Source organism: Ictidomys tridecemlineatus, chromosome 2 (assembly GCF_052094955.1).
Source record: "Ictidomys tridecemlineatus isolate mIctTri1 chromosome 2, mIctTri1.hap1, whole genome shotgun sequence".
NCBI lineage: Eukaryota > Metazoa > Chordata > Mammalia > Rodentia > Sciuridae > Ictidomys > Ictidomys tridecemlineatus.
The window spans coordinates 230,149,668-230,438,025 of record NC_135478.1 but is presented as its reverse complement, the minus strand read 5'-3'; the positions used below and the strand labels follow the sequence as shown (position 1 = coordinate 230,438,025).

The 288,358-nt window shown below is 43.9% G+C and overlaps 3 protein-coding genes and 1 long non-coding RNA gene across 13 annotated transcripts; 2 read left to right on the top strand and 2 right to left on the bottom strand.

Moving 5' to 3' along the window:
- Positions 1–34,524: 34,524 nt before the first annotated feature.
- On the top strand, positions 34,525–39,818 carry Mnx1 (motor neuron and pancreas homeobox 1). Its single transcript, XM_078040932.1, has 3 exons — positions 34,525–35,579; positions 38,243–38,403; positions 38,987–39,818. Exons 1-3 carry the CDS (start codon positions 34,892–34,894, stop codon positions 39,341–39,343), a joined length of 1,206 nt encoding a protein of 401 aa, XP_077897058.1. The 5' UTR covers positions 34,525–34,891; the 3' UTR covers positions 39,344–39,818.
- Positions 39,819–59,487: 19,669 nt separating this feature from the next.
- Positions 59,488–73,395, bottom strand: Nom1 (nucleolar protein with MIF4G domain 1). Of its 4 annotated transcripts, XM_040291841.2 has the most exons (11): positions 72,443–73,395; positions 72,169–72,296; positions 70,517–70,712; positions 67,306–67,629; positions 65,750–65,860; positions 64,948–65,115; positions 63,673–63,794; positions 61,897–62,029; positions 61,313–61,444; positions 60,277–60,386; positions 59,488–59,789 (listed from the first exon to the last, which is right to left on the bottom strand). In XM_040291841.2, the coding sequence occupies exons 1-11, from the start codon at positions 73,358–73,360 to the stop codon at positions 59,615–59,617; spliced, it is 2,517 nt and encodes an 838-aa protein (XP_040147775.2). In that variant the 5' UTR covers positions 73,361–73,395; the 3' UTR covers positions 59,488–59,614. The 4 variants fall into 4 exon arrangements, with proteins under 4 accessions (XP_040147775.2, XP_077897055.1, XP_077897054.1 ...); XM_078040929.1 differs by lacking the exon at positions 60,277–60,386 and having other exon boundaries at positions 59,646–59,789; XM_078040928.1 differs by lacking the exons at positions 59,488–59,789; positions 60,277–60,386 and adding an exon at positions 60,412–61,206.
- A 41,104-nt stretch (positions 73,396–114,499) lies between these two features.
- Positions 114,500–117,662, bottom strand: LOC144375518 (uncharacterized). The gene is made up of 2 exons (XR_013435566.1): positions 116,943–117,662; positions 114,500–116,682 (listed from the first exon to the last, which is right to left on the bottom strand). It is a non-coding gene; the product is annotated as an uncharacterized LOC144375518 (long non-coding RNA).
- Positions 117,663–117,833: 171 nt separating this feature from the next.
- Lmbr1 (limb development membrane protein 1) lies at positions 117,834–287,151 on the top strand. 7 transcript variants are annotated; one of them, XM_078040913.1, is made up of 20 exons: positions 117,838–118,124; positions 160,112–160,184; positions 162,035–162,074; positions 170,945–171,084; positions 172,381–172,419; positions 193,822–193,925; positions 220,626–220,752; positions 221,211–221,279; positions 222,095–222,159; positions 226,424–226,496; positions 240,448–240,528; positions 245,295–245,371; positions 245,957–246,034; positions 248,763–248,836; positions 249,074–249,164; positions 250,398–250,464; positions 276,980–277,141; positions 280,137–282,712; positions 283,843–285,551; positions 285,745–287,151. In XM_078040913.1, the coding sequence occupies exons 1-18, from the start codon at positions 118,059–118,061 to the stop codon at positions 280,220–280,222; spliced, it is 1,512 nt and encodes a 503-aa protein (XP_077897039.1). In that variant the 5' UTR covers positions 117,838–118,058; the 3' UTR covers positions 280,223–282,712; positions 283,843–285,551; positions 285,745–287,151. The 7 variants fall into 7 exon arrangements, with proteins under 7 accessions (XP_077897043.1, XP_077897042.1, XP_077897039.1 ...); XM_078040914.1 differs by having other exon boundaries at positions 280,137–281,526; positions 283,843–287,151; XM_078040912.1 differs by having other exon boundaries at positions 283,843–287,151.
- Positions 287,152–288,358: the final 1,207 nt, after the last annotated feature.

Here is a 288,358-nt window from a genome sequence, read left to right as displayed (position 1 = left end):
GTGCTGCGAGCCAGGTGCACGGACCTGTCGCCCTTCGGCAGCCAGCTGGGGCACGGCACAGACGCCTGCTGCCAAGCTCGCTCCACACATCTGCCACCCAGTGACCACCACCTCCCACCCCCTACCGCACGGGAAAATGGAAGTGGGAGGCCTACCAGGAAGTCGGCACTGGAGAGTGCACCTAGTGTCAGTGTGTTCCCAACGCTCATCCCCATGGGTTTGGGCAAACAGCAGTGACCTGGTGCTCCATGAAGGTGCCCACCACACCCACGGATGGAGGAAGCCAGCCATCGGCTCTTCTGTTGAACCACAGAGTTCTGTTTCTCTTTGAATCCTTTAATAAATCCTACTCCTTCACTCAGCCTGGTGTGTGGATCTCATTCTTGGAATTCACGAGGCCCAGGAAGAAGGGGAATCTGAGGTGAGCGCTGGATCTGCCGCAGCCTGGGAGGCCATGGCCGCCACTGAGACTGCCATGCTTCTCTGCAGAGGCTGCGGCCTGCAGACCCCCTGCCGGGAGGAGCAGGGAGGCCAGCTTCATCCCAATTTCAAGCTCTGCGTTTCTCTGGGTCGGACACCTAGGAGGGGACTCCTGCCCATGTGGTGGCTCTGTGGAACTGGCCGAGGAGCTGCCCATGTGGTGGCTCTGTTCTCAAAGGGTCAGCACCAGTTCACACTGAGGCTGCCGTTTCCCCTTCCCAACACTGGCCTCGGCCTCTTCTGTTGGTAGCCCCCCTAGAGGGAGAAGTGGCCTCGCACTGGGGATCTGACTTGGCTCCCTCTCATGACAGGAATGTCCTCACTGCATTTTCAGTCTCTAGACCAGCCTGTAAGCACACCGGGAAGACGGTAAAGATCACAAAACAGAAGGTGAACATGAGACTTGAGCGTGTAAAAATGACTGCGAATAAAACCCGGGAGGCAGAAGGGAGAGCAGAAAGAAAAGCTCGTGTGCTCATGTCCTTGTCTCTCCTAGAGGGGAGGCAAGAAGCCGGAGGGTGACAGGTGTCGTCGAGGTGAAGAACATCAGGAGACAGAAGGCAGGAGTGAGGCGGGCACCTAGCTCACAGTCCCCGTCCGTGCCCAGCAGCTCTGTTAGGTGAGACACAGCAGGACCTGGGCTGTCCGTCTTATATTACTTGTAAGTGATCCCTGGAAGAACTCGAATCATCAACTGTTAATGGTGGAGGAATTTGGAGGAGGAAAGGTGAGACTTTCCAAATGACTTCAGTAGAGATGGATGCAATCTGCTGGGGTGATCTTGATCATCGCAGAGATAAGCCAATCCGAGGTTCCTTTGTGAACGCACAGCAAGGACAGAGGCAGATCAGGCAGCAGAGCAGCTGTGGGGAGCGTTGGGTGGGATGGGCGTAGGGACCTGGCCTCAGCCGTTTCTTGGGACAATACTTACATATTTTGTTCATTTTAAAATCAGAAATACATTTTGCACACAACAGAGACCTCTCCCCAGGAGGAAAACCCTCTCTCCATCTGTTCCGGGGCTCCTCTCTGGGCTGTACTCGAGGCTGGATTGCTACCAAAATGGGGTCTGGTGGACATCAACTCTTGAGGGAGTTTGCCAATGTGGCTGACCAGGTCCACTCCCTGCCCTAAAGTCCTCGGTGACTTTAATGAAAAGAGGGTGGCACCAAGAGCCCCCCAGAAGCAGTGTGGCCTGGGCCGGGGGCCAGGGGAGAGCCTCAGGTCACGGAAGCTGCAGAGCTGCTCCCATGCCTGAGCCCCACGTTTTCCCGTTCAGGGGAAACACGGAAGCACAGTTTGTGTTTTCATAATCTCAGGGTGGGAAAGGCATTTCTAAGATAACAGGAAACCCAGAAGCCATAAAAAAAATGATCGATTTGATTAAATAGAAGTAAAACATTTTTGCAAAGAAAAATGCACAAATCAAATCAAACAGATCAGAGACAAACTGAGAACAGTATTTGTGACACCTACAATATGCTGAGAGCTGATTTTCTCAATTTGCAAAGAGCTCTTAAAAATCAATAAAAAAAAAGACCAATAATCCAAGAGGATCTGGGTAAGGGACATAAACAGATGAAGGGTTCTGAGGAAAGAAAGTACAAATGGCTTCATGCATATGAAGAGATCCCCATCCTCCCTCGTGGTAAAAGGTAAATGCAAATTAAGATCAAGTGGTGTAAATGGCCAAAAAATATATGAAAAATGCCCAATATCTGTAGTCATCAGGGAAATGCAAATAAACTACATGGAGATTCCTCCTCGCCACCATCAAAATGGCTATTATCAAAAACAAAACAAACCCATGCTGGCAAGAAAGGAACCCCGGAACCCTAAAGCTCCGTTGGTGGGAATTAGCACAACTGCAGAAAACTGAACGGAGGGCCCTCAGCAGACTAAGAGACACTCCTTAGTATATACCTCAAGGAACAAAGCCAAGACACCAAAGTGAGCTCTGCACACCCATGTTTATTGCAGCACTAATCACAATGGTGAAAATTTATAATCAACCTAGAAGCCCATCAACAGATGGATGGATAAAGAAAATATGGTGTAGACGTACAATGGAGTATTACTCACTCAGAGTGAGATCCAGCCATTTATAAGAAAATGGATGGAACTGGAGGACACCATGTTAAGCAAAACAAGCCTGGTGAATCGTACCAAGGCACCTTCACGAGGTGGCTCGTCTCAGCCCTGTTCCTAGTAACCTTGGGCTTGCTGTCTGCCTGGCACCAAATGTGCAGTGATCGATACTGAAGTGTGGCAGCCTGGCCACCGCCTGATTCACACAGGTGTGACAGCCCTCCCGAGCTTCCTCAGCGAGCCCTGCCGTGACCCAAGGAAGGACAGCAGGCTCTCAGTCCACCTGCCCTGTCCGGTGACCAGCAGGTCACAGAGGAGCCGTGGAGAAAAACCTGCTCCTGAAGCCACAGTGCAGCGTCCCCGCGTCCCCTGGCCATCCCTAGCTACTGACTCACTCAGAAGCCACCTGCTAAATGCTGACCAGTCAAGGTTCTGGGCTAGAAGAAACATGGAGTTTGGTAACTTAAGCATAATCAAATGCATTTATTGGAAATAGAACAGATTGTTCACGGAACAAGCAGGAAGAGTTGGCCACGGGAAGCCGAAGGGGCTGGTGGCAGAATCACAGCCCACACCTCAGGGCGTGGCCGGGCAGCCTGGGGCCCCTGCAGACGTTGCTCTGTGAAGAACCTAAACTGCCCCTCCTCATCGTGTCTCCACCTCCAAGCCAGCACACAGGTAGGACCTCCGGCCGGACAAGCTGGGCACAGCGCTGGGACCAGGGTGGCCTGGATCCCTTTGGCCTTCCTGGGCTGTAGGGCTCTCCCCTTCCACCCAGACTCACAGGGTGGGGGTCCCTGCCAGCTGCGGGGTTTGGAAGCCCAGCACACGTTGGCTGTGATGGCCTGGCTGAGTCCAGTCCACCATTGGGCCCTCGTCCAGCAGCAGGACAAGTGTCAGTGCTTCCAGGGGATGTTGCCCGGGCCCCAGCCTCTGCCTCTTGAACTTACTCTCTCCCAATTCCTCCCACAGCCAGGTTCACCTGGATGAACCATAGCCCAGGCAGCACATACTGCGCCAGCCTGAGCCGCTCAATTCCTCCTCCCTCTGCAGACAGTTGACCCAAGACACCCAGAAGCAGCTCCTGACGGGGTCCTGGAACATGAGGTCAAGGAAGCCAAGCCAGAGTCTAAGCTGAGGCCGGCTGGAGGCACACGCGTGTGCGTGTGTGTGGTGTCCCACGTGCACACATGACGGGTCTGTGCAGACCGTGTGCCACATGAACAGGGAGAAGCCAGGCCTTCCACAGCCCCCCGTGTCTGCCTGTGGCCTGGCAATGGCCCAGGTTCTCTTTTGGCCAGCCCCTCTGCCCTAGCTGACCAGACAAACCCTTTCGAGCGAGGACGCCTGCCCGGCAGCAGGCACCACCCAGGGCTGGACCCTGGGAGCCGTGGCGGGACTGGCCCTCCCAGGATTCTGACCTCTGTGGATCCCAGACAGCTACAGGGCCGGCAGGGCCTGGGGAGTCCTTCCAGACCAGACCTTTAGTGAACAGCTGAGGACAGAGTCCAGGTGGTTAAGGGACCGTCAGTTCTCTCCTGGGAACAGAGCTGGGCGTGGCCTGCAGTTCTCCGCCTGCCCAGCATTCTTCCTGCCTGGACCTGCTTCTGCCAAGTGGCGCTCCCCCCAGATCCCATGGCGGGTGGCAGCCACACGGAGAACTCACCCTCCAAGCAGCTTTTCCTGCGCCCTCCACCCAGGGCCTTTGCCCACTTTGTGTTTGAGAACAGACCCTGCTGCTCTTTTAGGGCAACATGGCTGACCCCAGCTGCTGATGGGCAGCCACCGGACGTGGTGATGGAACGCTCCGCTGGGCACACTGCCACGGTGGGGGGGATTTCTAAGGCCTGGGAGATGACCGGATGGGAGCATGTCTCAGAGGAAGGACCTATTTCAAGGTGAACCCTTCTATCAGCCACCACTATTTCACTCCTTGGCCACTCAACCTGAAGGTGGCATCTGAGCCGTGTCCTGAGCCAACTGAGTTCCCCAGTGCTTACTGACTTGTACCAGGCATCTGAGACCCAAGAGTTGGAGACATCGTTCTTGCTTTGGGAAACTTTCAATTTCATAAGAGATAATGTGTTATGGATTGAATTATCGCCCCTAAAATTCACCCCTCCCAGGGGCTGTGAATAGGAGTTTATTTGAAAATAAGCTTTTTGCAGATGTAATCAAATTAAAATGAGGTCATGAGGATGGACCCTAATCCAGTAGGACTGTGTCCTCATAAAACAAAGGGAAATTTGGACACAGAGACAGACCTGCACACAGGGAGAATGCTGTGTGCACCCGCAGGCGGAGACGGGTGGTGCATACAAGCCAAGGACCGCCAAGGACAGCCAGCAGTCACCAGAAGCCAGGGAGGGGCCCGAGACAGAGCCTCCCTTCCAGCCTCAGGAGGAACCAGCCCTGAGACACTTGGATCTTGGACTTCCAGCCTCTAGAACTGCAAGGCCTACATTTCAGTGGCTTCAACTGGCCAGTGACAGCCCTATATGACACAGCCCAGGAACCGACAGCACCATGTACCATCAGCTGCTCCGGAACCACCCGGCCAGCAAGCCCCTTGAGGAAGCCCCAGTGTGGGATCCCTGCACACAAGTCATGGGCCAGCCAAGTTAAGTAAAGGGGAAATAATTCAGTAAGATGACCGGCTTAGCTGGGCTTTTGTCCCCCACTCCTCCGCAGCAGTAGTCGGAGCCAGCCCCAGTCTTCTCCATTCTAGAATACGGGTGGGGTGAGGGGTCTGTCCAGGAGGGACAGCGGGGAGGGTCTGAGCTCTGCCTTCTCCCTCGGTGCTCTAATGCACCTGGGAAGAGACCCGCCTCTGTGACCCAGTTCAGAACTCGGGCCAGGCCAGGCCGCCACATGACTGCATTAGGAGGCAGCCTGCCCACCACAACTGACTAATGGTCTGTTTGGGGCCAGGAAACTGTCTCTTGCAAGGAAATATATTATTCTATAATTTCCCTAAAATATTAAAAGTGGATTTCTGCTTGGAGAGACGGGCCTGCACTTCCTCACCCCTCCCAAAGAGGACAGGCCTGAGGGCTGGGGAGTCACGCCGGCTGCCTTGGGAGGGTGGGTTTCTGTTTGTCCAGCCAGTGGGGCCCCTGAAAATATGCAGCCTCAACCACAGAAGGAGGTTAAGTCCACAAGGAGTTTAACTCGGGTGGGCACATCCGAGGGCAGAGAGAAAGCAGTGGCCACCTCAAAACCCGGCACCTGCAAGGTGACACGCTGAGGGAGGGGCAGCGAAGACCCCCGCCTGCCCACCCACAGCCGTGCTTGCTCTTCTACGGGGGTCATGCCTCTGGACTTCAGGCCCCCAAGAGTCCGTGGAGAAGGCAGGGGCAGCCACGGACCTGAGTGAGAGGTGGTTGAACCCTGGATCGCTCGTCTCCAGCTCCAACGAGGCACGCCCTTCATCACCAACACGGTCATCGGCCACCGAGAGTCGGCTCACCCTGCAACTGTCATCAGAGCAGGCACAGTGTCCCTGTCACATGGCCACTGGCCCATTGCTGTCGACGTCCGTCGTGATCGGCACCAGGATTCTGCAGAGCTCTCAGAAGCCTTCACACACCGGTTTCTTGAAAGTGATGGCGTAGTGTCCTGAGACGCGCCCCTTGCGGGGACAGAGGTGTGCCTGTCCCTCTTCTCACACACACTTGTCTCACACAGCTGGTTCCTGGAACCCACCTGCTGCGCCTGACGCTCTGAAAGACTGCTGAGAACTATTCCTGGGTCCCACCAAGTAGCAGAGTTCCGTGGCACCTGTTAAGTCCCTGCTCTGGGGCTGGGAGCAGGACTTGGGCAGCAGAACAGGACACACTCCAAGGATTTAAATTAAAGAGGATCTGGGGAGTGGCCCCTAGGCGATGGAGGGGCTGAGAGGCTGAGCAGAAACGTGTGAGGGCCAGACAAGACCATGGGAGCCAGGGGCAGCTGGCCAAGGTGGACAGGCCCCTGCCCATGTGCTATGGTTTGGGTCTGGAATGTCCCCAAAACCTCATGTGAGGAAGGCTGGTGCCCAAGGCAGCAACACCCAGAGGCTGGGCTTTGGGAAATGGTTGGTTATGAGGGCTCCGACCTCAGCCGTGGGTTAGTCCACTACGTCGATCGGTTCGTGCTCAGAGGGGCCCAGTTGGAAGAAGCGGGTCCCTGAGGGCATGCTGTGGAAGGGCACATCTTGCCCCTGGCCCATTCTCCTCTCTCCCTGCTTCCTGGCCGCCATGAGCTGACCAGTGTCCCTCCACCACACTCCTCCACCACGAGGCCCACAGTGGTGGACCCAGACAACCAGGGCGATACCTCTGAGACCATGGAGCCAAAATAAATCTCTCCTCCTTTAAGGCAGTTGACTTTCTCAGGTATTTTGTCACAGCCACGAAGAGCTGACTGACACTCTGCAGCTCTCCAGGGGCACCCTGGGTCTCTGAGACGGGTGCCCTGCAGCTCCGACATCCGTGGAGTCGGCTTCCAGCTGACGGGGGGCGGGGGGGGGGGCTGCGAGGACAGGCCACTTGGGCCCAGGTGGAGCAGGAAGGGCTGGACAAGGGTAGGGCAACAGGCGGGCGGGAGCCTCCAGTGCTGGGTGGCCTGGGGTGGGTCCACAGTCCCAGCACTTAGCTCTAGCTTAACTCTCACAAGTAGTTTGGGAGCAAAATGTAAGCGTCAATGTCATGAACCCAGGAGGCCCACCCCCCAGGGGCTGGTGTGTGCCCAAGGAGCTTCTTGCTGCAGCTGAGAATCCGCACTGGCTGCTGCTGGCCAGCGTGCAGGCCCCCCGCCCCCGCCCATCCCTCCATGACAGCATGTCCTGCCTGCACCACGCACTGCTGAGGGAGACGAAATGAGAGGATGAAACACTCTCGTTGATGAATTCGGCCGCAGCCAAGCTCGATGTGGAGAACACAGTGAACACTGGTGGCACCCATACGAATCAGAACCCTCAGTCGCTTATTAGCATTTTGCATCAGAAACCCAGCTAGGATTAATGCTTGGGATTCTGACTGCTCCCTCTGATCTTATCTATTTTACAAGCAAGCTCCTTGCCTTCCGAGTTCATTGCAAGAATTGCAGTTTTACATCCATTACATTTCCATTAGCATTGTAGATAGGTCTCTTCATATAACATTATCAGGCTGCAGATACACAAAGTGTCAATATTGTCTCTCACTTCATTATGCTAATTGCTCTGGAGCCCTGGTGCTGGACTCTCCCAGAGACGGAGCATTTCCAGGCACCTTCCTGCCTTCCCAGCCAGGGCTTCCCCATCTGCCCACAGCAGGGCTGAGGGCTGGGCGAGGAGGGCCTCTGCTGCTGGACCTTCTCCTCGGAGACCCAGAGTCACGCTGCTCCTCCTCTGCTTGTTCACCAGCTACTTTCCCACCCCACAGTCAGAAGACACCTGTGTAAGTGACTGAAGTAGGAAGGACAGCTAGGGTGTGGAGTCAGATCCGGGACTTTGGGCATGGCCTTGTGTTCCACGCTGGCTGCTCATCCTGTAGCTCCACGTCCTGGGCTCCACGTCCTGTGGCTCCACGTCCTGGGCTCCACGTCCTGTGGCTCCATGAACTGTGGCTCCAAGTCCTGGGCTCCACGTCCTGTGGCTCCATGTCCTGTGGCTCCACGTCCTGGGCTCCACGTCCTGTGGCTCCACGTCCTGTGGCTCCACGTCCTGTGGCTCCACGTCCTGTGGCTCCATGTCCTGGGCTCCATGTCCTGTGGCTCCATGAACTGTGGCTCCAAGTCCTGTGGCTCCATGTCCTGGGCTCCATGTCCTGTGGCTCCATGTCCTAGACTCCATGTCCTGTGGCTCCATGACCTGTAGCTCCATGTCCTGGGCTCCATGTCCTGTGGCTCCACGTCCTGTGGCTCCACGTCCTGTGGCTCCACGTCCTGTGGCTCCATGTCCTGGGCTCCATGTCCTGTGGCTCCATGAACTGTGGCTCCAAGTCCTGTGGCTCCATGTCCTGGGCTCCATGTGCTGTGGCTCCATGTCCTAGACTCCATGTCCTGTGGCTCCATGACCTGTAGCTCCATGTCCTGGGCTCCATGTCCTATGGCTTCATGTCCTGTGGCTCCACATCCTGGACTCCTTGTTCTGTGGCTCCACGTCCTGGGTCCACGTCCTAGGCTCCACATCCTATGGCTCCACGTCCTGTGGCTCCACGTCCTGTGGCTCCATGTCCTGGGCTCCATGTCCTGAGCTTCATGTCCTGTGGCTCCACGTCCTGTGGCTCCATGACCTGTGGCTTCACATCCTAGGCTCCACGTCCTGGGCTCCATGTCCTGTGGCTCCACGTCCAGGGCTCCACGTCCTATGGCTCCACATCCTGGTCTCCATGTCCTGTGGCTCCATGTCCTAGACTCCATGTCCTGTGGCTCCACGTCCTGGGCTCCATGTCCTGGGCTCCATGTACTGAGCTCCATGTCCTGTGACTCCATGTCCTAGGCTCCATGTCCTGTGACTCCATGTCCTGTGGCTCCACATCCTGGTGGCTCCATGTCCTGTGGCTCCACGTCCTGGGCTCCACATCCTGGACTCTACATCCTGTGGCTCCACGTCCTGTGGCTCCATGTTCTGGGCTCCACGTCCTGGGCTCCATGTCCTGGGCTCCACGTCCTGTGGCTCCATGTCCTGTGGCTCCACATCCTGGGCTCCATGTCCTGTGGCTACATGTCCTGGACTCCACGTCTTGGGCTCCATGTCCTGGGCTCCATGTCCCGTGGATCCACGTCCTGTGGCTCCACGTCCTGGGCTCCATATCCTAGGCTCCACATTCTGGGCTCCATGTCCTAGGCTCCACGTCCTGGTGGCTCCATGTCCTGTGGCTCCACATCCTGGACTCCATGTCCTGTGGCTCCATGTCCTATGGCTCCATGTCCTGTTGCTCCATGTCATGTGGCTCCACGTCCTGTGGCTCCATGTTCTGTGGCTCCACATCCTGTGGCTCCATGTCCTGTGACTAAGTGTCCTGTGCTCCACATCCTGGGCTCCATGTCCTGGGCTCCACATCCTGGGCTCCATGTCCTGGGCTCCATATCCTGTGGCTCCACATCCTGTGGCTCCATGTCCTGTGGCTCCATGTCCTCGGCTCCATATCCTGGGCTCCATGTCCTGGGCTCCACGTCCTGGGCTCCATGTCCTGTGGCTCCACGTCCTTGTGGCTCCACGTCCTGGGCTCCATGTCCTGGGCTCCATGTCCTAGACTCCATGTCCTGGGCTCCATGTCCTCGGCTCCATATCCTGGGCTCCATGTCCTGGGCTCCACGTCCTGGGCTCCATGTCCTAGACTCCATGTCCTATAGCTCTATGACCTGGACTCCATGTCCTGTGGTTTTATGTCCTGGACTCCATGTCCTGTGGCTCCACGTCCTGGGCTCCCCATCCTGGACTCTACATCCTGTGGCTCCATATCCTGTGGCTCCATGTCCTGGGCTCCACATCCTGGACTCTACATCCTGTGGCTCCATATCCTGTGGCTCCATGTCCTGGGCTCCACATCCTGGGTTCCATGTCCTGTGGCTCCATTTGTCCTGTGGCTCCATGTCCTGGGCTTCATATTCTGTGTCTCCATGTCCTGTAGCTTCATGACCTGGGCTTCATGTTCTGTGGCTCCATGTCTTGTGGCTCCATGTCCTGGGCTCCACATCCTGGGCTCCATGTACTGGGCTCCATGTGCTGTGGCTCCACATCCTGTGGCTCCATGTTCTGGGCTCCATGTCCTGTAGCTTCATGATCTGGGCTTCATGTTCTGTGGCTCCATGTGCTGTGGCTTCATGTTCTGTGGCTCCACATCCTGTGGCTCCACGTCCTGTGGCTCCATGTCCTGTGGCTCCATGTCCTGTGGCTCCATGCCCTGGGCTCCACATCCTGGGCTCCATGTGGTGTGGCTCCACATCCTGTGGCTCCATGTCCTGGGCTCCAAGTCCTGTGGCTCCATGTCCTGGGCTCCACGTCCCGGGCTTCACGTCCTGTGACTCCATGTCCTGGGCTCCACGTCCTGTGGCTCCAAGTCCTGTGGCTCCATGTCCTGGGCTCCATGTCCCGGGCTTCACGTCCTGTGACTCCATGTCCTGGGCTCCACGTCCTGTGGCTCCATGTCCTGGGCTCCAAGTCCTGGGCTCCATATGCTGTGGCTCCACATCCTGGGCTCCAAGTCCTGGGCTCCATATGCTGTGGCTCCACGTCCTGTGGCTCCATGTCCTGGACTCCATGTCCCGTAGCTCCATGACCTGGGCTTCATGTTCTGTGGCTCCATATCCTGTGGCTTCATGTCCTGGACTCCACATTCTGTGGCTCCATGTCCTGGGCTCCATGTCCTGGGCTCCATGAGGTGTGGCTCCACGTCCTGTGGCTCCAGGTCCTGGGCTCCACATCCTGTGGCTCTATGTCCTGGACTCCATGTCCTGTGGCTCCATGTCCTATGCTCTATGTCCTGTGGCTCCACGTTCTGGACTCCATGTCCTGTGGCTCCAAGTCCTGGGCTCCATGTCCTGTGGCTTCACGTCCTGGGCTCCATGTCCTATGGCTCCACATCCTGGACTCCATGTCCTATAGCTCCATGACCTGGGCTTCATATTCTGTGGCTCCATGTCCTGTGGCTCCATGTCCTGGGCTCCACGTCCTGGGCTTCATGTTCTGTGGCTCCATATCCTGTGGCTTCATGTCCTGGACTCCACGTTCTGTGGCTCCATGTCCTGGGCTCCACATCCTGGGTTCCATGTCCTGTGGCTCCACATCCTGTGGCTCCAATTGCTTCTGTACATGAATATGAAGAGAGATGGTCACCAATGGCCACACTATGCTGTCTAAACAGCATGCATTGATTTTCCCTCCTTTCTCCTGCAGGCTAGGTAGGTCCAACTGATCTTGTTAAAAACTGTTTCCCTAGAAACAATGCTCGTGACAGGGACAGTGTGCATGTCATCAAGGAAATGCTCTGGAGGAAATACCCTGTGCAACAGTGAGTTTAGTAGATCATGAGTCACCCTGTAGTTGGTCCTGCCCCAAGGTAAGGAGACAGGCCTTTGGCCCCTGCGGTGGGCTTCTAGCAGCCAACACTCACAATGGCAGAATCAGACCCCTGGGACAGGCACCCAGGATCTGGTGGGCACCAATGGTGTCTGCTACTGCCTCATGAATCCCTGGTCCTTTCCTCTTCTCCGCCTTTGCCATGATATTCTCCCTCCCTGGAAGGATTTATCAGATCTTCCCAACACCCCAACTCCATTCTTCTGACCCCTATTCCTTTTACCCTCACTTAACCACACAGAGCCTCTCATCTCTGAGGCCTCCTTGGGTCTGAACTACACATTTAACATTGCTGGGCGTTATTGGTTCTTCGCCTCATGAATATCCTTTGCTTCTTTGACACACTTAAAAGTCCATAATGGTGGTGTTAGGGATTGAATCATGTCCGCCAAGAAGACGTGTGGGAGTCCCAACCTCCAGAGCCTGAGACCGCGACCTCTCTTGGAGGTGGGTTGCTCAGCTCGGCAGTTAGCACGAGGTCCTGCTGCAGCCTGATTCAGTAAGACTGTGTCCTCAGGAGAAGGCCGATGTGAAGACAGGCAGGGGAGAACCAGGGGTGACAAAGCAAAGCCCAGGAGGCGCAGCTGCCAACCACAGAGCCAAGGACCGGGAGGCTCTGGAAGCAGGAAGGTGAGTCAGATCCTCCCCCAGAGCCTCTGGAGCAAGCAGGGCCCTGGACACCAGGATCCCAGAATTCCAGCCGGTCCCTAGTCCATCTCCCTCTTATTTCTTCTTCCCCCTGAAGATCCTGTGCTTTCCCTGGGCCACCCCAACAAGCTCTCCCTATCTGACAGTTGGTGGGACAGTAGCAGCAGTCACAGGTCCTGGTGACCAGAACGTGGGCACCCTGAGGGCCAATCTTCTACCACATTCACTCATCCCAGTGAAAACATTTAGTCATTTACTCAAACCCATGTTGAGCCTCTGCCCTCTGCTCCTCTCCTGGTGGTGATAGGGGCTTGGACAGGGTAGGTAACTGGGCTGGGGTGACACTGCTGTGTTCTGCATCTATTTGGAAGGTGGAGCTGAGAAAATCAGTAGAAGACCACAGAGGAGGCATGTGAGAAGGAGGGGTCAAGAAGATAGGAAGGCCAGGCAAAGTGGCACACATCTTGATCCCAGCATCTCGGGAGGCTGAGACAGAAGGATCGTGTTCAGAGCCAGCCTCAGCAGCAGCGAGGTGCTAAGCAACTCAGTGAGGCCCTGTCTCTAGATAAAATGTAAAATAGGGCTGGGATGTGGCTCAGTGGTCGGGTGCCCTGAGTTCAATCCCCAGTGTCAAAAAGAAGAAAGAGGATAAAGAGTGACAGGAGGAGGGGGAGAAGGTGGAGGTGGATGGAGAGGAGGAAGGGGGAGGAGGGGAGGAAAGAGAGGAAGGGGAGAGAAGAAGGAGGAGGAGGAGGAGGAGGAGGAGGGAGAGGTGCAGGATGGGGGAGAGGTGCAGGATGGGGGGAGAGGTGCAGGATGGGGGGAGAGGCGCAGGATGGGGGAGAGGTGCAGTATTGGGGGAGAGGTGCAGGATGGGGAGAGGTGCAGGATGGGGGAGAGGTGCAGGATGGGGGGAGAAGCAGTGATGCCTGTCAACATGGATGGACTTGAAAACATGCTGAGTGAAAGAAGTCAGACGTGAAACATCACATGCTGCATTATCCTATCTATAAAATGTCCGGGAGAAACTGTGGCTGTCAGGGTTAAGAGGTTGGGACACTGAGTGGGGTAAGGCATTAGGCATTCAGAGGAGGGTGGGGCAGGGCAGCAGAGCAGTGTCTGGGCAGCAGGAAGAGACCAGCAAGGTTAGGCCCAAGACCACTCCACCTTAGCCTCCCAAGTTACAGGGATTACAGGCATGTACCACTGCACCTGGATAAATGATGTATGATGTATGTGTTAAAGATTAAATTTTAAATAAGTATTTGCACCTTTATTTTTTAAAATTTATTTTTATGTGGTGCTGAGAATCGAACCCAATGTCTCACACATACTAGGGCAAGGGCTCTACCACTGAGCCATAACCCTAGCCCTTAAATAAATACTTGGGGAAAATATCTGCAAAATATGTGATAACTAAAGGGCAAATCTTCCCACATATAAAGAACTTTATATGTCAATAAAAATATGACCATCTATGAAAGGAAATGGCAAGATATTACCTAAGAATATTTATTACCAATTTTCCTATTTTTATTGGTGCATTATTGTTGTACATAATGGTGGAATTTGTTATTATATATTTGTACATGCACACAATATTCCAGTATAACTTGGCCAATATAACTCTCCAGTGTTTCCCCTTACTATAATTTTTTAAAAGGGTAAAGGAAGTGAATGGAGTACTGATACTGACAGATGAGGTAAGGTGGCTGCATCTCAAAATAATGACTCTGAGTGAAAGAGGCAGGACAAGGGAGCACCCAGAGGTGCAGACTGCATGAGCTCAGACTCTAGGAGGTCAAATGCAGCCGTAGGGACGAGCCGAGTCAGTGATTGGACGAGGTAAAAAATAAGAAGGGGGGTGGTTTCAAAAAAGCACAAGGACGATTTGGGGGTGAAGCACATGCTTGTGATCTTGGCATTGGCAATGGCTTCACCACAGTTGTACGCTCACATCAGAACTTGTCGAATCGGACACTTGAAAGAGATGCAGCAGCCAGGCGTGGTGGGGCAGCTGTAACACCAACGGCTCGGAGGCTGAGGCAGGAGGATCACACGTTCAAAGCCAGCCTCAGCAATTTAGCAAGGCTCTAAGCAACTTAGCGAGACCCTGTCTCAGAATAAAAATAAAAATTAAGAAGGGCTGGGGATGTGGCTCAGTGGTGAGCACCCCTGGTTTCAATCCCTTACCACACACACACAAAATAAAGAGGAGCAGCGTATGGCCTGCTGCTAACTGTGCCTCACTGCAGCTTCTACAAAAATGGTGGGGCGTTGCCTAAAAGAAGATGCAGACATCCCATAACATAGACTCTTAAAAACTCGGTGTCCCTGAAGAAAGAAAAAGTAAGGCACCATTTTTCAGCACTATCCTGGCAAAGGTGCTATAACAGAGCTGGTTTGGCTTTGACATAGGACCCAGTAAGCAGGCTGGCCCTTAGGCTGAAACTGGTCCTGCTTGACTTCATGCATGGCCTAGGCCTGCAGGGCTAGTGGCCTCCTTCCCACGGGCTTCTGGACAGCAGCAAAAGGCAGTGAGGCAGGCCTGCAGGTCAGCACAGACAGCAGGTGGAGGCCCGAGCGGTAGTGAGCAGTCCGCCCTGCTCCTTGGCTGCTGACAAGAGCTGCTCCCCAGAGTCAAGTGTGGACCACCGAACACGGCCTCTGAGCTCAGCTCCGCAGAGCACGGGAACTGGGTGTGAGCCAGAGCGGCTCAGTGCTGTATTATTTGCCCAATGAGGACGGTTCAGAGGACACAAAGGTGGCTTCCACCGCTTCTCCAACCATCTCTGCCATGGTCCAAAGAGACAAAGAAAACCACTTGTAGATACAGGACCAACCTTCACAATGAAGACCTTAAGACGTGGTCTCCAAGAGGACGTTTCCCTAGAGCAGGAGTGGCCGCTGCTTACGTCCAACTGAACTAAACCAAGTTTCCGTGTGGACAAGCACTGCTGTAGGCCTGAACTGACCAGAGCAGGAGGGGCCTCGCTCTGCGTGGAGGGCCAGCACGCCCCAGGGAGCCAGCACAGGGGCAGCAGTCACTGCTAGAGGCCTCAAGTCTGCCAGCTTGCCCAGGCAGTACCAGGGAGAAGCAGCACCCAAGGCCAGGGCACGGATAATTTGCCAACACAGCCACTGACCCCGGATAATGGAGAAGTGACTGAGGACCTTGGCAGTGTCGCTAATCGTGATAAATATCTGTGTGGCCCTTCTGATAAATGTTCGTGGCACAGAAGAGCGGATGGAACGGTACAAATAATGATCCTCATTCGTTCTTAGACCTCTTTGCTGAAATTGCCAATTAAGATAGTGCTGGGAGAGGAAGTGATTCCCATCAGCAGAGAAAATGGCTTGAAACCAGCCTCTCCAACCCCAGATGCCAAGGGGAGCTGCTGGCGCCCGCAGCAGCTGCTGACCAGCTCTTGTCCCCAGGAATACTGTCTTGGGGCCGACGCAAACGCTCTGTCCTTGGACGACCCCTGCCTGCTGAGGACATGAATGCCCATGCCCACCTCACCCTGCTGTCCCAGGCTGCTTCTTGACTCTGCTGGGTGGGGTGCACCGGCATGCCGGCCCCGTGGGTCACACTGCAGCCTCGTGGGGCCGTGGTGCAGATAAGGAGCAGCAGCAGTGCTGGGTGTCTGTGACAGCTGCCGGGCTGTGTGGAACCTGCCCTGGGGGAAGACATCGGAGATACCCAGGGTCCAGCAGGCACCACCCTGGCACCTGCACCTATGCTCTGTGGGTGATGGGTTCCCAGCCTGCGGGTGGACCCAAGACCCTCCCCGCCATCAGTCACCATGGAACCTCGTCCTGGGGACCACATGTACTCTCGTGGCCCTAGATGGTAAAAGCAGAAAAGTCTCACCCAAAACAGGGCCCATTCCTCTCCTGGGGTTCAGGCAGAGTGTAGTGAAAACCGCACGCCTAGACAAGGGGAATTCGTCCCTCACAGGCTGGAGGCCACAGGTCCAGGGCGAGCTGTGGCAGGACCACACTCCCTCCCAGATGCCGGGTAGGACTGGCCCAGGCCTCCGGGCTCACAGCAGCACTGCTCCAGCCTGCACCCCACACCTCCAGGTCCAACCTCCCTGCCGTGTGAGGACGCCAGTGCTCCTGGGCTAGGACCCACCCTGATGACCAGCAAAGACCCTCTCTCCAAAAAAGGCCAATGTCTGAGGTACTGGGGCCAGGGGGAGGGGACAGTGCAGGCCATGAGACAGGACAAGCAGGCCTGAGCCAGCCTAAAGTGAAAACTACAGAATTTTGTAAAAGTACAATATTGTATAATCCAATATACACACCAGGGGGAAAACGGGCTGCGGCATTTATGCAAAAGATCGACCCAAATCAGGCCATTGTACAGAGTATATCGCCCACTTCTCTGGTGCCCAGCCAGTCTGCCAAGAGTTCAGAGTAAAGACAGGACAGATTTACCTCACTCTTACTCCGACAGGTTTGCTACCAGGATTGAGGCGATCGATTAGATATATGGCCTCAGGAAAGCTCGGTATTAAACTGTCATTTTGTCAATAAAACGTCATTTCATCAATATAATGTCCGTGTGCCTGAATGTTTCTGCATAATTAATTCTGCTGATGCATTAAGGAATGTTATACACAATATTAATCAAAAAGTAGTGTCAATAGAAGGGTAATATATAAACCCAGATATAAAGATTACAAACCTCTCTGAAAGCTGTATTCCCACTGAGACACTTCTCATCCAGAAATATTTGTATTTTTTTTCATAAAACTGCAATTTAAAAAATTAGTCAGTCAAGGAAAAGCAATTAGAGTAACATAGAGAAACCTCTTGGGAAATTAATTTTTTACAAAACATTGTTTGATAAATGGCACTCAGCGTCTACACGTCCTCTGAAGATGAAAGTGGCCAGGCCACCATGCTGTGGACAGTTCCACCTCCCGTGAAACCGCTGGTGTCCCCATAATAGGCCCCGAGGGCCCTCCCGTGGCACCCCAAAGCCAGGCTTGGGAGCTCTGGGTGCCTCTGCCCAGGCACCTCCTGCAGGCGGGTGTGTGGGGGCCTGTGGGGTGGGCACGTGACCCTCTCACAACTGGCCTCAGCTCCTGTCCCCAAATCCTGCCCCCCAGTTGCTGATTTCTGTTCTTGCTCTGGCCTGAGGCACTGGGCACCTCCCTTCTCATGTGCCCAGCTGTGCCCTGCCCTGGTCCCTCTGAGAGGTGACAGAGGAGGCTTGGGATGGCCCTGAGCCTGCTGCCTGAAGCCTCGCCTGGCCGACAGTGTGCTGGTCGTTGGTCTGGTCGGGGGTCAGTGCCCCTAATCCAGCTCTGTTACCTGCCGTCCCGGGCACTGGGCCCCATCCTGCCCAGGAGACAGACTCCCACCTGTGCAGACGCTGGCTCTGGGCTCGGACACACGTGGGCTCTCGTCCTGATGGCACGTGCACCAGCTCTGTCACCCCGGACCAGGACTTGGAGGATGCCACTGGCTGCCCCATGTTCTGTGGCTTTCTGTGCCCAAAAAATGCTTGTTCCTGGCTGGGTACAGAGCTCAGTGGAAAACCATCTGCCTGTCATGTGTGAGGCCCTGGTTTAATCCCTGGCACCACCAAAAACAAAGCTGCCTGGGCTCACACAGGTTGGCGGCAGGGGTGGCGGGCGCGGCAGGGGCGGCAGGCGCAGCTTTTGAAAGACCCCTTCCTGCGGCCTGGCAGATCAGCCTGAGCTACTCCATTCTCCTCACTTGACCCAAAAGGGCCAATCAGGAGGGGGAGTCAGGATTCCCTCCTGGTCACAGCCGGAGCAGCCACCACTGTGAACCTCCAAACCAAGGTCCAGGGAGAATCCAGCAGACTCCCTGGCTGCCTGGCCAGTGCACCTGTCACCCAAGTAGAGCCAGCCCTGGTCCCTTCTCACTCCAGCCTGCATGTCCTGAGGGAAAACAGCAAATCAGACACAGCCTAACTCTGGGGTGAATCGGACTTCCTGCCAGGCTCCTGCTCTCTCTGAGCCCCAGTCTCCAGACGGTGAAACGGGCACCATGGAAATGCTCTCACGGAAGCACAGAGGGGCTCAGGCCACTGCCTGGCACGTGCTCCAGGCCAGCACAGGCGGCCTCTGGCTCCCCATTTCAGGTTTCAGGCATGTGCCCCCTTACAAGTTCCCACCACCACCACCACCACCACCACCAGGCATGACTAGTTAACATGGAACAGAAGGTGCACCGTGAAGGAGCCGGCATGCTCCAAGCGCCTGCTACGCACAGGCATTCCCTGCACATGCCCTAGTGTCCCCACACCCTGCCTGGGGTTGACGTACAGTATCTCCGCTGTAGAGATAAGGAAACTGAAGCAGCGAAGGATCAAGGAAGTTGCCCAGGTCAGGGGACAAGCTGCCGGAGAGCTGCGTGCACCTGGACCTGTCCAGCTGCAAAGGTCAGCTGGGTCCCAGGGGACGGCTTCTTCTGTGAAGCATCACCAGCCCACAGAATATGCAAAATGTGGCCAAGTGTCTTCGAGCACCCCCCACACTGCCATCGACCCCAGGGCCCAGAAATACTAGCCACATGCTCCCCCACTGACTGCGCTCCTGCTGTGTCCCTGACTAGTAAGATCCTGTTCTGAGTCAGTAGCTTATTCCTAATGCATTCCTAAAATTGTTTTAAATGAGAGAGAGCCTTCCAGCCTGGCCTCCTGGGCTCCCGTGATTCTCCTGCCTCAATCTCTTGCAAGGCGGGGGCTACGGGCACACACCACGGTGCCACATTTTACGAAAAATCATCTAACTTTTCCATTCACAACTGTAACATAAAGATACTGTTGTGAATTGTTTCATATTTGTTTTTCTTTTGTTTCCAGAAACTTGAATGCATTTTAATATGGAGGTTCACATTGTATTAATACAGGGCAGGCGGGTCCACAACTGCAGATGGCCAGATGCAGTCTTTTAAAACCTCTTTAGCTGGCAAGCAGATCTTATTAGCTCTGTATATCATTAAGAGGCCCACGCTCACTTCAAATCATCCTTATTAATTTAATTATTAAACCAAATTTGCAATAATTACAATCCCTTTCCCAAGAAAAATTGTATTATCAATATATTTCCCATCAAGTATTCCCAGGAGTTCACAGTTATCTACAGACACACTCAAGCTCTGAAAAAGGTCCCACATGTTAAATATCTCATCTTCTTCCTCTGATACCCTTTGTCATCTAAAAATGTTTTATAATCGTTTGGGAGAGGCGAACTCTATTTCTTAAGTTATAGGCCATCAGTTAAAGGAAGGTTGTTTTGATATATTCAAGTCGTGAGACACTTCCTATGCATATTTTTTTTTTTTTGTCTGTGTAGGAGCCAAGCAAGCATTTTTGCCTCGTGGCAACGTAAGTGCAAAAGATTCACTAACTAAAGATAAGTGCAGCTGGGTGATCATTCAGGATGATGAAGAGGTGACAGCGATTATCGTGATTAAAGTGTGCCCTAAATTACTGTCCAGCAAAGTCGACACCCACGGGGGGCTGCAGACCTCCAGCCACCCATGGGGGAGCCCTGGGGCAGGGAGAGCAGGTCCTCCCCGGCTGGCTCAACACAGGGCAAGGTTAACCGCTGGGATGGTCCCCACTCAGGGCTGCAGGCCTACCACTCTCCTGGGCACCAGCAGCTCAATATGTATTTGACGAAGTTTTTAAAAAACAATGCATTGGGGGCTGGGGTGGTGGCTCAGTGGTAGAGCTCTTGCCTAGCATGCACAAGGCACTGGGTTCGATCCTCAGCACCACATAAATGTAAAGTAAACATATTGTGTCCACCTAAAACTTAAGAATAAACATTAAAAATAAAAAATAAAAAAAAATAAAAAACAATGCATTATTTTAAATAGTTTGTTATGCAAATATAAGGTTTATGGGCACAAAGGAGAGGTTCTTCTTTGCTGCAAATTTCAAGAAGTAACCGATCAAATAAATTATAGAAAGATTATATACAAATAAGTCCATGATTTATAATGAACGCCAAATGCATAGACTACAAATTCTCATTATTAGATATTTCACTAAGAAGCCAGAGGAAAAGAATACACAAATTAAAAAAAACTAAATAAATATGACAACCAGTAATTAGCTCATTTTAGTTGTCCTGTTCTCACAAATTGCCACTCTCCATTTAGAAAACACGAGCCTACAGCCTGTGTGCTAGAACAGAACAAGGACAGTACTGGTTCTGCAGAGGGAATTGGGTCTAGTATTTGAGAAATAACACAATCCTCCCCCCTGGTCTTCCAGGACACTCCCTTCCCTGCCCCTGGAACATGAAGGCTCTGACCAGCTGGACTGCCCACCTGTCCACCAGCATCAGCACTGAGGTGGCATTCCAAAGTGCACACCGTGGCTGAGAATGACCCACGAGAGTTCATGACAGCCACCAGGCCCTAAAGGGAGCAGCCCCGCAGACACACAGCGGCAGGTCCCTCCATGGCCTCCCCGAAGGATGAGCCTTTCAGTTGGTCCACAGCGACCAGAAAACCGGCTGAGCTACAAGTCCATAAAAAGTGACTGGATTGTTTAATGACTCGGGAGATTTTTATGTAATTCTTGAATTTTGGATCCTGGAAGCTGAAGACCAGACACTAACGAGGAGTCAACCAGCCATCTGTCCAGGACAGCCATCTTCTGTGGCTCCCAGGAGAAACCCCAACTCTGGGTTTTTGAGGCTTGGTGGCTTCAGGTGAAAGGCAAGGTCATGCTGCACTGATTTAGTGCATTATTAGCTGTTTATACAGTACTGAAGCAGCGCATGACGTATGAAAAATGACTTTCCGATCTCAGAAAATAAATCAGGGCTAGCAAGTGATTCCACTTAATACTTAGCTTTAGCCAGTAAAATATTACACCTGCTATTACTCAGGACAAACACAGCCCCTTCCATTTGTTTATTGAGGAAACCATTTATTTGAGGACATTTAATTGCAATAGTGAAGCCTGACTTGGGGGTTAATCCCAGTTTATCGATGCAATTAAAAGCAGTGTGTGCTGGTCTCACATTTATTACCTAGAGGGAAATGTTGACACAACCCGGTGTTGAGACCGCTGTGCTTGAGGGTATCTGTGCTGTTCGAGGTGTAAGGTGGGGTTGCCGGTGTGCAAGCAGCCAACACCGCTCTGCTCTGTGTCAGCGTTTGCGTAATCTAATTGGGGAAAGGCTTCTAATTTGATTTTACTTGGAGCAATATGAGTTCAGATTGTTATATAGACCTAGCACTGTTTGGTTTCTTGTCAATGATTCATGGTATTTTAATGCTCAACAGGCAAACACGGAGGCTCCCAGCACGCACTTGGCAGCATTCCACAATTACCTCGCTGGGATGCCACCCGCCCCTTCCCCAACTGTGGCCATGTCCTCCTGCAGTGCATACTTCACTGCTCGGGTGTGGGCCAACCGCTGGGCGTCTCCCACCTCACAGCTTGAGTGGGAAGTGGAGAGGCTGGAGTCCGCAGCCGCTCGGGACCTTACTGGGATTCATCTTGAGACATGGCCTGCAAAAAAGTAAGTTCAAGATCTTAAAGACATCTCTTAGGAAACACTTCCCAACTCATTTGACCATCCAACATTACCCTGCCACCAAAGCCAGATAAGGACCCTGCCAGAAAAGAAAATGACAGGCTAAGATCCCTGAGGGACACAAATGCCAACCTCTTCAGCAAAACACTGGTAACGAGTTCAAGAACACACTGAGAGGATCGTTGGCCATGATCCAGTGGGATTCATCCCAGGATGCAAGGATGGTTCAACAGCACAAATCAATAAATGTGATACCCAACTTTAAATGAAGGAAAGAAACAATCATGTGATCTTCTCACTAGATGCATAAAAAGCATTAGCCAAAATTAATGTCCTTTCCTGGTAAACACATTCTACAAAGGTAGCCCAGGAACTGACCTTATGTCACATAATAAATTCCATGTTCGATAAATTCCACAGTTAAGACACCCACAAGGGTGTAAAGCTGAAAGCCTTTCTTCTACAATCAGGAACAAGACAAAGAAGCCCACTTGAACATTTCTAGTTAACATAGTGCTACAAGTCCTAGCCAGAAAAATTAGGCAAGAGAAAAAAATAAAATGCTTCCAAATTGAAAAAAAAGAAAATTGTTTGTTTGGAAATGACATCATTTTATATAAAGAAAACTCTAGACTCCACCAAAAAACGTTAGAATTAATAAACTAATCCAGTGTTGTGGCAGAACACAAAATCAACATATAAATATTAGCAGCATTTCTATAACACTAATGATGGATTATCTGAAAAGGAAATTAAGAAAACAATCCCAGTTACGTGAGCATCGAAAATAATAAAATGCTTACATAAAAATTTAACCAAAGAGGTTAAAGATGTGTATACCAAAAACTATAAAACATTGATGAAAGAAATTGGAGAAGACTACAAATAAATAAAAGGAGATACCAAGTTCATGAATCAGAAGAATTAAAATTGTTAAAATGTTCTATTACACAAAGAGGTTTGTAGATTCAGTGCAATCACCATCAAAATTCCAATGGCCTGGGTGGGAATAGCTCGGTTGGTAGAGCGCTTCCTTAACACACAAGGCCCTGGGTTCAATCCCCAGCACCACAAATAAATAAATAAATAAACTGGTTTTAAAAACCCTTTTCCCCAATTGGTTATGATTCCCATTTTCCTTGTTACATTTCTATCATTTTTATTTTTGCTTTTCAATTATTTTCAATTATTTTTTTAGTTGCCAAAGGACCTTTTATTTATTTGTATGTGGTGCTGAGGATCAAACCCAGGGCCTCACACGTGCTAGGCGAGCACTCCGCCACTGAGCCCCAGCCCCAGCCCGGCTTTTTAATTTCTGTCTTCTGTCATATTTGTTTTAATGTCTGCCTATCTGGTTGGATTCGTTTCCTTTTTAAGTTTCGCTCCTTTCGACAGATGAAATGAAGCAGACCTGCCTGGAGGTCCTCACTGCCCTTCTCCTCCCGTCCTGTCCCCTCTGTCCCCTCCACCAGCGGCACACAGGTCTGTCCTCTCTTCTTGCCTCCGAGGGCCTCCACGCTCCTGCTAACCTCACACCACCTGGTGGATGTGGGGTGTTCCAGAGGTACTGGGGCTTGAGCCCCAGCTCTTGAATGGCAGAGAGAGCCGCCGCGGCGGTGAAGGGCCTGCAGTTGCAGCTACCTGGGACTGAGGCAGGGGTCTCAGTAAGTGGAGGGCCGCCTCAGCAACTTAGACTCCGTCTCAACAATAAAAAGGGCTGGGAATTGTAGCTCAGTGGTCAGGTGCTCGCCTAGCCTGCCTGAGGCCCTGGGTTTAATCCCCCTACCACAAAAACAAGCACAAGCTCTCTCCTGCTTACAGGTCTCCTCTCTGAGTGCAAATGGCAATTATTTCCCTTCCAGGTCCTGGACCCCAGAAGTCCTACTGCAAAGGTCTGCTGCCAGGAGGAGCAAAGCAAGAACTGTGCTGAGCAAGAAGAACATGGGCTCAGGGTCAGATAAGACTGGGTTCACCTTCTGGCTTTGCCACTTAGATGTGCAATTTGGGGCAAATTCACCAAAACTCTGTTTCCTCACCTGTAAATGGGGATAAGATCAAACCTGACAGTCGACTTGTATAGGATTCTCAATCCATTTTAATCCCGTTCTTCTCCACTGAGCTTCTGCCGTATTTTTAAAAGCACAGATAAAAGTGTCTCTCTTATACTTGGCTATTGTATCACTCTCATAGTCTCTGTGGGGAAGACAAAATAGAACTTTCACAGGGTGAGATGAAACTGAAAGCCAAACAAATTAAGCAAGTTGCCAAAGTAATAGCTGACAAATGCCAAGCCAGGGCAAGAGCCAGGACTAGCCATCCTTGTTGTGCAGCACAGAAAAACACCAGAGTCAGTGGCTGCTTCTCAGCATCCTGTGGAATGCACGCTGCTGTCCTGTCGGGGTCTCCTGAGCTGACGCTGTTCTCTAGTTCTTTCACACATGCCCACCTTTCCTTATCCAAGGAGCCCTTGAGTTCCTTGAGCACAGAAAAGGAGATTAACTGCCACCTCATCATCCTTTAGAAGGAAGTGGGTCACAAAGTGGCTTAATAAGTGCTTGCTCTCTTGGATCCTGCTAAATAGCCTACTTGGGGTGAAGAAAGCAGAGCATGTATCTGCAAGTGTCACCGGGGGCAGGGGACAGGGGGCAGGTGAGGTGCTGTGCATGAATAGGGAATGGCAGGAAGAGGTTTCCAGACGCTGACACAGCAAGCTCTCACTCAAACCCAGCAGGTCACCCTTCCGCAGACCCATCTTAGACCAGTGCTCTGATCAAGTCCAGACAAGCAGCAAGATGAGAGCGAAGTCCATCATTCTGCCCTAGAGGAGCTCTGTTCCCAGGATGGACCAGGAGCTGCTGCGGTAGGACAGCAGATTTCTATAGATGGGGGTCATCAAGTACTCTCTGATTGCCAAGGATTGCCCCCACCCCTGAAATCTGTGAGACAACTAATAAGGAGGAGGAGAAGGGCCAATTCTGAACTCTCCCAGCCGGTGGGTTGGGGTGGACAGAGATGGTCTGCCTGTTCTACCTCCCCAGGAAGAGCTAATCAGTGGTGGTGGTCAGCACTAGAGATTTCTGAGAGGTCTCACTGGTACCCTTCTGCTTGGCAAGGTCCTTCCCAGAGGTGCCAAAGGAATGAGTGCCCCTCCAATGGACCCAAAATCTCCTTTCCCTTAAAAAATAGGATTGTATCAAAGACATGCCGCCTCCGGTGCTGTATCCCCAAGAAGAGACGCAACAAGAGGAGGAAGTGATTTCTGAAAGGAGCAGAAAGAGGTGCTGCTCCTGCCCTGGGCCTAGGCAAGACCCTCACTTAACCTCTCAGTTTCTGACCTGACTTCACCGCCAGCGTCAGCTCCTGCCTTCAGCCACAGAGCTCAGGACCAGGGCCTTCCAGGAAGGGACAGGCGTCCCGCTGGAGGGGCTGGGCTTGTTCACGGTTCCGCAGGAAGTCTCAGGCCCCTTGGCTCTCTGTCAAGACCCTGGAAGGAATCCCAGGGAAGGGTTTCTCCCTGCGGGAGGTCGAGGTCGCCGGAGGAAAGTCTGGTTAGGATTCACCGAAGGGGCCCGTTTCTAACTTCCTTTCCTCGGGGAACGGGAGAGCAGACAGAGAGGGCTCCCCAGGCGGCCGGGAAACCAAGGAGACCCGCTGCCAGTTTTGGAGCCTAAAGGCTGGCCCCGGGAAAACAGCCAGACACGACTGCCTGCCGCCTGGGGACCTGGGTCTGCGCCTGCCTCCCGGCCAGGAGCAAAGCCGAACCCCGGGGAGGCGGGTCCAGCAGGGCGGGAGGAGCCTGGGGACCCCGCGCGGGGCCGCGGAGCTGCTGGGAAGGGGCACCGCAGGAAGCCGCAGCCTCATAAATCCTCCTGGGAGGAATTCACTCCTTTTCAATTAATTAAGGGATGGGGGCCCCCTCGCCCATTTAAGCTGAATTCGCGGTCACCGGCGTGGGGTGCTTGTGGGGACAGCACCATCGAGGTGGCGTCGGGTGTGGCCCCACGTGCCAAGGCGCCCGCCTTGGGTGAGGGCTGCTGCGTGCGCAGAGAAGAGGTCGAGACCCGCAGAGAAGACTGGGTCTAAGGCCATCTATTTAAAAAGTCATTTTAAAGTCTTGGAGGGAGGCGGAGGAACACGCGGTTCCAGGAGAGCCCGCGGTCTGCACCCAGAACCAGGCCCCCAGCCTGGCACGCTCCCCGCCCCCGAGGGCAAGGGATGACCACGCCAACCATCGCCTGTGGCCCACACGAGGCGCGGGGCGGGGGGCCTCAAGGAGCAGCCGCTGAGGGCCCCTCTGCGGGTCTACTTAGCCGGGAGCCATCGGTCCATAATTAAAACCGAAAGATGCCCAAATGTTGCAGCCGAAGGGACCGCCTGGTGCCCACCAACCCCAGCCAGGAACCGCGAGGCGGCCAGGTGGTGCATTCTGGCCAGATGTTTAAGACAGATGAGGATGAGTAGTTAAAACCCACATTATATAGTCCTGTCGGGTATCAAACTGCATGCTCTGACCCATATATTCTAACTGGAAACCGACTCGAGTCACTTAAAATATTGCAACGTCGATAGGACTAATTAATTGGAAATAAGAAACGAAAGAATACAATTAAACGAGAAGAGAATCATTTTCTAATTTAATAGAGGGACATTTATAAAGATCACAAGCTAAAAGGCATCGAATGATCCTATCGACGTTCTACTAAATCAGCCCGCGGCCTGCGTCGGGAGGACCCGGCGGGCGCCGCATCCCTGCCCGGGATTTGGTGCCCGCGAGGATTTTGCTTCTGCCACAAACGAACTTTTGCGTCCGTCCGACTGGAGAGACGCCAGCCTGCCCCCAGGACTTGCTCTTCCCTGCCGGCGGCTCAGCCCTGGCCGCGCAGACCGCCCTGAGCTGGTGGAGTCCTGCCTCCCGGCCAGCACGGATATATCACAACAAAATCACTAATTGGAAAATGAAGTTGTCAATAAAGCAGCGCCCCATGTATACAGTATCCCAAATATTAAGGTATTTTATTAGACCCATTTCCTAACAGTAATTTATTGCGATAAAACAGACACTGCAGGTCCCCTTAAATTGTCTTTTCATAATGAATAAATTTAAGCAGGCTAATTAATATATAAACTAGCCCAATTTGTCAAGTTGATTTGTATTTTAGTTAATTGTGAAAGTAATTACCACATGGTCAAATTAACAGCTTTCTGGAAATGACCAAGCCTGAGGTTTTATTTCCTTCCTGGGTGAAGAAAATTCATTTTTCCAAGCTCTTGATGTGATGAATAAAAGTCATAAATCTGGGTGATTGGTGCAGGCAGAGTCTAAATGGCTTCATATTTCATTTTAGGTTTAATAGAAATATTCATGCTCTGTTTTAATGAAATTAAATTGAGGGGGGATGGGGCTGGGAGGCGGCAGTGGCTGGGGGCTTAAAGGGACAGCGCACATTTTCATCCCCCGCCCACAGGCCAGGACGCCCACGTCACCTCCACCGGCCACCGATGGGCTCACTCCCTCCAGCCTTAGCCTGAGCAGGGCGCGCCTTTCCGCAGCCGAGGCAGGGGCGGCTTGGGAGCCTGCTCACCAGCAGCGCAGGTGGAGGCGGCAACCGGAGCGCCACCCGGTGCCCTCTCCCACTCGCTTCTCGTGTCCTAGGCAAAGGCTGGGTCGCTGCAGCTGTGAATGTGATCCCGCCCAGTTGTCACTCTCACACCCCGCTGCCAGGTCTGGCCGGTCCTCAGCCTGCCCCAGCAGGTCCCGGGTCTCCGTTCCTTCCCATGTGAGGCTTGGGAAAGATGCTGAGCCACCCAAGAAACCGAGGACCCCTAGGCTCTGCCTCCTGCTCCCGCTGGCCGCTGCCCTGACACAATCCGCTAGGCTCCGGTCTACCTCGGCTGGAAAGTGACCCGCAACCGCGATGCAGGGCTGGGTGACACTGCCCCGCAGAGGTCCCTTCTCCGCCTGCAGCGGAAGGAGGCTAAGGCAGGCCGCTCTCAGGCACCTCAACGTGGATGTGCTGTCACCTGCTGCTGTGTGCTTCAGGGTCCCCAGCTGTCAGCCACTCTGGGTGCTCTGGGATGTGGGGTGAAGTCCACCAGTGTCCCTCGGCCCCAGGGCAGTTCTGGCCAGCCGGGCCCCTTAATGGAGCTGATCTGTGACTTGTTGATTTCCCCTGAGCAAATAAGGCTTTGATGCAGTCCCAGCAAGAGTGGTTAGCTGATGAATTGACGAAAACTAATCAGCTTTATTGGGAAACAGGTTAAGGGCACAGGCGTGTCAATAACTCTCAGCCTGACCCCCTCGTCCATTAGCTGCGGCAGGCTGATTAGAGTGAGAAGACCCTCTCGCAGTTTGCACTGAAATTGCTTTCATAAACTCACCATTATTAGCAGTCGATGCGAGCAGCTAATCTAGAGAAGACATCCAGGCACGTCACATCTATCATCCGGGTTTATGTATCATTATCTCATTTACAGAATGTCTCAGTGTAATATGTGTTTTTGGCAATAAGCTTGGCCCTGTGCCTGGGCTGCGTCGCTCTTTTTAGCTGCACAGTGGAGACCTCGGTAAGGGTCTGGTCCTTTCCTCTCGGCCAGTCCTGGAAATTCGCGTGGTCGGGAGAATTGGGAGCCACCCTGCACACACAACACACAACACACCCAGGCTCTCAATGGGACCACGCAGTCTCAGGAGCCAACCTTCAAGCCTGAGAGCATGGCTGTTACCCTCTCCTGCAAGTTTCTGGCCCAAAGTCTGGTTCTGTGTGTGCACCTCCAACCTGGGAGCCTGGTGTGAGTTCAAGGTTCTGCCCTGGCCCTGAATCTGCCACAAATTTGGGCAGATTTTGGCAGCGCAGGTGGCCAGGTGAGGTCCCAGTGGTGTGCTAGCTGCTCTCATCTGCTCCGGGAATAGGGCAGCATCCTCCTTCCTCCAGTCTCCACCAGCAGGACAGCGAGACTCAGTGACCAGCCTCAAGCTCGGAAAAGACCTGCTTCCCTCCCTGGCTCCTGCCTGACTTTCCCTTCTCTGGGCCCGCGGTGCAGTTCTCTTCCTCTGGTGGCAGCGGGGCCCAGATGTGCCAGGACCGGGAGCTGGCCACCTGTTCTGTTCGGTAATTATTTTAATGCAAGGGGCCCGGAGTCACTGGGTTTGAGCCTCCTGCAGCGACAGACGGCTGCGGGCTATTGAGAGCTCTGGGCCTTTCAATGGAATTTCCCAGATGGGCCAAGGGGAGGCAGGGGCCGGCCACCAGGGCCCTTTAACGAGTTCATTAGCCAAATTATCTTGCCCGTAGCACAGGGCCCTGGAGACTGTGGGGGAGATGGAGGAGGGGTTCTCTTGGTCCCTCTTTCAGTCTTGGGTTTCTCGGGACCAGTGTGAGGAGTAGGGAGAACTGCCACCCCCTGGGTGTTGAAGAGAGAAGGCGCGTGTAGTTCAACTGCAGACCGACACTCCCTGGCACAACGGGTCAAGTCCGTCAAGACCCGGTGGAGAAAACGTTATCAGAATCATGCCACAAGGAGATTTAATATAATAAGAAATGCAGTTGGCCCAGACTACAGATTGTCCACAACAGAGTGTCCTGCCCTCTGGAGACTTAGTTTGTCCATCTGCAGAGTAGGGGGTGGGGTGGAGGGCAGGATATGTCCTCACGGTGTGTGAGAAGCACTAGATGAGCCTTGCAAGAAGAAGGAGAAGGTACCTTGCAAGTGTGCCATGCTCCGGCTGTTCTGGCAGGCCTTGCAGCAGGCAGAGTCAGTTTAAATCTGGGTCCCCTCCTCACACTGCATGTGACCTTGACCTGCCAGGGCCTCACATTCCTCCTGCTAGGTAATTCCTCTTCCCTTCCCTGCCTAGTGGTGCTGGTTCCTAACAGACCAGCTTCCCTTTGCCCTCCAGAGCACACGCCACCCAAACCCAAGAGAGGTGCAGGCAGGGAAGGGGGGGAATCCAGCCAGGCCCGTGGGCAAGGACAGCCCTTCTGGGATTTCATGGCTCAGCTTTGAATCACACCTGTGGGAAGAGGTGTGGGCAGGGTCCAGGAGATGAACTTGACCACAGACACCATCTGCCCAACCTGGGACCCCCTCCCCCGGCTCTGGGGCCAGAGCTAGAGGAAATCCCAGTCCTCTCCTCTCCCCCACCCTCTGCAGCCAGCAGCGCAGCTTCTGCCATCTCAGCAACTACTAAATAGACCAATTAGCTAAGACTTCCTGCCATTATCTAACGTGGATTTGGACATTAGCGTGCTACTATTTGACCATAATTTCGAGTCAGAATGCACTAAAAAATTCACTCACTGAAGCATTAAAATGTTCCCGGGCAACATCTGTGTTTGTGTATTTGGGCTTCTTCCCTGTGTTTTGCCCCAAACTCACCAGCCTGTAGGCCAGTGTCACAGACTAGCAGAACTGCCCGTCTGGTGTGACTTTCTCCTCCTCCTGCGGGGGTAGGTGGGTGACAGGTGGATTAGAAAGGTGTGCTAGTGGCCTCTTCAGACTTGACAGGAACACTGTGGAGGCTTTATGAAGTGGCCTTCAATCACTACGTCCTGGAAGCTGGGCTTTTGTGAGGCACCCAAGCATGGTTGACGGTCTTAAAACCGATGCTCTGTGCAAGCCTCACCAGCACTGGAGGTCCATCTGGGTAGTTCAGAGAGGGCTAGTGCAGGGGCATTCTGACATAGACCCCCCCCCCGTGTGCATTTGTTATCTGCCTTGATCCTGACAGTATGAAGTGAGGGGGCCACGCAGGAGCCTGCAATGACAGTGGGAATCCCCTAGCAAGGATACAGCCTTCCTGGGCTGAGGGAGCTCCCTAGCATGGCTCAGAAGCTGCTGAGCCCCCTCACCTCTCCCCGTTTTTTCTCCATGTGGCCCTGAGCTTCCAGTGTGTGCCAGGGAAGAAGTGCACCAGGGCTCAGCCCTGGGCCACCTGCTGGGCCCCCTTCTCTTCATGTTCAGGGAAGCTGGGCATAAAGCAGAGATCTTGGTACTGGAGACATTGCTGAAAATAGAAGGCCCAATTGTTTCAGGGTTTTGTGGGTTTACAAGCTGCAGCTTCTCCCTGACTCCCTACCAAGCCCTGTTTGGGCTCAAAGGGCAAGATCACGTCCAGGTGTGCAGGGAAAGGCCAAGCAGGAGAGAGCTGGAGGTGCACAAGGCCCACCTGCGGTTTTAGTGTGCGTGTGTGGGTGTGTGTGTGTGTGGGGGGGTGTCTTCTGATGGCTCATCATAGACTCCCCTTTCCAGACCCCTTTAAATGCCAGGCTCTAGGGTCAATGAGGAGGTCAACAGATCAAAGGATGGCCCCTGGGGGCTCTGCAGGCAGGCTGAGTGAGGGAACTGATCAGAGACCCCTCCCCTGAACTCCTCTTCCGGTGACCCAGGTCTTTCCTTTGAGCCTGCTGCCCCCAGGCTGGGATGCTTACCCCGAGGCCAGGTTCTGAGCACTGACGTCTGTGGCAGGAACAAACGAGGTTGGGGCACCTCCCTGGGTCCCTACTGGCCCTCCTGCCCCATGGCTCTGAGACTTCTTGTGCCCACTGCCCTGACGTCGGTCACACGACACCCAGCCTCATTTCCTGAAGGGAAACCTCTAAAGGTTCATGGAGATTGGAGTGTGCTGAGCACCTTGCCCTCCAGCCACGCAGTGCCCCTCTTCCCCTAGGCTCACCTCCTGTTGAGGACAGTTGTGCTGGCCGCTTCTCACAGAGGGAAGAAGTTTACAGATGAGGAGTCAAGGGAGGAGACCTGCCTTCTGTCTGTGACGGTGAAGATTTTCTCCCAAACCCTAACAGCTTCCCAACTTCAGGTGTGATTGCGGGTGAACAGGAATAGATCCTTTTATGCATGTTTACACTATTGAGAACTTCCAGGCAGGGAGGGGCCACTATGGGAGCCCCATCAGGGAACCTGGCCTCCCTAGGGAACCTGCTCTAAGGACCAGATTCTGCTACCTGGGGATCCAGGGTTAGGAGCACTGTGTGGAGCAGACTTTTGATCCCTCATTGTGGCCCTTCCCAAGACCCAAGCCCAGATCCAGTCTTCCCCAAAGCCAGCGTGACTGGGTTAATACAGATACAGGGAACAGGAAGAGACCCAGTACACATTGTAAACCACACATTGTAAACCACACAAAGACCCCAGACTTCCGGAGAGCTCCCTCTCTCCACACCCATCTCTCTCCATACAATTTACAGAGCACCTCCAATGTTCGTTCACCGATTCTCAAATGGAAACAGAATATATAACCACGTTGAAGCCCTGAGGCCCCACAGACTCCATCTGGCTACCCCAGCTCTTCCAGACAAAGAAACAATCCATCAAGTCAGGGAGCCTGGATGAACCAAGTTGCCGTCAAATGGGCCCTTGGGATGACCCCTCTGCCCACAGGTGGTAGGGATCAGGTGGGGCTGGACCAGGTGACCTGCACTCATGGGTGGTCCCAGAAGTGGTTGGAATGGCAAGTGCTCTCCCAGGTCCAGACTGTGTGTGTGTGTGTGTGTGTGTGTGTGTGTGTGTGTGTGTTGGGGGGAGGGGTTGAACATGATTTTTGCAGAAAAGGGTGCAAACAATCCCTCTGGGAGTCATGAGAATTCAGGGTGATGAGGAAGTGTGTGGCTTGGCCAGTCTACATGGCACCTCTCACCAGCTAGAACAACCCTGGCAGTGCCCATTTTAGGTCAGAAAGATGAAAGGAAGTTCTCTGAGATCCATCTTGGGAAATTTCTTCTGCAGACCCTCTCTTCTTCCCTTTTAAAATCCCTCCTCTTGGGACCAACTGATCTCTCCCCAAATGGGGTGATGAGGTGAGGAAAGGCAGGTCAGACTGGGAGCCAAGTTCTTCAGGTGACGGGGCCAAGACTGCACTCCCCCAGCCCCCAGAGAGAGCAATCCTTATTCTCCAAGGGCATCCGACCCAGAACAGGAGGCTAAGAATCTCAGGCCTCCCCCATGGGAATGAATGGGTAGGAAACAGAACAGATATCCCAGCAGGTAGGCAGCAGGAAGGACCTCCCAGTCCTCCCCTGGCTTAACTATAGGTGAGTCTCCACCTCCTGCAACCTGAACGCTAGAAAATGGAAATGTCTAAAGATCCTTCTTTGGGGCCACAGCCAAAATGAAGGAGATAACTACAGAAAGCACATGGTAGGTATTCAAGACATGTGCTGCTCTTGAGCGTGCTCTTCAAACCCTCTCAGGTAGGACTGCACTCCTATCACCCCAAGACTTTGCATCTAAAGACAGGACAAAAACAGTGGAGATGCTATCTTCTGTTTATCGGTAATTACCTTTGGGAAAGCTACATAGCATTTACCCCAAGCTGCTTCTGCTACCCTCCCAACCTTCCACCCAGTACTGTGTGTCTCAGAGTTACCCTGTTATGATGAAAAGAAATACAACGCATGCCAACCAAGTTGATGTATCAGTTTTCACCTAAGTAAAAACCTAAGTCTTTTGAAGAGAAATTACATGGTCCTTATATTTACTTTTTAAAAAATCCCTCTTGCGCAATCTGACCTGCTATTTTTAAAGTTTGCCTGGAAAGACTTTTCCCTTGGTCCCCACCCTTCCCACAGCCCCTTCCTCTCTCACCTGCCTAGGAAGCCACAGCTTTAGGAACTGACACTCCCTCCCTTATGCCCTGCCTGTTTGGGAAAGATAATGGTCTAATGGAGCTATTGACCCAGCCTGGTGTTGGTGACCTGTTGACTTCCCAATCTGCCTGTTGATTCTTTAGACGTCCTTAGAAATCTTTTTACTGTAAATATTTGATGTGTGTTTGTGTGTCGGGGGGATGAAGTCTGGATTCTCATTCCACTGCCTTGCTCAGTCACGGGAAGCCCCTTCTCCCTCCCTCCAGCTGTAGGAGCTAGCCAAGTCAGGAGGGGCCGACTTGGGGATGACTCCCAGCCCGGTGCTTTTTAGCTCAATGGTAGGGGGTGATCTCCTTCTCGTCCATCAGCATCCCTCCGCAGAGAGGAAGAGCTTTGCCAATATGGTCCCACTCCACGGCCCCTGGATGATGTCTCCAAGCAGATGTGGGTTCTGCAGTCCAAGGTGCAGACTCTGCGCTCTTCGCCTTGGCTGGGGTAGGGCTCCCAGCGACCATCTGCGGAAGCCAACTGACGCTCATGTTTACACCCCCAACCCTGGACGCCCACACACCTGAAACGCAGGGGACTTCCCAGAGCAGATAAAAAGATTTAACCTTCTCAGGGTGGGACCCGGACACTCCCCGCCGCGCCTGGAGGCCCTGGAGCAGGAAGAAGCCGGAACCACACTGTCGTCCCTGCGCTTGTCGCGGTCATTTAGCAGAGCAGCCAGATTTGGGCGCAACGTGGGTGTTCAGGGATGCACCCGACTCCCAAGGCAGAAGAGGACAAACTAAGAGGCCTGCGGAGGCCTCGCGGACTAGCCCTGCTGCCTTCGTAAGGCGCGAGGCCAAAATGAGACGAGGTGTCTAGCCACCGGGCACTCACGGGATCCCAGGGGCGACACACGGGAGGGCAGAGAGAAAACAGGGGTTGAGCCTCTGAGTCCTCCAACCCCAGTCGCTGTCCCCGGCCTGCCACCTCAGCTCAACACCCTGGGCTGTTTAGGACCTGGAGGAAAAGGGGCGGGGTGACAGGCGGCTGGACGGTGACAGGTGCACCCCTCGGCCAATTGCTGGGCTGGCGCCCCTCCTCGGCCCCCGCCTCGCGCGCCAATCCGAGGCCGCGCTGAGCTTCAAGTGCGCGGAGGGGCGCGGGTCCGCGCCACGGCGCCAGCGGCCTCGGCGCGATAGCCTGCGGGCTGGGACCCAGAGTCGGGCACCCAGGCCCAGACGCACCGAAGCGGTCGCGTGGGAGTTTGTCCGAGTGCGAGCGCGTGTGAGCGCGGCCCCAGCGGGGTTCGCACGGAGAGGCGCCTGGAATATGATAGCCGTCCGCTGAGTTTCCGGCGGTGACTTCGATTCTTGGCAAATACTCACAATAACCATACCGAGCCCCGGGGCTTGCCACCGTCGGGCACAGACTCCGTGAGCCCGCACACGGCTGCGACGTCCACCACCGGGCCCTGATTGCCAACCCCAAACGAGCAGATGGAAAAATCCAAAAATTTCCGCATCGACGCCCTGCTGGCGGTGGACCCCCCGCGAGCCGCCTCCGCGCAGAGCGCCCCGCTGGCCTTGGTCACCTCACTCTCGGCCGCCGCAGCTGGACCCGGCGGCGGCAGCGGCGGCGGGGCGAGTAGCGGGGCCAGCGGCAGCTGCAGCCCCACATCCTCCGAGCCCACCGCGGCACCCGCCGACCGCCTGCGCGCGGAAAGCCCGTCTCCCCCGCGCCTGCTGGCAGCGCACTGCGCGCTGCTGCCCAAACCCGGTTTCCTGGGTGCGGGCGGCGGTGGCGGCGGCGCGGGCAGCGGGCCGGCGGGGCCCCACCACCACGCTCACCCGAGCGCCGCCGCCGCTGCCGCTGCCGCTGCCGCCGCCGCTGCCGCAGGGGGCCTGGCTCTGGGGCTGCACCCCGGGGGCGCGCAGGGAGGCGCGGGCCTCCCGGCGCAGGCGGCGCTCTATGGCCACCCAGTCTACGGCTACTCCGCGGCGGCGGCGGCGGCGGCGCTGGCCGGCCAGCACCCGGCGCTCTCCTACTCATACCCGCAGGTGCAGGGAGCGCACCCCGCGCACCCCGCCGACCCCATCAAGCTGGGCGCCGGCACCTTTCAGCTGGACCAGTGGTTGCGCGCATCCACCGCGGGCATGATCCTGCCCAAGATGCCGGACTTCAACTGTGAGTACCCGCGCAGCCCTGGCTGCCTGTCGTGCGCATCCTTCTCTACCCCGCACCTCCTGGGTCTCTGCGCTGGGCCCCCAACGAGCTGTGGAAGTGCAGTGAACCGCCTCTGCTCTGCCCCGGGCCTGTGAGGCCCCGAGCGGGTTCCGCAGTGTGGAAGTGGAGGCGAATTATTAAAATGGCCACGGCGAAGGCCTTGCCTTCTCTTCCTCTCTTAACGGGAAGGGGCCGCAGGAGGTGTGAGACTTGAATCTAATGATTAACCTGCAGGCTAGAGGAGAAGGAAGTGGCGAAGGAAGCCAGCTCCCTGAATTAGGCAGGCCTGGGAATGGGGGGTCACTGAAACCAGGGGCTTTTCCCTGAGAAAACGAACGTGGCCTGGTTCCCCCTTGCTGGGCTATTGAAAGACCCTCAGGGAGATCCTGGAACAGCAAAAAAAAAAAGGGGGGGCTCCCAGGAGCCCATGGCCGCAAGGCCAGGGCTCAGGCAATCCCCTGGCCCTTGCCCAGGCACTACCCTCCTCCAGAAGGATGCTGGGTCTCCTTGTGATGTCCAGGAGGCCTTGTGTGGGATTCTTAAGCAGCAGGTGCCTGCCCCAGAATCGGGGAGCCCGTCAATTAGGAGCCCTTCTCCCAGGTCGGAGCAAGCCCAGGAGTCCCTGGGCTGCCTGGGCCTCTTAGCCATCCCCAGGGGGACACCTCCTGAAGGCCAGGCCAGGTTCTGACTTTACTGGCAATCAGGACTCAGTGGGCAGGCACTCATCTCAGGCTCCCCTGCTTGGCATCCCACCTGGGTAGGATGGCTTAGAGTTAGGCCAGAACAGAAGATGTATATGGCTTTATGCTTTCAGCCGCCAAACACCCAAACAAAGAGACCCCATTGTTTCCGTCTGAGTGGATTTGTTTAGACTGGGGGATGAAGGCACAAGAGGGGGAAAAGCAAAAGAGAAAACAGAAATAAACACTTGCCAGGATTCAGATTCCTCTGTTAGGAGCCATGGTTGTGACTAAACAGAAAAGCCAGGACCCCAGAGGGCTGGAGAAGTCACAGGGGGGTGAGAGAATCCAGCCTGCTGTTTGTCCACAGCACCCCCACCACTTTCCCCAAGCATGGCTCCCAGAAGGCCTTACTGACCACCCATCCCTGTCTTGAAGAATGAGCTCCTACCTGAAAAGAAGGGGAAAGCCTCTTCCTCACTTCAGGGGGAGGGCTGAAGCTCAGATATCTCAAACTGCTGGTCCTGCCCATTAGGCCCAGGGTACCCTCTGGGTCTGGACACGGAGCCCAGCAGATCCCATCTGATGCAAAGCCACCCATGGCTTTCCTGTAGCTTTATGGCCTGCATTGCCCAAAGCCTGGGGTTCTGGTTGTCCATTGAGCAAGGCCTGGTCTCCATACAGGCCTCCTGGAGCATATGTTCCCCGGCCACCCAGGTGCTCTCTGGGCCTTCATGGGACCTAAGGTCAATTAAAATGGAATTCCCTTGCCAACACACTTCATCATCTCTAATTCCTAGTCTTGGTGAAATTAAACACACAGCCAGTTCTAAATTTGGAAAAGGAACCCACCCGAGCTCCATGATCCTAAAGGGCAATAAGAAATGCAGGCTAGGAAGACAGTGTTCCAAGAGGCTCCCCTCTGGCCCCTGGAACCCTGCCTGGGTTCCTTTAGCCGCTTGTCTCTGCCCATGGGATGGCACTTCCTAAAGGGTCCCTTCAGCCAGTGTTTTAATTAAAGTTCTACTGTCTTGTCAAGTTGGGAATTCGCCCTTGTTTAACTAAAGCAGGGGGCGTGGGCCTGCCTGTAAAGCAAATTGCCCGTCCCCGGGGAGCCTGAGCTCATCCCAGCCGTGCTGGCCTCTTTTCTTTCCTTTGCTTTCTTTCTTTTATTGTCTAACACTTGTCAGACTCCTGGGAAATCAAGGGAAGTCTCGTTTTGAGGTCATAAAATTCTCTGTGATGTAACCGTGTGAAATTATGTAAATAAAGCCGACAGGCCTCTGGAACACACAGCAAGCCACCCACCCACACCTTGGCCTTTAATTTGGGTAATGAGAATTATCCTGAAAAGGCTTCCAATCTCCTCTGGCTTTGTCCCCTGCAGCTGAGGAGGGGGTTGTCAAGAATACTTGAAACAGGGAGGGTCCTTAAGGAACACAATATCTAGGTCCCAGGTTTGGTCTCTTCCCATCGTTTCTCCCTCCTTTTTTATTTTTTATTTTTGTTTTGTTGTTATTGGTTGGCTTTGGCATTCTCCTGTTCTGTTTTAAGGAGGTGGTGGTGGGAACCCTGCACCCGCAGGACCGGCTTCTCCCCAGACCGGTGTGGATTTGGGCAGTGAGAACAGGGAAGGAGGGGGGTTCCTCGGGCCCTCTTCTCTCGCCTTCTGGTCAACCCTCTTCCTACCAACCGACCCACTCGGGCAACAGGCTTTGCCCCAGACAAAACGATTGGGTCTAGTTAAACCCAGTCCCTGCAGTTCAACCGAGGGTCCTGGGTCCCTCCCTTCTTCCTTCGGAGTGGGCACTGAAGCGAGGGGCGAGCTCCGGCTCCGCTGGGCGGGCGCTTGGCGGTGGGGCCTGGGGGGAGGGATACGGCAGCCGTCTGAAGGAGCGGCAGAGGACGGGGCGGGCCGCGGCCTCACACCTGCTCGGTCCTCAGCCCAGGCGCAGTCCAACCTCCTGGGGAAGTGCCGCCGGCCGCGCACGGCCTTCACTAGCCAGCAGCTGCTGGAGCTGGAGCACCAGTTCAAGCTCAACAAGTACCTGTCCCGGCCCAAGCGCTTCGAAGTGGCCACCTCGCTCATGCTCACCGAGACCCAGGTGCGCCGTCTACCCACCGCCCTAGCGCGTCCTGGGCTCCCGGGGCTGCTGTCGCCTCTGATGTCAGGGGCATCTAGGACCGTGCCTCTTGACCCCAAGGGGGGCGGACTGTGAATTGAAACTCCGGCGAGGCTCCCCATTAGCAGGCGAGTCTCTGCCCGCGATAGGCGTCTGTTCCAGTAGGTTGGGGCGAGGACCCAGATCTGCATTTAACTTCCCTCCGCTCCCCATTCTCCAGCGAGTGTTCCGCGGGTTTTGTCCCAGAAAGAGAGGAGGGGACGTTCTGAGATTTTATTAAAGAGACCTGCCCCGCTGCCCTGACCCCTCCGCAGAATGCTGCCCGGTAGAAAGTGGCTGGCCCGGGGAGGAGGGGACACCCATAGCCCGAGCTTCCCTGGGCCCCCCAGCCCCGCTCTGGGTCTGCTGATGAGTAGGGGAGGAGAGGAACAGTTGGGAGCCTCTGCCCGCCCGAGGTCCCCCATCCGAAGCCCCCTGCAGGGCGAGGGCGGGCCGAGCGGCCCCAGACCCGGGAGAGGAGACTCGGGACGGAGGTGGGGTTTCTCACGCCTGCTTCTGCTCGCAGGTGAAGATCTGGTTCCAGAACCGGCGGATGAAATGGAAGCGCAGCAAAAAGGCCAAGGAGCAGGCGGCGCAGGAGGCCGAGAAGCAGAAGGGCGGCAGCGGGGGCGCCTGCAAAGGCGGCGCCGAGGAGAAGGGCGAGGAGGAGGTGCTGGGGCCGCCGGCGTCTGGGGACAAGGCCAGCGGCCGTCGCCTGCGGGACTTAAGGGACAGTGACCCCGAGGAGGACGAGGACGAGGACGACGAGGACCATTTCCCCTACAGCAACGGCGCCAGCGCCCACACCGTCTCCTCCGACTGCTCCTCGGAGGAGGACTCGCCGCCCCCGCGGCCGGGCGGGCACCAGCCCCCGCCCCAGTAGGAGTCCGGGGCCGGCGCCCACCCTCCTCGGACCAGCCATCCGTCTGCGCGGGGCCTGGGGCTTCCCTTCTGGGTCAGGGCGTTCTGACAGCGCTAGGGAGACCCGGCGGCTCCAGGTGGAACCGTGGTTCTGTTAATTTGGGGTAGTGTTGGCGGGAGGTGTTTGGGAGGCCTCCCGTCTCCCGCGTCTGAGAAGGCGGAAACCGACAGTGTTAAATGACCTCTGAAACTTGAAACCTTCTCTGGAAATGCCATTCTGATGAGTATTGGAAAGGGTTTTATGCTGATGTATCTTATGGGGAGAAACGTGTGCCATGAGCAAACTGCTGGGAATTTCAGAACTGTACTGTCTTTATTTTTGTATATTGTATTTATATATAAAGAAAGAACCGTCTACTTATGCATGCTAAATTATTATTTAGCTTCTCCCATCGCCCAGGATGGAATGTAAAATAAAATGGTTTTCTACTTGATAAGAGTGCAGCTCTCTGGGGTAGTCTCACTGCTGCGGTTGCCGGGAGGGGGAGGTTTCTACCCCAGGACTGACAGCAGAGTGTGTGAATCGGAAGCACAGTGGCTGTCAGCACCTGAGACCCAGTGGCACCTGACTCTGGTGGCGAGTGGGCACAGGGGTGTCCCAGGTGTGAAGTGTGGGTAAAGTTCGAGGCCAGGTGTCAGAGCGCTGGTGCTGATTCACCCCTGTCCCGTCTGGGTATGTGTACTACCCTATTCCCTTGGTGGTTCAGAAATGAAAATACACTGAATGTTTTGGAAAAGAAGCTTCAAATGAGAGACTGTGGTACATGGGGGTCGTCCTAGCCCTAGGCACTACTGAAGCGTATTTCCCAGAATGCTCTGACTTGAGCGGCGCCTCTCTTTCTCCTCCACCCCGGCCTGGCCTTCGCTGCAGGCAGACCATTTCTTGGGCCGGCCTGGAACGGTTTTCTTGGATCTGTGCGAATGTCCGAGAGGGCAGCCACAGGCTGCAAGAATGCTGCTCGTCAGGACTGCAATGGCTCTGGGTTAATAAACCCTGCAATGTGTGCCATCAATCAAGGGCCAGCGGCCGCTGGCCATGTGCTGCACACATGCGGGCCCAAGCCGCGGCCCACGGGATCTTGTGCTGTCCCTCCCCGCCTGGACGCGCAGGCCGGCCTCCCAGCGGACCCTGCTGGTACTCGGTTTCTGCTGCTGACACGGTGGGCTCATCTAGGGATGCCGCAGGAGCCTTCCTTCTGTGGGTCACTTTCTCACCTGGGCCTGGGCCTGGGCCGCAGCCCCTCCCGCCTCTCCCTGCCCTTTCCCAGCTGATGGATGAGTTCAGAGGGCCTGGCGTTTCATTTGGGTGATTACCGCGGGGTGCACGGGGCACTCAGTACCTCAGAACCGGGCGAGATTAATATCCTCCCTGGCAGCTCATTATCACCCCGGGCTTCTGCGTCCCACCCGACGGCGGGCGGGGGCGGGGGCGAGGACAGCGAGCCAGGCCGAGCCCTGCTGCACGCACGCGCCCGGCCGCCGGGCTTGGGCTGCCTTGGGGTCCACAGTCGCTTTGGGGGACTGGGTTTGCGACTGGTGGGGAAGGTTGAGGGCCCGCGGAAATGGAGGGGGAAAGTCGGAGGGCAGCGGAGGGGGGAGGGCGACGTCTTTGGGGGTTAAGAAACGGCAACCTGTACACGTCTTCGTTAATCTCTACCACATTGGCAGCTCAGCCTGAAGCGATCTCCTCTCCGCGGCTCCACATCTGGGGGTTATTTCCCCCAGCTCAGCCGCCCCCAACCCAGAGAAGCCGAGAAAGCGGGGCCGGGCTTAGAAAGTGGTTTAACATCCGGCCCTGGGACCCCGGGCGGGGGTCCCAGCCAAGGTTTTGTCCCAAGGCAAGAGCGGCCCTGGAGGGGATGGGTCGCCCAGCCCCCGCCCGTCCTCCTGCCGAGCAAGGCCGGGTTCGGCGCGGGACCGGCCAGCGGCCCAGCTCCTGCAGCGCCGCTTTAATCGCGGCGGAATTTATCTCGCTAATAAATTTAATGATCAATTCGTGCTTGTCACAGTAGCTCTTCTCCAAATCAATTATAGCAAATTTAAATATAATCACTGGCTCGTCCTCACCCACTCCGGGCACGGCGCACAATTCATTCCGCCTAATGAACGCCGCCGGCCCTGCTGCGCCTAGCTCCAGGGCGCGCCCCATCCAGGCACCGCGTGCCGCGTCCCGACCTGGCTGGGCCCGGGGCGGGCCGCCTCGGTACCTGGCCTCCCACCTCGAACCGCACCGCGCCTCGGGATGGCCCGGCGCTCAGGAGGTCTCTGCAGCCCCACGCGGCTCCCCGACCGAGCCATCCCGTCTAGGCCGAGGGAGCCCCGAGGGTGGGGATTCCAGGCTTTGTTCCCAGGCCGCCCCTCGGAAGCCCTGCGGCTCCTCGGTCCGCGGACTGTGAGGTTTCTCTCCACCCTAGACGCCAGCCTGGTGCGCTGCCTTGGCTCTGAGATGCAGGGCCTGGAGTCCTATGGAAGGCACTGTCCAACGCTGACCCAACCAGGGGAACCCCAGCCCGGACCCTTGCCCGAGGAAGAGATCGACCTATTGGTACAGGGTTTTGTTGTTGTTTGTTAGTTTTGTTTTTGTTTTTTTATTCTCATGAGAGGTTCTAACAACAGTATGTGGGTAAAGTCCTCCTAACTGGAGAAATCGTCTACAGGTCCCCTCCAGACGTGCAGGGTCACCCTCCCGCCCAGCCCCTGGTGAGAGGACGTCCAGGGACACAATAGGAAGTAGAGGAGATGGCCACAGTCCTGCCCTGCTACTCAGGCCCCAGGTGGCAGTCAGCTTGGAAAGAGGACTGAGGCTGTGACCCCAAAACCCAGACAACAAAAGCAAAAATAGACAAATGCAACTACATCAAACTGCACAACCTCTGTGCCACCGAGGGCAGCCCAGGGAGGAAGAAAGCATCTGCAAACCATATCCATGTGATGATTGGCATGGAGCCTGCGAAGAACTACCACAGCAAAACCAAAGGATGCGACTTCACCCAGCACCGAAGAGGAGAGAGACATTTCTTCAAAGACCCACAAATGGCTAAAGGGAGTAGGAAGAGATGGTCACCAGGGAAACGCCAATCAAAACCTCTGAGATCCCACCTCAGGAATTCATTAGGGTGGCCAATTAAAAAAAAAAACAATGACACATAATAATAAGTATTTCAAAGATTTGGGGAAACCGGAGCCGTGGTGTACTATTGGTGAGAATGTAAAATGGAGCAGCCATTAAGGAAAACAATATAGAGGTGTCTCAAAAACTGAAAAATAGAACCATCCTATGGTCGGGCAGTGACAGTCCCGGTTCTGGTATATATCCAAAAGAACTGACGTCAGACTCCTGGAGGAACGGTCAGGTCACCACAGCGCTGCACACAATGGCCGTCAGCAGGTGGGCAGGTGGGCAGGTGGGCAGGTTGGTAGATGTGCACAGGGGAGCAGATTCCGCTTCAACTGAAGGAACACTTGTCACAAAGTAAGCCACCACCTGGAGGAGTGCGAGGACGTCGTGCGAAGTGAAACCAGCCAGTCCCAGATCAATGCTACCTTTCAGAGCGGCGTCCAACCCCTGGAGAGTGGAAGCGTGGCCGCCAGGGGCCCTGCGGAGGGGACGGGGAGCTGGCTGAGTGGGGCGTGGGCAGGCGGCAGGCTCCGGGATCTGGGGCCCACCGGGCAGCTTAGAGTCGGCCCGTGCGCTGGGCGCCTGAAAACGGCCACTGCGGTTTTCACGGGTTTTCTTTCTTCCTTTCTTTTCCGTTTTCTCCGCCCCCCACACCCCCGCAGCGCTGGGGACGGACGGCGCCGAGCTAGGGTCCCAGTCCTCAGAGGTTTCCTCTCTTCCCTCCTTCTTCCTCCCTCTCCCCTCCCTCTCCGCTTCTCCTCTTCACTCCTCACAAAGGCTAAACCTGCTGTTCCGGGAGGGAGACCCCGGCCCAGCGGCCTGCGGGTGGGCCTCTGCAGAGCGGATCTGGCGGGTTCCGCGGGGCACCCCGGGTACACGGGTTAACGAAGCCGGGGGACTGCGCTGTCCCCCAGGGACACAGGGTCGTTCTCAGGCCGACCTCGGGCCGGAAGTCCTCAGGACCCGGGGGCTGGCCAGGTGGGGACCCCAGGGTGGGAGTGGCCCCCAGACGCACTGAGGGGAGGTGGGGTGACCGTGGAGAGGGGACCCGGGGACCTCTGGGGGTCAGCGCAGGGCGTGGGCGCCGGAGAAGGGCGCTCCCCGGCCTGGGTGTCAAAGTCCTGCGGGGCATTGTGTCTCCCTCCATAAAGCCAATCCCTCCGGAGGTGTGACCGCCACCGGCACGCCGCAGTGTTCCGACTGCAGGGCGAGTGTTTTTCAGATTTGGCTTTTATGGTCGGATTAAAGTTTATTTTCCATAATAGGACACCTAATAAAGCGCACAGGCCGGGCCGGGCCTCCAGCTGTGGCCTCGTTTAACACTCGCACTTCGTAAATCTCCCCAGGACGCGCAGGTGTGCGGCGCGCGGGCGATGGCCGGCGGCGACCCGGGAGCTCGGCCCGCGGCTGCCGGGCGGGCGCAGCGAAGGGCCGCGAGGAGCCGGCGGGTCCGAGCCCCGGGCAGCGTCCCGGGGGCTCCCGCCCGCGCCCGGCCCCGCGCCGACCCCGCATTCCGCTGCCCGCGCACCTGCGGCCCCGCCCCGTGTACACACCGGGCCGGACAATGTGCGCTCCTCCGGGCCATTGTCCCCGGCGGCGCTCGGGGCGGGACAAAGAGAGATCCCCTCCCGCGGCCGCGGCGAGGGCGGGCGCGGTTTACCCAGCTGGGGGAGGAACAAAGGCGCGCGCCTTATCTCCCCGCCGCCCAGAACTCCGCGCAGTGCGGCTCGGGGTCAGACGGGGGGCGCGGGGCGGGACCCCTGGGTGCCACCTGAGCTGTCCCTGCCGCCGCTCCTTCCAGGAAGCGGTGACCCCACGGGCTTTCCAGTCCCTAGGGCCTCTTCGCGCAGGGCGCTGCAGGAGGCTCCCGGGGCAGGAGCCGTGCTGGGCTGTGAAGGCCCTGGTTCGTGCCCTGCGCAGAAAAAGGCTCCCCATGAGGAGTTCGGGCGCCAGGGAAGAAAACGCGGAGGCAGGGCCGGCGCAGTGGAAGAGCAAGGCCACCCCACGCGTGGAGCCGGCGCCCCTGGTCAGTGCTGAAAGCTGACCCAGTCTCATGGGGGTGCTTCATGCTGAAGCTTTTGTATTTGTTGATGTGTTTTAATATCGCAGCTCATTTCCCCGATTGGTATCTTTTCTCTTAATCATAAAAATTCCTGTTATATGCTGATATTTAATAAAAGAAGGGGGCAGAGAAGGACAGCCCTCCTCTGTGGGCTCCCCGGCTGCCCAGCTTGATCCAGGGCTCATCTGCCTCCTCTCTCAATGTCCCTTCCTGCAAGCAGCAGCCCAGCTCTCAGGCCTGGGTGGCCCTGGTCCTGCATGTCAGGACTGTGTATATATAGTACCAGGGATTAAACCCAGTCACTTAGGTACATCCCCAGCCTTTTTTACTTTTTATTTCAACACAAGGTCTCACTAAGTTGCTTAGGACCTTACTAGGTTGCTGAGGTTGGCCTCAAACTTTCCACCCTCCTGCCTTAGGTCTAAAATTGCTGTCATTACAGGTGTGGCCACCACATTGGCTATTGTACATTTTATCTTTCAATTCATGGGTCAGTTTAGCATCACGATGGATTTATTCCAGATGTTTATATTCCTGCATGTCTTCAGATTAGGTACCTTTAAACAGCATCTTTTTCATCTGCAAACTAGAGATTATTTCATACTTCTAGGATGCCCTGTCTCCAGACCCACGTGACACAGGAGATAGCAGGGCCTACAGAGGCCTCGAGTGCTAAAGAAAGGGCGCACAAGTAGCTCAGCTGGCCTGGGAAAGGGAGTATGTGAGGGAACGGCTTTGTAGGGATTCTTGGAGTCCAAGAATAGTAGGCAGGAGGAAAACACGGGGTGACACTACCAACCAGGTGGCCCTGGGCACGAGGATCCAACTCCCTGTGCCTCAGTGTCCTGCTCTGACAGGACACTGTTGCCACACCTGTCTTATCTGCTGGCTACAGGATTATCTGACCTCTGCAAGGGGAGAAGTCTGTCTCAAAGTGTGCAGCCACACTCATTAGCTTCTGAGGTGCCCCTGGGGAGTCTCATCTTGGGGTGTGCCTGCAGGGGGCACAGGCACCACAGGCCACCCTGTCCTGACTCTGCAGCAGGTCACACCTGTGCCAGCCCCTGGATGCTCCTCTCAGCACCTCCTGCAGCAGAACCTTGAGAGTCCTTCCCCTCTCTCCTGCCTTTCTGTGGCTGTGTCCTGCTTGACCTGTGGGACACTTGCAAATAGATGTGACTGGAGCCTTTAAAATCGGGCCTCGTTCCTTCACTTGCTGCCCTTGGTGACCAGTTGTCATTGGAGAGGCAGGGCTGGCCAGAGACAAAAACCCCCACTGACCTATAGCAGCCGCACGGGTGATGCCTGCTGACCCCTTGAATTACCAACAGCCACGAAAAGGTGAGTAGACAGGATAGCTGTTGTCCTGCCCCCTGCTCCCGGGGCTGCATGCTGCTAGGGACAGCTGGTCAGGACCCATTTGGCATAGCTCCTGCCTTCCAGCCAAGCCCTCACAGATGTGTCAGCGAGCTCTGCCCTGCCAACGGCTACCTGGACCACTGCCTTATTGATTTAAGTAATATTTATTGAGTAAGTCTCAGGTACCTGACACTGCCGGACAGCACAGCTACAGTGTGAGCGATGGACCTCCCCTGCCGAGCGGACTGTGGGCCAGGGCTGCCCGGGAGGAGCATGTGGACAGTGTGTCTTCTTTAGTGCTTGCTGTGGAACCGACTCTGCCGCTGCACACCTGCTAGCCGCTTGAGGGGAAGGGCCACAACAGGTTGGGGTGACTTCAAGGACAGAACAGCCAAACACCAGTGGTGACAGACAGAAGTTCATTTCTCCCTCCTGAAGACACAGCCTTTCGCATCTGGTCTGCTGGCCTCTGGTCCTGGAGACTCGGGTGCTTCGTTTTGTCTCTTTGTGCACCTGAAACACACAACTTTCCTTCCCTGACCCATGATGGCAGCCTGGCTCTGTGTCCAGCCAGCCTGGGTCAGGAACCGTGAGTGTGAACCTGGCAAGGGTTAGAAAGTGGACGCTGACCTCCACTGCACTGGTGAGGGCCCACGGCACTAGGGGCTACAGGGACTGAGTCTGCAGGGACACTGGAAACCAGCCATCCTGTTTGGTTGGCCGTGGACCCGACTGAAGTCTGAGGTCCGGTACTGAGGACAGAGGGGAGGACAGCGTTGGAAAACACCAACTCTGCACATACATTGGTCTGATTCTTTTCTGTTGGAGTATTGTATAGTGTCGTCCATTTTAACCATTTAGGGGCACATCTACAGTGCTGAGCAGCCATCACCACTCTTGTCCTTGCCCCAACCTCACTCCCCTGCACAGGCCCCAGTGACCTCTGCCCTGCTTTCTGTTCCTGCGAAGCCGCCTGTCCAGGTGCTGGCCTCTCTTCTGACTTCCCACGGTATCCACATAAAAGGGCCCGACAGGTCAGGCTGCGATGTCTCTGTTGGCTGACGGGTTCTCCAGCTCAGCAAGGCCATCACCCTCTGTAGCGTTTCTACATCTAACGCAGCGCGCCAACTCCTGCCCACTGGGTCATCCCCAGGGGGGTCCTGAGGGTGGGAGCCAGCGGAGCCAGGGAACCGGTGGGCGGCGTGATCTGGGGGGACTGCGAAGTTCTTTCCCTGGCAGAAGGTCCCCTTTGAGAAAGAGCCAGCGTCCACAGCCCAGGGTCCTGCCGTGCTGGAGGAAGGCTGCAGGCAGGGGCCCTGGCAGGTCCTCAGAGGCCCTCCTTGCCCGGTGCACTGCCAGCAGCCTCACACTTGCCAGAAGGACCTGCGCCCACCTGGGAGTGCACCACCTGCTCCCCTGCTGCAGGGGCCAGGGCGTCACTCCAAGCACTGGCTCCTGTGCCCCCCAGGGTCGCCACCAGCCGAGGCCCCCACATCTCACACCTCCAGTTGGGAGCCTTCTCCCCCCTATCTTTGTAAAACAAAGTAATTCACTTTTAATGACTCTGGTGTTTTCTTTCCCAGTTCTATTGGGGCAGATAATGTCTGAGGCCCCCCCACGGGTTAAACCACCGTGACCTTCATAATCAGAGAACAGAAACAAATTATATTTGCTCATAAATGTCACTGGGTCTCCAGGGCCCAGCTGCCTCCTAATCACAGATGCTGTGATAATATTTTGCTTTCATCAGGCCTCTGGTGCACAGGTGACAAAGTGCTTCATTGTGCCCTGGGCCAGGAGAGCGCCCCAGCGTGGAGTCATTTCCCACTGAAGCTGCAGTGGCACTTGGGGCCCTGGGACACTCTCACGCTCTTGGTGGCAGGCAGAGGAGATTGCTGACATCTGACCCTGGGGGGATCATGAGCTCCTAAGGCCTTCCACATGGTGCCAAGAGGGACGGGCGGCAGTGCAGCAGGCCTGCAAGGCCCCTGAGCTACGGCTGGACACAGCACCAGGACTCCCGGCTGGCCACCGTGCTATGCAGGGACTCCTGGCCCTCTTGGCCTTGAGTGGTCTCTACTTGACCTGCCACCTTGTGCTTCACGGCCGGGGAGGAGAGGCCTGGCACTCTTGAGGGTGGCCCGGGAGTGGCTGAGTCTTGTCCCAGGGAAGTGCAGCTCCCAGCAGGCCTGGAGGCAGCACCCGGGAGGGGACTCTTCAGGCCCTTGAGTGGAGGGCCCTGGACGGTGACAGATGGTAAAGTGGAGATGCCAGGACTTCCTGACTCCTCCCGGAGGCGCGAGTGCTGTGGAAGACGGGTCCTGGCCGAGGCCTGCTGGAACAGCACCCTCCTGCCATCCCCTCCCAGGCCCGCCCTCATCAGCCCTGCAGCTCCACCTGGTGCAGCTCTGGGCTACAGTGGGAGGCAGGTCCCCACCGCTGTCCCGCCTTCCCTGCCAGCCCCTGCTGCTCAGGTTGAGGTCGCATTGCCGCCAGAGGCTTGACTTACCAGCAGTCCCACTGCTGCTCAAGTGGAAAAGCAGGCCATTAGTCCTGATAGATTGATGCAGAAAACAGAGAGTGGACTCTCGCTGACCACTGGGGGGTGTCTGGCAGCTGGGGCAGATGGAAATGCATTTCCTTTGCCAAACGCTGGAGGCAAGGATAAAATAAATCTCAAATAATCACCTTGTGTTTTTGACGAGTTAAGTAAGTGTGTTTATGCCCTGAATGCAGTAATGTGCTTCTTGTGCTGTGAGCTCCGGCAGGTACTCCCCAGGAAGTCTGTCTGTAGGCCTTGCTGGGCGTCCTGTCTGATGGTCATGCCTTTGGGCCCTTCTGCTCAGCGCTGGCTCTTCCTAGGAAATCAGAATTTCAGCTGTGGCTGTGCAAAACTAAGTACCAATAATGGCAGTCACCTCGGGCCTCAGCGTGTGGCGTGGGGGCGCTGCCCCTGGGGGTGCCTCCCTTGTTTGGCTCAACTTTGAAGCTGGGAGGCAGGTTTGCCCATAGCACCTTGGGTCTTGTCAGGAACTTTCAAACACCTTGCTTTAATCTTATTAAGAAAAATTTTCCCGATGAGACAGACATTATTACCCTATATACACGTATGATTACACCACAGTGTGACTCTACACCATGTTCAGCCAGAGGAAGGAGATATTGTGCTCCATTTGTGCACAATGTGTCAGAATACATTCTACTGTCATGTACAACTAATTAGAACAAATCAAAAAATAAAAAAAGAGTGATTTTCCTGGAGTCAGCAGAACCCTCTTGAATTAACCGCCCGTATGTATGTATGTACTGAATTATTTATTATTGGGTACTGGGAATTGAATCCAAGGTCATTTTATCACTGAGCTACATTCCAGCCCTTCCCCTCCTTTATTTTGAGATGGGGTCTTGCTAAGTTCCTGGGTTAGCCTCCGACTTGTGATCCTCCTGCCTCAGTCTTAGCCATTAGCTTTCAGGAAGTAAAGAGACATTAGCCTAGACCCTTGCAAACTGGGGACCAAGAAAGAATGAATTTGGAGTCCTGACTGCTGCCAGGTTCTGTCCTCAAGCCATAAGCAGGTAAGAACTACCTGGTGACTCGCACAGCACAGGGTCCTTTGAAGGACACAGGGTTCCTGGGCTGCTCCTCTCAGACTCAAAGGTCACAAGTGCCCCTCACGCTGTGTCAGGCTGTCAGCAAACTAATAAGCAAGGCTGCCGGCTCCCTGCCTTGGTGGGGAGGAGAATGTGAATGAAGGGGAAAGGAGAGACCCTGTGTGGCCCCGAGAGCTGTGTCCCGAGCAGCTGGCTCCTTGTTCCTGCCTCCGGTCCTGCCGTGGGACCTCCTAGAGCGCTCCTTTCATGCAGGGAGTCAGTCTCCTGCGCTCGGGACGAGGTGCCCATCCTGGTTTTCCAGGACTTTCTGACACTGCAAGTCCCCCATCCAGACTCCCACCCAGCCATGGATGAGCCAGGGCAGGGGAGTACCTCCCTGGCACCTCAGTGGACAGGATCAGAGGACGGTGTGAAGAACCGGAGATGGCCACTCTGGGGTCCTGGAGCTATGGACAGTGGCTCCAGGCCTCCCAGCTCTGCCTGAACAACCAGAGGAAGGGGCGGAGACTGAGCCCTCAGGCCAGGGGGCAGTGGCCTCAAGCCAGGCCACAGGTGGTGGTCGATTTCCACCTTGGCTGTTCTTTCTTAAGTAGCCACAGACAATGGGGCAAAGTTTTACCACTGGTGTAGTAAGAACCCCCCCCCAAACCTGGCCGTGGGTCGCAGGTAGCTGCCGTGGCTTGGCAGCTGTGAGTGGGGGTCATAGGGGGGGTCAGTGGAAGACCAGGCACCCTGGGAGGAGAGCAGCTGGGGAGACACACTGCTCACTCGGCAGCCACCCCGCTCCCACGTCCCAGGACCTCCTGGAGCACCCCCGAGCTGGCCACAGGGGTGACCATGCTGCCCGGAGGATCACCCCGCCAGCCCCGACCAACCTCCCTGGGGCCACGCCATTGACAAAGACGGTCAGGTTCAGGTGGGAGCAAGGGAAGGGCTGCAGGAAGGCTTGCTCCCCGAAACGCAGCCAGCAAAGCAGGCGTGTGACGGAATCCCCACCTGCAGACCTTCCTCCACCTCTGGATATCGCTTTCTAGAAGCAAAGTGACCTTCACAGCAGAGAGGGCCGCTGGCCTCACCCTGGTCTAGCGCCAGGCTCAGCACCCAGGCTGGCACAGAAGTGCCACTTGCCACTGCACTGCCCGGCGCAACCCACCCCAAGTGATGGCTGGCCAGGGCCCTCAAGGAACCCGTGTGGTGGGCGATTTTAAAAGTGCAGTGCCGGTGAGGGTAGCTGTGCTGATACTGAGAGGGAAATCAAAGCAGGCGCAGTTAAACCCGGTTATGCCTTTGTAGGAAAGGCAGCCACAGAAAGAGGCTGCAGTACAGGGTGGCCTTCGCTGGAGTGCCCCTCACACATGAGTCAGTCCACATAGCGGTTCCTAGTGTGGGACAGCACTCTGGCTCTGTGGAGGGCGTCCTCGGGTAGGATGAGCAGGCTGACGGGGAGGCTGAGGCAGGAGGGTCACCTGAGCCCAGGAATCCAAGCCCCGCCTGGGCAACGCAGTGAACCCTGCCTCAAAAATCTAGCCAACAAGGAGAGTTAAATGATTCTGCACTGTCCTGTCCAATGACTCCACCAAGAAGCCCAAGTGTGACTGTACACACACGCGCACGTACAAGCAGGTGTGCTCAGTGGAAAGCACAACAGGCCAATCAAACACGTGCAAGGAAGGCCAGCCCCTTTCCCTGAAACACACTGTCGGTCCTCAGCGGTTCCCCCTGGAGAGCTGGCACAGGGCTGAGCTGTGGTCTGAGGACAGCCTGCCTGTCTTTTCTGCTACCCACTCAGTGCCTCTGGTCGGAGTGGCTGCCAAGGCTGGCCGACAGGAAGGGCAGGGATCAAGACCATGTCCTGCTGGAGGTAGCCATCTCCAGAAACTGCCCCACACGGCTGGGAAAGTGGGCGCATGCCTGCCAAGGCCAGCGGAGGCCACACACCGTCCCCTGGACGTCTCAAGGTCGCGATTGCTCAGCTCTGGGCGCTTGCCAGGGACACAGTAGCTTTGTCCTCCAGAGGCACACGCAGCCCACCCCGGGCTCCTAAAACCGTTGCTGCAGCCAGAACCCTGGGGCCATGTCACCTTCCTCTCCACAGCAGACCTCATTTTCCATGGCGCCCAGCTCCACTCGGGAGCAGCTCCCCTGCGGCCAGCCTCACCTCCCGCATAGCCCGGGACCTGCGGGTGAGAGAAACAAAAGCCCCGGGGCCCTGCCACGTCACCTTCACAGGAAGACCTGGGCCTCACCGGCTTTTATTAAGCCCGGAGGCTACACGCACACGGAACCTAAGCACCCAGAGGGCACGGGTCCTTCGCACCAGCAACCCCAGTCTCCTGCAGGGGCTCCCAGTGCTGCCAGCCCCAAACTCTGTGGGCTCCAGGCCTCAGACTGACATGGCCTTGCTCCAAATCTGCAGGCCTGGTCCCCTCCTGGGAGGCATGCCAGCCCCCCACCTCCGAGGAGCACCTGCCCTGGCTCCCCAGGGCTCCTGTGCCACAGTCCCCCTGTGGCCAGGTTGAAGTGGTGGGGCTTCTGCAAGACGGACTAATACTGTCTCCTAGGAGGCAATTTTCCCACGAATGGGACGTACAAGGCACCCACTCCACAGTGTGGCCCTCCAGCACTGCGCTGCTTCCCTTCTGCTGCTCTCCCAGGTTGCAATGCAGCCAGGGTACCTTTGTCCAGAGCCAAAGGCTGGTCTCAGGCTGGCAGCCTCCCAAACTGTGAGCCGAATAAACCTCTTTTCTTTATAAGCACCCAGCCTCTGGTGCCTCAGGTGTTTTGTTACAGGGTCAGAGGATGGACTAAGACAGTGTCCACTGGACAAGCCTCCTGAGCCAAGAGGAAGTAGCACCTGGCCCTTGTTGATCCAGCCGCCATCCTTTGTCCAGCAGTTTTTGAACTCAGCTTGATTATTTAACCCCGTTGCCAATAACCCCTGTGGCTTCCAGTGGTCAAGGAGATCCACCCCTCATTCCTCAGTGTGGAGGGAGAAGTCCTCCCAGAGCACCAAGCCCCTCTCCTGCCTCTGCCATCCTTCTCCGTGGGCTCACCCTCCAGGGTGGGAGGCCTCTGTGGCCACCTGGCTCTCCCTGTTCACCGTGCCCTCCACAGCACCCCCTGGAGGAACTGTGGCTCTCCTGCCCTGTTGGGAACCCCTGCTCCTGGCCCCTTTTGGCCCACTTCCCAGGGGACATGTCCTGTCTGAGTTTAACCAAGCTTCTAAACTCGCAGGAGCAGCAGCTCACACCAGCTCCAGGACTCCCCAGGTGGGGGGCGGTGGGTTTCCAGCTGGACAAACGAACCCTCCCCCTGTGCAGCCCTCCACAGGGGACCTTTAGCTGATGTGCTTCAGGGACACGGTGGCCTCACAAACAGGCACAGAATTTACAGCTGAGCGTGAACTTGGGGAAGGGGGAGATGCAGGAGGGACTGTCAGTGGGCGCACTGGGACACACCAGTGGCGCCTGATGGCGGGAGTGGCTCCCACTTGACAGGGGACCTTTCCTTATGCTGCGTTTGACCCAGCAGGGTTTGATGGTGGGGTCAGCCTCCAGGGAACGAGCAGAGATGGTCTTTCTAGCAGCCCCCGGGGAGTTTGGCTGTCAAGCAGGAGGCAGTCACCCTGGCTCTTGTCACCTCCTCAGCACCCAGGGCAGGAAACCTGCTCTTCAGGTTAAGGAGTGAGCGGTGGGGAGACGAGGCTGACCTGCTTGCAGGGCCAGCTGCAGGGACTCTGGGCCCGTGGAGTTGGAGAGCACCTCCAGCAGAGACCCAGGGTGAAGGGCCAGTGGACAGCACACCCAGTGCCTCTGCAGCTCGCAGTGCCACCATACCCGGCCACCCTCATGGTGACGGAGCCAGGCCTGGAGCCCTCAGAGGTCCTCCCACCAGGAGGTTGGGTCAGAGGGGCCACACACAGGAGGTGTCCTCTGCCGCTTGCAGGCTGCCACTCCTCCACCCTCCACCCTGGGGTTCCTGCTTGGCTGTGTCCTCCCTCGGTCCCTGCTGGGCAGCCCTTCCTTATGCCCACATCCAGGGGTCACCTGACTGCTCTGGGAGCCCAGGCCCACTGGGTGCTGTGGTGGGCAGAGTCCTGGTGACCTGCAACTCCATGCCTGAGGGCCATGCCTGGCACAGTCCAGCCAGCCGCAGCTGGGCCAGAGGACAGGAAGACACAGGGAGATGGGGAGTGTTAGATCCTGGCCCTGGGGTGAGCCAGGTGGTGTCCAGCCAAGAGAATGCTGGGAAAGCCCTGTGGTAGCATCACTTCTGTTCTGTGGGACTGGAATCCCCAAAGCATCTCCACTTCCTTTGGTTTCAGCAAACCCCACTGCGATGGGCAGAGTGGCAGGCAGGTGGCAGGCAGGTGGCAGGGCGGTGAGCTGCAGCCTCAGGCTCTCATGCCTTTACCTCCCACCCCTGCCAGGAAGCCACACTCGCACAGCGCCGCAGAAACCCTGCCGGGCTCACGGATGAACCGGGGTGTCTGGAATTTAGGTTTCCTATTCTGGATCTTGTCAGAAGCACCAAGGTTTTACAACTGTACACACAAAAAAAGAGCAGACATGAAATGGTTTGGCAAAAATAACTCACAATTCTCTGGTGCAGTGGTGCACGCCTGTAATCCCAGCACTTTGGGAGGCTGAGGCAGGAGGATTGCAAGTTCAAAGCCAGCCTCAGCAAAAGCGAGGTGCTAAGCAACTCAGAGTTTTAGAAAATAAATACAAAATAGAGCTGGAGGTGTGGCTCAGAGGTTGAGTGTCCCTGAGTTCTCTCTAGAGAAGAGACCAAGAGGCCCACAGGTTATGAAAAGGTGCTGGCCAACACTAGTTGTCAGGGAAATGCAAATCAAAACCACAGAGCTGTCACCTCACACCTGTTTGAATGGCTGCTCCTAAAATAACAAAAGACACCAAGGTTGGCCAGGGTGCAGACAAAAGGGGAGCCTTGTGCAGGCTGGGTGGGATGGAAATTCATGCAGCCATATGGAAAACAGGAGGGAAGTTCCTCAGACATTGAACCAGAACCCCTGCTGGGTGCAGATCCAAAGGAACTGAAACTGGCAGGTTGGAGGGACACCTGCTCTCTAGGGGGCACCCAGCAGACTGCAGAGGGACAGATAAGGAAAGCAGGCACAGCACACGAGGTGCCATCCTTCGAGACGTGGATGGACCTGAGGACACCACGCTAAGGGAATAAGCAGGCACAGAAGGACAATGCCGTGTGGTCCCACCTACGTGCGGAACCTGAAGCCAGTGCTTTCAGAAGCACAGGTGGTGCTTACAGGGCCTGGGGAGGGCAGGTGAGGGTCAGAGGGACGGGGCTTGGGCTGTGCAGACCGCGGGGGCTGCAGGCAGCACTTCCTCTTGGCTAGGAGGGCCTTGCACGGTGTCCTCCCACACTCACAAATCACCATGGTGGCAGTGGCAGGGCTAGGAGGAAGCTGAGAGGAAGGGTTTGCCCCGGGAGTCAAGGAGGTGGGGCTGCACGGGAACATACTCATCCCAGCTCATCAAGTTGTACACTCTAGCTGGGCTGAGTGTGGCTCAGTGCACAGCACTTGCCTATCCTGTGTGAGGCACCGGATCCATTCTCAGCATCGCATATAAATAAATGAATAGAATAAAGGTCCATCAACATCTAAAAAAATATTAAAAAAGTTGTACACATTAAACACATGGAGCTTTTCTTATGTCAACTGTACAAAAACATGGTTTAATAAAATAGATTACAGCCAGGCACAGTAGAGTACATCTGTGATCCCAGTGGCTCAGGAGGCCGAGCCTCAAGAACTTAGGCCCAATGCAACTCAGTGAGGCCCTGTCTTTAAATAAAATTAAAAAGGGCGAGGCTGGGGATGTGACTCAGTGGTCAACGCCCCTGGGTTCAATTTCCAGTACCCAAAAAACTAATTAATATAAAACAGACCACAGTCCTAGCTCACAACCAACCGAGGACGGCAGGGAGGGACGCCTTTGGCGGTAGAATGCCAACAAGCTCTAAAGGAGTGGATGCCCTCTTCCAGCCCACACAGGTCGGCAAGAGCCCAGGGGGAATGATGAGGGGCAGCCAGTGAGGAACAGGCTCAGCCTGGGTCTTGCGGATGGCAAAGGCACCCTCCCGCCCCGGGATTCCCAAGCCAGGTCATAATAGCCCTGGGCTGGGACTCCCTGTTCTGCAGGCTGCCTGGAGCCATGTTGAGATCCTCACACAGAACCCTGAGGGCCCCATGGTACCTACCGGCTGGTAGTGTTCTTGCCGAGTTGCCAGCAGGGGTCAGCTGGGAAATGGCTCCTCCAGCCCCCACCTAGCTTCAGAGGGCAGCAGGCCTGAGTGACCTAACACATCCTTGAGACCCTGACTCAGAACCAGAGATGCCTGCCAAGCGACCCAGCAGACAGGTGCCTGATGTGGGACAAGGTCAGGGTGCTCCCTGGCCTGGTTACCAGTTCCAAGGGGACAGGTAGTAAGCATTCGGTGGAGAGCCCTGGAAGACAGTGCCCTGGAAGATAGATTTTATGTACATACTTTAACACATTAAAGCTTGTTTCTAGTACCCCTAAGGATGAAATCCCCAAAACATAGCTTCCTTTTAATTCCATACACTTTAACAGTTGACCAAGGCAGATGTAACAGGTGGGGTAAACTGAGACGCACTGAGGTGCAGCAGGAAGGGCGTTCAGCCCACCAGGAAAGGCAGGAAAGCCCAGGGAGGTACTTGGCCTTCTATCCACAGCACTGATTTGGTGACTATTCTGGCTACAGAAGCGAAAGCTCTTGTTCTTAGGAAATACACACAGAAGCACTTGGGGTGAAAGGATGTGATAACAGAACTCCCAAGTGATTTAGGAAAAAAAACCAACCAAAAGACAACACATTACCCCTGAACCTACTCACCTTCCTCCCGAGAGGATGAGGGACGTGTCCTGGGACCTACTGACCAGGTGTGTACTGGCATCTTCTGTTTCGTCGAGTCTGAACCCTCCTCTGGCCCCTTCAAGAGCCCCGCCCTGCCACAGGACCCCACAGCACCCCACCCGCGGCGTAGCCCTCCACACTGAGGCCAGCGACTGGCCTCCCCTCCTGCCAACTTGGGAGTGGAAGGAGTCGCAGTCAGCCGGGCTGAAGGACACCCAGCCTTAAGGTAGGTAGCCATCTGCAGCTCAGCCGGGCCCACCCCACTTCACAAAGGGAAGAAGCCATCTGAATTGGTTTGCTGAATTACTTTTGTGAAAGAACATTAGAGTATTTTACATCTGTTTAGAATGAGTTCTAAATAACAAATGCTTTAAAAATAAAAACTATTTTAAATTTAGAGCAAGGTTACAACTACATAGACTTCACCCCACCCTCCAGCAGTTACTATTTTTCTCATTTGCTTTCTCTGAGGATGGGATGAAGAATGAATTTTTCCTCAACCACACAGCTAGGCAGACTTTTTTTTTTAAAAAAAATATTTTATTTTAAAATTGTAAGTGGATACAATCTTTATTTTTATGTGGTGCTGAGGATTGAACCAGTTCCTCACAACATGGTAGGCAAGCCCTCTACCTCTGACTTCTTAAAATGGGAAGATACAGACCTTAGTATACCAGCAAAGCTCTTCTCTCAAAATAAACATCTATATACACTCTGTAGAGGAGAAAAAATAGATTTTATGTACATACTTTAACACATTAAAGCTTGTTTCTAGTACCCCTAAGGATGAAATCCCTAAAACATAGCTTCCTTTTAATTCCATACACTTTAACAGTTGTCCACCTGCATTGCAAGAAATCCACAAATACATAGCTACACCAAGCACCGACTGTTCGGGTGCCTTGAAGTACTTTTCCAGTGTAGCTGTCACTGTAATACATTTTCAAACCTACATATTTGAAAGTAATTCTGAATTTATAGTAGCTTTTGGTCAGGGTGTATTTACTATTTACACTGAAGTACAATTACTGTCACGTGTAACCATATTATGTTGTTAGAAAGTACACATATTGTGGGCAATCTCCCATATAATGCAAAACTCAGGCAGGGAGAAAAGTCACCAAGAGTCCACGACACAGGAAGAGGCAGTTTTGCTTTGATAATAAAAGACAATATAGAAGCGCGATTGTTGACAGAAGTTTGTCTTCCTTACTGCCAGAAGCTCTCTGGTCCCTCTGACCGCTCTAGGAGTAGCCCTGGTCAGCGCAGCTCCACTCCTGACCCCAGGGCCGGCCCCAGTGGCACGGGTGGCACACCCTGACCCGCCTAAGCCAAGACGAGGACTTTTCTGTTCAAAGCCCTGCACAAAGTGAAGGCTTCACTAACATGTCAACAGCTGCGGCCCTCTTCCTTTGTCACCTAAATTTGCGACCTGGTAGAAGGCACAGGGTTTTAATTAGGCCCCTGGCCAAAGGCTGGTTTCTGGATTGGGGCGGAGGCAGTGGAAGGACAGGAGGCCTGCGCAGTGTGAGCTCCGACCCCAGCACTGAGGTTCTCCAGGCTGCCCACTCACTGCCGAGCTTACACCTTCAGGGCAGGGACATACATGGAGACTTGAGACCTCACATGGTGACCCTGAACTGCGACAGGGCCACCCACACCAGACAAGAGTGCTCTGCACAGGAGCCCGTGACCACCTGCCCAGATGACGGCACTCTTGCTGGGAAACAGGTTCTGACCCACGACGTCTACACTCACCCCAGTGGCTTTTTCAACAGCTGAAGATGAGGCCGACCAAGCCTGCAGCATTTGAAAGGAGCAACTGTGAAACAATCCACACCTGTGCACCCTGGTGGCTGCTAGGCAGAGGACACTTCTCTTTCCCCAGATTCCCAAAGTTTCCTGCACTTGGTGAAGGGGACTGGACATGCCCTGCCAACTCCCTGCACTTGGTGAGGGGGACTGGACACGCCCTGTCAACTCCCTGCATGCAGTAACTGTTTAATTCGTATCCACATCTCCTAGGACCCAGGAGCAACAGCAAGCAGCACCCACCAAGTATCCAACAGCTACTTGGTGACTTTGGAGTTATTTAACAAAATACCGCAGGGATGCAGAACTGAAGAGTGGAGAGACATAAAACTGTGCACAGTGTCCTCTCCAGTGTCAACACGTCAGGTGAGCAGCAGTGGAAACCCACCCACACCTCACCACACAAGGACACTCACGGTCTGGACATCAACCAACTTTTCAAAACCCAACTGCATTGGAGATCCTGAGGACACATCAGAATAATCAACTAGACCTCAATGAACTTTTAGCCAATTAAAAAAAAAAAAAAAAAAAAAAAAGAAATGCATCATTTATAATCAACTGCACCCTCTAGTGGCCTATTTTTATCTATTAAAAATTAAGACAAGGGGCTGGGGATGTGGCTCAACTGGTAGCGCGCTCGCCTGGAGTGCGTGCGGCCCGGGTTCGATCCTCAGCACCACATACCAACAAAGATGTTGTGTCCGCCGAGAACTAAGAAAATATAAATAAATGTTAAAATTCTCTCTCTCTCTCTCTCTGTCCCCTGCCCCTCATTCTCTCTAAAAAAAAAAAAAAAAAAAAAAAAAAAAAAAAATTAAGACAACCTGTAATCCCAGCAACGTGGGAGGCTGAGCAGAAGGATCACAAGTTCAAGGCTAACCTCAGCAACATGTAAGACCTGTCTCAAAAAAATAAAAAGGGCTACAGATATGGCTGAACCCAGGTGGAGTGCCCCTGGGTTCAATCACCAGGATTAAAAAAACAAAACCAAAACACCACACCAGTCTCACTGTGCAGGGTGCACAGTTCAGAGCTTGCCCTTCCCTGCCTTTTCCTGCCACCCCCAATGCATCATCTGAAAGTTACTAAAAACACAAACAGGGCTGGGTTGTGCTCAGCGGTAGAGCGCTTGCCTAGCACATGTGAGGCCCTGGGTTCGACCCTCAGCACCACTTTAAAAAAATAATAAAATTATAAAAAACACCAACACGATACAATCTTGGATTAAAAAAATCATCTCAATAAATAACATTTACAATGTGACAGACTGTGACATTAGCCCTCCCCCTCTTCACTGAGCAGGACAGGCTTTGGAGATCCTGAGGACACCTGTGGGTCGGACATGCCTACATTCTCAGGGCAGCTTTGCCCTGCAAGGACCGAGTGGCAAGGCCTGCCCTCTCTCTCAGCACGCTGGCTTCCTCGGGACTCTGGTGGGCCTGCACGTTCTTCAGTAAGAAGTGGCCAATGAAGAGCTTCAGACCCTCTCGCAACATCCCCAGCTTTGGGTTCTCAGACACTCTGGAAGAGAATCAGACAGACGCGGGTCAGGATAGATCTCAACGCACTTGTAACCTAGTTCTGTTCCCTGTGGTGCTGGGAAGGAACCAGGGCCTCTTACACGCACAAAACCATCTCCCACTGAGCTAAACCCCCAGGGTTTTTGAGGCAGGGTCTTCTACGTTGCTCAGGCTGGCCTCAAAACTCCTAGGCCCCAGGGATCGTCCTGCCTCCCAAGAAGCTGAACCCACAGATGTACATCGCTGTGACTGACACTATGTAAAGCAGAATTTTCAAAGAAGAACTTCAGGGCAGGAGGTGGCTCAGTGTTAGAACTGCATGCCCAGCACTGAGAAAACAACAAGCACTCTTAGATATCAGCTTAACATTAAGACTGACATGACTTATACAGCTACACGTGAAGCACAATGCTGCTTCTGTAAACCAACCGGAATGAAAACATCTTTCTGTCCCTTTCTCATGTTTAATGAAACACCTGGGCACATACCTTGCAAAAATTAAACCCAGGTCTTCAACTTCTGTTTCCATTAACAGCATAGTCAACACTCTCCGTAGGAAGTGGACTCTGGGTTTGTCCAATTCACTGAACTCAACCACCTACAGTCAGGAGACAGAAAAAAGTGACACTAGCTTAGCCAAGTCTCCAGTGATCTGTAAACAGTGCTAATGAGTAGGCATTTGACCCTTCCTCACTGCCCACACACCCTGGTTTAAGAAGGTCTTCTAACTGCTAAAAATGAACAGCTGCTAGTAAGGAAGTGGAGCCATGGGGACCCTGCAGAGCTGGCTGGTCAACCTGGCAGCACAACACAGCTTAGGGGGCCTATACTTCACAAGCCAGGAATGTAGTTTCTAGAACAGAAGCCTACTCTTGAGTGTGTTCCACCAGGTACAAGAGGCTGGACACTGCGGCTTCTGCTTTGTGGCTATCTGTGTGGCATTCTGGTAGAGTCTGGACCACCCCTATCAACACCTCTCTGTGGAGAGCTTAGATCTAGGAAAGATGAACTCAGATATGCTTCCATCTAGGAAAACTATCAAAAACCCCAGAAACAATTTTAAATTTCAGCAGTGTAACAAATAAACATACTAGACTTATACAGTGGAAGTAAGATCACACAGAAGATCAGAGAAGAGAATTACAGATATTAACATATATAAATTGCAAACTTAATTTTAAAAAAGAACTGTGGAAAGTCACAAGAGCAAGATGACCACACGGTTCTGCCCAGAGGGTAGATGATGTACTGGCTGTAGATGCACAGCACAGGGAGTACAAAACCACGCCAGGGAGAGATTCTGATCAAAGAGGGCCCTCAGCCAGGTGCAGTGGCACATGCCTGTAATCCTAGTGATATCAGAGGCCGAAGCAGGAGGATTGTAAGTCTGAGGCCAGCTTCCACAACTTAGCCAGACCCTGTCCCAAATAAAAAATAAAAAGAGCTGGGGAGTAGTTCAGCGGTTCATGCTTTACAAGTACAAAAAATAAGCAACTACACAGTGATTTTTAATTGCTTACAAACCTTCAAAATGGAAAGCGGAAGCGATTTTGTCTTCAACAAGTGTGCCACCAGATGAACCAAATTCAAGAAATTAGTGGCTGGCAAATTTTCTAAGTTCCGAAATTTATCCCATATGCTGAACTGGAAAGTCATCTAGTAACAATTAATAAAAAGAAAAAAATTAAAATTCAACAATCAGTAGACTAAACCACTAGGATGCTCTCATTCACTTATTTTTAATGTTCTGAAACTCAGGACTCTCAGGAGCAACTATACTGTCCTTTCAAATGGTCAGGAGCTCGAAACAGCTTTACAGTCATCTTTTGGTTGCGGTTCTCCCCTGCATTTATGAGGCACTGGGTTGGATCCCCAGCACCAGCAAACCCTACCCCACCCCACCCCAGCAGATAAGCACTTTGAAGAAAGCTCTTGACAAGTGACGTCAAGAGACTGGTGTGGTGTAAGCAACACCCAGCCTCCTAGTGCAGGTGATCCCTCTACCCAGTACTTCTGGCTCCAAGAACTCATGTTTAGGATGCGAGCCAGACAGAATGCTGAGGAAAAGCATCAGGACACAGGTAACTGGCACCTTCTGACCAAGTTACCTGGAATCGCCTTTCATAGCTGCAGAACTTGCTGGCCAAGAACGCATAGAAGGGATTGTATGTCTTCTCCTGCAAGCAGCAGTCCATGAGCACGTGGACCACCTCTCTCTCCTGCTGATCCTTCAGTCCCAGCCTGCAGCACAGAAACAGCCCAGCTAAGTCAGCACTCCACTTCCCTCTTCCACAGCCAAAGAGCACACAGGTCCTTCCTGCCTGGAAGAGTGTGGTTAAAAGTGAGCCAGGAGGCGGGTGGCAGCAACCAGACACAAGGCAGAGGTTTGGCCCTCCCCAGTTTCTTTGGGCCTCATTTTTCTAGTGATGTGGCAAAGTTTGGGAGGACACAACAGGACTCGAGTTCTACCCCACCACAAAGCCCAGGACCCAAGTCCAACTGACACAGGCAGGACTCAAATGAAGCCAGGTCTTGCTAAGACAATGATTTCCCTCCCTCCCTCCCTCCCTCCCTCCCCCTCCCCCTCTCCTTCCTTCCTTCTTTTCTTTCTTTCTTTCTTTTTGTAGCAGGGATTGAACTCAGGGGCACTCAATCACTGAGCCATACCCCCAGCTTATTTACAGACAGGATCTGTGTTGCTTGCTTTCAACTCGTGATCCTCCTGTCTCTGGCTCCGGAGTCACTGGGATTACAGGCGTGTGCCACTGTGCCTGGCTCACTTTTTCATTTTTAAAATTCACAGTAAACTCCACCCTCTTCAGTGTACAGTCCTATGGGTGCAGCTGTATAAGCCCCCAGAGTCAGGTAACTGCAACCACACTGGAAAAAGAATTCCATCGCCCCCACAACCCCCACACGCCTGTGCAGACAGCCATTCCCCAAGCTGCGGGCTACCACCAATCTTTTTTCCAGTCCTCTAGTTCTGACTCTGCCAGAATGCCACACAAACAGCCACAAAGCAGGCGGGTGTCCAGCCTCTTGAACCTGGCAGAACACACTTAAGAGTCACCCATGCAGCTGTGGGACTAGCACTTCGCCCTCTGTAATAGTGAACTGTAAGGATCCCACCCACTGCAGCAAGGACCCCTGGTTTGTTCACCCTTTTCCTAGAGGGGCATGTGGGTTTTTTGGTAGTGGGGATGGAACCTAGGCTTCATGCACACTAGGCTACTGAGCCTCAACCCCAGGTCAGCCAATGACTGTGATGAATAAAAATGGGGAAAAAACTCATTGTTAGATGAAGACTGACTAGGAAACACAGAGGTATGCTCAGGGTTCCCACCCCGACAAGCCACCCCAGTTTACAAACCCCCAACTATCAGAATACTAAAATGAGCCATTTCTCCCTGTATTGCATTATGAGTTTGAAGTAAATAAAGAAAAATGAGTTAAACTGTTCACTTAATTGTTATCTGATAACTAAGTACTTTGCATAAAGTATGCAAATGTTTTAAAAACCTGCTACAACAAATTATCACAGAACCATACTGGGACATTTTAAATGAGAAGCAAGAGGCAGCTTCAACATGAAGGCTCATACACTTTAAGCAATCCATGACAACCAACAGCTGCCAAAGACAGTGGCTGGCTACCAGATACTGGCTACAAAGCCCTCAAACTGCAGCCTCCTACAGGGCTCCCCTGAGGATCTACCAGGGCACACTAGTAGGAATGAGTGGCTTGCCAGAGACATGTGGCCCACCCAGGTGAGAGGACAGTAACAAAATTCCAGTTTTTCAGTCCTCCAAATACAAAACCCACATTAAATCAATTCTTTCACAACTTCTAACTTGACAGGTCAAAACGTGCAAACAAATGCTTACTTGAGCAGCTTTTCAAAAGCATCCAAAAAATCCTCACTCGTCATAATCGTACAGAAGATGTTCCTCCTAACGTCAGTGTTCATTCTCTGCTTCCGAGCAAGATCCAACATCTTTGAGCTTATCTGAAAAAGGAAGGATTAGTGTGTGGGCCATACAAATGTCCTGAGAGCTGTTTCCTGAGAAATACCATGCCACCTTTGGTTGAGTGTGCTCCTAAAGTTTCTAAAGAACAACTTGTACAATTTTGTGGCTGCAGCTCAGTATAACTAAATTGCACGTGAATACCTGTAGGTAAATTCCAAATATTTATTTCTGGGTCACCTCAAAGGGAAAATGTGGCAGGATAAAAAGCCACTGGAGGAGAGAAGCACTGGATTTGGGAACTCTCAGGAGGGTGGGACATCAGCCTGAGCATCTCAGATCAAGTTCAGATATGGGAATCATGGTCATCAGGTGTGCCAAGGGCCCAGGGCAGGAAAGGACACTGGGGACAAGGAAGGAGATCTGGATCAAACAGATGCTAGTAAATAATTTTTTCCACTTTTATTTTTTTTTTTTTTTTGGGGGGGGGGCGGGGTACCAGGGATTGAACTCAGGGGCACTTGACCACTGATCCACATCCCAGCCCTATTTTGTATTTTATTAGAGACAGGATCTCACTGAGTTGCTTAGCACTTCACTAAATTGCTGAGGCTGGCTTTGAACTTGCCATCTTCCTGCCTCTGCCTCCCGAGCAGTTGGGATTACAGGTGTGTGCACCACACCCAGCTCCGACTCTAGCTAATAATGATAAATACAAATAAGTGGGAAGAAGTTTCATCCATGCTAATGGGCTGGAACCTACATCTCCTAGGATACAGAACACATCCCAGTCTCAAGAATGGGTATCTGCAAAGTCAGTCTTGATTTTCACACACTCCCTTCAACTCTTAGATCTTTTGCACAATGCGTTTTGGGACTCTTAAAATCCTTTAAAATGAAACAACAAAAACTGAATTATATGTTTTGTTTTGTTTTTCTGGAGCCAGGACCTTGCTATGTTGCCTAGGCTGGTTCAAGTGTTCTTCCCACCTCAGCTTCCACGAAGCTGGGACTACAGGCATGTGCCACATGCCTGGATTTAAATCATACCTTAACACTGGCAATTTTTAAAAGGCCTTCAAATAAACCTAAGTGGCACACTTCCATAGCCATTCAGGAATAATCAGAACTACTCTAGCAGAGCTGGCACTCGGCACAGCAGGGTGCCCACAGTCAAGCACTGGGTCTCCATACCGTGCCCACAGGCGGCTTCTGCTGAAGTGTATGATGACTGTTGTCAATCATCGGAGTCCCGCTCCAAGCAGACCCCACGATCCACCAGCGCCCAGTTTGTTCTGCATTCAAAAGACCATCCCAAGAGATGCGAAGCTGAGTCTCAGAACCTGAGCTGGCATTGCGCACCTGATTAGAGAAAAAGGTTTAATGAGATGCTTTAATTGGTTCATAGTCTGTACTGTGATCATACTTTTTTTTGTACCAGGATTGAATCCAGGGGTGCTTAACCACTGAGCCACATCCCCAGCCCCCTTTTATCTTTTACTTAGAGACAGGATCTTGCTGAGTTGTTTAGGGCCTCTCTAAGTTGCTGAGAGTGGTTTTGAACTCGAGATCCTCCTGTCTCAGCCTCTTGAGCCACTATGATTACAGGCGTGCACCACTGTGCCTGGCTCACTTTCATATTTTTGATAATGGAATTTTTGGTGCATGAACATTGCAATGAGTCTCTGGCAACTGGGATAGTGAGTCTGTTTGGAATAATGCCAAAACAAGCAGTCAACTCACGGTATTCTGTGTGAGGTCTGTGGGTCTGCCACCCAAGTAACGTCTCTTAGGCACAGTCGTGACAACAGGCTCCTACTGCACAGCAAGCTGAGCACCTTGGGAGGACCAGCTACAGGGGCTGAGCAGGAGGGTGTGGGCCACTCATAGGGCAGCTTCTGTCTTCTCTCAGGCCCCAACTCACAAGTCCCACTCCCTCTCCCAATGGGGCCGTGCTGACCTGAGGCTCGGGGCAAGGCAGTAGGCAGCCACTCACCAGAGCTCGCTGCACCTTCCTCAGTCTCTCCACGGGCTCGGGATCATAGCCTGGAATTTTGCGCATGTCATTGTTCTTCAAGGCCAGCATCGTCTCCAGCATAAATCGAACCTTTAAGGAAAAGGAAGAGGAGAAATAAACCCAAAACCAAAATGAAATCTCCCATTATTTCAAGCAGTTTGAACGTTCCTGGACATCCCCCCCTTGCTGGATTTTCAGCCTCTCCAGGACCACTGGGTGGCCTTTTAATCCTCATCAACTGGAAACAGTAACACACTTACAGGAAAGTTATAAGGACAGCACAGAGTCTGTCTACACACCTTCCTCGAATATTAACTATTGATACAATCTCCACATCATAAAATCAACCTCTTTAAAATAAACAAGTAGGTGATTTCCGGTATATTCCAAGCTAGGCAACAATCACTTTAGAATCTGCATAATGCCCAGAAGAGGAACTCCAATCCCTCAATAGCCGCTGGCATTCCCCACCTCCCTGCCCAGGCGGCCACCTCTGCTGTCAGCTTTTGGGCATTAGCCAGCAAGAGTGTAATCTGCACTCCCTCCCACCCCACCCACTCCCCACTTCACCCCCTGCTGCCTCTGCAGACATGCTGCCCCGGTGCACAAAGAGCAGCTAACAATAATGCTCCTCATCAGACAGTGACCAAAATGAAAATCCAGTCCCTTTCCCTTGACCTCAACATCCCACCTAAAGAGTAAATTCTTCTCAGGACTCTGGCCTCTGTGACCCACCCCCCAGTATCCTGCCACCTTGCCCACCAGCTCTTCCTCCTTCCTGCAGCTCCACACTGCTGCCTGTAACCACAGGGATCCCTTCACCCTAGTGGGGGATCCCACATACTCCCATGGCTTCCAGGATTCCTGGCATGAGGGTGACCCCAAATCCCCCCTGGCTCACTGCCCTTCGAGATGTGGATTCCTCCTGCACCTCCTCCCGTGCACCTGAAGGGGGGCCCCCTGCCCTTACTTCCTTCAGCCCTGCTCCCCACTAAACTCGCCTGCTTCTGACTCCCAAGGCCACATCCACTGCCAGGGTGCCCACGTCACCACCATCTCCCAGACTCCTACAGCGTCCCCCCAATTCCTCCAGCCACTTCCCCTCTCTTCTACACTGTCACCAAAGTGACTCCTAAAACAACTTCCACCCCCGGAATGCCTGCGGAGAACCCTCTGGGTCCTCCAGGAGGAAGGCCCCAGGCCCGGCCCTCCTCTCCTCACTCCTGGTGGTGTCCCCAGTCTAACATGGCCCTCTCCTTCCTCCTCAGCAATCACATCTTCTTCCCCTCAGGCGCATCAGGTGCTGCTCCCCACCCCTCACGACTGCAGGGGCAAAGCCGAGAGCCCCGAGTTATAGATGGGGAAACAGAGGCCTGCAAGACTCGGCCCTGCTGCTGCACAGGGGCTAGAGAAGGCTGAAAAGAGAAACCACTGAGGAAGGGAAGTGTCCTGTTTACCCCAGGGACTTATTGTTAAGCTCTGGTCAGTTTGTATGCTCTCGAGCACTCGGGAAGCAGGTCAAGTGGCACTCTTACCCTGGTCTGGTCCTGAAACATGCTGCCTGCCCCACTGGCTTTGGCCTGGGCATCTGTGATCAGCTCCTTCAGCGACAAGGCATCATCTTTTCTCAAGGCAAAGCCCACATTTTTCAGCATCAACAGGATCAGCTCAATGTCTTTTTCGGTGAAAGTTGAAATAAGTTTCTTCAAAATGTCGAAGACGAGGAGAGACTGCACCACGTGGAAGTTGTACAGATGGGCGATGATGGTGAAAAGGTTATCACACTCTTTCCCTTCACCTCCATTTCTGTAGACGTCATCAAACTTCCTCACCACGGCCTCCAGAAAGCAAGCACCAACCTGAGCAGGACAACAGCAAGCGTGTCGCACACGTTCTGGGGACTTCTCCTTCAACACACTGAATAAGTGCCTGCACACAGGCAGGACGTAAACTCCAACAGGGCAGCCTTCAGGAACTCAAGTATGGCTGCCCCACAAGAGCACACGGTAAGCAGCTGAGCACCAACCTGTGCTGAAAGGGTCTCCGCTTTAGGCCAAGTACAAAGTCGTAATTTGGGGGGCAATGGCCATGCTGGTTCCTTGGAAAAACAAACTTGCTAAAAATGTGTTAAGACAGGTGTGGCGGCCATATCTGTCTTGGAAGACTGAAGTGAGAGAGGATCGCAAGTTCAAGGCCAGCCTGAGACCCTGTCTCAAAATAAAATTTAAAAAGGGATGGGAATGTGGCTCAGTGGAAGAGTGCTGCTGGGTTCAATCCCCAGTACCTGCCCCCCACAAATGTTAAACACAACTGTATCTCTAAAAATGCTCTACCACCTAGTAACACTCATTCTCAGAACTGCTTATTTCAAGTTAATGTCCTCTGAATAAGCAAGCAGTGTAAGTGAACTTTAAAGAAAATAGCACATTCTCAACAGGTATCAAAGGTCCCCACAGGCAAGTGCTTCATCACCAGGATGGTGCTAAAGGAAGGACAGGAGCTCTAATGGCTCAGCTCCACTCACAGGGTCCAGATGTGGGTGTGCTGTTCTTTGGGGCACCAGGAAGTAGGCTGACCATCACAAAGAGGGGAGAGCACAAAGCCAAGAAGTAGCAGTGGCCTGGTGAAACAGGGCAAGCTCACCAGAAAGCCATCCTCTTGCTCTTCTGGCACATTCTAGTCCAGATTCCCTAAGTATGTCCTGGAGGAGGAAGGATTTCCATCCTGTCACTCTGTAAGACTGAGAACTAACTCAAAAATGGCAGCTGTCATCTTGCCATATTACTATCTTGTAAGTGTTTTCTCTCAAATCCCAACTCAAGTTGAGACCAGAGGAAGCAGGTGAGAGCGAGGATGTGGTGGTGATCTCCAGTGACGCTAGCAATCCACACGAGAGATGGCCTTACCAGGGCAGCCATGCTGGGTCAGAAAGGAAGGGCTGGGTGCCAGTGATCCCTAGGAACACTGGCAGGGTGTGGCAGCCCTGATCCGACACATCAGGTGTGTGTGATTTCCAGGCTTTCAATCTGGGTGACGTCTAAGCAGGTGGGGAGGAGGCTGGGAGCTGGACTGTCTGTGTGAGCTTACTACACTCTGACTGCAGGTCAGGCTGCAGACGTGCACAGGCGTGAAGGTCCGCGGGAGGAGGAGCTCCAGCAGACTGCAGGGTGCGGTGGGAAAGCAGGCGTGTCACGGCCGGGCTGCCAACTGCTCAATGCCAGAAGAGCCCAGCCACTGGCAGCAGGCAACAGAGGGTTCCCAGAAGCCAGCTCCCATAGGCTGGATGTGCCTTTTAGTTTTTAAAGCCTGAGATAAACACATTTAACCTGTAAACTCCCAACTCAAGTCCCTTCACCAAAGATGAATCTGAAAAATATAATCCCCTGGTATGACCATCATCTTATATTAAAAAACAATTAAAAAGAAATTAGGGGGCTGGAGCTTGTAGCTCAGTGTCAGAGCGATAGTCCAGCACGTATGAGCATGTGAGGCACTGGGTTTGAGCCCCAAGACTGCACAAAAATAATTCCACTTAATGTGTTCAAAATTCATTTTTCTAGGGGCTGGGGCTATAGCTCAGTGCTAGAGCACTTGCCTCAAATGTGTGAGGCACTGGGTTTGATCCTCAGCACTACATAAAAAACAAATATATTGTGTTCATCTACAACTAAAAAAACATTTCATTTTTCTAAAATTAAGTTTGGTAAATTTTAACACCAACCCATACAGATCTGATTGTTTCCTTGTAAATGATATGAGAGCAATGCAGCAGCTGACACCATGATCTTTAACACATTTTTTTTCTTCCCATGAATTTCTGTGAGGTGTTTTTTTAGTATAGCTCTGAAAGAAGTTTAATGGAACCAGCATCCTGAGCGCTTGTCCTATCTGGCAGAAGTTTTAGAGACTGTCATTAGCTGAAGTACCATAAGGACTTCCCCTTGGAACAAGCTACCTCATTGTCCTTCGTGCTATTAGTGAAGGTGTGAATGAGAAGCAGGAGCACTAACCCCATGTTTTCACATCAAGCTGACTCCCCACGTGCTACGGGTGATCAGGGTCATGACTTTTACGTAACTCGCTGTGAAATGTTGTCAATAACACAGTTTGATTATTAAGTCTGCTGAAGTACACCAGAGACATCTAGAAGGATGGGGGACGGACTAAGCTAGCCACATAACAGCACTGAATTATGGTCATCATGGGGCACCAGCAAAGATGTCCAGAGCTTCCATTATGTTTTGTAATGGCAAAAAAATGGACTTTCACACTTATATGTGAACAGGAGTGTGGCTCTTAGGGGGAAAAAAACACTTTTAAAAAAGAGCAATTCCCCAAGTAGCTGATGCACAGTTTCCAGAAACGATCCCAAGACAGTTGAGCAGACTCCTGAACCAGCTGTGGGGCCTGGGCCACTTTCTTCTGCCCTCAGCTTCCCTGTGCCCAGCTGGTCGTAAGGCCACCACCTTTCCAAATGTTGCCACAATGCTGCCATTGCTGGCTAAGAAAACCGTGGCTCACTAAACTTCCCAGGAAGAGCAATGAGAACTGCGGCGGCAGGGAAAGGGGAAGAGCAGAACTGCAACAAGAAAATGTCCTTCCCTGTTGTAAATGGGGTCAGCAAGCACTTAATGAGCCAGCCTTTTTCCTATGGTCATCACATGTAGTAACTGTTGACCTACACCATGGAGGACCAAGGCCATCCCAGGTGACAGGGCCAGCGGTGGAGAAAAGGTGGGAGCGTACCTCAATTCCAACAGTGTGGTGAAGGATGCTGACCAGGAGGACGTGCTCCATCATCAGCCTGCTGGGCATGGCGGAGGCAGTGACGCAGGCACCCAGGAGGGCAGCCGTCAGTGTGTCATTCATGTCCTTCCTGCTATTGGCCATGTATAGCTCCTCCAGCTGCCCACTTATGGATGCCATGTTTGGCTCACTCAACCTGCAGGAATGTAAACACAGAAACACAATTAAATATAATTTTCCAGTTCAAACTCAGTTATCAATACTACTAACATATCCTATCTTACATATGCTTCTGACCTGGAAACAACTGACCCTGCTGCAATAACCCAGCATATTCTGCTCAGAACCACAGAACACGATGGAGTTCTGAAATAATACAACTGTCTTTTCAGTTGAAATGTAACCAGTGAGGTATGCCATGGAGGGTCTGTGAGTCTGCAGAAACTTGGGTATCCTGATCTGACATTCCCAGGTGTAGAAACCATCTAAGTAGTGTATCATTAGGAAAACCACCAATTCGCCCACTTCTTAGATGGCACACATGCACGGTTTCTACACTGAAGAGGGTGCTCTGTCAGAATGAGTAGCGAGGGAGGACTGTGCAAGGAAGACTATTCACCACACACCTGTGCTACTACTAAAAGTGACATCACAACAGCATGCTTCTGTAAAACTTCTGGGACACTCCAATGACAATGTTTCAATTTCAATTAAGCAACATAGGGGAAGAGGCGGCACAAAGGACAGGTTCTGTATCCTGATTGTGGCAGTGGTCCCCTAAATCTTCATGTAATAAACTACACAGAACCTCTTTCTCTTAAACAACACAAGCACATAAAAACAGTGAAACCTGAACAAGCTCTAGGAGTTGTTACATCAGCTCCCTGATATGTGTGTGTGGTGCTGGGGATGGAATCCAGGCCTCATGAATACTAGGTTAGCACTCCACCACTAGCTGCACTCCCAGCCCCTGGTTGCTTCTCAATGGTACTCTAGCTATAGAAAATGTAACCTTTGGGAGAAAGCAGGTGTACAGCATGCAGGAAGGCCCTGTACCCTATGAATCTACCAAAAAAAAAAAGAGCAATATACATTTAAAAGAGTGGCCGCCTTTCGAGGATTTAGAAGAGGGGCATGAGGGTCTTCTGGTGAGAGTTATGGGAGAACTGGAGGAGAGCATTAGTGCAAGAAGGACTTGAACTTGTTTCTTAAAACCACACTCTGACTGTAGATGGTTAAGTGGTGTGGTCCCAGCTACATGGCTTCCAATTACTCTTTTAGAGTCTAAATGTCAACATAGGGGGATGAAGGACCAGCATCCTAACCAGGTGCACTCATTTCTGCAAGGGGGGATCCCTGCCAGGCCTTCCTCCACTATTCCTGGGAGGATGTTCCCTGCCCCATTCCAGCCTCAGAGTGGCAGTAGGAGTCCCCTGCTGCCTTCAAATCCTGTAAGGACTCACCATACCAAACAGCTGGGCAACATCTCCTCAACATAAGGATGTGGGTGCCCTAAGATAGGCACAGAAAGGATCTGAAAACAGCTACAAGTCCTGTCCATCACTTGCATCTTGTCATTCTGGGACAGTTTCCGTGTTTTAGAAACAGAGCATTGCTCCAAGGGAGAGAGCGTAACAACTCTGGAAGGTCACCTGTTAATCAGGCCTTTGACGTGTTTCTTCAGTCTTTCTAACTCCTCCTTCTTGCGCTCGTCCACTGTCTCCTGGGCTGGCCGCAGCCGAGGTGGGATGTACTTTTCGCCACTTTCACAAAGCCTCTCCTTGAAAAAAGAGAATAATCGTAAAAAAGAAAAAAAAAGTACACTGGACAAACCTCACATTTCCCTTGCTATGTGCATATTCATACACAGAAGTACCAACTCCGGCAGCTGACGGGATCTCCGGACCCAGGGAAGTTCCGCGGTACCTGCTGGGCCGTGCCGTCCGCCCCCGAGGAGCCTGCCCTCTCTTCTCCGTCTTCTGCGAAACGGACTCTCTTCCTCCCGGCTTTCTCCCGCGCCCCGCCTTCGGGCTCTTCCCGGCTGTCCGGCTCGGGCTCCGCGGTGTCCTCGGCGTCCTCCGCACTCTGCGGCTCCGAGTCGCTGTCCAGGTCACTCTCGGGGAGCGGCGCGCCCGCCTCCTCCTCCTCCTGCTCGTCGCCGCTGCTCTCGAGCAGCCCGCCGGCCCCCGACCCCAGCACGCCCAGGATGTAGTCCAGCCCGTCGCGCGCGAAGCCGGGCGGCACGGCGCTGCCCTCGGCCCTCTTCCTGCGCTTGCTCAGGCCCAGGCAGCGCTCCAGCTGGCGGATCTCCCGGTCCTCCTCCTCGTTGGCCGCGAGAAGCGCCCGCTTGCGGGCGGCGGCGGCGGCGGCGGGGCTGGCCTTGCCCGGGCGAGCCGGGGCCTTGGCTGGGGCTGCGGCCTCGGGGACAGCCGTGGCCACGGCCGGGGACGGCGCGGCCTTGGCGGGGGCCGAGGCCTGGGCCGGGGACGGCGCGGCCTTGGCGGGGGCCGAGGCCTGGGCCGGGGGCGGCGCGGGCTCCCCGGCGCTGCCCTCCTGCCTCCCCGCCGCGGCGCCCGCGGTCCTCTGCAGGCGCCGCGCTTTCCTCAGTTGCCGCTTCTCCCTCCGCAGCTCCTTGCGGCTCTTCCTGCCGCCCGGCCGGGAGCGCACCGCGGCGCCGCGCCCCTCGGCCTCTCCCCCGGAGGTGGCCCGCACGAACCCCTCCACGGCCACCCGCAGCCGCTGCAGAGCGCCCTCGCCGCCGCGCCCGCCGCCGCGCTTCTGACGAACTACTCGCCTTCGGCCGCCTCCCGAGCGGGCCGCTGTCGCGGTCACGGACGCCGCCATTTTCCGGGACGATCTCGGACTACAACTTCCGCCGCGGCGGGACTTCCGGGCGAGAGCGAGCGCGGGGCGTGGCGGGTGTCGCCCCCTGCCGGCCGGGGGGCCGCAGCAGCGGACACGAGAACCTTGGGTTTCAAAGGGAACCTGTGAACTGTGTCAGGCCACTCCCTCCCAGAGCTCGCGGGAGCTGCGGGTCGCGGGGCGGTGCGTGTTCGCGGTGGGGAAAGGCCCGGAGCAGGTTCTCTGTGTCCCAGGGAGGAGCCGCGTGCTCAGCCTTACAGCTCTGCCTTTTGCTCCCTGCGCTCTGCCTTGGGGCTCCTTAAGGACTCATTTTTCCTGAGAGTAGTGTAGTCCTGCTTAACAGGATGCGACACATTTATTCAAGGGTCCGCGGTTGGCAGTGCACTGAGATGAAATCAGTGTCCACCTGAAGCCTGTGATGTGCCCTTATGGGGACATCCGGTCTTTCCAGTTGTAGTCAAGTTTAGATGAGGGCATACTGATTTGGAGTGAGCCCTCAATCCAGGGACTGGGGCATCTTAGAAGAAGAGGGGCATTTGGACGCCCAGGGAGCTGGCCATGTGCCGGTGGAGATGGGGCTCATGTGTCTGCCAGCCTCATGTCTCGTCCACAGCCCAGGTGTGGCAGGGCAGTGGGAGGCCAACGTGCCAGGGGCAGCCTGTGAGACAGATTTATTGGGGAGCACTTACTAGACATCAGTGACTGCCCCAAGAAGAGTTTGGTGGCAACAGGCTGAATGGAGCACATCTGTCCCTCGCGGTGTTTTGTCCAAGGACACCAGCAGGATGAGTGACACCTGTCCTCACCCAGTGCCTGCAGGTCTGCCCACTCACCACAGGGGAGGGCTGTCCTCACGGGCATCAGCTTGCTTAGTCTGCTGGTGTGACCAGCATCCCGAGGAGCAGCTGTCCTGGGCAATGCAGGAAAGTGGCTTTCTCCAGGGGACACTGACCGGTCCTGGTTCCCACTGTGCAGGAGGGAAGCCAGTCCTTCAAGACGGTGTGTGTCCGACACTGCAGCCCAGGCTTGCCCTGGTGTTTGGGGAGAAGAGAAAGGGGCGTCCAGGGACATGTCTTACTGTTCCCCTTTTCTTTAGGGAGGCATGGGACAAATCCTGTCTGGGAGTCCCCAGAGGAAGCCAACCCTGCCATCCAATTTTGGATTTCTAGCCTCCAAATCTGAGAAATTTCCGTTGCTTCATACCATTCAGTTTGTGGTCCTTTGTTACCAGGTCTTTCGTACCGAGGTGTTAATGTGATCTAATGAACACATTTAGTGTGTGGCCAGTGTTTCTTTTCTTTCTTTCTTTTTTTGGTACCAGGGGTTGAACTCAGGGGTGCTAACCACTGCCCAACACCCTGCATCCCTTTTTATATTTTATTTTGAAACAGGGTCTTGCCAAGTTGCTCAGGACTTTGCTAAGTTGCTGAGGCTAGTTTTAAACTCAGGATTCTCCTGCCCAAGCCCCTGGGATTGCCTGGCTCCAGTGTCTCTCTTTAACACGTTGCTTCATGGAGCACTCTGGTCTGAGGGTCTTCCTGGGGAAGTGGGATTGCTGGCTTGGGGTGTCCAGCCTTACAGGTCTGTTTCCTCCCAGGGTGTCTGTACAACTTCAGAATCAATTTGAGAACTTCCATGTCTCTTCCATGATATTTTTAAAAAGTCTTAAATTTTTGCCCACTTCTGTCAAACTGGTATCTCATTATTTTAATTCCTTCTGTGAGTGTTGTTTTATATGTACCTTGTCAATTCACGTTTTCTCTCTGGCTTATAACCTTTGCCATATGTTACGAACATGAGTTCCTTAGAGATCTTAGGATTTTTTTTTGAAAAAACATTTTTAATTGTAGTTGGACACAACACCTTTATTTATTTATTTTTATGTGGTGCTGAGGATTGAACCCAGTGCCTCCATGTACTAGGCAAGCGCTCTAGCACTGGGATACAATCCCAGCCCTTGACATCTTAGGAATTTTTTATAAGGAAAAAAATTGAGCAATCCTTTGTCTCTCCTATGTGTAAATATTTTCCTCCTTCAAATATTCAAGATACTTTAAAACATAAATCACTTAATTTTAATAGACAATGCACTCTATGTACAGAGTAAAAATTTAAGAGGTGCAAAAAGATGTGAATAAGAGTCCTTCTCCTCCTGTTCCTGCTGCTGAGCACCCAGCTCTCCTCCAGAAGCAGTAACCTGTGCCCTGAGACATCTTGCGAGTGGCCCTCGGGCACATGTGCTGCCTTTCCCCACAGCCCACTGAAGACCGCTCTGCACGGTTGCTTTGTTTCACTGTCCAGTGTGCCTGGGAGACCCCCTCCAGCAGAGGCCACCAGAGCCCTCCTGGCATCCCCTGGGCCATTGCAAAGGCTTCTGGTCTACCTGCTCAGCCCCCTGCTTCAGTCTTAGCACAGCAGCTACAGTGACACTTTTTAAAAAGCATTTTGGTTACATAAGATTGTATTTAAAAATTTTTTTTATTTGTTCTGCTTAGTTGTACATGGCAGCAGAATGCATTTCAATTCATCATACGCAAATGGAGCACAGCCTTTCAGTTCTCTGGTTGTACACGATGTAGAGACACACTATTCGTGCAATCATACATGTGCTTAGGATAATGATGTGCATCTCGTCCCACCATCTTTCCTATCCATGTAACCCCTCTCCCCCCTCCCCTTTGCCCAATCCAACGTCCCTGCATTCTTCCCGTGTCCTCCCCCCACCATAGCTCAGGATCCACTAATCAGAGAAAACATTCGACCTTTAGTTTTGGGGGATTGGCTTACTTTGCTTAGCATAATATTCTCCAACTCCATCCATTTACCCTCAAATGCCATGATTTTATTCTCTCTTTTTAAACTTATTTTTTTAAATATTGATAGACCTTTATTTTTATTCATTTATTTATACGTGGTGCTTAGAATTGAACCCAGTGCCTCACACACGCTAGGCAAGTGCGCTACCACTGAGCCACAGCCCAGCCCTTTATTCTCTTTTAATGCCGATTAATATTCCATTGTGTATATACCATACTTTCTTTATCCACTCATCTATTCATGGGCATCCAGGTTGGTTCCACAGTTTAGCTATTGTGAATTCAGCTGCTATAAACATCGGTGTGGCTGTGTCACGATAGTATGCTGATTTTAAGTCCTTTGGGTATAGACTCTGGAGTGAGGTCAAATGGTGGTTCTAATCCAAGTTTTCTGAGGAATCACCTCAGGCTGCACCATTTTGCAGTCCCACCAGCAATGTCTGAGTGTGCCTTTTCCTCACATCCTCACCAACACTCCACAGTGACACTTTTAAAATACAAAAATAGCATCGCTTGGCACCAGCACTCCAATCCCCAGAGGTTCATCAGCCCAGGCTCTGCCTGCCCATCTGCCTTCACTCCCTCCCTTCCTCCCAGGTCTGCCCTGCTCTCCTCCCAGTTCCTGGGTCCCTGGTCCCTCTCTGTCAGTGTCCTCCCTGAGCTACCCTGACTCCCCATTCAGACCTGCTCCAATGTCGGTCCTGTGGCTTGTGCACCTCACTGGCTGCTGGCTGCTCCCTCGATCTCGCGGGCCACGCCCCCCCCCAGCATGGGTTCTTGTCCTGTGGTGTGTCTCCAGGCCTGAGAGAGCCTGGCACCAGAGGACACTTGGTAAGTGGACGATGGGAAACGATGCTTGATGCTTTTTGCTGACTGCAGTCTTTTCTTTCCCTTCCTCTCTGACCTCGTTCCTTTCCTTCCTTCCTTCCATCTTCCCCTCCCAGGCTGGTCCTGAACTCCTGGACTAAAGTGATCTACTGCCTCGGTCTTCCGAGGACCGTGAACCACGGCCTGGGCCCCCGTGGCATTATGGTTCCAACATACTCATATTAAAAACGATGCGACAGTGAGTATCTTTGAATACACAGCAGCCTACACTCGTCAGAGTGGAATTTGAGGGCTATATTTTGAGATGCACGGTTTCTGAATTGAAGGGTGTGTATTTTGCAAGTTTGATAGACATTGCTGAAGGGTTATTCATAGAGGTTGTATCAGTGAATGTCCATTGCCACTTTGGTGGAAGAATAATGACTGCATTGATTTTTTTAAGGTACTGGGGATTCAACCCAGGGGTGCTCCACTCCATTCTCTGCCCCCAGAATTTTCTCAGATTTTGAGATGGGATCTTGAAGTTTCTGAGGCTGGTCTCAAACTTGTAGTCCTCCGCCTCAGGCTCACCTTCCTCCAGAGCCGTGTCACCTTCATCTACAACAGCTCACAGAACAGCTGCAGGAGTGTGCCAGAGGCGGAGGTCCTGGGGCTCTTCCCCTTCCCTGTCCCCAGGTGGGAAACAGCAGCGGGGAGAGTGGGGGGAGCAGCGTCTCAGCCAGGGGTGGGTGGCTCAGAGAGAGGGCAGCACCCAGCCCCATCCCAACTCCAGTTGCACTTACATGGAAGCCAAAAGGTGGGGGAGAAGAAAAGGTGCCCACCCTCCTTCCCAGCAGAGTCCTGAGCAGGGGGGTCTGGGCAGGCAAAGAGAAGAGATCTTGATTCACATGTGGCTGGACCTTAAAGGGATCTGCCCGCAAGGCTGTTCCTGAAGCTGGGGGCAGGGAGCTGAGGTTCCTGTGGTGCTGTCCAGAGGGGGACGGAAGTGTGCATGGACGTTTCCAGGTGCCAGAGAGTGACTTTGTTTCCCACTTGCCCCTCCACCATGCCCCCCGCCCCCCACCCCCGCATTCAAAGTGGGGGTAGGAGCTCCTCCCGGGGCTCCAAGGGCCTTCTCTCCTGATGTCCACTTCAAGGCCTGCAGCCCTCACCTCCCCTGACCACATTCTGCTCTTCTGGATCAAGAGCAGAGAGTGGAAATGAGACACGGTGACCCCTGCATCGAGCAGGTTGGCACAGGCTGCCTTCTACACACATCATGTGATCTGTCTCCGTGGCCATCTTTCTAGAATGTGCTGTGCCCGCCTTCCAGCCTTCCTGTTCGCAGAGGGCCATGACATGCCACGAGGCATGGCCCAAGTTGCTGCGCTGTGGGAAGGGAAGGCGGCGAATCTGCGCAGCGCCCTCTGGGTCTCGCCTGCCCTCCCACTGTCAGGTCCAGGTGGCGGCCTGGCGTGGCCCTGCTGTCTGCAGGATCAAAGCACACGTGGGCTCCTGGCGCCTCCCCAGGATGCGCCACCTGGAAGTCGGGCCTCAGAGGAGGTCCCCCAGCCTGCTCAGGACCAGGGTCCTTCAGGAATCTGTGACGGATGGCATGTGGGGGGAGCAGTATTCAGGGCTCAGAAGTGACCAGGGAAGAGAGCTGCAGGCAGGAGACCACCAGGGAACCACTCTCAGAGCAGCCTGGGGCTCTGCCACTTCCTAGGTCACTCACGCCCTGTCACATCCATTTCTCAGAACCCAAGAAACAAAGCCCCCAATGCTCCATCCTGGGACATAAGCCAGCCCCCACCCCCTGCAGAGGCTCCCCAGCTTGGCCCCTTCTGGTCCCCTCCCCCCTGTTTCCCAGGCTGGCCCTGGTCCTCTTGGCTGTCTTCCCCTGGGGCAGGTACACTCCCAGACACCCACTGAGCAGGCCGAGGTCCCTGGAAACAGGATTTCAGAGGCTGATGCTGTGAGCCTGCTTCGTGGTGACCCCACTGCAGGGCTGCAGGACCCTCCACTGCTGGCACCTGTCCCCCGCCCACTTACTCCTCTTGGGAGCATCTCGGAGGGGGTCTCCTGCTGTGGCCACCCCAGACCCTGGAGCCCGCCCCTGTGTTCTGGGCCCACTACGCCCCTCCTTGCCCTGTGCTGTGGACTGTTCTGCAGAGCTGCAGGGGACCAACAGAGTGGGGAGGAGGGTGCAGAGCAAGACCCCCTGGCCCCCGCCAGCCTCCCAGGGGCCTCAGGAGGCCACGCCTCTTCTTATTCAATAAGCTTTCAAACTGGGGACAAGGAGCCAATAACCTGCCACTGCCCCACTGTGAGGGGAACCAGGGCATTGGGTCATTGTTGAGGCAAAGTGCTCAGCTCTGGGTCTGGCCCAGGAAACATCGCTGGCTCCCAGTCCACTGCTGGCTTAAGTCCTCCACTTGCTCACGTTCTCTGAGGCCAGGCAGGCTGCAGCCATCCATTTAAGTCCCTTTGACTTCCTTGGGGTGCAGATTTCTTTGCTCTGAAGTCAGACTTCTCAGACTTGGAGGGAGCTGGTGTGTGCCAATCATGGGGTACCTTTCCAGCCCAGTCCTCACGCGAGGGAGGCCCTGGTGCTGCTCTGGGCTGCTTCTCCCTTGGAGGCCTTGGCATCCCAGCCCCACCAGCCACAGCTCCTCTCTCTGGGCCTCAGACAGTTGTGCAGAAAAGCATAAGGAGTCTTATTTCCCTGGTGCTGCCCAAAGGGACGGGGACAGAGGGATTGCGCCTGTTGGTGAGATGAGGTCACCAGGTTGTCCCTTGCCCACCCAGGGCTGACTGATGCTAGGGAGGGTCTATGGCGAGTGCGAGGGGGGGGGCTGCAAGCAGCCAGAGTGCTGTGGTGGGGGGTGGGAGGCGGGCAGGCTCCAGGCACCAACACCTGGTGACCGAGGTGTGTGGCCTCTTCCTCCGGGAGTGTGGGGAGCCCCTGCAGTGTTTTAGGTGGCGTGAGGGTGAGGCCGGGGGGCGAGCCGTGATGGTCGGCATTTCGAGGGATCACCCAGGCGCCCTGGGGCTGAGGGAGGCGCCGACTGAGGTGGGCTGCACGGGACAGCTGCCCAGCGGCCTGGAGAGGAGTCGCTGGCTGGGGCTCTGCCTGCCACAGTCTGTTACAAGTGCCCGCACGAGTGGGCGGATGTGCCATTTAAAGCGTGACTTTGAACTCAGGCTCACAGACTTTCTGGTGTTGTTCTGGTGTTATCCATTATTGATGGGTTACTTTAAAAATATTGTCTTTTTTTCTGATTATAAAAATAACACACTCACCACACAAATTGGAAGATTCAGTTCATATGAAGCATAAGGAGGGGAGCCCACCATAAACTCTCCCTTCCAGAAACACATCTTCTGGGCATTTACACATTTATTCCTCGCATTACAATTTTTTTTAACCCAAATGGAGTATGTATGTCGTTTTCCATTTTCCCGTATGCACTGAATGTAGTATGTAGACGTCTCCCCTTTGCTTGTGTGGTCCCCGATGCGTGGATCCTGTCCCCGGGCAGTAGTGCTCCACCTAGAAGATGGAGAAAATGCCGACCCCAGCCCCCTCCAGGCTCACGGTGACCTGCTTCTTAACCAGCAGCCTGCGGGAACTGGGGACACCTTCCAGGTGTGACCTGTCTGCTCAGGGCCAAGATTTGACAGTCTCCTGTTAAGACACACATAGCACGCCCCGCGGGAGCGCCTGCAGAGTTAGCGAAGATTCAGGAGGATCTCACCAGGGAGGTTGCTCAGGGAAAGCGTATGAATGGTATTTCTAAACTTAACAACAATGCCAGATTGCTGACCCCGCATTGTGCTGATTTGCACTCCCAGGGCGGTGAGTGCTGGCCCCCCAGCCACCCAAGGCGTCCCACGTGTTTTCATCTTTGCCCACAGGAGAGAGAAGCCAGCCTCTGGGAGCAGCCCAGAGCTCAGCAAACCCCTTCTTCAGTGTCCGCCCTGCACCCTGCCACCCTCAGGGACGTGTGTGTATCCTCAGGTCCTTCTGGGGCAGCCCCGCCCCCCAAGCTCGGCCAGCAGCAGAGTGAGCACGTTAGACCTGGGGAAGGACACTTCTGTGGACAGAGCCTCCAGTGAAACTTCAGCTGAGTGTCCCCAGGCCTGGAGCCGTTGTGCATCAGGGGCTGGCTGAGGGGTAGCTCATCTCTGACACTGCTCATCCCATTCATCAGATGAGTAAGAGTTGTCCCCGTACGCACCAGCGGCCTGTGCTGACATCTCTGGCACAGTTCGGGGAAGGAAAAAAAGCCGTAGTTTTGTGTTGTGCTCTTCAGTATTTTCAGTTTACAAGTCAACTGTTTATCACATTAGGACATTGATCTATAAATAAATTTGAAAGCAGTGATACATCTGGGCCTTTGCAGGCCTCAAGTTGAGGCAATGATCTGTAAATATATTTGTGTGTGTCATTGATCCCTTTATTACTAATGCTGTGGCTTTCATTGTGGTTATCAATCTCACCCCTGATGACCAAAGTTCTTGTTCCCCGGTGCAGGCCCACTGGCCTGTTCTTACACATTTGAGAAGCACAAAGTTATACCTAATTCTGGCTGAATTTTAGATGCATCATCCTGTTCTTCCGCACACTTTTCCTTCCCTCTCTGATGCTTTCCCCATCTGCAGCAAATACCACCTAAATGCCCCAGAATGAACCTTAGCTCTGGTTTGAACACAGGCATGTGTTACCCTCTCGATAACAGGGCTGTTTTGATAGTCATAAAGCTTTCTCAGGCCGTTTCACTGGTTTCTTTGTGTTTGTTGTTTCATAGCAGGACTTGGTTGCCTTTTGTATTAACACAGGGCAGCCTCACATGCAGGTTGCTTCCTGTTAGGATTCTCGCAGGGGACGGCTGACCCCAGTGCGGACCCTTGCTGTGAGTGTGGCCCCTGTCCCGATGTTGGGCCGAGGGCGCCTGCTGCTTCCCTGGCCCTCGCAGTCTTCCTGGGGGCTGTCTTCCCTGGGCCTGGATCGAACTGACGGCTTTGAGTGCAGCTCTTTCAAATTGCATAAAACACTGCTTGGCATTGTCCCTGGACAAAGCCACACCATTTAGAATCACTCAGATCACTCGCTGCATCCAAACAGAAACCGTGATAATGTCCAGGCCCATCTCCTTTGTCCTGAGGGAGAACACCTTTTTCTTTTATGTTATAAGAGGCCGTAAGATTTTCAGGCAGTTTGAAGGTTTGGCTCCACGCAGCACCCAGTGGTGTGAGCAGCGTCTTCCTCTCTGGAGAGCCGTTGCCTGGCAGGCGGGGACCCTGGGCTGGGCATCTCAGGACCCCTGCTTCTTCCCCTGTGCTGGGCTGACTGAGGTCCGTCCCCATGTTCCCAGCTGACCACTGGTAAGTGACCTCGTTGCACGTCCTCCGGAGTCTCTCTGTTCCCTGTCCCCATTCCCACCTCTTGTGTCAGGGCTTTCTGGGAGCAGTGTAGCTGGTGGCCTGCATCAAAGCCTCTGTCCCCAGGCTTCTGGAAGGACCCACCTGACTCAGCCACTTCAGATCCCAAACCCCAGCGTCCCGCGGCGGCCGTGCCATCAACACACCCCCAACGCGCCTGTCTTCCCACAGTGTCGGGATGCACTGGGAACCATCGCGTCACAGGCTGCACCACCTGGCAGTGGCAGGTCACCAGATGCTCGGCTGACGGTCACCAGCAGGTGACGCGTTCTTCTATTACAGCCTTCACTTCTACCATCTCTAACTCTCAAGTCACAGAGGAGACTTCACACGATGGCATACATAGACTAAGAAAGAGAAGAAAAGGTCACAGGATGCTGAGCCAGGAGCACAGGCAGAGGCTTGAAGGCAGAGTCCCAGCGCCACTGTGGGTGGTCAGGTGAGGGTCTTAGCCAAGCAGTTCTGCAGAGTCGTCAAGGCAGGGGGTCCCCACGGAGGGCAGTGTCGGTTTGAGATTGTCCACTTGGAGTGGGCTGGGCATGGGCGTCATGGGCAGGAGAGTGGAGCCTGGGGCGCAGGACATTGGAGGTTCATTGCTGGGGCTCATGGTAGTGACCAGGTGATGGGGTCAGGGTGCCGCTGTGGACAGTCCCGTGGGGTTCCTCCTTTTATGGGTCTGTGGTGAGGGGATGGCACCTGGTGAGGTTGGTAGACTCCAGAGGCTGGTATTCCTGACACGATTCAGGACGGCCCTGAGTCCAGGTGCTCCTGATAGGTTGACAGGTGTAAGTCATCTATCACTTTGTGCCTTACGGTCTTCTCAGGCAGATGGTGGTGGCTTACAAGCAAGCTTTACAGTCATTACCTGGCGAGGAAGGTTCTTTCTCACAGGCTCACACGGCTTTGAAGGAAAAGGGGGAGACTGCATCTCAGCCCCACGTGTCCTTGGAGTGCTCCCTGTGCCCAGGCCATGGTGAAGGTGGCCACCCCGTGAGGAGTCCTTGGCTGGTTGCGGCGTCAGGAAGCCGGAGGATGAGTTCCTAGAGGGTGGGGAAGGATGGGCGCGCAGATGGCATTGCTGATGTGTCACGGGGCACGCTCCCCTGCAGCCCCTCAATACCCGGCCGTCATTCACGCTCAGAGGCTCAGCAGCCGCCCACGCCTCGCACTTAGGACCCGCCACCCACACGGGGCCTCTCTCTGCCGTCCTTTCTCCAGGCTTCTGTATTTTTAGGGCCTTGGGAAAGCATGTGTTTGTTGGGTGGTTGGACTGGATATATTCTAAATTGTATAAAAATTCCCGATGCTGGGAATCCCTGACCCCTGGTTGATGTCGAGGTTCATAGGGGAAATGGTGTGTTATTTTCTAATTATTCTACTTATTCTCTCTGTAATATCTAAAAATCTTTAGAAAAATGTGACAGGTCCTTTAGAGTAGTCTTGGCCTGTGGTGCTGTGGTAGGGACAGACGCGGCAAGGCTCCGAAGACAGCAGGAAGCAGGTTTATTGGGCTGCAGCCAGGTTCAGAGGGCACAGCTTTTGCTGTAATCAATCAGTCCCCTGAACCCCGAGTTCAGGGAGTTTCAGAGTTTTATACCCAGCCTGTGAGGGGAGGGGCTCAGAAGTTCCCAGTCTGCAGAAGTTCACATAAAGCAGCTTTTTCTCTCACTGTTCTGGGCAAGTTAACTCTTCAAGGACAACACCTGAGAGGGGGAGAGCTTCTTCTCCCCTCTCTTTCCTCCCCCTGCAGCTGTTACCATGGGCCCATTTGTAACTTATCTTAAAATGTAGACATCTCTGTGAAGCCCAGCCCAAGGCCAGAGGCCTGTTTGCACATTTCTTCAAAGTGCTCTACTGGATACGTTTGTGAAAACTAGTGAGGGGGTGTCCAGCACCTGGAGTGCTGGTCTCTTCTCGTCCAGTGGCCAAGTAAACAGGGCGACAGGAAAATAGGACGTTTATCTACACTGGACTCCTTCACAGAGACTCTTGCTGACAGTCCCAAAATCAGCCGTGGTGAAGGGGGCGTTTCTGAGGAGAAAGGGGGTGCCACTTCAGTGCCATCTTTATTCTTGGACAGTCTTGCGCAGTGTCTTGTACTGACCATATTTAGCACACAATGTACTTGAGTAGAATCTGATTTTTCGGTGTCAACCGTAAGAATCCTGATGTTTAGTGTGTGTTTACTACAATCCAAGCACTATTCTACGAAGTGACAAACAAAGGACTCGTCCCTCTAATGCCCCCCAAGCCTCCAGAGGAAGTGGTGTGGCGCCCACGACGACCCCTCGGCAGGGTACGCGCGTGACAGGCTCCGTGCTGGCCCTCATGGAGACGATCAGTTTCTCCACTCAGGAAGAGGGATGGGGTGCAAGGCCCGTTTTAGGCCGCCTCAGGGCTTACATGCTCCCTTTGTGCTGGTGACACAAAGGCCAAATAACAAGTGCCAGATCACCAGCGTCCATCCCTGGAAGAGGACTCTGTCCGAGGTGGGCTCTGTCCAGGGGTGGGGACAGAGGAGCAGGACCCAGGAAGCTCTCTCTTTTTTTAATCTGAGGACTGCTCAACACCACTGTCCACAGGTGTCAGCTGCACAGCAAAGGGTCCCACTGTGCACCTGCACATGTCACGCTCCTGCCATGCACAGCCCCACCCGTCCCCCTTCCCCCAACCCTTCCTAGCCCCTGGAGTGTCTCTTGTATTTTCAGGTCTTTGTTTCTGCATGGGAGAAACCACGCATGTTGTCTGTGTCTGCCTCCGCTTGCCACCATGATGCTGCGCTCGGTGAACACCTCCCATCAGTCTCCCCCAGTTCCACCCACTTTCCTGCCCAAAACAGGGTTTTGTCCTTCTTCACAGCTGGATAATATTCCACTGGGCACAGGTACCACTTTGTGTGGGGAACCACCCTGAGCTATTTGAGTGCCTTCATTCAGCCTTGGAGCCAAGGAGATTTTGTTTGGCATTGCAAGCTATTCTGTGGCTCCTCCCACCTAGCGGATTGCACAATGCACGTGACCTCTGTCTCCCATCCGCTAGGAAGACTGATCTCGTAGCTCTGGAGTTGGGTGGGACCCACTGGGAACTGGACAGTCCATCTCCTACCTTAATTGGTTAAGAACATTCTGTAGGAAGCCTTTGAAGTTCCCCCATACAGCTAATGCTCGACCCTTAAGGTCCAAGAGCTGCCTGCCCCGACTCTATAACTATTCTCTGTGTCATCTGATTTTTCACCATGATTCTCAGCAGCCCGCCCCACGCAGGGGAACCCAGCTCCCATTGCTGTTGACGGGCACCTGGGCTGACTCCACATCTTGGCCGTCACGCAGAGTGCCACGGTAAGCCCGGTGTGCAGGCGTCTCCTTGGCACCCTGACTCCATCTCCTGCGGAGAGAGGCCAGGAGTGGGAGAGCTGGAGCCTGGCAGCTCTGTTGGGTTTGGGGGGAACCTCCGCGCTGCTTTCCGGCTCGTCCTCCCTGACTCCTGCTCCCAGCTGTGTGAGGCTTCCTTTCTGGCTTCCTGCCAGCATCGTTTCATCCTGGCCACCCTCATGGGGTGTGGACTCTCAGTGTAGTTCTGATTTGCATTTCCCTCATGCCAAAGATGCAGATCATCTCTTTCGTATATTTATGTGTCTATTGAGAGTACTTTCCCATTTTTTCGATGGGGCTACTTGCTGTTCTGTTGTTGAGCTCTTCATGTCTGTATTCTGGACACGAACGCTCTGTCAGCTGAGAGCTGGCCGGCATTTCCTCCTGTCCACAGGTCGCCTCTTTTCCTTTCAGATTGTGAGGAAAAGTTGAGGGGAAAGGTCTCAGTTTAATGTCATTCTGTTTGTCAATTCCTGCTTTTGCCCCTGAGCTGTTGAAGTCCTACCCAGGAAATCACTGCTTGGGCCAGTATCTTGAAGTGTTTCCCCTCTGGTTTTCGTCCAGTGGCTTCAGATTCCGGGTCTCACATCAAGGTCTGGGGTCCATTCTGAGTTGGTTTGCACAGGGCGACCGAGGTGCCCAAGCCCTGGTCCCCTGCTCATGGATCCCCTTTTCCCAGCGCCGTCTGGGGAGGAGCCGTGCTTGCTCCCTGGGTCGTTGGCACCGCAGTCAGCAGCCCACGGCTCAAGGGGCAGAGGTTCATTTCTGGGTCCTGGGCCAGGCCCCTCTGGTCTCCTGGCCTCCCTGCGGCCAGCTCCTGCGGCCTTGTTGCTGACCTGTGGTGTTTTGAAGTCAGGTACTGTGAAGCCTCTGGGCAGCGTTTTACTCCTGCTTCAATCTCATTGTTTGTGATTGATTTATTTGGGCTTTTAAAAAATATCCTCTTGGTTCAGTTTTGGTAGGTCATGTGCCCAGGAATCCGTCCACTTCTTCGAGGTTCCAACTCATCAGCGTGCAGACTTTCAGGACCCTTTGGCGCTCACCTTCGTGGATCTGCTGCCGTGGCTCCTCTCCACTTGGCTGGACCCCTTGGGCTGGCCAGTCCCTCTTGGGCTGGCCAGTCCCGCCTGTCTTTTCTGGGTCCGACCTCTGCTCTGTGAGCACCACCCGTTGGCCCTGGTCTCTGATTTCTTCCCGGTGCTCATCTGCTCTCCCGCGGCACTGCGTCTTGTTGGTGAGGCACTGTCTGATGGGGAGTCGGAGTCACAGAAGCCGAGGACCCTCAAGGGGGTGGCAGTCGCCACAGTTGTCTCGTTTCTTCTTGCTGTCACGGGGGGACTGTGCCCACTTGGCTGGAAGCTTCAGTCCCTGTGGTTGAAGGCTCAGGCGGGATTGGCGACGCCTGGAGCTGCACCCAGGGCTGAGCTGGGGTGTGGCTCAGTGGCCCAGCACCCCGATGTGCGAGGACTGGGCTTCAGCCCCTAGGGAAAAAAGGGTAAGAAATAGAGAATCAAATACAAAGATGAGATAAAGTTGAAAATAAAATGTTGGCATACTGGGGATTGAACCCAGGGGCGTTTTAACGCTGAATTACATCCCTGTCTTTTTTATTTTGAGACAGGGTCTTGCCAAGTTGCCGTGTGATCTGACGCGTAATCCTCCTGCCTCAGCTTCCTGAGTGTCTGGGATTACAGGCCTGTGCCTCTATGCCCAGCTAATCACATCCAATACATTTTTTAAAGGGTAAAGAAAGCAGGAGGAAAATAAGAAGGAAAGAGGGAGAGGGAGGGGGACAGAGAGGGAGGGGGAGAGAGAGAGACAGAGAGAGAGAGAGAGAGAGAGAGAGAGAGAGAGAGAGAGAGAGAGAGAGAGAGAAGAAAAACAAAAACAGAAAGCAATAGAATGGAGGCTCAGGGCTGCTCGCCTTGGGAGCACCGTAGACGGGATCCATGGCTGGCGCTCTTCCTCTCCGCTCCTTTGCCTGTTGGTAAAGATTCCCTCCACGTCCCTGGGATGGGGAGAGGCCACGGGTCCACAGAGGTTCATGCTGGGGTGTGGCAGGTTCTGTGAAACCCTCCGCCCACAATCCTGGAGCCCCGAGACCTGGATCCTGTGTAGAGTCCCACACAGCCCTTCCCTCTGCAGGTCTCCTGGGCTTCCCTCCATTCCACCCCCTTCCCACGTAGGTCGCAGCAGAGCTGTGTCAGTGACTCCTGCTGAGCAGACCTCAGACAGAAAGCACCCAGGGCTTCTGACCTGCCCAGCACTGGGCACAGACACGGTGCCTTCTCCAGGTGGCTCAGTGTCGGCCCCGTGTGGATACAGGGTGCAGAGATCGGGTCCTGCAGCGCCCCTGCTGGGCAGGTCCCAGGCCTCTGGGCTGTCTGGGCCATACGTCTGCAGGGTGCTGGGCTCTGTGCTTGTGAGAACCGCCAGGACTCTCTCCATCTGTGCTCCTGCCAAAGGGCTGCTCCACCCCCAGCCCCTTGCCACCGAGCACTCAGTGCTGGGTGCTCTGTTTCTCTTACTCTTCTAAGAGCCAAAGTTTCTGGTTTCACCTGCTCACTGGCCCTGGCTCTCTCCAGGGCTTTCCCAGGACCCGCACCTCCGCCTGTGGCTCCACGCCTGCTGTTCTCGTTGCACCTGGTGAAGAAAGAAGCAGGTGTGTGCTGGGCGCCTCTGATCTGCCATCCAGCCCACCCAGGATACCTTTTCCTATTGGCAGAGAATAAGCCACGTTGTGTCTGGACACTAGCTTTTGAAATAGCTGTTTTACATATGGTTCAGAAGTACACAACAACACTTCAGGAGACCGTGTAAATCAAGGTCTGGGCGTCACCGAGCGCCAGCCTCCTCTGTGAAGTGCAGGGGTGACCTTGCTGCTGCCAGGAAAGTGTGCTTCCTGGTGGGGAGATGGAGTGTGGACCTGAGAGTCCTCAGCACAGTGGGATGATGGCTCCCACTAGCTTGGGTCCAGCTGCCTGTTGGAGAGCCACCGAAACCTGCCTGGGTATCACTCAGAGTGGGTCACTCCAGTCTGTTCAGATCCAGGCTGAACACCCACCAACCCACATCTTGTTCTGTTTTGTTTCTGGCAGGTTGACAATCGCTGGATTTGCCATAATGGGGGCATTTCCCTGATTGCAAACACTCGCCATCACTAGATATCAGGTCAGTGGTATGAGATTGTAACCTCAGGAGGTAGGAGTGAAGTCTCCAGCATCTGCCGGCCTGGGGTCACTGCAGACCCGCAGAGATTGAGAGGATTCATCCTGGAACGCCTTTCTGTTCCACCGGTGAGCACTCACGGCAGCTTCACAGAGCAGTCGGCTGGGACTGTCTTTGAACGTTTCGTGAGTTTATTGATGTCCGTCTGATCTCTGCCGGTCCCTGGACAAGGAGCGTCCGTGGCTGCAGCTTTAGGAGGCACTCACAGATCCAAGTGTCCAATGCACCTGTTGCTTTTGTCGTCAGGTCACCCAGACAACTAGAGTGGACGGGAAGGGTTTTCTGACACGAGATTCCACGTTTCATCCGGTTCCAGTGGCTCTTCTTTACAAGGCCCTACACCTCACAATTTCACAATTGTTCTCGCCAAGCTGGTCACATGGCTTCTAAAATAAGTAGGAGACCCTCCTCCATATTGAGAACACAAAGCTTCTGCTGTGGGCCCAGAAGGCCTCAAGAAGCCACTAACCCTCTGCCAACTATCAGCAAAAGAAACAGCAGCCTGGCACGGTGGCACACACCTGTAATCCCAGCGGCTCAGGAGGCTGAGGCAGGAGGATTGTGAGCCAGCCTCAGCAAGAAAGTGAGGCCCTAAGCAACTCAGCGAGACCTTGTCTTAAATAAAATGTAAAACAGAGGATGTAGCTCAGTAGTTAAGCATCCCTGGGTTCAATACCCAGTACCAAAAAAAAAAAAAAAAAAAGGAAAGAAAGAGAGAGCAGAATGTCAGTTATGCTGACATCAAAACACCGGTTCTTGTCCAGCTGGATCTGGCATCTGAACTGGTGCTAGTCCCCCACCCCTGGGTCTGCAGAGAATTGATTCCTGGACATGGAAACCCAAGTCCCTTATCTAAATGGTGTCCACTTGGCACATGACTTACCTATATGTCTGTTGTTCCATGTGCGTTAATTCATCTCTAGATCACTTAGAGTTCCTGATCCAGTGTTAAGGGATATCTAGATATCTGTGTGCTATATTGTTTAAGAATCACTGTGCACATGCTCAGTACCGACACTTCATTCCAGTATTTCAACCCAGGGCTGTTTGGATCCTCAGATGTGGCACCCACAGTGTGGACTGTGGAGAGCCACTGTGCTGTCTAATGGCTTTACAGTGTTGCTGAGGTCAATATGCACATACCGGATTACTTGGACACTTCATTTCATCAATTTGAATTTTAGAGATGGATGGAAAAATAGAAAGCCAGTTTGCTTTGTTTTTTTTCGGTACTGGGGGTTGAGTCCTGGGGCGCTGTACCATTGAGCTATATCCCCAGCCCTTTTTGAGATAAGATCCTACTAAATGGTGAGTATCTTGCTAAGTGGCTGAGGCTGGCCTCAAACTTGTGATCCTCCTGCCTCAGCCTCCTGAGCCATGGGATTACAGGTGTGCACAACCACTCCCAGCTGCCAGCTTTTAAAGAGCTCAAGCAGGGTTTTGCTGCAAAGTCATGACGCTTGTTTGCAGGTGTTGGGCAGCAGCACTGGTGAAGCCACATGATGTGGAGGCTGTGGAGATGTGTGGGCCTGAGGGGGTGCCCTCCTTCACCCTCCACAGGAGCCAGACCATCCTTGAATCCCTGTCACCGTCACTGGATGAGGACAACCATGTGGAAGAGTTCCATGTCACTTCCTTGGTGGGGTGCGAAGTCCCCTCCAAAACTCAGCTTGAAATTTAACAGGATTCAAACATAAAATGGGAGCTGGGGACACAGCTCAGTTGGTAGAGTGCCTGCCTCGCATGCACAAGGCCTGAGTTCAAACCCCAGCAGTACACACACACACACTCACACACACACAAAACACACACACACACATACCCATACACTCACACCACACATATACACAAAATAAACACACACAAACTCACACACTTACACATACACAAAATACACACACACACACATACCCATACACTCACACTCACACACATACTCAGACATAAACAAAACACACACACATACACTCACACTCACACCACACACATACACAAAATAAACACACACAAACTCACACACACATACACTCACACACACTCACACTCACACTCACACCACACATATACACAAAATAAACACACACAAACTCACACACTTACACATACACAAAATACACACACACACACATACACTCACACACACTCAGACATAAACAAAACACACACACATACACTCACACTCACACCACACATTTACACAAAATAAACACACACAAACTCACACACACATACACTCACACACTCACACTCACACTCAGACATAAACAAAACAAACACACATACACATACACTCACACTCACACCACACACATACACTCACACACACACTCACACATACACACACACACTCCCACTCACACACTCACACTCAGACATAAACAAAACAAACACACATACACATACACTCACACACCACACACATACACTCACACACACACTCACACATACACACACACACTCCCACTCACACACTCCCACTCAGACATAAACAAAACACACACACACATATACTCACACTCACACCACACACACAAAACAAACACACACAAACTCACACACTTACACATACACTCACACTCACACACTCACACTCAGACATAAACAAAACAAACTCACACACACACACACACTCACACACACAAACACGACATAAAGTGGGACCTTGAGGTGGTGCGGGGAGAGCCCTTGGGAACGGAGGAAGCCACGGTGGCCGGGGTCCGCCCTCTCTTCTCTGCGCCGACTGCAGATTCTGCGGCTCTTCTGCCAGGTCAGGCCCTCGCCAGAAGCCAGCGGCCTGTGCTTGGACTTCCAGCCTCGAGGCCAGGAGCCAAAAAACTTCCTTTGCCCATGAATCGCAGGAGCAAGGGGGAGGTCCAGGCAGTGAGGCGGGAGAGCTGAGGGCGGTCACGCAGACGCCCAGAGTCCTGTCCTCTGATGCCGTAGGCAGGAGCCGAGTGCGGGCTGACTCCATGCCGAGTCTCCCCAGGGCTGGGACAGGAGGGGACATGTGTCGTGCTGAGTGGGGGCCTAGGTGTTCCCTGTGAGGCCATAACTAGGTGCGTGGTCCCTGTGGAGTGAGCATGAAGATGACCCCTTGTTTGTCCATAACGAGGTGCCCGTGCCCATGCTGGTCACTGGCATTCATATTCCGTCTCAGGCCCAAGGAGCTGCCCAGTGACTGTTCTGCAAGGTGTTGGAGGAGGCCGCGTGGGCAGCCTGGACTTTGCATCTGCCTGGCAGAGATGTCACAATGCCTGTCAGGCACAGCTCTGATATAACTGCTTCAACAGGTAAAATAAAGAACTCAGAAAGCAGGCAAGGAAAAAAAAGAACCAAATGGAAATTTCAGAAATGAAAATGTAGTAGACAAAATTTAAAGGCTCGGTGGCTGTGCCCACCAGCAGAACGGAGAGGCAGCAATGGGCTAAGGAACCAGAGAAGGAAAAGCAAAGCAAACCAACAACAGCAACAACACCCAGTCTCAGGGACTGTGGCACTGCATGGGAAGACAACGTCCTCCTGGACTCCAGGGGAGGGACAGTGAGGCCCAGCAAGTACACTCAAAGCACCGCGCAGGAAACAGAATGAAATTCCAAACAACCCCCAGGCCACGCACAGGAAGGCGGGTGAAAACACAGGAATAAAGAGGAAAAGCAGAAACAAACTTGTTCCGAGTGAAGCCAAGCCCCCCTTACCCCTCCCACACCACAACCCACCCACAGACCTCCATGCAGTGCCACAGGCAGGGAAGTGGAGGACGGGTCAGTGGGTCTAGGGGTAGGAAGTGGGCATGGCAGGGCAGGGGACATAGTGTGGGTGGCCCTGTGGCTGTACAGTGTCAACACCTGGCTGGGATATTGTTCTCTAGCTCTGCAAGCTATGAAATCGGGAGAAGCAGGTAAAGGCTGAGTGGCACACCACTGTGCCCTGACTTGGTTGGCAGGTGGAAACGTAATTCGCTCCAGGTGCCTTGTCAGGAGCACACCTCCTTCTTGTCAGCCTTGGCCATCTGGCCGACGGGCTCCCTTCTATTTGGAGAGCTCACCACCCTGAGTTGTGGTGGGACAGTCGAACAGCTCGGTCATGGTTTTGATCTGAGGTGTCCCCCAAGCTCCTATAACCCAGGAATGTTCAGAGCCGACTGCGCGGCGAGAGCTGCGGCCTCCATCCTAGTGTGAGAGGACTGACTGGGTCGCAGCTTAGACAGGCAGGGCGTGGCGGGAGGAGGTGGAGCTGGGGGCGTCCTGGAAGGGTGCTTGTTCCCTGCAGCCCCTCCCCTGCTTTCTGGGAAGGCCCAGGCAGTGCCCAGCTGCTGGCCTGCTCATCAGGCTCTGGAGGATGGAGGGAGGGGAGAGAAGACCATAGGGAGAAGGCAGTCGGGCAGCTGGGTGCAGCCATCTGGATTGGGCACCAGCTGGTCGGGGTTGTGAATCCCCGGCCTTTGGGCCTGAAGCCTCTAAGCAGGGAGAGGACAGAGTGAGCTGTGTGGGGGACAGCCCGGCCACTGGGAGAGGGAAGTGCCCCTCCACCCCCTGCTCAGGGTCTAGGACCAGGGGTTTCCTGGGTCTCTGCTGGACACTAAGGCGCCTGCCCCAGAGGTGAACATCCAGTGGCGCCTTGGATGGAAGGTGCGGCCCAAATCTCAGGGGAGCGACCTGGGCCCTGGGCACCTGGAGATGGGGCGTGTGGAGCCCGGGTGCAGGTCGGGAGGAGGGGAAGCCGGCCCCACACCTCAGCCCTGCAGAGTGTCTTCCCCCCTTCACCATGGCAATAATGGCCACGGTCATTCCCGACCTGCCCCTGCTCCAGGCAGCAGAGTGTGCCCTGGGAGGGCCAACAACCTGGCAGCAGGGGTCCCTGGGCTCAGGCAGGTGGGCTGCTCAGCACTTTGTCAGGGCCTGGCTCCACCCCGCTCCCAAGGTGCCCGGGCGGGTGCTGCAGGGTCCTGAGAAGAGCATCACCAGAGGGTGCGCGGTTTCCCTGTCTGTCGTCCATGGAAACAGGAACCACACCAGTTCTTTTTTTTTAATATTTATTTTTGCCTATGGTGCCACACATCATTAGTCGTAGGTGGACACAATTCCTTTATTTGGCTTATCTTTATGTGGTGCTGAGGATCGAACCCAGGCCTCGCATGTGCTGGGGGGCGCTGCACCGCTGAGCCCCGGCCCGGCCCCATGCCAGGTTCTTAATGTGAGGAGCATTCTAGTCCATGTTCCCACAGCTCTGTTGAAGCCAGAGCTCAGGTGTTTCTACAGCAGGGATAGGCACAGGTGACAGGGACCTCCTGGAACCCACAGAGCATTCCTGGGGGGTTGGCAGAGCCACCTGGGGGAGGGCAGCGGCAGGCCCTTTGCCAGGATGGACTAGACAAGACGGAGGCCCCTCTGGTGTCAGCCGGTGGCCAGGGCCCTTTCCCGTGATGGCTGTGGGCATGTGGCACCTGCCTCGGTAGGGGTGGGGACAACGGCCTCCTCAAGTCTGCTTCCTCGCTAACAAATGTTTGTTTTGGGCTCAGGATGTGACAAGCCCTGCACTGTGAGTTACTGGGAAATAAAGAGACGGATCCCACAGAAACAAGCTCACGGCCTGGTGACAGTGTGGCTCGAAGCTGGAGACTTCAAGAAGCCTGCTCTGTTTCCAGGGAGCGTGGCGGGTGTTGCTCTGGGGGACCAGGCCAGGAGTTAGCCTGGATGCTGACGAGAGCCCATGACACACACTTGTCTTTCTCATGTAAACACATCTATTGACACGTGTTCCATTTTTGGACATACAGTGCTACTATATTTGAAGCTGTGAATTATTTACCATGTGGTCTAGTCATTTTTAAAAACTTTGTTTTGAGCGGTGTCTTGCTCAGTTTCTGAGGCTGGACTCAAACTTGTGATCCTCCTGCCTCAGCCTCCAGAGTTGCTGGGATTATAGGCATGCGCTACCATACCTCGCTCACGCCACATTTTGACCAGCTCCTCTAGAACAGCCCTGAGCCACGCCAGTGAGCCATATTCAGTGGGTGTTAACATTGGGCTTCTCCCAGGGGCCAGCGTTTCAGATGGTTAACATCCCCAAGCCCTATGACATAAACCTGTCACAAGGAGCTGTCGGTGGCTTACTGCAAGGCCTTTTGGAGTCATAGGTTAACATATTAATGAAGACTGTGGCTGCTACCCTGCACTAAATAATGGCCATGAATGATTAGAAGAAAAACATCTTCATGTCCTGCTGCAGGGTGTGAGATTGATGAGAATGGATTACTCTGCCAGAAAACTCAAAAATATTACAACCTTTTATTCCTCTGCAGCTTGGGCAAGTGTGTATTCATTTCTCTGTTATTACAAAAAAAATTGTACAATGATTCTGAGCTGAAAACACATTAAATCACCACTTTAATTATATCAAAACAGCACACTGAGATTCTGTCACTAATCTAGTTTAATCTTGGCATCTCATTCTCATCCAATATTTTATTTCCATTTGGGTCATATTAGTCAATTGGGCATAAGCAACAGTATTTATTTGTCTTATTAGTTTATTTTGGTACAGTAGTAAATTACAGTACAATTACAATGATTCCTCAGTTTAAATTCATTGCACCGTCACATACAAACTTGACATTTTGAAATGTGGTCTCAATTGAGCATTAACATTAAGCTTCTACGATTGTCTCTTCAACTTTTCCAGAAGAGCTTAAGTGGTTTGGAATATTCTGACTGCTATTTTTTTCTGGTTAATTTCCCCATTTAGATTTTATTTGTAGCATTACTTTATGTGCAAATGGGTACAAAAAGAGCCAGTCGGGTGGCAGTGAGCATTTGAGGAGAGGGAAGGGTTAGGTTGGGGGGGAGGTGGTCCAAGGAGGGCAGCAGGGCCGGGGCTGTAAGCCCTGGAGTCAGGGTAAGGTCCCCAAGTCATCCCTGCGGAGGTGTGCGGAGCCAGGGAGTCTTCCAGCAGCACCTGCTTCTTTCCACCTGTCTCTCGCCTGGACAGCTGCTCCTGGCTGAGGCTTTGGAGAAGCGATGCCCTGCCCTGGTGCCAGGCAAATGGGCAAGTGGGCAGAGGGAGGTTTCCAGGCCAGGCTCGTTCACCTGGTAGCGTTTTCATGGTTCAGACCCTTGGCTTCCCGGCTCAGTGCTCCATGGCAGGGAAGACCTGCGGCCCGTGGGAGCAGGGATTGATGCACAGTAGCCGTGTTCAGGAGAGCAGGGAGGGGCTGTCGGTTCAGTGACACAGTTGCCGACCGGGGAGTTGGCTGCCTCCACAGGACACCTTAACCTCATCCAAGGGCTGTCCAGAGGCCAGCGTCTCAGGGAAGAAGGTCACCGGGCTCACCGTGCTGGCTGGCACAGTGATAAGAGCGTGACACGTTAGGTGGACAGCCTCGGCAGCAGCCCCCGGGCCCACCTCTACCAGCTGCAGCCTTCTCCACTCACCCAAGCAGTTGAAGGCCGACGGGGACAAGGCTTCTGGGGGCCGGGGGCCGTTGGGGAGCCTGCCACAGCCGTGCTCCTTCCCTTTCCCTGTGAGTCTGACGCACTTCAAGTGTGTTGCATAAGCAGAGTCATATAGTATTTGTCCTTTCATGTCTGAAATTTATTAATTAATCATGTCCTCAAGGCTTTTAGATTTTTAAAATATTTGTTTCTTAATTGTAGGTGGACACAATGTCTTTATTTTACTTTGTGTGTTGTTGAGGATCGAACCCAGTGCCTCACGCATGCCAGGCACGCCCTCTACCACTGAGCCCCAGCCCCATCCCAAGGCTTGTAGATTTTTAAACACTTAAAATTTACTGTCTTTTATTTCAGGGGGAGCAGGAAAAAGCTGAAGGCAGGGGTAGGCTTGGGGGAAGGGACACCTGGCCCTCTCCCCCTTTGGACGCCTCAGTCCCCCTTCCCAGGGGAGGAAAGGACCTTGGTCTATTTAGGGGTCTCGTGGTGGGCTCAGGCAGATGAGCACTTTTCTGAGAAAAGATGAAGGCGCTGAGGTTTGTGAGTGGCACAGGCACCTTTCAGAGGGTGTCCGCAGTGTTGATTCGCCCTTGAACCTCCTGAACTGAAGCTGAACCGAATCTTCATGTTTTCCAGCCTCAGCCCCAGTTTAGTTATGGCCACAGACATGCATAGTAAAAGTGTGCTCATTCATGTATGGATATGTATTCGTTTGCATAGGTGGATGTGTATAGTCATTTACATTTGGATGTTTATTTATATAACTGGCATGATCTCATCTGTATACGAGTCTGTATTCATTTGTATATGTGTGTGCAAGAAGCTGAGCTATGGGGTGAGTGTGTGTGTGATTATTTTTTGCAGTGCTGGGGAGTAAACCCAGGACCTTGCATGTGCTGCACAGTGTTCTACTGAGGAGCCACTGCTCCGCCTGAAAGCGTGATTCTATTGACAATGGACCAAGCATCACAAGTGCTGGCACAGGTAGCCTCCTTCTCTAAGCACCTTCTTGGTAATCCCCACAGAGGAGACAAGAGTATCAGCAGGTCTGACTAATGTTACATGCAGGGAAAAATAAGTGAGAGGGTTTTCTGCACACATATTTAAGTGCTTGCACATTTCAAGCAGCGTTAGTCCAGGATGGGGTCTTAAGATGAAGAACTTATAATTCAAATTCCAGCGTGCTCCCCCAGCCTGTTTATCTGGCTGTTTAAAGCCCCGTCACTTTTCTTGTAAGCGTTTGTAAGTGTGTTACATGGGACTCACTTTGCTGTTTCAAGTGTGCAACTTGCTGCTGTCCTTGGTGGGCCCCTACTGCCTGTCTCAGGGAGGCAGGATGAAGCTCTTTGCCTTTCTCTGTTGCATTGAACCAATTCTTCTCTCTGCCCCTTGGCCAACGACCAGGCCACCCAGAGGTCTAACTGGGAAAGAGCTGCTAATCTCACCACTTTTTTCTCACAAAATTTGGAAAGAGGAAACAAAGTTGAATAAACCAAGGCCAGCCAACACGAGCCCCGAGCCCTTTAGCGTGTTGTTAGACAGCACTGGGCTGCTTCAGTCAGTCCCTGCCCAACCCTAACCTATTGATTTTTGCTAATGAAGAAGCAGAAGATGGGTTTTTACAGCGTCAGGCATTATGCTTTGTAAGCCAACCATTTTTTGTCCTGGATCAAGGATGTTCACCACCCCACAGCTGCTATTTATTATTATAACATGCCAACAGGAATCAACCTCATTTGAATTCAATTAGAAGAGAACATTCATGATTTCAGAATAAAGCCTATCCTTGCTAATAGTGAAAATTAATCGGATTATTTTACATGAGAATTTCCAAAGCTTCTGAAATGAATCTTTCAGAAAAAGAACGAAGTATGGTTTCTTTTCAATGACCTAAGTTCAGAAATCACCTGTGGCACATCCATTTGATGCGACAAGCTTATTCACATGTGTTTGCAACTAAAATTTCATAGATCTACCTCCGTACCAGGAGCTAAATCACATAGACTTCCGTGGAATTCAGGGTATAGCCAGAGAGGGGACAGCCGGAGAGGAAGACAGCGTCCCTGCCCATCAACATTGTGTTAGCAGATGCTGACACTCAGGAGCCAAGCCCCAGAGCCAGGGAGCACGTCCCCGAGAGCTCCAGGAACACGCGCACCTGCACGCAGGCGTTCCTGCCACCGACAGTGGGCGAGTTCCGAGGCCTCAGCCTTTCACTCTCAAACAACCAAACAGAACCCTCCCTTCCCTCCTCCCTCCCTCTCTCCCTCTTTCCCTCCCTTCCTGGGTATTGATTGACCCAGGGTGTCCTACGTCAGGCCACTGCCCTGCCACTCAGCTGCATCCCTAACCTTCTCTTTTACTTCTCTTCTGAGCAGGACTCCCTGTGTCGCCCAGACTGGCCTTGAATTGACCTTCAATCCTGCCTCAGCTTTATAAGTAGACTTGCACCACCATACCCGGATCAAACCCCACATTTTAATTAACCCAGTAAATTAACCCAGTTCTTTTTATTTTTTGTTCTGAGACAGGGTCTCACTAGGTTGCTTATAGCCTCACTAAGTTGCTGAGGCTGTCTTCAAAATGGAAATCTTCCTGCTGCAGCCTCCCGAGTCACTGGGATTATGGGCATGTGTCACCATGCCTGGAAAACCCCACATTTTAATGATAAAGTCAAAAAACAGAAAGTGAAGAGAATGACAGTTATTCAGTGTATTTAGACAGTGTAGACATTCTGTCTCATTTAACCCAATACTCCATCCTCAAATATCTCTAATTCAAATTTATTATTTGCCTATATTGCAGCTCTTGCTCTACAATCTCAGACAATACAATATAAATAACACATACTTTCAGGTTAAGAATATAGCATAAAGTACAACCCAGCACTGAACAACATAGTCAGGAGTTTGCCTAAACTAAGACATTGTAACAATATAACGTAACATTGTGATAAAATGTAAATGTCTCTCTAGCTGGGCTCCCTGCCTCCCCAGGTCCTTTCCAAGGCTTCCTAAGCAGGCTGATCCCCAGGCACTAGCAGAGGTCTGTTGTCACTGAGGTGCTGGGCACAGGTGTAGGTAAGACAAGGCCAAGTCTTTACATTGAAAACTCAAACCCCAACCCCTTAAATTGGATAATAGAGCCACACAATTTTGATAATGTGAGTAGGGAACATTAGGGTAACACTAAACAATAATTAAATATATTTTTAAAGCCAGTAGTTTTCACAGTGCTCACTGAACATTTAGCAAGCCAGCCAACTGATATAAAAACAGCTATATCTACTTAGAATACCAAAACATGTTTGGGAACATTCTGAATTCATGAATTGTGGGATGAATATTTTCCACATGCTGTTCAGATATAATTCATACCAATATTGCCTCTTGCCCTCAGAGCACTTTGGAGCTGTGCATTATAGGAATGTCAGGCTGGATTTATACGAAAGAGGGTTTCTGTAGGTGGTATTATTGATGGCAAATGGAAGATTCACCAGACACTGAAAATCGGAAGTACTTCTGAAAAACTGCCTTTCACTTGAAAGGGCTATAAATCTACAAATAATCTTGAATTCAAAAGCAAGCCTTTTATGCAATAAGTTGATAGCAAATACATTACCAAAGAGAAACATAATTACCTTAAAATCTACACAGTTAGAAACATATTGTAGTTCCCAAATTATAATTTAATTTTATAATGGTAAGAAATGTTTTTCTGTTCACCTTTTTTCATTGAGTTTTACCTTTTATCCTCATGTGTTTAAAGACAAAGGCAAGATATCTGTAAATTAATATCCTAGACTGTCCAGGAAGTCCACATGTTTTCTAGTTATGTAAAACCAGACAAATTCTGATGAATAAGAGAAAGGTCCATGTCATCATCCCCCTGATGTATGCCACCAGCCATGGCAGGACTCTAGTTGGCAGATCATTCCCAGGGTGAGGCTGTGGTCTCCTCCAATAAGTCCAGCTGTGGACTGGAGAGTCATCAGGAGATGGGGTGAACACTGGGGCTTTTCAGCTGCACAAAACAGTTCTTAGCTTTGTCAGTTCAAAGGGTACTTTCTATTGGTCTCTCTATCAGAATCTGATCTATCTGTAACTAAATATCTGAACCACATCCACAGCCGCAGCTGCATGATGTAGCTGTATCTGTAACAGCTATATACACCGAATAGCTGTCTTTATCCACATGTCATTGATAACTTATCTAATCTGTGTCAACATCTGTAACTCTCTCTCTCTCTCTCTCTCTCTCTCTCTCTCTCTCTCTCTCTCACACACACACACACACACACACACACACACACACACACTTTAGCCTTTCTGGTGCCTGTTTGGTCTGTCTGTCTCTCTATCTCTGTTGGAACCAAGTTGTAATATAATGTAAATGTCTCTTTAGCTGGGCTTTCTGCCTCCCCAGGTCCTTTCCAAAGCTTCCTAAGCAGGCTGAGCCCAGGCAGTAGCAAGACCGTCTGTTGTCACTGAGGTGCTGGGCACAGGTGTAGGTAAGACAGAGGCCAAGGGGACAGTCTCTGGGCTTGGAACAGAGACTGTGGTTTAGAACACCTTGACTGTTTGCTAGCTGTGTGATCCCGGCGGTCTTCTAACCTCACTGTATTTCAGTTCCCTCATCTGTTAGTAACGACGACCCTTGCTCTTCTTGTTGGGTTATTGTGAATTTAAATAATAGATATCATATGCTTTGTGGGCTCTAAAAATGCCACATAAAAGTCAAACATGATTATTGTTAAAATGTTTAGGAGGTGATAATAAGTTAGGATACGTTCTTATTTCAAACCCATTCCCACAGTGTAATTTTTTTTTCTTTGCAGTACTGGGAATTGAACCTTGGGGTGCTCTACCACTGAGCACTAGGGACATATCCCCAACACTTTTTACTTTGTATTTTGAGACAGGGTCTTTCTACCTTGCCCAGCTGGCCTTGAACTCGTAATCCTCCTGCCTCAGCCTCCCGAGTAGCTGGGACCACAGGTGTGCTCCTTCACACCTGGCTGGAGCCACTGTAATCTGTGATGCTATGCACACATTGGAGAATCTGTGGTGCACAAGCCATCTGCTCCAGCCCAGGCCAGACCACGGGTGCCTATGTGCTCAGCCCCCAGCACCTGCTGTCAGAGGGCGCGTTAAAAGGCAGAGCCCCGCAATCCATTCCAAGGAAAGAAAGTTCACGGTCAAAGAAAAATTAAGTGCAAAGAAAGTAGGTTAAATAATATCGCCTTTGGTTAAAATACTCCAGGCCTCTAGTTAATGAAGCGTGCTCCTCCCCAAACTCAGAGCCCTCTCCGCCCAGGGCCTGAGGCCCCAAGGAGCAGCCATGGAGGAGTCCTGACATGTCCTCTCTGCAGGGACAGTGGCTGGGGCTGTGTGCTGAATCGCCAGTGTGGCACGAGTGCCCCCTAGCTCTGCTCAGGGCTCATGGCATGTCACCTCTGCCTGGGAGGCACAGGTGGCTCCTTCCCCTTCACCCAGTGCAACAAGTGGGAGGACATGAACTACCTGTCCCGAGGGATCCCCTGACCTTCTGTAGTGCTTTCTGCCCTGCGTCCAGACACACGCTGCTCACGTCAGACATGCGCTGATCCGTTTTCCGGGCGTGTGCGTGTGTCGATGCTTTTGTATTGGATTTAAGCATATTCTGCTTCAGGTGAGGATTTCTGCCGGGGTGGACACACAAGGCTTTCATTCTGAGTCTCCTCAGAGTGTGTCATCACCTGATCTATGTCTATAACGTTTCCAGACAGGCCCTGTGAGAAGTCAGGCACCGGACAGAAGAAATTACAGAGCATGGTCCCTGAATTATCCCCAGAAAGCAGATGCTTGCAAAATTAGCAGCTCCATCCAGAGTGAAGGATGGCTCTGGTCCTCCCCTGCTGCTGGTGAGTGTTCCTCAGTTCTGTGGAGCGGGGATCTTGCCTCCTGGTGATTTGCTACAGCTTTTCCTGTGAGCTCATGAAAGCAGGGCAGAGATTCCCAGCAGCACGGTGGTGCGTCTTGCTGTTGAAGTTGAGGCCGTGGAGAGGTCCGGCTGCCTGGTCGCCTGCCCTCGTGGAAAGGGGCTTAAGGACTCTGTGGTGGGCCATGGGCAAGGGTGTTGGGGAGTCCCGGCACCAGATCCAGGTGACTGAGGGGCCTCTGCCGAGCTTTGCCAGTTGCCCTGGTCAGTCTTTCCCTGGTTAATTTCTGGGGGAGGCACCTGCCTGGGGCCTGCAGTGTCACAGCCAGCAGCCGGGAGCTGGTTCCACGGTGGCTTTTTGGTGGCCAGGCTGTGCGGGCTGCTGAGTGAGTACCCACCCTGTGGTAGAGGAGGCTCTGGAGAGCGGGCGTCCTGTCCCCAGGAGGACTTCACGGGTTTTGTCCATTGGCTTGCCTTGTGACCCCGGAGCCCTAAGTGATAAAGATGCTGGCTCAGCAGAAGAGAGTCCCCGCTGTGCTGGAAGGTCCTGTGTGGGAAAACGCCCAGCTCCCGACTCAGTGCCAATCGAAAGCCGAGAGGATTTAGGGGCAGGGCATGACAGATGACATCCAAGTCCACCTGGAAAACGCACATTTGGGAAAAACCAGGAAACCCTGAGCCTAGGGAAAGGGGAGATCCTTGCTGGACACACCTGCCCATCCAGCTGCCCCGTCCGCCTCCCTCAGCTCGCCTCTGGGCCTGCTGCTCAGGCCTGCAACCCCTGTGGTTTGGGCCTGGGACTTCAGGGGCTTGGGTATGAACCTCCTGTGCCCGGGGAAGGGCAGACTCCTAGCTGTCCCTCATGGACGTGGCTGACTTTATCCCCAGGGGGTTGCCAGCCCCCAGGGGTGTTGGTTGAGGCCTGGGTTCCCCCCGAGGGCATTCCCTGAGGTTACGGAGGCGCTCCCAGGCCAATAAGACTGGAAATCTGACCCACTTTCTTCACTGCCAGCTCTGTCCCTGTCCCTGGCAGCTACCTCTTGGAGCCCTCCCCAAAGGAGGACCCCTGGGGATGCTGTCCTGGGGTCTCGGGACCTGGGAGACTGTGGGGGCTTGGGGCTGTAAGTCTCCTCCCAGGAGGCAGCCTCTCCAGGCTTAGGCAGGGTGCAGAGAGTGAACCTCAAGGACTTGTGCTTGGCGTTGTTTCATGGGAACACAAAGAGAAGAAAACAGGGCACTCCAAAAGTCCGCCCATGAGACTGGTTGATGGGTGCAACCTGGACCATCAACAGACTCTGCTCAGGCATGACAAAGAAGGAGAGCAGCACATAAGGTGGGGAAACAGCCTAGATGCCAAGTTAACATGTCAAGCAGAAAAGCGGATCTCAATTGTACGTGTAGAAAATTCTGGAAGAATGGCTTGCTTATAGAGACTGGATCTGAGGACATGGGGGAAAAGGTGAACTTCTTACATGTGCCATCCTCACGTCCTGACCTCTCCCCAGGAAGTAGAATTAAAAAGCTTGTGTGAAAAGTGTGAGTTCACACCCCTTTCAGGAACCCAGTTCTTTGGTTTATGAGCCAGTGGTGAGATCAGTGTTTTCTTTTTCTTTCTGGGGGGAAGGAGAAGCTTGCATTGGTCATCACGGTTATACATGACAGTTGGGTTCATTTGACATAATCATACACACATGGAATGTATGCTCCATTTCAGTCCCCAGTGCCTCTCATTCCTTCCCCTATATTCCTCCCTCTGTCAATCACAGTGTGTTTATTCAGTTTCTGAACTTGACTGTGGGCCTCTCATTCCAAGGGCCCGGGAAGTCTCTAGAGCCGGAGCCACACTGGAACTCACTCGATCCCTAGGGCTGCAGACGTGGAACCTGGACGGGCATCCTTGAGCCTCCCTATTCTCACCGTGAAGCCCAAGTCCGCAACGTGTGCGGGGAAAACACCCTCTCCCTTCCCGCTCAGCCTCTCTGGCTCCTCACGTCCTGCTTTCCTCCGTGGTCTTGTGGCATCGGGACCCAGGTTGTTCTGCTAACTTGCTTCCTGCCATTTAGTGAAGAAATGAGGCTTCTCCAAGGCTGGAGCTCAGGAAGGCGTTTCTGGGTGAATGAGGTCTAGCCAATCTCTTACCTGAGATCTGGTGGGGTCCTGCTTTCCTGAGGCGACTTGACGTGCTGTGGTGTGACCTGCATCTGCAGCAGATGTTAAGCTGAGCCACACAGGAAGCAGATAGCTTCAGATTCTGATCACACATGACCTGTACACGACTCTGCTTTTTTTTTTTTCCTTCTGCTATCAGAATCTCTATCATGTGTTTCTTTATACTTCACTGAGAGATAGTCAGGGGCAGGTGAAATTTACACTAGTAGTCTTGAGATAAAAATCTTGTTAAAATCAGAGACTGACACCGAGGGCTGACATGGACATTGAGGAGGGTGAATTGATGTAGCTCTCCGTGAGCAGCTCTAGTCCCACCTGCATCCATTTCCTCTGATGGCTCTTGTAAATCTCAGCTCATAAGAGCACTTCTTCCACAAGTTTCTTCACAAATCAAAGCTCCTCCCTTCCCTCTTCAGTGCGCTTTCAGTCTTTGCCATGAATTTCTTAGAAACTTTTGAACACTTTACTTATCTGCATAACAACCCAATGTATGTCATTGGGTTGCAATCCATGTGAGATTCAGGTTTTAAAAAATATGTTTTCCTCTTTCCACATTTTGATTGTTGCATCATAGTTGTATATTTGGTGGGATTTGTTGTTACATATCTGTACATGCACACAATTAACAATGCAATTTGACCAAGATCACTCCCCAGTACTCCCTCCTCCTGGCCTCCCCCTCCCCTGTCCCTTCCTTTACTGATCTCCCTTTGATTTTAGATCTGGGTTTTTAGATACAATGATAATGATGATACCAACAGACGACTTTATATCAATTACTATACTATATCAATTACAATTACTATATCAGATAACCCCACCCCTATTTTACAAATGAGAAAACAGAAGTGCGGAGGAGATAAGCAGCATGCCCAGGGTCCGGGCCCTGAGAGGTGATGGAGCTGGCCTTCAGACCCAGAACTCGGATTTCTGAGCCCACATTCTGAACAACTCTCCTGCTTGGCCCTCAGAGTGTCTGCTCGTCTAATAATGTTTGTGTTCGATGCTGCCCATGCATGCTCCACAATGCCAAGCTGAGCTCAGCCCCAGGAGTTACAGGGTGGATGGGCCACTAGTGCCGGGTCAGGTGCCTGTCCCACAGCAGGGACCTCAGTGCTGCCTGAAAATCACTGTGCATTTCCTGGTCCTCTCACTTCCCCCCGAAATCGCCGCTTACCTTTCCTCTGCAGGACTCTCCCACTGCCAGTCCTTCCCTATGGCGGCTGACCTTGCTACCTACTTCCCTGAGAAAAGAGCAGCAAGCAGAGGAGAAAGAGTGCATGCTGCCTGTCGTGGGCCCAGTGGGGTCCCCAAGCCCTCAGCACCTGAGGATGCAGCTGCTTTGGAGACAGGTCTTCACAGAGAAATGAGGTCATCAGGGTAGGCCCTGGTCAAACAACTGTTGTCCTTACGGGGAGTGGCAGTCAGGACACACAGAAAGGCAACCACGTGAGGACACAGACACCATCTGCAAACCAAGGAAAGAGGCCACAGATGGCCCTGCAGCCCTTGACCTCTGTGACCTTGGGCTTCAGGCTTCTGGGACTGTGAGGAAGTGGGCTGGTCTGTTTAAGCTGCCCAGTCTGAGGCACACTGTGGTTGGTCAGCCGGTCCAAGCATCACCGCTCCTAGTGCCTTCCCCTGCCTGTCTGCACACACTGCCTGCTGCAGTAGAGAAACACGTTTGGCTCATCCCTGGAAAGAGGGCCCAAAAGGCTCACACGAGCTCCTACGCTGTGACGGGAGGCGCTTCTGAACTCAGCTGGACTGTGACAGATCTGGAACTGGTTTTCCCTTTGGGACTCCCCTGATGCACCTCTGCAGACATGTGGTCAGCCACTGGGGGTCTTGTCCAGTCCCCTCCATTTCCAGCAGAGATGCTCGTTTTCACTACCTGGTCTTTCAACCTGAGACCCCGATATGGAGAATCTGCATGTCAGGTGCCTCTGCAGGCTTTTCTGGCTCCAAGGTGTGCCATGATGACAAGTTTAACGACTGCCTCTTTGGGGGCAAAGGGCCCCGATATGTGGCCTTAGGTGATTTCCATCCTGTAAGTGTCCTCCCTGTGGCCAGCTGTAGCTCTGAGGTGACATTATTGGATATAATGGAGGAGCGCACCGTGATACAGTGGACGTAAATGGCCTTAAGAGCACAGGTAAGTGCACATCATAACAAGATGATCAGGACATGCTGAGCTTGTGTGTTTATTACCTTGTAAAAATATAATGTGATTTCCAATAAGTGTTGCACTGGGCAGCTGACTTGTAAAATTCCTAAAAATCAGTTCCCAGCTTTTGCAGCCAGTGAGCAGTCTCTGGTGTAGCACGGGCTGCTCACCCCTGCCAAATTCTCAAGTCTGCTCATTTCTTTTGAGAGTCTAGGTTTTGTACCTGGGTTCTGCTGGATCTTCAGAGAACCTTGCATTTGGACCATAGAGTTCTTTCTGGATGAACAGAATCCGACGCCTCTTGTTTGTCAAGGGAATCCTCGTCTTATGGCGCAGGGAGAGACAGCAGCTCAGAACCACAGACGCTGACCTTTGCTGCCCCTGGAGAGTGTGCCCAGCACCTAGGCCCTTCCATCCCTACACGCCTCTCCAGCCATGGAGAGGAGACCATGTGGGACTCCTAGCAGCAGCCACGTTCAGAGTCCAGAAGTGAGAAGAGATTAGGAGTGAACAGGGCCAGAGAAGTCAGTGGAGGGAGCTGCCGGAGCGCACTTAGAGATTTTAGAATCGTTTCAGATTGACAAAGATAGTAGGAAATGTCCTGCACTTCCCAGTCCAGGCTCCCCTTGTCAACATCCTGCTGCAGAACATTCCTCCCAATAAGGAGCTCTTCTGGCCCTCTGGACGGGGACAGGGCCTCCGAGTTGGTTTTCCACGGCCTTGATGACCTTGGGGTGTCCTGGTCTGGTATCTCCTAGCATGTTCTTCTATGTGAATTCTTCTCAAGGCTAGAAGGAGGGTGTGGCTTGGAGAGGAAGCCACACTGCAAGACCCAGTGTCCCCCTGGGTAGAGTGCCAGCTGTGGGTGTGGCTTCCCAGAGCCTGTCACCCTGGCCACCCAGCCCAGGCAGGGTCTGCTGGGCTTCTCCACTCTCAAGAAACTTTTGCTTCATCTTAAAATTTTGAAAGCAGCTCAGGAAGTTCAGACCACACTTGGGTGGGGAGCTGAGTTCCACTTCCATGCAGGGGGAGGGAGTTATCTAAATTAAGGTATTATTTATTCAACCATTCATATTTCTGCCCAGATTGACTCATGAATATTTATTTTATATTGCGGATTCCAATCCAATGCTTTGATATTCATTTTGTTTTTCAAGTTGTTCTAGTTTTGACTGTTGGGGGCTCATTCAGGTTGGCCTCTGTGTCTCTTTGGCATTCTCTCTCTCTCTCTCTCTCTCTCTCTCTCTCTCTCTCTCTCTCTCCTTTTACCCGGTGCAGGAGATGGAACTTGGGGCCTCACCTTTAGTAGGCAAGTGCTGTGCCATTGAGCTGCACCCTTAGCCCCCATACTCTCGGTGACTTTGCTTTTTATTGCTTTCTTATTTTCTGGCGCTGTATGGTGCTCCAGGGTTCATCTTGTATGTTCTCAGATTCAGTCCTAGAATCCACTGCTCTCCCAGGAGCCTGGTGTCTCTATAGTGCTTGGTGTTAGAAACCATGATCTGCATTCCATGAGTGTTCCCGGAGTGTCACTGTTCCTGCCTCTCCGTTGACAGGGCAAGGGCGCACGTGCGTCTGCTGCTCATGTTTGTCCGACACGACTTGTACAGCTGTCCGTGTGTGCCATGGGGAGCCGAGTGCTGGCTCCTGTGGGACCTTTCTGGGTGGCCTTTTCACTGTCACGCAGTGTCTTCTGTGCACGTGTCTTAGGTGTTGAAGTCTGACTCATCGTTAGCTGTGGCTTCTGCTTTTGGTGTTTAAGAAAGAAGGTGATGACGACCTACCCTGGCATTTCCTCACAATGGAGCCTGCGTTCTTTCCAACCTCAGCTCTTTTCCTGCACAGTGCTCTCCGAATTGTTGTGAACTCTCACGCGGATTCCCGGAAGGCTGGGAAGGTGGACCTGGAGAGCCATCTCGCCCCTGCTGTTAGGGAGGAGAGGGGACTTGGAGGTCTTGTATTCTGACATTCTGGCAGACACCATTTTGTGTCTACTTGTGTAGGGAGTGAGGAAATATTCTTTTAATAAGTCACTTAGAAAAGTGCTTAAATTAGTCAGGGTTGATTTTTATTGCTTGTAAAGGAGAACTGTGATAAAATTGCTCACATAATTGCTTTCAATAATTTTTGTTTTGAGATGATTACCTTATTACTTTGACTTTTTTAAATTAAAGAATGGTACACTAAACAGTTTTATGAAGTTTTTGTTTTATTTGTTGATGGAGTACTTAAAAAAATTTCTTTTAGTTGTCAATGGATGTTTATTTTATTTATTTATTTGCAGTGCTGAGAATCAAACCCAGTGCCTCACAGATACTAGACAAGCACTCTACCCCTGAGCCGCCACCACCCCAGCCCCTGATGGAGTACTTTTAAGGATATTTTCCACAGCACCTTGTAGTGCTCTTGATCTGAAGGCCTAGGTGAGATATATGAGATTATTTCTTCTCGGAGGACAGTTCTGGGAACAGCCTTGCTTCTCCAGAGGAGCTGAGGGGCCTCCTTATGGCTACAGAGAAGGATGTAGTCAATCTCATTTTCTTTTTCATTTTTGAACCTCAGAAACTTGAAATGCAGAAATAGTGATCAGATTACTTTATAATCTGCTAAGTTGAATTTTTCCTTCATTAACTATTCTAATATGCATCTTATTTGGGTCTTATTTTAAAAACATTTACCATCTTTTCTATTTATGTATCTATCATCTACCTGTCATCTATCATCTTTTTCCTTTATAACTTGCCTCAAATGCTTGCTGAGGAGTGAGGTAATCATACCTAGTCTCCACCAAGGAGACGTGAAGTCGGGCTGGCGGGGACCTCCGCTGCTGTCTGTGTTCCTTCTCTGGGAGCACGGGGCTTTAGGAGGCTGACGTGACAGTGGTGGAAGCACTGGAATCGGGGGCTGGGTTCAATGCTGGGATTTTCATCTATTTGCTGGTTGACCTTGAGCCAACTCCTGGCCCCTCCTCTAGGCTTGAGTCTTCTAGCCTGCAGAGTGGCCGTGGGAAGTGGACACTGAGTTGGACAGTACATGTACGGCTGTCAGCGTGGTTCTGGGAACAGCAGGTGTGGAAAATGTTCAACATTTCAACTGGACAATGAGTTTGCAATGTGGGGAGGTCTTAGAGATGGCGGAGTGACAGCAGGGGAAACAGGTGAGACTCTGGGCCGGCCTTCACTCTAGCAGCTGTTGCCACCCAAGCCCTTCCTAAGAATGGGGGGAGGGTTGGTTTGGAGGTGCCTCCTGTCGGGGCTGGGGCTGGAATGGAAAAGGGCCTCTCCAGGGAGTGGGTTTGGGCTGGTGAGGCATACACTTTCCTCCTGAGGGATGCTGTGGGAAGAAGGACGGCTAGGAGGCAGCGGGTCTGGGCTGTCGGGGTGGTCATTTGTCTCTTTAGGAAACCCCCTCAATTTCTCTGGGTTGTGGCTACTGCGGTGCTAGGAGATCTCTCATCCTCTGGCTTTACACTCCTGTGGTTTCTCTGGTGCTCCACACATATCTTGCTCCTTTGGAAACATGAAAGTTTCACTCCATTGATTGTTACAACCTTTGTCTCATCTCCCTCCTAAATTGTGTGAGTTGAATCTGGAAGAAAACAAGGGTCCAGATCGTATTAAGAGGAGTGGAGTAAAACTAGGCATCTCACCTTGTCATGCTTAAATATGCCCACTTCATTTGGCCCTGGTCATTTCTGGGTAATATGAACTTTGGAACTGAGTAAAGCAGATGGCGCTCTCCGATGTGAGTGAAGCTTGTCCAATCAGGTGAGGCCTGAGGAGTTGTAATGCATGAAGGGAACTCCTGACTGATGTTTGTCCGTCTTTATCCTCAAAAGGAAAGACCTGCTCCTGGGTTCAAGCCTGCTGGCTTTCAGACTGGAACCACGTCATTGGCTCTTCCGGGCCTTCAGCTTGCAGAGTGCAGATCTTGGGACTTGGAAGCCTGCTAACTGTGTGAGCTGAATCCTTGTCCACACATATGGGCCCAGGCACCCTCAGGTTCTGCTTCTCTGAGAGCCGTAGCCCACTGATCGGGGAAGAGGGGACACTTGTTCTCATCTGCATTCTTGAACCTGAGTGCAGGAAAATGTAGGGAAAGGGAAAGTGGGCCGTTAGGGCGGAATCCCAGCAGAGGGACCTGAGAGTTGCTTTATGTGTCATGTATGGGGATGTCAGTTTTTGTTTTCACTGCATGACAGGAAGCCTAGGGCAGAGAGGAGGACAGGTAGCCATGAGTCAGGTAGATCTCAGTTCAACTCTCTCTCTTTTTTTTAACTATGGATGAACATAGAGAAGTTCTACCACTGAGCTACATCCCCAGCCCTTTTTATTTATTTATTTATTTTTATTTTGAGACAGTGTCTTGCTAAATTGCCCGGCACAGGTCCTCCTGCCTCAGCCTCCTGAGAGGATGGAATTACATGTGTGTGCCACCATGCCTGATATTGGGTTTGACTCTTGATTATGTGAACCAGGACAGGCTACTTAACCTCGCTGAGTCTCAGTGTCTTCATGGTAGTGGGGAGCTGACAACATTTATTTCACGGGGTCATGTGATGGTTAAATTAGATAATTCATCAAAGTGCCTGGAATATGGTAGTTTTTCCACAAAAGCTGGTTCCCCAGTACCCTATCTTGCTCTCATCCACATATATTTATATTTTTTGGTACTGGGGCACTTGACCACTGAGACACACCCCAGCCCTATTTTGTATTTTATTTAGAGACAGGATCTCACTGAGTTATTTATTACCTCGCTTTTGCTGAGGTTGACTTTGAACTTGTGATCCTTCTGTCTCAGCCTCCTGAGCCACTGGGATTACAGGACTGTGCCACTGTGCCCAGCTCATCCACATATTTAATGCCTTATTTATCCAACAAAGACTTACTGAGCTCCCAGTGTTGGAAAAACTGCAAATGAGACCATGCTATGTCCAGACTGTGCAGACAGAAAGCCACCCATGAGTCCATGACTTCGTGGTTCTATTTTGAAAAGGATCAATGATGGGGTGAGCATAGCGGACTTGTTTGGGTGCTGCTGTAGCTCTGGTTCTGCCAGATGGCTCCAAGGCCCTGTCCTGTGTAATGCGTGAGGAGAGAGAGGAGGGGAGGCACTGGGGATGGCTCCCTGGGCAGAGGGCAGTGACCAGCACAGTGTGTGTGGGGGCAGGGATAAGGTTGGAGAGGTGGACGGGACAGGTCCTAGGGTCTCTATAGGTCTTGGTAAGGAGTCAGAGGCCAATAAAGATGGGAGGCCGTGGGGGAGGGCCCCTCTGATCTCCGTGCTTATCATGAGGGAGGGAATAGGAGAGGAGAGAGTGAGGGGGTAGGAAGACCAGCTGGAGGCCATGTGTGGGTGGGGTGGTTTGGACCAGATCACAGTGGAGGAGCAGGTGGGCAGCAGCAGCCGGCATCGAGATGTGCTTCTGGTGGACTGACGGGGGATATTAGGGAAAACGTCATTCGGGATGACGCTCTGGGGCTGTCTTTTCACCATCTGTAGCCTGTGAAAAGGCCCAGAGACGCTAGCTGGAGTGGACCTCTTCCACGTTCAGTTTTAAGAGGGTGCTCAGGTCTGCCCCCTGAAAAGCCAATGGAAATGAGACTGCCTGGTGGCCACGTGGAGAGGCGGGGCCTAGCGGCAAGTGTGAGGGTCACGGGGTAAAGTCCTCCTGAGTACTGACTCTTTTCTCAAGGTCATGGGTTCTCCTGGGGAGGAGACTGGTAATCTCCAGGGAGGCTTGTCGGAAAGCCTTGGTTAGCCTCCTCAACTTCTCTTGCTCTCTGAGCTAGGGGGGCTTTTGGGGAGAGAGACCCTAGTGGACAGAGACCCGTACCTAACATCACGACGTCATGCTCTTCGTCAGATAATATAACCCACAGCGTGTACTTGCAACAGATCAATTAGAGACAAAACATGATTAATTTAAACGTCATTAGATTCAAAGACTTCAAATGTGCTCATAACTGACCAAAGAGAAATATTTTTAACCCCCAAAATAGAGTGGTTGCCAGTGGTCCCGATTGTCACGAAGCTTTCCTGAGAACCTGCACATTTCTTCCAGAAACAAAGAGTGCTACCCTGGGCTGGCCATGTGTCTTGTCTTCTCTGAGAAGTGAGGGGCCTGGGCACCCCACCTTCGGGTGTGCACATCTTTGCTGTCTTTAAGTAAATCTTTGCTTGTGCTTTGTTTCTGATGTGCCCTGAAATTCTTTTCAGAGACAAAAGTCAAGAACCCACGTGGGCCAGGTTGAGGTCCCACTTTCCTCTTTGGAGGGACCTCCTCAGACTGCTGTCAGGGACACCTCTTCTGCACAAGTCGCCTGTCACTCTGCTTCCCAGAGTTGAACGAGCCCAATACTTTCTCTGATGCCATGCTCTGGGGCTTCCCACTCTCCAGACCCCTGAGCTAAAATAGATCTCTTTCCATTATATAGAGATCTTCAGTCATCCTCTGTTTTAACCACAGAAAGTGGACGAAGTCCCGAAACAGAGTATCAGTGCTGGAAGGAACTCAGGCATCTTTGATCTAACTGAAGCCTCAAAGGCGGAGGCATGGAACCACTGCAGCCTAGTTTCCAGAATCCTTGCTTGGGGTTTACTTCCCTCCAAGATGCTGTCTTTAGCCATAAGCCAAGCTGACATAGAGAACCCACGATTTAGGCTACCAGAGGGTGATGCTTATTAAAATGCTAACTATTAAGTTCATACATTATGCTTAAGATGCAAAGAACAACAGCACCACAGAGCTGTGAGCTACCCACTTGAGTTTCAAAAGAGCATTGTTGATCTATTTGTAGTCCCAAATGCCTCTCAACAACTCCTTCTCTGACTTCCTGTCTCAGAGTGTCCACTGCTTTTCTTTACATTCCACGACCTATTTGTCTCCCTAAGTGATGGTCTTTGTGCTTTGCATGTTTTTGAACCTCTACAAGTGGAAGGCAGTGAGCCTTCTCCTGTGACTCACTTTTGCTGGACACTGTGTTTTAGAGATCCATCCACAGTGGTGCTTGCAGTTCTTATTAATTTTTCACCCTAGCTTATTTATTTTTATATGATAGTAGAATGCATTTTGACCTATTATACCCATGTGGAATATAACTTCTCATTCTTCTGGTTGTACATGATGATTACATTGGTCCTGTAATCATATATACACATAGGATAGTAATGTCTGATTCATTCTACTGTCTTTCCTATTCCCCCTCCCTTCCCTTCATTCCCCTAAATCTAATCCAAACTACTTCTATTCTTCCCTATTCCCCCACTGCCTTATTGTGAGTTAGCATCTGCATATCAGAGAAAACATTTGGACTTTGTTTTTTTGAGACTGGCTTATTTTACTTAGCAATGATATTCTCAAGTTCTATCCAATTACAAGCAAATACCATAATTTCATTCTTCTTTATGACTGAGTAATATTCCATTGTGTGTATATACCACATTTACTTTGGCTTTTTCAAGCAGTGCAGCCAAAGGTTTTTGTTCAACTTCCTGGTACACATGTGCAGGAAGGTCTTTAGGGTCTGGGCAGGAGTGCATTAGCTGGTTGCTATTGTTAACTTTACTGGCAAAGACAGTTATTTTCTCCAGATGCTGTGTTGGTTCACACCCCCACCAGGAACGCAGGGAATTTCTGTTGCTCCACATTCTTGCCAACACTGGATACTTGCCGGGGTCCTGCCCTAGCGGGGTCCAGGGAGTCCTGAAGGAGGAGTGGCGTCGGCGAAAAGATGAGACAGGAGTCGTTCCGTTGGAGCAGTCTCCAGAGAGAGAGCTAATGCAGCTTTCTCTGGGTCATCTTTTATTACAATTTTTCTCATCATTATAGATTCAGAATACGTCATTGATTATATAATTTAAAACTTTGCCGAGACATGACATTTCCTTAACCATGATCGGGGGTACAAAAAATGTAACATTAATTTACATTTTTCCAGGATATGACCTTCAGTTATGTAATTATTAAAAGTACAGAGTCATTAATAAAATACGTCACTAATTTACATTTTTCAGATTTTCCCAAGATTTACTATTTTTCCCAAGATGTTATTTTCTTATTAACTAATGCCAAACTATGTAACCAGACTCTAAGTCTCCTAACCAATCATTAACCTAAAGTACACTTGTACTTTATTTCTAATCTAAAATTCCCATCTAAAAAAGTCCCTTTAAATCTTATATTTAAAATATCCTAAAGTTTATGAATCATTCTTAAAACATATCAGAAACCTATACAACTAAAAACTTAAGAATTTCTAAACTTAACAATCTAAATAAAATAATATTTCTAACATTATTCTAAAACTGTGTCTTATAAAGCTATTTTAATTAGTTCCTAAATTTATTCTCATAAAACTGGTTGAGCTGCTTTCTCAAAGAGTTTCTTTGTTTCTCAGTCAAGGTGCACTAGTTCTCATATCTTTATAATCTTTCTCAATAGAAAGTAAGTTCTAAACATCAATCCATTTTCCACCAATATTAACTATGCTCATCATATATCCTTATGTAAAGTAAGAAAGAGTTTATAAAAAGAATATATTTTTATATGTTTTAACTTTCTTAAATATAAAAATGAGACTACATGTGGTGAACTTTGTGAAATAAGCATACTGATTAGGTTTTCTAAGAGGCCGGAAATATGGGCTTGGGTTCTAGTTGATATAATCAATGTGGTGCCTAAAATTCTCATGACCTTTCAAAGGATGATTGTTGTCCGTTATCAGGTTTGTCCACAATGTACTGAGATAGAAGCACAGCCTTCTACTTTGTCCTTGATATGCTGAGGGGTAGTAGAACAGCCTCCAAGGCATGAACTACCTGTTATGTTCTAGCCATCTGAAATTTAATTTGTTTGGCATTTAACATACTCATGCCTCTTGTCAGAAACATAAGCATGAAAATGAAAAGTCCCAATTACATAAAAAAGGGTATCATGTTTCAGTTTCCCACCAACCAGCGTGGCTTTGCCAACATTCATCCTCACTGTGACCCTGTCAAGACAGTGGGAGAGCGGCTTTGCCAACACTTTTTCTCACTGTGACCCTGTCAAGACAGTGAGTGGGGGATGGCCTTCACCAGATACTGTCAGACTAAAAAATCTGCTTACCTGATGAATAAGAAAAGTTTCATTTAGGTTTCAATTTGCATGTCCTGGGTATTAAGGAGATGGACCATTTTCTAAAACATTCATTGTGAGTACCACTCTTTGGATGTGAAATAAAACTGAATATCTTACAGCAAGTTTTGGGAACCAGGGCGTGTCATCACAATTTAGGAGCTTGTTCTACTGGTGTTTTGCTCCCTTGGTTGATGCAACTCTGCCCTTCCAGTTCTAAAGCCAGACTCCTTCCTCAGAGCCCTCTTGCTGTCCCTCTTTACAGCCACATCTGTATGGTAGGGAATCCTGTCTTAGGCTCTTCTTTAAAACATATTCAGGGTCTGCAGACATCAGGCTCTGAATTACTGTAGTTTCTCTTCCCCCTTCACCCTCACCTGCTGTGCAGTTTCCAAAGAGAGAACAGATTGTGTCCAATTGTCGGTACCCCCATGGTGCCTGCTCACCTCTCCCAGAGTTAAAGCCAGCGTCCTTAGAGTGATGCCCTGCTTCTCACAGGACAACTTGTACAGGGATGTAGAGAAGGGTGGTTGGGGAGGCAGAGGTGACTGGGCCATCCTCTCCAGTCTGCCTGGGCACTGACTCTTGGAGGCTGCTGGGGCCACAAGAAGAGCAGAACTTGGTTGGGCACTAGCCCATCAGCAGCTTCATATTCTCTGGTTTCCTATTGGCTAGTGCAAGCCACCTAGTCAGGTCCAGACGCCAGAGAGGAGTAGCCCCAAGGCAGAGGAGTGAACCAAAGAGAAGGCCAGGGAGGGGAGTTTGTGGCCATTTTTGAAGTCATCCTGGATTTAATGTTGCAAATACTAAAGACTGGGAAACAACCAAGATAAAAGGCATATAAGTGCTTTAGACAACTGCATGAAAGAAACTCAAAAGCTTTATATGGTTGTAGTGGGATTAGAATGATCCGAAACATGGCACGTCTAACTGCCACCCACCTTCAGACCTGATCTGCTCACTCTCTGATTTGGAGAGATTAACCGGGGAATTATATAGGTCAGTTTGGGAAGGCATTTAATCCTGCTTTTAGAATGTGTATGTCAGAAAATCAGATTCGATTATCTCCTTACCTTTCATTATTTCTTCAGGAGTGAGACATTTTAAAAAATAAAGTTGAATTTTGAATTGAATGAATGAGGTGGAAGTCATTCCTGGATGATTATCAGCCTAAGGCAGCAGGGCATGGCTTGTGCAAACTTCAGGTTCTCAGAGTTCTCCCAACACCTACATCCAAGGGCAATTTAAATAACTTCTGTGTAGCCATATAAACTACAAAGCAAAATTGAAAATATTCCTTTAAATTTCAATTTGGTCACAAGAACAGAAACAATGATAATGTGGAATGGGGGAGGACTAGTCATTGTATTTGGCACATTTGGTGGTGCTCCAAAACACCCGTGCCCTTGAAAGGCTGGCGCTGGTCGGCCGGCCCCAGGCTATCTCGGTTTTGCAGGTGGGAGCCACGCCCTCGTCCGCCGGGAGAGGCCGGGTGGCGCCCGGAGCGCGCGGGGCACAGCTTTCGGAGCTGGCGCACCCTCGGCCGAGCGAGCCTCCGCGGGGACCCCGCCTCCTCCTGTCCAGAACCCCGAGGCCGCGTTCCGAGCACCGAGCACTGAGCACCGAGCAGGGGCACCAGGCAGGCACCATCAGTAATCAACTCCTGCGGGGAACTAGAGCAGCGCGCCCGGACCGGTCCGGCGAGCAGGGGTCGCAGGGGGCCACCCGGTCACCTCAGCACATCAGCCGACCCCGCCCCGGCCGCCGAGGCCCCGCCCAGACCCGAGGCCCCGCCCAGACCCGAGGCCCCGCCCAGACCTCGAGGCCCCGCCCAGACCTCGAGGCCCCGCCCAGACCTCGAGGCCCCGCCCAGACCTCGAGGCCCCGCCCAGACCTCGAGGCTCCGACCCCGCCCCTCCCGGCTCCCCGGACGCCGAGGCGCGCTTCTCTGACGCACCGGCGCCTCCGCGTGACGCGCAGCCCCGCCCCGCCGGCCCCGCCCCCGCCGCGGCACTTGTCCTCCGCAGCTTGAGCGGCGTCTCCAGTCGGCTGAGGCGGCGGCTGAAGAGGCGGTGTCGAGACCCCGCTGCGGCCCGGGCCCGGCGCGGCAGTGCGAGCCCCTGCGTCGGCGGACGATGGTGCGGCGGAGCGCGCGGACGCAGGCGGCGCGGCGGCGGGCATGAAGGAGGATGGACGGTCAGGACGAGGTGTCCGCGCGGGAGCAGCACTTCCACAGCCAAGTGCGGGAGTGCACGGTGCGTGGCGGCGCCGCCGCGGGCCCTCCCCAGCCCCTGCCCCCGCCGCCCGCTCTCTGCCCCGCGGCCCCGCCGCAGCCCCGCCGGCTGCGCGGTCCGCGCTCGGCTGCGGCGCCCACCTCACCCCGCCTCCGCCGCGTCCGTGCGCCCCCACCCCTTCCTCCCTGGGCATTGGAGGGCCTCTGCCCCTGCCCTCGCCCCCCGCCCAGTCACCTGCCCCCGTCGCCTGCCCTATTTCCCCCGCCCCTGCCTTCGTCCCCCCTCCCATCCCCGTCCTCGCCCTCCCCCCCCCGCGTCCCCTGTCCGCGTCCCCCACCCCCCTGTCCTCGCCCTCCCCTCCCCCCAGTCCCCTGTCCTCGCCTCCTCCCTGACCCGTGCAGGTGCAGCGGCCGGCGAGCTGGGCACTCGGGAGCTCGGCCGCCTGGGGGCCGCGGCGGGCGGGGGCGGGGTGGCAGTCCGGAGGCGGGCGGAAACGTGTGCCCATAATCGTGTAAAATACGTTAACTTATCTGTTTGTATTTACTTCTCCTGTCTTCTGACACCTTCGTGTTCAGGCACACTCTTGGTTAGAGGTTTGAAATTGTTCAATTTGTGTACTTATGGTTCTTGAAAATTGAGAATGAGCTTGCCAAGTCATAACCTTGCTTGGGCTAGAAGGAGATGCAAAATTTCAGAGAGTGGAATTTGCTTTTTTTTTTTTAAATGAATGTTATACAGGGAGATGTATATAATCATAGGTGTACCCCTGTGTGTATTTCTTACTAAACACATCTGTGCAATTCCGTATCAAGAGTAAGAACCAGAATTTTACTGGAGGTCCCCCCCTCACCCTCGCTTTGTGTACCCTCAGCTCCAACGAAAGTTAACCACTGCCCTGGCTTCTAACACTGTAGATGACGTTTTGCTGCCATACAAATGAGATCTTACAGTATGCACTCATTTGTATCTAGTTTCTTTCACTTAACAATGAGTTGTGAAATTTCTCCATGCTGTATGTGGTTTTAATTCATTCTTAGTGCTGTAGTTGTGTCACTGTAGCACAATTTATTTTTAGTTCTTCGTTTTCACTGTTGATGGGTACTTCAGTGCTTTCTAGATTTTGGCCATGAATAAATTTGTGCATGTCTTTTGGTGACCAGGTGGGTGCATTTCCTTTGGATGTAGACCTATGAATGAAATTTTCTAGGTTAGATGCTATATATTTTTTCATTTTAGTGGATGCTTTTAAACAGTCCCCCCCCACCACCATCTTTACCAGCACTTGATATTATTTTTGAGCCCTTTAAAAAATTGTTGCATTTTAGCAAAGATGTCAGGGTATTCATTGTACAAAGGTTTGTAATTTGCCTTTTCATGATGTATAATGAATTTGCACCACTTTATATGTTTATTGGCCATTTATAATATTTTGTGAAATATCTTCAAGGTTTTCTTTTTCCATTTTAAAATTTGTGTGTGTGTGTGTATGTGTATATAAATGTGTGTTTTTTTGGTACCAGGGATTGAGCCCAGGTACACTTTTCTTGAGTTGCTTAGGGCCTTCCTAAACTGCTGAGGCTGGCTTTGAACTCAAGATCCTCCTGCCTGAGCCTACAGAGCTGCTAGGATTACAGGTGTGCGCCACTGTGCCCAGTAGTGTATACTTTTTTTTTTTCCACAATACCTTTCTTCTTTTTTTTTTTTTAAACAATTTTTGTGTCAATTTTATTGAGGTACAATTAACATACAGTAAGATTGGCCATTTTTTTTTTTTTTTGTGTGTGTGTATGTAGTGCTGGAGATTGAACCCATGTCCTTGTGCGTGGGAGGCAAGCATTCTGCCAATTGAGCTATATCCTCAGCCCCACAATACTTTTATTCTATTCATTTATTTTTATGTGGTGCTGAGGATTGAACCCAGGGCCTCATACATGATAGACAAGCACTCCACTACTGAGCCACAGCCCCTGGTAGTATTGATTTGCAGGGTTTTTGTTCTAAATGTGATTTCTTTGACATATATGTGTATTGCAAATACTTTTTTTCCCACTCTCTGGATAACTTTTCACACTTAATGATATTGTTCTGATGAACATAAGTTCTTTTTTTCACTTCTTAAAATCTCTTTTTTTTTAGATATACTGACAGTAGAGTGTATTTTGACATATATGTAAGTTCTTACTGTAGTTCATTTTTGCAAAATGTTTTCCTGTATGATGAGTAAATGTCCTGAGTAAGAAACCTTTCCTTGCAATCGGGCATCATGATGTTAGATATGCCTGTAATCCCACCTTCTTCGGAGGCTTAGGCAGTTGGGTTGTAAATTCAAGGCCAGTCTTGGCAGTAAGACCCTGTCTCAAAATAAGAAATAAAAAGTGTGGGGGTGTGGCTCAGTGGTAGAGCACCACTGGGCTCAATCCCCAAGACTGACTGGAAAAAAAAAAAGATTGAGGAATCTTTGCTTACTCCTAGGGTATGAAGATATTCTCTTATGATTTTCTCTCAGTACTTTATTTAATTGTCCTTCCCATCTGAATCTACAGTGCATCGGAGTATTTTTTTTTGTATATAGTATGAGGTAGGAATCATTTTTTTCACATAAATGTTTAATCACTTTGGCACTATTTATGACCTTTGCCACAGGCAGCTCTATATTTGTGAGGTTTAATTTTGGATTCTGTGCTGTCCCATTGGTTTATTTGTCTTTGGCTTTATTTTTATTAATTAATTAGATATTCTGTAATTATTATTGAGAAAGGGACCCATGTTATGGTAGTCCAGAGCTTTATTACCTTTATCTACTTCATTGGAAACAACTCAGTTTTGGCAGTGATTCTCTGATCATAGTTTCTTAGTTCTGTCTCTCCTCACCCCATTTTCCTCAACTCAGCACCCCTGGGTGGTCAAGTGCACTTTACCTTCAGTAGAATCAGGGCAATAAGTACCCAAGTGTAGTGGATTTCCAGTGTTTGGCATTTCTTCCTCAAATTATTCATATTTAGGGTGTCTGTCAATACTTGCCTTTTCTCTAGGACTTGTGTCTAACTTTTAAAAATTATTCAACTCTTTTTGGTTTTTCCATATAGTGCTATAATTTTTGTTGAATGTTTTTCTTGTGATTAATGTACATAACATAAAATTTGCATAAAGGTCCAATTCAGTAGCATTAAGTAATTCACATTGTTGTGCATCCACCACCACTGCCCATCTCCTGAAGTTTTTCATCATCTCAGACTGAAACTTTATATCCATTAAACAAAGACTCCCTTACTCCCTCAAGCTGCTACTAACCATTGTATTTTCTGTCTTTATGATCTTGACTACTCCAGATAGTTCATATGAGTTGAATTCTACAATATTTGTCCTTTTGTATTTGGTGTATTTTTCTTAGCATACTGTTTTCAAGGTTAATCCATATTGGAGTGTGTGTCAGAATTTCCTTAAGGCTAAAGAACAATCTGTTTTTGTATATAACACATTTTGCTTATCCATTCAGCTGTCAATGCAGACTTGGGTTGTTTCCACCTTTAGGCTGTTGTGAATAATGCTGGTATGAGTGTACGGGTATCTAAGTCCCTGCTTTCAGTTCCTTTGTGTTTATATCTAGAAGAGGAATTGCTGGATCATGTGATAATTCTATATCTAATTTCTTGAGGAATTGCCAAATTATTTCCCATAGAGGCTGAACTGTCTTACCTCTCTGCGAGCAGTGTGCCAGGGCTCTAGTCTCTCCACATCCTCACCAGTACAGGTGTGAGGTGTCATCTCATTGAGGTTTTCAGTTGCATTGCCTATACCTATTGGCTGTCATCTTTTGAGAAATGCCTACTGAAGTCTTTAGCCCATTTTAAAATCAGGTTTTAGTTGTTTTTACTTTTGAGTTATAGGAATTTCATTTATATATTTCCCTTCTCCTCCCTGAGGCAGGGTCTTGCTGTGTTGCCTATACTTATCTCAAACTCCTGGGTTTAGGTGATATTTTTGCCTTAGGCTCTTGAGTAACTGGAATTACAGGCATGCACCACTGTACCCTGCTTGTGTTTTGGATGTTAATTCTTTTTTTTTTTTTTAAAGTTCTATGAATTGTTTAGTATTTTCATTTTTATTATTATTGTTTGTTCTGCATAGTTGTACATGGCAGCAGAATGCATTTCAATTCATTGTACGCAAATGGAGCACAACCTTTCAGTACTCTGGTTGTACACGATGTAGAGACACACCATTCGTGCAGTCATACATGTACTTAGGATAATGATGTGCATCTCATCCCACCATCTTTCCTATCCATGTAACCCCTCTCCCCCCTCCCCTTTGCCCAATCCAACGTCTCTGCATTCTTCCCGTGTCCTCCCCCCATCATAGCTCAGGATCCACTAATCAGAGAAAACATTTGACCTTTAGTTTTTGGGAATTGGCTTACTTTGCTTAGCATAATATTCTTCAACTCCATCCATTTACCCTCAAATGCCATAATATTATTCTCTTTTAATGCCAATTAATATTCCATTGTGTATATACCACAGTTTCTTTATCCACTCACCTATTCATGGGCATCTAGGTTGGTTCCACAGTTTGGCTATTGTGAATTCAGCTGCTATAAACATTGGTGTGGCTGTGTCACGATAGTATGCTGATATTAAATCCTTTGGGTATAGACCGAATGGATATTAATTCTTTAATCAGTCTTCAACCGTTTGCAGATATTTTTCTTCCATTTCTTAGTTTGCTTTTCCCACTCTGTTTATTGTCTATTTTGTTGTGCAGAAGCTTTTTAGTTTATGATGGCCACTTTCTAATTTTGTTTCTGTTGCCTCTGCTTTTGGTGTCTTATTCATGACACAGTTGCCAAAACCAATGTCATGAATGTTTTCCTCTAGGACTTTTCTAATTTCAGGTTAAACATTTAAGTCTTTAATCCATTGTGAATTGATTTTTTTTTATGATGTAAGGGTTCAGTTTCATTCTTTTACATGTAAATATCCAATTTTCTAGGATAATTTGTTGAAGACACTGTTTTTCCCATTGTGTATCCTTTGCATTCATGTTTAAAGTCAGGTGACCATATCTGAGTGAATTATTCCTCCGGTCTTTGTTCCATAGTTGTTTATGTCTGTCTTTCTTCTTGTATCACATTGCTTTGACTACCACAGTTTTGTAATAAGTTTGAAATCAAGAAGTGTGATGTTTCCTGCTTTGTTCTTGCTCAATATTGATTTGGCTCTTCGGGGTCTTTTTGGTTCAATATAAACTTTAGACTTTTTTTTTCTATTTCTGTAAAATGCTATTGAGATTTTGATAGGAATTCCATTGAATTTGTAGATTGTTTTGGGTAGCAGGGACATTTTAACAATATTAAGTCTTTCTTAAAAACATAGGCTGTCCTTCCATGTATTCTTGCTTCCTTTAATTTCTTTCATCAGTGTTTTGTAGGTTTTAGTATAAAAGTCTTTCACCTTCTTGATTAAATTTATTCCTATGCATTTTATTCTTTTTTGGTGCTATTGTAAGTGGGATTATTTTACTAATTTCTTCAGATACTTTGTCATAGTGTATCGAAAAATACACCTGGTTTTTTAATATTGACTTTGTATACTGAATTTATTAGTTGTAACTTTTTTTTAATGTAGTCCTTAGTGTGTGTTTTCTTTTTTTTTTATAGTTAAGATGATTTCATCTGTTAACAGGAATAGTTTTGCTTCTTTCTTTCTGACTTGAATGCCTCTTTTTTACTTTTCTTGTCTGATTTCTCTGGTTGGGACTTCCGGTAAAGTGTTGAGTAGAAGTGGCAAAGTGGAAATCCCTGCCTTAGTCTTGATGTTAAGGGGAAAGCTTTCAGTTTTCATCATTGTGTGTGATGTTGGCTATAGGCTTTTCATGTATGACTCTTATTATGTTGAGATAATTTCCTTCTTTTCCTGCTTTGTTAAAAGAGTTTTTACTATGAAAGAGTGCTGGATTTATTCTAGTGCTTTTTATGTATCAGTTGAGATGACATTGTTTTTTTTTATCCTTTATTTTGTTGGTTTGGTATATTACATTGATGGTTTGAGATCTTTCTTCTCTTTTAATCTAGTCATTTATTGTCATAAATTTCCTTCTCAGTACTCCTTTTGCTGCATTCTATCAGTTTTGGTATATTGTGATAATCAGTCTTGAGTTACTTTCTAATTTCTATTTTGATTTCTTTTTTGTTCAAGATTTTCTTTTAAAATTTTCACATATTTGTGAATTTTCCAGTGATCCTTCTGTTGATTCCTTGTTTGGTGATTTCAGTCTCCTTAAATTTGTTAGGACTTGTTTTTGTGACCTAACACATGATTTCACGTTGGAAAAGGATTCCTGTGTGCTTGAAAAGAATGTGTTTTCTGTTGCTGTTTGAGTTGTGTGTTCATTTTTTTAAAAATATTTATTTTTTAGTTGTACCCAATAACTTTATTTTGTTTATTTATTTTTATGCGGTGTTGAAGATCAAACCCAGGGCCTTGTGCATGCTAGGCGAGCATTCTACCGCTGAGCCACAATCCCAGCCAAATGGTGTGTTCTTTATGTTTTGGAGTATCCATTTGTCCATCGTATTACTTAAGTCATCTGTTTCCTTATGAACTTCTGTCTGAGTGTTTTGTCCATTATTAAGGTTAGGGTATTGAAGACTTCTATTATTCTTTCCATCTTATTTCTCCCTTCAGTTAGTTCTATTGCTTTGTACATTTAGGTGCTTTGATGTTGTGGGCATGTATGATTGTATTGAGTCTTTCTGGTGTATTGATTATTTTGTCATTATGGTATGTACTTTTAAAAATAATTCTTTGTATCTTGTGTCAGGTTTTGAAATAAGTATAGATACCCACTGTTTTTGGATTATCGTTTGATAGAACACATTCTTCCTATCTCTTTACTTTCAGCCTTTTTTTTTTTTCTTTTTCCTATGCAGTGCTGGGGATAGAACTTAGGGCCTTATGTGTGCTAGGCAAGTGCTCTACTCCTGAGCTGCAACCCCAGCACAACTTTCAGCCTGTATATATCCTTAAGTCTAAAGCAAGTTTCTTGTAAGCAGCATATAGCTAGGTTTTTTTCCCCCATTCAACCACTCTGTACCTTTTTTTAGGGAATCTAATCCATTTTATTATAAAATAATTATTGATAGGGAAGGATTTACAATTTTCATTTTGTTGTTTTCTGTTAGTCTTTTAGTTGTTTTTATTTTTTGCCATTTTCATTATTTCTATCTTCCTTTGTATTTTATGATTTTTGATATTGACAGGTATTGACTTCTTTTTATAAGTTCAATAGGTATTTTGTATTCTTTCTTTATTAAATTATAGTCAGAATACCTTAGAGGTATAGACATCCAAAGAATGTCTTGTCCTTTTAGCATTATCTAATGTCAATGTTTTGTTTCCAAGCCAAAGTTAGGCAGGAGGATAGTAAGTCTTCTCCGCCCCCCACCCCCATTCCCCAGTGTCTGTAGTATATTTTTGAAGCTATTCATTCATGATGGTTTTACAGATTTGGAGAGTACATCCAAATATAATAATAAACAGGTCAGTTTCCTGAAAGTTTTGGTGATAAGATAATTCAAGAACTGAAGGCATTATAGGAAGAATACAATAAGGGGCTGATGTTCAGAATTTTTCTTTGAAAGCTCTTATGTTTTAACACTTAGTAAAATAGAAAATTCTAATTTTACACTTTAATATCTATTATTATCATTCATCTTTATGTTATGCAGTCAGTACTGTTCTCAATATAAATGCAAGAATATTTTATTCATGTGGAATCACTGAAATTATACAATTCATATTTAGTAGTTCATACATACATATATGTGTGTGTGTGTGTGTGTGTGTGTGTGTGTATGTATGTATTTGTTCTACCAGAATAGTGAAAATGCTGCCTAAAATTAACTCAACAGTTCTTAAGCAGTTTTGTTCATAGGCTTAACATACTTTACAGTTCACTCAATTTTGTAGTTTTTAGTATAGTCACAGTGTTGTTTAGTTTACCACAATCCTTCAACATTTTCTTTATCTCGAAAACAAACTGTCTACCTGTTAGCAGTCATTTTCTATTCCTCCTCATTCTCTTTCCTGTAAGCTTCAGCAACCCTAATATACTTTTCGCCTAGATTTGCTTGTCTAGATTTGCATATTCTGGTTGTGTCATATAAATTGAATCGTGTAATATATAATTTTTTAATATCTAATTTCTTTTAATTAGCATTTTTCAAGGTTCTGTCAAATTGAAGCATATATCAGACTGAATTCTTTTTTTTTAAGAGAGAGAGAGAATTTTTTTTAATATTTATTTTTTAGTTTTCTGCACACATAACATCTTTGTTTGTATGTGGTGCTAAGGATGAACCCGGGCTGCATGCATGCCAGGTGAGTCCGCTACTGCTTGAGCCACATCCCCAGCCCAGACTGAATTCTTTTTTATGGTCAAAATCTATTCCGTTATTTGGATATATTACATTTTGTTCATTCAGTTATTATAGACCTTTGGGTTGTTTCTACTTTTTGGCTTTTATGAAAATGCTAAGACCATTCGTGTACAAGTTTTTGAGTGGAAATCCATTTTCATTTCTCTTGGGCATATATGGAGGAGTGGACACGTTGGGTCATATGGAAACTCTATATTTTATTTAGAGGAACTATCAACCTGTTTTCCACAGTTATGAAACCACTTCACATTCCTGTCATCAATGTTGAGATTTCTTCATATCTTCATTTTACTTGTCATTTTGGTTTGAATTATAATGATCTTAGTGAGTGTGACATGGTCTCTCATTGTCATTTTTGTATGCATTTTCCTGATAACTCATTCTGTTGAACATCTTTTTTATGTGCTTATTATTTGTGTATTTTCTTTGGAGAAATGTTTATTCAGATCCTTGTCCATTCTTAAGTTGGTTTATTATTATTATTGAGTTGGAAGAATTATTTGTATATTCTAGATACAAGACCCATCTCAGATATAAAACTTGCAAATATTTTCTCCTTTGAGTCATCTTTTCACTTTTTAATTGTAGGACAAAGGTTCTTACTTGTTTTGAAGTTAAATTATGTATGTTTAAAAATTTTGTTATTTGTATTTTTAAAAAACATTTTTAGTTATAGATGGACACAATACCTTTATTTATTTTTTTTGTGATTCTGAAGATCAAACCCAGTACTTTACACTTGATAGGCAAGTGCTCTACCACTGAGTGACAACCTCAGATCTATCATTAGTATTTTTTATGTGATATGTAAGAAGGCCTTGCCAACTCAGGATCATGAATATTTACTTTTTTTCTAAGTATGTTATAGTTTTAGCTGTTACATTTGGCTTTAGACTCCATTACAGTTTATTTCTATGTATAATTTAGGAAAGAACTTCATTCTTTTTCAAATGGGTATCCAGTTTTTCAAGTATCATTTGTTAAAAAGGCTATTCTTTCCCTCAATGAATTGTCTCAACATTCTTGTTGAAAATCAGTTGACCATAGTAAATATAAGGGTTCAGTTCTGTTTCATTGATCTGTGTGTCTGTCATTGTACTAGTACCACACTGTCTTGATCACTGTAGCTTTGTAGTAAGTTTAAAATTTGGAATTGTAAGTCCACCAATTTTGTTCTTTCCATGATTGGTAATTCTGGATTAGTTGGATTTTTTTGTGTGAATTTATGATAAACTTGTCAATTTCTGCAGGAAAGCAAGAACTAGAGTGTGTTGAATATGTAGATCAATTTGGGAGTTATTATCATCCCAAGGATATTAAATTCTCTGATCCATGAACGTGGATTTCTTTCCATACTCAGAAATTCTATGTCCTTCAACATTATCTTGTAGCATACAGAGTACAATTTTATTCTGCCCAGGACTTCTCATGCTTCCCTTTTACCTGTTCCTTTTTCTTCTCAAGACAGGCCATAGAAACTAGAATTTCTTTTCCCTATGGTGTAATGGAAACTCTTTCCCCACCTTTCTCCATGTTGGCCATAAAGAATTTCTCTGACCTATCTTGTCTGATGGTAAAACATAAGACCTGTGTTTTGGAAGAGATCCTGTCCCATACGTATGAGGAAAGAATGCTGCACTCAGAGGTCAAGAAGGATCTGAACAGACAGTCACAACAGGCCTTGTTAGTTTCCCCTATGAGTCTATTGATGATTTGTTCAGTCACGTTTTTGCATATCTTTCACGCTTCAATCATGATCATGCAATGGAATCTTTATAAGTATCCCAAAAGACATGGTTCAGGGAACTTTGGGACAGCTGAATACCTAGAGACTTATAGGATGTAAACTAGAACTCATCACGTGCCAGGAGGGTGGCACACCCCAACTCCACATGGTTGGAAATGTCTGTGCTTGGGACCCTTTCAGACTTTGTCCTCTTTATCTGGCTATTTATTTGTGTATCCTTTATAAGAAACTGATAAACAAGTAAGTGCTTCTCCGAGTTCTGTGAGGTCTTCTAGCAAATTAATCAAACCCAAAAGTGTGGGTGTATTTGTACACAAGGTGTGTGTATATGAATGTGTCTACACCTTAGTTGGTAGCTGGTTGGTCAGAAGTTCTGGAGGCCTGGACATGTGAGTGGCATCTAAAGTGAGGACAGTCTGGTGGGATTGAGCCCTCAACCTGTGGAATAACTACCTCCAGGTAGATGGTGTCTGAACTGAATTGATTTGAATGCCCAATTCACTTGAATTGTTGTCTGCTGTAGAGTTCCTCTTGCGTGAGGGTGGGGAGAAATCCCTGTACATTGGAATCACAAAAGTCTTTGTGTTGATTATTGTTGAGTAAGAGTGTAGGGGAAACAGAGTTAGAGTTAATTTTTCTTCTATATCATCAGAATGGACAGAAACTTCAACTCACTGGGCAAATACTAAAGAATGAGATTGCCGAATTGTATTGTAAGATTATGTTTAACTTTGTGTGGAACTACAAAGTTAGTATGTAACTAAGTTCTTTGTATGGAAGACCATCTGATGGTCTTCCAAAGTGGCAAATCTCACCGGTGGTCAGTGAAAGTTCCTGTTGCTCCACATGCTTACCGGCATTTGATGTTGTCAGGCTGCTCAGCTTTTTTTTCTCCTTCCTTAGGTAACGAAGACTGGAGCTGGAGTTGTACGTTTCCTTTTCCCTAAATTGGTTAGGCTATTGTAATCCCCAAATAGGTTGGGCTGTGAGTAAAAATTGTTTTCCTTGAGGGCAGACCATTCATAAGGCTAACATGAAGCTCTGGGCATATTCAAAATGGTTATTTCCTCCTGCCCCTGTAGGAAGAATGAAGGGACACTCTCCTCATCCCCATATCCTTACCCTGAGAACCTGGCTGAGTTCGTTGGAACTCAAAGGATGGCAGTCCTCTTCACACTGGACTTTTGGAGTTTCTAAGTCTTCACCCAGCCCACGCTGATCCTGCAGTGGCACATCAATGGCAGCTTAGAGATCCTGCTGGGACTGGTGCAGCAGACACAGGTATAGGACTTTGTTTCCAGTTTCTGGTGCAGCAGTTTGTCCTGGGATCTCAATTTTCTCATGGCCCTAAGAAGAGCTGGTGATTTTTAATTTGTTCAGCCTTTTCTTGTTGTGAAGGTGGAGTGATGACTTCAAGATCTTTTTGTGTTCTTGAAAGGAGAAATCACTGTTATCTTTTTGGCCTTTAAGTCTTTGGTTTACCTGAGAAATTCTTTTTGTGAATAGTATTTATGGTATAATTTAGATTAAAAATATTATATTCTGTGTGGTGACTTCCCTTGACTTCATCATTTGGTGGCTGCTTAAGAATATATCTGATATCTAGTCTCTGCATAGGTTTAATCCAAAGGAGTTATTTTAGGACTTTTTTTTTAATATTTATTTTTTTAGTTTCCGGCGGACACAACATCTTTGTATGTGGTGCTGAGGATCCATCCCGGGCTGCACGCATGCCAGGCGAGTGCGCTACCTCTTGAGCCACATCCCCAGCCCTATTTTAGGACTTTTTGAAGTTGATTCTTATTTAATTTTAAATAACAGGTTTTGGTTAGCATGGTGAATATTAGTTTAATGTTTTTTTCTTAACTAATTTTTAGTTGTAGATGAACACAACACCTTTATTTTATTTATGCATGCTAGCCAAGTGCTCTGCCACTAAGCCACAACCCCAGCCCTAATTTTTCTTTTTAAATATAAGATATGTGATCATGAGGGGTGGTATCTTTTATTTATTTATTTTTTAACATTAAGCTGTTTAGAATGATCTGTTTCTTAATCTTGTTAAGATTTCTTTTTATGGTGCACAGTTTTTTTTTTTTTTAAGAGAAAGGAATTTTATTATGTGGTAATTTTTAAAAACAATGTTAACCTGTAAGTGAAGGAATGGTAGGTAAGTCTTTGAAGGATTACTTGAAAATGTGTAAGAGTTTAGTTTATGTGATAAATCAAGTAGGATAGAAGACCTTAAGAAAAGTAAGGCTTCCCATCCATAACCAGTCTCTTATTTTTCTTCTAGATTTTCCCAAATCACTTCTGTAATACATATAGGAAGTAAGAATTTTTAAGTAATATTATTTGTTTTACCAACACTTAACAGTATGTATTGACTTCCCACACAAGACCTTGAGGATTTGGCTACTAGCTTTTGATAGAACTTACACTACTGGTAAATATTTATACCACTGCCCTTCTTCCACTTCCTCTATGTTTATTTTTGTTATTCTTTGTTGTTCTTTTGGTTGCCCTTCTAAGACAGAGCTAAATCTTTATTTCATGTTGTATCAATTTACTACAAAGGTATGACTGATGAGTGCTTCTTGTTCTTATATTCTCTAGTTGTGGCTTTTATTACTAATTGTGGTAATAATGCTGACCTAAATATTTAATAATGGAAGTATGGTGTTTAATTTCCCACTACTTAAGATAAAGCTACAATGAAAATTTTAATGCATGTAGCTTTTTTCTTCTTAAGGTAAGATCACTGAATCAGGGTGCATATTGTTTCTTTGCTTTCTAATAGGGTTATGGAAAAAAATTTTATTTTATTCATATTAAAAATAGCATTGTTCTTCCCTTCATTATATAAATAATAGTCCTTACTGTTATCAGTTGAGTTTATTCCGAAGTAGAGGACAGAGAAGATAAAAGAGAAAAAATATTTTGAAGTGTTACCACTTTGAAATATGTACCATTGTTTTATTTCTCTGTGTGTATTTACACAATCTAAATCATGGTATGTTGGTCACATTGTGTGTGTGATGTTTCTGTGTACAAGTGTCCAGTTTTCTCCTGTTACTTTTGACTTACAGTCATGCCCTGTGTATATTCCCATTTTTAACCATCTTTGCAGGTGACCAGGAGGAAGAGCAGTCCTTCTGGTTTTGTTACTAGCTGTAAATGTTCTACAGCAGGTGTAACTGGCTGTAGAAGGCTAAATCTTCTAAACTTATTTTTTTCATTTAAATCAGTAATCCACCTGACACTTGTTTTTATTATATATATATATATATATATATATATATATATATAATATATGTTTTCATGAAACATCTAACAGAAATCAATCATGGTAAAATGTGGAAGAGGAGTGGGGGTGGTGTGGGCTTTTGGAAAGGAGGAGTTTGGGTGGACTGGCTGTGATTGGGATGTAGAGTCCCTGGATAATGAATGATGCTTACCACTTGCTGCTTGGTCTCTAGCTCCTCTCAAGAGATGCCTGTCTTTTTCCTGTTTTTCTGGAGTATGGTCTCAGAAGGGACACAAGGGACTTTTTGTTGATGACTAAAAAAGATATCTAGAATTCGAACTTCAACAAAAAGCAACAATGTGTAATACTGTAGATGACATTAATGGCCTTGAAATTTGCTGTGATAATCCTGAAAAATGGAGTTTTTACCCCTTGGAAGGGTTTTGATGTTTTATCTGTTTGTGAGGAAGTATTATTGTTTTACCTTATTGGAACACATATTGAAAGATAAAGTGCAATTTATGATAGCAGTTTGATAACTGTTACAAGAGTAGATATTAGCAAGTGTTTTGTATCCAAATTAACTGTTCTTAGATAAGACATTGGTAATTTTGTTTTCTTCTCTCTCTTGAAGGATAATTTGTTGCAATTATAAATAGTGGAATTATGAACATCTTTATAAATACATTGTTGTGTGGTTAATAGAAAGGAATGCATTCAACTACAAGAAAAACCCAATGTGGTTTTTTTTTTTTTTTTTTTTTTTTGTGGTGTCGGGGATTGAACTTGGGGCCTTGTGCATATGAGGCAAGCACTCTTCCAGCTGAGCTATATTTTTAATCAAATAGTGTGTTTTCTCAAGTAATCTGGAGGAATGAAGTACTGATACATGCTACAGTATGTAGAAACTTGAAAATATTATATACTTCATGAAAGAAGCCAGACACAAAAGTCATTCATAGCATGATTTCATTTATATGAAATAGCTGGAATAGGCCAATCCATAGAGATAGAAGTTGAAGAAGCTGATAGTGGTTGTGAAGGGGTTGGTTCGGGTGTGAGGAGTATAGGACTTTGAATTTGGTGAATGCATGTACCTATTAGAAGAAACAGCCTTACTACTACTTAAAAATACCTTTTTTTTGGAGCAATTTTTAGGTTCACAGCAAAATTAAATAAAAGATATGGGGATTTTTATGTACTCTATGCCCTCACACATGTATAGCCTCCCCCATTATTGACATCCCCCACCCAGTGGTGCATGTGTTAAAATCAATGATTCTACATTTAACATCATTATCACTTAGAGTGCATAGATTATATTAGTGTTCACCTTTGGTGTTGTACATTTCTGGGTTTGGAAAAAATTTTATAACGTGTGATATCATTATGGTATGGTACAAAGCAGTTTCACCAGTCTTCTGTATTCTGTCTATTCATTTCTTTCCCCCTCAACCTCTAGCTAATATTGGTGTTTTTATTATTTTCATACCTTTGCCTTTTCCAGAATGTCGTATAATTGGAATTGTATAGTATGTAGCTGTTTCAGGTTGGCTTCTTATGCTTTTACCTTTCCTTGCTTGATAACTTTTCATCCTTTGGAAGCCTTTTTCTTTTTATGACCAAATAATAGTCTTAAATGAATGTTTCACATTTTGTCTATTCATCTTTGAATAGATGCACCTTATTGGTTGCATACAAGTTTTGACAGTCATGAATGAAGCTGCTATAAAATCTAAAAATTTACAGATTTTTCTGGAACATAGATTTTCAACTCCTCTCGCTAAGTACCAGGGAGAGTGATTGTTGGATCGTTAGGTAACAGTGTGTTTAACTTGATAGGAAACCACAAAACTGTCTTTCAAAGTGGTGATACCATTTTACATCTCCACTAACAAATGAGAGTTCTCTTTTTGCACGTCCTCTTCAGCATTTGGGGTTCTCAGTGTTCTGGATTTTAGACATTCTAGTAGGTGTGTGGTAGTAACATATGATGTTGAGTATCTTTTTGTATGCTTTTTTGCGTCTCTGTGTATTCATTGGTTAGATCTTTGGTTCATTTTCCAATAGAGTTGTTTGTTTTCTTATTGAGTTTTAGGAAATCTTCATATATTTTTGGTAGTATCCTTTATCAGGTATTTCTTTGCAAATATTTTCTATCATTGTATGGCTTGTCTTTTCATTCTCTTGACAGTGTGTTCACACAGCAGAAATTTTGTATTTTAACGAAGTACAACTTAGAATTTCTTTCTTTCATAGTATGAACCTTTGGTGTTGTATCTAAAAAGTCCTCCCCAAACCTGTGTCATCTAGATTCTATGTTATCTTCTAGGAGTTTTATTGTTTTGTGTTTTATATTCATTCATTTATTTTTGTTTATAAAAATACATTTTTTATTTGGTCCTGGGGATTGAGCCCAGGAGTTCTTTACCACTGAGCTACATCCCCAGCCGTTTTTATTTTTATTTTGAGACAGGATCTCATTGTCCATGCTAATCTTGAACTTGGAATCTGCCTGCCTCAGCCTCCCTAGTTGCTGGGATTACAGAATTTGCAAGGTGCCTGAGTAAAAATATGTTCTTACTTTTAATTGGCACGTAGAAATTATACCTAATTATGGGGTACAGTGGGACAATTCAGCATACATATATAATATGTAATGATCAGGGTAATTGGCATAATTATTAGGCATTTATCATTTTATTGAGAACATTCAGAATCCTCTCCATAGCTATTTTGAAAGGCTTAATTAATTTCCATACCTGTGCCATGGAGTAGTAGAAGTTATTCCTCCTGTTCAGCTACACTCCTACACCTGTTAACCATCCTCTCTATGTTCCTGCACACCCTTCCCGGACTCTGTGAACCACCATTATATTCTGTAGGTCTTTGACATCAGTTTTTAAGCTAGTGCATATAAATGAGAACATGTAGTACTCATTTTCCAGTGTCTAACTTACTTAGATTAATATCTTCTAGTTCTATCCATGTTGCTGCAGATCGCAACATTTTATTCTTTATGGCTGAATGGGTAGTATTTCATTGTGTGTGAACCATATAAACATCTGTATATACCACATTTTCTTTACCTATTCAGCCACCAACCTGGACACCTAAGTTGATTCTGTATCTGGGCTATTGGGCGTGGTGCTGCAACAACTTATGAATGTAGATGTCTCTAAAATATGACAGGATTTCAGTTTCTTTGTGTATAGCAAATATTTGGATATATTACTGGATCATGTGGTAATTATTTTTCTAGTTTTTTGAGGGAACTCCATACTGTTTTCCATAGTGGCTATACTAACCTACATTCCTAGTGGAATTCAAGAGTCCTTCTTTCTCTGCATCCTTGCAAGCATTTGTTATTTTATATCTTTTTGATAATAGCCATTCTAACATCTCATTGGTTTTTAGTTCACATTTCTGCCGCAGTCTGTCTGGGCACAAATCACGAGTCACTGAAGCAGGAACAAACTTTATTTTTGAACTGCAAGAAAAAACCTCACACACGCTCCTGGGGAATTCTCCCGAATGCCACGGGGCTCCTCCAGGAACCCCCAGCCGGAAATATCTCTCCGGGAAATTCCTCCTTCTGCACTTCCTCAACCAGTGGGATCTCTCGGGGAATACCCGGAAATCCCCACAAGAACTCCAAAATAGTGCGAGAACTCAAAAGTAGCAGCAGAGGCGGATATTAATGCCTCGCCTGTCAGTCAATACTGTTGGCAAAATGCCGGGGGCCATACAGACTCGGCTGTGGCTCTCAGCATCTCCCCCCTTCTGTTTAATTAAACAACAAGTAATGTGGCTTAGGGACCGTGCCTGTCAGGTAGTCCAATTCAACATATGGTCCTTACCCATCATCAGCGGATGAACTGACCTCTAGGTGTCAGCCTCCTGTCTTAGGTTGGTACCACTGCAATTGGATCATACCCGTCACTGACTACCGGTCCAGCATACAGCCATAACTGTGGATAGGCCTTTGCACCAGTGGGAGGGGGTGAGATGCTTTGCCTCACCTCTGTTGGCCCCCAAATTTGGCCTTGGTGCCAGTGAAGGGTGAGGTTCTTTGCCTCACCTCTGTTGGCCCCCAGATTTTAGACCATCACTAGTAGAAGGGAGGAGGATGCAAAATGCCATGACACCAAGCCAATTGGGGGCTCCTTTGAAAAATTGTACCACCGGTGACACCATTAGCAAAAATACTCCAGCACTACCACAATTTGTTGCACCAACAGATAGTTCATAATGCATACAAGTGATACATAGTCCAGGCAAATTCTGCAAGCAGTTCAAAGCAGAGGAATCTGTCAATATGTCCATTTTCTCCCAAAGTAGATCAACTCCTTGATTGAGCATTACTTGTTGAGTTATTATTCATTGATGCATCAGTTTATAGAGTTTGTTGTGATAACTATCGAAGAAGCTGTAGTTTGGTTTTATCTTTGTCTTCACCGGCACTGGGACGAAGATAGGAATTCTGGCAATGATGCTAAGAAAAAAATTATGTAACATTCCAACAGGCACTAAGAAAACAATTTTTTGAACAATTTACATTATCCTGAATAGAATTATTAAATATAATGAGAAGGAAAGGTGAAAGTAAACAAACAGATCTGTTAACCTCCTTATTTGTTCACATATTAAAATAATTTTCAACAGCTGTTTACCCAATCTAAATTAAGCCATTAAAATCACGTGAATAAAAAAAAAATTCGGATCCATTTATTCATGAGCGCTCCTCATATAAGATATATGGACATACACACATACAGACATACAACACAAAACAGAAGTGTGCGCACATAACATACAACACATAAGACAATAGTAAAGGCCTTGTAGCTTTACCTAGGTGAAATCTCCATTGCAATGTTTAAAAACTCCACAGTCAAAAAATAAAACTGATCAGAAAAACATTAACCTAGGTCCGTATGAGCTCAAAAATAAAATAGAACTTTATGATGTGGGAAAAGGCAATAATAAAATAAATATTGAAAAAAGCATCCTGGTTAATCACTGTCGCAGATGTAAGAATAGCCAAACTGGAGTTCTGGATATCAGCTGTTATGAATTTGAGTCAAATCACCTTTTTTTTTTTTTTTTGGTCCATACAATTTGCTTTGGTTAGTTTCTCTGGAATCCAAATTGGCTGTTGTTCTCCCTGTGGAAAAACACAAACGGAACCCCGACTCCAGACAATCACTGGGTCAGCACCTTAGTTAATCTCTTTGGAATCCAAATCGGCTGCTGTTCTCCCTGTGGAAATACACAAACAGACCCCCGATTCCAGACAATCACTGGATCAGGACCTTTCCATTGTCCTGTTAGAATATCCTTCCAAAGTACCTTAGGCTTATGTACATTTTTTGGACACATATGCCTTTCTGCAGCACTAAGCCCTGATGAATCCAAATTTAAAATTTTAGAGTAAAAAGGGTTATTTTAAGTTTATCTTTGGGGGATATATACCCCTTTTCAATTCCCTCTTTTTGCTTTAATAAGTACATTTTAATAGTTTGATGAGCTCTTTCATCTATGCCTTGTCCCTGTGGATTTTATGGGATTCCTGTTATATGAGTAATGCCAAATGATGAGCAAAATTGTTTAAAAGAGGTAGAAGTATAACCAGGGCCATTATCTGTTTTTAAACTGTTTTGGAATGCCCACAGTGGCAAAATTTTGTAAGCAATGAGCTATAACATCTTTAGTTTTTTCTCTGGCATGAAGGGAGCCCATCAAAATTCCGGAAGAAGTATCAACTGTAACATGCAAATATTTTAATTTTCCAAATTCTGGCAAGTGTGTGACGTCCATCTGCCAAATATGGTTAGGTATCATTCCTCTAGGATTGACTCCAAGATTAACTTGTGGTAAAAAGGTCACACAATTTTGACATTGTTTTATTATTTGTCTAGCTTGTTCCTTAGTAATTTTAAAACGCTTTTGTAAAGTATTAGCATTGACATGGAACCTTTTATGAAAATGTGTCGCTTCTTCTAGTGTAGAGAAAATATGTATGTCATGTGTAGTTTTGTCTGCTAAATCATTGCCCAAACTAAGGGCTCCAGGCAATCCTGTATGTGCTCTGATATGTCCTATAAAGAATGGATCTTTTCTGTCCCAGATTAGACTTTGTATAGTGGAAAACAAAGAGAAAACAGTAGAAGAAGGGGAAATCCTACCAGCATCTTCAAGGGATACTATAGCATTAACTGTATACTGACTATCAGAAAATAAATTAAATACAGAATCTTTAAACATCACAAAAACTTGTAAAACTGCATTAAGCTCTACCTTTTGAGCTGATTGTTTGGGTACTAAAAATGTAAAAGTTTGATCAGGGGTAACTACTGCCGCTGTACCATTATTTGACCCATCAGTGAATATATTTGGAGCATTCATGATAGGGGTTTTCTTGTCATTTTTGGAAAAACTACAGGATGTGAAGACCAAAAAGACAACAAAGGATTAGATGGTAAGTGATTATCAAATGAAACATTAGATTTACACATGATTATTGCCCAAGTATTTAACTCATTAGCTAACTCATCAATTTGATCCATAGTATATGGAGTAATAATTTTATTGGGAGAAATTCCAAATACTCCCTTTGCTGCTTTTATTCCTTTGAGTATTAATTGTCCTACAGCCTCAGGATATCTAGAAAGAATAGTGTTAGGAGAATAAGATAAATGTATCCACAATAATGGACCTTCTTGCCAAAATACTCCTGTAGGAATATTTTTTGTTGGTATTACGATAAATAATAAAGGCAAACTTATATCAATTCTATCCAAATGCATATTTTCCATATATGTTTCAATAATTTTTAATGCCTTTCTTGCTTCAGGAGTTAACATGCGGCGTGAATTTGGATCTGATGGACCTTTTAAAATATCAAATAAAGGTCCCAAGTCTCCTGTTGGTATGCCTAGATAAGGCCTTATCCAATTTATGTCTCCTAATAACTTTTGAAAGTCGTTAAGTGATTTGAGTTGATCTACTCGTATTTGAATTTTTGGTGGACGGACCATGGTTGAGGATAATAGAACTCCTAAATAATTAATTGGAAAATTTAATTGTACTTTATCTATTGCTATCTCTAGATTATAATTTTTAATAAGTTTGTAAGTGTGGCATAACATTCTAGCAATGTGTTTTTATCTTCGTGTGCTAACAATACATCATCCATATAGTGAAATATTTGTAGTTCAGGATTTTGATTTCTAAGTGGCTGGATTGCTTTATTAACATAAATTTGACACATAGTTGGGCTGTTAGCCATCCCTTGAGGGAGTACTTTTCATTCATATCTCTGATCAGGACTTTCATGATTCAGTGCAGGGATAGTAAATGCAAAATGTGGACTATCCTCAGGATGAATTGGAATTGAAAAAAAAAAACAATCTCTAATATCTATAGCTAAAACATGCCAGGTTTTTGGCAAAGCAGACAATTGGGGAATCCCTGATTGAGCAGGTCCCATAATAACCATCTCATTATTAATGGCTCTTAAATCTTGCAATAATCTCCATTTACCAGATTTATTTTTAATGACAAAAATGGGAGTATTATAGGGAGATACGGAAGGTTGTATATGTCCCTCCACTAATTGTTGTTTGACCATGTCATGGGCTGCTTGTATCTTTTCTTTAGTCAGGGGCCACTGAGGAAACCATACTGGTCTATCTGATTTCCAAGTAATTTTTATTGCCTCAGTGACCCCTTCTGAAAACCCAGTCCATGTCTATTTATTCCTTGATCTATTTGAATTGGTGCTGCTATACCTTGTTCTCCTAATCTTTTTTCTTTCCTGAAACCTTGTCTAGCCATAATAGTGGGCGCATTTGGATTGAAGTTATTTTTTTATGTCAAACCTAATTGATCTAGGACATCTCGTCCCCATAAATTTATAGGAAGATGATCCAATACATATAGCTGTATAGTTCCTTCACATCCTTCAGGATCCTTCCAATCTAATACCATTGCACTTCTATGGGGATTAGTTGCCACTCCTAGGCCTCGAAGCGTTTGAGTGGCTTGTTGTAATGGCCAGTGTTTTGGCCATTCTTGACAAGATATAATGCTAAGGTCTGCACCTGTATCCAGTAGCCCATTAAATTCATGTCCTTGAATATTTAGTTTTAGCATTGGGCGAGAATCTAAATTCAAAGACAGCATAGCCCAATCTACACCTGTGGAGCCTAATCCCCTGGAACCTCTTTCCATAGTACTACTGGAAAATTTATCATGTAGGCTGGATATTATTAATAACTGTGCTATTCTATCTCCTGGCGAAATTACTGATATACCCTTTGGAGAACTAGCTATAATTTTTATTTCACCTTCATAATCGGGATCAATTACCCCGGGACTTATCATAAGTCCTTTTAGTGTAGAAGAACTGCGTCCTAACAATAAGCCTACTGTTCCTTGGGGAAGAGGTCCTTTTACTCCTGTGGGAATGATTTGAACTCCCATCTCTGGAGTTAGTACTGCTCTGGCGGAGGCACAGATGTCCAACTCTGCGCTCCCTCTGGTTTGTCTGTTGAGAGATCTGATGGAGAATGTGTCCTGGGCACTACCCTGATGGTGTTGCTGGGTTCCTCCATAGTGTTTCTGGGTTCTCCAGTGCCCTGTACATTTATGGTCGTGGGCCCTGGAGCATTGGGCCCCCCTGTCCGTTTTTTGACAATGGAGCCCGATGCCTTTCTCCACGATATTGTGGGTAAACACCTGGTCCTTGTCCATTTTTTGATAACGGAATACCCTCTATGGTGGTTTGAGAACGGCATTCATTAGCCCAATGTCTCCCTCTACGGCATCGTGGGCAAATACCCGGTGTTCTATTCCTCTGATACCTAGCTTTGTTAAACCCTCCTCCTATGGGGCAATTCCTTTTAAAATGTCCTGTTTGTTCACAATTGTAGCATGTTTTTGGCCTGGCATCTAAAGCCTGTTGTACTGCTGCCAAGACTTGTCCTTGTTTGTTAATGTCTCTACATAATTTAATATATGCGTTTAAATCTTTATGTCTCCATGGTCTAATGACCTCTCTACAGCAATGATTTGCTTGGTCATAAGCCAGTTGTTTTATAAATGGCATTGCTTGTTCTGTATCCCCCAAAATTCTGGAAGCTGCTTGAATAAGCCTATCTACAAATTCAGCGTAAGGTTCATTAGTTCCTTGTATTACCTTAGATAATTGACCTTGTGAATCTCCATGCCCCTGTAATGTTTTCCATGCCCTAACCGCATCTACAGCAATTTGTGCATATACGCCAGGATCATATTCAATTTGTTGCCGTTGACCCTCATAAGGTCCTTTTCCTAACAACATATCTAGATTTCTTTGAGGGTAACCGGCTGCTGCATTTCGCCTAGCTGTCTCCCTGCAAAATTCCTCATTGGCAACCTTCCATAACAAATATTGTCCTCCATTTAGCACAGATTTACACATACTAGCCCAATCTGCTGGAGTCATGTCCAAGTTGGTAATGGATTCGACCATGCTTACAGTGAAGGGTGCTTGAGGACCATAGGTTGTTACAGCCTCCTTTAACTGCTTCACTGTTTTGAAATCTAAAGCACGATGAATTTGCTGCCCTCCTGCCTGCTCAAGTACAGGGCATGCTAATCTTTGAGGTCTTGTCTCAGGATCCCATCTATCAACTACGGGGGTTGAGAGGGTTGAGGGCCACTCGGCTATCTCCATAGGTGGAGCTGTTGGTGAATTACGCCCTCTGGTGATAGAACGGTGTTAGTAGCAGCCTCCTGTTGTAGCTTTTTCCCTAATAGCTGTTTCTCCTGTAAGCTTTCTTCCTTTAAATTTTCTTCCTCTGTCTGACTAGCTTGAGAGCCCTTCTCTTTTGCTTGATCTAAAATGTCTTTCTCCATGGTCTGAACCTCTAACAATTTACTTAACACTCTTTCAGTTTGTTTTTTACCAATTTCTAATCTGTTATAAAGATAACGCAACCCAATAAGATAACACAAAACAAAACCGAAATAGAATGAAACAGAAATGGAACAAAAAATTGTTGTATCAATTTTCCTATTTTCTTGACATGTGCATTTGTGGTCTATTTCTATCTCTTCCTCAGGGGCGAACAACTTCAAACCTTGAGTCAACCATTTTTCCCAGTCTGCCTGAGAAAATTCTAGGGATAGGCAGCTTGAAATAAAAACAAAACAAATCAAAGCAAGAACATATTGTTTTTTAAAATGGTCACCCATTCTCTCACCTTCCCTTAGGGGCAAGCAATTTCACTTACCCGGAAGCTTCAGAAGTTCCCCGCACGGGCCGCCAAATGCCGCAGTCTGTCTGGGCACAAATCACGAGTCACTGAAGCAGGAACAAACTTTATTTTTGAACTGCAAGAAAAAACCTCACACACACTCCTGGGGAATTCTCCCAAATGCCACGCGGCTCCTCCAGGAACCCCTAGCCGGAAATATCTCTCCGGGAAATCCCTCCTCCTGCACTTCCCCAACCAATGGGAACTCTTGGGGAATACCCGGAAATCCTCACGAGAACTCCAAAATAGTTCGAGAACTCAAAAGTAGTGGAAGAGGCGGATATTAATGCCTCGCCTGTCAATCAATACTGTTGGCAAAATGCCAGGGGCCATACAGACTCGGCTGTGGCTCTCAGCACATTTCTGTGATAATTAGTGAGTATTTAAAAAATACACTTGTTGGCCATTTTTATATATTCTTTTGAGTAGTGACTTCAGGGCATTTGCCCATTTTGAAATCAGATTTATTTATTTCTTTTTGCTGTTGAGTTGTTTGAATTCTTTATATATACTGAATAGTAATGCCTTGTTGGATGAATAATTTGCAGATGTTTTCTTCTATTATGTAGGTAGTCTACTCACTTTGTTGATTGTTTCCTTTGCAGTGTGGATCTTCTTAGTTTGATGTGATCCCATGTGTCAATTTTTGCTTTAGTTACCTGTGCTTTTGGGGTCATATCCAAAATCAGACCAAAGTCCTGAAACATTTTCTCCTAGTGGTTTCATAGTTTCTGATCTTACATTTAAGTCTTTGATCTATTTTGAATTTATTAATATTTTTTAAAAATTTATTTATTTACTTTTGGTACCTGGGATTGAACCCAGGGGTACTCAACCACTGAATTATATCCCCAGCCCTTTATAAAAATACGTATGTATGTATATGTATATGTATATATGTATGTTATAGATGGGCAAATACCTTTATTTTACTTTATTTTTATGTGGTGCTGAGGATGGAACCCAGTGCCTCACATGTGGTTGACCAGGTGCCTTGAGCTACAACCCCAGCCTCCCCAGCCCATTTTATATTTTATTTTGAGATAGGGTCTTGCTGAGTTACTTAGGGATTTGCTAAATTGATGAGGTTGGCTTTGAACTTGCAGTCCTCCTACCTCAGCCTCCCGAGCTGCTGGGATTAGAGGTATGTGGCACCTCACCCTGCTTGATTTTATTTTTTTATATGATGAGAGTAGGGTCTGGTTATTTATTCTGTCCATGGATATCCAATTTTCCAAACACCATTTATTGAAGAGATTCTACTTTCTCCAATGTATGTTCATGCTATCTTTGTTGAAAATCAGTTGACTGTAGATATATGGATTTATTTTTGGATTCTCTACTCTGTTTTATTAGTTTATATGTTTGTTTTTATGTCAGTACCATGCTGTTTTGAATACTGTGGCTTTTTAGTATATTGTTAAATCAGGTATTGTGTTATCTCCAGCTTTGTTCTTTTTTGCTCAGATCAGGAATGCTTTAGCTATTCAGGGTCTTTTGTGGTTCCATGTGAATTTTGTGATTAAAAAAAAATTCTGTTAAGATTATCATTGGTATTTTGATAGGAATTGCATTGACTCTATAGATTACTGTGGGTAATATGGACAGTGATTGATATTAATTCTTCTAGTCCACAAATATAGTTCTTTCCACTTTTCCTGTATGTATCTTCTTCATTTTTTTCCATTAGTGCTTTCTAATCTCATTGAAGAGGTCATTCATGTGATGACTTTATCAGTTCTGACATTTCATTTTTGGTCTTTCTATATTTAAAAATATCATGTTGTCTTGCAAACAGGGATAATATGATCTCCTCTTTTCCTCCTCTGCTTGACTTCTTTCTCTTGCTTTATTGCTTTGGCTAAGACTACCAATACTATGTTGAGTAAGAGTTTGGAAAGTGGACATCTTTGTCTTGTTCTTGATATTAGAGGAAATAATTTCTGCTTTCCCCCATTCAGTATGATGTTGGCTTTGGATTTGTCTTAAAACGCTTATATTGTGTTGATATAAATTCCTCCTATACCCAGTTTTCTGAGGGATTTTTATCATGAAGGAATATTGAATTTTACTTTTTTTGGGGGGGATCTGTTGAGATAACCATATGGATTGTTTTTGATTTCCCAGTCTGTTCATGTGATGTATTGTGTTTATTGATATGCATATGCTGAGCCATCTTGTATCCCCTCCATCTTGGTATATAATATTTTTGATATTATTGGATTCAATTTGATAGTAGTTTATTAAGTTTTTCATCTATATTCATCAGGGATATATTGATTTGTAGTTTTCTTTGGTGTGTCCTTGTCTAATTTTTGTATCAGGGTAATGTTGACCTTATAGAATGAGGTTGGGAGGGTTCCATCTCCTTCAGTTATTTGGAAGAGTTTAAAAGTAACTTTTTTCCCCCTAAGGTTTGGGTAAGTCAGTGAAGCCATCTAGTCCTGGCCTTTTCTTTTTCTTTGTTGGAAGACTTTTTTTTTTTTTTTACCAATTCAGTTTTTTACTTGTATTGATCTTTTTAGCCTTTCTATGTCCTCAACATTGAGTTTTGGTAATTTTTGCCAGAAATATACCTATTTCTTGTAGGTTTTTAAATTTGTTGGCATATCATTGTTCATAATAGTCCCTAGTGATCCTATGTATTTCTTCAGAATCAATTGTAAAGTCTTATGTTTATCTGTGTCTTTGAGTTATTTCTCTTTTTTTGCTTATTGTAGCTAAACATTATTGATTTTGTTTATCTTTAAAAATAAAGTTGTTCATTTATTTGATCTTTGTGTGTTTTCCTGCGTTTCATTTAATTTTGCTCTGCTCTTTGTTTTTCCTATGCTAATTTTGGGCTTGGTTTATTTTCTAATTTCTTGAGTTGCATTGTTAGTTTGTTCTTGAAATCCTCCTCCTCCTCATCATCATTTTTTTGTTTGGTGTTGCTCTGGGGATTGAACCCAAAGTTACTCTACTGCTCAGCCTTATTCCCTATCCATTTTTATTTTATTTTGAGATAGGGTGTCTTTCTGTTGCTGAGGCTGGCCTTGAACTTGTCCTCCTGCCTCAGCCTCTTGAGTAGCTGGAATTACAATTATGCACTGTCATGCCTGCAATTTCTATTTTCTTAATGTAGGCCTGTATTGATATAAATTTTACCTTTTGGTGAAGTTTAGTATTGCCTTTGCTGTATTCCATACATTTGGGTATGTTGTGTTTTCTTTTTCATTTGTTTTAAGAAAAACTTTAATCTCTTGTCTTGATTTCTTCTTAGACCTATTGGTTGTTTGAGAATATGTTTAATTTCTATGTATTAGAACAATTTTTAGAATATCTCTTGTTTTCAGTTTATGGTTTTCAAGCATTCGATGCATTTATATTTACAACTGTTACTTTCACTTTGTTTCTTGAGATAGTTTTTGTCTTAAATCTATTTTGTATGATATAACTATTCTTACTTGCTTTTGGTTTATGTTTGTATAGTAATTTCTTATTTCTTCACTTTCAGTTTGTATGTGTTGTTACTGGTAAAGTGAACTTCTTGTAGACAGCATATTGTTGGGTCTTCTTTCTTTACATTTTTCTTTCTTTTCTTTTCATCCATTCAGCCAGTCTGTATCTTTTCATTGGGGAGTTTAATCCATTTACATTCATTAATCATCTGTGTTCTCTTGATTTCCTTTTCTTTATTACTGATAAATAAATGCACATGTCCTTCCATTGTTTCTAATGAATCAGTTTTCTCTATTAAGACTTTCTTGGGCTGGGGATGTGGCTCAAGCAGTAGCACACTTGCCTGGCATGCATGTGACCTGGGTTTGATCCTCAGCACCACATACAAAACAAAGATGTTCTGTCCACCGATAACTAAAAAATAAATATTAAAATTCTCTCTCTCTCTCTCTCTCTCTCTCTCTCTCCCTCTCTCCCTCTCTCTTAAAAAAAAAAAAAGATTTTCTTATGGAGACCAGTTGGATAGGCTGTGCTGGGTTTGGTTTGGGTGGATGCTTCAGTGAATTGTCCTGTAGCTTCTTCAGCTGTAGTCAACGTTGGCGATTAGAGGATCGCACCAGCTGGCTTTTTTTCTATTTTTCTTCTTATTGTGGTGCTGAGACTTGAACCCAGGGCCTTTATATGCTAGGCAAGTGTTCTATCACTGAGCTACAATCCTAGCTCAGGTAAGTGGTGTTCTTATACGGGCAGGTTTGCTAGTGGCTCAGGGCCTGATGCACCTGGCTTTGGCTGTGGGACTTGCCATGAGTTTCTGTGGGTTGTGTCAGGAAGGGCTGCTTTGGCAGGCCCACATAGGTAAGGTGTGGTGCTGTCAGTTTCTGAGGACTATAGTTTCTGGTGGTGGGGCACCATATTGGGCTTAGGTGAGTCTGGCACAGTTTGCCTGGTAGTGGGGTAGGGTACTTGTCAGTGTTTTAGGGCTGTTGTGTTTTACATTCAGATGTGTGATCCACTTTGAGTTAACTTTTGTGAAGTATATAAGTCTATATTCATATTTTTCTCATGGATTTCTATTCTGGCCTTGTTTGTTGGAAAAAACAGTACTCTATTGTATTGCGTTTCCTCTTTTGTCAAAGAATTATTTATGTGAGTATATATCTGAGATCTCAGCTCTGTTCTATTGACCCATATTTGTCTATTCTTTACCAATACCATACTGCTTTGATTTCTATAGCTTTATAGACTGTCTTGAAACTTTATGATGCCAGTTTTCTGACTTCATTCTTTTTCTTTAATATTGTGCTGACTATTCTGGATCTTTTTGCCTTATATAAGTTTCAGGATGAATTAGTATCTGCAAAGTAATATGCTGAGCTTTTTGGTTGGGATTACATTGAATCTGGAGATCAAGTTGGAAAGAACTGAAAATTTGAGAATATTGAGTCTATCTATTGAGTCTATCTGGGAACAGAGGATATCTCTTCATTAATTAAATTATTTTTTGATTTCTTCAGTTTTCTAGTATTTCTTATGTAATTTTTGTACATATTGTTCGATTTATACTTGAGTATTATGTATTTTTTTGAAGTGTTAATGTAAATGGTATTGTGTTTTTACTTTCAAAATCCACTCGTTCATTGTTGGTATGTAGAAAAGCAATTGACTTTAGTATATTAACCTTGTGACCTGCAGCTTTGTTATAATTGCTTACTTAGTTTTAGTTATTTTTGTTGATTTGTTCAGATTTTTTCTTTCATCTGTGAACAGACAGGTTATCTCTTCCTTTAGATCCTATATATCTCTCATTTTCTTTCTGGTCTTATTGCATTAGCTAGTATTCTCCATATGTGATGGTTTGGATATGAGGTGCCCCTCAAAAACTCCTGTGTTAATGGAGGAATATTCAGAGGTGAAATGAATAGATATGAGAGCTGCAATCTGATCGGTTCATCCTAGTTTGATTGGACTGACTGTAGGCAAGTGGGGTGTGGCTGGAGGAGGTGGATCGCTGGGGTGTGTACCCTGGAAATGTTCATCTTCCTTGTGGCTCCTTCCTGTTCTGCTCTCTGCTTCCTGGCTGCCATGAATGGGGCATTGCTTCTTTACCATACACTTCTGCTGTGAGGTTTTGTCTCACCTTAGGCACAGAGCAGTGGCCTGGGCTGCCCATGAACCACACCTTGGAACTGTGAATCAGAATAAGTTTCCCTTCTCTCACTTATTCTTTTCAGGTATTTTAGTCACAACAACACAATGGTGACTAACACAGAAATCAGTATAATGTTGAGAAAGGTTGGTGAGAATGGACACCTTGCCCTGTTCCTGATCTTAATGGAAAAGCTTTGAGTTTCTCATCATTAAGTATAATGTTATTTATGTATTTAGATATTTATTGAGATTCCCCTCTAGTATTATTATGTTTTAAAATTCACATTTATTATTATTTATTTGATTTAGGCTTATTTCTTTCATGATCAATCACAGTCTCTTAGCTAGTATAATATTTTATTTATCTTTTTATGTCCAGTTTTTAAAAGTGTTTTGGTGCTGTGTTTTTAGGTATAGGAAGATTTATGATGGTTCTTTCTTCATTGTGGTTTATACTGTTTTTTCCTGAAGTGCTGTACTTTGTCTTGCTTTGTACATTTTTTTCTTAAATTCAGCTTTGTCTGAGAGAGAAGGGGGGGGAGAGAGAGATATGAGAGAGAGAGAGAGAGAGAGAGAGAGAGAGAGAGAGAGAGAGAGAAATAAAAAAATCCAACCATTGTATTCCTTGGCTTAATATCTGATGAGTTTTAAAAAATCATAAATTAGTTTTATTTATTTATTCTTTGTACAGGTACATGGCAGCAGAGTGTATTTTGACATCATACATATATGGAGCATAACTTATTCTAATTAGGCTCCCATTCTTATGGTTGTGAATGATGTGGAGTTTACTGGTACTGAATATGATCATAGGAAAGTTATGTCTGACTCATTCTATTGCCTTCCCTATTCCCATCCCAGTCCCTTCCCTTAATTCCCCTTTGTCTAATCCAATGAGCTTTTCTACTCCAAAACTTTTCTACTCCCTTCTTATTGTGTGCTAGCATCTGCATATCAGAGAAAACATTTGGCCTTTGGTTTTTTGGGGATTGCTTATTTCACTTAGCATGATAGTCTCCAAGTCCATCCATTTACCAGCAAATGCCATGATTTCATCCTTCTTTATGGTTGAGTAATATTCTATTGTGTATATATACTACATTTTCTTTATCCATTTATCTGTTAAAGGGCACCTAGGTTGGTTCCATAGCTTACCTATTGTGAATTGAACTGATGTAAGCATTGATGAGGCTATGTCACTGTAGTGTGCTGATTTTAAGTCTTTTGGGTATAAACTTAGGAGTGGGATGACTGGGTCAAATGGTGGTTCCATTCCACGTTTTCTCAGGAATCTCCATATTGCTTTCCATGGTGGTTGCACCAATTTGCAGTCCCATCAGCAATGTACCAGTGTACCTTTTCCCCCACATCCTCATCAACATTTATTGTTGCTTGTATTCTTGATGATTGCCATTCTGACTGGAGTGAGATGGAATCTCAGTGTTGTTTTAATTTGCATTTCTCTAATTGCTAGAGATGTTGAACATTTTTTTCCATATATATTTGTTTATTATATTTCTTCTGTGAAATGTCTGTTCAGATTATATTTCTTCTGTGAAATGTCTGTTCAGTTCCTTTGTCCATTTATTGATTGGGTTATTTGTGTTTTTGGTGTTAAGTTTTTTGAGTTCTTTATATATCCTGGAGATTAATGCTCTGAGGTGCATGTAGTAAATTTTTTCACCAATTCTGTAGGCTCTCTCTTAAAATTCTTGATTGTTTGCTTTGCTGTGAAGAAGCTTTTTAGTTGGATTCCATCCCATTTATTGATTCTGGATTTTACTTCTTGCATTTCAGGAGTCTTGTTGAGGAAGTTGGTTCCTAAGCTAACATGATGGAGATTTGGGCCTACATTTTCTTCTAGTAGGTGCAGGGTCTCTAGTGTAACGCCTTGGTCCTTGAGCCACTTTGAATTGAGTTTTGTTTAGGGTGAGAGATGGGAGCCTCATTTCATTCTACTACATATACATTTTTCCAGCACCATTTGTTGAAGAGGCTGTCTTTTATTCAATGTATGTTTTTGGCGCCTTTGTCTAATATGAAACTAACTGTATTTATATGGGTTAGTCTCTGTGTCTTTTATTCCACTAGTCTTTATGCCAGTTTTGGTGCCAGTACCATGCTGTTTTTGTTACTGTAGCTCTGTAGTATAAATTAAGGTCTGGTGTGTGATGCCTCTTGCTTTGCTTTTCTTCTAAGGATTGCTTTGGCTATCTGGGCCTTTTACTTTTTCCAAATGAATCTCATGACTACCTTTTATATTTTCATGAAGAATGTCAGTGGAATTGTAATAGGAATTGCACTAAATATGTGTAGTACTTTTGGTAAGTATGGCCATTTTGACAATATTAATTCTGTCTATCCAAGAACATGGGAGATCTTTCCATTTTCTAAGGTCGTCTTCAATTCTTTCTTTAGTATTCTGTAGTTTTCATTGTAGAGGTCTTTCACCTCTTTTGTTAGATTGATTGCCAAGTATTTTTTTTTTTTATTTTTTGAGGTGATTGTGAATGGAATAATTTTTCTAATTTCTCTTTCAGTTGATTCATCATTGGTGTACAGGAATGCAATTGATCTATGGATGTTAATTGTGTATTCTGCTACTTTGCTTAGTTCTAGAAGTTTTCTGGTGGAGTTTTTGGGTCTTCTACATACAGAAATCATGTAGTCGGCAAATAGGGATACTCTGAGCTCTTTTCCAATTTGTATCCATTTAATTTCTTTCTTTTGCCCAATTGCTAGGGCTAGAGATTAAAGAACTGTGTTGAATAGAAGTGATGAAAGAGGGCATCCCTGTCTTGTCCCAGTTTTTAGAGGGAATGCTTTCAGTTTTTCTCCATTTAGAATCATGTTGGCCTCGGGTTTAGCATGGATAGCTTTTACAATGTTGAGGCATGTCCTCAGTTTGGGTAGGTCATATGACTTTAGAAATTTGTTGATATCTTCAAGATTTTCTATTTTATTGAAGTATAAATTTTCAAAATAGTTTTTGATTATCGTCTTGTATTTCAGTAGTGTCTATGGTGATATTCCTTTTTTATGATGAATTTTAGTAATTTGAGTTTTTTCTCTTTGTTAGCTTGGCTAAGGGTTTATCTGTTTTATTTATTTTTCAAAGATCCAGTATTTTGTTCTGTTGATTTTTTTTTGAAAATTTTAAAAAATTTCATTGATTTTGGCTCTGATTTTAATTATTTCTTGTCTTCTTAAACAAGTGTTGATTTGTTCTTCTTTTTCTAGGGCTTTGAGATGTAATGTTAGGTTGTTTATTTGATGAATGAACTCAATGCAATGAACTTTCTTCTTAGAACTACCTTCATAGTGTCCCAGAAATTTTGATATGTTGTGTTGATATTCTCATTTACTGCTGAAGTTTTTTTTAAAATTTCATCCCTGATTTCTTTCTATCATTAAAATTTTTTTTTTGTAGTTCTACATGGACAGCATACCTTTATTTTATTTGTTTATTTTTATGTGGGGCTAAGGATTGAACCCAGTGCCTCACACATGCTAGGCAAGTGCTCTGCCACTGAGCTACAGCCATAGCACCTCCATTGATCATTTAATATCATATAACTTAGTCTCAAGGTGGTAAAGAGGCTTCTATTTTTTATTTTATCATTGATTTTCTAATTTTGTTCCATTATGATCAGATAGAATACAAGGGTATTATTTGTTATTTTGTATTTGCAAAGAGTTGTTTTGTGGCCTAAGATATGGTCTATTTTAGATAAGGATCCATGTGCTGCTGTATTCAGTCATTGAAGAATGATATTCTATATATGTCTATTAAGTCTAAATTATTAATTGTATTTTTTAGTTTTATAGCTTCTTTATATAGTTTTTGTTTGGATGATCTATCCAGTGATGAGAGGGGTATGTAAAATTCACCCACTATTATTTTGTTGTGATTTACTTGATTCTTAAAATTGAGAGGGTTTATTTGATGTATGTATGCATGTACTCCATTGTTTAGGCATAAATATTTATGATTGTTATGTCTTGCTGATATATAATTTGCTTAAGCAGTATAAAATGACCTTCTTTGTCCCTTCTGATTAACTTTGGCTTGAAGTTCACTTTATCTGATATGAGGATGGAAACCCCTGCTTGTTTATGAGATCCATGTGAATGATGTTTTTTTTTTTTTTTTTAATCTTTTTACCTTTAGTCTATGGATGTGCCTATGAGGTGAATCTCTTGAAGACAGCATATTATTGGGTCTTGTTTTTTAATCCAATCTGCCAGTCTGGTTTTTTTTTTTTTTTTTTTGTATCAAGGATTGAACTCAGGGGCACTCAGCCACTTGTTTTGTATTTTATTTAGAGACAGGGTCTCACTGAGTTGCTCAGCACCTCACTTTTGCTGAGACTGCTTTGAATGCACAATCCTCCTATTTCATCCTCCTAAGATGCTGGGATTACAGGTGTGTCCCATTGTGCCCGGCCAGTCTATTTTTTTTTGGTACTGAGGATTGAACTCAGAGGCACTCAACCACTGAGCCAGCCCTATTTTTATATTTTATTTAGACACAGGGTCTCACTGTATTGCTTAGCACTCACTTTTGCTGAGGCTGGCTTTGAACTTGCGATTCTCCTGCCTCAGCCTCCCAAACTGCTGGGATTATAGGTGTGCGCCACTGTATTGAAGAGTTTAGGCCATTTACATTCAGTGTTATTATTGAGAAATGATTTTTATTCACTGTCATTTTGATTTGTTTCTAGTTTTAATTTGAATTATTTTCTCTTTTCATTGACTACTCTAGTGTTCCTCCCTTTCCTGATTTTCAATTTTCTTTTTCATTTCTTCTTCATGGGATATTTTATTGAGTATGTTTTATAGTGTAGGCTTTCTAGTTGTGAATTCTTTTAACTTTTATTTATCGTGGAAGGTTTTTATTTCATCATCAGTTCTGAAGCTTAATCCTGCAGGGTGTAGTATTCCTGGCTGGCATCCATTTTCTTTCAGAGCTTTGTATATATTATTCCAAGACCTCCTAGCTTTGAGGGTCTGTGTTGAGAAATCAACTGAGATCCAGACTGATTTCCTTCTAAATGTGACCTGTCATTTTTCTCCAGCTGCCATTTATTTATCAATCTATTTATTTTTTTGGGGGGAGGGGTGCTGGCAATTAAACCCAGGGTCACTTAACCAGTGAGCTACATCTGCAGTCCTTTTTTTGTATTTTATTTAGAGACAGGGTGTTGCTGAGTTGCTAAGTGCCTTGTTAAGTTGCTAAGGCTTGCTTTGAACTCCTGCCTCAACCTCCTGAGACGTTGGGATTTCAGGTATGCGCCACCACGCCCAGTTTCTCTGGCAGCCTTTAAAATTCTATTCTTATTCTGTATGTTAGGCATTTTCATAATAATTTGCCTTATGTGAGTCTGTTGCAGTTTTGTGTATTTGGGGTCCTATAAGCTTCCTGTATTTGATTTTTCATTTCATTCTTAAGATTTGGGAAATTTCCTGATACTGTTTCATTGAAAAGATTGTGCATTCCTTTGGTTTGTATCTCTGAGCCTTCATTATCCCAATAGGTTGTTTCATGTTACCCCAAATTTGTTGGAAGTTCTTTTCTTTTTATTTGTTGTGTTTAGATATACATGACAGTAGAGTATATTTTGACATATTATACATACATGGAGCATTACTTACTTGGAAGTTCTGTTCATGATCTCTTAACAATTTTTCTCCATGGTCAACTTTATTTTCAAGATTATATATTTTGTCTTTATTGCCTGAAACTTTATTTTCCAAGTGGTCTAGTTTGCTGGTGATGCTTGCCATTGAATTTTAAATTTGGTTTATTGACTCTGTCAATAAATCAGAAATCCTCTCAAGGATTTCTGCTTGTTTTCAGAATCTCTCTTTGATCTTTCACTTCATGTATTTTCTCTCTGACTTCACGACTTACTTCATTCTTTATCTTGCATATCAGTTTAATTATGATCATTCTGAACACCTTCTCTGACATTTCTTCTATTGTGGTGTCAATAGCTTCTCTTGCTCCAGTATCTTGGTTTGACTGAGGCGATTTATTCCTTTGCTTTTTTGTATTGTTTGTGTGTCTACCCATCTAACAGTATGGATCTGAGGCAGTTGAGTTTCTACCCTGTGGACTTACAGTCTCTGAAGATTTCTAGTACCTTACTATTTAGGGGGAGACAAACAGTAACAAGAATCAGTGCAAACAACATACAGTATGAAACAAAAATCGTTCCTGCTATGACATCTACAATGTTAATTCTCACAGTGAACAGAAATGATGTGATCAGTTATTGCCCACAGTAACAGCAATAAGTTTACAAAAGTGTTTACAATTTTGAATGGTGGACAGGAAGAGAAGAGAAGTGATGTAGGGTGTGATGATTATAAGGGAGAAGGAGAGAAAATAGAAGTAAAAACTAAAGGAAGATGAAAGAGTACAATAGATATTGTATATTAGCAGAAGAAAAGAGAGAGAATCATGGGAAACAGATAAGTGAGAGAAAAAATATATAAGGAAAAAGTAAAAAAAAATAAAAGAATACAAAACAAAACTGAAATATACTAATCAAACTTCCTAGTCCTCAAAATGCTGATTTGTAAAAAATAACTGGCTTAAAAATTCTAGAAATGTGAAAAACCCAAATATGAATATGTAATTACAATGCTCTATTTTTTAAAAAAGGATATATGTATATTCATACTTATGAATTTTGTTAAATTCATTCCATATTTCCTCTACTTGGTTGTTCCTCCTCATTTCCTTCCCTCTCTCCTCATCTCCTTCTGTTGCCCTCTTCTTCCCTATATCATTATGATATCTGATCCTGCCCTCTCTTCTTTCTCTTTTTTGCTCTAGCTTCCACATATGAGAGAAAAAATTTGACCTTTGGCTTTCTGAGTCTGTCTTATTTCACCTAGCAATGATGTTCTCTAGTTTCATCATTTACTGGTGAATGCCATAATTCTATTCTTTATGGCTGAGTAAAACTCCACTATGCATGTGTGTATACCACATTTTCTTGATCATTCATTCATCTTTTGATGGACATATAGGCTGATTCCATAATTTGGCTACTGTGAATTGTGCTACTATAAATATCAAAGTAGCTGTATTGCTATAGTATGCTGATTTTAGTTTTTTGGATAAATATCAGAGTGCGACATTTGGGTCATATGGTCTTTCCAGTTCTTGTTTTTGAGGAATCTCCATACTACTTTCCACAGTGGTTGTATTAATTTCTAGTCCAACCAATTTGTTTCTTTGAGTGTACCTTTTTCCCCACCACCTTGCCAGCACTTATTATTTGTGTTCTTGATAATTGTCATTCAAGCTGAGATGAGATCTTACTTCAGTTTTGATTTGCATTTCCCCAATTAGAGATGGTGAACATTTTTTTTTTGATACATTTGTTGGCGACTGGTGTTTCTTCTTTTTGAGAATGTGTGTTGTGTTCTTTTGCCCATTTGTTGATTAGGTTTTTTTAAAAAAATTTTTTGAGTTCTTGTATATTCTGAATGTTCATCCCCTGGCAAAGATTTTCTCCCATTTTGTAGGCTTTCTCTTTATACTCTTAATTATTTTCTTTGCTGTGTAGAAGATTTTAATTTGATGAGATCCCACTTATTGATTCTTGGTTTTATTTCTTGAGCTTTAGGGTCTTATTGAGGAAGTCGGTGCCTGCACCTACATGATAAGTGTTGACCCTATGTTTACTACTTTCCTTCCTCTCTTCCTTTCTTCTTCCTCTTTCCTCCTCCTCCTTTTAAATATCTTTAATTCTAGATGGAAATGATACCTTTATTTTTTCATTTGGAACTGAGGATCTAACGCAGTGCCTCACATGGGTTAACACAAGTGCTCTACCACTGGGCTACAAGGCCACCCTTGACCCTATGTTCTCTTACAGCAGTTCCAAGGTTTCTGGTCTAATTCATAAGCCTTTGATCCACTTTGATTTGACTTGTGCAGGGTAAGAGATAAGGATCTAATTTCATCATTCCACATATGAATATCTAGTTTTCCCAGCACCATTTTTAACAATACAATTGTGTCAGTTACTTGTGATTGCATCACTCAGCACTCAGATGCCTGCCTGTTCTTGATCATAATCAGAACTAAAGGCGTGCCTCTCCTATCCCCTGGAGGGCTGGCACCCAGTATTCCCTCTGAGCTCCAGTGGCCTGGCTGCTGCTTCCCTGACTGGGAGAGAGAAGCTAAGTGTCTTCAGAGCACCACAGGATGCTCACTCAGTAGCCTGTCTTCTTACATCAGCTGTGCCTCACTTTTAGTGGTAGAAGGTCCCGTCTCCCCCGCCCCACCCCACCTTTTTGTTAGGAATTTTCTTTTGTTGTCACTGGGCTTAGGGAGAGTAGGTGCCTCATCACAGTTTGCTTTCATTCTACTTGTCTCTGTGGGTCTGTCTCTCTGGAAGAACATGCTCTTTTAGAGGAGAGTCTGCTCCCGGTCTACCTTTGCCATTAGACAGGTGGCTAGCCAGTTCTGTGAGTTGGTCTGAGTCTTTCATGGTGGTATTTTAATTTTCATAGTGGGTATCTTTTATTTGAAAATGACTAACCCTGTGTTTGATAATCTTGTACTTGATAGTCTTCTACTTCTAAATGAATGGTTTTCAATTAGTTTCCTTCCTTGTATTTTGGCTTCTTGATTTCCTTTTGTTCCTTTCATGTTTTTTTCATTTTTCAATTCTTCATGAACTCCTTGGAATTTTTGAAACTGTCACCCACCTTCAAACACTATTTAAAATATCCTGAAACATCCTTGTGTCAAAACCTATTCTTCCAAATTCCTTGGTTAAGTGCTTTCATTGCAGCTGCCTCTCTGCTATGAGCTTAGTCAGTTGATTGACGTCTTTGGTTTTCTTGCCCATCAGCTTGTCCTTGGTTTCGCTTTTCTCCCAATCTTCTTAGGTTTCATAGGCCCTCATTCACTTTCTCTTGCTCTTGCCCTAGCCAATGCTTATCAAACCTGGTCAAGGGATATCTCAGGGTTGAAGTCAAACACTGGGAGCAGATGGTGTTACCTAGCAAGAGCTGTGGAATGAGAATAGAGGGGTGCTCAGCCCAGAAATTACAGAGAAGAGTTATGTGTCCAGGCAGCAGAAAAAGGAAGCTGGTGAAGGAAGCTGGGAGAAAAATCAGAGAAGAAGAAATGTTGCTGCATAGAGGTCAAATAAATTATGAAGAGTGATTTAACTATTAGGTCGTTTCTTATCACTGCCAGGGCCCATTGAGTTGGCTGACAGGTGCAAAGTCAAATTAGTGGTCCAAGGAGTGAATGAGTGATGAAAATCTGTAAGTGCAGGCTATTTGTTGAGCTTGGATGTAAAGAGACATTAAGATATCTGCTAGAATCATCAAGGTTCTCAGGTCTCCCAAGGACTCTGCCCGTTCCTGCCTCAGCATCTAAGAATTAGTCTCTCAGTTTTACAACATCACCAGGCTGTGAGCTTTGCTGAGAGTTTTAGCTTGGGCTTGCCAGGAACTTCAAAGGCCAGTTAATCTCCCCTTGCTGCTTGTTTCTATATATTTCTCTATAACTCCCATTTATTCTTTCACATGATTTATATACCTCCACGCCCTTCATTCTCCATATACAACTCTGATTTAATAAACTTTATTTCATGGTACTGAGAAAATAGAAGCCAGCCAAAGACCTGATGTTTCTGCTTCTACCACCAATCTACCCATCTGTAACCAAACTCAGATATTCCGTTTCCTTCTCTTCCTCCTCCTCCTTTTTGCTATGGATAACTTTTTATATCACTCCCTCAACTTTGCACATTACTTTAGCAGTTCCTCTTTTGTCTTGGTTGATGTTGTTTTTCTCTACTGGCATATTCATTCCACCTTCTATATCTTTTGTAAAAAGCCTCTTGACTGCACATTCCCCTTCACATCTGTTTCTTCCTTCCTAATGACTCTCTAAAAGAACTATCTACTTGCCTCGCCATTTCTAACTCCTCTGAACCCACTACAGTCCAGGGTTGGCCTCCATTACTATAGAAAAACAACTCTTGTCAAGGTCACCAGTAGCCTCCATGGTGCTAAACCCAGTTGTCAATCCTCAGTCCTCATCTTACTTGGTGGGTCAGCAACATTTGACACTGTTGTTGATAATTCCCTTTTCCTTCATGTGGCTCTTTCAGTGCCTAGTCCTGTTGACCCCTCTACCCCCCATGCTTTTCTGTCAGCTTTTGCAGATTCCTCCTAAATGTTTGAGAGCTCCAGGGGCTCTGTTTCCAGACTTCTTTTCCTAGGTTGGAAATCTTTATCTAGTCTCAGGACTTGAAATACTATCTGCTGATTTTTTTTTTTTAAGTTTCTAACCTGGTTCCTTCCCCTGCACAGTATAGATTATTATATTTTTATATCCAACTGCTCATTCAGCCTTTCTATTTGAGTGAATATATGTATTTCAGATTTAGCAGTGCTTGTTTCACCCCAGAACTCCTCTTGTGATCTTTCCTGACTCAGTTTTTCCAGTTTCTCGGGCTGAGAACCTTGTGTTCATTCCTGCAAGTCCTTCCAGGTCTGCTTTCAGAACATACCTAGGACTTGATTGCTTCTTAACACCTCCACTGTATAGGTCTTTGCTTTTGGATTTCTGTGGCAAATTCTTATGTGGTCTCTTGCTTCTGTCCTCGCCCTCTTCTCGCTTATTTTCTATGTAACAACTAGAGCATCTACGTCTACATTATGTACATCTCATCACATCAACTCTCTGCTGAGAATCTTACTGTAGATTCCCATGTCATTCAGGTTCAGGACCAACACAGTAGTTACCATGTCTAGGAAGCAGAAATTCCTACAAAGGTCTGTGTGAACTGGGCCTCCATTACTCTCTGACCTCATCTCTTAGTTCTCTCCCCTCATTGTTTGAACACACAGGAGCCACTGGTGCCGGAGACCCTTGGCATTGCTGTTTTCTCTGCCTCACTCACTTCCCCCTGGGTGTCTGCATGACTTACCGTGTCTTCTCTTTCAACTCTCTCCTCACATGTCACCTTCTTGGTGAGGCATGCTCCTACTGCTGCAGGCACTGTCTGTTCCCCCAAGTCTATAAGGATTGTCATCTGACACACTGCAATTTAACTCTTTATCATTTACTTTGTTATTTCTCCCACTGGATTGTGAGCTTCATGAGGACATCAGCTTTGTTCACTGCTGTGTCCCCAGTTCTTAAATGAATACTTGACATATAGTGAATACACAATAAATTTCTGTTGATTGAAGGAATTTTAGTCAGCCTCTCAGAAATATCAATTCTTTTAATATCAACTGTCAAATATCAACTCATCGCACTGACTTTAACCATATAATTTACTTTTTCTCTGCTCAGTTACTCTTCTTTCCATTCTTCTTTAAGCCCTACTCTGACTTCTGTTACATTGTAGAACATTTCCCCCTTATCCTCAGTTCCTTCCTAGAAGACCCCTCTGTTTACATTTCTTTACCAACAACTGGTTTTCCTTATGACACATGTCCTGTATTCTGAGGATTACTAGGAGGAGGTGGTGTCTCTGTTAATGCTCTCCTAAGTAGCTGGTGTTCCAAATAGGTCCTCGGACTGTGCAGGTGCTCGTGAATGCTCTCATTTGTTCAAGGTCCATTTTGTATTCTGTCAGTTTTCCATATGTATTTGGAGAACTCTGACCCATGGTTTATAGTCTTCATTTTTGAGGTGTAATTTTCTAGATGGTGTCATTGATCATAGTGAAACCAGAGTTTTGAGATGAAACTCAATTTTCTTCTTCCACTAGCAGGTGAGATGGAGTTTTTTTGGATGAGGTCTGCCTCAGGTGCAGGTCTCTGCAGCCAGGAAGTGTTGCAGCTCTCAGTGGTGGGCCATGCCTTCCAGTGTTACAGCAGTAGGCCCCAGGCACTCACCATCAGTTCCTAATTCTTCTATTGGTCCAAATTTATGTTAATTAGGGTTTGGAAATGTACTTAAGCTATTGGTCGAAATTTTGCTAATTAGGGATCAGAAACATAGTAACACTATTGGCCAATACTTTTTTGTGAGTGTGGTGCTGCGGATTGAACCCAGGGCCTTTTATATGCAAGGCAAGCACTCTACCAACTGAGCTATATCCCTAGCCCCCAATATTGTTGAATTCTTGAGTCCCAACTTTCATTCAAGTCTGTCCCACTTTCATTTTTTTTTGTGCCAGGTCAGGAAACTGGAGGTTGAGGTTGTGGAATGGGGCTTCAGAGCTTATTCACTCTGTGTGTGTGGATGAGTTTGCTGGTGGGGGGTGCGTGGGGGGATGGGCCGACCTCCATATGATTTTGAAAAACATTTGATCAAGTTATGAAAAGAAAACTCTCCACTGGGATTTTTACTCCCTGGAATAGTATTAAATGGATTAATTGATGAGGTCACATAAATTAATATTTTATCAAATCTTTATATTAGCAAAATGTCTAAAATTTTTACTTTTTTTTTTTAAACTTGATTTTATTTGTTCTTTCTTTCATATGGTGCTGAGGATTGAACCCAGGGCCTCTCACGTGTTAGGCAAGCACTCTACTACGAGCCACAATCCCAGCCCCCAAATTTTACTTTTGTATAATGTAAATCCTTTTCCCTATAAATGCTAAAAGATGTATCTTGTATTAGTTAAGAAAAAGGCAAAAAAATGTAAATGATGTGTTAAATTTGTTTTGTTTCAGATATGTTTTCTTCTTTTTGCCATTCTGTACATCGTTTCCTACTTCATCATCACAAGGTACAAGAGAAAATCAGGCAAGTACAAACATTTTTTGTTAAAGCTTTCATTATTGTGCCTCCTGGTCTCAGTGTGGTACATGGGCTCTCTGAGTACTTGTTAGTGTGGTAATGTATTGAATATGCCCATGGTTGAAGTAAACAGTGCCTGTTGAACTGGAGCACTAAAAATACCTTCCAGGGAATTTGATTACTGTTAGGATCACCTTTGGAGACCAGAGTCCTTGTTTATCACAATTCTTAGGCCCAGCTAAGAATAGTGCTGGGCTATTTAGTATCTGGGGAAATTCCAGAGTTTATGAGGCAGTTTGGTTCCTTGTGACTGGCTCTGACTTTGAATAGTCAGTTCAGTCCCACCTATCCTTTTCCAGCTACTAGAATATCTTTTTTTTTTTTTCTCTGAAGTACTCTAGAATTGATAGTCTCCATAATACTATTGGCATTCAGTTATCTACTATCCTTTTAGTACTTTATATTATCCTTACCTAGCTAGTGGGACCATGATATCTTTTCTTTGTTGTGATATTGGGGATTGAACCCAGGGCCTCTTGCATGCTAGACAAGTGCTGTACTATTGAGCTACAGCCTCAGTATCCCCTGCCCCCTCTAGTGAACTTTGTGCTAATTAAATTCACAGACTTTTAGGTCAGAATTTCACAAATACCTAAGCAACTGCCTTGCTGCTTTCTGACAAATCTTAGTTGTTTTCTGGGAATCATAATACTTTCAGCCTGTGATGCTGGGCTAATAGCAGGATTCCTTGTTTGATAGCAGGATTCCTTGTTTTAAGGATTCTTTGATATTATATTATCAATTTAAAAACCGTCGAACTTTTGAGAGACATAAGGAAACAGTTCTTTCTCTTGTGTATTACTTTAGTAGTATTACTTGACTCTGAACATACTGAAGTATTCCTAGATTCTGTAATTGGTCAAAATTTTGAAGATCTGCAAATCCGAGATAGTATCTTAGCTGTTTTAAAAGATATTTTGGCATAATTTCATAGATATGGGCACAGAAGGAGGGGGGAGTGAGTGAGTGAACATAAATATGTTATTTTAGGGGAGATCAGGGGAGATAAGAAGGAAAGTTAAGAGACTGAGAAAGGAAGATTTAAGAGACTTAATTTTTAGGGTACCCTGGATTTAGCAGGTGTTGGGAATAGAACTGAAGTGGGCATGGGTATATTAAAGTACCTTCCAAGACTTGATGATTGATTGGTTGTGTATAAACTAACTGTGACTATTGCATTGTGGTCCTTTTGGTTGTAAAGCTGTTTTGAGCAGCCTGGAATTAGGGATGGACACTGGAGTAACAGAAAGGCCCAAGTACACCATCAACACTGAGGTTTTAAAAGATATTTTAAAAGGCTGTGGTTTCCAAATTAGTTTAGAATGGTCTCATTCTCAATGAGAATCTCATTGCCATTATTAATGACAAACTCAAATTATAGAAAATTTGACGAGTTCTAAGATTATAAGTTTTAATTTTATAGTGAAAACTTTAGTTTACTGTTATCAGCCAGAAAATTTAATTCATTAGCTATTTCACTTAATATTCTTTGACAGTATGTTTCATACTGGCCCTCAGGTTCTACTAACTTTTATTTTCTTGAAGAGAAAATATTTGGGAAATTTAAATTTACATATGCAATCAGGATTTTAAAAAATACCACTGCCTTCTCTAATTGTATGCCATTCTGCCTGATTTAAATTCGGATCTTTGATGAAATAAACACAATGCTCTTTGAAAGTCTTTATTTCTATTTAGTAATTGCTTTTTCAAGTTTATGTTTTTGTTACATTTTTAAGTAAATTAGTGAAACATTTTGTTGAAAAAGGATACTAATACTTTAAACATTTTTGCAGATGAACAAGAAGATGAAGATGCCATAGTCAACAGGATTTCGTAAGTATTCTAAAATTCAGTTATTCTGTTTCTATTTCTGAAGTCAAATTCTGAAAATAATTCTGATTTTTGGACAAAAATACAGAGAAAAAATTACCTGATGTATTATAACACCTTTATCAATATATTTTAAAAATTCTTTTTAGTTGTAGATGGATGCAATACCTTCATTTATTTATTCATTTTTGTGGGGTGCTGAGGATCAAACCTGGTGTCTTATAAGTGCTAGGCAAGCATTCTACCACCGAGTCACAACCCCAGCCCACCTTTCTCAATATTAATCCTACCTTTGAAAAGCACATTTAAGCAAATATATATAAGCAGTTTTAAAATTTGCTTATTTAAGGAGATGCCAGATTTTATCTTCACAAGGTTTAATGAGAAAATGGACTTAAGTTTGGAGAAACTGCTGGGTTTAAGAAAGAAAACTCCAGCTGTTTGAATTGTCTGTGGGAAAGACTGTGACTATCTTGAAACAGGGAACAGATGTTTTCTGGTTAGTGGAGTGGGCACCTTCTATGACAGGGAGGTGGGCCCTGATTGTTCATCATAGCAAAAAGAGCCACTTCAGAACCACACATTGCATTTAGTCATCTTGTCCCTTTAGTCTTCCTCAGATTACAATCCTGGTCAGCATTTCCTCAGGTTTCCTGATCTTGATGCTTTTGAAGAGTACTGGTCACTTATTTGGTTTTGTCTGATGTCTCTTCATGACTACTATCAGATTATGCATCTTTGATAAGGGGAGAGGTGAGAGGGCAAGAAAAGGGGAAGAGGGAAAGAGATTACCTGTGCTTCCAATACATTCATACACGTGTACTAACATGTAGTCACATACTACAGAACAGTATTCAGCCATAAAAAGAGATGAAGGACTAATAGGTCTTGCAGTGTGGATTTCATATAGTGTGAATTTCACCTCAATGAAAGAGTTGTTTTAGCTAACAAAAGACTTGAATAGGCCAGATTTGATTCATAATTGAAAAATGAATATAAATGGATTCTGCCTTACTAGATTTGGCAATTTAAATTATTTCAAGTGTCCTAGGAAAGTTGGATAAGAAACAAAAATAATTGCAACTTCACTGTAGAGATTCTTTCCTTAGGCTCCAACTTAGGCCCTAAGCTTGATGTTTTAAATTTACAGGGTTAGGGGGTCTTAATTTTATTACTAACATTGTGATATTTGTCAAAATTTTTATCTAAATTAATGCTTCTGTAAAACTACAATTCACTTCACTACATCTAAAAAACAGTCATGAATCAGACTGAGTAAAGGGCAGATCTTCCTCCATGTGAAATCCTCTAGGTGTGAAGGGTAAGTGAAGTATGGGCCTTTCTCTTCATCATTTAGTCTGCACAACTTTGGTGGTAAATGTACTTAAATGCACTTCGAAATTAATAATTTATAAATTTAACAGAGCATATCACTTTGCCTTTTATCTGTAAAAGTGTGTTTAATGAGGATGCAACTGTGTCCTGTTTTCTTGTGAAACTGTCCACTAGCAGGCTTTACTTCCTTCCTCTGCTCCAGCGGGGCAGCTGCATAGCATGACAGTAGGTGGGGCTTTCCCACTAAGTAGTTTCTGTGTCCAGGTTTGTGCTGTATCCTGTTCCTAAAGGTGGATGGGTTTGCAGTTACAACAGAGTTAGGAGGGGGAAGCCTGGAGAGAGTCACTGGAGAGGATGAATGTTGTCTGGTCAACTCCCTTCCCCTGCATTGGTGATAAGAGTGAAAACGAAAACCAGAGAGTGAGGCTGGTATGCGTTCATAGTTTGCACCCAAAATTAACTTGCATCCAGAAGAGATGGAGAAGCAAAGATTGGCTTTCTCTATTTGTAAAGGAGGGCTTTCATTTCCTTTGTAGGATGTGAATTAAATAACATCGGCAAAACAACAACAACAAAAAAGGTTGCTTGTGGTGTAGCAGGTGGGATCAGTGTCACTCCCCTTTTCCCGTCTCGTCTCCCTTTTCCCTTGCCTTCCCTCCTCTCCCTGAAAGCAGTTGTGAGCAAGATAGAGAAGAACAGGAAGCTTAACTAGGACAAAAAAGGAGTTGAGACATGGTGTTGAGCACAGGTGAGGGTGACACCATTCTGTCCACGTGAGAGGGCTTTCCACGGCTGACTAAGCCTCTTATTGGCTTTTTTGACCCTTTTAGAGGCCACCTTTGGTTTCTCTTCTATTCCTGATATGCCTTTATTCCATGCTCTGTTTCTGTGTACTCAAAATCCTAAATTAACTTCCTCTGTCCTTTGTAACTCAGTGCATTTTTGAGAACTCTTCTCAACTAGGTATTTAATTTGATTTGAATTAATAGTTGATCCAACTATCAAGCAAAAAATTAAAAAAATAGGTGAGACTGCTTTTGCTGGCTGTGAGCCTGGGCAGGACAAGGAGGATGTCTGTGCTGGAGGGAAGTCTGGCATGTGTGTGTGTGTGTGTGTGTGTGTGTGTGTGTGTGTGTGTGTGTGTGTGTGTTTGTGTGTGTGTGTGTGTTGGAGCCTGGCTGGTGAGGTCAGCTGCATAGGTAAAGAGAGCTTCTGAGAAGGGGGTCCCTACAGGATGAGGAAGGTGTCTGTGCTTGTGGGAGTCTGGCTGGGGTGGTGGAATGATTCAAGGGGGAAGGAGGGTGTCTATATGGCAGACAGTCTAGAGTGGGGGGCTCCATAAATAGGAGAGTGCTTGTCTGTACAGTTTGGGGATACTGTGATAGAAGATTGGTTGTTTGTGATGGCAAAGCCTGATTCCGTAAAGATAATGGGACGAACCAAGAACAATCGGAGGAAAAGGAAAAAATGGAAACAAATTACCAAGTTGTTGCCTTGGAATTGGAGGTTATCAGCGTAATTTCATGGTTTCCAGCATCTAGAGAGTTTAGAACTAAATATAGAAAATAAATATGGGTCTTTGTGTGCACATGTGTGTGCTCAGCACATGCTGCACTGCTCAGCTCTGTATGCCCTCTCAGGCGCCTGGAAGTGCCTTTCCCAGCATCAGTGAGCATTTCCAGCATGCCCAGAGATGGCGCCTACTGAGCAGAACGTTGCTTTTGGAGAAAGGTTGGGTTGCAGGCTGGGGTCAGGAAAGGCCCAGGCTAATTTTGTACATCTTTTTTTTTTTAATATTTATTTTTTAGTTGTAGTTGGACATAATACCTTTAATTAATTAATTAATTAATGTGGTGCTGAGGATCGAACCCAGGGCCTTTCATGTGCTAGGCCACAATCCCAGCCCCTAATTTTATACATCTTATTGTAAAGAATCAAGTATCCAGAGAGTGATGGGCATATATGTTGAAGGAGGCAGAATCCTTCAGGGTTCTCATACCAAGTTAAAGGCAATTCAAGCAACAGCGTCAATCATTGTAATGGATCCTAATCCATTGAGTATAGTAGAATGGTTTTGAGTCCATACAGAAATCAGTAAGTGAATTAAATCGAAAGTTTCAATAAGAAGAACTAACCTTACACAGAATACTAATTAAAGGAAAGAGTAACTTTATGGTGGAGAACCCTGGCGGACACCACTTTGACCAGTGATCATAGACAACAGTGTTGGTAGAAGGGCAGACAGCAATTCCCAGCTACTCATAGCTATCGAAAGAAGCGTGGACACTTTTGTGATAGTCCTGCCAAACTCCATGTATCCACAACGGAATCCTCATTTCCCCTTCAGCCTGCTGTGCTTTGTAGCCTTCTGCATCTGAGGTACTGTCAGCTCCACCCTTTCAGTTCAGGCCCAAAGCCCCAGAGTCACCCTGATGCCTCTCCCTGTCCTCCATATTAGGCATCTATCTGTTCTGTCTTCAGGACCACACTGCCCATCTTACTGTCTTTATTGCTGCCATATCTGCTTCAGGAGCTTTCCAGTGAGTCTCCTTCTTCTGTCCTTGCTTCTGGTCAGAACATTAGCCAGATCATGCCCCCTTCTGCTCAGAGTTCTGGAGTAGCCACTCCTGCCCACTCAGAGTGCGAGCCAAAGTGCTCACCTGGCCCAAGACATTCCTCCATGGCCCTCTTGCCCTTCTCATTGCTGAAAGGCAGCCATATCTTGTGCTTTCCTTAAAAGGCTGGCCATGCCCAGCTTAGGGCTTTCAGACCTGTTTTGTCTTCCCAGAGTGCTTTTGTTGTCACCTGTCCCACTGAGCTTTCAACCCCTTCCATTTTGTTTTGCTTTGCCTTACCTTCCCCCTAAATTTTAGACAGCCAGCCTGCCTTTTCTTTTCTTTTCTTTCAACAGGAATTGAATTCAGGGGTACTTTACCACTGAGCCCCATCCCAAATCTATTTATTTTTTATTTTGTGACAGAATCTTGCTAACTTGGCTTCGTCTGTCTTCCTTTTAGTTTCTAGTCCTCTGTGCCTTGCATTATGTTTCTGTAGCATTTATGATTTTAATGTTATACAATTTCACATTTACTGTTTTATTGTTTATTATCTAACTTTCCCAACTGGATTCTAAGCTCATGAGGGCAAGAATGGTTGTTTTGTTCATTGTTGTAACATGCCTAGAACAGTCCTAGCACAGAACTTTAAACATATATATCTTTGGTGAATCAGTGTTACCAAAAAACTCACTGAGTCAGATACTCTGGGATATGTGTTTAAAAAAGCCTCATGGTGGTCCAGATGATGCTTCTCATTACTCCTTGGGGGTCCTGATGCTAGAGCTGGGTACTCCTTCTGTGGTGCTGATAGTACTGCTGCTCAGAATAACATGATTATTCTGACAATCACTGGTTAAAGAACCACTGATGTAGAGTGAGGGATGAGGGAGCCTAATTCATGCAGCATATATTTACTGATTAGCTAGACAAAGACTTAGGATGGAAGTAGTGCTCATCAACTTGAAATATCATGCAAGGTCAGGTTCAGATTGCAACTTAAAAGTATCTGATAGATTTGATCGTAAGGAGAACTTTTTCACTACTGTGGGGTTAGGGTTTAGATATGGAATGTCCACCAGCAGCTCGTGTGTTGAAGACTTGATTTCTACGGCAGCAATGTCCAGAGGTGGGGCTTTGGGGAAGTGAGTGGATAATGAGGGCTGTAACCCTATCAGTGGGTTACTCCATTTGATGGATAAATAATTTGAGTGGACTATGGGAGGTGGTCAAAAGTCTTGTCAGGTTGGGTACATTTGGAGGAAGTAAGTCGCTGGGGATATGCCCCAGGGGACTCTATCTGTCCCTGGCTCCTTCTTTTCTCTGGCTCACTCTGTCTGCTTCTAGCTGCCTTGAAGGAAACAGCTCTTCTCTATTTTGCCCTTCTACCATGATGTACCCTCACCTAGGGCCCAGGGCAATTGAGTTTGCCGTGGTGGACTGATAAATCTGTAACAATGAGCCAAAGTAGATCTTTCCCCTAAGTTGTTCTTGTCTGGTATTTTGGTCACAGTAATGAAAAGCTGACTAACATGTGGTGAGGAGTGGAAATCCTACTGCAATGTGTTAAGAAAAAAACTGATGTGGAAGTAAAGATGTAACTTGTATGTCCTTCTCAGGAAGCTTTTTGAAAGATCAGAAATCCCATAGGACGTTTCTATTCTGAGGATTAGGAGCTAGAGAAGGTGACATGGAAGGTTAAAGATGTCCAGCTGGTGAGGCAGGAGGCCTGTGGAGACAGTAGGGTGGAGAGCTCCCATATGGTAAGTGGTTTAGTCAGCTTTTGTGTTGTTGTGGCTAAAATACGTGATGGGAACAATTTAGAGGAGGGTAAGTTTTTTGGTTACAGAAGTCTTAGTCCATAGATGGGCATGTTCTGGGCCCAAGGTAAGGCAGAACATCTCGGGGGGAAGGACATGGCAGAGAGAAGCTGCTGCCCTCAAGGCAGCAAGTAACTAGGGAGAAGTGGGGGAAGGGGAGAGGGAGAAAAGGGGCTGCAGGGACAATGCATCCTGCCAGGGAAGACCCCTGTGACCCACTTTGTCAAGCCATGCCCCACCTGCCTACAGTTATCACCCCTTTAAACTAGGTTGGACTGGTCAGATCACAGTTCTTGCAATCCAGTCATTTCACATTCTTGCATTAATACAGGAGCTATTGGGGGATACCTCATATCCAAACAGTAACAGTATGGAAGGAGTTTACCCTTCTTTTCCCATTCTGAAAGAGAAGACTGTCATTTTCCAGGAATGAGGCACTGCAGGACCATGTCAGAAAGCTTGGAAAGAGCTTGAAGATTTGAAGATGTGGTCAAGAACGGGGGATTAGAGATCCAAGAGTCAAGGTTCTGGCTCTTGTTTGCCAACTGAAAGTATATGAAAGTTTTGTGGAGTGTTCAACTAAGTTGAAGTGGTCTTATTGTCTTAATTCATAATCACTGCACAAGATGTGGTCTGTGGACGACCAGCTGTCTTTACCCCCATTATATTCAACATCTCAGTGTCAGTCCTCACCACATTTTGGAGAGGAGGGGAGATTCTGCCTTTCTCATTGGATCAAGGAGATAGTAACAAATGTTAGATACTTGGGAAAACACTGGTCTTATCCCCTCCACTATCACAAAAGACGTATTACTCTAAAGATGTAATTTTTTTATTCTGCTGCATTTCAGAAGGACATTTCTGAAGTTTCTTCAATTCTGAAAGGCCTCTCTTCTTTAATTACATAAGTAGTGTGATATAAAGCACAGTGTTCTATGGTGCTTTTTCAACTTGGGGCCTTATTTTAAGGACCAGCTCTCTGCCAGCTTTAACTCTGTCACATGAACCTTTTATGAATAACTTTTTTATTCAGCTATATTCAGTGGCAGCAGCAGTGATTTTTAAAAAATATTTTTGTTATCTTTAGGGCCAATCACAACAATTAAAGTAATAGGCTCTAATAGTTTTTTATGAAAGATCAAGCATTATAGTTGTGATGATCAATTGTTCAGGAATTGTGGGTCTTCTTTGACTTTAAATAATTTGTTTGTCCCAGAAGCTGACTCCTTTTGTTAGATCACTGGTTATAGTTTTTGATTTGAAAACTGTGTTGGCCTTTATTGCCAGGTGTATGATGAGAGTATTACAGGAGTCAAGAGGGGAGAGGAGCTAATTTTCTGGAGTGGAGCAAGATGGTAGAAGCTAAGGAATGATTCTCAGGGCAGATGACATGTGAAGTCTGTTTTGAAATTTGTGCATGTCTTTCCATGTGGGTATGTGGAGTGTACTTTAAGGAGGGCGCAGGTGTGGATGCTAACAATGCAGTTTGATGTATAGGGAACGAGGTGGGTAGGGAAATCTAAGTGTATGCTGAAGTGTGTCCTGGTAAAGGCATCCTGAAAAGCACACAAGGAGAGCCAGTCCTGTAGAATTTGGATTTGATCTTAGCTTTGGCCTTGGTAGGAATGATGGCAGCTGGGCTAACATCCTCATTTTCCTAGAGAGGTTTGCTGGGATTACCACTAGAGCTGCCATCCACCCTAAGATGAAGACTTTGTCTAGAGTGTTTTTCTCAGGACATGTGCTGTCTACTCAGCAGAACCAGTTTGTAGCATTTCTCATGTGTTTTATCTGAATTATATGTTGGTATGTAACACATGTCCACATTTGAGGTTTTTGACATCAATTTACCAAACACAGCAGGTTTTCTGGGCACTTTGACTTTAACTAGGAATATATTTCACTTCTGTTTTTGGCCACAAGATGGCACTGACCTCAAAGTTACTTTAGTCAGTGTGTATTTTGAGCGTTTAGTATGATTCTATTTTGAATGTTAGTGAAGTTTTCTTTTCTTTTGCCATTATATTCTGTAAAAACTTTTTCCAAGTTAGGTATTTGATATAAAAAGTTTAAACATATCAGGAATAAGTGTAACTGAGAAAGCGAAAGCCCCTTGTAACTATATACCTCCCCATGGGTTATTATACAGTGTGTGGACTTTTTATGTCTCTTTTTTCTTGATTGCATATGTACATTTTGGGGGAATGGGGTGGGGAGAGCATGTTTTATATTTATTGTTCATGCTTTTTTTTCCATTTGTTTTGTTGACTTAATTTATTTTAGATTTTTTTTTACATTAGAGCTGTGTTTTATCTATTTTATCGATAGACTATTTTTTGAAAATAAAATTTATGAAATAGGTAACAATGTATAACTTCATTTATATTTGTGAGGTAGAAGGATTAATGCTTTTTCTTGTTCTTGATCATTTATAGTTCTTTTTTTTTGATTAACATATACTGATTGTGCATATTAATGAGATTCAGTGTTTATTTCAGCATTTGTATATTGTCTACACTGATCAGATCAAGGTAGTTAGCATTTCCCTTTTCTTGTCATGAAATAATCATTTTATTTCTTTATTTTTTTTTGGTTTTGAGGATTGAACCAACAGGCACTTTACCACTGAGGTCTCATTAAGATTCTGAGGCTGGCTTTGAACTTGCAGCATTCTTGCCTCAGCCTCTTGAGTTGCTGGAATTACAGATCTGCACTACTACACCCAGCTGAGATAATAATTTTAAATTAATTTTTTTCATACCTTTTTCACAAGTGTTTTTTTTTAACCCAAGACAGTTGTTGCATTGCTTTTAACATACATTGTCAAAGCTATTAATTAAATACAATTGTGAAATAAATATTGTGTTTAAAATATGAATGGAACCACTGCTGCAAAATGTGAGAAGCTTGTGTTTTTTTATATATATAAAATCTGTCTTTTAGGTCTAGTCATCAGATTTACTGATCTTTTCATGGAGTTTGGGAGTTTGAGAGTTTAACTTCCAGGACCATATATACATCATTTGTCTTCCAAATACATATATTTAATGATATCCTTGTATAATATTTTTTTGATTAGAAAATTGAGTTTGTATTCTTCTGATGTTGTTTCTGTGATCATTGGTTTGTCCTGTCTAGTGACCATGACTCTCTTCTCTTCCAGGTTGTTTTTGAGCACCTTCACTTTAGCAGTTTCAGCTGGGGCTGTTTTGCTTTTACCCTTCTCAATAATCAGCAATGAAATCCTGCTTTCTTTTCCTCAAAACTACTATATTCAGTGGCTAAATGGCTCCCTGATTCATGGTTAGTATATATTGCTTAGTATAATCATTATTAACATTTTAATTTCTTACTACATTGTATTTTTAAATTTTTCTTTTCTTAGTTTCCTTCATAATTTGTAACTTTCTCTAGTAAATCATTAGGATCCTTAGTAAATCAGAAAAGTGGATTTTACTTACCATTCTTGTTTTTTAGCTGTGAAAGGCTTTTCTCTCTTATTTAATCTAAAAGCAGTTTTAATATTCATTGTGATTTTGATAAAATATCTTTATTTAAATATTTAGGAAGAAAAATTTGATTCAACTGGTTATGTTGAATTTTCATTGAAAACCTGAAAAATCAGGGACCATAGTCTGTTTTATTTATTTTCTATTAGTTTCCTTTGTCATTTCAAAATATATGATGGAAGGGGGAAAACACACTGTATCAAGTATAAACTTTGTGATTTAAAAAAGTAATGACTGACTTAATATGGATAATAAGATATATTGCTGTGAAGGGAAGTAGGCTTGCATTCCAACTTTGGTCAGCCATTTTCTAGCATACCCTGGGCATTATGGTTTGGATGTAAAACGTCCCACGAGCTCCTGTGTAAGACACTGAAAGGATGTTCCAAGATGGAGTGATTAGATTATGAGAGCTGTGACCAAATCCACTGGTGTGGATTAACTGGGTGGTGACTTCAGGAATGAAGGGTAGGGTATGGCTAGAGGAGGTGGTCACTGGGGGCATGCTTTTGGGTTTAATATTTTGTCCCTGTGAGGATCTCCCCCCCATCCCGCTTCCTGATTGCCATGTCTGAGCTGTTTTTCTCCCCTGTACCCTTCCACATTAGAGTTGGCTGTCTGTGGACTGAGACCTCTGAAACTGTGAGCCAAAATAAACTTCTCCTTGTCTAAGTTGTTCTTTCTTTGTCACTAGAGTTTGAACCCAGGAGTGCTTATCTGATGAGGCATATCCCCACCCCTTTTTATTATTGTGTTTTAAGACAGGATCTTGGTAAGTTGCTCAGGGCCTTGATAAGTTGCTGAGGCTTTAAACTTGTGATCTTCCTACCTCAGCCTCCCAAGCTCAAAGTTGTTCTTGTTGGGTATTTTGGTTACAGCGAGGAAAAACTAAAACACTGGGAAAGTCATAGTTATTGTCTGACTTGTTTTCTATTCTCTTAGTTAGGATGATAAATAAGATCTATCTTGCAGGCTTGAGTTTAGAAATATAACTAATGTAAAATACCTGTCTCTTAATTGGTGCTATAGGTTATTTAGACTGTGTCTTCTCTCTCTCTGTCTCTCTCTTTCTCTTTCTCTCTTTCTCAAGGTGGTGTTGGGGATGGAACCCGGGCCTTCAGCATACTAGGCAAGTGCTCTACCTCTGAGCTACATCCTCATCTCTCTCTCTCTCTCTCTGTTCTTCCTAAAGAGACTTACTGTTTTTTATATATTAATTTAGTGTAGGTACACTAAACTGTTTTCTCTCCTAGAACGTGCTGGTATAATTCTTTTATAATTGTCTCTTAGAATTCATTAATGTTCTTAGAGATTTTGATATTTTTCTTCTTTATCCCACTCATACCTCCTCCATTTATTAGTAGTATTTTTTATTAAATTTTTTAAGTTGTAAATGGACACAATACCTTTATTTTATTTTATTACATTTATTTTTATGTGGTGCTGAGGATCAAACCCAATGCCTCACACACACATCATGGGAAAGTGCTCTACTACTGACCTACAATCCCAGCCCCAAAGTTATTTTTTGTTACTAGTTATTGTAAGTGTTGTTTTATTGGTGTCATTAGTTGTTGGTTATTAGTGTTAACACTTATTTTCTTATAGAGATAATGTAATTCGATAGTTATATGGTGGGTTAGATACATTCTTTATGAAAACCAAATGCATGTAACAGAATTAGGGCACCTCATTTTCAGGTGTTTTAGTGTGGAGTCAAATTTCCCCCCATCCTGATGAAGTAGCACTTTGAAATTATTGAAGAGTGTCTTCTTATGAAATAATATCTTTTTTAAAAAAATAATTTTGTTATATTTATGTGGTGCTAAGAATTGAACCCAGTGCCTCACACGTGCCAGGCAAGTGCTCTACTATTGAGCCACACCCCAGTTTAGGAAATAGTATCTTGACCAGTATTTGCTGCATGTTTGAATTCCTTCATGCCATGTTTAAGGTAAAACATGACTTTTTCTTACCAAGGAGCCTTCTTTTGAGTTAATGGTAGAATGTCCTTCTTTAATAACATGCAGCTGACCTGCCATTGGACTAGAAATAGATGTATCAGAGATGGCTTCTCTCCATTAAATATATGGTATTGGCCAGTGCATTTGAAGCTCCCAAGTGGACATACACCTTGGGATAACTTGCCTTGTAATATTATCATGATAACTGCTAGTGGACATACACCTTGGGATAACTTGCCTTGTAATATTATCATGATAATCCTTATGCAACAACTGAAATACCTCTTGCATGCCTTAAATTGCTGCAACTTCTCTTTTAGCTGTTATCATGTTCTTTGTAACTAATGCAAAAGAAAAGAACAGAGTAAAATGTAAGAGATCCACTAGTTTACCAGTTTAATGTATGAGATGAGTAAATTTGAGAAAATACAGAATGTTTGAGGAAGTACAGAGCGTACCTTTTGTAGATGAGGTTCCTTCAGCATTCCCTTAGCTGTTGCCGTGACTCAGGCCCTGCATGTTAAGAACATCAGGAGCAACAATGGCTTCTTTCTGACTTTTTTCCTGAACATAAAAGTAGTATTTGTTCACTATAGAAGGATGGAAAATAGGGAACGGTTCAAAGAAGAAGATAAAGCCCACTCTTTCTCAGTGTATCTGTGTGTGTGTGTGTGAGTGTGTGTGTGAGTGTGTGTGTGTGTGTGTGTGTGTGTGTGTCACGTGGCACATGCCATTCACATCTTTTCAAGCATTACTATCACATTGTGAATGTTTTCCATGCCATTTGATGGTCTTGAAAGCACTGGCTGGCTTTCTTCTCTTCATGGGGCACAAAGATATAAAAACTTCAGGTACATGTATAATTTGTTCCATGTATTTTGTCCTTTTCTATTTTGTCCTTTTCTATTTTGTTTTCATATTGATTTATGTGATCTTTTTGTATATTGATGTGAAACACATTTACTATTTAATTATATTGACTAATTATTATTTAATTTCCATGAATATATTTTTTGGTTGTTTTAATTTTGCTTTTTAAATTTATTTGCTCTTTTGAGTTTCAGAATTTTATATTTTATGTTATCTGGTCCTTTTCTTCTTAAGAATTTTTAATTTTTATTTACTTATTTATTTATTTATATTTATTTTTTTAAAAAATAAATGACAGCTGAATGTATTACAATTCTTATTATACGTATACAGCACAATTTTTCATATCTCTGGTTGTATATAAAGTATGTTGACACCAATTCGTGTCTTCATACATGTACTTTGGATAATGATGTCTATCACATTCCACCATCCTTGCTAATTCCCTGCCCTCTCCCTTTCCCTCTTACCCCTCTGCCCTATCTAGAATTCATCTATTCCTCCATGCTCCTCCTCCCTACCCCACTATGAGTCAGCCTCCTTATATCAGAGAAAACATTTTGGCATTTATTTTTTTTAGGGATTGGCTAAATTCACTTAACATGATCTTCTCCAATGCCATCCATTTACCTGCAAATGCCATGATTTTGTTCTCTTTTATTGCTGAGTAAAATTCCATTGTGTATATATGCCACATTTTTTTTAATCCATCCACTGAAGGGCATCTAGGTTGGCTCCACAGTTTAGCTATTGTGAACTATGCTGCTATAAACATTGATGTGGCTGTGTCCCTGCTGTTTTTAAGTCTTTTGGGTATAGACCGAGGAGAGGGGTAGCTGGGTCAAATGGTAGTTCCATTCCCAGATTTTCAAGGAATCTCCATACTGCTTTCCATATTGGCTGCACCAATTTGCAGTCCCACCAGCAGTGTCTGAGTGTACCTAGAAAAATAAGAGACCCAGAATAGCTAAAGCAATCCTTAGGAGGAAGAATGAAGCAGGTGGCATCACTGTACCAGACCTTAAACTATACTACAGAGCAATAGTAACAAAAACAGCACGGTATTGGCACCAAAACAGACTGGTAGACCAATGGTACAGAATAGAGGACACAGAGACTAACCCACAAAATTACAATTATCTTATATTAGACAAAGGTGTCAAAAACATGCATTGGAGAAAGGATAGTATCTTCAATAAATGGTTCTGGGAAAACTGGAAATCTATATGCAACAAAATGAAATTAAACTGCTATCTCTCACCATGCACAAAACTAACTCAAAGTGGATCAAGAACCTGGGATTTAAACCAGAGACTCTGGGTCTAATAGAAGAAAAAGTAGGCCCTAATCTTCATCATGTGGGATTAGGCCCCAACTTCTTTAATAAGACTCCTATAGCGCAAGAATTAAAACTAAGAATCAAGAAATGGGATGGTCCTTTTCTTCCTTTGGTTTCTCTAACTAATTTTGATTTTAGAAAATCTTTTCTCATGCTGAGATGTGACAAATATGCACTTTTTTCTTTTTCTCTATTTTTTAAATGGTTTTCTTTGTACTTATCTGTTATTCCCTCTGGCATTTATATGGGTAACTACCTTTTCTCTAGTCCCTTTCCCAAAGTTAGCTCATTTTCCCAGTATCATCAATTGAATATATTTTTATCTGCTTGTCTAGAAATACTCTAGATTTGGTAAATTATTACATAGGGTTTTGTTTTAGGGCTTGGGTACACAGATTTTGGAGTCAGATAGATCTGTGTTTGAATTTCAACTTTGTATTTTACTAGAAGTAACCTTGTTGAATTTGTTTAAGCTTTCACAGTTTCAGTATTTTATCTGTCAAAGGAATAGAAAGATCTAATTTTAAAATAAGATATATGGACTATATATACAGCATAAAAATATCTATCTAGTCAGATGGTACAGAGTAAGCTTGAAAAAATAAGTGCTGAGTTTTAATTCCTTGTTCTTTCCCACTGTACTAGTGATATTGTTTTAAAGACTGTAGTTTTGTCATGCTTTGGTCCCACTAAGTTTTTAAAAGCTAACACATTTTATGAAGGTTTTCATAAGCTAGTCATACATTTTGTTTCCACTGCATATAATATGGAGATACAACAATTCTGTGGTAAGTTTTTTCAATTGTTGCTTATTATAAATAAAGCCATACCACAGATAATCACATGTGTATGTATGGTTTGTGTGTGTTTAAAGAAATATATATCTGATGTAGAAATTTAGAAGACAAGCAGTATAACTGGCAGATTGGACCTTCATCAGTGACTGTAGCCAGGTGTCTTGGTGAATGTAGATCCATGTTACTGAGCCCATGCACAACCTCCAAGGCCACCAAGGACATTTTGTGCATAGATCCCCTGAGTGATGACATGCATAGCTGTAAAGCAGCTGACTGGTATCTACAGTCATCCTGTCCCTTTGGGTCATTCTGTTCTCATGGCTATTATATTCAGAGAAGTTTGTCCATATTTGTTTGTCCCAGATGTCCTTGTTACCAGTTTCCAGTTATATTTCTTCCAAGTTCTGGATCATCCAAACCATTCACTATAGCCCCATTAATTGGTTTGTAATTGCACATTTCACCATTTCTTTCTCCAAGTAAAATAAATAGCCAAATTTGCTGCCCATTGTAGTGCCCACTAAGAAGATTTCCCTTCACCTCTTTACTTCAGAGTGTCTAGAGAGGAGCTGTAGTGCCATTGCTGTCCACATTAGACTATGCTAAACCAAGCCCAGGTCTCCACTTTCTGTCAGCTTTCATAGGGATTCTCTTTGAGGCTGGCAGATAGATGCAGCTTGAGGCAGAAGAGACAGTGTAGCAGGGATGGGAGCTGTTGGTATTTGGGCTACTTTTTCATGAACTTAGTTATTCCTTCAGGACCTGCTTAGACCTGAGTACATATATACCACTTCCATTTGATGATGGAATATTGTTCTGTTGTCCAACTTTTTGGATTGGGATTTCATAAAATGCCCAGTTCTGATGGGCAGCCTAGGATATATGGTTAAGAATTCAGACTCTACTAAAGCCCAGTATCATGTTGATAGCTGTTTCTCATAAGAAGATTAATTATCTGAAAAGAATGGCAGGCATTGCTTCAACATCCTAAGGGCCTTTCTGTGATTCATCCATGGGGTCCTGCCAGGAGCTCCAGACTGCATACTTATCTACCACTAACACCTGAAGCACCATTGGATCTGCAGGATCACATGGCCCAAGTGGTAGAGCAGTTTGTGTAGCAACCTGGACCTATTGCAGAGCCTTCTGTTCTGGGCCCCACTAAATACTAGCATCTTATTAGGTAAAATAATAAATGGATACATCCAAGTGAGAAATGTATTGCCTCCAAAATCTAAGGTGGCTCACTGGATGTTGTACCCCTTTTTGGTGTAGGAGGGGCCAGATGGAACCACTTGTATTTTATCATAGAAGAATATCTGAAAATGCTCCATATCACTGGACTGCTACAAATTTCACTGAGAAAGAAGGCCCTTGAATTTTATTAGGATTTATTTTCCATTCTCTGACACATAAATAAGCCCAGAGTAGTTGCTATTTTGCACTCACTAATTCCAGTCAGCATAATGTCATCACTGTAATGAACCAGTGTGATAGCTTGTGAAAGGAAAATGCAATTAAGAGCTCTGCAAACAAATGATCACAGTGCTGGGATGTTGGTGGACCACTGAGGTCAGTAAAATATATTTCTGGCCTTGCCATTTGAAAGTAAATGCTTCTGGTTGTCTTGATTGACAGGGACTGAGAAAAGGTATTTGCCATATCTATAGTTACGTATCTGGTACCAGAAGATGTGTTGACTGCTCAAGCATTGGAACCACATTTGGCATAGTGACTGCAAATGGGGTCACTCCCTAAGCTTATGATAATCCACTGCCACTCTCTCAGATTGTCTTCTGCACAGGCCTTGTGGGTGAATGGGGGTGTGGTGGGAATCACCACCCCTATATCTTTCAGTCCCTGATGGTGGTGGTAATCTTTGCAATTTCTCCAAGTTAGTGATATTGCTTTGTTTACTGGATTCCTAGGTAGATGCAGTTCTAGTGGTTTCCCCTTGACCTTTCCCCTATAGGAAGCCCTCACTGCAAAGGTCAGGGAACCAATGTGGGGGTTTTACCAGCTGTAGAGCATGTTTATTCCACGTGTGCATGCCAGAACTGGGGAGATAACCACAGGATGAGCTCAGAGACACACTGTGGGTTTGACCTGAGCTAAAACTCCATTGATCATGTGACCTCTTTAAGTCCCTGCTTTGAGTCTCCCATGATCAATGTCAGATCAAGGCCAATGTCCAGAAGTTCTCAAAAGTTCGGATTATTTCCTCCCTAGTACACAATTATATCATCTGTATTCAATTGTAAGTCAACCATTTACATTTATGGCATTTGTGGGATTCTTTGAGATTCAGAAAATTTCTCAAGTTCTTTAATCTCCCATGGAATTTCTGTTTTAGTTATTGGACATTGAAAATGTCAATAAATATTCCTTGATTGAAGGAGTAAAAGTTATTCTATAATTAGGAATACTTTGGTAGAAGTTTTTGGATTAGAGGCTGAATATGTGTTGATAATGCTTTTATATGTGTATATGTAGTTAGTTTATTTTAAATACAGCATCTGGATTTGGATGCACAGGTTTGAGATATTACACATTAGTCTTATTTCCTGGAAATGTGACTTGACTTCTGTGAGTCAGAACACAAATACATACCTACATATGTACATACATACATAATATAAATAATCAACCTCAGTTCTAAGACTGCATATCATATAACAAGACGGGTATCTGTCTACAATGAGAATGATTAAAACAGCTTGAAATATTTTATAAAAAGTGATGTTGGAGCCCTGGATTAGACAGAACTGGTAGTGATCTTCTGTGGTCATTATGTTCTTCCTTGTAGTCTTTATCACTGGTCACTTGATCTGTATGGCATGTTCCATCTTTCATTTAGTGTGGGCTGTGGCATGGCAACTGCTGCAGTTTGTTGTAGGAAGGGACAAAGAAGGAGAGATGACAAATTAAAATGGCGGCAGTATTTTTTATTGTTGTATAATTAAAATAAAAGGGTGAAAATGGGTAGAAAAACTCCATTTCTATTTACTTTTTGAATCCCAAATATTGTTAAAATGTTAGTAGAGCTGGCCATGTGGTGTGTGCCTATAATCCCAGTGATTTGGGAGGCTGAGTAGGAGGATTACAAATTCAAAGCCAGCCTCAGCAACTAGCAAGGCCGTAAGTAACTTAGTGAGACTGAGTCTCAAAGAAATAAAAAGGGCTGGGGATGTGGGTTAGTGGTTAAGCACCCCTAGGTTCAATCCCTACTACCCCAAATACCTTGCCCCTGCAACAAAAACAAGTTAGTGGAGTTGAATGTGGTGACACATGCCTATAATCCCAGTTACTTGGGAGGTAACGGCAGGAGGATCACAAGTTTGAGGCCAGCCTTGGTAAGATTAGTGAGACCCTATCTTAAAATAAAAAAATAAAAAGAACTGGAAATGTAGCTTAGTGGTAGAGCACTTACCTAGCATTTGTTAGACCCTGGGTTCAATCTCAAGTACCACACGCACCCCCCCCAAAAAAAAATGGTGGAAAAACATGTATTCTTCAGTTCCTTAAATGGAAAGACATTGATACAACTGTTTGCTGGGTGGGTCTCCTTCTAGGTGGTGAAATGTTCTGGAACTGGGTAGAGGTGCTGGTTGCACAGCATTTTGAGTATGCCAAATGCACTGAATTTTTTACTTTAAAGTGGCTGTTTTTATATCATGAGTTTAAAATTAAGAACCAAGTAATAGTAAATTTTGGTAGATAGAAAAATGATAGAATTAATTTGTAGCTTTAAAGTCAGGAAATAGTTCTTTAGCATTTGAGGTATTTTCCTCCCTGGTGTCCAAGGTTTGCTTCAATGTCCATTCACTTGAGATTAGAGGTACACATTTATAGCCTGATTGCCCAGCTTAGGATTTTGTATGTTCAGAATTAACCACAGTGAATCAAATTAGTCTTGGCAGGGACTGAGTACTTTATTTTGATTTGTCATTAGGAATAGATGATAATGCCATTTTGGAAATGAAGAAACAGTACAAAATCATCTTTTTGAAAAAATGCATTTTAAGTTACATAGAAAGTCAAAACAGTTTTAAATTACAAGCAAACTTATATTTGCTTATAAAGTTATTAAATAAAAGTAAGTGCTTAATAAGTTTTATTTTACCGTTATTAGTTAAATGTCACTAAGAATTTAATACTAAATTGGTGTTAAAAGCTTAATCATTTATTATAGTATACATCAAAAAAGCTACTGGATATTGAGGTATTTGTTTATGATATTAAAAATAAAAACAATCTTGGCTGGGATTTGGCTCAGTGGTAGAGCGCTCGCCTACCATGCATGGGGCATTGGGTTCGATCCTCAGCATCACATAAATGTAAAATAAAGATATTGTGTCTAAAAAAAAAAAATCTAAACATTTCAAGTGGGAAATTAGCTTTAATTAAATTTGGTAGATTCAAACAGTGGAGTGCTTTTTTTGTCCATTATAGTTGTTAATATAGATAAATATTTGTTGACATACAAATATGTTGGAAAAAAAGTATATTTACAATCTGATGTACCTTTTGTAAAAAGAAGTATATATGTATAAAGAAAAATATCTTGGGGGGTGAATACAAAGGGTTAGTGGGCGCCATGCTTCTTTATTTCTTTAATCCCAGCTGCTTGGGAGACTGAGGCAGGAGCTTTGCAAAGTCAAGGGAAGCCTGGGCAACTGAGCAAAACCCTGTCTCAGTACAATTAAAAAGGGCTGGTGGTGTAGCTCAGTGGTAGAGTGAGTACTCACCTAACACGGTGAGGTCCTAGAGTCAATCTGTAGTGTCACAAACAAAAAGACAAAAAACAAGCGTCTATACAATAGTTTTTTTTCTCAGGGTAATAGGATTATATGATACAAATTTTCTCATATTTGCATTGTATGATATTTATACCATGGACATATTATTGCTCTTTGTTGTAAGAAAAAAGTTGTATGTTAAGGTGAACCAAGTTTCACAACTAACAGTTAAAATGTTCACTATTTTTTGTTTTTCTTGTAAGTAGAGACTCCTCTTATTCTAAAGTTCTTTGAACACTATTTATTCAAAAACATGTTTGTCTTTTTTTCCCATGCTTACACTTTCTTGAAGCAGTTTAAAAAAATATGTCACTTTTGGACAATTAGATTCTTCATTTTTGCTGAACAGGGGTTTTAACTTAGTTTTGTTTTGGAAGTTGTTGAATATGGCTTAACTTTGATTAATTTTCTAATTTAAATTCATGAAAGGTTTTTGTTACACAGAAAATTATAAATTATATTTTTATAGAATTGTATATTGTATTTTGAAATATTTTGTGACTCCAGCAGATGGAGCTAGAAGTTAATGAATCCTGTGGTTATCTGTCTGGTGTTTTTTTCTTTTTTAAAATATCTTTTTAGTTGTAGGTGGACACAATGCCTTTACTTTTATTTATTTTTACGCGGCGCTGAGTATTGAACCCAGTGCCCCACTTGTGCTAGGCGAGCACTCTACCATTGAGCCACAACCCCAGCCCTGTCTGGGTTTGTTTTAAACCAAGTATTTTGGGATTATTAATCTTTAAATTCAAACTTCTTTTGGGGATGGTGCATTGAATCTTTCATAAAGGTTGTCAGTGATACTGATTTAGACAAACTACAACATTTCTGAATTTTTAGATTTCTACTATATTGAAGCATGCAATTTTAGCTTTATGAGGAAGAGATATTTGACTATTATTTTATAAATTAATAATAAATAATGTAAAATAAAATACATCTATTCACTTAAATAACAATTTTTAATTTAAGAATGGTCTGTCAGAATTATGAACTATCATTAAGGGATATTTTCATATGTAGGCATGATGTGTGTTGGTAAAATCTAGAAACTTTCTGACTTTGCATAGTTGCCAAGAATATAATGACTTATCAATGTCTATTAGAGACATTGTTGTATCTTTATATTGATCTTCTCTTAGTAACTAACTTATATATTGCAAAATATTATAATTGGATCACTATGAGCTCTGTTCATCTGAAACTTTCACATTTACTGTAGTTAATAAACTTAGTTTTTTACATTAAATTATTTAAAGTGAGAAGGCTGGTAGGTAAGTACATGAAAAAAGGGCATCTGATTTCATGATACACTGAATTGGTTGGTATTCAGACCCTTTGGGTCCTGAATCATTTTCTATAGTTGTCCAACAGATGCTGCTGCTCATTATGAACTCTTAATTAAAATTTCTTTATTTAGGTTTTGATAACTGATTTTTTTTTGGGGGGGGTACTGGAATTTGAACTCAGGGACACTTGGCCACAGAGCCACATCCCGAGCTCTGTTTTGTATTTTATTTAGAGACAGGGTCTCATTGAGTTACTTAGCACCTCACTGTTGCTGAGGCTGGTTTTGAACTTGTGATTCTCCTGTCTTGGCCTCCTGAGCTGCTGGGATTATAGGCGTGTGCCACTGCGCCCAGCTTAGTTTTAATTTTTAAGTGAATGTATTGGTTAGAGTAGATACTTCTTTCTAATTTATGAACTTTTACTTAAGGTAGGCTTTATTTTTTAATTTCTGACTTTCAGATGAGATGGGGCATGTTCAGGGTGGTTTGGCTATAGACTCACTTTTGACTTTGAAAGAAGAATTTGAATTTGTAGTTTATGAAAGACATAAATTTTGAAAGTATGTGTATTTATAGACCCATAATAGCAATAAAAGTTCTTTCTTTTGTACTATGAATGATAATTTTTTTTGATTATAAAAATATAGTGGACCCTTTGCATTTGAGGATTTATATTTATAGTTATAACCAGTTGAAAGCAATTTTCTTTTCTTTTCAGGACTGAGGATCAAACCATGCTAGGCAAGCACTGTACCACTGAACTATATCCTCAGTCCTTTTTATTTTTTGAGACAGATTATCATAAAATTACCCAAGACTTGCAGTCCTTCTGTCTCAGTTTGCCAAGTAGCTGGGGTTCTGGGCATGCACTACTGTGCCTAGCAGTTGACAGTTATTGTGAGGTCCTTAATATGTGATAATTGATAATTTTTCTGAGCCTAAAATTTGTATTTTGCAGGCAGTGAGGCTAGGAAATGAAATGAGCTGTGTGGCTAATGAGTGAGGCTAGCTCAGCACCTCCATTTCAATTCAGCTTAGTTCTATGCTGTTTTTATGCCTCTTATGGGGGAAGTAATAGAGGGATATGGAGAATTATGTATTTCACATACTTGCTTCTGATTTTTTTGGAATACTGTCTGTGCTCCTTTTAGGAAACTTAGAATATGCAGAAAAATAGGAAGAAAAAGTCATGTGTAATTGTGCTCCATTCATAATTTGGTGTATTTTTTGCAATTTGTCTTTTATGCTTAATTTTTGTTATTGTAATTTTTATATATTTTTAATGTTGTATATGGATTTTTGTTGTATAAGCATTTTTGAGAGAAACTAATGAGAATACTTAATCACATAATTTTTCTTACCTTTCTGTGGTCTAAGTTCTAAATATTGGAATTTTTCAGTTTTTTTGACCATTTGTATCATGTTGAAAAAGGACAGTGGGGAGGCATTGACATTTATTTGTTTAGCATTTTGGGTGTTATTTCTCTTCTGTTCTTCATAAGTGCCATATGATGAGTAACATTTTTTACGTGGAAAAAACTGAGTGACAGAGTTGAAGTCCCTTTTTAAGATCTTACATTGATTGGTGCAAATCTTGGCATGTCAGATGTAGAGTGTCACTCACTTAGAAATAAATAGTGTGAGTATCTTATTTTTGGTTTGGTACATTATAGTACACTAAGTACATAGAGTATATTCAGTTTTATTGAAATTGAGTTTTTAAAATCTTCTTTGAATTGAAAAATATTTTGGTTTTAAGAAGGTTTTGGTGTACATGTGGAACACCCACACCTAAACAATTGAGAAAATAAATGTAGGATTATTATTATTATTTTTTTTTCTGTTTCACTCTCTTATAATCTGATCACAGATTCAACTGAGCATTTTGTTTTACACTGATGGGTAGAATTAATGGGTTATCATAGTCACTTTTCCCTTAATAAAATTTTATTTGATGGACTTGTTTTTTTTTTTTTGGCAGCTAATATTAACAAAATTCAAAATATTGTGTCTTTTCCACTTAGAATGATATGTATGATCTATCATATACTAATGTAGAAAGAGCAAGAGATCTGGGATCTAAGTCCAGGTTTATCATTTGTAAGTTATAGAATTTATGGGGAATTTGTTGACTCTCCTTAAAAAAATTAATTTGGTTTATGAGCAAATTGGACAAGGAAATCTTAAGTTATTTTGTGTTACAAATTTCTATGTTTCTGTATTGTATTTGGTGCACTAAAATAAAAGTAAACTTTGTTTATTTTGAATAAATCATAATTTCAGATTCTTAGAAATGTTTTCTCTACTCTGCTGAAGTATTTTATTGAAACAAAGATCCTTGTTTAGTTCATTAGAAACAGGAAGAAAAGTTCTTTGAATCAAAAGCAATTATTTGGAAAAGACAGAAAACTGGTGCCTATTTTCCTAAGTATTTTTGTCCCCCTTTCTGAGAATAAATTGACAGTAGCAGGTATTGGACAGGGCAGTAAGAACTTAGCCCAAGTCAGGCTTTATAATTACTTCATTGTTATGTTTAAAGTGTTTCTAACATACCATCATTTGAGGAGATATAATGGAAAGAGGATGAGTATAAACTTGATGCCGTTTGCGAAGTATCTGGGAGACCCACTGTAGAAATGTACAGTGGAATAGTTAAATTTTAGGTATTTAGGGCAAGAGAATAAAGAGATTCACTATAGGAAACAGTATGCATCTAATAAGAGAAAACTAAGACATAGAAGTGGAGGTTTATTTATCTTATGATAAAGATTTTATTCTATTGTTGAATGTTGAAATAACTATTTAAAAAGGAGTAGAGATTTCAATAAGAATCTGGGAGGTCAACTTGCATAGACTAGCTAACTCCACATTTTAAAACACATTATTTTATGATTAATAAATCCATCAGGACAGATAAAAAGCAAGCACTTTCTACTGTAGTATTTTGTGCCTGGAGATTTTTCTGTATTGTTTTATAAAAAATCATGTGTAATTGTGCTCCACTTAGATTTAGCTTAAGAAAAATTAAGAACACCAGTATTTAAGTGTTGATAGCAAAACACTTTAAAACTAAATATAATTTGACTAAGATGGGGTTTAAGAACTAGATTTTCAAGAAAATACATGTGCTTTTGACTCGGTAAATCCATCCTAAATTGAAACTATCCGAAGTTTAAGATACATTTAATCTACCAGACCTACCAAACATCCTTGCTTAGTAACAGAGTGCACTGCAGAGTGTCATTTGGTTAGCCACATGGTCGTGTGACTGGGAGCACATGGTTGTGTGACTGGGAGCTGCAACTGGCTGCTGCTGGCTAGCATCACAGGAGAGTTAGACTTCATGTGGCTAGCCTGGGAATAGGTCACAATTCAAACTGTGGTGTCTTCTAAATGCATATTTCCATTGAACCATTGCAAAGCTGTAAAATCATGAGTCAAACCATTTTAAGTTGGAAACTGTACAGCAGTAATCACTCAGAGACGGGAGACAATACAGTGTCGCTTGGAGAAGACTTCTAGGCTGCAGTGCAGAGAGGGAACCTGGTGGAGCTAATTGGTGTTCTGTGTTGAGGAGGAAAGGTGGAAGTTCAGAAAGACCAAGATAGCTAGAAGGTATCAGGCCATTATTGGAAAGCAAAGAGCTGCACAGAGATGAGTTGTGTTATACTTCCTGGAGTGTCCCTGAAGCCACATGTAAAGCCTTGGTTCTCAGCTTGGTGCTATGAAGAGAGGAGGCTTAGTGGGAGGCTTTCTGGTCACTGGGGCCATGCCCTTGAAGAGGTAGTGAGGCCCGAGCTCCTTTCTCTTCCTCTCTTCTTGCCCTGGCCATGAGGTGAGAAGTTTTGCTTTGCCACATTACTCTATTCACTCAGCTAGCTTCGTGCACAAGAAACACGAAGAAAACTATACTATGGCTTATCATCAAATTGCTCAGAATCAGTAAAATCATGAGTCAAACCATTTTAAGCTGGGAATTGTCTGTACAGCAGTAATCACTCAAGAGATGGGAGACAACACAGTGTTGCCTGGAGAGGACACTACAGCTTATCATCAAATTGCTCAGAATCAGAGGCAAGGAGAAAATCTTAAAAGCACACAGTATTTGAACGTCAATTTATAGCACTAATTCCCTTATTAGAATAGAAAAAAAGGTTTCAAATCAGTTTCCATAAATTCAGCTTAAGATGTATTTTATATATATTAATAGAAAATAATACTCTCTATTTTAATAGAAAAAGGAGAACAATCAATGAAGTAAAGGAAGAGGATTGAGGGGGAAGGGGCAGGTATAGGAAAAGGGAGGAACTGTGGCATGAAATTGACCAAATTACACTATATACCTATATGGATGTACCATAGTAAGTTCTTCCTTTTTGTATAACCTATACAGCACTGATGAAGGAAGACCGGTAGAATAGGGGAAGGGGAACCAGGGGAAGGGAAAGAAGTAGTACTGGGGACTGAAATGGAGCAAATTATATTCCATGCATGTATGATTATGTCAAAATTAACCCCACTATTATGCATAACTATAATGCATTCATAAAATAAAAAAGAAAAAGAACAAACGAATACTAAAGAATAAAGGAAATTTTAAAAAGAGGAGAAATCAGTGAAACAGAAAACAAAATTGATGAGATCAATAAAATTGATAGATGATGCTAGGCTGATGAGCATAAGTTTTTTTGAGTGGTTATAAGAATTGACATTACTACAGATTCTACACCTATTGAAAGGATAATAAATGCATATGGTGAATATCTTTATGTTAGTAAATTCAGTAATTTAGAGAAACAAACAAATTTCTTGAGAGGAAAAAACTATTAAAACCTTTTCAAACATTGTGAGAGTGTTATGCACATTCTTACAAATAAAACTCTAGGCCAAGAGGAACTCCCTGTCAGCTCTACCGTGTGTTTAAGGAAGAAATAAAGACTGCAGTTATATGTAGTCTTCCAGAAAGTGGAAGGTGAAGGAATCTTAACTTATTAAGCCAACATTACCATGGTACTAAAGCCTGACAAATACATTAAACACTACAGACCAGTATCCATCATGAACACTGATGTATAAATTCTGGACAAAAATTTTATAAGATGAACAACAGCATATAAGAAGGATAATATATTATGGCTTTTGAAAAACAAGTATAACTTAACCATATTTACATGCCAAAAAAAGAAGTCACAATACATTCAGAAAAAGCATGATGAAATTTGACATCTATTCCTGATAAAATCTCTCAGCTCACAGCATTTCTAAGGAATACATCATCCTCCCAAAAAGCAGCTGATGAAAAATTGGCTCATAATATTAGCCAGTGGTGAAGGGATGGGCACTTTCTCTATGAGAACAAGAACAAGGCAGGTGTGCTCCCAATCAATTGTATTCGACATTGTTCTTGAAATTATACACAAGTTGGAAAAAAAAAAGTAAGTATCTACTGATAGATGATATGATCATATAGAAATTCTGTTGGAATCTGTTATAAAGAAGTTATTAAAGCCAACAAGTAAATCATGAAAATTTGCAGGATATAAGATGAATATACAAAACACAATTGTATTTTTATATGTCAATGAATAATTGGAAATTGAATTAAAAATCAATACCTTTAAATATAGAAACATCAAAAATGGGAAATACTGGGCTAGGTTATGGCTCAGTGGTAGAGCACTTGCCTAGCATTTGTGAGGAACTGGTTTCGATTCTTAGTACCACATATAAATAAATGAATAAAAAAAGGTCCATCAACAAATTAAAATATATATAAAAGTAAAGAGTTAAAAAGAGAAAAAAGTAGGAAATACTTAGGGATGTGTGAGATCTATATATTTTAAACTACAAAACATTGTTGAAAGAAAAGTGTGTTATGATCAATGAAGACATATACTCTGTTCATAGATTCCAAGATAGTTTTGTCAATTTGGGCTACTACAAGAGAATACCATATACCAGGTGGCTTTAACAATCCATTTATTTCTCACAGTTCTGGATACTGAAAGTCTGATATCGGGGAGACCAGCATAGTGAGATTCTTGGTGAGGGCTCCTTCCTGTTTCACTGGTAGCCATTGTGTGTCCTTGCAAGGTGGAGAGCAGAAACAGAAAGCAAACCTGGTTCTGCTGCTGCTTGTAGAGGCACTGTCCCATCATAAGGATGGAACCCTTGTGATCTCAGTACCTCCTGCAGGCCCTTACCCCAGATGTCATTACACTGAAAATTAAGGTTCCAATTTGTGAATTTGAGGGCGCACATTCCATCCATAACAATATTGCTAAGGTATCAGTTCTGCCCAAGTTGATCTATAGATTGAACACAATGCCTGTCAAAATCCCAGCATGCTTTTGGGTAAAAATTATTAAGTTGATCTAAAATTCAGATGGGAATAGTATAGCTTAACAATTTTGAAAGAAAACAGGGTTGGAGGACTTACTACCTAACTTAGAGACTCATTTTAAGTCTACGATAATCAAGATCACATGATAACAGCATAAAGAAAACTAGACCAACTCTGTAGAGTCCAAGAATAGATACACATATACATTATCAATTGGCTTTAAACAAAGGTACAAAGATAATTTAGTGGAAAAACAATCTTTAACAGAGTGGAACAATTGGATAATAATCACAGGCAAAAATGAACTTCAGTTCATACATGGCACCATATACAAAAAGTAACTCCAAAGATCATGGACTTAAATACAAATCCTAAAATAAAAAAATTGTAGAAGAAATCATGGAAGAAAGTCTTTGTGATATTGGACTAGATCATAATTTCTTGGATATCAAAATCATGATTCAGAAAAGAAAATTTTGATAAACTTGACTTTATTAAATTTAATGAATTTTATTCTTTGTAAGACAAAAGAAAGGAAAACTTGTGAGAAAATACCTAGCAAATCCCGTACCTGATAAAGGACTTGTATCCAGTTTATATAAAGAACTCATCAAACTCAGCAATAAGAAAGCAAACAACCAGGTCTAAAAGTGGATAACAGACTTGAAGAGACAGTCTACCAAAAAAGACATCAGTGACAAGTAAGGTCATGAACAGATGTTCACATCATTTTGAGGGGAAAGCAAATTAAAACAGCAGTGGCATGCCACCATGCATATGTTGAAAGGACTACAACTAAAAGAGACTGCTCTTACATGTTTGGCAGGTGTGTAGGTGAACCTGAACTTCGCTAGTGGGAATGCGAAATGCAGCCACTATGTCAAACATTGTGGTGGTTTTATAAGCTACATGCCCACAGCATGATCCAGCTATTCCATGCCTCATATTTACTCACAAGAAACGAAAGCATATATCTGCCACAGACAGGTGCATGAGTGTTTATAATATTTGTAGCAGCCACCAATTGGGAACAGCCTAAGTGCCCATTTACATGTGGCTGCAGTCCAGTAAATTTTTGATCTGATCCATGCTACAGCAAATCAGTGTTGAAAAAAATCTCAAAATAATTGTACTGGAATGCAGAAGATAAAAATGACTACAGAATGCATGGGTCCACTTACATAAAATTCTAGAAAATGTTTTTTAAAGTGTAAAGTCAATGGCTGACTGGGGATAGGGGTGGGAGGAGAGTGGCATAAGGTATAGAAAAGTGGTGCTGGTGTCACTGGTGTGTTTTTATGCCTGCGCTTATCAAATTATATACTGCATATTAGGCCATTCGATGTTGTTACAACAAAATACCATTGCTGGTACTTCATAAAGTAAAGAAGCATTTGGCTCACAGTTCTTGAGGTCCAAGATCATGGTTCTCCTGATCAGCCCCACCCTCAACACCGCTGCATCACCACAGAGAAGCTGAAAGAGGACCAGCTGTGTGCAGAGAGGGCCCAGTTATGGGGTGGGTGCGCTCGTGCTCGAGCTCTCTTTCTCTCTCTCTCTCTCTCTCTAAATACTTATTTGTTTTTTAGTTGTAGCTGGACACAATACCTTTATTTATTTATTTTTATGTGGTGCTGAGGATCGAGCCTTGAGACTTGCAGGTGCTAGGTAGGCACTCTACTGCTGAGCCACAACCCCAGCCCAAGGGTGGGCTGTCTTTATAACAGCTGCCCTCAAGAAATTTCTTACATGGGTGCATCCTGTGAGATGACCATTCATCCTGTCTCCAGGGCAGACCCTGTCCTCCTAGCCTCTACCTCTTGAAGGTTCTGCCGCCTCAACTTGGCCACACTGGAGACCAAGCTTGCTGCACATGAGCCTTCAGGGCAGGACACAAACTATAAGCCCTAGGTGCACTTGTGTAGTTTATTTTATGTTAGTTATAGCTAAATAAAGTTGAGAAAATTAGTCTTTCATTTTTTGCATACATTGTGCTTTGATTTTGCAATGATAATTGAGAGTTAATTCTGAGATCATCCCCTTAGTTTGGTTTGTGAGCTTTTCCTAGAGGGTAATTCCTTGGTAGTGATTAGCTGTATAGGATGTATCTTCCAAGTGATTCCCTGTTACTGATTCTTTGGAACTGGAGTGGACACATGGGAATTAAAAATGAGGAAGAGAAGTAGTGTGTATCTCTTGGAACTTAGATCTAGAGACATATAGTAATAAAAGTGTAGACATCTGTAAAGAATTGGGAGTTATAGGAAATGATGGAATTTATTTTGCCTAAAATCATGTCAGCAAATCAGATAGTGGAGCAGCTTTCTCTCTGCTCTGGGCAGGGCACCTTTTTGATGAGCTGTGAAGTGAGGACCTGGCTCAAGAGGAGACATCAGTCAGTGCCTGGCACATCCAGCACAGGGCTGCTGTTAGGTTGTAACAGGTGGTGGATTATTTTCTTCTATAGTTTTCTGAAAGGACTGTGTGACATACAATTGGATTAAAGCTATCTCATGTAAATTGAATATAATCTTTGACATGAAGATGTTTTATCTTTTACAACAATGTTACAATGATTTAAAACCAGCCTTTGTGTTTTGTACCATGAGGGAATAAAGCAACACATTAACAATCACAGTTCTCCAGCCTACAAAAGAATACCCAGTTTGTATGCAATAATTCACATAATACTAATTATCACCTTATGCATGTGGAATAACTTATTTAGAAACCCTGAAGAAGATAAAATGCTGTTGAGCAGTTGAAATAGAGGTCAGAGACCATGCTCTAAAGTTTATGAACTGGACCTGGAATGGCACAGTTTGGAATCAGGTCCATTTATTCTTACTTTAGATAAAGTGCTAATGGAGTTTACCTCTTTGTATAAGGGAGGGGGAAAATGTGGATGGACAAATGCAGATTGTTAGTAAGAGCAGTGGATGTAGCTGGCAGAACGGGAGGTGAACCGTGAGCCTGGGTACTCTGAGGGAGAGCAGTTGGCAGAAGAGCTGATAGTGCTACATACTAGTAGCCTCTGTGAAGTAACTCGTAACAAAAGCATTAAGTCACTAAGTGCTGATTGTGATAGACATTGTGCTGGTTCTCGTACATGCATTATTTCATCTGATAATTAACAGCTACAGACGTGGCATTATGCCTTGTTTTATAGATGAAGAACCTGTGCCTCAGCAAGGTTGTCACATGAAGTGTAGACAGGATGTGGGCCAAGTCTGTGAAGAGAGTGTGTGTGTGTGTGTGTGTATGTGTGTGTGTGTGTGTGTGTGTGTGTGTGTGTGTGTGTGTGTAGCCCTTTCTGGTTATTGGCACAATAAAATGATTGACTCTTATTTTTGAAACAGTGTTTCGCTGTGTTGCCTAGGCCAGTCTTGAACTTGTGAGCCTAAGTGTTCTTCCTGAGGAGCTGGCACTACAGGTTGCACCGTTATGCCCAGCTTAGCTTAAAAATTTATTTTTATTTTATTTTATTTATTTTAGAGAGAGAGAGAGAAGGGAGAGAGAGAATTTTTTAAAATATTTATTTCTTTTTGGTGGACACAACATCTTTGTTTGTATGTGGTGCTGAGAATCGAACCCAGGCCGCACGCATGCCAGGCGATCGTGCTACCGCTTGAGCCACATCCCCAGCCCCCCCAATTTTTTTTAAAGGATCAGAATCTATAGAACATTTTTAATTTAAAAAGTTCAAATTAGTTTTTCCACTAAAAGATATTAAGCCATTACTTTCTAAGAATTTTCGTAAAACATTTTATTTCTTACAAAGATAAATGGGTATTATAAATTCATAAAAATCTGTACAGACTTTTGGATATGAAATTATAAATTGCTTTTATTGTGTTACTTTATGTAGAAAAAAAGTGAATCAATCTAGATAAGCTGTGCAAGTGCTAAGTTAATTATTGTCTTCCACACTATTCCAGAAAGAGCAGAGCAGTTCTAGAGCATGCACACTAATTTCAGACTGGGTGGCTGGGGAACGGCGTGCTGAGGCTCACCCTCTTCCCTGGAGCATGTGTGCAGCCTTGTGAGCAGAGGTGCTGGCTTATCATTGTGCCTCAGTGCTGTGACCACTGCTGTGAGCGGAGTGGAAAGAACGCAGGCTTCTGTTTCTCCAAGCCTAAGATTACAGTTGCATGTGGTGCACTGGATTTACACTGAAATCATAATTAGCATAATTTCTATCTTTGCTTTGATTTTACAAACTTTTGTAAGGGTGATAGCCATTATTTTAAGACTCAATTTAAAATTCTAGTGTTTTATCTATTTAAAAAAATAGGAGATACTGAGCCACTCTGCCAATGACATACCTAAAGGTCTTTCTAAATCTATTCTTATTTTAGTTGCTGCCTTTTGTTGTGACATTATAAAGGACTGCAGAATGTCCCCAAAAGGGCAACCACCACATGAGCTTGCTTCTTCTGTGACCTCTTTTTCCCCACTTGGAGTCGTTCACTGGCACTTTTGTGATGTAGTGGTTCTAAAGTCTCAGGCAGAGAGTCAGCTCTGCCAGTTGCAGGCTCTGTAGCCTTGGCAAATGAGGTGGCCACCCCTGTCCACTTTGGGTAGCAGTACTGGCGGGCTCAGGGACTGCTGTGAAGAGCAGACGAATGTGTGGAAGGTATGGAAATCACTTAGAATGGTGCGTGGCACATCAGCCTCAGTCAATGCTAGTTATTATTTTCGGGATTTTATGAGGCTTAAATTAAATGGGATTATACATGTAAAATGATTAGCAGAGTGTCTGGCATTTATTAAGTGCTCAGTAGATGCTAGTGGCTCTAATTTAAATATTCTGGTGCCTACATGTCTAAAGACGTGTGCCTTTGGATCTCTGCATGTCATATTGTTAGTTAATTTATTTTAGGGCACTAGAAAAAAGAAACTAGTTTCTATATTGGCCTTTCTCAATAGGTACAAGTTACAAAGTTAAAGTTTAACAAATATGCAATTACTTTCTGATTTCTAAGTTTAAATTATTTCTTATTTCAAGTTTATATTTACTTTTAGTATTAAAAGGTGTAGATGTTGATTAACATCACCATTTAGTGAAATCTCAAAAGGCCTGTCAATATCTAACCTGAGTTTCCTCTTCTTTTGTTATCTTCTTTACAGGTTTGTGGAATCTTGCGTCTCTCTTTTCCAACCTTTGTTTATTTGTGTTGATGCCCTTTGCATTTTTCTTTCTGGAATCAGAAGGATTTGCTGGCCTGAAAAAGGTAAGTAAATAGAATTTTGGAATTAAGAAGTAAATGTCGGGCTGGGATTGTGGCTCAGCGGTAGAATGCTTGCCTCAAGAGTGCGAGACCCTGGGTTTGATCCTCAGCACCACATAAAAAAATAAATAAACAAAATAAAGGTATTGTGTACAACTAAAAAATAAACATTAAAAAAAGAAGTAAATGTCATTTATGTTGAACTGAAGATCAAACAAGCATTTGAATAGAATATAAAAAGTTTAATAAATAATATTAAAAACACATTTTAGCAATAATAGTAATATTGCACATTGAATCATTTTGTATGTTTATGGGGAAAGTTCTCCATCAATCCTGTATATGTTTGTGCTGTGCATTACTCTAGTGGAGTATTCCTTTGGAATAGATAAACCTATAGGGTTGGTGTTACTGCTTTCTTAGGTAATCTCATTCAATTTTAGAGTTTGATATGAGATTCCAAAAATCCTAAAATACATCTTGATGTAAAAGTTATCTCACATACAATATTTTCAGGGTAGTAGCACATTATAAAATCGGATATGCTTTATTAGGTAGTCAAATTCCCAGGATACCAAGAGTAACTAATCTTAGGTAAATGTGGAAAGCTTAGAAGTGGGCAAACTGGGAAACTTCTCAGGAACTTCTTAAACTAATCAAGACTTTAAAAGAGGCAGTACTTTAGTCTATCCTTGAAGATAGTATTTTCAAAAAATTTTTTATTTATTCTTTTTATATATAACAGAATGTATTTTGACATTCCCATTCTTTTTTAAATTTAATTTTTTTTTTTAAATTTCCCCTTCTTGTGGTTGTGCATGGTGTGGAGTTACACTGGTGGTGTATTCCTATATGAGCACAGGAAAGTGATGTCTGATTCATTCTGCTATCTTTCCTATTCCTGTCCCCCCTCCCTTCCCTTAATTCCCCTTTGTCTAATCCAATAAACTTCTTTCTCTGCCCCCACCTTATTATGTGGTTAGCATCTGTACATCGGAGAGAACATTCAGCTTTTGGTTTTTGGGGATTGGCTTATTTCACTTAGCATGGTAGTCTCCAGTTCCATCCATTTACTGGCAAAAACCATAATTTCATTCCTTATGGCTGAGTAATATTTCATTGTGTTATATACCACATTTCTTTGAATACAGTATTTTAAAGAAAAAGAAACTAGGTTCTATTTATAACCTATGCAGTTCTTTGTCATAAATTTTTGGAATATAATGCAAATGCAAAGATTTAAGTACATTAATACCTTTTAAATGATTTTTAAACTTGCAAAGTGAGACTAGTGTTACAGTTTAGCATGTTTTGCCTTTCTGACTTTTAGTTCTATTCAGTATGTTGTGGTGGCATACAGAATGAAATGTGCCTGTATATCTTATTATCGAATAATAGTATAATGCTAATTCAGAAAATTTGGCTTGGGAAATTGTAAATTGCATGTGAATTGTTATTACTTTTCATCTTGTATAACTCTCTATGGGATCATAGAGGTGAAATTATTTAACCATTTGATAGCTCTTCTGACTTTAAACCTTAAATACCATACATTTTAAAGATGCAGTGCGTCACTGGGGTGATGATCACAGTGCTGTTCCCATGGACTCATGGGAACAACTGTCTGGCTGTTATTCCATAGGTGAACGTGTTGCAGCTAGCTGAAAAGGAACATTGAGAAAACTGGCTTTTGTATGTTGGACATTTTTTAATCCTGTTATATTATTAAGATTGGCAATTAAATTTATATACTGTTAAGAATTGTATTCTTTCAACTTAGAAAGCTGTTTGCTGGTTTATATTTTCTTGAAGAAATAATATAAAATATTATTGCTGAAAGGGATTTAGTTCAAATTCTTCTTCTATAAGGAGAAAACTGATATTAAATTGTGTCAAATTGTCTGTGAGCCATCCATGTAAAATAGCACAATTAGAACAGAATATATAGGGTCATGTCTGACCCTCCCCAGGTCGGTGTTCTTCATAGTCAGCACTCTGGAGAGCACAAGAAAAGCCAGTAGGAAGATGAGGTGGCCGAGGACAGAACGTGAATGTGAAACACTGTCAGAAGAGAGGCGCAAGGAAGAGTTCTGACACTTTCAGCTAGTGTGAGGAAAATGGGGTGACCACCTGGAAGCCAAGGGACAGAGAGTTCCAGGAGATGCTTACCACTAAAGTGGAACTAAAAAGAATGAACAGAAGAAAAGGGGCATTGGAGACTATTGAAACGGTGGGCTTCTGTAGCATCTTGGAGTTTGGAGGTAGATCTTTTGATGGACATTTATTCCAAGAGTTTTATGAAGTAGTCTACTACTAGTTAGTGGTTATTGTAGGCATTAACCATCCTCTAACTACTAGTTAGTATTATAGGAAATTTCTAGGGACACAAATAAAGAAATGGGTCTCCTGCTTCCAAGGAAACATGGAGAACTTACAGTTGCAAACCAGATGAACTTATTACAGTTTGATGAACATATTCATGAGGTGCTAAGGAAGAGGCTGAAAGAAATGGTTATCTTGTTCTGCTGTGCACTAGGGGCAGGCTGTGAGGAGGAGGCCAGCTGGGATTGAGCTGGGATCTGGTCCACCAGCAGTGTTTGCTAGAGTATGACGTTCCAAGCTTGAGCCATGGCCTGGAACTCTAATGGAATTGAGAGAAATGGCTGGTACCTAGATGTGAACCATGAACAGTCAAGATGCACAAGTAGCCCTCAGGGTCAGGTTCTGGAAGCACTGATCCTCTGCCAGGCAGTTTGGATTCTGTGCTGTAGACAACAGGGAGCTGGCATTTTCCCATGAGGATTTTTGCATCTATCATTTCATTTAAGTGAATCACACATTTTAGAGTTTCTGCATGTGTCACAAAGTAAAGGAGCATCAGGGAGCACATGGGCCAGGGAGTGCTTGGCACTGAGTTTTGTAGAAAGATCATATGCATCCAGCTCTGCTCAATAGAACATTTTTGTCTATGTCACAAAAAACTGCCTGTTGGTGTTGCTTTATGCATTAAAGCTCTGCCTCTTCCTGATACTGCCTCTTTGCAGTGTTCCCCAATGCAAGAAACAACTGGAACTGCTCAGTGTTAAATATGTCCGTGTTTGGTGTTGTAGAACTATCTACCTGGTGTTCTTTATGAAATTCTAATTGTTAGCTAGGTAATTTTTCAAAATAGCATGTGACGTGGACAGACCATTCTACCCTTCTTGTGAACTGACTATCTAGAAAGGGGACTTGGCTACCTCTAAGTGCCCAGCCAGTCAGGGAAGGGACTCGGCTCTATGTGGTGAACCAGTCAGCCAGGGAAGGAACGTGATTGCATTTGATGAAGCAGATCAGCAACACACTGTAGGCTTTAAAAAAAAACTCTGACGTTACTTTTCTCCTGTGCCCCTTTATAGACTTAAAATCAAAAGGGAGACTCAGCTGAACAAGGACCCAAGAGATAGAGGTATTTTACGACTACACTTGTACACAGTTGTATAGTTCTTCCTTTTGAATTTTTTTTTCCTTTTTTTACTCCTAGTCTCTCTATTCATGATTAAAAGAGCATTCTTTCTCCTAAACACAAATTTGACTGTGTTCATCTGGTAAAACCCTTCAAGAGCCTCCAGTGTACTTCATGACCTCATATGGGACTGAAGTGTTGAATGTTTGTGTGATACAGTTGTGATTTTCAGACAGGTAATTCCCAGACCCAGTGAAGGATTTAAAAAGGGGGCAGTTAGAGCCCTGATGATTATCATTGATCCAACTTGGGAAGATTGGAATGAATAGGTGCTATGGTGACCAATTTAAATGTTTTGTTTCTCATACTAGTAAAGAAGGGGAGTAAGGGGGTTGCGGCCTGAAGGCAGAGGAGGGAGAGTAACTGTCAAGTGGGGAGTCTGAATGTATGGGCATGCCCAAGGGCAGGGGCCAGGGAAGAAAGAGGGAGGGCACAAAGGTAAGGAAGTGGGCTTTAGAGTCAGCTGCCTGGGCATGTTACTTCATCTGAATCTCAGGTGTTCTTTCTGTAAGATGGCTACAATAAAGATACTTACCTTACTGTATTATTTTCATGGTTATGTAAGACGAGATTGTTCATGTAGAGCATAGAGCCCAGGACTGCATTTAATGTAATTGTAAATGTTAACTGTTATTAAACCACCACTGTCTTCATGGTAGTCTGTAAGTGCATTCAACCAATAAATATTGTTATTTATTCTTTACTTATTAATATTACTTACAATATTAATGTTATTTGGGATTCAGAAAGAAATCAAATGCAGTAGAGTCAGCTGTTAATTATTCATATGTTATTATCATGAGCAGTTCTAAATTTCAAATTGTTTTTCACATTTTGAAATAGCATTGACTAAAGCAGAATAAATCAGTTTTAGCATTTAAGGTAGCATACTTTGGAAAAAAAGCCTTCTTGAAGCTACAGTACATTTTAGACCCTAGTAGAAATGTTTTAGAAAGCTTTAAACTTAGGTGATCAGGTCGTGCTATTTTAAAATGCTCTTTTTTTTTTTTTTTTTTTGAAACCAATTACTTGAAAGTTGCAGGGCTTATTAGCATTTTAAGTCTCAGTGTGTGTGTTGAAATGCTAGGTGTCTTTCTGCAGCATAGGATTATTTGGTGTTTCCTTGTGCAGCTCTGGATGTTGCTCCAGATGCATGGCTCTTGGCAGGCACTGTGTCTGTATTAGAACTACAAACTTTGTTGCTTTATTGATGTTAATGTTATCATCGGCCACAGTCACAAAGTGTTTGAATTGTCTAATTCATATATTCATATATGTTCCTAAAAGGTGTTTATCATTGGTTACCTTTGACATACCCATTTCTGACTGGTACTGAAGAAGGTAGAACATTTCTAATGGCAGATGCTGCCCAATAATTTGAGTCCTGATGAACTTGTATTATGGTTAAGTTAAATTTCCTTTTTTCCTCCATGACCACCCTCCTGGTTTTGTTTTACTATGTCTAGTCTGGTGTATTCCCTAAGTGGCACATGGCCCACCATACTCCCACGGAGTCCCCTGGGCGATCGATTTTAAAACAGCTCCTTGCATATTGTCCCGAGATGCGGAAATTGGCCACTGGCCATGGGGCGGATGCAGAGCTTGAATTGAAAATCAAATTAAGCAGAATTCTCTACTTAGTTTTTAATTAAGCCACTATGTTAATTCAAACAGGACATTTTAGGCCTGGGGGTTGACCATGCCCTTTTAAGGCCCTTAAATAGCCTTTCTTCTTTCTCCTCACTGTGGCGTGTGTTTCTATTTTATTAGGACCATCTTTTTGCTATTCCCTTTCTTTATTATTCTTAAGCCTAAGAGAATAGAAGTGGTTTTGATAAAGTTTTTAGTAAGAAGCTAACTTTTACTTGGATCTTAAACTACTAACAGTTCAATGTTGATACAGATTCTTCTGTTGTCAGATTCGTGTGCTGCATCAAGCATCAAGTTTGTTCATGTGTGTTTGAACCTGATCCTGTGTTTACATCTGAATTTTCATTTCTGATAGAAAGGCACATTCATTGGTTTGTTTGGTTTTGTGATGGAGATGCCTCTTTGTAGTTTTGAGCTTCGTTACTCTTTAGTGGCGGATGTCTGTGGGTTGTGGGGATTGGGGTCATCTAAGGGCAGACAGTGCAACTGTTGCTCTCATACCTCAGATCAGAGCTGTAGTTTTTCCTGTCTCTACCTCAGGAAAGACCTCTAGGTTAACTGCACAGTCATCAGGAGATGCTTCTGATTCAGTCATGAACTCTAGAGGTATCATCTCTGGTTGGTGCTCACATGAGATGTAGGAATCTATTTGTTGCATATTGTGTCTTAACATCTACTTTGAATTAAATGTTATAAGGAAACAGATTAGCAACTAATGAACGTGGGAAAAAGCTCAAATGTGACTATTTATAAGTTTAATGACAGATTAATTCATAAGCCCAAGATTTTTCTGGGAACAAATGTATATTGTTTTTACCTTAATGCTTATCTTTGATTTGAAGTCCTGGTATAAAATTTAACATCAGCGACAGCAACATCCTGACCAATTATCCAAACCACGCAGACATCCTAGACTGTCCAGAACTAGCGCATGATCTGTAGGATTAAGAGGTTAACTCCTATAACTTCAAACAAGTGCTTAATAATAAAAGCAAAAAGTACAAAATTTGAGGTGACTTCCTTTCTTAATTAATTAGGCTGACCAGGTGGGAGCGAGAGGCTCTGTGCTGGTGCTCGGGACGTCCATAAAGCCGAGCAACATGACAGCACAATGGAGGAGGAACAAAGATTTTTTTAATATGTTTCTGTCCTGTGTCACAGTTTGAGATTGTCCTGGTTTATGTCCCTTTTGGCAAACTTACATAAAAGTGACCCTGTACTGTATTTTATGACCAGATGACTTTTCCCCTCAGTGGCTAATTTGTCTCAGGCCTCCATCTTAAAGAGAAGTGAGTAGGAAGTTCAGCCTCTGTCTCTGTGAGCTTTCATTGCATTCTTTCATTATTTTTGCTCTTTTTTTTTTTTTTGCCACTGATGATCCATAAATTGTTGGGAATGAGTGATTAAGGAAGTGCTGCTTAGTGTTAGTGGCACATGCACATATTTGGCATGGTTCTGGTGGGTGAGAGGAAATCACAGACAAGAGGAAGGCTCCTGCTGGGAACCCTTCAAGGAAATTTAACTTGGGCATGTTTTGATCTTGGTGTTTATTACAGAAAATGAACTCCTATCTTACTAACTATTGTTATGTGTTAATTTGATTCTCCCAACACCTTCAAGAAAACCATGGAGTAATGCATTAGTAGAGCTGCTCTACATTCTCCCAGCTGGGAGCACTAGTTTTTCCTCAGAGAAGAGTGTGGATGAGAATGGTTCTTTTCTTTTTTTATATATGTGTGGGGGTACTGGGGATTGAACTCAAGGGTACTCAACCACTGAGCCACACCCCAAACCCTATTTTATATTTTTTAAATTTAGAGACAGGGTCTTACTGAGTTGCTTAGCACCTCGCTGCTGCTGAGGCTGGCTTTGAACTCAGGATCCTCCTTTCTGAACCCATGAATTGCTGGGATTACAGGTATGTGCCACCATGCCTGGCAGAGAATGGTTATTTTCAAAACATTCCATCTAGCAGTGCTTTGCAGTGGAGGCCTTAGGAATCACCCCTTTGCTGTGAAAGGTGTGGCGGTGGAGGCATAGGTGGAGAACCTTTCAGATAGGGAGGCTTGCTCGAGGGCCCTCAGAGGAAGGGCAGAAGCATCATGTGAGGAGCAGAGCACATGTGCTGGTTTTCTTTAGAGATGGTTTGCGTTCATAAAGACTTTGAATGAAACTTCATTTAGTTCCTGAAATGGCATCAACTTCATTGCTCTTAGTGCAGTTGCCTATTGGAGGGAATTATAGTCACAATGAATAGTTGAATAGCAGCTGCTTTTTTAAAAAATTAGTTTTCATATACTTTGTGAAAGTACAGTGTTTTGAATTGGACTACTACCTATTACTTTCATCTTTCTCTCCACCTAGAATAATGAGGGATTTCTGCATTTAAGGCTAGATTCTTTCTTTATTTGCATAATAATTTAATGGCCAAAAATGTGCATTTTGGAGTTCAGAGCAGCCAGACTCAAGTCCTGATCTGGTCTAAGGTGTTGGTGAAATAATGTGCCTGGGGCTGGGGATGTGGCTCAATCGGTAGCGCACTCGCCTGGCATGCGTGCGTCCCAGGTTCGATCCTCAGCACCACATACCAACAAAGATGTTGTGTCCGCCGAGAACTAAAAAATAAATATTAAAAAAATTCTCTCTCTCTCTCTCCTCTCTCACTCTCTCTTTTAAAAAAAAAAAAGAAAGAAATAATGTGCCTAGAATACATTATCTGTAGCAGTTACCACAAAGAGCTCAAACGTGACAAGTGTGTGAGAGCTGCTAATGAAACATCAGGAAAATTAGTATAGGACAGATTTTTATGTCATAGCACAGTGACATGGGCAGTTATGTTGGCATCGACATGGCCAGCTTTTGTTATGTATCCTGAAACAGGATCTGTTTTATCTTAGAACAGTACAGGTTGTAAAAAACAGGTCTTATGTTTAATAGGCAACTAAATTTTGAACTTTATTTTATGTGATAATTAAATTACTAACTAATGTCTCATAGTTCAGGCTTCTTTGTTAATTGAGGAACATTTTGGTAGGGAAGAAATAAAAAGTTACCAGGTTCAGATTTTAAACTAATTATACTTTTAATTGTGCTGGCCTCAAATACTTCCAATATTCATGAAATATTTGGTCAGAGGAAGGGTGAAAGCATCATTTTAGGAGCAGAGCACATTTCTGTTTTATAGAAATAATAATTGTTTCATTAGAATTTTTTTCCAAGGCTTTTTTTGGGGAATTGAAAATTACCCACCCTTGGTTGAGAGGAATGTTATTTGAAAGTGAAGTTAGATGTCAGACTTCTTAAGTAATTATGATATCATATGACTGCCAGGTAAGTGCTCACCAAAGAGGTTAGAGTTTGTATTGTGAAAATCCTGTATTTACATGGCATTTGTCTTGTACTTATTTGTCTATAAAATCATTTATTCAGCATGTCACAAGGATGATCTTTGATCTTTATGAAATGTTTGCCAATATGTAGCTGAAACTTGGTACATAATATCAATCTACAATCCATTAATTTGGCTCATCTATATACCAAAAGTAGATACTGTGTACTCAGACACATCAAAGACAGTACGATTGTTTGATAACTTTACTTAGGTAATATTTAGATTGTGCTTCATCTACTTTTCTTTAAGTTACTGACAGTGATACAACTTAAAAATGTATTGGTTTGAACTTTCTGTTTAAAGAAAGGAAATTCTCATCTAGAAAGACAAGCATTGTTCTGGAGTGACTGAACTTTAAAGCAACTGAAATGCTAAACTTTATGTATGTAAAAGACACATTTGTCTTTTAGTGATTAAAAATTAGGTTAGCAAGCAAAAACTGAAAAAACATAAGGGTATGTTGACAGTCAAAAAAGTTAGAATAAAGTGTATTGAAAGGATCAGCTTTATGGGAAACATTTCCTGTTTTTTATGGAATACAGGAAAAGAAATTTTAGGTTTTATAAGGCTAGAGGTAAGTATTTTATACTTTAAAAGTTTATTTCAGGTAGAATTACTTAATATTTAATGCTTACATTGCACATCAGTGAATATTTTTATAAGCAGTTGATTTTTAAATAGACTTGTGAAGGGCTTAGATGTTTTTAAACCTTTTTTTGAGGTATCAGAATGATAACTGTTATTGATTTTTACATCCTTTTTAAACATAGAATTCAAGTTATATTTCTGATGTAATTTTTAAGAAAGTAATGAAATACTTTATGTTATAATGAGAATTAATTGCATTAAATGACTTAAAATACTTTACTCAATATTCAGAATAAGATTTTCTTTTCTTCCTGCTGTTATTTTGGTTCAGTCTTCCTCATTTCTCACTTGGACTATTTAAGTTACTTTTTTTTTCTATAGCCAGTTTCATCCCCATACAAAGTAACTGCTGTAGTGCCTTTTAGCTTTGCTTCCTTAAAAATTAGTTGTATATGTACCTCAGCTCCATAAAATCCTTGATAGCTTCTAATTCCAACAAAATAGTCTAAACTCTGGTGCATTACACATAGGAGCATCTTATGTGTAATTTGGCTTCCATCTGTCTTAAGCCGAGTCTTTCCCTGGGCTCCCTGCCTGCCCTGTGTTGTGTCCCTACCAACTCACCTCTCCTAGAACAGGCCCTGTCCTTTCTCACTCCACCTCTTCCTTCACATCACTCCCTCTGCCAGGAAATCAGTTGTTCCTCAATATACTCCTGCCAGAATCCTTTTCTTGAGTGTTGTCTCCAGCATGATTCTTTTGTAATTGTAACTGCTTTGGGTTAGGATTATGGTTGTTCCTCAATGTGTCTTTAACTTCAATACTTAGGGTGCTGGGGTGGAGTCCTTGTGCAGGGAGACAAGGGTGAAAGTGAGCACTCTGCTATCTCCCTCCGCTTGTCTTGGGGGCGTGGGACCTGAGTGTGTTCCAGCAGAGCCCTGTGTGGGAGAGATGGGTTCCTGCAGTTCCTTTCAGGATGTAATGTTTTTAGAACCTTGACACAAAATAAGACTCTTAGACTGATGCATTATTTTAGTGCAGCTTGGTTGACTGATTCTGAATCTTTGCAGACCCCTGACCATCCTCAGCTCTGTTTATAGGACTGGATGTCTTCCCAGCCCCAACCCTTCCTGGTTCCTCAGCTAGCTGGGTAGATTTAGGATTTTATGTGTCTGGAACCAGATGTACTGTTTCCCATAGTTCCTAGAGTGTTTGCCCCATTGATGGCATGGAGCTCAGCCTCACCACAGCTGTCCTGGCTGGACCTGACCTCTGCTGGAACTCACAGCTGCCTCTTCCCACTGTGTCCTCAGGGTCCTGTTCTGTTGATCTGGTGCTGCCTTGCTCCCTGTGCTGTCTGCAGGTTTAGGAGAGCTTGTGGCTGGAGTTCTTCCAACTGTGCTGTCAGCTGTAGTTTTTGTTATACAGTTGCTGAGAAGTTGAAGTGAATTTAGAGGATGCTATTACTACTGTTAACCTCAAATCTTACATGCTGAATCCAATTCTTACATAAAACAGGCACTAGATCTTCCCCCTGCATTCAGACATTATGAAAGATTCATATTTATTTACTATTTTACTGTTTTTAAAGTATTCTTATGTATTTTATTTCATTTGGTATTTTAAATATCTGAGCGATAATCAAGGCATACTTTATTGCACAAATTTTGTAGATAATGTCTTAATATTTTAGTTTTCTCATGAAATTTCCAGGGTATATAGTCAGCAACAGAATCAATAGTGAACCCAAAAAGTCTTTTTTTTTTTCTTTTACCCTGTGAATATGTACACCAAATGATTCTCAAACTTTTCAGAAATTACGGAAGTGTTCCTGCAGTTTAATTCTCTAAAGATACCTCATAGTGATATTTCTGTTTTTTAAAAAGTCAATAAATATTACATGTATTCATACATATTATAAATATTTTTTCTTTGAAGGCATGTTGTGAGTCTGTGACTGTCATTTGGTGAGTATGCCAGACAATTTGAGAGATCAGGGTGCATACTCAAGGTTTAAGACTTGACTTAACTGATCACTCATTGAACCCCATGAGCCACAATAGTAGTTTTGAGTATTATGTTTCTGTTTTTTAAAAATTCTTAATCATGTGTTGTTTATCTGATACTCATAATGAAGGATTGATTAATACCATAAATATAAGGGACATTGATGCTTAAATACAAGGTGATGAGGAGTATGCTAGTAAAGTTGAAGATGATGGCTCTGTAGAGCTACTCAGCTTAATCTTCAGTGAATTAGTGTTCTGTATTTGGCTGATGAAAACTTGTCTATAGCACATCAAGATAGCCCTAGAACTTCAAAATTGATGCTAAGCAGAAAAAAAAGTAGAATAATGCTTAGGCTTAATTTGGTTCTATTTATTAAAAATAGATAGCTTGGATCTGGGATGTTATTCATGAAGAAATATTTGCAAGTAATTCCTGAAAAATTCAGGTGCATGACTGATAATTCAAATTAGGAAAGTAAAAATGATAAAACAAACAAACAACAACCCACTAGTGAGCTTCTGAAGAGAGAGAAAACAGATCCAAGATGGCAGAATGGAGGAGGTAGCATTCCTTGCTGCTCTGTGGTATGAAACTGAGAAAGAAAACAGGCAGCTTCTCTGCAAGTTGGGTGAAAAGGGACAGAAAACATATTCAATAAAGTTGATATTTATTCATGATTAAATTAGGAGCACATTGCCTGTAATTGCAGCTATGTCGGGGACTGGGGTAGGAGGTTGGTGAGCTTGACGTCAGCCTTGGCAACTTGGTGAGTCACTGTATCACATAAAATAAAAAGGGCTGGAAGATGGAGCTCAGTGGTAGAGTGCTTGCCTAGCAAGAGCGAGGCCCTGGGTTCTCCCTAAACTGAAAAAAAAAACAAAACCAAAACTGAAAAATGACCCCCTCACCAAAAAGCAAAACAAAACAAAATAAAAAACACCCAAATGCAAAGTAGGAACAAAGGGAATTCTCTTAACTTGATAACAAATATCTACCTTAAGCCAATAATTGACATAATACTTATTGGTAACATTTTTGAAAGTATTTAAAATTGGAATGTCATTGCAAATATTTTTATTTCAAATAATCAATTTTATTTTCTAAATAATGTTAGAATTGCCTCCCCTGGATCTTTTGATCCCTGATGGTGATAGTAATCTTTGTAATTCCTCCAAGATTGTGGTATTGCTTTGTTTACTAGTTTCCTAGGTAGATGTAGTTCTAGTGGTTTCTTCTTGACCTTTCTATCATAGGTAACCCTCACCTCACAGGTCAGGGAAATGATGTGAAAAGACCACCATCAACAGAAAACAAAACAGAAAAATTCAAATGATCATTATTAACAGGTGATTATTGAAAAGATTGTATAAAATCCAAAAATTATTTATTGATTCCAATAAGAAAATTTAACAAGAAAGCTGGACATAGGATTAATACATAAAGTCATTAAATACCAGCAACAAAGAAGAAATCCAATTAAAAATTCCTTTTTTTCCCTTTAGGCAAGATAGTCTAAAATACGTTGAAATAAATCTAATGAACAATGCTTAAACCCTTATGACAAGCAGTAATGATTTTATGGAAAATCAGAAAACCAAAACTAGTCAAAGTAATTTTGAAGAACAGGGTGGTAGAACTTTTCAGTCAAACATCAAAACTATAATGAAATATTACTTCACACTTATTAGAATGCCTAATAGCAAAGAACTCAGAAAATAAGCATTAATGAGGATGTGGGAGATTAGAATTCTGGAGTGTCATTGGTGAGAATGGAAAAGTTATTGCTGATAGACAAATGTGGTGGTACCTCAAAAAAACAAAAACAAAACAAAAAACTGAGAGTAAAATTACCATTGGATCCTGCAATTTCTCCACTGGGCATATAACTCAGGTAGATATTTGCACACTCATGCTCGCAGCAGTGGTGAGAGGATAGGAACATCCCGAGTGTCCGGGGACAGGTGAGTAGATGAGCAACATGTGATTATGCATGCATGGGATATTATTCTGCTTCAAGGAAGGATGTGCTGACACTGCTGCAGAATGGGCAAACCCCAGACGTTATGCCAAGTAAAATAAGCTAGTCCTGAGAGGACAAATACTTTATGATTATGCTCAGGTGAGGTACCCCGAGTAGTTAGTTACATTCACAGAGGAAGTAGAAGCATGGCTGCCTGGGCTGGGGCGGGCACAGTGGAGCTGTTGTTTAATGGGCTCATAGTTTCCATTTAAGAGGAGTTCTTGGAGATGACTATTGGAGATGCCAGCACAGCATGTGAACAAACTTCTCCCATGAACCTTATTTAATTAGAAATGGTTAAATGGTGAATTTTCTCTCTCATGTATTTTATTACAAGTTTGAAGTAAATGATAAACATGATAGTGTTTTGTTATCTTTTGGGTGGGTTGATGTCATTGGGAGGGTTACATGGATGCTACAACAGTCATGGTAATGTTTTTTGAAGCTAGGTATATACCTGGGTATAGTCCACCTAAGTTGACATACAAAGCCAAATAGTGTGCTTTTTATTATTTAATAATAAATAGACACGAAAGCCGAACAATGTGCTTTTATTATTTAGACATAGAAGGAAAAAAAATGATTCATTTCTTGGTGATGGGCTCACATTAACAAAACAGATGCTACTACATTAAACTAGTTTATTGATTTTCAGTGGAAAAATGTATTTACATGCATGTACCACCCAGCTTTGCTCTCATTTATCAAGGGCTGTAAGAAATGCAGAAATCTGGGAGAGACAGCCTGGCGAAGCTCACCCAGGACCTGGTTTAGAGAGAGAACAGACACCTATAGTTCTTATGTGCTTGTGTACTGTTTCTGCCATAAAGCACAGCTCTTTTGTAGTATTTTGGAATTTTTAGTGCTTTTGTGTAAGTGTATTTTTTGCCAGAAAAGCATTATGACACTTTATCTAAATTGTCATATGACATTTCTTTATTTTGAATTGCAAACCTGAATATCTTTTCTGCTTTGTGTAATAATGTAATAAATAAGAATCCTAATCTTTTTTGTCTAAATATTAGAATGTGTGCTTGGGAGTTTTATGAAAGTGGAATAGTAGCATATAGACTAAGATGTTCTCTTGTATTAAAAGTTTCCCATGGGACTGAGCATTTGACTGTGGTATGAGCTTGCTATTGTAGAATTGAAAATTAATGTCTGGTGAAAGAAGCTTTTATGTTCTTTACTGAAATTGTAGGTTTGTCATATGTTTAAAGCTTTCTTCCCACCTTTCTACTTGTCATTCTTTCTTTTGTACCTAATTTCTGTCTTTATGGGGTAGTGGAAAGCATGGGCTCTGAAGGTTGGCAGACCTGAGTTAAAAAGTCAGTTCTGAAGTGCATTGAATGTATGACCACAGGCAAATCACTACTCTTGAGTTGAGCTTCTTGTGGATAATAAAATGGAGCCTTTTCTTTATTGTGAGGATTTGATAAGCATGTAGAAGAAGGCTGATGAGAGCTCTGTATGTTAGCTCCCGTCTCTATTTCACAGGAAATTTATTACTGAAGGCTTAATTAAAACAGAAATAGAAGAAAAGAGTCTCACTGACTAACCGGTAAATTGTTTTGATATGAAGTAGTGCGGTGAGAAGTAATTTCTCCCCAAATTTAGAATTACATTTAAGTTTTATAGTTCAGTTCTTTCATTTCAGGCTAGGAATTTGTTGTTTTATTTTATTTATTTATAGTCTGGAGCTTATCTAATATCGTGGGAAATTTCTGTCCACAAATTTTAATATAATGAACATTTTGAACTAGCAATATTAATGTTTTTATTGTAACTTACCTAAAATACTTTTTTGGGAAAGTTTTCATAGCTGGAGTATTTTATAGTGTCAATTTTTCCATCTTGTGTAGATCACTGTATATGTTTTTAAAATAGACTGCATGACATATTAATATTCAAGAGCATCTCACTATTGACCACAGAACTTGAGGAGAGCTGTTTCCTTGGGCAAGCCCCTTTGTGCATGTGCTTAGTGGTTGTTGGGTAAGGGGGACATTGGATGCTCTCCAAAAGTGCTTGCTTGCAGTTTTCTTGAGGTTTAAAATCATTAGTCCTCCTCTTATTTTCTGTTCTGCTTTAGTGTTCCCCCATGACTGCATGTGTGACAGGTCAGCCTTGATGCTATGCTGAGTAAACCTTATCTTAAAGTTACTAAGAAACCCCTTTCATTAAACCAAAACAATGACTTGATCTTTACATGTTCTGTGAACATAGAGGTTTTCCCAGGCTTTCTTAGTGTGTGGAGACATGGCATATCGAGTGGTGTTTGCATTCCTTATAGGAGGGCCAGATGTCAGGAGAAACCTTGTTTGATTGTTCATCACCATAGAAACATATCAAGTTCTTAGTGATGCTTTTGTAAGTACATTGTAGTTTCCACTTCACTGATATTCAGTATAGAGCAATTAAATGTATCATTGACCAGCACAAAAATTCCAAGAAGCATTTATAACATTTCAGTATTGTAGACTATCCATTCAGTGCTTATATAAATCTAAAATAAATCTGTCTCTGTTTAGTCTTTACTAGCCTACTTCATCTAATTTAGCTATTATGATGTTGAAGTCATTGTAATTTCACAACAGTACTGGCATGAACCAGTGTGATTACATATTTATTCCTTGAAAACAACATGGCACTTCATTGGCAGAGAGTACTTATCTCAGTAGTATTTTACATGAATATGCTCTGCGCTTGTTATGCTATGATCTTAATCGAAGGGAAGGGTTTCATTAGAGGAACTTAGAGTTGTACTTTTGGGGTGGGTCAAGATATGCATTCATACTTGAGTGTAACAATACTGTGAAGTTTCTGAGGCCCTCCTAGACATAGCAGCCTAAGCATTCAGAATTATGTGAAGGAAGAGCAATTGTTGATAGTAAAGAGAAGTCCTCATAGTCCTCTTATCTTCAGGAGGCTTCTCACTTTTTAAGGTCGGCCATAGGGCCCTTCTCCTTCCTTGATGATATTTTGTCCTTGTATTGTTTGAGGGTATTTCAGTGAGGTGTTCTAACATCTGATGAATATCTTAGCTCAATATATGCAGGAGTAGAGTTGATAGGAAGCGTCCCCTTGGAGTTGGCTGTCTCCTAATTCTGACTCTGGATGGAAAAAGGACTGTAGAGTAGGCATATATGTTGTCCTGCTGGCAATTAATGGTAGTGATAAGGGCTCATCATGCTTTTCATTACTTTGCAGACAGAATCACACCCAGAACCCTAAAAATCTCATGTGTTACATGCCATAAATCCTGCACTCTTTCAGGCTTTGTAATATTCTTATGCTCTCAAGAAAGATATTAAGTTTATAGATTTTTAGTACTTCTGTAAACTAGTTGACTCTGAGTTAAACAATGAAATTTCTGATTATGTATAGTCCTGTTATGTCTTCCCTAAAGTTTTTGAAGATAAAAAAATTTGCTATATTACATTTAATCAATACACTTATCTCTTCTTATTAGTTTAACTAAAAGTTCATGAATATGATAGTTAATTGATTTCATGTGCATGGATGATTTTGTCTCATTTAACCATAAAAAGAAAATAAAATTTAAAAAGGGAAATACAACTGTCACATCCTTATACTGGATTAAGTCAGAGTAATACAGAGTAACACTCATTTCTTACTGTAGCAGCTACCCTTAGTATTTCATTGAAAAGTTATAAGTTATACCAAATAATTTTGATGGCTTATACTGTAGCAGCCTTTTTGTAAGTGTAATATTGTTAATTTATTCTTTTTTTAGAGGGAGGAGAGAGAGAGAGAGAATTTTTTAATATTTATTTTTCAGTTTTTGGCGGACACAACATTTCTTTATTTATACATGGTGCTGAGGATCGAACCCAGCGCCCTGAGCATGCCAGGCGAGCGCGTTACTGCTTGAGCGACATCCCCAGCCCATAGTTTATTCTTTTTTATATAGCTGAAAATCAGATTTCTTTTTGCAAAATTTTTTTTTTCTTTCAAACTGAAAGCATTTCCTATGAAATCAGGAGCAAGACAAAATGTCCACTCTGACCTCTTCTATTCAATATAGTTCCAAAACTCTAGCCAGAGCAATCAGGCAAGACAAGAAAATTAAAAGGATACAAATAGGAAAAGAAGTCAAACTGTCTCTGTTTGCTGATGACATGATCTTTAAGACTCAAGGAACTCCACCAAGGAACTCCACTCTCCATTGTAGAGCTAATAAATGAATTTGGAAAAGCAGCTGGATACAACATCAACACTCATAGTTAATTACTTCAACTGTGATTCTGTTGAGAAAGAAACGAGGTAAACCACTTCTTTCACAATAACATCAAAAACAAAAACCAAACAATGAGAATTAATCTAAGAAAGGAGGTAAAAGCTTTCTAAAATGAAAATTATAGAACTCTGAAGAAAGAAACTGAAGAAGACCTTAGAAGCTATAAAGCCCTCCTATGTTCCTGGATAGGCAGAATTAATATTGTCAAGATGGACATGCTACCCAAAACAATATACAGATCCAATGCAATCCCCATCAATATACCAATGACATTCTTCACAGACTAGAAAAAAAACAGTCCTTAAATTCATTTGGAAGAGGGCTGGGGATGTGGCTTAAGCGATAGCGCGCTCACCTGGCATGTGTGCGGCCCGGGTTCGATCCTCAGCACCACACAAATAAAAATGTTGTATCCGCCGAAAACTAAAAAATAAATATATATATAAAAAAATTCTCTCTCTATCTCTCTCTCTCTCTCTCTTTAAAAAAAAATTCATTTGGAAGAATAAGAGCCGGAGGCATCACAGTAACTGATTTCAAATTATACTACAGAGCTATAGTAATAAAAATAGCATGGTATTAGTATCAAAATAGACATGGAGACTAGTGGTATAAAATAGAGGACACGATTCAAATCCACATACTTACAGCATCTGATACTTGACAAAGGTGCCAAAGTATGTGTTGGAGAAGAGATAGCTTTTTAAATAAGTGATGCTGGGAAAACTGGATATCCATAATTAGAAGAATGAAATTAGATTCCTATCTCATCCTGCACAAAAGTCAAATTAAAATGGATCAAAGAATTAGGAATTAGACCAGAAACTTTGAACTGCCAGAAGAAAACAGGAATAATACTCTTGCACATTGATTTGGGCACTGACTTCCTTAATAAGACCCCTAAAGCTCAAGAAATAAAACCAAGGTCAATAAGTGGGATGCTATCATATTAAAAATCTTCTGAAGGAAATGGATTAATAGCATGAAGAGAGAGCCTACAGAAAGGGAGAAACTCTTTGCCAGCTCTTCCCCTGACAGAGTTAATATCCAGCATATATAAAGAACTCAAAAAACACATGCCCCCCCCAAAAAAACCCCAAAAAACACATGCCAATCAATAAATGAGCACATGAACCCAACAGACATTCTCAAAAGAAGAAACACAATGGCCTACAAATATATGAAAAAATATTCAACACTCTAATAATCAGAGAATTGCAAATCAAAAGTGCAGTAAGATTTCATCTCATTAACTAGAATGGCAGTTATCAAGAACACAAATAATAAGTGCTGCAGATGTGGTGGGGAAAAAGGTATACATTGTTGGTAGGACTGCAGATTAGTATTTGGAAAGCAATATGGAGATTCCTCATAGTACTAGAAATGGAACCACCATATGATTCAGCTATCTCACTCCTAGATCAGCATACTATAATGATACAGCCAACTTCAGTATTTATGCAACACCATTCATAGTAGCCAAATTACGTAATCCACCCAGTTTTCATCCATAGATGAATGGATCAAAAAATGTGGTATATATACACAATGGAGTTTTACTGAGCCACAAAGAAGAATGGAATTATGGCATTTGCTGGTAAATGGATGGAAATGAACAACATCACACTAGGGAAATAAGCCAGCCTCAGAAACCAGGGATTGAATGTTTTCTCTCTAATGTAGAAGCTAGAGCAAAACAAGGGAAAGAAGGTAGTGAGGGGAATCAGATTTCATAAAGATATAGGAGGATAAGTAGAACAAGGAGATAAGGAGGGTGGGAAGTGCAGGAAAAGGGAGGAAATATGGAATGAATTTAACAATCATGTTGTATACACATACAAGCATACCATAAGAAATTTCACCTTTATGTATATGTAGAAAGTACCAATCCAAAAAAAAGTAAATAAAGAAAAAAGTGAAATGAAGGTCAGAAGGGTAGAGGAAGAATAGAGAGTAGAGACTAGGGGGAGGAAGAAGGGGAGGGAAAGGCAGAGGAATGGGATTGAAATAAAATTTTGTGTGTGTATGATTTTATCGAAATGAACTAGCTATACCATGTGTAATTATATTGCTCTAACAAAAAAATATTGACCAATTTGAAATAAATTTTGGAGCAGTTTATATGGTTCTACTACAGAGAGAGTGGTGTTTGTTTCTTGTCTAAATGTTTCTGGCCTGAGAGCTAAGGCATGTGTCTGCATTTCTTCCTGATGTTCTTGTAGAGATGTGATACTGGAGCGTCTCTTGGGTGGGTGTGGAGGCAGGGGAAGAGGGGGGATGTTCTGGGGTTGAACAGTAGAGTCAGAAGGACTTGGTGTTTGGATGAAAGCTCATCAATGGGGTGCAGGAAAGTAGGTGACAGGGATATTTCACAAATGTTGGCATAAACAAAGTGGATAATGATACTGTTGAGGTACATTTCATTGAAGGAGGAGCAGATACAGGGAATAAAATGATGAGTTGATTCTAGAAATAAGTTTAGGGTACCTGTGTGTATCTTAGGAAAGATTGCAGTTGGTTTTTATGGGCCTTGGTCACAGTGGTAAGATTTGGTCTAAAAACATACAATTCAGGGTTGTTGGCTACAGGAGGAGTCAGAGCATATAAGGAAAGAACAGTGTATCAGTGAACCATCTTCCCCAGATTTAGTTGAGCTGCTACTGCTTCAGGATCAGTGTTCAGGAAAGGGCAAGCCCCTTGTAACTTTGATGCATGCCACTGTTTCAGAAACTCTAATAATCGCTTGTGAAGAGATAACCATCTGGGATTGAGCTATGGGAGGAAAGAGACCCAAAGTGTCTTCTTTTATAGGATCAAAGAAAACCATACAGAAGCAGGGTAGAGGAGGAAAGCCGAGGGGGTCACAGGCCACTGTGCCGTATCCTACTGAGGTAGAGATAAAGTCAGCTATAGTCGGAAGAAAGAAGAGGATGGATCACAAAGGAAGGAAAATGCTTTAAAAACCATGATGGGAATTGTTAAAACCAGCCAAAAGCCAGTGTTAAGGTAGCCAAGTAACACTGAGGCCCACTTTAGAATGTTGTAACCAAGGTTTCTGATGGTTTTGTGAATCTCTTTCACAGGGTTGAGAATTCAAGGAGTAAGTCAGTCAAGGAATTGTTTAAGCTGGCCTGGTGGAAGTCAGTGGGGCAAGGACTACTAGAACATCATTGAGACTGGATTGTCATGAAAGTGCACTGCTAGTTCACAGTGCAGGCAAGTGAAACAGCACTGATGGGAGGATTGGAGAGGCAGGGAAGAAGAAATTATGACCACGAGCACCTGGGCCAGGTCAGCGGTCTGAAACTGGAGAACAGTGGGAAGTTGTGAACTGAGAGCAGTTTCGAAGTTGAAGATGTTAGGCATTATTAGCACATTTGCGGGCAGCTATGGTAGAATGGAGGTTAAGTTAGTTGGACCCAAGCTTGTACTATACTTATTAGGGTAGAGGACATTATGGCAGCCACTTAGGAGCTAGGTGGCTTCTTAGTCATGAAGGAAGATGGGGTTGCTTCTTATAGGTTTGTAGGTGGCAGAGACAAGGAGAAGAAGATGATAAGATGGTAGTTGAGGGTAGTAAAACATTGATTTGGAAATAGAAGTGATAATTATCAGAAGTGATAATGTGAAGCATGTGTTAACTATTACATTGTGTTGACTGAGTACCAGATACTGTGCTAAGCATGTTGCACATACTAATTTATCTGATCTTTCTAGCAGCCCTGTGAGGTGAGGGTGCTTTTCATATCCCCCTCTTCACAGGAGGAAACTGAGGCACAAAGAGATATAGTAATTTGCAGGGTTATATGCTAAGTGGCCGAAATGTAGTAATTTGCAGGGTTATATGCTAAGTGGCAGAAGCAATACTTGAACCCAGCGGTCAATTCAATTGCTAGAATAGAGGCTTTAACCAGCTTACTGTACTGTCTAGCTTACAAACTGAACTAGGAAAATTTTAAGTTGTGTTTTGGGTGACAAACTTGAGGAATTTAACCTTTATAAGAAAAAAATTGAAATATTAGTTGTTTTAAAAATTATTTAGTCATATATACTCACTATAGACAATTTGGAAAAATAGAAAAGCATAAAAATGTATAAGAAAAACAACTCTCCAAAATTGTAACCCTAGAGATAAAGACTGTTAGTATAATACTGATTACAATTGCTTGCTCTGAATGTACTTTTAAAGACTGAGGTCTGCAGACTTTATTCCACATGGTGGAATTGTGTTATGAACATTTCTCATAGTTTAAGACATAGCTTCTTACTCTGCAGAAGTGTCATAATTCATTCAGTCTTTTATAGTTGGATGTGTAGGTTCAGTTTGTGTGTATATATGCTTATCTTTAATATCTGAAAAAATTGTTTATGAAACTTTTCATACTATTTTTGGAATAAAATTAGCATGGAATTTCTGTTATTTGGAAGTTTCAAATATACTCATCTGTAAAACAATCATGCTAACAGCTTTTACTAAAAAAAATTTTTTGCCAATATTTTTAGTTTCTTCAAAGGATAATGTTCTTTTGTTTTTTCTCTCTCTTCTGCTTGAATCAGTTTTAACAACATATATTTCCTAGAATTAGACCCTACCCATCTCATCCTATTTCTCAATTCACTGACAAGAGAATTGTTATTTGGTATTCTTTTGAAAATGTATTCTGTATCTTGTTTGTATTTTTTCTCATTCCTACTGTTTTGTTCTTTTATTTTCTTAATTGTTCTAGCCAGATAGTTATCTAAATCCTTTTTAAAGAGCCATCTTTTAATTTTCTTACTATTTTGCTTTTTTTCCCCTGTTAATTACTACATTTAATTTCTTCCTTTATCGTGTCTTATTTAGTTTTTTTTAGGTTTTGCGAATTTTCTTTCTTAATATTTATTTTTTAGTTTACCTAAAAACTAAAAAATAAATATTAAATAAAAAGTTTTAGGTGGACAAAATATCTTTATTTTTCATTTTTATGTGGTGCTGAGGAACAAACCCAGGGCCTTGCTAGGCAAGCGCTCTACCACTGAGCCACAACTCCAGCCCAGGTTTTGTAAATTTTGAGCACTTTATTTCCTTAATAATAAAACTTATTTGAATGTCTGAATACAAATTTTCTTTGCCCTATGAGGTTTTTTTTTTTTTTTTTTTGTACTGGGGATTGAACTCTGGGGCATTTGGCCCCTGAGCAACATCCCCAACCCTATTCCGTATTTTATTTAGAGGCAGAGTCTCATTGTGTTACTTAGAACTTTGCTTTAGCAGAGGCTGCTTTGGACTTGCTATCTGCCTGCATCAGCCTCCTTAGCCACTGGGATTACAGGCATGTGCCACCATGCATGGCTTTCACTGATTTTTTTTAGTATGGTTTTATTATAGATATGGCTTATACAGCTGATATTTTTTTAACCTAATCTGCCTATATAGTTATAGTGGGTATATTTGGTTTTTACGTTTTCTGTGTCAGTATTTTTTTAATATATTTTGTTGTTAATATTTTGCTAAACTTGTTTTCTGCTTTTTACTATGTTGATTGTTCTTTTCTATAAAATCTTAGTAATATTGCTTTTGATACCAGGTCCTAGTACTGTAACTTTTTTTAAAAAAAAAATTATTTTTTAGAAGTAGTTGAACACAATACCTTTATTTATTTATTTATTTTTTATATGTGGTGCTGAGGATTGAACCCAGGGCCTCGCATGTGCTGGAGTAGCGTTCTCCGCTGAGCCACAACCCCAGCCCAGTACTGTGACTTTGATATTAGTAAGATTAGTGTTAATCTTAAATGTTTAATAGCATTATTTCAATTTCTCTATTACCAGAATAAAGAGGGACATAATTTAAATGACTTCTATTTAAAATGGAGGTTTTCTTGAATTCTTTTTCTCCTTGTATCTAAACATCAAGTTGTTGGTAAGATGACTAGAATTATCATCATTAAATCACTTCTTTCAAAAAATTTTTTTTTGTCATTGCGTTTTAGTGTGTAACCAAACAGGTAATTATTTATATTTGTCTCTATTTAAATTTTTTTTTCATCATTTACCAGCAGTTCTGTGTAGCCATTTCCCAGGCCCAGGTAGAAGGGTGCCCTGGGCCACTACAGTCAGCAGAGCCATAGAAGTTTGAGGCCCTCCTGCCTGCAGTCCCCTTCATACTCCCGTGGGTATGTGTGATTTCCCTTCCCCTCAGGACGGAGAGATTGCCACTTTAGCCCACCTGTCCTTTTTTGTGTGGCATTTGAGTTGGGGTAGGGTGTGAGGGACGATGGAGCTTGGAGAAGGCCATGGCCTGCCCCGTTAAGCAAGGAACCTTTATCCCTAGTGACCTTATGACTGCTTGTGGCCAAACCAAATTCCTAATGTCTTCAGGTGACACAAAGCTCTGTGGCCTCATTCTTGGCACCATTTACCATTTACTTCTTCATTCAGCATCATGCCTGTGAGATCTCTAAGCTGGTATTGCTGGCCTTACTGTTCCAGTCAGGGTGACGTCCATCCTGCTAGTCATGGCACTCATGGGTTTGTCCACATTCTTTCTATGGCACAGCCTTCTGATGTGCACCAGCAGTAGGTGCATGGACATCTTTGTCAGCTTGCCCACTGTTTGGGATCTTTGCTAGATCTTTTCATATTCCTTAACCCAACTTGGATGGGTGCTTGTTCTTTTTTTTCTATAATGCCCAAACTGACAAGTCCTGTGAAGGCTCTGAGACTATCCTGCATGGGAGCTGATAGCCTGCCAGGTTTGTGGATGTTGGCTGGAGATTTGAGATTTCTGGGTCAGAGACAGAGGGCTTTATCATGCACCGCACAGTAAGGGCAAAAATTTCCTGAGGAGGTTCCTCTTACCCTGAGCCCCACAGCTAGGTAGAGGCTGCCTGCCCCACTGTGGGCGTGGGTCACAGCTGAGGAGACCCAGGCTTGGGGAGCCCACAGCATTCATTATGGGCTGCAAGCAAGCCTGTCTGACCTGTGATTGGAGGTCACGTCTATTGTCCTGGACAGTAAACAGGTCTGTCCTCTGCTTCAGAGGCCACAGTCCAGATGGAAGGCTGAGTGCTATTATACTCATCCTAAGAAGGCAGTCCAGAATAAGACTGTCTCTGCCTCTGTCAGGTGTCGAGAAATGGCAGAGACTGAGGAGAGGTGCCTCCTGACTGAGGGGTGTGTTTGAAGAAAACAAGTGGAATTGCTTACAAATATTTCTTACCTGACAGCCAGAGAAGTTTGTAAGTCTTATTGTGATTGGCTTCCCAAAATTTATTATCATGACGCTTATACTTATGTTATTATAATTTTTTAACATAATTGTAATTTTTAAAACTTATTTATTTGTTTTATTAGTTATACATGACAGTACAATGACTTTGATATATCATACATTTGAATCAGATGGGATATAATTTCTCATTTTCCTGAGTGTACAGGTTGCAGAATCATATTGGTCATGCAGTCACCTATATACACACAGTAATAATAATGTCTGTTTCATTCTACTATCTTTCCTATTCCCCCATCCCCTCCCCTCCCCTCCCATCACTTCTCTCTACCTAATTTTATGATTTTTTGAATATTAAGTTTCAGACAGGTCGTAGGAGCCCTACTGTATTATAATCCAACAATATTAAACTGTTTAGCTCAGATATCCTGACTCTTAAAACCCATGAGTTACATGTTTTGGGAACCCTGCGCTGGTTATCTCACATATTTCTGGGGACAGGCTGGAGGCAGAAAAGGTAGCTGGGAGGGCATGACACACACTGCCAAAGTCCTCCTCTCTCCTTACCTGTTTTGTGTATAGGCACCAGAATGTTTAATGTGTATCGACTGTTGATTAGAAGAGAGGGTGGGAGGAAAAGAAGGTGAAATCACCATTGAAAGGTGATGGTGTGTTTTGGTGTATGAAGTTGTGAAGTGGAGATTTAAAAGCTTCTCCAGTAAAGAAATGCTGTGGCTGGCCATTATGTTTGGCTGTAGCAGTTTATGACTTTTTCAGTTTCTTCTCAGGTGAACAATAGCTGCTTGGTGTTAGAGCTCATGTATTAAAATGCAGACCTGGTTGGTCCTGGCTCTCCAGCCTTCCTTAATGTGTGCGCTTCATGGGAGCTGGTGTTCACAACCCATGTAGTGTTTCAAGTCTGCCAAGGCCAACCATGTGTCAAGGCTATGATACTGTTGAGGGGTTGGCAAGAGAAAGCCACTCGCCTCAGGTTCTCACGCAGGCCTTGGACTAAGTCTCCATGGCTTTAAGACATTTCCTCTCTATATTGAATTTGTGTAACTAGGGTGCTGTGATTTAAGTGCATCCCATTTCTGCTATTGAGATAATAGAAAAGAATATTTAGGACAAAATTGAAATGAATGTATGTTTTAGGTCTTTATTTAACTTATAATATGGAGTGAAGGATGACATGATTTATTTAGAAACACATATATACTTATAATTTTGTTGTGTTAGATGTTATAGGTATAAAACAATAATATACATCTTTAAGTTTAGGTACAGAAACAATTATTTGGTGACTTTGCAGGAGTATAAAGAAGTTTCTGTGTTTGTCTTGTTTTCAAGTTTAAAAGTCTGGCCTCTGGTTTGGTCCCTAGGTCAGAATTTATTTTACATTTGAAAAATGTACGTAATGATTATTATATTCCAGCCTTGTGAATTAACACAAATTCTATCAAATATGAGAAGGGAAGTATGTGCAGTTGCCATAGTACCCTTGGAGTTTGTGGTGTTGGATTGCAGCAAGTAGTTCTGCAGCTGCACGCTAGAGGGCTCCGGAGGCCACGAGCTGCTGTGTGGGTTCTTGCAATGGGAGTTGGTGCACCATGCTCCCACCAAGCTGTGTTCCGCAGACTGGCCCTCTGCTGCAACAACTGCCTTGGAGCCCCTTGACTAGAATCATAGGCAGAAATTCATAAATTATTTTCTTTGTGAAAAGTGTTAGGAAAGTAATTATTCAAAATGGTTCCATAAAGTGTTTTCATAATTTTTTTTGTAGTTTACTCCAAGCTTGATAGTATTTACTATAATTTTGAAAACTCAGTCTATTCATTATAAACTAAGCATTTTATACATTTTATATTTTTTTAATAAATAAAAATTTAAATAAATTTAGATGTAATAAACATTATGTAAATTAACAAGGTAAATTTCATAAATATATAAATCTAATAAAAGTATTTCCTTCCTCCCAAAGGATTATATAGGCTTTTATGTGGACTGAAGCCTAATTGTTCATGAAATGAAATAAAATATTAAAATCATCTCTCTCACACATTTTCAGGGAATACGAGCCCGCATCTTGGAAACTCTGGTCATGCTGCTGCTGCTGGCATTGCTGATTCTTGGGATAGTGTGGGTGGCTTCAGCACTGATTGACAACGATGCTGCAAGCATGGAATCTTTATATGGTGCGGATTTACTTGTATTAATCAGTTTCTATAATGGAGACCATAGTTTGGGATATAATTACATATGACTTTAATAACATTTTAAATAATTCTTTGTATAGTTCACCCTTGGTGTTGATTTACAGAATTAAGAATGCTTTATATGTGTCTAAGAAATGAATGTATGTTTGTTTTATGAGTAAGAAGCCTTTTATTTTTAATTAATTGGTTTCTGTTCTTAAAATTTTAGAGAGGCTCTTTTTTTTTCCTTCCTCCAAACAGGTTTTGCAAAAGGGTTATTTTCTATCCTTCTATTTTATATTTTTTTATTCATACAATTTAGAAATTATATGGTTTAGTACACTCAAATAAGCAATTACAATGTTTATTATACTTTAAATATAGTCAGCCTATATTAAGATAAAACATCTCAATGTGCAGTATTTTGAACTTATTAAAGTTATTTACATTTTTTATAGACCTCTGGGAGTTCTACCTACCCTATTTATATTCCTGTATATCATTGATGGGATGTTTGTTACTTCTCTGTAAGTATTTTTCTGACCTGATATTGATAGGAGAGTAGTTGTTTGTATTCTGGGAAATTATCAGAAAGCTTCCTGGTGAGATTCCTTAACAATTTGGAGAATTTTTAATTATTCAAAATAAATTCGATAAACTGAAATCTTGAAATAATAATATGCTTTTTTTATTCTCTGAGGAAAGCCTTTCTGCTGGGTTGGAAAAAGAGAGAGGGAGGAACACCCCCCGACACACATTCTTATACTCTGTCTTGCTCGCTTCCTGTTCACATGTCCAGTACCCCACCCCAACCCATTCAGAGCACCAGAGTCTATTTTTAAATGGAAATGGTAGGTTAGTATGTGATGAATTTATTTCAAAACTTGTTTTGTTTTACTTGAGGCATCACATCCTATCTTAGGGATTAGTTGTTAAATGTATTTCAAAGGACTTAAGACTATAGTTGTCACTATTAAATATTCTTTTCAGGTTCTCACTTCTACCAGTACATGAAATTTAATCTGTTCTTTGCTTGGTTTTATACAATTTATTTTAAACAAAAATACTTATTGTCATCTCACTGTTAGAATCTTAAGTGTCCTGAACCTTCTCTCGCCTTAACTACCTTTCATCAGATGTCACGCTGCCCGCCCCTCACACTGCTCCTCTAGCCTCTTCATGGATGAAATGCAAGAACCTTCTGACAGAGAACTGGGAGAATCTGTTGGAGTCAAGAATTTACTTAAAACAATGCTGTTTGAGTTGTTTTAGTTTTCTGTGCTTTATCTTTCTGAGCTCTAAAGTATATATCTCTCTGTTGGTGGTCTTCTCATTTCTGCAGTGTGTACACCAGTTGGCCTTTCCCGCATGTTCACAGTAATGGGCCAGTTGCTAGTGAAGCCAGCAGTAAGTATTCTATTATAAATTATTTGGCTTATTAATTAAATATGTTTACATTTGAACTTCTTTTAGATTGTGAATTAGCCTTTAGAAATAGAGTATTTTTGTAGGTTTATCACTTAAATTTTACATTTTTTAAAATCTTTTTTTATGTTTAGAAACCATATTTGTTTTTGCTTTAAAAGTATTAATTATAGGCACTTTGGTAAAAATTTGGCTAGGCAATTTTAAGAGAAAATTTTGCAGATATTTACAGATATTCATTGCTTTATATCAAACAATTCTATTGTTTGAAAATTAACTGCATGTTTTGATTTACAAAGCAGAATGCTTTTGAAAATTTGCACATTATATATTATAATTGAATTATACTTTGCTTATTCTTTTATTTATTTCTTTTTGGTGGTACTGGGGATTCAGTCCAGAGGCACTCTACCACTGAACTACATTCCCCAGAGCTTTTTATTTTGAGAGAGCATATCTCCAAGTTGCTGAGGCTGGCATCTAACCTGTGTTCCTCCTGCCTCAACCTCCCATGATGCAGGGATTGCCCAGCTCTCTATATTCATTGAAAAATGATTTTCAATAGCAGAAAGATCAGTAGAGTACAGAGAAGGGAGCAGGAGGAGGGAGGAGGGGAGGGAAAGGAGAAGTACTGGGGATTGAATTAGAACAAATTATATTCCATGCTTTTATAATTATGTCAAAATGAACCCTAATGCTATTTATAATTAAAAAGAACCAATAAAAAATTGGAAAAAAATAAAATATTGACTCAAAAGACAATAAATACATGTCTTAAGGCCCTTAAAAATGATTTTGAATTGATAGTAATTCTGATGACCTATTCTTAAGTTTCTTCTATCTTTTACTATTTTGTCAGATATTTAATAATGAGAAAATAGTTTCTTGGCTGTAATTAGGAATTTGCCACTTAAGTTATTTTCACTGGATCGTCATTGCTGACAGATTCAACTCTAACCCCTTCGTGCTCTTGGGTTTTCCTAGCCCATTTTGATTGACCTCTCCTACCCTTCTGCAGTCTTTCTCTAGCTCCCACACGGCTCTGTGCCGCTCCCCTCCAGTCATGCCTTTGTCCCTCTTACCTACTCCAGCATCAGCCTCAGGCTCTGCCTGGTTCTGAACCTCATGTTTCTGCTCCAGGCTGAGAATCAAACTCTTTCCTCTGCACTTTTCACGTTCACCTTCTTAACTGACTAATACTACGTTATTTTAGTTATGGGTTTGTCACCCCTATCACTGTGATTCATTAAAGGAAAACCCTGAGGAAATGTTGTAGTAGATAATCATTTAGTAAATGCTTATTTAATTTTGAAAATTATAATCTCATCATTATCTTCTTTTAAAAATAAAGTCTAACTTTATATTTGCTCCATAAATGTATGCACACCCACAGCACACATGCTGTCAAATCTTAGAGAGGCTTTGTGACACTGCATTCCTATAGTTTCTCCCTGCTTCCTATAGAAAGAGGCCTAAGGTCCTCTGGTGTTCTGAAGTTCTGCTAATGCTCTTCTGGATGCTCTGGACCACCCCTGCCACTCTGACCTCACCTCTAAATGTCTGATTCTAATGAGAAGACATTGGAAATAGCCTTTAGCACCTCAAATGCTATCTAGTACCTCATGGAGCTGCAAGCTCAGCATGTAGAACCAAACTCCTTATTTCTCTCCCCTCCTCAGGCTAATTTTTCTCCCAAACCCGTCTCTTATTAATGACCTCCTCAAAGCCATATTTATATTTGCCTCTTTCTTACTCCTAACACATAATAACAGTGGTTGGTTATACAACCTATAGTGATAAGCACTGTATCGGACACAAAATTTCGTTGCCTCCTGATGATTAAACCATGAGTTAGGTGGTATTATAAATGAGAAACCCATGAGTTAGGTGGTGTTATTTTATGGCTGAACTAGCTTCAGTTCAGGGAGATGGCATGTCCTAGGTCACAGAACTGTGATGGAGTAGGTTTGAACCCAGAGGCTGGCTTCAGAGTCCATTTTGGAGCACTGTTCTGTTCCTCCTTGAGCTCCAGAGTAACATTGCTGCTTTCCTGCAGAGTGGACCTCTCCTTCTCTGTGTTTCTTGTATGGTTTCCTTTGTTGAAAGGCCTATCTTCCTCTTGTCAGTTCAGGTCACTGGGTGATGTGCTCCAGCCATCAGCCACACTGGCCAAGACTTTCGTCTCCCTAACTGGCAGTAATCTTTCTTTCTCCAACCTTTCAGAACATTTTATTTAAGCCTCGCTTTTGACATTGATTTTAATCCTATAATTACTTTTTGAATTCATTTGACCTCTTCTACCATTTGAGGTCAAAGACTATGTCTGACCCATATTTAAGCCCTCATTAGTACATAGTAGAGCAAAGGCTTTGAAGGCAGAGAGCATTTCTTGGGAAGCCAGTGTTTTTTTGGAGTATAAAATGGTGATGGTGGGAGTGTTTTTATGGTATTGTAGAAATCAAGGGTATGATGCTCATGGGCACTTGACATATGAACCTCTGTCCTGCTAATGCTGTCACTCATTCAGCACCTGTGATGGTACGTAACATTCAGTAATTTGCAAGTAAAACAAGCAGAAGTGGTCAGTTCTAATCGAAACAGTGGAAAGTGATGAAACGCTTTGATGGGAGAGAGCCTTCCTGTCAGGATCCATACAGGTATACCCCTGTCCACTTGTGTAGGCACCTCTGATTTGTTATCCAACTGGTTCTGTCAGAGGGCCACTCTGTTGCTCCCTTAGGACCATCACATCTTCTGGCATGTGCCACTTGTCTCAGGTTAAGTATTGTCTCCCTGGATAGGCCTCACTGTTGGTTATCTGGAGAAGACTTCCTCCTCTTCTTCCCATTCCTTATCCCTCATAGGACAGTCATTCATTGTCATTATTTATTTATTTGTCATTAATTCATCCTAATTATTTATTTGTTGCCCCCTTCAGGTTTAGGCTTCCTGGGGGAAGAAATGGTATGTCCACCCACTGATTAGCTTAGTTCTAGGACCTTAAGTACTTATTGAAAGACTGGGGATTTTTGGATTGCTTTACATAAATATAACATAAACTATTAAAATTCCAGGTGTGATAGGGATTGAGTGATTTAGGAATATCATATTAGGCAGCTGAAAGGGCACACAGTTTCCACTATTGCACTTTGTTCACCAACCCCTCATGATCGAGTAAGTAGTTTTGAGTTTGAATGATAGAGAACATTGATACCAGCTCTGGGTTTCTTTCATGTTTTCCCCTTTCATAGAAGGATGGTTATGTTAGCAAAGGCAGAACTGGAAGCATTAGGTTTTATCAGTTTTTAAGACAGTGCAGGTAATATGCCATACAATCAGTAATTGACGAGTGAGGTTCTTTTCTTACTATTGTATGGCTTCATAGTGAGTGGCTTATATGTAAAAACACCCATTTCTCTAGGGTTCTGTCTGTTGGATGATTTGTTTTGGTCTCAACCTATATTTTTAAAAGATTATAAGGATCAGTATATTTCTATATATGCACTTATTGGCAATGGTCATGTCCAAATGAGAGGATAAAAAATATTGACTTTATTTTTTTATATTTTTTCTACATTTTTTTGGTATATTATAGTTGTACGTAATGGTGGGATTTGTTACATATTCATACTTGCGATGTACACAATATAAAAATATAATTTGCTAATATTATTCCCAATACTAAGTCAGATGATTTTGATATCATCAGTATTCAATATTCATGGAGTGTTTTTAATGTATAGACATGACATAAATGGAAGGTTCTGCATGTTACTGTTGTAGTTTATAGACTCCTTGAACTAGAAATTCTGTCAGTAAATATAAATGGGAGGACAAATGTTGGACTAGATGATCATTCCTTCCGGCTCTAAAATAACAGCTTCGGCATGAAGATATATTTGCTATATTTAGCTTTTTGACTCTTTAAAATTCATACATTTGTTTGCCATTGAGAAAACTGCAGATGTTTTTAGTTTAAACTTTAACAATATCCAATTTATATGAATGTAGATTTTGTGAGAATAAAGTTTTGATGTGTTTATTTATACACTAAATTGTAGAAAATAAATACAGTGTCTATAAAACATGCTTAATTTATAAATAAAATAGTTTGGACATTTTATTTTGGGTTCTTAGTTATTTGAGTGAATATATTATCTGAAATAATAGACCAAGTAGCTTAAATAGTCAATAAACAAGAACTTTGTAATGTTATATAATTGAATAGTTTTGTCTTTAAATTTAGATTCTTGAAGACCTGGATGAGCAAATTTATATTATTACCCTAGAAGAAGAAGCACTCCAGAGACGGCTAAATGGTACATGTATATTACATATTTAGACCAGTGTAATAACTGTTTAATTAAAAAATAACAGATAATTAAAGGAAAGAAATACAAACCTCTTATAGGCTTAAGAGTAACAAAGGGACTTCCAGGTGAAGGGGAGTTGATGTAGATACATTGTGATGAGCACAGCTGGCCTCTAGAGAAAGTGGCCACTGGGGGGCCAGCAGCCTTCTACCACCACCTCTTGAGGTGATTTGCAATGCAGAGGTGGTTTGGTCTGTATGCAGCGTTAGTGACTGTAATGTCCCTACTTCATTTCCATTCTGCTGAGATCTTTAAGATAAAGAGTAGCATATTTCTTGGATACAAAGGTGCCAAACGTGACTCTTAAAGTTTTACTTGTGAACTCTGTTGTCTTGAGGAATACTATTGGCTATCAGTTGGTAACTATGTAGGCACATTAAAGATTCTAAAATTTCATTTCAAATTATGTATTGTTTTTGGTTTCCAGTGAAGAAAAGTGTAATGGTAGTTTAACAGAGAAATGACATAGTTTAGGTAAATATCTTTTAATTTTACCTGAGTGATTTTTCACCCTGTACTTTCCTCTTATGTAGCATGTTTTTAAAAAGTTGAAAAGCCACCCTTTCTCCACCAAGATCAGATTAATATCTAATTATGTTTCAGAATCATAATTTAAGAGTAGGTATAGAACGGAAAGTTATTTTTACAATGAAATATTGAGAAATAAGAAATATATCTAGGGGCTGTGGCTGTGTCTCAGTGGTGGAGCACTTGCCTGGCCTGTGTGAGGCACTGGGTTTAATTCTCAGCACCACATATGAAATATATCTAAATATGGTAGAGAGATTAGTGAATCAAAAAATAAAATAAATCTTGCTGGAAAGTTGAACTGTCTCTGTCAGTGTTCAACAGTTTCTCAGTCCTGGAAAATGTATGTGATAAGCTCAGTTTGAAGACTCCTTGATGATTCAGTTTGGATTATATGTTTTGTTTTATTTATTACTAGCATTATGTTAGGATTATTTATGTTTTCCTCTTAAAATGTGCTCTTTTTAAAAAACAATTAGGCATCCCACACAAGACTCTCTAGATATAAATTGGAGCTTTTCTGTGGTTCTTGTTAAAAGGCAAAGATTATTTAAATTCGTTTTTATGTATTTCCAATAACTTGTCCTTTGAAATAATTTCATCAGCTTTCTTTACTTGAATCTTCATTCAGACTGTCCAGTTTCTATTACTAAATTAAAACCTTAGAGTGTGTATACACACACACACACACACAAACACACACACACACACATTTTCTTCAACTACAAATAGGAAAATTAATTCATCAACTTAAGTTATTTATTTGGTACAGATAAATTGTGTCAAAGACTAGAACTCCATGTGTCTTTTATTTTTCTAACTGGATTAAAGTTATTTTAAAATTTAAACTTACTTAATTTCAGAATTACAAACTTAAGTCAACAGCATCAGCTTTATAAAAGTTTATAAAATTTTATTAAAGTGAATATTGAAATAAATTTGTCTTCTTTACATGATCATGCTATTATGTAGTAAACAAGCCTGAGTCACTTATTTTGATGTGGCTTCATTTTATATTATGGTTAGCTTTCTAGCAAGATGTCAGACTACCTCCTGCAGTATATAGACATGTTTCAGCCTGTGGTGTGTGTTATTTCTGTCTTTAGATAAGAAAGGGTAAAACATAGTATTCCATGAATGAAAGAATTTGAGTTAAGTCTTATCAAGACAAAAAATAAAAATGAAGCCTATTCTCACTTTCCTATTGCGTGGTAGGGAAGGGTTCCTTCAGAATCCTCAATCCTTTGACTCCTCAACTCAAAAGTGGTTCACTATATCCAAAGAAATTAAAGGGAAAACACTGGCTAGAAAGCTAACCATAATATAAAATGCAGCCGCATCAAAGTAAGAGAGAGATCCCAGTAGCATGGAGAAGGTAGAGGGGATGGTCTGGGGGTAGAGAGGGTAATAGAGGTCAGGACAGTGAGTGCTTTGGCTAGCCAGGCATCATTTGTGATAGTTCAGGCTAGTAGGGCGTCTTTAAAAATCTTTTTGACAAAGCTCTTTGATGATGTGCTAGAAGGTTATGATTTTGCTTTTTACTGCTGGTTAGCCACTGTGGACTATTTCAGGTGGGAGATAATAGGCTAAATGGTTATTACTGATTATTATACATAAATGGTTCTGTGGCAAAATTGATGTTTTGACTAACAGGGATTAAGAATTGCAAGATTCATAATCTTCCAAGGCTGGGGCTGTAACTCAGAGGCAGAGCGTTTGCCTAGCATATATGAGGCACTGGGTTCGATCCTTGGTACCACATAAAAATAAACAAAATAAAAGCTTCTGTCCATCTACAACTACAAAAAAATTAAAAAGAAAAAAAAAAAGAATTCCAAGATTCTGGGGCTGGGGATATAGGTCAACTGGTAGAGCACTTGTCTCACATGCACAAGGCCCTGGGTTCGAGATTCCCAGCACCACACACACACACATACACACACACACACACAAAACAACTGCAAGATTATGTAGAATATATTGATCAATATGTATAGAGAAAAAAGCAAGAACAGATTTTGATAATTTGCTATTTTTAAAGAAAGTACAGAGATAGGTTGGTAGGATAAACCATCCTCGTGTATTTTATTTGACCTAGTATCATTTCAGAAATATTTTGTTGTAAGTTACTTTATATTTTAAATTCTAAAATAGAAGTCTCTATTTTTTATTGCCATTGAAGATAATTGTAGAATAATGAAAGTAAAAAGACTTTAAAATACAAAGTATGAGTGCTGATGTATCACAGAATTTGTCAGTGGCATACTGAGAGGGATGGTACGTGTGATGCACATCATAGGACTCTCTGGGACATCTGTGCGGTTCCTTCAGTTCAGTTTTACGGTTACTTGAAAAAATTATGACACTTAAACAATATCAAGGGAGTAATAGGAATCCTGCTACTATTTTTTTTTAAGATAGTAAGACTTGAGTAGCAGTTCTTGTGTTATTGGAGTTGAATTTTCATGCCTCATTTAAAAAATATCAGTATAGCTGTAAGATGGAATGCTTAGCTATGTCTTAACTATGTTTTCTCCAGTGTTCTTAATATATTGTTCTTAATATATTAATGTATAGAGAAAAAAGCAAGAATAGATTTTCATAACATGGAGGGTGCTATAGGTTCAAAGCTTTGTTTAAGAGGCTTTGTTCCTGTTAATATTGTCATTTCCATAAAGAGTGTCAATAAAGCAAAGTCGTGCACTATTGCGGTGTTTATCAGTATACTAAAGAAGCCATCCTGTTACCACTCTCTACTGCCTCCTCCTTTTTGTTTACTGCATATCTTTTAAGGGTCAAATGTAGTGCCGATGAATTAAGACTCCAAGTCTCAAGATCATAGACCAGTTGACTGAAGAAGGAAGAAAAGGGATAAGAACATATAAAGAGTTATTCAGGTGCATCAACACTTAAGAAAAAGATGTGGGGGAGTAGTTCTGTGTGTTCGTGAGCAGGAAGGTAACACAAAGCCTCACTCCTTTGGCTCTACAGCTGTACCCGTTTGGCTAAGATAGCCCCTGCCTTGTGTCCCCATCAGCATGGAGGGGGTGAAGAGATGTCTGTAGAACTTCTGTGATCTGGAAAGACTCCCACCCTCTCTGTCCCTCAGCACACATCTCCCCTCCTTTCCGCCTTGAGACTCAGGGCTGATGGGCATGTTTTTCTCGATGCCCTTCTATCACAGGTGGTCCGTATCAAGAGCCCAGAACATAGAGCAGAATTCTTGCCTTCAGGACTGTTGCTGCTGTGTCTCGGGACATCATGTTTCTGATCTGATGTTCCACTTTCCCCTGGCACCTGAAGCTTTCTGCTTGTGCCGTTGGACACTGAGTGTTAACCTGTTAATGAAATCCTGGATCCTCAACCTTCTTCTTCCTCAGAGAAATATGGCTCTCCCCAGCACCATCAATCTCCCTGACCACTTTGTGAGTTGGCTCTCTTCTTTCCCAAAACTCTCCCTTAACTCCTGGGGTTTGGTATGTGCCCTTTTGTCTTCCTTGCTGCTTTCCAAACCTTGGAATCTCATGCTCTCAGACTGTGACCTGTTTCTGTCACCCCCTTTCCTTCCAGGCCATTTCTGCCCTCTTTGGACTTTTTAGCTCCATATTCCCGAGCATGGATTCCATGCATGTCGTGTCCATGGTGATTTTGGTGTCCTGTTCATGACATTTACAGCACTCTGGGAAATGCCTTGCCCTCTCTTTTGTGAAGCTTTGTCTGCCTTTGACATGACTTGGTCCTGGCCTTCAGCAGTAACTCAAGTTCTCACATTTCCTACATTCAGGAATCGTGCTACCACCTGCTATTCCAGCTCACTTCCTCTGGTACTCTGTTTCCTATAGTTCTTCAGTGTGGAAACCCAACATGCCACTTCCCCTAACAGCTTTTCCTTACCCTTCCCCCGCCATTTCCTTTAAATGGAAAATGCCCAGGACGGAGAGTATCATTTTACCATAGAAGTGAAGAAGGTGGGGGAAGTAAAATTTGGTGAGAGGGTAAAAAACAAAATCTCCTGGAGAATATTAGGAAGGCCCAGAGTAGGACTGCAACAGACACACCAAGGTTGAGGGGGCAGGAGAACCATGTGCGCTATAACAGAAATAAGGTGGTTTCCCTCTTGTATCCATGGAACATGAGCAATCAAGAACCATTTCTACTCCATGACCCCTGAGCAGGAGCTCAACAGCAAGTCCCATTACAGTAATTGTAGTAGAAAATCTTCTGTAATTCCTTCCCAGTGTTAAGAGGATACATATATCATTAACATGTTTAAATGTTTAGGTAATGCAACAGCATTAATTGAAATAATTAGCTTTCGTGTGTGTATAGCCTATGGGTGTACTGGGTAACTTTAGAAGTGCCATAATGAATAGAAATTATTTTTTGTTGTTTAAGTTCAAAACCTCCACAATCCTTTTAATGTAATTTATTTAAAAATATTGTAGCCTTTGAACTTAATAATTTGGTTCAATTTTGTTAGATACTATTTTCATCATCATGATAAAAAGTTAGTATATCATTTTTGTAGCAATTACTTTCCTACTTGATTCTAATCTTTTTAAGAAGCCTTTTCCATTGAAGCTTATATTCTTTATTCTTAAGAGTATGGCAGAGGTGGTTGTTTCATTTTTGCTGAGTTCTGGGTTTCAATGCCCTTGTATTCTGAAATATATAGGGTTAGAAAGAGCAAGTCATGTGCTGTGCAGCTTTTCCTGAAACTTGGGGACCCCTCAGATGCTCTCACTGTCGTCAGTCCTCCAGTCTTCCTGTTTATAGCCTAGTTTGAATTTTCAGGGGGCATGAAGGTGCCAGGGCTTAGTGTGGGGTCTGTGTCTGCTTTAGGGCCATGCGTCCCGTCAGAGGCATTTCCTGCTATCACAGGCAGGTCAGTGTGCAATTTGGTCTTTGCTTATCTGATGTCTTTCTTGTAACACTTTATACGAAAAGTTTTCTTTGGGGCTGGGATTGTGGCTCAGCGGTCGAGCGCTTGCCTAGCACGGGCGGGATCCGGGTTCGATCCTCAGCACCACATAAAAATAAAGGCATTGTGTTGTGTCCATCTACACCTAAAAAATAAATATTAAAAAAAGAAAAGTTTTCTTAGATTTTATTCTATGTCTTCTGCATTACTTTCATCTTGACTTTTTCTGGGCATTCTTCTAGGTTTTGGCAGTGGTCATTCTAAGAAATTTATACATATTTCTATATATCACTGAAGGGAGACTGTCTTGACATTCTCAGACTTTGGACCATTGTGAAAAATGCCTGGATAAAGTCAGACATCCTGGAAGCGATCAGATGCCTGCAGAAATCATTTCTGTACAGGGGCTGAAACAGTGATAGATGCTTGCTATATAACTTACTCAGCCTCTTGGGCCCTTTAATCAGTTTCATGATGTTAAAATGTGGTCCAAACAAATTATTTGTTGCAAGAGAAAATGAGGTAACTGTAAAGATATAAGCTAATAGATATAAACTATTCCAATATGAGTAGAGGAGGAATGTTTTGTAATGACAAATTAGAATAACGCATTGAGTATCATTTTCTATGAAATTTAGAGAAAGAAGTCATACTGTAAAAATAATCCAAACTTAGGTAACAGAAGATGGATTTATTATGCACAACCACAGTGTACATGGAGGTGCTGTTCCTAATGGTAGCATATGTCAATCTAACATTAAGAATGGTCTTAACATCTTATATAGTTTAAGCCCCTTCAAGCTTATATTTGAAGTAGAAAAAAAGCCAAACCACTATTTTAATTATGTATAACACTAAATAACATTCCTAAAGTTTACTGCTTAATAATTGCCATCATGCTTGCAGTCAATAGTGAAAGTATATTTGCATTTTCACAATTCAGTTGGGTATCAGAAATCTTACATTACTTTTTATGGCTCAGTGCTAGAGTGCTCGCCTTGCACGGGCGGGACCCGGGTTTGATCCTCAGCACCACATAATTGTAGATGGCATTGTGTTGTGTCCATCTACACCATAAAAAGTATCATAAATAATAAAAAGTGTCATAAAATAAATAGAAACTATTACTTTAACAAATACCAGCATTCTGGATGAAATAGACATAGGAAAAGTTTTGGTGTATGGGCTCTCTCTCTCCTTTGTGGATTGTAATAACGTTAGTTCTTGCAAAATAGACATGAGATATTTGGACAGGAGATTTCAGTTTTTGCATGCTTTCAGGGGTTAGCTCAGTCAATGTTGGGCCTGTGGTACACAGGAAGATGTTAGGGAGATGGAGGCTGTTTGCTGTATGAATTATTAGGAACCTTGGACTTTAACAGCAAAGTTGTTTGCCTAAGTGTTTGGAAATAATTAACACTACTTGAGTGACCTCCCATTCTTGAGGATAGAGATCAGTTTGGTCATATTTAAAGTTGTAAATATGATCAAATTCTTAAAAGAGTTACTTGGATAAGATATTCTAAGCAAACTATTTTTGGTTATGTTAAAAAGTCAAATGTAAGAAGAATGTATACTGGAGGTCTCTATTTCAAATAATATTCATTATGAGACTAAGTTTAGGACACTGAGCTTAGTTTAGGGAGATAATTGTATGCATTAAGTTATTCAAATTATTTACATGTTCATTTGAGAATATAAATTTGTTTTAAAAATACATTGAATATTTTTTAAATTAAATAATTAGCATCTGCTCTTTAATGTATGAAGGCTGTCTTATGTATTTAGTCTGTCTTGTGTGTTAAGAAAAGGCATAAGGAAGTTTAGCTATTGAAGAAATGCTGGACTTTAGGAAATTCTGTTATCTTGGAAGCAAGATATTTTTAATACCACACTAGTTTTTCAACTTAAGAATAAAGCTGGGAAAAGTTGCCTTTAGCTATTAGTTTTCCTGAATCCAAAGAGACGGGTGGGGCAGGATCAAAAATACTTATTTGATCAAAGTTATTGGCTCTGAAGGTATTCTTACCTATGTAAGAAAGATGAAAGGTGTTGTTTTTATTGCATGCTAGTAACAGTGTAATTTTGAACTAATTGGTGTTGAACTGCCAATCACCTGGGGGGAATGCAAATAGATACTCTTACAATTTCCTTTGAGGTAGTGAAATCTTATGTCGGGGCTGGAAGAAAAACAGAATAATACCGTTAAATTGACCTTAAATGAGCTGCTTTGTGGTTTTCTTGGAGAATCCCTTTCTATTTTTCACGACTTGTCTAAACAGGTTTTGTCTACCAATTCAGCTTATTGACTAGACAGTGTTGACATTGGACGTTTTAGGTTCATTTTGAAATCAAGTAATGGTAATACAGTTTTTCAGGATTTTTTTTTTAGTACAACTTAAATTCATATAATCATCTAGTATGTATTTGTACTGTGTCATAATTTCTCACACTAGCTATCATTTTCTTCTGGTCATTTTTAATGAAATATTCTGTCCCACAAAAGCTTGCTTTTTTAAACTTAGATATTGGTATATCACCATGTAATAAAGGTGGTAAGGTCCTTGAATACTGTGCTGGTAGAGATGAATCTTGTCATTTAACAAAAGCACACCTAGTTTGTGGATAATAGGAATGTGTTCTTGATTTTCATAGGCCAGTCAGTATTTACTAATCACCTGTTGTGTGGCTAGAGGTGGGCCTCCTGAAGTGAAAGCACAGAATTTCAGAAATGTCACTTGTTGTTTTCCTCTGAAAAATCATACAATGACTGGCCTAGACATTTGCATTGAGCTTTTTTAGGCGGACTCATAAGGTAGACATGTATGTCTTTTCATTTAATTTCAGATTGGCAATGGAAATATCATCTATTCTGGTGAACAATCATCAGGTTATTTTTTCTGGCCTTGTATTGGTTACTGGAATAATAGTTCTTTACAAGTGTAGGAAATGGCATGTAGTTTGGAATTATACTAATGGAATACAGAGGCTAATTGAGTGTTAATTATAGTACTGTATAATTTATGAAGAATTGGGATAAAAAGTAAAATATAGTTATCACTATTTATGCAAGCAATGTTGGGAATTGAACTCAAGAGTCTCGAACCTTCTAGGTAAATGCTCTACCACTGAGCCACACCCCCGTCCCCAAACAATAAATTTAAAAGATCCAGCTTTATCTTACAAGATTCCTGAATTTCAAAAATATTGACTTGGGGCCAGGGGGTCTTAAACTTTCACATAGAAAAATTACAAAGTAAAACCAGGTCAACGTCAGACTTGACATTTGCAGCCTGCTAAGGATCAGTGAACAGCATCCACAGTTGGGGGGTGGTGGTGGTAAAGACTACTTCTAAGAACTCACATATCTCAAAGATTCTATTCATCTCTTAAGGCAAAAAAGCAATGCTTATTCATTTCACATCTGTGTAGTGAGTAGTTAATCTGTACGAGACACTTTTCTAACTTTCATACTGAAGCAACAATTTACTAATAGCTAAAAATATTTTTTTAAAAAAAGACTATCAATGGACCTTTTCATTTTATTCATTTATATGTGATGCTGAGAATAGAACTCAGTAGTGCCTCACACATGCTAGGCAAGCACTCTACCACTGAGCCACGACCCCCAGCCCCCTAGTAATAGTCTTAAGCTAAGTCTCTTTTTGTAGGGGTCCTGGGGATTGAACCCAGGGGTGCTCCACCACATCCCCAGCCATTTTTGTGTTTTTATTTTGAAACATGGTCTCACTAAGTTGTTGGGGCTGGCCTCCAACTTGCGATCTTCCTGCCTCAGCTTCCTGAGTTGCTGAGATCACAGGCCTGTGTCACTACACCTGGCTATTAAGCTAAATATTTTTAAAGCATCACTCACTGCTCCCCACTCATCTCTCCAACTCCTTGATCTTGTTAAACAACCTCAGCAAGATCAAGGAGTTGGGGAGATGAGTGGGGAGCAGTGAGTGATGATGAGATGAAACAGTCATGAGCTTTTCCTAGAAAGCGTCCCTGTGGAGTTAGAGAGTGTTGTGTGGATATGGAATGGAATGAGAATGGGAAAGTGACCCTGAAGTGCCTAACACGGGGGTGGGGGGGGGAATAAACAGGAATCCCACTAGCTGGGGAGAGATGAAAAAAACAGCAAAATAGAAATTATAGAGTTAAATGAAAGGAGAAAGATCACCAGTCTCTCAGCCAAAATGTGGGTGGCACAATTTAGTCCCTTGATGTCACTGTTGAGCTGCTGGAAAACTCACTTGGAAGCTTGCTCTATGTTCCAAGCTGCTAATTACGTGAACTTATTTCCTTACTTTTAAGCTACTCTGAATTTTCTTATTTAGTGGTGAGCTTCCTAATAGATACACCCAGTTTCACAGATAGGAACACTAGGTTCAGAGAAGCATACACTTACAGGGGTGAAAAATTGAGAGAAGAAAACTATAATAAAATTTTGGAATATAGCAGACCTGAGAGAATTTTGGAAAAAGCCAATTTAGCAGAATCAAGAAAGCTGACTCCTAAGCCAGGTGTGTTTGGTCTATATGCTAGTCTCCCCCAGAGTCTCTAAGGGTGGCACCACCAAGCGGAGTAGTGAGAGCTCAGTGAGGAGGGCTGCTTGAAAAGCCTATTGGGAAGGGGTCTCATCCCACATCATCTCCCTCTGAGCGAGGTTCCAGGCACCTGTCTCCCTCCTGAGGAGAGGAGTGAGGGTTACTCTGAGGGTAACAGAGGGCAGGTCTTAGCCCAGTGCAGTGAGGGTGGGAGTGCCACAGACGAGTCCTCACCTAGACAGCCAGGCTTCAGTCCTGCGGGGAGAGAAGGAGGGTCTCAGCTGAGGATCTGTCTCGTCTAGGAGGAAAGCGCTACACATCCAGCAATAAGCTGTTAGCTAGGTGATTCTACAGGAAATGTCACCGTTGTCGGTCCAATCCACAGAGTCTTGAGCTTCAAATTGGCATTTTTGTTGCTTCATTATTTATTTATTTAAGAATTTAACCTTTATTTATTTTTTGTGTGGTGCTGAGAATCAAACCCAGTGCCTCACCTGTGGTAGGCAAGTGCTCTGCCACTGCACCCCAGCCCCAGACCTGTTGCTTCATTCTTAAACAGGAACAGACAAATGAGGTTCACCAGACTGTCTGAGGAAAGCCTCTCTGCGGCACAGCAAACAAGAGCACTTGGGGGACAGAATATGCATGGGAGAAGAACAGCTCATCATAAACTCCCTCTTCATATCCCTAGGGACAGGGATTGTATTCCTGAGAAAGGAATCTTGTGAGCAGGAAGGGATTCTAGAAAATTAGAAACAATAGCATACTTAGAATATTGAACAATAAAGAAAAACTGTTCCAGGAAATTGGTCAAAATTACAAAAATAGGGAAAATAGGAGAGTTAATATTAGAGAGCTACTTCAGGAGATCTGATATATGGCTAGCAGGAATTCCAGATAGGGAGAAGAGAAGGAATAGTGCAGAAAAAATACAAAATCAAGAAAATTTTCAGTTTGAGGAACATGAGTTTGGAGATCCAGAGGGAGGGCTCGTCTTGCATTGAACAGCACACATGAAGATGGACTCACAGCGAGAACACCGGGAACTCGGATGCTGTGTACTTCACAGTGGGACTCACAAGCACGACTCATAAGACACACAAAGGGGCAGGAATAAGAACAGCAGCAGGCTTCTTAACGTAGCAGTGGCTTCAGAACTCTGAAAGAAAAGTTTTTAGCCCAGTACACACCCAACTCTGTATTTAACCAAATGGCGAGAGAAAGGTATTCCCATTTGTGCAGTCTCATGTGATTTCCCTCCCATTCATCTGCTCTCAGCAAGCCACTGGAGGACACACACCACCTAAGGGAGGGGGAGAGGATGGGCCTTGCAAGAAGGGCAGCCCTAGATGACCATGTGCACCCAGGCAGGGGCAGCAGTCTCCGGAGCGGGCAAGTCCCAGACTCTAGGAGAAGCTCTGTCAAGATAATGAAATTCCAAAGAATATAAAACCCAGGAGAAAATAGAGACTATTGGTGCAAAGTTTGAATTGGTGATAAATACATAGAAAACTAATAAGTAAATGAAAAGAAATAATTTTTAATTCTGGGGGTAGAAGAATGTTAAAAAAGAAAGGAAAGCTGATCATAGTTTTCTACAGGGGCAAGCAGTGGGTAGCATTTCTGTTGTTACAGTGATGTGTACAGTGAGGAAGGTGGAAATGGAAGTGTACCACTGCCACACCGAGTTATTCTAAATGCAGAATCAGATCTTAAGGATGTAAACCACCTGAATTCCACTGTTACAGAGCAGGCCCGGTCAGGCTGGGTCATCGCAGATTCAACATGCGTTCCTCATATTGGCTGCAGGCTCCATTTCCCTTTCTTCCAGGAAAGCACCTAACTTTGACTTTGAGTTTTCCCATTAAATAAGATCTGTGGGATTGCTTTTCAAAGTTCTCCACCTCTTCTAGCCAAGGAACTGAACCTTCAAGGGTCATCTGAGCCCTGTCCTTAGGACACTTGCTTAAGGGTCACTCTGAGCCCTGTCCTTAGGGCACTTGCCCTGTGGGCTTTCATTCCTGACCCCAACAGCTTAAAGACTGAAAGTGGTTGGGCAGATTCCTCTTGCAGTGACCATGGAGGGAGATCCTGACGCTTCCAGCTGCCTGGTGTCCTCTGTTTGCCTCACTGGCAAGTTTCTTGCTATATCTCATGAGTTCCTTTTCCGTTTTAACCAGGGAATCAATTTCAGTTACAATAACCAATGATGTGGGTTTTAAACCTCAAATAAGTTTCAATTGGATAAGAGAAAATGTTTAAAATGAAAGGTGTGTATGTGTGTAGGTGTGTGAATATGCAAGCAAGACAAATAAAAAAGATTAGAATTTAAGGCCATAAAATAGAATTTTAGTTATAAAGCATTGCAGATGGAGGTCATATGAAGTGGTAAAAAGTGTGATTCATAATGAAGATGCAGCAGTGACAGGTATGACAACAAAGAGAAACCTCAGCAGCTAATACAGGTTCATGAGGAGAAGCTTCTGCAGAACTGAGGAAATCTGACCAAAGCACAGGTGTGCTGGGGATTTTAACTTATCTGTCGCAGAGTTTAAAAGATAAATCAACAAGAATAGGGAGATATTATGTGCAAACCATTAGAGAAAGCAGCAGAAGACCTGAGTAGGAGGGATGCCCAGGTGGAAATGTGGTCAGTCACATCAAGGAAAGGACGTGTTAAGTAGCAGTGGGAAGGTACTTGTCACCCATCACTTCCAGTGCTGGAGAAGAGACTAGAAAACAGGTACTTTCAAAAGTTATTGATGGAAATATAAACTATTACAGTAAATTAAATTATTACAGTAAATGGCACTATTTGGGCAATGTAACCTTTAAATATCTTATAAAACTAAATGCTCACACTTTTGACTCTGATATGAATTTAGAGAACTTGTCATACAAAAATAATAGAATCAAAACATACTGGATGTGCATATGATGATTTTTATTACAACATTGTTTGTAGTGGCAAAAAATGAAGAAAACCTGAATATTCACAAATGGAAAAATTTTGAGTAAAATTGTAGTACATTCCTATTATGGAATAACATTCCTATTATGGAATGTTATTCAGCTGTTGTGGAGTTGGCCCTATGTGTCAACTTGGATGTAGCATTGAAAAGGACAGCAAATGGTCAAGTAAAGCATCTTATTTGGTCCTATTAATATAAAATGCACAACAATATATGATGAAAGCTAAGCACAAAAATGAAGAAAGGTAAGGAAGCGTCAGCTGTGCTGGTGATGGTGGTCCCTAAGGAGGTGAAGGGAGAGGAGGAGACCTTGGTTCTTTCCCACTTGGTACAGTAAGCATGTGATGCTCTTACAATTAATAAAAGATTAATAATAGATCAAGTAAGAATTTTATCAACTTAAGAAATTTTCTAGGAAACATTTTTTTTCTTTTGAAATGTATTCTTCTTTTTATTCTGATTTGTTATAATAGGACAGCAGAATTCATTACAATTCATATTACATATATAGAACACAATTTTTCATATCTCTGGTTGTATACAAAGTATATTCACACCATTCGTACATGTACTTTGGATAATGATGTCCATCTTATTCTACTATCATTTCTAACCCTATGCCTCCTCCTTTCCCTATCTAGAGTTCATCTATTCCTCCCATGCTCTCCCTTCCTACCCACTATGAAACAGCCCGATGCAGGTTGTTTTAATGAATCATAATAATAGCCATTATTTATCAGGTGGTTAGTATGTTAGGAAACATTTTTAATCAAGAAGAACCTGGATGTTTTAAATAATAAAGATGTGAATGTGCTTTTTATAAATCACAGCAACATTTGTTTTTATTCCCAATTATCAGGATTTGCAATAATGTTCTAATGTGCGAAGGGTTCTGTTGTACTTCTAAATATTTTTGCTTTGGGTAGGTCTGTCTTCATCGGTGGAATACAACATAATGGACTTGGAACAGGAACTTGAAAATGTAAAGGCCCTTAAGACAAAACTAGGTACTGTACTTCTTTTTCTTATGTATTGATCTTCAAGAGCTTTGTAATGTTTTGAACAACCAATAAAAAAAAAAAAAGGAAAAAAAAAAGACCTTTCTTTTGTATTGTCTTTAAAGACCTTTCTTTGGTGTAGTCTGAAATACTAGAAAATTTGCAGAATCTTAATGATTGTGTTAGAACTTTCTGTGTGAAGTCATTAGTAAAGACTGTCTTTTCGTTTGGGAAGAGGGCAGTTATATATTCACTCACTTTTTTGTGTGCATATTACTAATAACTTTCAAAGATGCTCATTCTCAAAGGTGTTACTCTTCTGTCTTCTCATTTACATTACTTATGATAAATAATCTGTAATACTTATCTTTTAATATTTATTTTTTAGTTATAGGTGGGCACAATATCTTTTATTTTTATGTGGTGCTGAGGATTGAACTCAGTGCCTCACGCATGGTAGGCAAGTGCTCTACCACTGAGCCCCAGCCCCAGGCCATATTTATCTTTTAATGTATCTGCTATTTGGATACCTCCTTAACTTTTAATTTTGGGCAATCTGCTTATGATGAGCCTTTCAGTGTGCTGTATTCTTTGGATTTATTGAGTCTCTCAGATCTGGGAATTTATACTTTTCATCTAATTTGGAGAATTGTTGGCTGTTAACTTCTGCAAATATATTTTTCCTTATCTCCCTACCCTTTTATCAGGAGCTCAAGTTATGTGTAGATTAGCCCATAGCTTGAGGATGCTTCTGTGCTTTTTTTATCTCTTTTCTTTTTGTTTAATTTTTGATGGTCTTTGACTATCCTTTCACTAATCTTTATTCTACAGGTCTGACCTGCCTTCTGCATGTCTGATCCATGTGTGTTTCTATTCCCAGTTACTAGGATTTATAATTTGCATCAGAGAGTGCAGTTTTCATTTCTGTAAGTTCTCTTTGGGTCTGGTATCTTTCACACCTCTAATTAACATTTCAATCTCTGTCTTCCACCTTTATGAAAATAAGGAACATAATCATGACATCACTTGGAATGTTTTTGTTTGATAAGTCTAACATTTGTGTTGATTCTTGAAAAGTTTGGATTGATTTTCTTCCTCATTATTGGTAGTATTTTGTGCTTCTTTGCATGCTTGGTAGTTTTTGATTTGAAAATTTTGGGGGTGCTATTTTTTTGGGGGATATTGGGGATTGAGCTCAGGGGCACTTGACCACTGAGCCACACCCCCAGTCCTGTTTTGTATTTTATTAGAGACAGGGTCTCACTGCATTACTTAATGCCTCGCTTTTGTTGAGGCTTGAACTCCCCATCCTCCTGCCTCGGCCTTCCAAGCCACTGGGATTACAGCTGTGCACCACCTCGCCTGGCTTGGGTGCCATTTTTGTTACTTCCAGAAGTGAGGCGTTTTGTTTTGGAGAACAGCGAATTCACTTGTAAACCATGTGATGTTACTATGTCTTGGTGTGAAGCCTTATGAGGCCGGATGAGAGCTCTACCACATTCAGGGCTGATTGTCCCCTGCCTCTTAGGCAGCCACTGTTCTTGGCCCTTGCTGATTGCCAAGTTCTGTTCCCTCCGACTTTTGTGTGGAGTGTTTCCTGACGTGTCTGATCTGATCATTACTGAGCCCTTTGCAGGCCCTTGGCGTTCTTTGCCTGTAGTTGCAGTCTCCTCTCAGGGACGGTGCTCTGTATGCTTCAGCAGGTTTGGTCCCCTCAGGTCTTCTGCTCAGGAATGAGCAGATCTGTCCTTGGGTTCATCTTCCCTGTGCCATGGTCTGGGGACTCACAAGAAGGTTGGTCAAACAGACTTATACTCTTTGTTTCCCATCTTCAGGGATCACTGTCCTGCCCCAATAAGAAGTCTACTGTCTTGAAAACTGTTATTTCAAATATGGGTTCTTTTTTTTTTTTTTTTTTTTTTTTTTTAAGAGAGAGTGAGAGAGGAGAGAGAGTGAGAGAGAGAATTATTTTTAATATTTATTTTTTAGTTCTCGGCGGACACAACATCTTTGTTGGTATGTGGTGCTGAGGATCAAACCCGGGCCGCACGTGTGCCAGGCGAGTGCGCTACCGCTTGAGCCACATCCCCAGCCCTCAAATATGGATTCTTTCTGGTTCTTAATTCTTTCAGGCTGGATGGCAAATCTGTGCCCTGTCATTCCATCCTCAAAAGTCCAGAATTAGGTTTTCAAAATCAGATATGTTCATTTTAATTTCTGTAAGTAATGTTATATTGCCTCAAGTTATCTTAGTCATTTTACTGTGGATGGATTTCGGATATGTTTCCAGTATTTTGCTTTTAAGAATAATGTTGTTTAAGCATTTTTGTGTGTGTCTTTTAGTGTATGTTTTTTTCAGGACACACTCTAGAAGTGAATTACATTGTACTTAAGTATATTCACTTTTGTAGATAAATGCTAAGTTCTTTCCTAAGTATTTGCATTATTTTGCATTCCTACTAGGCATAGTAGGATTCCCTATTGTCCCCATCCTTGCTAACACTTGACAATGTAGAACTTTTAAATGTTTACCAATGTAGTGCATGGACGTGGTGTTCCATTGGTGTTCTCATCACGTGTTCCATTCTGTGATTGCAGGGCCCTTCTAGCTTCTGCTTAGAAACACTCTTTGGAATTTCACTTAGTACATGTGTCCTGCAGTGATTCTTTCAGTTTCTGTTTGTCTGGAAACATTCACTTTGTAGGGCATTTTTTAACAGAATGGAGAATTCTTATTTGTTACTTTTCCGCATTGTGGAGATGTCATCCCAGTGTCTTCTGGTTTCTGGTTTAAAGTCATATTGTTGGTTTTCGAAGGGCTTTAAATATTTCCTTTTTGTCTTTGTTTAGCTGTTTTACATTGATGTGCTCAGATTTTTGTTTGTTTGTTTCATGTATATGCATTTTTTTGGTTTCTTGATTATGGTTCTTAAGATCTCTGTGCCTTCATGACTGTGGCTTGATGTCCTTCACCCACTTGGGAGAATTATTGGTCATCATCTCACCAAACACTGTTTCTGCCTCATTCTCTCAGTTATGTACATGGCAGACATTTTCACTCTTATTCTTGTCCATATGTCCCTCCTTTTTCATTTCCATGTTTCAACTGTGATACTTTCTGCAAGTCTTGTTTTCTATTTCACCATCTTTTCAGCTATGCCATGACTATTCCAAACTATCTGTTGCACTCTTAATTTTTGTTATAGTTTTTTTCTAGTTCTAGATTCATGTTTGATTATTTTTATTGGTTCAGACTTACTTGTGAAATTTTCCATTTTGTCACTTACCTTATTGAACCTATCAATCATTTCAGGCCTCTTTCTGGTAAGTCCATAAGTGGACCAACTGAGGGTCTGTCTTCCTCTTTATCCTGCCTTCTAGACATGTTTGACTCAAAGCTAGACTTTTCTAACAGAATCATAGAAATTGAATGCTGTTTTCTTCTTTCTGAGTAGTTTCACTTTGGCCTCTGGTGGGCAGTAGAGTGAGACATAACAACTTAGTCCTTCTGGGCTGGTCTGTTTCCAGCGTGACCTTGATCCTGGGTTATGGCATTTCATTGGTCCTCACTGAAAACCTGGCTATTTTGATCAGGCTTTTTTAATGAACTCTAGCTTGCTTCTCAAGAAACTTGAGCCAGCAGAGCTTTGCTGGGCTTCCAGCCAGGGCTGCATCCTTCTGCTCTCCATAGTCTCTTGGCTATGGAGGCTTTTCTGGGAGAGTGGGTCTGCATGTCAGGTTCTCTTCTTTGCCCTTCCTTTCTCTCTATAATGGTGGCATCTCAAATTCTGGCTGCCCTGGTAGCCCCAAACTCCAGGGTTTGTCTCCCTGGCCCTGTTGAGTTTTCTGAGAGTTTTGCTTTAACTTCGTTGTCTTCTGACTACTGATTTCTGCTTGATCTCTGAGTCTCATGGGTCCATGCCAGCTGCTTATTGGAAAACACCTTTGGGATAAAGTGGTGTACATAGGGGGCTCACCTGCACACAATTCAGAGAATATTGGCTCCTAATTCTCCTATCTGGGTAGCTTTCTGGTGTCTTAATGCAGATGCTTTAAAAGTGGAATTTCCTTTGTCCGGGTATTCTTGGCAGGGGGACTGGTATAGTCCATGGTGTCCTTGGTATCTAGCCATGGATGTCTACTTCTAGCTTTCAGAAAGCTGGGAGTGTCCCTGAGGCTAGAGGAAAGTTCATGTATGTTATTGTACTCATTCAAGGGTATGTCTATGTCAGTATGTATATCTATACCAAATACAAAGCTTTCTGTTTTTCAAAGTAAGCTGTATATTTACAGTATGTTTACATAAAAATGGAATTGTCTTTACAGGGATAAAATTTAGGCCTCCCAGAATTGAGCTGTTTAACATAGTGAACTGATTCTTTTTTTTTTTTTTTTTTTTTTGTACCAGGGATTGACCTAAGGGGCACTTAACCACTGGACTACATATCCAGCTCTGTTTTTATTTTATTTAGAGACAGGGTCTCACTGAGTTGCTTAGCGCCTCACTTTTGCTGAGGCTGGCTTTGAATTTGGGATCCTCCTGCCTCAGCTTCCCTAGCCTTTGGGATTATATGTGTACGCCACTGCACCTGGCACAAACTGATGTTAAAACTCTGATTTTTGTAATTTATGAAGGAAAATTGAAAGTAATTTATGCTTTTCAAAATGGGAAAAAATAATGTATACTGCTAATATCATGATGGGATGAAAATATAAATCTGGAGATAATTTTTAGAAATTTCTGAAATTTTTGTCTTGTTTTTTCCTTTTAATAGAGAGGCGAAAAAAGGCTTCAGCATGGGAAAGAAATCTGGTGTATCCCGCTGTTATGATTTTACTTCTTATTGAGACAGTAAGAATTTATTTGCATTCTTCATAAAGCATATTATATTTTATTTACTTTAGCCTTTGAGTATTGTAGCTTTCAGCCTAATGGTTTCTAGTGAACAAGATTTTCTATTGAACAAGATTAAAATGTGTTTATACCTTTGTTAGAGCAAAGATGGAAGCTAATGCCAATTAGAAAAAGTCCTCAATTGTCTGTTTCCTGAGGAAATTCAGACTTTTGTCTCATTTGAGAAAACAAGATGTTGTAGAAACCCTAGTTTAAACTTGCTGAAAGGATATGAAAATTACATTGTGAAATTAATTCTGTTGATACTTTACATGTCTGAGATCTGTAGAGTTGTGGGTTTCCAATTGGTGAGACTACTTAGTGAATGGTCTATCTCATTATCTTTTGTCATAAGCTTTGAAATCATAATAATTTGCAGAATTTTAAAGAATTTACCCTGGAGCATTTATACGTCATCTGCTTTGTTTGTGGAATTTGGTCTTGGCTGCTTTCCCTCTGTTCTGGAGCATGCATTTGGTCCTGTAGACTTATCATCTGCATGTTGGAACCAAGAGCTGACCCAGCCCAATCTTTGTGTTGCAGGCTATCTCGGTCCTACTGGTGGCCTGTAATATTCTCTGCCTGCTGGTTGATGAAACAGCAATGCCGAAGGGAGCAAGGGTACAGTAAAGTGCTTTCCTCTCTTTTGCAAATGTGTTCTGTGTATAGACCTGAGTGTTTTCAGTAAGTGAATGAAAACATTTGCCTTTCTGTGAGGTCAAGTTGTATGACTTTCTTTATGGAAAGAGTTTTCAAACAGTGTTTTTATAAATATTGATTTCTCTAATTTTTTTTTTTTTTTTTACTTCGAGTTGTCCTTTTTTTCAGGTTGCAGAGTTCTCTTTAAACTCCGGTATGAGAGTTAAACTTGGTTTTACTGAAATTCCTATTGACGATTCTTTAAGAAAATGCATGCTCTAAAATAGTGATGTATAAAGAGTATACCTGTTAGACTCATTGGATTTTTTTTTTTTTTAACCCAGGGCCTCAGGCATGCTAGGCAAGCACTCTGCCACTGAGCTGCATCCCCTGTCCACTCACTGGATTTTTCAAAGATCTAAATATACAGCTATAGGGACTTATACTTTAACTGTATCATTACATTTTTGAAACTATAACAAAATATACAGTTACTGGATAAAAGTATTTCTTTTCATGAATTAACTTTTTTCCTGATTTAAAAATCGATGATGTTATTTAATTGTATTGATGAACCTATTTGAATATATTATTCATATGTACTATAGTTATCCTGACGTATTCATATTTGCTATTCTTTTTTTATATATTACTACAAAAGTTTGAATCCTTAAAGTGGCATTTAAATTTTGAAATTTTATTTTATTTTTCCCAAGTCATCAGCTTTTGCATTCCCCATAGCCAGATTCATGATATCACTGATCCCTCTCTGACCCAGATGACATATCTTTGTCTCTCATAGGAACAAGCCAGTGTCTGTCTTAATTCCTTCCCTTCAGTTTCAGAAAAAGATCCCCTGTTCTTTCAAAGACCGATTTCTTTAGCCATTTTCTTGATTCACTCAACCACCAGCCTGCTTGGGACCTTGTGCCATCTGCCACTGCCATCGCCATACTTAGTTGTGCAAACCTACCGACTTCCCAGGTGCCTCATTCTGCACAATAAACAAGATGGTACTCCTTCTCCATTTTAGCCTTGTCTTTGTATCTCTCAAACCATGGGTTGACCAGGAAGTCATTCCTGTATTGACTGCCTGTTGACTCTTTAATCCATTTTAATATGCCATCAAGACAAAGTAAGTCCCAAGCTCTGTGGCACATTTTTATACTACCCCCTGAGTGGATATTAGAGAGTGACATGTACCTTTAAGGGCTTCTTGTATGATTGTACAGATAAATTAGTTCATCTTAATCCTGCTATAGCTTTCTCTTAAAATAGAGTATTCCAAAAATATTTTCCATTTTAGTCAACATGGATTTGCAGGGGAGTAAAGTGTCTTTTCCTCACCCAGCATACGGTTCATGAGAGGTCTCTATATCAAAAGAGATCAATGAGAGAAAAGTGAACATATTTATTTAACATAAGTTTTACGTGACACAGGAGCCTTCAGAAGTGAAGACTCAGAGAAACAGGGAACCCTGTGTCTTTATTCTGAGGTTTGAAGCAGATTGGTCAGTGGAGTGGTGGCCCTAAGAGGGTATGGTTTACTTGGTGTGTCCTTTGTCTTCAGAGAGGGGAATTCTCCTGGTATCTGGGTTTAGAGAAAACCTAGGGTCCTCCCTTTGTCCCTCCCCACAATAAGGGTCCCATGGTCTGCTTCAGAGAACTTTGGGAGGTCAGAGAATGATCTTTGTAGGTCTTCTCAAATACCGAGGTGTCAGGTTTTGGGGTAGCATGTACTAAATCCAATCATTTTCTATTGACATCATTCTTTTTGTCTTCAAAATATTGGCAAGAAATTGATAAATTCCTTTCCCTTTGTTTATATCTGAGATTTTCATAGCTACTCTTACATTTGTTGGCAAAATTGAGTGGATATATAATGTGTATGATAATATTTATTGATTTATTTTTTATTAGTCTGACTACACATCCTTATCTCTGGTGGTGTTATATAAGCTGACTAGTAGAACAGTAATTCATATGCAGATCATTCCTTTAATATTTAGTTGTAAGATTTGAAAATATTGTTTACACTTTACTAGGGAATTATATTTTGCCTGTCAGGGCTCATTAAATTAATATATTTTGTCTGGTTTGATTTTTTTTTTTTTTTAAGTTCTAAGTTTTGAAATAGATGTGACTTTTAGGGGAAAAATGATGCATTACTTTTTAACAATCTGTGTTAAGTTATATTTTTTGTAACTCTGAGTTTCTAAGGAAGATTTGGGGGAGGGAAATAGGATAGGCATCCACTTTCTTTCTAAGCTTAGCTTAACTCTGACATAATTAATTTGTGTAATTCTGTATGTTGCCTCAGCCTTCAGATGAGTATATTTTCTATCCCTATTGTAACATTCTATTTGTAAAACATTTATCCCAAGAATATTTAAGGTCTATTTTCTCAAGGAGCAAATTGCTACACTTTTTAACAGTAAGTATAATATCATTTTGGCAAGTACATTAAATTACATTTGAGGTAAATCAGATTTTTTTGTTTTGAGGTTGTTAAAGTTGTTAACATGGTAGCTGAATTTGTTGATGAATTCAGTCTGATGTCATGTTTCATTGGCCTTTGAAAGCCTACATGTTATTTCAAGGTATTAAACAGTCTTAGTTTCAACTATCTAATGTTTGTGAAACAACGATTTTAGGAAAACTAAATATAGTGGTGTCAGAGGATTCTGAAATTTTTTTTTTTCTCCTCCAGGGGCCTGGAATAGGAAATGCCTCTCTCTCTACATTTGGTTTTGTGGGAGCTGCACTTGAAATCATTTTGATTTTGTATCCTTTCTTTAACTGAATTTTCTGTCTGTTAACAAGTTTTCTGTCTAGTTTCTGGGACAGTGGTAATTTACTAAGACACTTGTCTGGAAGAGAAAACAGGTCAGTCTTCCCCAAGCACTCAAAGTGGTGTTTTGTTTTGTTTTGTTTTTGCTGTGGGCCTTAAGACCTTTGGAAGGTTGCTGAGAACTCATGGAAACTCACATTCTTCTGAAGAGTTTTCCTTGATTCTCACAGCTATCTTATGGTGTCTTCTGTTGTTGGTTTCTATAGTCTCCGATTTTTTGGAAACTTTACACCCAGGAAGGATGACACAACTATGACAAAGGTAAGGTAAAGTCTGAGGCAACTGTGGCCCTCTTTTGCCTTACAAGACAAATGGATTGTTTTATTTAGTAATTGCTCCGAATGGTTCATCTGCTGTGATAGGTGTTGGTTTGCAAGCTACGTAAACACAAGCGGGAAGATTTTCAGAATGCTGAGTGAGTGGGAAAAGGATGAGCTCTGTTTGATTTGGATGGGGTCCATTCACTTGTAAATGCACAGAACTGCAGAGCTTGTTCACTGCTATAGAAGGGTCCTGAAAGGACTCTTTTGCCTATAAAGAAAACGTATTGCTAATGAGTAACTTTGATTGTACTAACTCTACTTCTGGGAGCTTGTCTGAAATCTGAAGAACTTAGTTGCTACAAGTAGTAGAGACAAAGTATCTCAAATTTGAATAATTAAAGTAAATCAGAAGAGTTTTATTCAGAAACATTTTGTAGTCTGAGGTTAATTTGACTTTGTACAATATGTCATTGCCTTCATAATAAAGGCTGTTATCTTATATAGTGATTGAATCTCTGGAAAATGTTCCCACAGGCTGACAAAGAATGACTAATAAGAGTTGCTGGCTTACTTTTTTCTTCCATCGTATGTTTCTTATTTTTAACTTATTTAAAAAGGAGAAGATATATTACACACACACACACATTTACACACATATATAGTGTTACAGCTTCTTTAAAGTCAGTAGTTGAGGTTTTTTTAAAATCTAGTATCTAGTTTAAATGATCGTAAGTATTAATAAACATTTCGCTCCTCTTATTAAATGTGAACAAATAACCTAGGACACCTTGAAAACGAGTGACTAAGTTCAGATGTTTAATAGCAGACACTTTTAAAATTAGATCTTAAAGAGAAGTAGATCTTATATAAGAGAACTTGAACAGTAGTCTGGTTTTAAAAATATAGTAAGAAGAATCAAATATATTCTTTTTTATTTGACAAGCAAAGCTTTTTGAAATTGGCAATCATACCAATAATGTGAAGTATATTGTCTAAGTGAAAAGTGACATAAGTGTTCCATGACTGTGTGTGTGTGTGCCAGGTACTGTGAATATTTTATAGAATTCACAGTTATAACTCTAAGTAGAAGAAGTTTTATTCTCGCAATTCTGTAGTGAGCAGTTAGCATCACTCAGAAGCTGGCTGAGTGCGGCAGTGATCCACAGGGTTGGTGGTTTACTGTCATCCTGCTGTCCAGTTGCCCAGTATTCTTTCTGATTTCTCCTCACAGATCATTGGTAATTGTGTATCAATCTTAGTCTTGAGCTCTGCTCTACCTGTGATGTCAAGAACTCTGGGTGAGTTTAAATGAGAAATGTTCATTTAAAACCTTTTTTCTTAAAGATACTGTTACTAAACCTTTTTAACTTTTATTTTTTCAACTCTTTCAAAAAGATCACCTTTAAAATATAATGTTTCTTCCTACATTGTTATACCTTTAGTTCTGTACTTGGCCATACCAAGACAAATACTTTCATCAAATAAAAACCATTAAAAAAAAAAAAATTTAAAGTGTTTCTTCTCCAAACAATAGACTCCCCCCCCTTCCCAGCCCCCACCACATTCACAGCTTTTGCATCTTCCAGTGAGGAAACTGTCTTTAAAAAAACATTTACATCTAGAAAATATTAAACTAATGTCTTTTTTTGAATGTAAAATTTAGTATGTAGTTTAAAAAACTGGAAAATTGTAAACTCATTTTAAGCTGCTTTGTATTCATGAAAGTAGAGTTGAAAAATATGCATGATACAGTTTCTGGGAGCATATGCTTGTTCCAAGGACGTCCTTGGTCCTCAGTCTCTCTTTGTCTGTCAATCAGATCATTTCCTTAGTTTGTCATTATACAGAGGTTTCTGATCATCTTTTAAAAGTAAAACAGATTTCTACTTTGTCACTGAAAGGTCATTTGACCTTCTATATAAAATATTAATTATAGAGGTTCAGTTCTTACCTAGGTATTATTTCAAACAAAACTTTCTATTGGACCGTTTTGTATAATTTTCTAGATTCAGGTTTTAACTTAGGAAACTAATGATTATAGAAACATCAGTAACTTCAGCAACACGCTCTGCAACAACTGTATGCCTCTGGGTTACTTCTGCTTTAGCTGTCATGTTGCCTCCATTATTGATTCAAGGCTAACGGCCATCAGCAGTGCAGGCTGTGCATGAAAGTGGGGGCTTTGTAGTTATCTTCATAATTTTTATGAAGACTTCATTTTTTTAATAGAAAGTGTAAAGTGGACATGTAAAGGGACCACTGGAAACCCATTTACTTAGCCCATCAAATAATTTTGGTGATATGACAGCCACCCTGCCATTTAAACATTTAGAAAGCGTATGTACTGTGCTCTGTTACTTAAGATTAGTTGCTGATTATTAATAGATACTGATTTTATGAAGAAAATTACAGACTGAATATAGTTTTAATACAAAGAAAAAAAAGCAGGGCAAAATTCACTTTTTGAGGCCTGACAAATTAAATTCCTGAGTAGTTTTCCATAGAGATAAATAAAAAGGAGAAAAGAAAGATGGAACAATTAAGATGCAGCTAACAAATGCCGGGGCCCAGCTGTCCAAACAGGATTAATGGAGTGCATTAGGGTACAGTGAGTCATGTGGCGCTTTGCAAGGTGTCAGCCTGCTCGGCAGTGCAGGCTATGCCCAGTGGCACTGCACAGATGAAAAGGAGTAGATACGCTAAACAGATGCACAGAGGCTTTTCACAGTGTTAAAGCAAATTTCTAGACTAAAAGATAAAGCTTTATTTTAGTATTATGGGAAATGCAAACTAGAGAGTTACTTTGTAATTCCTCTATTAACTCTTTAGAATTGAGTCTTTGATTTTAAGAAGGTAAAATATAGAGAATTGTCATGAATATTATCCTAGTGTATAGCAGGATTTCAATTTACTAGCTGAAAAGCTTATAAGACTAGAATAGAGAACATACTTAACAATCAAATTCCAAGCTGTGAAATTTTCCACTCTTTTCTCCTCGCCTCTCACAAGGAAATCTGACCTTACGTGGTCTCATTTGCTCGTGCAGGATCAGCCAGCAGTGTCTCATCACTTAGGTGACATAAGAGAGACAGTAACAAGGAGAATCATAATTTAACTGAATCGTGCATTTTCCCTCTTATTCCAATAATTTTCTAGTGAAGACTGTAATTTTAATTGGAAATTGAAAATACATCAAACCTAGTAAGATTAATTTGGCGATATTTTTGCCAAATTAATTTGTTCTGTGGGTGTTTTTCTCTTTTGAAAAAATTGCTGAATTCTATTATTGTTTTATTATAGGCATTATAAATTAAAGCTTTAAGTTCATAATGTGAAATAATACATTTATTAAAGAATTCCTTTTAACATTTAAAGCGTGTTAATATTTGAATGAAGAAAATTTTGTACTGTTTAGATAAAGTCACCAATAAATTTAATAAGGATGTCACATGCTACAAAGAATTAAGTGGCAAGGAATGTTTTGACCAGGTAAAAAGGAAAGTTTTGACCAGGTACTTCAGTCAAACATAATGATAGTTTTATTGCCCATAGGAAGTACAAAGACTCTTCTTAAAATTTTGTGTTTGAACCCTTTAAAGCCCTTCTAAAGTTTTGAGCCATGCCAGTGTTCCAAAACATTATTTTGTTGAACATTTAGACTTCAGTTTTGAAGAATCCAAATTGGGTTTGTGGGGTCATTTGATGTCTGTTACCTGTAGTAAAGGGTTTACTGTTTGCTTTAATGAACTCTCCAAGTGGTAAGAGGAGATGGTTGCAAACGGGGTACAAACAGAACAGGATCAAATTGGTCATCTAGAGATGTCTCAACTTCTCTATAACTATTTCAAGTTTAGATGTTGCAGTGAATTCCTTAAGAATAGATTTCGTATGATTGCTGTCATGCTCTTCATTTTGCTTAATCAAGAAAACCATGAAAGGTTGACATCTTTTCATTGCTCTTCATTTTGAAATTTCTAATGATGGAGAAATTTTTCTCAAATGCAGATAACAGTATTTGAAATGCTTTTGCTAATTTTTGCTTCAGAAATATTTTAATTTTATCTTTATTCTAGATGGTCTTTCTTGCATAAGATATGCAAAGTCCATAATACAGATTTTTTAAAAAAGTGTTTTTTGGCATTTTAATAAAAATATAATTTCAAATGAAGTTGAATTTATTTTTAGTATTTCTACATGTTTCTCATCCAGGTCCATGCAGTCTGTCACCCATAAAGGAGACACAGTGGGTTACTCTCTTATTCTCTGATGAAGGGCTCTTGTTAAAAAGTGGTCTTTTTTGGAGAAGGCTTTATATGAGTTTTTTTTAATATGTTACTAATATTTGCCCTCAGATATACCTCTTCATTTCTCTCTGTAAAATGGAAATAAATGATCCTTTTACAGATGCTTAGCAAGGGCAAATTATGATATTGATATAAAAGTAATTTCAAGACCCATATTGAAAGTTTCTCAGCAAAAAATATTGAATGACTTAGTTATATTCAGATATATTATAGAAAATAATGAGTGAGTGGAATTAATTAACTTTTGATTATTAATGTTTTTATAGCAAACTATAAATTTGTATATATAGTTAGGATTTTTAAGAATAAAGAATTCTTAGAAGTATTTTGTTTACGGGGCTGAGTTGTAGTTCAGTGGTAGAGTGCTTGCCTTGTACGTGTGAGGCACTGCGTTCAATTCCCAGCACCACATATAAAGAAGTAAATAAAAATAAAGGTCCATCAACAACTAAAAAAAATTTAAAGAAATATTTTGTGTCAAATGTCTAAGGGGGCAACTAATGATAACTACCTGGAAATTCATGTTCCCTGTGTCTCCTTATTGTGTTTTTGATACTACACTGATTTAGGGAGATGAAAAATGGTCTGAGAAAATGACACATTGTTCAGATGAATCTAGACTTAGCCATCTGTTGATACTCAGATACCTTAGTTTGCTATAAAATAAAATAAATTTTATATGAAAATAATCCCAGATCATTTAGCTAGAAGGAACCTGAAGAGGTAATTTTAAAAATGTTACAGTTAAAGTATTAGTTAAAACTAGACAGTTACAATGAGGGTTCAGGCTAGAATGGCTTCAGACCACCAGTCTGAATCCTAGTCCCTAGTTTCCAGAAACCATTTTGGTTTATAGCTTTTCAAATATTATCTTGTAAATGTGGGTGTGAGTGTGTTCTCTGCAGGAAATTTCAACTCTCACCTGGATGTGACTTTGTTTCTGATTCTTTTATTGGCATTCTTGTTCCCTTTGATGGCTCTTGACTTTGTGGGCTGCCCAGTGGGAGTTAAAAGAAGAAGAAATTTTGAAATAATTTCCTCTATCAGAACTCAGTCATCTGAAACTGAATTTCAAACCCAAACATGTGACTATCTCTATGTGTAGGTTACTGGTGACCTCCTAATTGTCTACTCTTGTGTATTCTGATTTTATTTTTTTTTTTTGCATTTAAAAAAAATTTTTTTATTGTTGGTTGTTCAAAACATTACATAGTTCTTGATATATCATATTTCACACTTTGATTCAAGTGGGTTATGAAATCCCATTTTTACCCCGTATACAGATTGCAGAATCACATCAGTTATACTTCCATTGATTTCCATATTGCCATACTAGTGTCTGTTGTATTCTGCTGCCTTTCCTATCCTCTACTATCCCCCTCCCCTCCCCTCCCTCTTCTCTCTCTACCCCCTCTACTGTAATTCATTTCTCCCCCTTGTATTATTTTTCCCTTTCCCCTCACTTCCTCTTGTATGTAATTTTGTATAACCCTGAGGGTCTCCTTCCATTTCCATGCAATTTCCCTTCTCTCTCCCTTTCCCTCCCACCTCTCATCCCTGTTTAATGTTAATCTTCTTCTCATGCTCTTCGTCCCTACTCTGCTCTTAGTTACTCCCCTTATATCAAAGAAGACATTTGGCATTTGTTTTTTAGGGATTGGCTGGCTTCACTTAGCATAATCTGCTCTAATGCCATCCATTTCCCTCCAAATTCTATGATTTTGTCATTTTTTAATGCAGAGTAATACTCCATTGTGTATAACTGCCACAGTTTTTTTTATCCATTCATCTATTGAAAAGGGCATCTAGGTTGGTTCCACAGTCTTGCTATTGTGAATTGTGCTGCTATGAACATGGATGTAGCAGTGTCCCTGTAGCATGCTCTTTTTAGGTCTTTAGGGAATAGACCGAGAAGGGGAATAGCTGGGTCAAATGGTGGTTCCATTCCCAGCTTTCCAAGAAATCTCCATACTGCTTTCCAAATTGGCTGCACCAATTTGCAGTCTCACCAACAATGAACAAGTGTACCCTTTTCCCCACATCCTCGCCAGCACTTGTTGTTGTTTGACTTCATAATGGCTGCCAATCTTACTGGAGTGAGATGGTATCTTAGGGTGGTTTTGATTTGCATTTCTCTGACTGCTAGCGATGGTGAGCATTTTTTCATGTACTTGTTGATTGATTGTATGTCCTCCTCTGAGAAGTGTCTGTTCAGGTCCTTGGCCCATTTGTTGATTGGGTTATTTGTTATCTTATTGTCTAATTTTTTGAGTTCTTTGTATTCTCTGGATATTAGGGCTCTATCTGAAGTGTGAGGAGTAAAGATTTGTTCCCAGGATGTAGGCTCCCTATTTACCTCTCTTATTGTTTCTTTTGCTGAGAAAAAACTTTTTAGTTTGAGTAAGTCCCATTTGTTGATTCTAGTTATTAACTCTTGTGCTATGGGTGTCCTATTGAGGAATTTGGAGCCCGACCCCACAGTATGTAGATCAAAGCCAACTTTTTCTATCAGACCCCGTGTCTCTGATTTGATATCAAGCTCCTTGATCCATTTTGAGTTAACTTTTGTGCATGGCGAGAGAAAGGGATTCAGTTTCATTTTGATGCAAATGGATTTCCAGTTTTCCCAGCACCATTTGTTGAAGATGCTATCCTTCCTCCATTGCATGCTTTTAGCCCCTTTATCAAATATAAGATAGTTGTAGTTTTGTGGATTGGTTTCTGTGTCCTCTATTCTGTACCATTGGTCCACCCGCCTGTTTTGGTACCAGTACCATGCTGTTTTTGTTACTATTGCTCTGTAGTATAGTTTGAAGTCTGGTATCGCTATACCGCCTGATTCACACTTCCTGCTCAGCATTGTTTTTGCTATTCTGGGTCTTTTATTTTTCCATATGAATTTCATGATTGCTTTCTCTATTTCTACAAGAAATGCCGTTGGGATTTTGATTGGCATTGCATTAAACCTATAGAGAACTTTTGGTAATATCGCCATTTTGATGCTGTTTGTAACCTTGGCCCTCCCCCACCACTTCTTTATTTCTGAGCACCAAGGCCTTCTTTTCTCCTTCTCCTCTAGCTTTGCTGCTGTGCACCTACTACAACACATCACTTGTTCCCACTTCCAAACCTTCAACTTACCACCCACCCCTAAGCTAGGCAGAGGAGCCCAGCTCTGCTCCAAACAGGGTTCCACTGCCATCCCGTACTGGTCCTTTCTAAATCAGAGCCTGTTGTGCTTGTCTCTGAATTCAGTCTTTGGAACACTTCTATCCAAAAGGCCAAATCAGAACCTTAAGAGTTTTGGCAGGCTCCTCTGCCATCTTGCAGTGATATTCAGTAGCAGTACTAGGTTTCATCTTCCCCCCATGTTTATGGGGGGAAGATGAAACCTAGTTTGGAAAAGTGAAGAGTTTGATAGTGTTGAAAGCAGAGAGCTGTATGTGACTTTCTCTTAATAGTTCATCCTTGAAAGGAGTGTCGTGGATTCTAAGCAGGTGTCCTCCCTTCCTCCCTCCCTCCCTCCCTCCCTCCTCCCTCCCTTCCTTCCTTTCTTTCCTTTTTCTTTCTTTTTTTTTTTTTTTTTTTGAGAAGGGTGGAGTAAGAAGACACTAAGCCAAACCAGAAGAACTAAGAAAGTATTTAGTTTTGCAATTTAATTTCTCCCACAGTGAGAAAGTGTGATTGGGAGGTGTCGCAGAGGCCCTTTCTGGAGAGTTTCTCCAGGAGGATAGACAGCTGCCTTCTACATTGCAAGGCTAAGGCATTCACTTTTTTGCAAATTAGTTCTTTCTTGGACTCTGACTCGAGTTTTCCTTGGTTGGCTCTGGCTTGTCTTCAAGTTCACCTGACTGCTAAATTGAACTACCTTCTCAGGTGAGCAGAGCACCCTGGCAGCATGTAGTCATCATGAAGGTTGTTCTGAGGACTACAGATGCATTTTCCATTCCCAGGCTTTGGCTGGAGGGCTCTCGTGGCCTTCTCCCTTGACCTTTCTGTACCTGTCCAGTCTTCTGCACTCTCTGAGGCCAGTCAAATCTATATTGTGTGGGAAGGTGGCTTAAACTCTTGTATTTTAAACCTTGCATCATGCCTCCTGAGTTTCGCAAGAATCTTTACATTACTTCAAGGACAAGGCCCTGTTTCTTGCATCTTTTTATCTTTCACAGCATTGGTCAGTAAGCATTTGTGATGTGAGTGCTGCTTCTTGTTGAGGTGGGCTGTGTTCTCAGAGTAGATGAACCAAGACATTCCAGTTGTCCTGATTCTATCCTGCTTCTTTTTTCTCCCAGAAACAATTTAAAAAATTTTTAAAATGTGTTCTTTCTTAGTTATACATGACAGTAGAATATATTTTGACATATATATATATATATATATATGGAGTATAACTTCCCATTTTTGTGGTGGTACATGATAGGAACATAGGAAAGTAATATCCAATTCATTGTACTGTTTTTCCTGTTCCCATCCCCCCTTACTTCCTTCACTCTGCCCTGTTTAATCTGGTAAATCACTTCTTCCTCCCTCCACCCTGGCCTATTGTGAGTCAGCATCCACATATCAGAGAGAACATTTGGCCTTTGGTTGTTTTTTTTGGGGATTGGCTTATTTCGCTTAGCATGACAGTCTCCAGTTCAATCCATTTACCGGCAAATGCCATAATTTCCTTCTTCTTTATGGCTGAGTAATAGTCCATTGTGTATTTGTACCACAAGCACTTAGGTTAATTCCATAGCTTACCTTTTGTGACTTGAGATGCTATAAACATGGATGTGGTTGTGTCACTGTAGTATGCTGATTTTAACTGCTTGTCTTTATTTCCATGTTCTAAACTGGTTTGACTAAGATTTTATTATTTTAAAAAGCCCTTATAACAAAAGCCAAATGTGGAGATAGCTAAAATGTCCATCATCAGCTGAGTGGATAATCATGGCCTACCCATACAATGAAATGTTACTCAGCCCTAAGAAGGAATAATTTCTAAGTGAAGCAAGCTAGTCATCACAAGGACAAAGGCTGTGGGATTCCACTTACAAGAGGCACCTGACTCATCTCGTGCACAGAGAAAGGAGGATGGTAGTTTCCAGGTGCTGGAGGGAGAAGAGAGGAGTCGTCATTTATGGGTTCAGAGTTTCAGACTTGCCGGTTCTGGCAGTGGATGATGATGAGGTTGTACAAAAATGTAAATACCATTAATACCACTGAACTGTGAATTAACAGTGGTTAAACTGCTAAACCTTGTGTTATGTATCTTTTACCACAATTAAAAACAACAAGATGGGATGACTTACTGATTGATACATGGTACAGTATGGATGAGCCTTGAAAACATTATGCTGAATGAAGTAAGCCTGACACAAAAGGCCACACAGGGTATGATTTTGTTTAGATGAAAAGTCCTGCATAGGAGAATTCACGGAGACAGAAAGCACATGAGTGGTTCAAGAGGCAGGTGTTGATGGGTGCAGGGTTTCACTCAGAGTGATGCATGGGTGCTGGGGCTGGGCAGAGATGGTGGTGGTCCAACATGTGAGTGTCCAGTGCCCTTGAATTATTTATTTAAAATGGTTAATTCTGTGTTATGTGAATTAGACCTCAGTAAATTATTTAGAAGGAAAGAGTGTTAAGTAGTAAATACTGGTTTTCTTCACTGTTCCCTGGCCATGCACGACATACATAAATCCCAAGGCCTTAACTACTTCTAACAGTGTAAGTCACTTTCTCTCATTCATCTTCCAGTGCTGCACACAGTGGACAAAGGGAGCAGGCAGGAAGAACACCGTAGGTGGCTTTTGCAGTGCAGGCAGAGTCCTACCCCGGAGGCCTCCTCTGTCCCTTCTCTGTTCCATCTGCTCATGGTTAAAAGGCTAGCCCATCCCTGCCATACCCACCCCATACACAGTGAAAGCATGGCCCTGTGGTCCCCTGCTCCAAATGCTGCAAGGTTTTTTGCCATTCAGACAACACCCAGCCTCCTTAAGGGGCACCTGTGCCCTTTTATACCTAGCCCTGCCTGTATCTCCTGCCATTCCAGAGACATTCTGAGCTGTTCCTAATAAAGGCATGCTCCTCACTGTGTTGGGCAGAAAGTGTGGCTGCTGTGTTTACTCTGCCCTTGAACACACTGCTTCCTCTACCCTGAGTGTTTTTCCCCTGTCACCAGGTGGGGCCTGCCTTGCCCAGAACCTGACATGGTGCTCAAGATGGCTCATCAGCTCAGTGGGCAGTCTCCAGGAGCCTTCCCTCGGCCCTTTCTTCTTACCCCTCTCTGCTCTCAGAACACAGTCAGACCTGCTGTGTCACACTGCATCCTGATCTCTCAGTTTCTTCTCCTGACCCAATAGCCCAGAGGAAAGGAGCCTGCCCCACCCCATCATGCCATGTGCACAGTGGGGTCCTGTGCTTCCTGCTCACTTTCAGATGCACTGGGAATGCTAAGTGTCCTGAGATCGTCTCTTCCTAAGAAGACAGTTCTAGGAGGGGAATCACTGCCTTACATGCTTACTTTGAAACTCCTACAGAATCTGTATAGTGTTAAGAATATGGTAGGAAATTTAAAAAAAAAAAATCATGTCATGTATTATGACACAAATACAGAAATATAGTTTCTCATTATCATTTCAAGGGCTGAGCCATATACTGACATATCCATGCAGGATATTGATTATATAGTCTGAAGTTTAATAAATACATTTAAACAGTTTTATTGAGATATCATTAACATACAATTAACCCACATATTTAAAGTACAGCTTGATAAGCTTTGATTGATGTGTGCAGTCAAGATCAACAACATGCCCATCACCTTAAATGTTTTCTTTTGGCCCCATGTATTTTTCCGTCATACCTACTTCCCAGCACTACTGCCAGGCAACCAAAGACCTGCCTTCCCCCTTCCCTGCCACCCCCCACCCAGAGTAGTTTTAGGTTCACAGTCTAGTTGAGGGGAAGGTACAGAGATTTCCCACATACCCCTTATCACTGTCCCCTACCAGAGAAGTCTGTCTGTTATAGTTGCAGTACTGCGTGGGCCCCTCTATGTCACCCAGAGTCCATAGTTTACACAAGTGTTCACCCTTGGTGGTGTGCATCCTGTGGGTTTGGGCAGAGGCACAATGATGTGTATCCACCGTTGCCTGGAAGTCTTCTGTGCACCTCCTGCTCACCCCAGCCCCCAAGCCCCTGGCAACCACCCATCTTTTTATTGTTTCTATAGTTTTGACTTTTCCAAAATGTCACATAGATGGAATCATGGTGTCTACAGTGTTTCAGAGTGGCTGCTTTCAGCTAGCAGTGGCATTTACAGTCCCTCCAGGTCTGTTTTCTTTCTTTAATTTTTTTTTTTTTTTTTAGTTGTAGATAGACACAATACCTTTATTTATTTGTTTATTTGTATGTGGTACTGGGGATTGAACCCAGTGCCTCACGCATGCTAGGCAAGTGTTCTACCACTGAGACACAGCCCCCAGCCCCCTCATGTCTTTTTGTGGCTTAATAGCATATTTCTTTTTGTTGATGAATATATCCTGGGATTGTTGGGATCTGTGAAACAAGTTGGAAAGGATTAACATTGTTACAATATTCTTCCAACTTCTGAACACAATATACTTAGTTTCTTTATTTTGTTTTCCCTGATGTTTTGTAGCTTTTGTTGTTCAGATTTCATTTACAAAAATGATATTCTAAAAAATATTCTGTTCTCAATACTTCACTGCTAACAATGTAAATTCAGATGATTTTAATGTGTTGATCTTTTTTATTTTGTAACCTTGGTAAACTCACTAGTTTTAGTAGCTGTCTTATGAACATCATCAGATTTTTCTTCTTAGATGATTTGACATCCTAGATGAGTCCTTTCTGGTAGAATCTTTTATTTATTTTGTTTCCTTTGTATTTGGTGCCTCCAGGACAGCATGAGTGAAGGAGGGGAGCAGACTTCTTGCCTTGCTCTTCCTCGTTCTAGGAGAAGCATCTGTCCCTCACTATCAACTGTGAGTAGCTTTAGCCTTTGTGGTGTTGTTTCTCATTTATTTATTTTCTGTAGTTACATATACCAGCCAGGTTGAGGATATTCCTTCTTTTTCCTGCTTTTTTGGAGTTTGCTTTTTGTTTTTTAAACCAGGGATGAAGTTGTTGTTGTTGTTTTTAATCAAGGATGGATGTTGGATTTTTAAAAAAATGTTTTTTTGTGCATCTTTTGAGATAATAGGGCTTTGCTTTTTAGTCTACAGATATGCTAAATTATGTTGAGTAGTTCTCAAGTGTTTGTTAAAACCACCCACTTCCTGGGGTAGGATCCTTGAGGTCCTGATGTGTTTTCCTTGTTTATATTGTTGGATTTGCTTCACTGTTTATGACTGTATTGGTCTGTAGTTGTCCTTCTTAGTATCTAATATGGTTTAGATTAGGTGTACTCCAAAAACTCATGTGTGAGACAATCAAGAAAGTTCAGACGTGAAATGACTGGGTTACAAAAGCATCAATCTAATCAGTGCCTTAATCCCCTGATAGGGATTCAGGTGGTGGTAGAAGTAGATAGGTAGGGTGTGGCTGGAGGAGGGGGTCACTGGGGTGTGCATTTGAGGTTTGTTTTATCCGTGGTGAGAGGAGCCTCTTCTCTCTGCTTCCTGATGGTCCTGTACTGAGCTGCTTTTCTCCACCACATTCTTCTGCCTTGATGCTCTTCCTCACCACTGGCCAGAGCAGTGGAGCTGGCTGTGGACTGAGACCTCTGAAACTGGGAAGCTCCAAATAAACTTTTCCTCCTCTAATTGTTCTTGTCATGTCTTGTGGTCACAGTGGTGAAAAGGCTGACTAAAACACTGTCTTTTACTCTGGTTTTGATGTACATATAAAGAATGCTCTCCTCATTCAGAATATTCTGAAATATACCCTCTTCTTCAGTTATCTGGATAAGCTTTTGTAGAATCAGTTTTTTCCCCTTTAGTTCTAATATAGTTCCTCACTGAAACCATCTAGGTCTGGAATTTATTTTTTTGGAAAGGTTTTAGTAACAAATTCTTTTATAAATAGAAGGCTACTGTTTTACCTATTTCTTCTCCAGCAAGCTTTGTTAATGTCGTTTAAGCAATTTGCTTTTTTTATCCAACTTGTTTATTGACAAGAGTTCTCTTACTTTCAGTGGAAGTAGATTTTGCAGTGAAATAATCTTTTGAAGCAGATTGGGTAATTGATATATTTTTTTCCTGAATAGTATGACTGCAAATTTACGAAATTTTATTGATCCTCTCAAGGACCAGCTTTTGGTTTCATTTATTTTCTCTGTTCTTTTTCTATTGTCTAGCTCACTGATTTGGCCCTTATCTTTATTATTTTTTTTTTCTTTCTACTTACTTTGGAGTTTATTTTCTCTGATTTTCCTGTTGCCTTGAAATAAAAAGATGGGTTCATTGATCTGAGATCTTTTTCCATTTCTGATATTGTCACTTAACACTAAAAATTTCCTTTTAAGTTCTGTTTTGGCCCTCCTCCCAGTTTTTATAGTAAGTATTTTGCTTCTCATTCAGTTCAAAATACTTTCTGATTTAACCTCTTTATTTCATCTTTGACCCATGAGTTATTTAGGAGTATGTTATTCAGTTTCCACATATTTGGGGGGATTTTCCAGAGATTTGTTACTGATTTTTAATTTGTTTTTTTATTGATTTCATTATGGTGAAGAAGTGTATTTTATATGAATTGGATCATATTGAATTTATTGAGACTTGCTTTATGACCCCAAATAAGGTCTGTCTTTAGTGTACAGTTGAAAAGATGGTATATTTTGCTATGGGTAGATGGTGTGTCCTATAGTAAAAGGTGAATTGAGTTGGCAGTGTTACTTGTACCCTCTATACTGTTCTATACTGTTCACTGTTTTATCAGTTATTGAGAGGAGAGTTTTGAAATTCTGACTCTATTGTGGATCTGTTTATTTCTCCTGACAATTCTGTCAGTTCTAATTCATGAACTTTGACCCTCTGGTATCAGATGCGTAAATATTTAGGGTTGTTCTGCCCCCTTGATGAACTCACCCTTTCATAATTATGACAGTGCTAATGATTTTCCTTATCCTTAGTAATATTCTTTGAAATTTTCTTTGTGTTATATTAATGTAGCTATTTCAGCTCTTTAGTTAGTATATATTTTTTTCATTCTTAAACTTTTAACCTGTTTGTGTCTTTATATTTAAATAGTTGGTATTTTATAAACATACAGTTGGATCTTGTTTTCTAGCTGGCCTATCAGTCTTTGTGTCTGAGTTTGGACACTTGAGCCATTCACTCTGAATGTGGTCATGGACATGACTGGGTCTGAATCAGCTCTCATAGTGCTTGTCCCATCTTTCCTTTGTTCCTCTTTTCCTCTTTATCTGCATTCATCCAAATAAATTGCATTTGAAAGAGATGGTTCTGCTTTACCTCCTTTGTTGACCTATTTGCTGTAACTCTTTGTTGTGTTATTTGACTGGTTACTGCAGGGTTTGTAGTATTAGTAAGAAATTTATATATAGTTTATCACCATCTGTCAAGTAACGTGCCATGTAACATAAGAACCTTCCAACAATCTTCTTTCATTTCTTCTCTGCTAATCTTGTGCTATTATTTATTAAAATCAGATTTATTATAGTATCATTGACATATTCAAATTTTATATATTTAAGATGCTCAGTTTGACATTGTGATATATATATGTGTTCTGAAATGATCATCGTGATGAAGCTAATTAGTGTCATTACTTCTGTGTAGTTACCAGTGTGTGTATGGTGAAAGAATTTAAGATTTATCCTTTTAGCAGATTATAAATATACAAAATAGTTTGTTAATTATTGTCACCACAAAGTACATCAGATTGTGAAAACTTAACTCATATTACTGAAACTTTGTACCCACTACCTAATGTCACCCATCTCCCCCAATCCCTGGCAGCCACCATCCTACTTTCTGTATAAATTTGACGAGTTTAGATTCTACTTATAAGTGAGATCAATGCAGTATTTGTCTTTCTATGTCTGATCTGTTTCACTTAAGCATAATTTCTTTATCCATGTGGTCATAACTGGCATATTTCCTTTACTTTTAGGACTGAATAATATTCTAGAGTGTGTGTATATGTGTACATCTATGTGATTTGTACATGTGTGCATTTTCTCTATCTATTCTTCTGTTGAAAGACACTTTGATTGTTTCAGTTTCTTGACATTGTGAATAATGTTTCAGTGTACAGGAAATGTGGGTATCTTTTTGTGTGATCTGGTTTCAGTTGCTTTGGATATACACCCCAAAGTGAGATTGCTGGATCATGTGGTAGCCCTGCTTTTAATTTTAAAGAATCTTCGTGCTGTCTGATTCAAATGTATGATATGTCAAGGTCATTGTACTGTCATGTGTAACTAATTAAAACAAATTTTTAAAAAAACATGAAAAAAAAACCCTTCATACTGTTTTTCATGGTTGATTATACCAGTTTACATGCTCATAGCAATGTACAAGTGTCCCCTTTTTTAGTGTCCTTGCCAACTCTTACTCTTGTCTTTTTTATAATAGTCATTCTAACAGATGTGAGGTGTTAGCTCATCATGGTTTGGATATACAATCCCTAATCATTAGAGATGTTGAGCACCTTTATATATATTTATGTTTGTTGGCCATTTGTATATCTTCTTTTGAGAAGTGTTTATTTAGGTCCTTTACCTATTTATATTTATTTATATTTTTATTTATATTATTTATATTTATATTTTTGGCATTGAGTTGTAATGGTTTTTAAATATGTATTTTGGATATTAATCCCAAATCAGATATATGGTGTGCAAATATTTTCCCCAGTCCGTTGGTTGTCTTTTCATTTTGTTAATTGTATCTTTGCTGTGCAGAACCTTCTTGACTCTTTTTGCTTTTATTGCCTAGCCTTTTGTGTCATAACCCCCAAGACTGTTGCCAGGGTCAGTGTAAAGAAGGTCATAAGAATGTTTTCTTCTAAGAGGTTTTTATGGTCATGTTTAAGCCTTTAGTGTATGAGTTGATTGTGTGTGTGTGTGTGTGTGTGTGCGCGCGCAATGTGAGACAGGGACTTGACTGCATTCTTCTGCAGGGAAGATGTCCACTTCTCCATCTTCATAGTTGAAAAGACTGTCCTTTCCCCCCTGTGTGTTCTTGGTGCCCTTGGTGTTCTTGTGCTCAGCTCATGATAATGCATAGATTTATTTCTCGGTTCTCGCTTCTGTTCTAGTTGTCTCTGTGTCTTTTTTGTCAGTATCAAACTGCTTTGAGTTTCTGTAGCTTTACAATATATTTTGAAGTAAGGAAGTGTGGTGCCTGCAGTTTTGTTCCTGCTCATGATTGCTTTGGCTTTTGTGGGCCTTCTGGAGTTCCAGAGGAATTTTAGGGTTGTTTTCCTATTTCTGTAAAAAGATTCTATTGGGAATGTGATATAGGTTTCATTGAATCTGTGGATTTCTTTAAGTAGTATGGATACTTTAACAATATTAAGTCTTCCAATCTACAAACATAGGATGTTTTCCCATATATTTCTATCTTTTAAAATTCCCTTCATTGTAAATTAATTTTCAGTGCACAATTTTTTTACTTTTTTGATCCAAGTCAGTTCCTAAGTATTTTATCCTTTTTGTTAACCCTATTTCTAATTTAAAGGATTGTTTTTGGATAGTTTGTAACTAGTGTATAAAAATGTCACTGATTTTTGTATGTTGATTTTGTATCCTGCAAGTTTACAGAATTTATTAGTTCTAAGAATGTGTGTGTTTGCTCTGAGCACACATGTGTGCATGTCCTGTAGGGTTTTCTACGTATATGATTATTTTATCTGCAAACAGAGACAATTTTACTTCTCTTCCAATCCGGATTTCTTTTCTCTCTTTGTCTAGTTTCACAGCTCCAGCTAGGACTTCTAGTACTGTGGTTGGTAATAGTGACTAGAGGGGGCATCTTGACCTTCCTCCAGGTCTTAGAAGCTTTGAGTTTTCCCCCACTGATTATGATGTTAGCCATGAGTTTTCCATATGTTGCCTTTAAAATGTTGGGGTAAATTTCTTCTTACTATTTTGTTGAGAGAATATTTAAACCATGAAAGGATGCTGTATTTGTTAGACACTTTTTCTCCATTTGCTGAGATGATCAGGTATTTTTTTTTTCCTTTGATTCTGTTAGGAAATCACATTGGTTGATTTTCATATGTTGAACCTTCCTTATTACCCACAAGTACCACTTGTTTTGACATATAATCATTTTAATATGCTGTTGAATTGTTTGCCAAAATGTATTCATCATGGATATTGATTGGCCTGTACTTTTCTGTGTCATCTTTGTCGAGCTCTGAAATCAGGGTAATACTGGCCTCATAAAATAGTGAGAGTGTTTCCTTCTTCTGTGTTTTGGAAGAGTTTAAGAAGGGTTTGCACTAGGCATGATTGTGCGTGCCCATAATTCTACCTACTTGGGAGGTTGAGGCAGGAGGATTGCAAGTTTAAGGTTAGTCTCAGCAACTTAGTGAGCCCCTCAGCAACTCAGTGAGACCTTGTCTAAAAATTTAAGAAAGGACTGGAGTGGGGGGTTGGGGCTGTGGCTCAGTGGTAGCACACTTGCCTGGCATGTGTGAGGAACTGGGTTTGATTCTCAGTAAAATAAATAAATAAATAAATAAATAAATAAATAAATAAATAAGTAAGTAAGTAAGTAAGTAAGTAAGTAAGTCAATCAATATCTATCAACAACTAAGAAAATGTTTTAAAAAGTGGGGAGGCTGGGGATGTAGCTTGGTGGTAACCCAGGGGTGCTTTATTGCTGAGTTGCATTCCTGGCCCTTTTATTTTTTGAGACAGGGTCTCAGTAAGTTGCTTAGGGCCTCACTAAGTTCCTGAGGCTGGCCTCGAACTTGTGAGCCTTCTGTCTCAGCCTGCTGAATTACTGATGAGCTTTTCTTTATTGGTAGGTTTTTGATTACTGATTGGCTACTCGGGCATTTTGTTTCTTCTTGATTCAGTCTTGATAGTTTGTATGTCTTTAAGAATTTATCCATTTCTTCCAGGTTATCTTATTTGTTGGTATATAATTGTTCATATTAGTCCCTTAGGATCTTTTTCTTTTCTCTGTCATCTGTTATAATGATCCTACTTTCATTTCTTATTTTAGTTATTTGAGTCTTCTCCCTTTTTTTCTTAACGTTACCAAGGGTTTGTCAATTCTTTTCAAAAAATCAACATTTTATTGAATTTTTTTTTTTTTTGGTACTGAGCATTAAATCCAGGGGCCTTTTACCACTGAGCTACATCTTCAATCTCCCTTTATTTCAAATTATTTTTTATTTCAGACAGGGTCTCATTTGATTGCTGAGACTTGTCTCAAACTTGAGATCCTCCTGCCTCAGCCTACCAAGTTGCTGGGATTATATGTGTACGCCACTGCACCCAGCTGATTTTTTAAAAGTGCTTTTCAAAATTTTCATGTATTTCTACTCTAACCAACATATTTTTCCTTCTTTATGCTAACTTTGTTTTTTCCCCTTCTTTTCTAATTTCTCTAGTTTTAAAGTTGGTTTGTTTAATTGAGTCCTTCTTTTTAAACATGGACATTTATCACTATGTACATCCCTCTTTTCCCTTGCTGAAGCCCTTAAGTTTTGTTAAGTTGTATTTTAATTTTTGTTTATCTCAAGGTATTTTTCAGATGAACACACAGATATGTATTTACAATCTTGTTGATTTGGCCCTTTGATCATTATATATGACCTTTGTCTCTTTTGACAATTTTTGACTTCAAGTCTACATTCTGTCTGATACAAGCATGGTCACCCTTATTCTGTATTGGAATATTTTTTCCATCCCTTCATTTGATACTATGTATAGCTTCATATATAACATGAGTCTTATAAACAGTGTATCGCTAGACCTTGTTTTTTTAAAAATATTTTTTTAGTTATCAGTGAACCTTTATGTTTGTATGCTGTGCTAAAAACTGAACCCAGTGCCTCACACATGCTAGGCAAGCGCTCTACCACTGAGCTACAATCCCAGCCCCATGGACCTTCCTTGTTTTTTATTTATTTGTTTTTTCTCATCCAGTCATCCTCTCTGTCTTGTCTTCTCCCCAATATCAAACTCAGAGCCTCATGCATGCTCAGTAAGTGCCCTACCAGTGAACTACATTCTTAGCCCTCTATGCCTTTTGATTGGGGAGTTTAAGCATTTACATGTAAAGTAGTGATAGATAGGTAAGGACTTACTGTTATCACTTGGTTGTTTTCTGTTTCATAGTTTTTAAAGAATTTATCCAGAATTTTTTGGATGCATTATAATTATACACAGTGAACTTGATGTTATATATTTGTATGTGCACTTGATGTGACAATACAGTTTGGTTAGTATCAATCCTTAGTGACTTCCTTTCCTTGATTCTGCTAGCCTGCTTCTTCTCTTCTTCTTGTCATCTATTTTCCTTTCTTCTTTCTTTTTTTCTCTTTAGCTTCCACATACGATAAAAAATATTTAACCATTGACTTTCTGAGTTTGACTTATTTCATTTAACGTAACGCTTTTAAGTTCCATCCATTTTCCTGATATGACACAATTTCATTCATCTTTATAGCTGAATAAGCTGTGCAACTCCTAGAAGAAAATGTGGGGTCAACATATAGATGCATATGACTTCCTGACCTTTAGGGGCCCTCAGGAGAAAGTCATTGCAATGATTTCCTCCCAAGGGCCCCTAAAGGTCAGGAAGTAATGCCCAAAGTTAATAAGTGGGATGGCATCAAATTGAAAAGCTTCTGCACAGTAAATGAAGCAATTGAGAATGTGAAGAGAGGATCTACAGAATGGGAGAAAATTTTTGCTAGCTACACTTTTGACAGAATATTAATATTTAATATACAAAGACCTCAAAAAACTTAACACCTAGAAAACCCCTAGTAACCCAATTAATGAATTGGCAAATGATCTAAACAGACACTTCTCAAAAAGGAGAAATATAAATGGCCAACAAATACTGTTCAGCATCTTTAGCAGTTGAGGAAGTTCAAATCAAGACTACACTGAGATTTCATCTTAGATTGACCATCCTCAAGATACAAGCAATAGGCTGAGGCACAGTGGCCCATACCTGTAATCCCAGTGGCTTGGGAGGCTGTGGCAGGAGGATTGCAAGTTCAAAGCCAACCTCAGCAAACTCTAAGTAACTCAGTGAGACCCTGTCTCTAAATAAAAAACATACAAAGAGGGCTGAGGATGTGACTTAGTGGTTGAGCGCCCCTGAGTTCAATCCTTGGTATCCCCCCACCCCCGCAAAAAAAAAAAAAAAAAAAAAAAAGATTCAAGGAATAATCAGTGTTGGAGAGGATGTAGAGAAGAAGAAACACTTTTATACTATTTTTGATGGGATTGTAAATTAGTATAACCACTGTGGGAATCAGTCTGAAGGCTCCTCAAAAGACTAGGCATGGAACCACCAAATGACCCAGCTATCCCACTCCTTGGTCTTTATCCTAAAGAATCAAAGTCAGCATACTATAGCTGTATAGACATACCCATGTTTATAGCAGCACGTTCACAGTAGTCAAACTGTCTAGGTGACAGTCAATTAATGAACAGAAAAAAGGAAATGTGGTGTATATACACAGTGGAGTTTTATCCCCTGCGTTTTTTTTCTTTTCTTTTCTTTTTTTTTTTTTTTGGTACTAGGGATTGAACTCAGGGACACTTGACCACTGAGCCGCATGCCCAGCCCTATTTTATGTTTTATTTGAGACAGGTTCTCCCTGAGTTGCTTAGCGCCTCACTTTGGCTTTGAACTCACAATTCTCCTGTCTCATCCTCCCGAGTTGCTCCCCTTCATTTTTCAATAGTAGCTTTGCAGAGTAGTATTCTTGGTTGTCAGTTTTTTTCTTTCAGGAGGAATAATGCATCATTCACTCCTTCCTGGCTTGCAGAGCTTCTCTGAGAAATCTAGTTGTCTTGTAGAGGTTCCCTTATAGGAGATGAGTTGTTATTCTCTTGCTGCTTTCAAATTTCTGTCTTTGACTTTTAACAGTTAAGCTATAATATATCTCAGCATAGACCACTCTTTTTCATTCACCCTACGTGGAGTTTTGTGGGTTTCTTGAATCTGGATATATATTTCCCTACCTGGAATAAGGGGAGCTTTCCTTTATTATTTTTTAAGATGAGCCTTCTGCCCCACTTGCTTCTTCTGGAACATTCTGAAGCACCTGTTGGTTTGCCTGATGATGCATTGTTAAGTTCTGTAGGCTTTTGTCACTTTTTCCTTCTTTCCTTTTTCTCCTCCAATTGTATAAGTTCACATGACCTTTTGTCATAGATTCATAAAACCTCTCATTTGATCAGATCTGCCATTGAAGCTCTGTTGAAATTTTTAGTTCCATTATTGTAGTCCTCAGATCCCGATTTCTATTGGTTCTTTTTGTTTTCTGTCTCTTTGTTGAACTTCTCCTTTTGTTCTTATATTATTTTCCTGATTTTATTAAACTGTTTATGTGTGTTCTTGGGTAGCTCATGAATTTCTTTTAGAGTACTGTTTTGGATTCTTTGTTAGGTAGGCAATGTGTGGATGTGGATTTTTTTATTTATTTATTTTTTTACTGGAAGTTCATTGTATTCCTGATTTCCCATTTTCTTGTATCCTTGTGTTGACATCTGGGCAGTTGAGGCAATAATCAACTTCTAGACTTCATGGATGGTCTTGAGTAAGGAAAGCTCCCAGCTGTGGGGGATACGGGGTCACTACCTAGGCAATGTGTGGGAGTGTGCTGATGCACGAGGCGCAGGTATAGTGGCATGCATATGTCAAGTGTGGGAATTGCAGGGGCTTTGGCTCTGGGGGATGGGGTCAGTGGTGTGGTGGCTCAGGCAGTTGTGGGGTTTCAGTGGTGAAGTCTGTGTGGATATTGGTTATGGCTGCCAGGGCTGTTGTTGTCCTCCAGGTGCCCCTGGGTCCAGCAGCAAGTATGCACGGGTAGGCAGGTGCTGGGCCAGTTGTCAGTGGGGGCGCACACAGCATTCAAGGCCAGTGTTTGGGGCTGTAGCTGGCCTCTAGCAAACAAAACACTGGGCTCTAGGGGAGTGGTGTGAGGCAGGGCTAGTTTTAGGTGCGTATACCGGCTGTTCTAGGTCTTGTGACCAGAGCACCTGGAGTAGCAGTTGTTGGAGTAGCAGTTCTGGACTCAGTATGGTGATGATGGCTTAGGGCCGCTCCATCTACAGAGGCAAAAATCTTGAGACTCTCAGTGCCAGAAGCTGCAGGATGTAAGCCATGGTTGCACCAGCTGTCAGTTTCTTTAGTGGCAGAATCTGTTGGAGGCTTCTGGTGACCATGGTGGCACATGCCACTTGATGGGCATCAGTGGCTTCTGCACAGCTGTGTTGGACTGCCAGTGATCTGTGTGTGTGACAGTGCAGCTGGGGAGGCCATTGGCTTGTCCTGTTCTTCTGGTGCTAAGGTGCAATAAAGTGAAACTTCTTCCTGCACTTCTCTGTTTGCTTGCTCTTTGCCTCACTCTGAGATTGTTCCTCCATGGCTGCGCCCGGCTCTTCCAGAGCTGGTCTCCTTTGTGGGTCTCTGTCTGGTTGTGTTTTTATAGGTGGGCAAGGTGCAGTCTTCCACTATACCATGCTTCTGATGTCATTCTTGAGCTGTTGTCATCAGACATTTTACTTTTACACATGCTGTAAACCTCACAATATGTGGTCTTTGCTTTTGCTTTAAATGATGATTTCTTTTTTCCTTTAGTGCTGGTGTTCAAATCTAGGACCTTATGCATGCTAGGCAAGCACTCTACCACTGAACTACATCTACCCCATCCTAAAACAATGACCTTTTAAAAAAGTTTAACAGTGTTTAAAGAAGTTTTTTAAAATATATTTATCCACATGGTGATCATTTCTGCTGCTTTTCAGGTCTTTTTGTAGAGTCAGATTTCCTTCTGAGGTTGCTTTTCTTCTACCTCAAATACTTTAACATTCTTTGCAGTGTAAGGCTTTGGGTAATGAATATTCAGCTGTTTGTAAGTGAAAGTTCTTTATTTTGCCTTGTGTTTCAAGGTATTTTTGCTGAATATGAAATTTTATGTTATTTTTTTTCTCTCAGTACTAAAATCAATTACTCCATTGTCTTTGCATTATCTTTAACAACAAATACTTTGCAACCAGAATTTTTGCTCTTTTTTACATGAGTTCTTTTGGCAGCTTTATTTATTTTTTTATTCTTTTAAACAGATTGGTTGCTATGTGCTTTGGTATAATTTTCCTTGGATTTCTTTTCTTTGAATTCATCGTGCTTTTTGATCTGTTGGTGTGCAGTATTCATTAAATTTGGAAGATTTTCATTTATTATTTCTTCAAATAATTTTTCTTCTGTTCCCTGTCTTTCAGGGACTCTGATCACAAGCACATCAGTCATCAGGAGTGAAACAACAAACAGTTCCCTGATGCTCTGTTCACTATTTGGTCTTCCTTTGCTCTTGAGTTTCTATTACTTTATCTTCAAATTTGCTAATTTCTTTTTCTGCATCGTCTAATCTGCCATTAATCCCATCTGCTACTATACTTTTCATATTTTCCATTGTAATTTTCCTTTGAAGAAGGTTAATTTCAGACTATTTTACATCTTTCATATCTCTACTTGTAGAGTCAATCGTTTTTTTCTAGCTTTTGAAATTAAAGGACTGTTAAGGTTATCTTATCAACTATGCCATTTCTAGGCTGGGAGTTCCCTCACATGCCTGCAGTCCTGGGCTCCTGTGTGCAGCTCTCTGGACACAGAGCCATCCACATGCTCTAAGCTATGTCTCTTCATCTCAGGGAGGTGGCTGAGCCTGACTCCTTCTTTATACACTGCAGCCTGAAGCCTGCCTCAGGCTGTGAATGGTGCCACATAGGGGCCCACCTTACGTCTCATCTCCCAGCAGTCTCTGTCCCTCATTGCCTGGTGTCCAGGATCTTGAAGCCATCATTTTGTATATTTTGTCCAGTGGATATTGAAGTCTGTGTGGATATTGGTTATGGCTGCCAGGGCATATTTAAATAGGATGGAAAATCTAATTGCCTTTACTCCATCTAGGCTGGCATCTGAAGCCAGTAATTATATTTCCAGTTGATGTCATTTAACAAAAATATACTTTCACAGTAGAATGTGTCACAAGTTAAAATCTTTGATCTAGCAGTGTCATCTGCCTTTCCAGCCCCACATTGGAACCTTCCTTAGTCTGTGAATACCTTGATTTTTCTAGCAAATAAAATAGTTGACAGCGAGCCTAAGTACATTATCCTGGAAGTCATGATGTTTAAAGTAATGTAGACTTTATTATTTCATACTCTTGAGTCATGTTTGGTTTTTGATACCATCTTAGCTAAAATTATTTTAAAAGTTTGGTTTAGAGAAGGGAATTTGTAAACCTAGTCAGAATAGTGATTTAACCATTTCCAGAAAGAGAAAATATGTTCATCCTAATATTTCAATAGAATTTAATGTATGAGTTTGTTTTTTATAATGAGATGACTGTGTGCTTTTGGGCAGCCTTACATCTAAGTCATGGATATTTGCGTCAGCCATTTGTACAATAGGCCACGTGTGTAATTCATTGACAAAGTCCCTTTGCTGTCCTTTGTGTGCCAAGCTTCTGAGTGCTCTCCTACCACCTCCTGCAGAACACGAGTGTGCTTGCTAAAGGCCAAGTCCACTCAGCTGGGCTAAGAACAGCAGGAGTTGTCTGACTCACCTTGTGGGTGGAGTAGCCATCTCTTTCTTAAAATGAGGTTTTATTCTGTACATTAGTTCTTTTAAAGTATGAGTAGAAAAAGATTTAAAGAATTACACCTAAAACATTTTTGATTGAATCCTGGGGGTGGGGGTGGGGAGTTGTCATGCAGCTTTTTATGAAGAGTATTTTATTCTCAGCAAAGAATATGATGCAGGTGATGTGACCTTCTGCCCAGGTGCGGCTTGACTAAGCTTCTTACTTACCCTTTAACAAAGGGAACTTCTGAATGGGTGTATTTAGGCATGTAGTGTTTTAAAATTTGCTGTCCAAATACTCTTTTGCCTTTCTCCAGAAATACAGGTTTTGAAGCACTGTATGTTCATATGATAAGTGTTAATAAATCAAAGGTTTGTCTGAGTGTGGCTGCATTGTGTTAAGTATTTTTAATTTGCTTCAAGTTTCAGAATTAAAGAGCTATGTGTGTTGTCCACAGTAATCTTTGTCAGTATCAGTTCAGCTTTTTAAGAAAAGTTGCAGTGGAAACAGCAGTTATTTTAGACTAGTCCCCAGGAGCTAGTATTCTGTCTGGAATCCCAGTACTCTATGGCAGCAGGCTCCTGGGTGTGTCTTTTTGAGGTCAACCTGAATGATCCTGGGAACCACACCTACTGCTAAAGGCTGTCCTTTCCCTGGACATCCCTGTTAGGCCTGGGCCCTGATTCTCTCGGATGCCGGGTCAAGTCCATTGAGGCGGTCTTAGTCAAAGCCCACCTTCCTCTTCTGGTACACCACCCATTCCTACTGTGGGCTTTCCATGACCTCACCTCTCCACTCCCATTCCACGTAGTGCTGTCACAGTATAGGGCAGGCCAAGTCCAGGGTGGTCGAATGACCACATAGCAGGTTCTGTTGGTTTCCAAGTTTCTTAAGATCAGCCACTGAACCATGGGAAGAAAACGTTAGACCTAGTATTTGTATTAGTAACTTTCAAAGTGTTTTATATTAGTAAATAGTACATATATAGTTTATGAATAACTAAAAGCACATGGTAGGTATATGGGCCCAGATTTTGTCTTTACTCAGGGCAGTATATGATCCACACATTGTTGGGCAGGTGAGACTGCTCTGGACCTTTGAGGCAGGGTTTTCATCCTAGGCTGGGACCTGTCAGTTCTTAACAAATAAGCCTCATGGAGTGCAAAATTTGGGGTGTATGTACATATGTGTGTTTTTCTAGAAAGGCAATGCATAACCCTTACCAGATTCAAAAAGGGATGTTTTGCTCTGCAGGTCAGATAAACTGCCAGTCTAGGGTCTTAGTTGAAATTACAGAGACTTGTTTTGGTAGGACCATAGCTCGTTTATAAGGTAACTTCCTAGGCTCCCTCAAAGTCTGCTTTATTTGAAAAATTGAAATATATAATTAGATACCCATTCCTTTAACAAAGTGAAGCTTTACTGGACTTACAGCTGAGATGCTGCAGCCAAGATGGCTGTCACCATCTCATAACAACACATGACAAACTCCACATACACTTCTGAAAGTTTCTGGTAGGAGTGACTACAGAGCAGGCTTGGATCCCCTGTTCTCACCCTTTTCTATGAGAGGGTTTTCTGTTGTATGTATGCAGTTCTGTGCTGCTCTCTGCAGTTGGCAAGGCTGAGAGTCAAGGTCACAAGTCAGCTGACAATGTGAGACTGAGTCAAAGGTATTCTTGAAATCACCTGTAGAATCCTTAAGGCACCCATATTATATGATGTACATAACTGTACAGTTCTGTAGATGGTTTCTGTTATTTCTTGTAATTCTTTGGAATTCCATTTTTTCATGGCTCCCTAGCAGCTCTTCAGTTTATTCCTTGAAGGCTCTTATAATCCTGTATCTCACTTGACTGACCACCTAAATGTTGGGATTTATTTACCTATGAGTGGTCAGAAAAATCTTGCCATTCACATTTTCTTTCCAGTGAGTACTGGACCTGGGGTGCATGCTCACTGAATAGAATGACTATTAAATTTTTTTTAAAAAATAAGACTTTTAAAAATATGTGTATAGGTAAATTTAAGTAACTTAAAAGCATATATGGCATAATCCCATTGCATTTCCAGTTTTGCCCTTTTGGTTTATAAACCTGTAGCATTTAATTCAGATTAATGATGTTTTATGGAAGGAAATTATCCTCTTTATTTATTCTCTTATGTAATCAATATTAAGATGTGTAAAGTGTTGCTCTGGGCACTGGGATTATAGGAGTGGAATAAAATTATTGGGGAAAATAGGCAATAAATAATCCAAAAAGAAAAAAAAAGATTTAAGTATTGTACACTGTGAAGACATATATACTTGGGTCAGAGGGTGCTGGGGCATCTGGCTGTTCTTGGGGACAGTCTGTCTCACCCCAGGAGACGGGCAGTGTGAGGATTTGCTTCTACACCCTCCTCAGTAGGACTCTGGTTCCTGTGGCCAGCTGCAGTCACCACATCCCCCCAGGCAAGCGGCACAGCAGCTTCCTTTTTAAAGGAGGCACGGATTCTGAGCAGGTGCTGGGCATTTGTGCCATCCTCTTGCTTGTTGCTTGCAAGTGACTGGTGTGTACAAGAAGCAGGGTGGGGCTGGCGTGGGTGGTTCCATTGGATACAGCCAGGCGTAGTCCGCAGCACCATTCGTTAGAGCATCTCGTAAGGGAGAGAGACCTAATTAGATCTTATTTGTACTTTATTTGGTAACAAATATATCTTACCTGACTTTATTAAGGGCTCTTTTATTTATTTCCAACAGGAATCACGAGATTTGATCTACTTGGAGACTTTGGAAGGTTTAATTGGCTGGGGAATTTCTATATTGTATTATCCTACAATTTGCTCTTTGCCATTGTGACAACATTGTGTCTGGTCAGAAAATTCACCTCTGCTGTACGAGAAGAACTCTTCAAGGCCCTAGGTAATCCTGAGGTTTATGGGTATTTTTCTTTTTGCTAATTAATAATTTTGACATTTCAGGTAACTTAAAGTCTTTCTTCAGTCTCTAAATGTGTGTAATGTGAGAAGTTCAGTTCTTGATCCACCGCATAGGGTTGTGACCTCTGTGGAGTCACAGTGTTGAGCCTTAGAGCTCCTGTCTGTGAAAGGGTGGGTGACTCTTCCTCCTTAGGGGCAGTGAAGACATATACTTGCTGAAGTGCATCCTCAGAGGGCTCTGCACACTGCCTGACACACTTACTCCAAGAGCCCAGTGGGCCTCCACTCCTTTATTCTCATGGTGATGGTGATGAGGATGACACTGTCGAACTCTTGTTTTCTGATAATGATGCCTTTTACTATTTCTTAAAACTTTTTTGAGGCTCAGAGTTTAAAAGTATCAGGATGACCCATTATTCTCTTCAATAAGTCAGACTAATTCAGGATGACAGCAGTGGCAGTCTTGGCATTGTCTTGGCATTGCCACACACCACGGGCATCATGTGCATGGTGACCATGGTGAAAACTGTTGTGAGCTATGGGTATACTTTTCATGCTTACATCCACATGAATGCTAAGCATACTTCAAGTTTTATATTTTAGGACAACCAGGACAATATAAGCTATCTTGGGATTGGAGTATGTAGTTTTAAGACAGAAGAAGGGAAACAGCAATTTATTGTATAGAGCTATAGAGAATCCTGGCATTAGCTCATTTTCCCAAGTTGAGACCATTTGAATGTTTATACTCAATATTACACTGTGGTTTTAGCTCTTTCAAAGGCAAGATATTGATTGATTCATTAAGGTCCAACTCTCAGATAACTTAACCACATGAGCAGCAGTAAAGCTGCTCACACCACCAACCTGGTGACCTTTGGGAGGAAAAAATGATCTCAGCCTACCAGTCCATGTGCATTTTTCTTTGAATGTGCCCTGTGAGGGCGACTGACTGAAGTACTGGCAGAAAGGAAATAGCTACATCTACTATCAGCCAGAGCACCAGGTAATTTATGAGTGTTAATGCCTAGGTTTCAAAATGCTGGCCAGATGAAAACTGCAAATGAAGTGGGACTCATAGAGCCTCTCAGTCAGCCGCCTGGAGTCGAACTTAAGGTGTACTTGTTTGCTCAGGAGAACCCCACTGGCCACTGGCTGGCTGAGGCTGTGAGCTGGTGCTGAGTGAGGGCTCTGGCTGCCTTTGTGCCGAGGCGGCCTCTAGTAGGCACACAGAGCTACGGGCTGTCACATGTTGGCCACTCTGCGTTGCAACACTTTTCTTAAGTGTTTTCCATTACTCTTTGGGGTGCTCTCCAGGGGCCATTTGGGCATAGAAGGAGGTCCTCTTTAAGTGCCTACAGTGTTTGAATGAGCCCCGACCTCAAGGGTGACTTTTTTAAAGAGGCAAAATTTGGTTCTAAAAGCTATCTTCTTTTTTCCTTTTATTTTCCTGTAGTCTTCCCCCTCTGCTACTATGTTCATTGGCAATAACAGTGTCCATCTCAGAGAACTCCTGGGACATATGGTGATGGTGGTAATGGGGGGTGGTTTCTGGAGCTGACCACAGAAAAGGGACGTGCAGGTTTTCAGAATGCATGCCCTGCACTGTGCCCGTGGCCTCCCTGCTCACTCAGTGGTTTGGCCATTACTGGGACCAGAACTGTTTTTTCTTGGATGGAGCCTGTTTTCCTTCCCATTCAAATGCCATACATAAGTTCAACTTCACTTTTTCTTTCCTTAAGATAAACAGGTGACAGAAATTTTTAAAATTGAGATTTGAGTGTTTAAGAGTGATGTTAAACTGCCTAACAGGAAGATTACTATCTGGAATTTTAGGAGTAAAAGAGTCTTTTCTTCATTCATTTTTGAAGTGTCAGAAAGGTCTGAGCTTCATGAAAATTATTTCTTTCTTGTAAATGTACTTTTTAGGTATTCTTATGTGTCACTGGGTTTCATTTTTGATGAAAGTGTTGGAGGCTTTCGTGCCACCTGAACTCTTTTGAGTTTTCTTACACCTTTCCTTCCTGTGAGGGCACACTGTTGTTTCCCGTGTCAGGCACAGTATGGAAGTGAGAGCACAGGATGCTAGAGGGAAGTCAATGTAACTGAAAAAGATGATGATTTTTATTATAAAATATCTTTTAGTGATGAAGTATTTTTATATTTGGTGGTTTTGTTCCTTTGTTATTTCTTTCTGTCCCTTTTGGTAATTTTTTCCCATTACTTTTCTTCTTAATTACATGCTTAATATTTCTGGTGTTTCCTTCGCTACATTTTCCTGCATGTGCATAAGTGCATGTGTATTCTGGAGGAATACTGGGGGTTGAACTTAGAGACACACATCCCCAGCCCTTTTTTATTTTTCATTTTGAGACAAGGTCTTGCTTAGTTGTTTAGGGTCTCACTAAGTTGCTGAGGCTGGCCTTGAACTTGCCATCCTCCTGCCTCAGCCTCCTGAGTCATTGGGATTGCAGGTGTGAACCACTGTTCCAACTGTGCATGTATATTTTAAAATAAAAATGGGAACATCTCCATCTCAGGTTTTCTGGGAAGCATGCTCTGTGATGGGAATGAGCTTGCCAAGAGGAGATTTTATGGGGGAAGGGGGAAGGGGAGAATGGAGGGACTGTGAAGAGAAATTGAGCTTTGAAGCCTCTGCTGGCCCTGTGGGGAGTCATGACTCTGGATGACCCTTCAGAGATCCACTGAGGTAAGAAGAGGCCCCTCACACCTGCCAGTTGCTAGAGGCAGACTATCCTGGAAGGGGGTGTGACTTCCTTCCAGCAGCTGTCTTCAGCTGCCGCCATCCCCAAGGTGAGCTGCCAGTGGGGAGAAGAGATCCTTCATTCCTAGAAAGCATTTGGCCAGCACATGCAACTTCCACAATAAAATGGAATATTCTCTCCCCACAACCCCAGCCCCTTGCCCAGCCCCTCAACAATACATCGTTTCTCACCATTTTCTCAATCTCTCTGCAGGGCTTCATAAGCTTCACTTATCAAATACTTCAAGGGATTCAGAATCAACCAAACCTTCTGCAAATGGGCACCAGAAGGCACTGTGAGACCCGCAGTGGGTGCCACTCTGCAAACAGGATCCCCAGGGACTCCAGACTCAGGCCATTCCTGTCAACGCAGAGCACTTCATACCGACTTTGGTCTGTGTGTAGGGACTGGGCCTGTCAGTGTCATTTTCTTCATTATCCAAGAAACTGGCTATAACTGATCTTATTTTTTAAACTTAGCTTTCTGATGTACCCCATAGTTTCTAGTTAAACACAAGTTTTTCGTGATGTTATGGAAAAGCACACTCTTCTGCAGACACCTTTGCCATTGTCCAGACGAAAAGTCCCTACCTGGAGTGAACATGCGAGGAAGGGCAGATGTCCAGAGTTTCTGAAGAGTCACTCAAACCCCACTGAATGCTTTATTGAGCATTTAGAAGCCTTCAAAAGGCCCTGTTGGCCCCAAGTGAAGCTTCTTCAGAAAATGAAGTTTCTAAATTCTGTGTGGTTTTGTTTTTGTTTTTGAGACAGTATCTCACTGTGTTGCCCAGGCCATCCTCGGCTTCTGGAGAGCTGGGATCACAGGGGTGCATCACCACTGCTGGTTCATGTTTGTAGAAACTGCTTGTACCAATCATCATAGCAGTGGGTGCATTGGGCTGTAATAATTGCAAATTATATTTTTATTTACCAAAAGAAAAACAGTTTCTGATTTATGTTATAGAGAGTTCATTAGACTTTGAGCCAAGAGAAAAATACTAAATTCTTTTAAAGTTTGAGCCTTGGTAGACACCACAGGAATACCTTCTGTTGTACAGTATAGTAAGCTGTTACAGAGGAAGTACTAAGTAATTGTAACTAATGGACAGTTTATGTGCATATAACTCAAGTTACCTCTTGTGACAATTGCCAGTGGTGAGTACACTCATAACTTAGATTTTGCCTTTTATGCTACATGTACATTTAAAACTTTTTAAAGCATTTTTTTCAAAGATCACTTAATTTCCTGGCTTCTGTGACATTTATGAAAAATGTAAATGCTGAGTTCGAGAAACCCCTTCTCTCCTCATATTCTTCAGGCTTTTGCTACTTTTGTATATGCCATTTTAAACTTCCAACTTACAAAAGTTACCAGTTCAACGCTCAGAACTCCTAAAATTAGTGGTTTCCATGTTAAGCATAGGTTTGCACCGTCATGGGACTTGCCAGTCACTTAGACACTGGCAGGTCAGTAGTTGCTGGAATGGCCTCTTGACTCTTCAGTCCACAACTGAGACCACAAACATGATGCTCTGCGTTGCTGTCACCAGGAGGGACCCAGGGCTGTGCATGCTAAAGCACATGGCTGGCCCACTGGCACCAAGGTCAGTCCTGCACAGCTGTGTGGATATGTGTCACATGCACTCAGTGTGTGGCTTTAGGTTGTGCTCAGACAAAAGTAAAAGGTCATTTTTTTTTTTTTCAAATTGTTGAATTTAAAGTTTTCTTTGGGGGTAGGGAGGCGTTTTTGAAAAACAGTATTTCCACTTACCACCAAAATAATAAGAAACTTTAAACTATATATTTATAAGTTCCACTGAGTGTACTTCTCCTTTATTTATATCTCTACATTGCTTTTTGAGTTCATATCAATGAGCTTAGTTTTAAAATTAAAAAAACATTCATTTTCAGTTGTGGTTCTCAGCAACACTCAGTGTATACCACCAGTCTAGTAACGGTGGGATTTCTCAGCATAAGATCCACATGCCTAGAAGATTATAAATACCAGCTGCTTTCTAATTTCACTGTTAATTGTCCCAATTTTAGTATTAGTTGCAAGCTTTGATTTTACTGAAACTTGGAATTCATACTTTGAGCAGATCAAGTAAGGAGAGTACAGAAAAAAACTCAGGAGTATACCAAAATCATCTTTAACTTAAACCAGTTTCAAGGCACTTCCAAAAAGAGAGTTCTTGGATATTTGTAAGATGTATAAAACTTTTTTTTAGTAAAATATTAAACTTCTTAATGTCTGTCTCCACTTCTTCATCTGGAAGTCTCTTCCGTCTGAGAACTCAAGTCAGGTCTTGTGTGTACTGGGTTTTCAGTCTCAGACACTCGCTGGGTGTACTTTCATTGCTGTGGAGACAGGCTGAGCTCCAAATGGAAGGGTGGCTCCCCTGGGGTCCCTGTGCCTGTGACTGTGAGATACAGAGTTCTGCTGCACAGCCACAGTGCTGCCAGGCTCTGCTGTGGTCACACACACAGGGCTCTTCCTCTGGAGTGAGGTGTACACGAATGCAGGTGCTCTGCTGGACATAACGCTGGATGCTGGTTTGTATGAGAACCACACAAGTGGATGGCAGCTTGCCGAGGCCACGTGTTCCGAGTCCTGGTGAGGACAGTCACGCTCAGGGGCCTTTCTTTTATTGTAGTTGTATGCTGGAGGAAGAGAAGGAGAACAGGCTCTGAAGGGACAGTACTCCGAGTGCTCAGAGGTCATCAAGTCTGCAGCTACTTTGCTATTCTAGATGGACAGGGTGCCCGAGTGACTGCCTCAAGTCAAGTGGGGTATTCTTGCTTGCCTTTAGTTTTCATTTTATTTTTTTATTATTTTTTAAAGTAATTTTTTAGTTGTCAAAAGACCTTTATTTTATTTATTTATATGTGGTACTGAGAATCGAACCCAGTGCTTCACACATGCTAGGCAAGTGCTCCACCACTGAGCTGCAACCCCAGTCCTAGTTCCCATTTTAAAAGGTCATCAGGCATTATATCTAACAAGGTTGTTGAGGGGACTTAGCTTTTTATCGTCAATTGGTTCTATAATATTTAAGTGATTTTACAGTTAAAAATTTTGTAAATTATAACATTTGTATTGGTTTTTAGTGATTTTCTGGGATATTTCTTAGATTTAATATTAATGAACTTTATGTACGTCCTGTTTTAGAGACTTGCTCTAAACCAGACTTCATGTGAAATTGCACACACACAACACACACTGGTTCTTACATTTCTGTGCTGAGGGACTAGTCAGTGGGCAGGGAAGAAGTGTGGGTTTTCTGCCTCTCATGTGTATCAGAGGCATGTGTGCCCCTGCTTGCAGCAGCCATACCTGCCTGGCTTTGCCAGGTGCTGCAGACTATCCTTGCAGCTTCAGTAATGACTTCGTGGGCCTGTGGCACAGGGTCCCATTGTTTACAAGCCCCTGTGTGCTTGCCTGTGTTTAGCACAGTATTTAATGCACACAGGAAGAGCATACATGCAATACTAACTTTTTGAACTTTAAAAAACTAGTAGAATCTTTAAAAAGCAATGTTAGGAAACACTAGTAAATTATTTTGTTTGTATAAGATAGTTTGTGTGACTTTTAAAATGTTTTAGAAATTAAAGTTTTGTAAACAGTAATTTAATATTTGGTTTACAAATACTTAAGTTTATGTATTTTATTCTATCATGCCTAAAGCTTATTTACAGGCAAATTCCATTTCAGTTTTACAAAGGGCAATAATTATTCTGGTGAAATGTCGAGTAGAGGAAGAGGTGGATAATGTCACTCTCTTTTTGTTGTAGAGTTCTTAGTAGGTAAATTTGTTTGCAACCCAAAAATGAAACACCAGTAGTTGAAAGCATATGTTTTTTTTCTTTTTGAGTTACTGAAGCTAATTAGATTTATTTGATTTCTCTAATTTCTTTCCTAGGACTGAGCAGCTCCTGCTCGTGGTCTAGCCAGCTTCACCCAGAGTCCTGCAGAGGAAACGCTGCCAGCCTCTGTCGGCTCACTGGCAATGCACAGGGGCTCTGTGGGTTCTTGTCCACTATGAGCAGCACACTTCACTCAGTAACTCAGTTCATATGCTCAGTATGCGCTTTGGCTGTGTGTGCTGCATGCTGGTGTTTTCTGTTTTGTTCTAGTGTTATTTTTTTAAATACTAGACATGAACCTCTAAGTTAATTTCTCAATTTAGCACTGGATAGTAAACTTGAGTTTGAAAAACAACTTTGGAGTCTACTTTGAAAGAAGAACTAATGTAAAGACTTTTTTGTTTTTTTGTTTTGGTCTTTGGCTTTTGAATATTGTTAAGGCAAAATTCAATGTTACAAATACCAAAAGTACTGTATATGTAAATTACTTGTCACACTTCAAGAAATGTAATTAAAATCAGAAATGGTGAAGACTCGTGAATATGACGGGTGAGATTTCAGAACTGGATGATCTGTTCATGTCTTATAGGGGGTCACTCAGGCCACACACCACCAGCCTGTGAAGAGAAGCTTCAACTTCCAATTTAGGTGATTGAATTAGGAAAAAGTCCTTTTTCCAGACAACAGGAAAATCCGATTAGGAAACCAGACAGCAGTCACTGACTGTTGGGTGTGCCTTGGTGTTGCATCCGTGCTTGTCAGGGTCCTGAGGAAGTGGGGCCTCCAAGGGTCATGTGACAATCTGGGCATCGGGTGCTGTGAGTGGCTGCAGAGGACTCCTGTGCCAGAGGTGAGGCAGTTCGGATTCAGACGGGCCATGTCTCGGGAAAGTCAGTTGTGAGAGGCTTGTGAATGTCATGAAGTCTTGGCTTCTCCTTTGAAATGCTGCTGTGATGTGACTAACAATAAAGCTTAGGAGTCCAGGTGTACGGTGCAGCTGGCTCCAGTGGGCTCTGCCTTGGTGCAGGCTGGAGTGGCTCCCTTTGTCTTTTGTTTTAACTCTCACTGTGGAGTCTTATCACAAAGACTTGGAGGCGGGGCTGGTATAACAGGGCTTTGGGGCAGAGCCCATGAGCTCACATGCCCTCAGAACCTCCCTGTAAAATAAGGAAATACCCCCATTTTACAGGTAAAGGAACCCAGTGCAGAGAGCTGAAGGTGTGTAAGACCACAGTGAGCTGGAGAACTGAATGGCCATGGTGGCCAGTCCAAGTTTAGCCCCAGCCTTCTTGGTTTCTTGGTAACTCCTGTTGGCTTGTTTGGAATGTTCAGACCAGGCAGTCTCTGGAGGCGTCTCTCCTCCCACTGTCCATGTGCTGAGGGGTTGCCCGTCTCTGGCCTGAGACCCTCAAGTGAATGTCCTTTCACTTAGATGCAGCTGACACTTAGTTAGTGCAGATCAATGTCTGTGGTGTGATTATGAGACCAATCTCGTGTGTACTTGCAAAAGGAACCCGCTTTAACCCCCAACAGTAATGACAGGGTGTCAAGCTGTCACGGTGTCTTCTGTCTAGGTGCAGCTGCTGTGCTGCCCTGCGTGTATACCTGGACTCACACACAGATGTGACTTCCTTCAGCCCCACGACAGTGCTGGAAGCAGGCCCTGTCCTTCCACTTTGTAGCCAAGGAAACTTCCGCCAGGAATCCCTCTATGGACAGACAGCAGAGCCCTGTCATCTTGGGTTCCTTCAAGAACTGAAGCAAGGTACTCAAAGGCCCAATCATTTTTCAAGATCGTCACCTCGGTCTTGGGCGGGACCTGTTGAGGATGCTGGAGGCTCTTGTGAGACAGGCCAGCTTTACTAGTGCGGGCAAGTGTGCTTTGAAAGGAGGAAAACTGTTTTGACAGCTAGTAAAGTAAGACCCCACTCAGCTTGTCACCACTATCTGCCTCCCAGGTTTCCAGGTCTCCTGTCCTATGCTCTGGGGAGGCTGTGACAGGAACCTCAAGCTGCTGCTGCTTGCTGGTTGAGAACAGCGTGGACTTGGCAGACTCCCATGACCGCCACGCTAGAGGGGGCCCTGCAGTGGCAGCTCCTCCCTGGAATCGGCTTTCTCAGCACAGCTGCGTCTGTCCCATGGTTTAGTGAGGATGGTACCTCGGGTTGTGGTCCAGGTTGGAAAACAGTAACCACAGTGATCTGTGTCACACTTGCCAAGGGAGGAAACCCTTGGTTCTCCTGCTTGGTGGAGGGTGGGCGGGGCTTGTGTCTGTGTGAAGTTGTGTAATCTCCGCACCAGGACCCTGGCTGCCCTGCTGCAGTGGACTGGTGTGTCATACCCACCAGGTACACCTGGGCACATGGTTTGTGTTAGCTGTTACTTTTGGTCATTTATTTAAATGTTCTATATTGACTTGACTTTTAAGTTAAATGTCCGGTTTGTTGTAGCAGATCGTCTATAGCATAAATATAAATTTAAAAATTTTTAACAGTGTATAATAGCTGAAGCTGGTTGTTTCCTTAGAAGTTATATGGTCTTCGTCTAGTTCATGTGAGACTTCAAAATGCCCTCCGTTATCCTTATGGACACTTTCATTTGTGTAATTTCAAAAAAAAAAAAAAAAAAAACCCAGAGTTTCTTCAACTCCAAAGAGGATTTTGGATTGATCTTGGGTAGGTTAAAAGACTGCCATGAGCAGGAAATCAGTTTTGAGTCTCAGTTCTGTATCTTCATCATGTCTCACCTGGCCAGGCTTCAAGTCTCATGTGTCAGACATTAATCATAGTTTTCTTGTGTGGCTTTGTCCTGGAAATGTCAACCATGTCCAACTCTGCAGAAGGCACAATACTGGATCACAAACACGTTTCCCCTGATTAATTTCATTCCATCTTAAACTCCAGTGTTTGTGTGGGGCCATGGTGATTCGGCGTGGTTGCCCAGGATTGCCTCACCTGTGACTTCCTGTGTTCCTGGATCCTTCCATCCCAGGAGAGGCGGGCTTGTCCTGTGCTGCGTGGCTGTGTGTGATAACCTCCTGATGACCGACCCACCTTGCTGCACACATCTGGGTTGCTGATACCTCCCCAGAATGACTTTCTGGAAGCAGAGGTCCTGGATCAGAGAGCGTGGCAGTTCTGAACAGCCTCCAGAATGGACCCTCGCACTTGCTGCAGCAGTGTGGAGAGTGTGGTCTGTGACTGGCACAGGCCTCACCAGTCCTTCCACACTAGTGGCCACTCCAGGCAAACATTTCATTGCTTTGCTTTGCATTTTTTAATATCTTGTGAGGGCAGATACTTTGAATACCAGAGCAACTCTGTTATTTCTGCTCTTGTGAATTATCATTAAACACACTAAGCCCATTTTTCTTCTGTTTCATAATTTCCTTATTTATGAAAATATATTATGGATGCTATTTGTCTTTCTGGTGTATCATAAGTGCTATCCTAATTTTTCAGTTTTTTTTTTTAACTTGTTCACAATGTTTTTCTGAATGAAGACTTTAAATCTTGATGTCAAAATTTGCATATCCTGTGAATTTCTTGTGTCATACTTAAGCCTTCTCCACTGCAAGATTTAAAAATATGTTTACCCTAACAGTGAGAGACAATTCTCCTACCATGAAACCCACTCTTTTAAAAGCGTATAATTCATGGCATTAAATATGGACACAGGGTTGTACAGCCATCACCGCCATCAGATCCCAGAACACCTTCATCACTCCAGGCTACAGCGCAGTCATAGGCTCGTGTCTTTCCATGATGGACCACTGCGTGGCTAGACCCCTCTGGGGAGGAGTAGCAGGGTGTGTCAACTGCCACCTGCACCAGCGATTCTTCTCCCCTCCATGCTGCACAGCAGCAGGGCGGCTTTCAGCTGCAGTGTCGTGAGCTGAGCCTTTCTGCCTGTGGGAAGAGTGTCCCATCCCCTGCTCTGCCCAACTCCTGTCCTCTGTATGGTCCCCCTCCTCCCTCAAAGTCCTCTCTGGTCTTTCCCAAAGATGGCCTTGTACCCAGAGGGCGTTTCATGTCTCTGCCAGGCAATTTCTTGATTGGAACTGGGTTTTCTCCAGCTCACCCCAGATCAGCTGCGGCCTGAGGCAGGGAGAGGAGTCTGCGCCATCTCCAGCATCCCGTGGGTCAGACAGGTCCAGGGCCAAGCCTGGAGTCAAGGTCTGGTGAGTCCATGGGCCCACTGGAGGCCAGGGATGGAGGAGCCCATGGGCAGCACATTCAAAGGCAAGTGATGACAGTCTAACACGGTCTCATCCCTTTTAACCTTTCTCCTTTGAGGGCTTCTTCGTGGTCTAGTATGTGGCCAACTTTCACAGATGTTCCCAGCATCCTTAAAAAGACCCTCTAGTTTTTCTTTTTTTATGTATACATGAGTATTCACAGCAGTTTTATTCATAATAGTGAAGACACGTAAATGACCCAGATACCCAGTCAACATTTGTGTGGAGATGCATACAATGCACTCTTGTCAGACATTTTGTTTTCTTGATCTGTTTATGGTTTGACAAGTGAGTTAATTCCTTTTTCTGACAGTTTCTCTTGGCAACCCATTTTT

What these genes read in the sequence shown, in the direction of transcription:
- Mnx1 (XM_078040932.1), top strand. Translation starts at nt 34,892, where the DNA reads ATGGAAAAATCCAAAAATTTCCGCATCGACGCCCTGCTGGCGGTGGAC. An exon ending in CAAGATGCCGGACTTCAACT is followed by an intron (nt 35,580 to 38,242) that starts GTGAGTACCCGC and finishes CTCGGTCCTCAG; the next exon opens with CCCAGGCGCAGTCCAACCTC. An exon ending in TCATGCTCACCGAGACCCAG is followed by an intron (nt 38,404 to 38,986) that starts GTGCGCCGTCTA and finishes TTCTGCTCGCAG; the next exon opens with GTGAAGATCTGGTTCCAGAA.
- Nom1 (XM_040291841.2), bottom strand. Translation starts at nt 73,360, where the DNA reads ATGGCGGCGTCCGTGACCGCGACAGCGGCCCGCTCGGGAGGCGGCCGA. An exon ending in AGAAGCCGCCTGTGGGCACG is followed by an intron (nt 63,795 to 64,947) that starts GTATGGAGACCC and finishes TTCCTTTTTCAG; the next exon opens with ATAAGCTCAAAGATGTTGGA. An exon ending in GCTATGAAAGGCGATTCCAG is followed by an intron (nt 61,445 to 61,896) that starts GTAACTTGGTCA and finishes AATTGTTACTAG; the next exon opens with ATGACTTTCCAGTTCAGCAT.
- Lmbr1 (XM_078040914.1), top strand. Translation starts at nt 118,059, where the DNA reads ATGGACGGTCAGGACGAGGTGTCCGCGCGGGAGCAGCACTTCCACAGC. An exon ending in ACTCCAGAGACGGCTAAATG is followed by an intron (nt 226,497 to 240,447) that starts GTACATGTATAT and finishes TGCTTTGGGTAG; the next exon opens with GTCTGTCTTCATCGGTGGAA. An exon ending in TTTTACTTCTTATTGAGACA is followed by an intron (nt 245,372 to 245,956) that starts GTAAGAATTTAT and finishes TTTGTGTTGCAG; the next exon opens with GCTATCTCGGTCCTACTGGT.